Genomic DNA, 288,358 nt, shown 5'->3' with positions numbered 1-288,358 from the left:
AGTGAATACTGTTCAGAATCAACAGTTGTGCGTTTTTGGTGAAGCTTTTGAGTTTTTGACGTCGGCAGATATCAAACAGTAATCTTAGGTCAAATTGCACAGAAAATGACTAAATGTGAGTGAATACTGTTCAGAACCAACAGTTGTGCGTTTTTGGTGAAGCTTTTGAGTTTTTGACGTCGGCAGATATCAAACAGTAATCTTAGGTCAAATTGCACAGAAAATGACTCAGATGAGTGAATACTGTTCAGAACCAACAGTTGTGCGTTTTTGGTGAAGCTTTTGAGTTTTTGACGTCGGCAGATATCAAACAGTAATCTTAGGTCAAATTGCACAGAAAATGACTAAATGTGAGTGAATACTGTTCAGAATCAACACTTGTGCGTTTTTGGTGAAGCTTTTGAGTTTTTGACGTCGGCAGATATCAAACAGTAATCTTAGGTCAAATTGCACAGAAAATGACTAAATGTGAGTGAATACTGTTCAGAACCAACAGTTGTGCGTTTTTGGTGAAGCTTTTGAGTTTTTGACGTCGGCAGATATCAAACAGTAATCTTAGGTCAAATTGCACAGAAAATGATTAAATGTGAGTGAATACCAAGAGAAAATGACTAAATGTGAGTGAATACTGTTCAGAACCAACAGTTGTGCGTTTTTGGTGAAGCTTTTGAGTTTTTGACGTCGGCAGATATCAAACAGTAATCTTAGGTCAAATTGCACAGAAAATGACTCAGATGAGTGAATACTGTTCAGAACCAACAGTTGTGCGTTTTTGGTGAAGCTTTTGAGTTTTTGACGTCGGCGATATCAAACAGTAATCTTAGGTCAAATTGCACAGAAAATGACTAAATGTGAGTGAATACTGTTCAGAATCAACACTTGTGCGTTTTTGGTGAAGCTTTTGAGTTTTTGACGTCGGCAGATATCAAACAGTAATCTTAGGTCAAATTGCACAGAAAATGACTAAATGTGAGTGAATACTGTTCAGAACCAACAGTTGTGCGTTTTTGGTGAAGCTTTTGAGTTTTTGACGTCGGCAGATATCAAACAGTAATATTAGGTCAAATTGCACAGAAAATGACTAAATGTGAGTGAATACTGTTCAGAACCAACAGTTGTGCGTTTTTGGTGAAGCTTTTGAGTTTTTGACGTCGGCAGATATCAAACAGTAATCTTAGGTCAAATTGCACAGAAAATGACTAAATGTGAGTGAATACTGTTCACAATCAAAAGTTGTGCGTTTTTGGTGAAGCTTTTGAGTTTTTGACGTCGGCAGATATCAAACAGTAATCTTAGGTCAAATTGCACAGAAAATGACTAAATGTGAGTGAATACCAACAGAAAATGACTCAGATGAGTGAATACTGTTCAGAACCAACAGTTGTGCGTTTTTGGTGAAGCTTTTGAGTTTTTGACGTCGGCAGATATCAAACAGTAATCTTAGGTCAAATTGCACAGAAAATGACTCAGATGAGTGAATACTGTTCAGAACCAACAGTTGTGCGTTTTTGGTGAAGCTTTTGAGTTTTTGACGTCGGCGATATCAAACAGTAATCTTAGGTCAAATTGCACAGAAAATGACTAAATGTGAGTGAATACTGTTCAGAATCAACACTTGTGCGTTTTTGGTGAAGCTTTTGAGTTTTTGACGTCGGCAGATATCAAACAGTAATCTTAGGTCAAATTGCACAGAAAATGACTAAATGTGAGTGAATACTGTTCAGAACCAACAGTTGTGCGTTTTTGGTGAAGCTTTTGAGTTTTTGACGTCGGCAGATATCAAACAGTAATCTTAGGTCAAATTGCACAGAAAATGACTAAATGTGAGTGAATACTGTTCAGAACCAACAGTTGTGCGTTTTTGGTGAAGCTTTTGAGTTTTTGACGTCGGCAGATATCAAACAGTAATCTTAGGTCAAATTGCACAGAAAATGACTAAATGTGAGTGAATACTGTTCAGAATCAACACTTGTGCGTTTGGTGAAAAGCTTTGGTGAAGCTTTTGAGTTTTTGACGTCGGCAGATATCAAACAGTAATCTTAGGTCAAATTGCACAGAAAATGACTAAATGTGAGTGAATACTGTTCAGAACCAACAGTTGTGCGTTTTTGGTGAAGCTTTTGAGTTTTTGACGTCGGCAGATATCAAACAGTAATCTTAGGTCAAATTGCACAGAAAATGACTAAATGTGAGTGAATACTGTTCAGAACCAACAGTTGTGCGTTTTTGGTGAAGCTTTTGAGTTTTTGACGTCGGCAGATATCAAACAGTAATCTTAGGTCAAATTGCACAGAAAATGACTCAGATGAGTGAATACTGTTCAGAACCAACAGTTGTGCGTTTTTGGTGAAGCTTTTGAGTTTTTGACGTCGGCAGATATCAAACAGTAATCTTAGGTCAAATTGCACAGAAAATGACTAAATGTGAGTGAATACTGTTCAGAACCAACAGTTGTGCGTTTTTGGTGAAGCTTTTGAGTTTTTGACGTCGGCAGATATCAAACAGTAATCTTAGGTCAAATTGCACAGAAAATGACTCAGATGAGTGAATACTGTTCAGAACCAACAGTTGTGCGTTTTTGGTGAAGCTTTTGAGTTTTTGACGTCGGCAGATATCAAACAGTAATCTTAGGTCAAATTGCACAGAAAATGACTAAATGTGAGTGAATACTGTTCAGAACCAACAGTTGTGCGTTTTTGGTGAAGCTTTTGAGTTTTTGACGTCGGCAGATATCAAACAGTAATCTTAGGTCAAATTGCACAGAAAATGACTAAATGTGAGTGAATACTGTTCAGAACCAACAGTTGTGCGTTTTTGGTGAAGCTTTTGAGTTTTTGACGTCGGCAGATATCAAACAGTAATCTTAGGTCAAATTGCACAGAAAATGACTAAATGTGAGTGAATACTGTTCAGAATCAACACTTGTGCGTTTTTGGTGAAGCTTTTGAGTTTTTGACGTCGGCAGATATCAAACAGTAATCTTAGGTCAAATTGCACAGAAAATGACTCAGATGAGTGAATACTGTTCAGAACCAACAGTTGTGCGTTTTTGGTGAAGCTTTTGAGTTTTTGACGTTGGCAGATATCAAACAGTAATCTTAGGTCAAATTGCACAGAAAATGACTCAGATGAGTGAATACTGTTCAGAACCAACAGTTGTGCGTTTTTGGTGAAGCTTTTGAGTTTTTGACGTCGGCAGATATCAAACAGTAATCTTAGGTCAAATTGCACAGAAAATGACTAAATGTGAGTGAATACTGTTCAGAACCAACAGTTGTGAGTTTTTGGTGGAGCTTTTGAGTTTTTGACGTCGGCAGATATCAAACAGTAATCTTAGGTCAAATTGCACAGAAAATGATTAAATGTGAGTGAATACCAAGAGAAAATGACTAAATGTGAGTGAATACTGTTCAGAACCAACAGTTGTGCGTTTTTGGTGAAGCTTTTGAGTTTTTGACGTCGGCAGATATCAAACAGTAATCTTAGGTCAAATTGCACAGAAAATGACTAAATGTGAGTGAATACTGTTCAGAACCAACAGTTGTGAGTTTTTGGTGGAGCTTTTGAGTTTTTGACGTCGGCAGATATCAAACAGTAATATTAGGTCAAATTGCACAGAAAATGACTAAATGTGAGTGAATACCAACAGAAAATGACTAAATGTGAGTGAATACTGTTCAGAACCAACAGTTGTGCGCTTTTGGTGAAGCTTTTGAGTTTTTGACGTCGGCAGATATCAAACAGTAATCTTAGGTCAAATTGCACAGAAAATGACTAAATGTGAGTGAATACCAACAGAAAATGACTAAATGTGAGTGAATACTGTTCAGAACCAACAGTTGTGCGTTTTTGGTGAAGCTTTTGAGTTTTTGACGTCGGCAGATATCAAACAGTAATCTTAGGTCAAATTGCACAGAAAATGACTAAATGTGAGTGAATACTGTTCAGAACCAACAGTTGTGCGTTTTTGGTGAAGCTTTTGAGTTTTTGACGTCGGCAGATATCAAACAGTAATCTTAGGTCAAATTGCACAGAAAATGACTAAATGTGAGTGAATACTGTTCAGAACCAACAGTTGTGCGTTTTTGGTGAAGCTTTTGAGTTTTTGACGTCGGCAGAGATCAAACAGTAATCTTAGGTCAAATTGCACAGAAAATGACTAAATGTGAGTGAATACTGTTCAGAATCAACAGTTGTGCGTTTTTGGTGAAGCTTTTGAGTTTTTGACGTCGGCAGATATCAAACAGTAATCTTAGGTCAAATTGCACAGAAAATGACTAAATGTGAGTGAATACTGTTCAGAACCAACAGTTGTGCGTTTTTGGTGAAGCTTTTGAGTTTTTGACGTCGGCAGATATCAAACAGTAATCTTAGGTCAAATTGCACAGAAAATGACTAAATGTGAGTGAATACTGTTCAGAATCAACACTTGTGCGTTTGGTGAAAAGCCTTGGTGAAGCTTTTGAGTTTTTGACGTCGGCAGATATCAAACAGTAATCTTAGGTCAAATTGCACAGAAAATGATTAAATGTGAGTGAATACTGTTCAGAACCAACAGTTGTGCGTTTTTGGTGAAGCTTTTGAGTTTTTGACGTCGGCAGATATCAAACAGTAATCTTAGGTCAAATTGCACAGAAAATGACTCAGATGAGTGAATACTGTTCAGAACCAACAGTTGTGCGTTTTTGGTGAAGCTTTTGAGTTTTTGACGTCGGCAGATATCAAACAGTAATCTTAGGTCAAATTGCACAGAAAATGACTAAATGTGAGTGAATACTGTTCAGAACCAACAGTTGTGCGTTTTTGGTGAAGCTTTTGAGTTTTTGACGTCGGCAGATATCAAACAGTAATCTTAGGTCAAATTGCACAGAAAATGACTAAATGTGAGTGAATACTGTTCACAATCAAAAGTTGTGCGTTTTTGGTGAAGCTTTTGAGTTTTTGACGTCGGCAGATATCAAACAGTAATCTTAGGTCAAATTGCACAGAAAATGACTAAATGTGAGTGAATACCAACAGAAAATGACTCAGATGAGTGAATACTGTTCAGAACCAACAGTTGTGCGTTTTTGGTGAAGCTTTTGAGTTTTTGACGTCGGCAGATATCAAACAGTAATCTTAGGTCAAATTGCACAGAAAATGACTAAATGTGAGTGAATACTGTTCAGAACCAACAGTTGTGCGTTTTTGGTGAAGCTTTTGAGTTTTTGACGTCGGCAGATATCAAACAGTAATCTTAGGTCAAATTGCACAGAAAATGACTAAATGTGAGTGAATACTGTTCAGAACCAACAGTTGTGAGTTTTTGGTGGAGCTTTTGAGTTTTTGACGTCGGCAGATATCAAACAGTAATCTTAGGTCAAATTGCACAGAAAATGACTAAATGTGAGTGAATACTGTTCAGAACCAACAGTTGTGCGTTTTTGGTGAAGCTTTTGAGTTTTTGACGTCGGCAGATATCAAACAGTAATCTTAGGTCAAATTGCACAGAAAATGACTAAATGTGAGTGAATACTGTTCAGAACCAACAGTTGTGCGTTTTTGGTGAAGCTTTTGAGTTTTTGACGTCGGCAGATATCAAACAGTAATCTTAGGTCAAATTGCACAGAAAATGACTAAATGTGAGTGAATACTGTTCAGAATCAACACTTGTGCGTTTGGTGAAAAGCTTTGGTGAAGCTTTTGAGTTTTTGACGTCGGCAGATATCAAACAGTAATCTTAGGTCAAATTGCACAGAAAATGACTAAATGTGAGTGAATACTGTTCAGAACCAACAGTTGTGCGTTTTTGGTGAAGCTTTTGAGTTTTTGACGTCGGCAGATATCAAACAGTAATCTTAGGTCAAATTGCACAGAAAATGACTAAATGTGAGTGAATACTGTTCAGAACCAACAGTTGTGCGTTTTTGGTGAAGCTTTTGAGTTTTTGACGTCGGCAGATATCAAACAGTAATCTTAGGTCAAATTGCACAGAAAATGACTAAATGTGAGTGAATACTGTTCAGAATCAACACTTGTGCGTTTGGTGAAAAGCCTTGGTGAAGCTTTTGAGTTTTTGACGTCGGCAGATATCAAACAGTAATCTTAGGTCAAATTGCACAGAAAATGATTAAATGTGAGTGAATACTGTTCAGAACCAACAGTTGTGCGTTTTTGGTGAAGCTTTTGAGTTTTTGACGTCGGCAGATATCAAACAGTAATCTTAGGTCAAATTGCACAGAAAATGACTCAGATGAGTGAATACTGTTCAGAACCAACAGTTGTGCGTTTTTGGTGAAGCTTTTGAGTTTTTGACGTCGGCAGATATCAAACAGTAATCTTAGGTCAAATTGCACAGAAAATGACTAAATGTGAGTGAATACTGTTCAGAACCAACAGTTGTGCGTTTTTGGTGAAGCTTTTGAGTTTTTGACGTCGGCAGATATCAAACAGTAATCTTAGGTCAAATTGCACAGAAAATGACTAAATGTGAGTGAATACTGTTCACAATCAAAAGTTGTGCGTTTTTGGTGAAGCTTTTGAGTTTTTGACGTCGGCAGATATCAAACAGTAATCTTAGGTCAAATTGCACAGAAAATGACTAAATGTGAGTGAATACCAACAGAAAATGACTCAGATGAGTGAATACTGTTCAGAACCAACAGTTGTGCGTTTTTGGTGAAGCTTTTGAGTTTTTGACGTCGGCAGATATCAAACAGTAATCTTAGGTCAAATTGCACAGAAAATGACTAAATGTGAGTGAATACTGTTCAGAACCAACAGTTGTGCGTTTTTGGTGAAGCTTTTGAGTTTTTGACGTCGGCAGATATCAAACAGTAATCTTAGGTCAAATTGCACAGAAAATGACTAAATGTGAGTGAATACTGTTCAGAACCAACAGTTGTGAGTTTTTGGTGGAGCTTTTGAGTTTTTGACGTCGGCAGATATCAAACAGTAATCTTAGGTCAAATTGCACAGAAAATGACTAAATGTGAGTGAATACTGTTCAGAACCAACAGTTGTGCGTTTTTGGTGAAGCTTTTGAGTTTTTGACGTCGGCAGATATCAAACAGTAATCTTAGGTCAAATTGCACAGAAAATGACTAAATGTGAGTGAATACTGTTCAGAACCAACAGTTGTGCGTTTTTGGTGAAGCTTTTGAGTTTTTGACGTCGGCAGATATCAAACAGTAATCTTAGGTCAAATTGCACAGAAAATGACTAAATGTGAGTGAATACTGTTCAGAATCAACACTTGTGCGTTTGGTGAAAAGCTTTGGTGAAGCTTTTGAGTTTTTGACGTCGGCAGATATCAAACAGTAATCTTAGGTCAAATTGCACAGAAAATGACTAAATGTGAGTGAATACTGTTCAGAACCAACAGTTGTGCGTTTTTGGTGAAGCTTTTGAGTTTTTGACGTCGGCAGATATCAAACAGTAATCTTAGGTCAAATTGCACAGAAAATGACTAAATGTGAGTGAATACTGTTCAGAACCAACAGTTGTGCGTTTTTGGTGAAGCTTTTGAGTTTTTGACGTCGGCAGATATCAAACAGTAATCTTAGGTCAAATTGCACAGAAAATGACTAAATGTGAGTGAATACTGTTCAGAATCAACACTTGTGCGTTTGGTGAAAAGCTTTGGTGAAGCTTTTGAGTTTTTGACGTCGGCAGATATCAAACAGTAATCTTAGGTCAAATTGCACAGAAAATGACTAAATGTGAGTGAATACTGTTCAGAACCAACAGTTGTGCGTTTTTGGTGAAGCTTTTGAGTTTTTGACGTCGGCAGATATCAAACAGTAATCTTAGGTCAAATTGCACAGAAAATGACTAAATGTGAGTGAATACTGTTCAGAACCAACAGTTGTGCGTTTTTGGTGAAGCTTTTGAGTTTTTGACGTCGGCAGATATCAAACAGTAATCTTAGGTCAAATTGCACAGAAAATGACTCAGATGAGTGAATACTGTTCAGAACCAACAGTTGTGCGTTTTTGGTGAAGCTTTTGAGTTTTTGACGTCGGCAGATATCAAACAGTAATCTTAGGTCAAATTGCACAGAAAATGACTAAATGTGAGTGAATACTGTTCAGAACCAACAGTTGTGCGTTTTTGGTGAAGCTTTTGAGTTTTTGACGTCGGCAGATATCAAACAGTAATCTTAGGTCAAATTGCACAGAAAATGACTAAATGTGAGTGAATACTGTTCAGAACCAACAGTTGTGCGTTTTTGGTGAAGCTTTTGAGTTTTTGACGTCGGCAGATATCAAACAGTAATCTTAGGTCAAATTGCACAGAAAATGACTAAATGTGAGTGAATACTGTTCAGAATCAACACTTGTGCGTTTTTGGTGAAGCTTTTGAGTTTTTGACGTCGGCAGATATCAAACAGTAATCTTAGGTCAAATTGCACAGAAAATGACTAAATGTGAGTGAATACTGTTCAGAACCAACAGTTGTGCGTTTTTGGTGAAGCTTTTGAGTTTTTGACGTTGGCAGATATCAAACAGTAATCTTAGGTCAAATTGCACAGAAAATGACTCAGATGAGTGAATACTGTTCAGAACCAACAGTTGTGCGTTTTTGGTGAAGCTTTTGAGTTTTTGACGTCGGCAGATATCAAACAGTAATCTTAGGTCAAATTGCACAGAAAATGACTAAATGTGAGTGAATACTGTTCAGAACCAACAGTTGTGAGTTTTGGTGGAGCTTTTGAGTTTTTGACGTCGGCAGATATCAAACAGTAATCTTAGGTCAAATTGCACAGAAAATGATTAAATGTGAGTGAATACCAAGAGAAAATGACTAAATGTGAGTGAATACTGTTCAGAACCAACAGTTGTGCGTTTTTGGTGAAGCTTTTGAGTTTTTGACGTCGGCAGATATCAAACAGTAATCTTAGGTCAAATTGCACAGAAAATGACTAAATGTGAGTGAATACTGTTCAGAACCAACAGTTGTGAGTTTTTGGTGGAGCTTTTGAGTTTTTGACGTCGGCAGATATCAAACAGTAATATTAGGTCAAATTGCACAGAAAATGACTAAATGTGAGTGAATACCAACAGAAAATGACTAAATGTGAGTGAATACTGTTCAGAACCAACAGTTGTGCGCTTTTGGTGAAGCTTTTGAGTTTTTGACGTCGGCAGATATCAAACAGTAATCTTAGGTCAAATTGCACAGAAAATGACTAAATGTGAGTGAATACCAACAGAAAATGACTAAATGTGAGTGAATACTGTTCAGAACCAACAGTTGTGCGTTTTTGGTGAAGCTTTTGAGTTTTTGACGTCGGCAGATATCAAACAGTAATCTTAGGTCAAATTGCACAGAAAATGACTAAATGTGAGTGAATACTGTTCAGAACCAACAGTTGTGCGTTTTTGGTGAAGCTTTTGAGTTTTTGACGTCGGCAGATATCAAACAGTAATCTTAGGTCAAATTGCACAGAAAATGACTAAATGTGAGTGAATACTGTTCAGAACCAACAGTTGTGCGTTTTTGGTGAAGCTTTTGAGTTTTTGACGTTGGCAGATATCAAACAGTAATCTTAGGTCAAATTGCACAGAAAATGACTCAGATGAGTGAATACTGTTCAGAACCAACAGTTGTGCGTTTTTGGTGAAGCTTTTGAGTTTTTGACGTCGGCAGATATCAAACAGTAATCTTAGGTCAAATTGCACAGAAAATGACTAAATGTGAGTGAATACTGTTCAGAACCAACAGTTGTGAGTTTTTGGTGGAGCTTTTGAGTTTTTGACGTCGGCAGATACCAAACAGTAATCTTAGGTCAAATTGCACAGAAAATGATTAAATGTGAGTGAATACCAAGAGAAAATGACTAAATGTGAGTGAATACTGTTCAGAACCAACAGTTGTGCGTTTTTGGTGAAGCTTTTGAGTTTTTGACGTCGGCAGATATCAAACAGTAATCTTAGGTCAAATTGCACAGAAAATGACTAAATGTGAGTGAATACTGTTCAGAACCAACAGTTGTGCGTTTGGTGAAAAGCTTTGGTGAAGCTTTTGAGTTTTTGACGTCGGCAGATATCAAACAGTAATCTTAGGTCAAATTGCACAGAAAATGATTAAATGTGAGTGAATACTGTTCAGAACCAACAGTTGTGCGTTTTTGGTGAAGCTTTTGAGTTTTTGACGTCGGCAGATATCAAACAGTAATCTTAGGTCAAATTGCACAGAAAATGACTAAATGTGAGTGAATACTGTTCAGAACCAACAGTTGTGCGTTTTTGGTGAAGCTTTTGAGTTTTTGACGTCGGCAGATATCAAACAGTAATCTTAGGTCAAATTGCACAGAAAATGACTAAATGTGAGTGAATACTGTTCAGAACCAACAGTTGTGCGTTTTTGGTGAAGCTTTTGAGTTTTTGACGTCGGCAGATATCAAACAGTAATCTTAGGTCAAATTGCACAGAAAATGACTCAGATGAGTGAATACTGTTCAGAACCAACAGTTGTGCGTTTTTGGTGAAGCTTTTGAGTTTTTGACGTCGGCAGATATCAAACAGTAATCTTAGGTCAAATTGCACAGAAAATGACTAAATGTGAGTGAATACTGTTCAGAACCAACAGTTGTGCGTTTTTGGTGAAGCTTTTGAGTTTTTGACGTCGGCAGATATCAAACAGTAATCTTAGGTCAAATTGCACAGAAAATGATTAAATGTGAGTGAATACCAAGAGAAAATGACTAAATGTGAGTGAATACTGTTCAGAACCAACAGTTGTGAGTTTTTGGTGAAGCTTTTGAGTTTTTGACGTCGGCAGATATCAAACAGTAATCTTAGGTCAAATTGCACAGAAAATGACTAAATGTGAGTGAATACTGTTCAGAACCAACAGTTGTGAGTTTTTGGTGGAGCTTTTGAGTTTTTGACGTCGGCAGATATCAAACAGTAATCTTAGGTCAAATTGCACAGAAAATGACTAAATGTGAGTGAATACTGTTCAGAACCAACAGTTGTGCGTTTTTGGTGAAGCTTTTGAGTTTTTGACGTCGGCAGATATCAAACAGTAATATTAGGTCAAATTGCACAGAAAATGACTAAATGTGAGTGAATACCAACAGAAAATGACTAAATGTGAGTGAATACTGTTCAGAACCAACAGTTGTGAGTTTTTGGTGGAGCTTTTGAGTTTTTGACGTCGGCAGATATCAAACAGTAATCTTAGGTCAAATTGCACAGAAAATGACTAAATGTGAGTGAATACTGTTCAGAACCAACAGTTGTGCGTTTTTGGTGAAGCTTTTGAGTTTTTGACGTCGGCAGATATCAAACAGTAATCTTAGGTCAAATTGCACAGAAAATGACTAAATGTGAGTGAATACTGTTCAGAACCAACAGTTGTGCGTTTTTGGTGAAGCTTTTGAGTTTTTGACGTCGGCAGATATCAAACAGTAATCTTAGGTCAAATTGCACAGAAAATGACTCAGATGAGTGAATACTGTTCAGAACCAACAGTTGTGCGTTTTTGGTGAAGCTTTTGAGTTTTTGACGTCGGCAGATATCAAACAGTAATCTTAGGTCAAATTGCACAGAAAATGACTAAATGTGAGTGAATACTGTTCAGAATCAACACTTGTGCGTTTTTGGTGAAGCTTTTGAGTTTTTGACGTCGGCAGATATCAAACAGTAATCTTAGGTCAAATTGCACAGAAAATGACTAAATGTGAGTGAATACTGTTCAGAACCAACAGTTGTGCGTTTTTGGTGAAGCTTTTGAGTTTTTGACGTCGGCAGATATCAAACAGTAATCTTAGGTCAAATTGCACAGAAAATGACTAAATGTGAGTGAATACTGTTCAGAATCAACACTTGTGCGTTTGGTGAAAAGCTTTGGTGAAGCTTTTGAGTTTTTGACGTCGGCAGATATCAAACAGTAATCTTAGGTCAAATTGCACAGAAAATGATTAAATGTGAGTGAATACTGTTCAGAACCAACAGTTGTGCGTTTTTGGTGAAGCTTTTGAGTTTTTGACGTCGGCAGATATCAAACAGTAATCTTAGGTCAAATTGCACAGAAAATGACTAAATGTGAGTGAATACTGTTCAGAACCAACAGTTGTGCGTTTTTGGTGAAGCTTTTGAGTTTTTGACGTCGGCAGATATCAAACAGTAATCTTAGGTCAAATTGCACAGAAAATGACTAAATGTGAGTGAATACTGTTCAGAACCAACAGTTGTGCGTTTTTGGTGAAGCTTTTGAGTTTTTGACGTCGGCAGATATCAAACAGTAATCTTAGGTCAAATTGCACAGAAAATGACTCAGATGAGTGAATACTGTTCAGAACCAACAGTTGTGCGTTTTTGGTGAAGCTTTTGAGTTTTTGACGTCGGCAGATATCAAACAGTAATCTTAGGTCAAATTGCACAGAAAATGACTAAATGTGAGTGAATACTGTTCAGAATCAACACTTGTGCGTTTTTGGTGAAGCTTTTGAGTTTTTGACGTCGGCAGATATCAAACAGTAATCTTAGGTCAAATTGCACAGAAAATGACTAAATGTGAGTGAATACTGTTCAGAACCAACAGTTGTGCGTTTTTGGTGAAGCTTTTGAGTTTTTGACGTCGGCAGATATCAAACAGTAATCTTAGGTCAAATTGCACAGAAAATGATTAAATGTGAGTGAATACCAAGAGAAAATGACTAAATGTGAGTGAATACTGTTCAGAACCAACAGTTGTGCGTTTTTGGTGAAGCTTTTGAGTTTTTGACGTCGGCAGATATCAAACAGTAATCTTAGGTCAAATTGCACAGAAAATGACTAAATGTGAGTGAATACTGTTCAGAATCAACACTTGTGTGTTTTTGGTGAAGCTTTTGAGTTTTTGACGTCGGCAGATATCAAACAGTAATCTTAGGTCAAATTGCACAGAAAATGACTAAATGTGAGTGAATACTGTTCAGAACCAACAGTTGTGCGTTTTTGGTGAAGCTTTTGAGTTTTTGACGTCGGCAGATATCAAACAGTAATCTTAGGTCAAATTGCACAGAAAATGATTAAATGTGAGTGAATACCAAGAGAAAATGACTAAATGTGAGTGAATACTGTTCAGAACCAACAGTTGTGAGTTTTTGGTGGAGCTTTTGAGTTTTTGACGTCGGCAGATATCAAACAGTAATCTTAGGTCAAATTGCACAGAAAATGACTAAATGTGAGTGAATACTGTTCAGAACCAACAGTTGTGAGTTTTTGGTGGAGCTTTTGAGTTTTTGACGTCGGCAGATATCAAACAGTAATCTTAGGTCAAATTGCACAGAAAATGACTAAATGTGAGTGAATACTGTTCAGAACCAACAGTTGTGCGTTTTTGGTGAAGCTTTTGAGTTTTTGACGTCGGCAGATATCAAACAGTAATATTAGGTCAAATTGCACAGAAAATGACTAAATGTGAGTGAATACCAACAGAAAATGACTAAATGTGAGTGAATACTGTTCAGAACCAACAGTTGTGCGTTTTTGGTGAAGCTTTTGAGTTTTTGACGTCGGCAGATATCAAACAGTAATCTTAGGTCAAATTGCACAGAAAATGACTCAGATGAGTGAATACTGTTCAGAACCAACAGTTGTGCGTTTTTGGTGAAGCTTTTGAGTTTTTGACGTCGGCAGATATCAAACAGTAATCTTAGGTCAAATTGCACAGAAAATGACTAAATGTGAGTGAATACTGTTCAGAACCAACAGTTGTGCGTTTTTGGTGAAGCTTTTGAGTTTTTGACGTCGGCAGATATCAAACAGTAATCTTAGGTCAAATTGCACAGAAAATGACTAAATGTGAGTGAATACTGTTCAGAACCAACAGTTGTGCGTTTTTGGTGAAGCTTTTGAGTTTTTGACGTCGGCAGATATCAAACAGTAATCTTAGGTCAAATTGCACAGAAAATGACTAAATGTGAGTGAATACTGTTCAGAATCAACACTTGTGCGTTTGGTGAAAAGCTTTGGTGAAGCTTTTGAGTTTTTGACGTCGGCAGATATCAAACAGTAATCTTAGGTCAAATTGCACAGAAAATGACTAAATGTGAGTGAATACTGTTCAGAACCAACAGTTGTGCGTTTTTGGTGAAGCTTTTGAGTTTTTGACGTCGGCAGATATCAAACAGTAATCTTAGGTCAAATTGCACAGAAAATGACTAAATGTGAGTGAATACTGTTCAGAACCAACAGTTGTGCGTTTTTGGTGAAGCTTTTGAGTTTTTGACGTCGGCAGATATCAAACAGTAATCTTAGGTCAAATTGCACAGAAAATGACTAAATGTGAGTGAATACTGTTCAGAACCAACAGTTGTGCGTTTTTGGTGAAGCTTTTGAGTTTTTGACGTCGGCAGATATCAAACAGTAATCTTAGGTCAAATTGCACAGAAAATGACTCAGATGAGTGAATACTGTTCAGAACCAACAGTTGTGCGTTTTTGGTGAAGCTTTTGAGTTTTTGACGTCGGCAGATATCAAACAGTAATCTTAGGTCAAATTGCACAGAAAATGACTAAATGTGAGTGAATACTGTTCAGAATCAACACTTGTGCGTTTTTGGTGAAGCTTTTGAGTTTTTGACGTCGGCAGATATCAAACAGTAATCTTAGGTCAAATTGCACAGAAAATGACTAAATGTGAGTGAATACTGTTCAGAACCAACAGTTGTGCGTTTTTGGTGAAGCTTTTGAGTTTTTGACGTCGGCAGATATCAAACAGTAATCTTAGGTCAAATTGCACAGAAAATGACTAAATGTGAGTGAATACTGTTCAGAATCAACACTTGTGCGTTTGGTGAAAAGCTTTGGTGAAGCTTTTGAGTTTTTGACGTCGGCAGATATCAAACAGTAATCTTAGGTCAAATTGCACAGAAAATGATTAAATGTGAGTGAATACTGTTCAGAACCAACAGTTGTGCGTTTTTGGTGAAGCTTTTGAGTTTTTGACGTCGGCAGATATCAAACAGTAATCTTAGGTCAAATTGCACAGAAAATGACTAAATGTGAGTGAATACTGTTCAGAATCAACACTTGTGCGTTTTTGGTGAAGCTTTTGAGTTTTTGACGTCGGCAGATATCAAACAGTAATCTTAGGTCAAATTGCACAGAAAATGACTAAATGTGAGTGAATACTGTTCAGAATCAACACTTGTGCGTTTGGTGAAAAGCTTTGGTGAAGCTTTTGAGTTTTTGACGTCGGCAGATATCAAACAGTAATCTTAGGTCAAATTGCACAGAAAATGACTAAATGTGAGTGAATACTGTTCAGAATCAACACTTGTGCGTTTGGTGAAAAGCTTTGGTGAAGCTTTTGAGTTTTTGACGTCGGCAGATATCAAACAGTAATCTTAGGTCAAATTGCACAGAAAGTGACTCAGATGAGTGAATACTGTTCAGAACCAACAGTTGTGCGTTTTTGGTGAAGCTTTTGAGTTTTTGACGTCGGCAGATATCAAACAGTAATCTTAGGTCAAATTGCACAGAAAATGACTAAATGTGAGTGAATACTGTTCAGAATCAAAAGTTGTGCGTTTGGTGAAAAGCTTTGGTGAAGCTTTTGAGTTTTTGACGTCGGCAGATATCAAACAGTAATCTTAGGTCAAATTGCACAGAAAATGACTAAATGTGAGTGAATACCAACAGAAAATGACTCAGATGAGTGAATACTGTTCAGAACCAACAGTTGTGCGTTTTTGGTGAAGCTTTTGAGTTTTTGACGTCGGCAGATATCAAACAGTAATCTTAGGTCAAATTGCACAGAAAATGACTAAATGTGAGTGAATACCAACAGAAAATGACTAAATGTGAGTGAATACTGTTCAGAACCAACAGTTGTGCGTTTTTGGTGAAGCTTTTGAGTTTTTGACGTCGGCAGATATCAAACAGTAATCTTAGGTCAAATTGCACAGAAAATGACTAAATGTGAGTGAATACTGTTCAGAACCAACAGTTGTGCGTTTTTGGTGAAGCTTTTGAGTTTTTGACGTCGGCAGATATCAAACAGTAATCTTAGGTCAAATTGCACAGAAAATGACTCAGATGAGTGAATACTGTTCAGAACCAACAGTTGTGCGTTTTTGGTGAAGCTTTTGAGTTTTTGACGTCGGCAGATATCAAACAGTAATCTTAGGTCAAATTGCACAGAAAATGACTAAATGTGAGTGAATACTGTTCAGAACCAACAGTTGTGCGTTTTTGGTGAAGCTTTTGAGTTTTTGACGTCGGCAGATATCAAACAGTAATCTTAGGTCAAATTGCACAGAAAATGACTAAATGTGAGTGAATACTGTTCAGAACCAACAGTTGTGCGTTTTTGGTGAAGCTTTTGAGTTTTTGACGTCGGCAGATATCAAACAGTAATCTTAGGTCAAATTGCACAGAAAATGACTAAATGTGAGTGAATACTGTTCAGAACCAACAGTTGTGCGTTTTTGGTGAAGCTTTTGAGTTTTTGACGTCGGCAGATATCAAACAGTAATCTTAGGTCAAATTGCACAGAAAATGACTCAGATGAGTGAATACTGTTCAGAACCAACAGTTGTGCGTTTTTGGTGAAGCTTTTGAGTTTTTGACGTCGGCAGATATCAAACAGTAATCTTAGGTCAAATTGCACAGAAAATGACTAAATGTGAGTGAATACTGTTCAGAATCAACACTTGTGCGTTTTTGGTGAAGCTTTTGAGTTTTTGACGTCGGCAGATATCAAACAGTAATCTTAGGTCAAATTGCACAGAAAATGACTAAATGTGAGTGAATACTGTTCAGAATCAACACTTGTGCGTTTTTGGTGAAGCTTTTGAGTTTTTGACGTCGGCAGATATCAAACAGTAATCTTAGGTCAAATTGCACAGAAAATGATTAAATGTGAGTGAATACCAACAGAAAATGACTAAATGTGAGTGAATACTGTTCAGAACCAACAGTTGTGCGTTTTTGGTGAAGCTTTTGAGTTTTTGACGTCGGCAGATATCAAACAGTAATCTTAGGTCAAATTGCACAGAAAATGACTAAATGTGAGTGAATACTGTTCAGAACCAACAGTTGTGCGTTTTTGGTGAAGCTTTTGAGTTTTTGACGTCGGCAGATATCAAACAGTAATCTTAGGTCAAATTGCACAGAAAATGACTAAATGTGAGTGAATACCAACAGAAAATGACTAAATGTGAGTGAATACTGTTCAGAACCAACAGTTGTGCGTTTTTGGTGAAGCTTTTGAGTTTTTGACGTCGGCAGATATCAAACAGTAATCTTAGGTCAAATTGCACAGAAAATGACTAAATGTGAGTGAATACTGTTTAGAACCAACAGTTGTGCGTTTTTGGTGAAGCTTTTGAGTTTTTGACGTCGGCAGATATCAAACAGTAATCTTAGGTCAAATTGCACAGAAAGTGACTCAGATGAGTGAATACTGTTCAGAACCAACAGTTGTGCGTTTTTGGTGAAGCTTTTGAGTTTTTGACGTCGGCAGATATCAAACAGTAATCTTAGGTCAAATTGCACAGAAAATGACTAAATGTGAGTGAATACTGTTCAGAATCAAAAGTTGTGCGTTTGGTGAAAAGCTTTGGTGAAGCTTTTGAGTTTTTGACGTCGGCAGATATCAAACAGTAATCTTAGGTCAAATTGCACAGAAAATGACTAAATGTGAGTGAATACCAACAGAAAATGACTCAGATGAGTGAATACTGTTCAGAACCAACAGTTGTGCGTTTTTGGTGAAGCTTTTGAGTTTTTGACGTCGGCAGATATCAAACAGTAATCTTAGGTCAAATTGCACAGAAAATGACTAAATGTGAGTGAATACCAACAGAAAATGACTAAATGTGAGTGAATACTGTTCAGAACCAACAGTTGTGCCTTTTTGGTGAAGCTTTTGAGTTTTTGACGTCGGCAGATATCAAACAGTAATCTTAGGTCAAATTGCACAGAAAATGACTAAATGTGAGTGAATACCAACAGAAAATGACTAAATGTGATTGAATACTGTTCAGAACCAACAGTTGTGCGTTTTTGGTGGAGCTTTTGAGTTTTTGACGTCGGCAGATATCAAACAGTAATCTTAGGTCAAATTGCACAGAAAATGACTAAATGTGAGTGAATACTGTTCAGAACCAACAGTTGTGCGTTTTTGGTGAAGCTTTTGAGTTTTTGACGTCGGCAGATATCAAACAGTAATATTAGGTCAAATTGCACAGAAAATGACTAAATGTGAGTGAATACCAACAGAAAATGACTAAATGTGAGTGAATACTGTTCAGAACCAACAGTTGTGCGCTTTTGGTGAAGCTTTTGAGTTTTTGACGTCGGCAGATATCAAACAGTAATCTTAGGTCAAATTGCACAGAAAATGACTAAATGTGAGTGAATACCAACAGAAAATGACTAAATGTGAGTGAATACTGTTCAGAACCAACAGTTGTGCGTTTTTGGTGAAGCTTTTGAGTTTTTGACGTCGGCAGATATCAAACAGTAATCTTAGGTCAAATTGCACAGAAAATGACTAAATGTGAGTGAATACTGTTCAGAACCAACAGTTGTGCGTTTTTGGTGAAGCTTTTGAGTTTTTGACGTCGGCAGATATCAAACAGTAATCTTAGGTCAAATTGCACAGAAAATGACTAAATGTGAGTGAATACTGTTCAGAACCAACAGTTGTGCGTTTTTGGTGAAGCTTTTGAGTTTTTGACGTCGGCAGATATCAAACAGTAATCTTAGGTCAAATTGCACAGAAAATGACTAAATGTGAGTGAATACTGTTCAGAATCAACACTTGTGCGTTTGGTGAAAAGCTTTGGTGAAGCTTTTGAGTTTTTGACGTCAGCAGATATCAAACAGTAATCTTAGGTCAAATTGCACAGAAAATGACTAAATGTGAGTGAATACTGTTCAGAACCAACAGTTGTGCGTTTTTGGTGAAGCTTTTGAGTTTTTGACGTCGGCAGATATCAAACAGTAATCTTAGGTCAAATTGCACAGAAAATGACTCAGATGAGTGAATACTGTTCAGAACCAACAGTTGTGCGTTTTTGGTGAAGCTTTTGAGTTTTTGACGTCGGCAGATATCAAACAGTAATCTTAGGTCAAATTGCACAGAAAATGACTAAATGTGAGTGAATACTGTTCAGAACCAACAGTTGTGCGTTTTTGGTGAAGCTTTTGAGTTTTTGACGTCGGCAGATATCAAACAGTAATCTTAGGTCAAATTGCACAGAAAATGACTAAATGTGAGTGAATACCAACAGAAAATGACTAAATGTGATTGAATACTGTTCAGAACCAACAGTTGTGCGTTTTTGGTGAAGCTTTTGAGTTTTTGACGTCGGCAGATATCAAACAGTAATCTTAGGTCAAATTGCACAGAAAATGACTAAATGTGAGTGAATACTGTTCAGAATCAACACTTGTGCGTTTGGTGAAAAGCTTTGGTGAAGCTTTTGAGTTTTTGACGTCGGCAGATATCAAACAGTAATCTTAGGTCAAATTGCACAGAAAATGACTAAACTGTTCAGAATCAACAGTTGTGCGTTTGGTGAAAAGCTTTGGTGAAGCTTTTGAGTTTTTGACGTCGGCAGATATCAAACAGTAATCTTAGGTCAAATTGCACAGAAAATGACTCAGATGAGTGAATACTGTTCAGAACCAACAGTTGTGCGTTTTTGGTGAAGCTTTTGAGTTTTTGACGTCGGCAGATATCAAACAGTAATCTTATGTCAAATTGCACAGAAAATGACTAAATGTGACTGAATACTGTTCAGAACCAACAGTTGTGGGTTTTTGGTGAAGCTTTTGAGTTTTTGACGTCGGCAGATATCAAACAGTAATCTTAGGTCAAATTGCACAGAAAATGACTAAATGTGAGTGAATACTGTTCAGAACCAACAGTTGTGCGTTTTTGGTGAAGCTTTTGAGTTTTTGACGTCGGCAGATATCAAACAGTAATCTTAGGTCAAATTGCACAGAAAATGACTAAATGTGAGTGAATACTGTTCAGAATCAACAGTTGTGCGTTTGGTGAAAAGCTTTGGTGAAGCTTTTGAGTTTTTGACGTCGGCAGATATCAAACAGTAATCTTAGGTCAAATTGCACAGAAAATGACTAAATGTGAGTGAATACTGTTCAGAATCAAAAGTTGTGCGTTTGGTGAAAAGCTTTGGTGAAGCTTTTGAGTTTTTGACGTCGGCAGATATCAAACAGTAATCTTAGGTCAAATTGCACAGAAAATGACTAAATGTGAGTGAATACCAACAGAAAATGACTCAGATGAGTGAATACTGTTCAGAACCAACAGTTGTGCGTTTTTGGTGAAGCTTTTGAGTTTTTGACGTCGGCAGATATCAAACAGTAATCTTAGGTCAAATTGCACAGAAAATGACTAAATGTGAGTGAATACCAACAGAAAATGACTAAATGTGAGTGAATACTGTTCAGAACCAACAGTTGTGCGTTTTTGGTGAAGCTTTTGAGTTTTTGACGTCGGCAGATATCAAACAGTAATCTTAGGTCAAATTGCACAGAAAATGACTAAATGTGAGTGAATACTGTTCAGAACCAACAGTTGTGCGTTTTTGGTGAAGCTTTTGAGTTTTTGACGTCGGCAGATATCAAACAGTAATCTTAGGTCAAATTGCACAGAAAATGACTAAATGTGAGTGAATACTGTTCAGAACCAACAGTTGTGCGTTTTTGGTGAAGCTTTTGAGTTTTTGACGTCGGCAGATATCAAACAGTAATCTTAGGTCAAATTGCACAGAAAATGACTAAATGTGAGTGAATACTGTTCAGAACCAACAGTTGTGCGTTTTTGGTGAAGCTTTTGAGTTTTTGACGTCGGCAGATATCAAACAGTAATCTTAGGTCAAATTGCACAGAAAATGACTAAATGTGAGTGAATACCAACAGAAAATGACTAAATGTGAGTGAATACTGTTCAGAACCAACAGTTGTGCGTTTTTGGTGAAGCTTTTGAGTTTTTGACGTCGGCAGATATCAAACAGTAATCTTAGGTCAAATTGCACAGAAAATGACTAAATGTGAGTGAATACTGTTCAGAACCAACAGTTGTGCGTTTTTGGTGAAGCTTTTGAGTTTTTGACGTCGGCAGATATCAAACAGTAATCTTAGGTCAAATTGCACAGAAAATGACTAAATGTGAGTGAATACTGTTCAGAATCAACAGTTGTGCGTTTTTGGTGAAAAGCTTTGGTGAAGCTTTTGAGTTTTTGACGTCGGCAGATATCAAACAATCTTAGGTCAAATTGCACAGAAAATGACTAAATGTGAGTGAATACTGTTCAGAACCAACAGTTGTGCGTTTTTGGTGAAGCTTTTGAGTTTTTGACGTCGGCAGATATCAACTGTTCTAGGCCTCTGCCTGTGTGTGTGTGTAGACTTCAGCGAGGAAACACACATACATTTGTTTTCACCTTTTGGAGTTTTTATCTATTCTTTGATTTTTGGTGAGATGCTTTGAAATAAATTTATGTGAGAAGTTCGAGGGAAAAAAAATCAGTCTCTTAATAACTCACATCTGAAATGTGACTCTGTCTGAACACTGCTTTTTGTAAAATGTCAGAGGCCAATAAGCTTGGAAACCACAGGTTTCAACCATGAATTGCATTTTAATGCTTGTTAAATTATATACTTTGTGTGAAATACTTGTGTGAAATAACTATTACTAAAAATATCTAGTGCCAGATGAGTGTAGTGAAGTAAAAAGTACAATATTTTCCTCTGAACTTCAGTGGAAGTATACCATAGCATAAAATTATCTTTTAAAATATATTTATATTTATATTTCTGCTTTCTGTAACAGACCAGCAGGGGGATCCATACAGTTTAACCTGTGCCAGAGAGTTGATGGTACCAAATTATTCATAATCTGAACTCTTCCTTTGTACAATATGTGAGGTAACAACTACCTCCACTTGGCTCCACCTTCTCCACCACTTCCTTCCAATTCTTCTGTACAGTCTGCCAGTATGGCTTTTCTGGTTGGAGATCTTCAATGCAGCCTTGTCACAAGACACATTGAGAGTGTACTGGTGACAAAGTTGCTTGAGTTCCACTTTCCCACAATCCCACCACTGCTTCAACAATGGAAAATCTCCTTTTCAAGTTCTAAAATCTTTCCAAAACTAGAATTACTGCCTCACAGTTGTATGCCTCCACCTGTCTTTGAACACTTGTTCAATAACACAATGGGTCTAAGAAAAAGACCAATGCAAGAAATACAGAGGAAAGTTTAACCTATCCTGTTCTTGCAAAAACACATCTAAAATACAATCTCAGAATTTACTGCAATAAACTATCTGCTGCCAGCAAATATATAGAACAGTAAGAGAATTTTTAAACACATCATTAGCAATATTTGGAAAACTATACTATTAAGACTATTTTCAAAGTAGGAACATTAAGACCTTTTTGATTACATGAGTAAGAACATTCAGCAAACCAGCATGTGTTTTTCCTCTTAAAATAGTCCTGTGAATAAGATTACAATTTCCTCAAAACTCAACTTAAAAGATTTATATTATGTAATCTGCAATGTATTGTCTGCTGTCAGTGAAAATGCAGAATATGCAGAATTGACAACATTTGGAAAACAAACATAAGAACATTTTGAAAAAGTGCATTGAGGTCATTTCAAAACTATTACAGTACAGTTAGAACATTTTGACTACGCAAATGTTCTAACTGTGGATCAAATTAATATGGATCAAAAACAACATTTAGGGAAGAAACTGTAATAGGCACCTGTGCCAATGTAAGCTTGCGACTTGCAGTTTACTTCTTAAAATAGTCCTGTGAGGACCAATGCAAGATTACGCTGATTACGTTGTTTGTTTGCTTGTAACTGTGTCAGTGGCTGTGCTAGTGCTAACTAACACAGTGTCAGCAGCTGTGCTAGTGCAAACTCTGGCTCTTTGTCCTAACAAGGTTTTGGGTTTATTTTGTCCACCCCCTCATCTCCACAAGTTGACAGGATTGGTTCATACATCATATAGCTGTCTGGGTGTCCTCCTGACACTGCTCTGTCCCTTTTGTCCCCTCATCATTCTGTTCAGCATGCTCTCACCTGCTCCCTCTGTGCCTTCTCAGCAAAGGACTCTTTCAGGACAGGCCTGGACTAAGTGAGTCTCTTTCCTGCAGCCAAAACACTTCAAGGCCCCAAAGTTGACAAACACCACATATTCAAAGTCATCAACCTTCACACTAAAAACTAGATGGAGGTCCTCATCTCTTTTACTGAGACTAATACAAAAGTGTTGTTGATCATGTTGAATTGACCAATGACTGTGTTTGAGTTACATGTCTGCGAGACCCATGTGCCCCTGCCCCACCCTTTTCAGCTTCCCTCATCACAGTTAACCTACACAGACTGAGAGGACTGAAGAGCAGCACTTTTCACTGACCGCTGACAACCAAGTAAGGAGTGTTTGTCCAAAGCCTTGGTATTGTTTGTCCCTGTTGTCAAATTAAAATACTATTAAAATAGCTTAATACAGACAGCCTAACTCAGGCAACAGCCTCCATTAAGCTTAACAACAAGACAAGGTCAAAATATGCATGGATGCATGGAAATATGATCAAAATCTTGATTTTATTACCATGACATCATCTGACAAAATAACCAAACACATCAAGTAAAAACCAGGACTGAACTATGTGTTCTGCTGTAATATCTTTCTTATTATGTCTCTCACACAGAGCCTCTGTCGGAATCAACAACAGTTAACAGTTTTTTTTCAAAAAGTAGCCAGGGCCTTTATTTACCCTGACCATGGGTCTTTCTTTAGAGCCAATTTTCAACACTAAAATACTGTTTTCATGTTTAACAGTTAGTTAGCAAAGCATTGTGGGCTTCTTCACTTGGAGCAACAGGATAGAGGCCGTAAACAGTATGCTACTGCTCTTCCTGCTTGACATATTTTACTGTAATCAAGACTAATACTTGTTTGTGGATGAAAAGGAACTTACCATCAGGCAGTACCAATGTTCCCCTGTCAGATCTGTTGTCATAACTGTGCCACAATAGTGGCATATGTAAGGCACATGAGGAATCATAAAAATACACCTAATTTAATTTTTAAGTGTGTTTTGCCAGATTGCAGTTGGTCTTTCCAAAACTTTTCAACATTTAAGTCTCACACTTACAGACATAACAAACGTGTAATTAGGCCTACTTTGTCTGGTGTGGTTGATCTAACGTGTCATGTTGATTTCTGCAGTGCAAGGTGTGAGACTTTGACAGCCTTTTACTCTCATTTGAAAACACACATTAGAGAGGGGAAAACTACCAACTTTCTAGCTTCAAAAAGTGTTCTGGAGAACTTATTCTATTGTTTAATCATCAGTGGGTTATTTTCTTAAACCACATAATTCACCTTTAAACTTTTCAAATAAGCCTAGTATAAGAAGAGTTAAGTCAACTTTTGGCCAAATGCGTTAATTGTGTGCCCTAATTCTTTTTTTTTGTTTGTTTTTTGTTTGTTTTTTAGAGATTGAGATAGTTACATTGGATTTACAAGCCATTCCAACTTCATCACCAAGTAATTTGTCTTCGTCTGAGTCTTCATTACCATTATTATGCACTCCGCCTCATTCTAGCTCGTCACAGCTATCAGCCATTGCATCAGGTTCAACCAGGCAAGAAACAGTGAGCCAACCAACAGACCTTCCACATCTCAGATACTGAAAACATGGCCAGAAACATTCCAGGTCCCTTGGGAGCAAATACCACAGGAAATTCGTTTTGCAATTGCAGTGGAGCGACGCCATCTGGCGTCGCTCCACTGCAAGTCCTGTGGTACGAGTGGATGGTACGAGTACTCGCAGATGAAATGAGAAGGTATGAAGCTAACCCCACTCGCACACAGTGCCTAACTGTGGTTCAAAATATCGTCAGGCAGTACCCAAAGACTTTTGCTGATATGACACCAAATGGGTCACTTCTGAGTGGAGGTTACACATCACTTTTGATTCAAGTGAAGAACCGCATTGAGAATGTGAACTGTGATGTAAGCTTTTCACGCCACCGATCCTCTACACAAAAGAGGGGTCCAACTGACACATATGGATGGACAAGATTTCAGCCAGAGCTCCCTCCAGAAGAAACAGTTGAGACTCCGCAGCACCGCCAGAGACTGGTGGAGATTTACAGACAGGAGGGTACAGGTGGAGCAGAAAGAGTTGAGGTTAAAAATCTAATGGAGCTCACATTCTCTCTACAACGTCGCCATATAAATACACTTCCACAACCTGACATTGAAGATGTGAAAAGCAAATGGCCTTTTCTTTTCACGCCAAGGTATATATACGCACATTTTGAGTTGCTCACAGACATCAATGTGCTTCGTAGCTTGGAACTCAGTATGGAGGAATGTGGAAGAGCCATCAAACAATACTTCAGGGAAAAACCTACTAACAAAGATGTCAAGGATGTCATCTCTAAAGGTGAAGATAATGAGGTGGCACTTTGTGTTGTTCAGCTGCTCATGGCACACTTTGGAGAGGACCTAACTGGGCTGACCCTTCTTGCAGATGTAGGTTTTCTTTTTTCTTTCTCTGTTTACTAGTTATTTACCTTTTTATAATTTTTCATCTTAAAAATGTTGCATATATGTATTTGTTCCCTACAAGTGTATGCCACTGCAGCTGACATTGAGACAACTCTTAGTCTTCCTGCAAGTCCTCGCCTGATACTTCATGGCATACATTTCATTTAGATCCTTTGATAGACACATTATATAGCATATTGGTCATTCATCTTGAGTTAACAAATGTTTACATAAGGTGAGATGCATTCTCGTGTTGCTATGACTTGAAGTTTCAGGTGCAACAGGGCAAGTCACAGTTGGAGGTTGGAGGATTACCCTTGAGGGCCGCATAATCTCTGAGGGCATCACACCAACATTTGCAACAGGACTTGCTGCTGTTTTTGCACTATTGCAATTCAACCTTCAGTATCAAGATGAGGCAGCCTGTACTCTGGAATTCATTCAGAGGTAAAACCCCCTTCATTCCTTGACATGGTTATATACAACTAAATTAATGTGTTTGTACATACACACACACACACATACACACACACACACACACAGGGTATTTTATTGGCCTAAGGCTTTATTATAATTCCATTTTGATGTCACTTTATTGTCATTCAGGTCCACTCTATTTATGCAATGAAGAAGACAAAAAAAACAATTGATTGAATTGAATGTACACAAAAGAGTATGTCGTTACAACCCCACTCTGATCTTAGACTATTTTGATTTCAGGCGCTTCATTGGCCTTTGTCCCTCTCTCTGGATTTATGCCAAAGGGGCAAGGTTGTCTCCAAGAAGAAAGGTGTGATCATCCAGAAGAAGTCTTCTGCAGTCAACACACACATGTCCATGCTACTGAAGAACCTCCTTGACTTTGAATGGGACTTCATATAGATCCGTGAGTTCTCCTTAATCTTGCTCTCTGTCAATGTGTTGTTTTGACAGTCTGGCATTGCCACATTAAGCCACAAGAAAACTGGTATTATTAGCTTTATAAGCATTAGCTTGGAGAGTATATTGTACATTCCTGATTGTATAATATTTGTTTGTTATTTTTTGACAGTGGCAACACTGGAATAATGCTACAGAGGAACAGAGGAACTAACAAACTGATGTTCGTCCCTCCTGGATCCACAAAATTTGAATCAGGGCTGTTCACACCCACCCAGACTCCCACTGGAACTAAGAAGTAAAAACACAAACCTACCTCTCAGGACCTTTTTTAAGATGTAAAAACACAAACCTACAGAATACTGGTCAGAATCAACAGTTCTGTGATTTTTGTGTAGCTTTTCATTTTCTGAGGTCTGCAGGCATGAAATACTAGTCAGTTGTGTATTTTTATGAACCTTTTGACTGAAAAGGCTGAGGTTGGCAGGCATGAAGCATTAGTTTTAGAAAAATAGTCAACTGAAAATCACTCAGTGTGAGTTAATACTGCTCAGAATCAACAGTTGTGTGATTTTTGTTAAGCTTTTCAGTTTCTGAGATCTCTGGAGGCATGAAACACTAGTTTTCCGTGACAGTCAACTGAAAATCACTCAATGTGAGTGAATACTGGTCAAAAACAACAATTTTATGATTTTTGGGAAGCTTTCAGTTTCTGAGGTCTGAAGAAGTAAGTTTAGAATACAATCAACTTAAAATTATCTAATGTGAGTGAAAACCGGTCAGATTCAACAGTTGTGTGATTTTTGTGAAGCTTTTGACTTTCTGAGGTCGGCAGGCATGAAGCAGTAATTTTAGAACACAGTGAACTGAAAATCACTCAGTGTCAGTCTGGTCAGAATCAACAGCAGCTTGTGAAGCTTTTGACTTTCTGAGGTCGGCAGGCATGAAGCAGTAATTTTAGAATACAGTACTGAAGGTGATTGAATACTGGTCAGAATCAACAGTTGTGTGGTTTTTGTGAAGCTTTTGAGTTTCTGAATCACTCAGATTTAGTGAATACTGAATTTGAGTGAATACTGGTCCAGAATCAGTGTGATTTTTGTGAAGCTTTTGAGTTTCTGAGGTCTACAGGCATGAAGCAATAATTTTAGAATACAGTCAACTGAAAATCATTCAGCTTGAGTGAATCCTGGTCAGAATCAACAGTTGTGGGATTTTTGTGAATATTTTGAGTTTCTGAGGTCTGCAGGTATGAAGAACTAATTTTCGGAGACAGTGAACTGAAAATCACTCAGTGTGAGTGAATACTGGTCAGAATCAATAATTCTGTGATTTGATGTATGATGTATGATGTTTGTGAGGTCTGCAGACATGAAGCAGTATTTTTAGAACACAGTCAACTTAAAATGTGAGTGAATCAAAATCAACAGTTGTGTATTTTTGTGAAGCTTTTGAGTTTCTGAGGTCAGCAGGCATTAATTTTAGAATACAGTCAACTTACTGAATGTGAGTGAACACTGCTCAGAATTTTGCTGCTCAAAAGTTGTTTTGTACCAAAAATACCTTCATAAGAAACCTTTGGAATGGGAGAGCCAAGCTGCTGTGACGCAATCAGTCTCAAATTCAGCCTCCAAAGGATGCAGCCTCTGAATTGGGGCACAATTCAGACTGAAAAGCTGTTCACTAAACTGTATATAACATTTCTGTTATTCAAGTATAACCAAGTTTTATTCCAAAGGTAACATATATAGCTTTCCAAACTGTTTATCATGCTACTTAAAGTTATATTATGTAACTTTCCCAGATGAAAATGTCTTTGACTGATTTATTGAATTGGTGTTATTTACCAGTTAATAATTGGTGTTATTTATTTACCAGTACCATCTGTCTGCATAGGATATGTCTCCACATGCAACTGCTAAAATGGTTAAAAAAATGTCTATATATTTTTTCATGTCTATGACATGTTCAGATTCAGCCTAAACTATAGTGAAAGGTGTCAGTTTTGTGTAATGTTGCTGGTATGATGTCAAAATGACTGTAAACAGGTCTTTTCTCTGTCCATCTTGCAGCAACAAGATGCATGTGTCACGAATAAAAAAAATAGGCAAGACACCAAAATTCTAGATTGCGCGATGCAGCCGCAATGCGAGAGACATGCATTTCGCGCAGGCAGTAACTCTAATCCATTTCGTTATTTTGAGACCCCTAGCGGCAGAAGTTGCATTCTGTGCAATTAATAATGTATTATTTTTAATTTTGTAATTTTTTTGGGAGGATTTACCCACATCCAGTCTAACCCATTATTCCGTCTATTATTCAGTCCCATTATTCACTCAGTTTTCAAGACTGAACAAACAAAGTATGTCAAGTATTGAAAGCACTCTGACTCTGGTAGGAAAACATATCTCCTGCAATGGAGACTGCTAACTAGAAGTCACAATGGACTGCACACCGATAGGTGTACTTGCTGTAGCAGGAACATTGCTTTCAGCTCAGGTAAGCTGGTGTGTTTCCTGTGCTCTAGGGGTCAGCAAGAGACTCTGGGTGCCCCTAGGTGTTGATGATGTAGGACCTTGGCCTGCAGTAGACACCACTGTGCCCCTCTCAAGTATGTTTTTGACCCATACAAACATGGTCACCTGGTTGCAGGTGTGGCATGTTTTGTACTCTGTTTAAGGTCATCATTTTGTTTCTGATTTTGTCTGTATTTTGGTTCAGTTATTTTCAGATTGTTCATGTCTGTCCATCCTGATTGCAGCTATCAGCAAGTTTGGGAAAAAACTCCAAACTGTCTCCCAAGTCCCTCCCCCGACTACAGAGGAGGTAGTGCACGCTCTGGCGTGCATGAGCACAGTATCCACTGCAACCAGAGACACCAGAAAGTATGGAACACACGGAAGTAAGGACTAGCCTATTCTACTCTCAGCTAATGAGATGCAGAAGCTGGGCATACATTTGGGTTTCCTACTATGCTCCTGTATTGCCAACTCTCATACCTAAGCTTTTAACTCTTTTTTGGCATTGCCACTGCATCATCACTCACAGCTCACCTGTAAGTGGCAGATAGGGCTGGAGTGCTCTTCCAATGGAGAATTTGTCAGGCCAACCTTCTATGCAGTATTTCTTCAATTGATGGAGTATAGTGTCCTTGTCCTGATGAGTCTGTATTTCTCTAAGCTTCTTTTCAGTAGCTGACAGGCTGATTGCAGAATCTATTGTATAGTAGGGCTGTTAACATTAACGCAATGATATTACAAACCGACCATAACTCGTTTTTTTAAAAAACTGTTAATCGCAAGCCACCAAATATTCTTTATTTTACACCGTCACTTGTGCTGTTACCAAAGATAGAGCGCTACATTTTAGAATCTGTGGCTGCTACTATTTTGACCCTTACTTGTTGTCAACCTGCCTACAAAGATTTTACATGGCGAAGCAAGATACTTCATGGCAAGTCATGTCTATGGGACAGGGGGACAGTTCCAGTCTGCCTAAAAAATTATATAAATTGTAAAAAGTATAAAGATACAAACTGATTTGTATTAGAACACAATTTTAAAAAGTATGCAAAAATGTATGTTTCTCTTTTTTTTTTATTCACAATTGCTACCTGCTGCTCAGTACACCTTGCTTGTGCACAATTTATAACAAAAAAAAACCAACATGTAGAATTACTTAGAAATGCTTTAAAGAAAAAAGTTCAAAGAAAACTCTTTACACAAATAACATCCGAACGAGTGCAATACAGCATTTCAATAAAGATTCTGAAATAAAAAGCAATTTGTAAAATAAATCAAATCATTACATTTCACAAATGAGATAAACTTTGAGTATATCATGCAAATCCAGTAAGTGAAAAAGTAGAGTGTGAAAATTATTTGGGGAGCATAACATGTAATTCAGAAATAGAATTTTTTTGCAATAACCACTTCCCGTGTCTGTGACTGGTTGCTTATCAGCTGCAGTCATACTGTAGAACTGATGCCAAAATATAAAACAATATGATATGAGACCTTGACTGAATCTGAAGTCCTCTTGAGGAAAGATTTTTTTAAAAATGTAAAAAAGCTTAAAACCTGACAGGGAATATGGCCATGCCTGAAATGACGAAGTCCGACTAGGCTCAAATAAAACTGGACAGATTGTTCTACTGTTCAGTTTGTTTGGGGATACAAAATTAAACTATTTTGACCATAAAAAGAAGTGATATATATGGTCAATATAAATCAAACACATATTTATATCAGGAAGGGGGATGAAAACTCTCATGGCTTAAAAACAGTTCTAACAAATGTTTTTTGTGGTATTAAGAAAGCAGACTTTGGCCTAGAGTCTGGCAGAATATCAAATTCTTCTAGTTAAAGAAATTAATATGTTGGAAATAAGTTAATAAGTTATTTTATTTTGGAAAGTGAGATGGAAAGATTGTCTGTGCTTTAAGTACTAGGTTGGAGTTGGGATACACTCAGGACTGGAAGCAAGAGAAACATCTAGCCTGGCTCTGCCAAAATGTAAAAAATACACCATACTACCAATATGTCTGAAACTGACTCAATTGATCAGCATGTATTTAATTTGTTTAAGCCATACTTACAAAGCCAGAGACGCTGCTCAGAACTGTTCGGCTAACAGATGACACACACATAACGTCCCTTTATCATTTTAAATTGCTCTGTTTACATTTTTGTTTGTGTATGGCTTCAAAAAACTAGATACAGCTTGTTTATTACTGAGCTTTGGAGGTGCTGTATGCCTATTTTTGAACTTTAAAATGAGCTAAACTAGCTGTTTTCATCATTATGCTAATCTAGGCTAAACACACCCTGGCTCTTGTTCTGTGCCAAACACACATACATGATATCAGTGTCAATCTTCTCATCTCACTCTCAGAAACAAAGTGAAATACATGGATCAATAAAATCCTCTTTAGCTAGAGTCATTTTGAAAGGCAGAAATAAACATCTTTGTGTCTGTCTCCTCTTCTGGGGGAGAGTGTCAAATTTGTCCATTGACTGAAATCCAATCTCTTTAACGTTATCAAGAGTGTCTGTAAGACGACAGCTTGTCGTTACTGCACAACAACAAAGACTTATCTTACAACCAAGAGAGTGATCAAAGGGAACCCCCAAAAAGCTGTTTTGCAACGTTAATGCTGTCAATGCTCTACAGTCAAAACATTAATTAACAATGAGCAGCAAACCCTCCAAGCTCCTAAAACCATTTAAGAAACAGAAAATACCTGAAACTGGACCAGATAAAGCAGAGCTCTGATCCAGTGTTACTGATGATAACAAAGGCACAACAACAGTCCTGAGGTACAGCAGCCGTCAAAACCGTAGTTTTAAATAAAATCTCTCAACAGAATTCTGTCAAGAATATTACTTTAAGATTTACCAAAGAGAACCCCAGTTAGAAATGTCTGTCCAAGCGTTACCTGAAAAAAGGCGCACATGTTTTTGGAAAACATGCATTTGTGATAATCTCAGCACTGAGATTACATTTTGGTGTATGGTCAAGTGGACCATCACTAGATTCCATCAACATGAACATTGAAAAGGGCTTCAGTTCACAGATTTATGATGACAATGCTCATACTAACGTGTCAGTGCTACTGAGGAACAAAAACAAATTAATGGATACAGGCTTAAGTAGAGGATATGGAGATAATAAATTGCGAGTTAGAAAGATAGCTTGGTTTGATGTTGAAGGTTGTGAATCAATGTTTCCTGTACATGTTTGATGGTCCAAACTAAATTTACAAATCACATAAAACTTGAAAGTTATTTTGTTAAATGATTGGATCAGATTTCTTTTTCCAAGACTATTCAAATGCTAAGGGTACATTGCTGGTTGCTATAATCATTTGTCCTGTCTGCACTGACTGTGAGGAGATAACACAGTCAGACAATTTTGTAACTTTCCAAAACTGACAATCCAACAGTCATGCCCACTTCATGCAGTCATTGGACCGGTCTAGAGACAAGAAAATGGGTGGGTCTGAGCTTCTCTTGCAAACTTTAATTTTTTGGTCTTTGCACAACTATTTCCATCACTTCTCATGTGTGCAAGTGTGCACCCTTATCTCCACTTGTACAATTAATTCTATCTGTGTAACAGTAGGCTTTCACCCTATCTTCAAGTGTAGCCATTAACACTTTTGCCTTTAGATGTTGTCAGATGACATGCGCCATAATTAGCTTGTTTTAAGCATACTTAATGGGAATTTTGCCAAGCCTGAAAATCAGGAAAATCAGGTCACAAAATATGATGTAACACCAGGACAAAACCCCAGCAATAAATCCACACAATGTTGAAGCCTCATATAAGCTTTGGCTTAACATTAGAATGAATTCTGAACAGAAGAGAACTGCGAATTTCATCCTTAATTTCTGACAATTTTTGCAGATGCACTACAAAACGATCTCTTCATGGACAGGAGTAATAGTTACAGTGACCAACAACTCTTATTGGCTACACGTGGTATATGAATATTGTATTATTGATTAAGACTTAATTTGAAAAAAATTTGCTTAACCTCCCCACACCTAAAGCTTTAAACTCTAAAATTTCAATCCACTGTAGTAGATTGAAATCTACTGTGCCACATTGAAAACAAAAAATGGCTGTTTCTGTCATTACACATCAATGTGTAACATGCTTTGTTTATACCACCCTCAACATCCACCTGAACTGAAGAAATTTCCTGACCTGGGATCAGTAAAGAATAGGAGCACAAAACAAGATAACTAAAAACATACTGCTTCCTGTACATGGGACGGTCATTGCAAGGATTCTTAAGGGATTTAAAACAAAAGTATGAGCAGATAAAGGGAGAGCATAGGATTCTTTACTGTTACTGGCAGTAACAGGTACTGACCCCATATTCTCAGCCATTAACATTTCTGCAGCTAGAAACTTCCCTCCCTTTTTGATACTGTGGCTGAAAACATTCCCCTCCCTGAATGTGACAGATGAACTCAACATGGAAGATTTAAAGTATGCGAAAAAGTCAGAAAAGCACAGAAAAAAATTAAATCAAGGGCATGTAAAATCAAAGAAAAAAAAATTGCTTAACCCCTGATTGAACAGAGATGTTTGGCACTTTATTGCACTGAGTCCAGATATGTTGAACAGGCTGTGGATGGATGGAAGCAGAAGAAGAGGAGTGCCTGAAGTCACATTGAGGGGGTTCAGACGATGGCGTTTGTGCCACGGAGGCCAACCCCACGGGCAAACTGCTCCAGCAGGCCGGAGATAGCACCAGAGGGACTGGGCGCTGAGGACTTGAGGCCCACAGTGGAACTGTAGGCTGCCAGGAAGACTTCCCGCACTGCTTCCAGACGGGCCTGACGCTCTGAGGGGAAGGGAAACCTGAAGAGTAGACAGAAAAGAAGGAGAGGAAACAAGACAGTCCAAGATGACACAAAAGGAAAACTTAGAGGCAAAGCCTATTTTAAAAGTGCAGTAAAATAATAATAATATAAAGAAGAAAAAACTGAACAAAAAAGTCAGTCTGAGGACAAGAACGGAATGATGCAGGCAGAGGCAGTTTGGATCAACAATCTATCTATCAAATACTGCAGGGGTCAGCTGGCCTATAGGTAGCTCTCTATTATTTTGATATTGTTGGCAGGCCAGTTTTTGCCTGCAGGCTGCAAGTTACCACTCACTGCTATAGGCTAAGATGTATACTGACCCCATATTCTCAGACATTAACATTTCTGCAGCTAGAAACTTCACACATATACTTACCATCAGTGTAACACAAAACAAAAATGGCTGATCGTTATGCATCCAATCATGATTCAGCTGTTCACACTTACATATTTTCCTGTTTCTGTTATCATACAACTGAACAATGATAAAACTGCAATTTTATCATGTCATTACCAAGTTGCTGTATTGTATTGTACTGTATTGTTGATCAATCATGATTTTAACACCACATTGTCTGACAAAAATCTAAATAAATACAGGTCAATAACAACAACTGTGCCCTGTGTTTAAAGTAACTAAGCACATAAAATTAAAGGTGACAAAAGGCTCTAACTGTGACTGGGCAAGTTTACGTCACTGTTTTGCAAAAGCTCAGTTTTCAAGTACAGTAATGTACCGTATTTTCCGCACTGGATTATAAGGCACACTGTCAATGAATGGTCTATTTTCAAACTTTTTTCATATATAAAGCACACCGGACTATAAGGCGCATTAAGCGAAACAAAACAGTCAGATAAGTCAGTCAAACTTTATTAAATGCGTTCACAATAACTCTCAACATTGTTCAAACGTTAATGAGCGTATTCACAACAACTCCCAACCTTGTTCAGTTGTAACACGTAAAAAAAAACACAGTCTGATACCGCTAAATCAAACGTTAGCGTTAGCACAATAACTACTTATAGGTCCTTATAGGTCAACACACTGTAATATTATGGTGAAGCACAGTATGTATTACTCCGTGACGCTCCTGACTACGATAGCCGTAATGCTGCAAGCGGTGCGGCTTTGTAGTTTACCAAAGTCATACTGAAACATTTTGACAGAGCACCGTGAGTGCTGTGTACCACACAAAATCGCTTCGAGATCAGTAAGCACAACCAGAATTAATCCATATATAAGGCGCTCCGGATTATAAGGCGCACTGTCGTTTTTTGAGAAAATTAAAGGCTTTTAAGTGCGCCTTATAGTCCGGAAAATACGGTAAAGTACAGCCACAAAGCCTCTGTTACCACATCTAAATGAGCTGGAAACCTGTATTTAGAATGTTTGTAAAACATGAAAAATATTCACAATACTGGAAATATCGCTGCTGAAATGATTGATTTCAAAATAAATTCATTAATAAATATTAATAATACTTCATTAAAATAGTAAAGCAGTTTTACAGTTACTTACATTCGTCCACTGGGTCCATCATCTTTAAAACTGAAGGGCAAAGGGGAATCATAGGCAGCAGCAACAGCAGAGGAGGTGGAGGAGGCAGAGGCCAGTGGTGGGGGGAAGGGAGTGTGGTCATGGATGCTGCCACAACCAGATACTATTTGCCAACTCCCATACTCTGTAGAGAGTGAGGAACCTGACCGAGTATAGTCTGCTGCTAACCTGAGAGAGAGAGAGAGAGAGACAAAAAGAAAGAAAGAAAGAAACTCTGCAAGTAGTTCATTGTGCTGGAGTCATCTATGTTTACACATTTATATGGATCTATATATGCATCTGGATAAGATATTTCAGTTCTGTGATCAGATCTCAATACACAAATCAGGTAGGTGGAGAGAGTGGGCTAGTAAAGAATACTGGATACTCTGGTGGTAGACAGGCCACTTTTTTTACAGGCTTCTTAACTAAGTTACTAAGTTAGTTATACTGTAAGAAGGTAATCAGTGCGAATAGTGCTTTATCAGTACTACCTTACTATCCCTGTCATCTTAAGTAGGAAGGCATTTCTGGCTTCACTGCTTTCATTATCACAACAACCACAATAATACATTTAACTTGAGTGAGCACCCTTCATAAACCACTAAATGAAGGAAGCAGAGTAACTGCTATCTGTTTCTTAATATGCTCTTACAGGCAGTTTTACTGTAAATAGCGGATGTGTATAATGTGAAAATGGCAAAATTCAAAATTAAAGCATTGTGCCTCTGGGGATCATTCAAAATTTACACAACTCAAGTGTTTGGATAAAAATAAGATGTCACGCAAACTTGGACCACATGATGAAGTTGCATCAACTAAATTACCTTCTCCCGGGGACAGCCAATGGGCTGCTGCCAGTGCGTGTGACAGCATGTTCTGATTGATTGGAGGAGGAGGAGCTAGAGGACCTGGCCTCGTTAAGTGGATGAGAGAAGTGTTCATCCAGGGGGTTCTGCTTATTCCAAACAACCATCTGAGGAGAGGAGGTGGTGCCTTTTCTCCTGAGAGCAGAGGAGAATACAACAATCAACAGAAGGGGAGAATGATCTGTAGAAATAACAATTTATAATTCTAACTTTACCAAATGGTTAATGTTGGAATTGTATGATGATGATTTAATAAGAGAGAAAAAGCTGGTTATAACTGACTGAAGTTTCTTTTGACAAGATATTTCAGTCACATTAAGGAGCTCATAGGGAGGACATGTAAAGATTAAGAACCCAAAAGGATTTCCTCTTCCAACCTACCCACCATCAAACTATGAAATGGATAGGAAACAAAGGATCCTTCTTTCAAGAACATAGCAACTATTACGATTCAGAATGCAGCAGCCCAAAGGGCTCACGTCACCCCGGTGACCTCAGATGGCTACCCATGGTCGCCCAAATCAAATTCAAGTCACTGATGCTTGCCTTCTGGATGTGCACCCATCTACTTAAACTCAATCATTCAGGGTTACGCCTCTTCCCGGCCACTGCGTTCCTCCAAGCAATGTCATCTGGCATTGCCATCCCTGTACACAACACAACTGCAGCCCAAACTGTTCTCAATGGGGATATATTGTGGATCTGCTGTGATGCCCCCACCTGATGATGTAATAGCAAACACTTGCACCAAATAATTTTGATAAAACAACAGCCAATAGGAGAAGTCCAACACTCAGCCAACCAATGGACCACTCATTCAATCACTTTCTTCTTTCCAAAAATAAGTCTGTTGCGAGTTTTAACTCTCAACCAATACATGCTTCTGTTAATATACTACATTTAATTAGTTGAGATAAATATATGCACTGCATAAATTCAACTCATCATTTCAAGTCAAAATACCTCAAGGCAGAACAACTCATATTCATGTTCAAAGTGGTCTGAACCAGATGCTCTACGTTGAATTAACAAAAGTTGCATATTTCTATTAATTTAATGAGAAAACATTAGTTGATTCCACTACAATGCAGTGGAACTCTCTGATTGTTTCTTGAGATCTTCTAGAGCTCAATTTTCTTGTAAAATCCTTCGTCATAGCATTTAGAGCCACTGTGCATCGCATTGGCATCTGGCAAGATGTCAAACTTATGGAACTTTTACTCAAAGCAATATTCTTGGATCGTATGTCTTTGTGAAACAACTTGGCCACCATTACAGCCCCTTGAATTTTTTGGTTTGAACACTGAGATACATGTAGTTATTTTGGTTGTTGCTGATGAAATATAAACATACTTACAAAATACTAATGATAAAATAATTACCATCAACTTTCCCCAAACAGATATTAATCCCTGAATTTAGTGTGTGCTAATGTCCGTGATACTGACCAGCTGGAGGCCTGGGGTTGGCTGGCGATCAGGTCGACACCATCATTGGTGAGACTGGAGGCACCGCCTACCTCCTCAGTAATAAGGGAAAACTCACTGCTCAGACTGGTCACACTGCCACGATCCCTCGACTCTGTATTCCAACAGAAAGCAGAGCCCTGTTAGTTCAGGTTCCAGGTTTAACTGCATAGTACTGTACTTTATAAAATTTTTATGTCTTGCTGATAGCATCTTACAGAGCATTAGACTGTTTTAGATTTTACTCTCACTTTAAACCTCCATCAAATGATCTGCTAGGGTTATGAATACTGAATGATTCTCCATCATAAAAACATGAGCTTTGTAAATAATACTATAAAAATTAATTTATATGTAGGGGGGAAAATATTATATATATTAATTATATTACATACTGGGATTTTCACGCACAACTATTACAGGGAATGGTCCAAAAAAGAGAAAATATCTAGTGAGCGGCAGTTGAGCCAAAATGCCTTATTGATGCCAGAGGAGGTCAGAGGAGAATGGCCAGACTGCTTCGAGTTGATAGGAAAGCAACAGTAACTCAAATAACCACTTGTTACAATCAAAGTATGCAGAAGGGCATCTCTGAACACACAACACGTCGAAGATGGGCTACAGCAGCAGAAGACCACAGCGGGTGCCACTCCTGTCAGCTAAGAACAGGAAACTGAGGCTACAGTTCACGCGGGCTCACCAAAACTGGACAATAGAAGATTGGAACAATGTTGCCTGGTCTGATGAGTCTTGACTTCTGCTGTGACATTTGGATGGTAGGGTCAGAATTTGGTGTCAACAACAAGCATGGATCCATCCTGCCTTGTATCAATGGTTCAGGCTGATGGTGGTGGTGTAATGGTGTGGGGGATATTTTCTAGGGACACTTTGGGCCCCTTAGTACCAACTGAGCATCGTTTAAACGCCACAGCCTACCTGAGTATTGTTGCTGACCATGCCCAACCCTTTATGACCAAAGTGTACCCATCTTCTATAGTTGGAATGAGATTAAAACATTTAACACTTTTCTTGTTTATACCAAGTGCTTTTTCCTGTACATAGTTTTGAAATCAATTTAGCATTGTAAAATAGCCATAAATAAATAGCCCATAAAGTCCAATGAGAAAAAACGTTCAAGGCCTGTTTATGATTTCTGCTCGTTCTCAGACAGATGCAGTTTTCCTGGAGTTTCCTGACTAAAACACACTATCTACTCTATTGCATTTGATTCATACATTAAATTAAAAATTTTCAGGCAGCTTGTTAGTAACTGATAATGTACACTACATCAACAAAAAAACTGAAATGTAGTTTTCTTTAATGTGACAGCAGCTGGTAGCTGACAGCACAATACTACTAGCATTACTCCACTTAAACATAGTATGAATAAATTCAGTAAAATTCATTTGAATGTTAGATGGGGTACATCCATCAAAGGTACCCTGTACAGGCCTGTGTAGAGGGAGGCATTTTATGAGACACTGACTTACTTAGCTGGCAGAGGTCTTCCACAGTAAAATCACTGTCTTTGAAGCGGGAGTTCTTCCTTCTGAAAGAAAAATAAGAAATTATGAAATAACAACAGATAAATAAAAACAAGAGAAAGCATACTGAATACTGGATTCACACAGCTGACATTTACAAATGCAAGCTAGCCATTTACTGTATGAGTATGTATAGATATTCACTGTAAGAGTAAAATCTAATAGAGTAAAACAAATAACTCCAGGTAAATTAAATTAATTTCAAAAGAAAGAAAGAATAACACATGTATAGACATGTATGGAACATAATAATATAAATGGAGTAACATACCTCTGTTTCTTAACAGCAGAGAACTTATCTGAAACAATATGCTTCAAAAAATTGAAGCAAAAAAAGAAAATCTGAGGGAGAAAAAACAATTTTTGATCAGAGAAGGAAACTGCACCATTAATTTAATTTTAATTAAATTCTGGAACACTGGCAGCTTATGCCAGCTTTGTTTGGTTCAGTGTAAACAAATAAAAGCATAATGAGAGGTCTTCTTAACAGCAAGGCAGAGAGGTCTCTGTTTAAAAGGGGCAAGATTATGACATATTGGGTTTGTAAACACATAACACTATCATTTTTAAGGATCTCCCTAAATTTCTTTTACAGTTTGTGAACTAGAAATGTAAAACAGGAGATTTTACAGCTAAAAAATAAAAGAGTCAGTACTTTGTGGTTGATTAACTAAAAATTGTATCTTATTTGGGATTTCTGTACTGAATTTCTTTTTTACTCATAGGCCTATATGTATGTCAAGACTAAAACCAGCAGATAATAATGGCTATGCCAGTGTATCAAGCGAACTTTAGTGAAAGTATCTTGATACTGATACTGATGAATTTCTCAGTTCTAACACAGGAACAAAAGAACCATGATTTTTGTTAAAACCAAGCTATATTATGGGCAAAAAGCAAAGATTAAATTCTCACACTGAGAGATTTGAGTCATCTTCATGTATTCTCAAGTGCAACTGTACACAATGTGTTTTTTACACAGGATTACTTTACCATATTACATACAAAGAACAAATAGTATTTATCAAAAATCCAACCAATATCAATCATTCCTCTCTAAAAACAAAGGCTTGGATGTGGAGCTGCAATTTCTTGTCAAACTGGATTAACAACTTCCGATGATTGCCATCAATTCTTTTCACACATTACTGTATTTAGACAAAGGCCTTATTTAGTTAAAAATTTCAAACCGAGACCGAATAGCTTTTGCCTACTGATTCCATTTTTTATTTTATTTCATTTTTTTATTTATCTATTTGTCAGGGACCATTTACAATAGACATTAAACTCGGTTGAGAAAAGATGTATTACACCAGATTTGATCTTATTAACTAATTTCCATCTGCAGACCCTGTGGGAAGGTAGATGCAAATACAGGGCACAAGAGGGAGGGTGGGAATACATAAAAGGTAGACAGAAAACAGTATAAGAGGAGGGCATTATGGCTACTATTAAAATCTCTTCATCTTAACCCTTCAGAACAAATCAATCTTTCATTTCTGCTGCCTTATTTCAAAACCTTGTTGCTACAAATGTGGTTCAACAGCAAAAATTGTCCAAAAGAAATCTTATTTTATTCAGTTGCTTGATCAATTAGATTATGACTTGACACATGCAACATTATATCAATCTTCTTTCACTGAACAGAACCTATATTATCATCATCATGGACAAAATAAACTACTTACATAAGATAAACTTACCTCCTCCCCTTTGGAGAGTCGATCTGGCAGCATGTGACTGGAAATAGATATAGAAAAATATACAGCATTACAAGCCAGCTGCCACTTAATTTGGCAAGAAACTATTCCTCAAAGTCCAATGTTGTTCATGCGAAGATCCATGATACCCAATCTTTGAACTTGAATTAGGGCTGCACAATTAATGAAAATATTTTCGAAATCTCAATATGGCCAAGTGCAATGTCCAAATCGTAGGAGGTACCTTTGATAAAGGTCTGCAGGTAAAAGTGTCACAACAGACCAGAAATGAAGCATTGTGGTGCTACAGAAATGCTCCCGGCCTACAAATCATATTCTCCAGACAAAAGCGGACATGTTTGTGTGGTACAAGCCCCAGTAAAAAAATCACATCATCATCATTTAAAAAACAATTTCAGTGAAAATTTAATGCAAAAATAACCATTTCATCTGCAATCCTGACTCCATTTACAATGGCAATATCTGTCACAGTAATCATAATATGATTTTTTTTTGCATATTGTTCAGCCCTAACTTTTAGCATTAAGAGACATTTTTAGAATTAACTTTAAATGAAAAGAGTATGTGTATTGAAAAAGTGAAAGTTTTGGTTAAGTGAGATCCAAATAAAATGAGGGATTAAGTGGCTCTTTAATTCAGCTAGTCAACACACTTTAAAAAATCAACGCTACTTATTCATAAAATGCACAATCAATTTACTATACTCTTTTGAGAGTAACAGTGATAACAACTGTTTGGGTGCCATTGACTGTGTTTATGGCCATGGAAGAGTGCAGAAATCAATAGATTATTCCAGATATAACCTGGAGTCCAAATATTATTCAGCTGAATTACTTCACCTGATGAGATGAAGTGCAAGAGCTACAGCACCTCTGGGTGCTCGATCTATCTCTCTGGTTTATGCAGCTCCTTCTTCACTGATATCTCTCTCTCTTTTAACACACACACACACACACACACACACACACACACACACACACACAAAAACACACACACACACACACACACACACACACACACACACCACTGCTTCACCAGTGTCCTGAGGGCTTGGGCAGGCCTGCTGATGTACAATTACGTGGGCTTGCTGGCAGTGAAGGGGCATTTTCTGCCCCTGATGAGCTCAAATTGTGCTGGTAATTATGAAAGGAGAAACCTAAAAGGGGGTGTGTGTGGGTGTGGGGACAAATTTTGGCTCAAAACCATTGTTGTGACAACGTCTTGGCCACTCCTCAAAACTTAAAAGCGCTGTTTGAGGGTTAAGATTCCGGTTCCGGTTAGAACTAGGTCTAGATTAGTGTGAGGGACTAGGGTATACATTGTGCCCCATCTTAAACAGTATTAAACTGTTATTTTAGGGATGCATTGACAAGAGAGTAATATGTGCCAACATAGGCGGGAGCATCGAGTGCATACACTGTTACACACAAGCAGAGTGTCCTGAAAATCAACTTAGATGCTGGGATAAATCAGGTGGAACATTACAGTACAACCTGAGAAGGTTGGAGGATTCTTTGCGACATACTATGTCACTCAGGGTACACAGAGCTGCTGCGTGCATGTGCTGGGACTGGACTCACTGGTCAGTCACAATATGTGATTAATTCAAGACAAATAGAATCAAATTCTGTGTGAAACACTGTGTCATTATAATAGCAATCTGCCAAGATGCAAGCGTGCCTTGCTTTTAAATGGAAGGGGAGATGACATTCTGACTGGTTTACTGCATGTTACGCCTAAAACACTCCCATGATTAGTTAAGAGATTAAGTACAAGCCTTTTGAATCATGTGCAGCAATGCACAACAAAGCAACCATTAAAATAGCAAATGTGATATGGACACATCAGGGTGATGGGGGTGGGTGGGGCTGGGCTCTTCCTGAAGTCCACTATCATTTCCACTGTCTTCAGAGCGTTTAGCTCTAGGTTGTTCTGCCTGCACCAGGTCACCAGACGCTCAGTCTCCCACCTGTAGGCAGACTCATCGCCATCAGAGATGAGTCCAATGAGAGTGGTGTCGTCTGCAAACTTCAGGAGCTTGACAGACTAATGGCTGGAGGTGCAGGTGTTGGTGTACAGGGAGAAGAGCAGAGGAGAAAGAACGCAGCCTTGTGGGGATCCAGTGCTGATGGTCTGGGAGTCAGACACGTGCTTTCCTAGCTTCACGTGCTGCCTCCTGTCAGACAGGAAGTCGGTGATCCACCTGCAGGTGGAGTCAGGCACGCTCAGCTGGGAGAGCTTGTCCTGCAGCAGAGCCGGGATGATGGTGTTGAAGGCAGAGCTGAAGTCCACAAACAGGATCCTGGCATAGGTCCCTGAGGAGTCCAGGTGCTGGAGGATGAAGTGGAGAGCCATGTTGACGGCGTCGTCTACAGACCTGTTGGCTCTGTAGGCGAACTGCAGGGGGTCCAGGAGTGGGTCAGTGATGGATTTGAGATGGGACAGGACAAGGCGCTCAAATGATTTCATGACCACAGAGGTCAGGGCAATGGGTCTATAGTCATTTAGTCCTGTGGGCCTTGGTTTTTTGGGGACAGGGATGATGGTGGAGGATTTGAAGCAGGCTGGCACGTGGCAGGTCTCCAGTGAGGTGTTGAAGATGTCTGTGAACACTGGAGACAGCTGATCAGCACAGTGCTTCAGGGATGATGGAGAGACAGAGTCAGGACCGGCTGCTTTGCGGGGGTTCTGCTTCTTAAAAAGCCTGTTGACATCTCTCTCCAGGATAGAGAGAGACGTTCCTTTGGTAGGGGAGGAGGGGGGTTCTGATGTGGCTCTGATGTGGAGGTTAGTGTCAGGTTTGTCCCACTGTCTTTCAAAGCGGCAGTAGAACTCATTCAGATCGTTGGCCAGATGGAAGTCATTAATGGAGTGGGGGGGTTTAGGTTTGTAGTTTGTGATCTTTCTGAGCCCTTTCCAGACAGAAGCAGAGTCATTGGCTGAGAACTGGAGCTGAAGTTTCTCAGAGTACAGTCGTTTAGCTTCTCTCACCGCCTTGCTAAACCTGTACTTGGACTCTTTAAACTTGTCCCTGTCCCCACTCCTGAAAGCTTCCTCCTTTTGCCTCCTGAGCTGACTGAGCTTAGCTGTGAACCAGGGTTTGTCATTGTTATAACTCACCCTGGTGCATGATGGGATACAGCAGTCCTCACAGAAGCTGATGTATGACGTCACAGCCTCTGTGAACTCATCCAGACTGTTGGAAGCAGTCCTGAACACCTCCCAGTCAGTGCAGTCCAAACATGCCCGCAGATCCTCTATGGCTTCACTGCTCCACTGCTTCGATGTCCTCGCAACAGGTTTACACAGTTTTAGTTTCTGCCTGTATGTGGGAATCAGGTGGACCATGACATGGTCAGAGTGGCCCAGTGCAGCCCGGGGGACGGCGTGATAAGCACCACTGATTGTGGTGTAACAGTGGTCCAGAGTGTTCCCCTCTCTGGTCGGGCAATTAACAAACTGTCTGTATTTGGGCAGTTCATGACTGAGGTCACCTTTGTTAAAGTCACCAAGGACAATAACTTCGGAGTCCGGGTTGGTCCGCTCCACACACAGTATCTGGTCGGCGAGCGCCCGCTGTGCCTCCTGCACGTTGGCCTGTGGTGGGATGTAAACACCGACCAGGATGATTGAGGTGAACTCACGGGGGGAGTAGAAGGGTCTGCAGTTTATGATGAAAGTCTCCAGGTCAGGAGAACAGTGCTGCAGGATCACTGTCACGTCTTTGCACCAGCCACTGTTTGCATAAAAGCAGATTCCTCCACCTTTGGTTTTGCCGGACAGCTCTGTGTCGCGATCCGCTCTGAAGAGTTGGAAGCCGGCCAGCTCCAGCGCAGAGTTCGGAGTCGATCCACACAGCCACGTCTCCGTGAAGCACAGGACGGAAGATGAGGAAAAGTCTCTGTTCTTCTGCACCAGTAGCTGAAGTTCATCCAGTTTGTTGGGCAGTGAACGCACGTTGGAGAGAAAGATACCTGGGAGAGGTGTGCGGAGTGCGCGCCGGCGGAGATGCGCAAGCGCACCGGCACGTTTTCCTCTCCTCCGGCATTTCACTGCGAGAGCAACGGTCAGTGCACCTCTGACCAAAATGTCCAATAATCCCACAGATGAGTCGAGAAAAGTAGGAAAAAAATCCACTGGAGTTGTTTCTCTGATATTAATGAGCTCTTCTCTGGTGAAAGAGCTCCGGAAACCAAAGCAGAAAACTGGATTTATAAAGAAAATAAGGCAAAAAAATGCGCACCAAAACACCGAGGCAGCCATCCGCGGCGCCATGGCAACAGAATCTCACAAATATGTGCACGTTTGTGTAAGAGTGTGGAGAGTGGGAGTGTAAAAGATGCAGTCAAGAGCAAAGCCACAGTTGTTTTACTTGTCTTGTCTCATGCTGTCCTGGCCTTCGTCTCCCACTGCTCCCAGTGCTTCATTAACCACCTCATTAATCACTTTTCAATTATGTGTGACAAACAAACACAGTGTGTCTAAAACAAGACGGCACAAAGAAATTGCAAATACACCTCCAAAGTATTCATGCTAGCTCACGTTCTGTAAGTTACGGCTTGCAGGGAAGTCAGTAAATTATGATCGTGATGATGGGAATAATTATTTTTACCCGAAGAGGAACCAGTCATAACTGATGGTCAGATACAGGATCTCGGCTGGCTCCAGGCTGGCATGCACCGCGCCATCCTGTGACATTGCAAAAGTAAGTCAAACACCTTAAAAACATCCCATGTTTAAAAACAGCAATACAGATAAGGGGAATTTAAAAGGCATGTTAGAAATAGAAAATTTGATTTATGTAGAGATGGGTGCGAAGGAGATGCTAGGACTGAGGCAGATGGATTCGGTGTGGGATAACTGAAGTCACTAACGGATGTTGGAAGTCACTAATGGATGTCGGAGGGGAGTTTCTTAGTGACTGGGTGACATGAAGAGAGACAATGGGGGAGAATAAAAGAGATTTTTTTTAAAAAGGCAAAAGGAGAGGAGGTTAGACTTACTGCCCACAGGGAGAGCCTAAGGAGGGACACAAACAGAGGTGTCCGGTCCCAGCCTGATATGCAGTGTACCAGGAGACCACTCTCATCTGGAACAACACACAAAATCATCTTCAAGACAAACAGCGACCCTTAAAGTATCATAAATGCATTATGAATAGAGATACAAAATACATTTTCTGAGCACCACCTGATGTGGTCTTCTGCTGTTGTGGCACATCTGCCCAAGGTTGGATTTGCTGTGCATCCTGAGAAGCCTTCCTGCTCACCACAGTTGTAATGAGAGGTTATCTGATTGGTCATAGCCTTTCTGTCAGCTTGAACTAAGCAGGCCTTCTTCCTTTGACCTCTCATAAACAAGGCATTTCTGTCGACAGAGGTGCTGCTCACTGGATGTTTTTTGTACCATTTTGAATAAAAATTCTAGCAAGTGAAAATCCAATAGATCAGCAGTTTGATTTTTGATGTGAACATTAACTGAAGCTCCTGATCTGTATCTGTATGATTTTATGCACTGCTGCCACATGATTGGCTGATTGGATAACTACATGAATAAGCATACATACAGCTGATCCCAATAAAGTGCTCAGTGAGTGTATTCCACAACAGAGAAACAAGTCTTGTGCAATATGTGCTTGATGAATGGAGTTTCTTTTTTATAAAGTATTGAGACAAGAACAGAAAATGAGATCATGTAACTGGGAAGACAGCAGTGCAAGATTGTGAATTAAAAATGACTCAAATATAATGTACGTATGTCTATATTTGGTGTCATTGCTGAACTATCTGTTCTTCTATTATTATTATTATTATTATTATTATTACACTCACTTTTTGGCACCTAATTCACCCTGTACCATTTGTTGTAGAAACTCCATTCAGAAGTCAAAACATGCGACTCGCTTGGGAGATGACGGGAATTACTTTTCTTAATGCAATTCATGCGATTGCTGTAGATCTTCACCAACTACAGAGAAATAAAGCCAACTTCATTGGGTCTACCTGCTGTAATCAGAGCCATAGATAGAAAGCATGTAAAAATTATTGGAGTGACAGGTAGCTTTGAGTGGTAGCTAAAACTAGAAAAGCACTACATAAGTACAGTCCATTTATCATTTACTATTTTACGCCTCATTGTTGCTGAGATATTAGCCAAAACAGTTTGCAAAATTTGTGAGCTCATTTCTCACCACATAGTGGCACCATCGCTACAATTATTGAGTAGGTGAGCCACGGATAGATGCGAGACTGTTCACAAAGTTTCAGTCTCGTTGCCTTTATAGTTTTTGATTTGGGCTATATTTACTTATAAAACGATCACTCAGAGAAAGTTAGAAGAGACAAACTATCCTTTTAAGTTATTTTTTCAGGTTTTGCCCTTATTACAGTTAGAGTGAGAGAGAGACAGAAAAAAATTGGGAGACTTGAACCTAGGTCACAGCAGCAAAGACTAAGCCCAAATGACACATGCTCCACCAGGTGAGCCACCAGGGTGCATTGATACAGATTATCTTTCATATTTTGCCTCTCACACATTGCACAGCCTCTGTCTGGCATCCAAAATAATTTGGCTTAAATTTACTTCCAAATCTAGAGTGTAACAGACGTTTATTAGAGGCAGGTCTTTATACAGTCAAGCCCGAAATCATTCATACCCCTGGCAAATTTTGACTTAATGTTACTTTTATTCAACCAGCAAGTTTCTTCTTGATTGGAAATGACACAGGTGTCTCCCAGAAGATAATAATGTACAAGAGGCATAATTGTGGAAAAAATAATTTCTCAGCTTTTATTTACATTTGAACAAAAAGTGGCATGTCCAAAATTATTCATACCCTTCTCAATAATCAATAGAAAAGCCTTTATTGGCTATTACAGCAATCAAACGCTTCCTATAATTGCTGACCAGCTTTTTACATGTCTCCACTGATATTTTTAACGCATTCATCTTTAGCGATGAGCTCCAAAACTAACCCTGATCTTTAGCTCCCTCCACAGATTCTCAATTGGATTAAGTCAGGATTCTGGCTGGGCCACTGCAAAATGTTAATGTTTTTGTCTGCTAACCATTTCTTCACCACTTTTGCTGTGTGTTTTGGGTCGTTGTCGTGCTGAAATGTCCACTGGTGCCCCAGGCCAAGTTTCTCTGCAGACTGCTTGATGTTGTTGAGAATTTTGATGTATTGCTCTTTTTTCGCGGTGCCGTTCACTATGATTAGGTTCCCTGGTCCATTGGCTGAAAAACACCCCCAAAACATTAGGTTCCCACCACCATGTTTGACAGTGGGGATGGTGTACTTAGGGTTGAAGGCTTCTCCTTTTTTACACCAAATGAAGGATACATCATTTTGGCCAAACAATTCAATTTTTGTTTCATCTGACCATAAAACAGAAGACCAGAAATCTTCTTTGTCCAGATGAGCATTTGCAAAGGCCAAGCAGGCTTTTGTGTGCCTTATCTGGAGAAGAGGTGTCCTCCTTGGTCTGCGTCCGTGGAACCCAGCAGTGTGCAGTGTCCGTTGGACTGTCTGCCTTGAGACGCTGCCACCAGCAGAGCCCAGATTCACCAGGATGGCCTTGGTGGTGATCCTTGGATTCTTTCACCTCTCTCACTATCCTCCTGGCCAGCACAAGTGTCACTTTTGGCTTCCGACCACGTCCTCTGAGATTTTCTACAGTGCAGAACATCTTGTATTTTTTAATACTTTACACTGTAGCCACTGGAACTTGAAAACATTTAGATATGGCCTTATAGCCCTTTCCTGAGCCACAATGTGCAGCTGCAGGTCCTCATTGAGCTCCTTTGTCTTAGCCATGACTGTCAACAAACCAACTGCAGAGAGCTGCTGTTTTTCACCTAGTGAGTTGATTAAAACAGCTGTTCCCAATGAATAATTAGGGTAGGGTAATTAGGATGCTTTAGAACAGCTTGGACTATTTGGAATGGTATAGAACTTTGAATTTTCCCATAGACTGTGACAGTTTGCAAAGGGTATGAATAATTTTGGACATGCCACTTTTTGTTCAAAAGTGAATAAAAGCTGAGAAATTATTTTTTCCACAATGATGCCTCTTGTACATTGTCTTATTATCTTCTGGGAGACACCTGTGTCATTTCCAATCAAGAAGAAACTTGCTGGTTGAATAAAAGTAACTTTAAGTCAAAATTTGCCAGGGGTATGAATAATTTCGGGCTTGACTGTATCTAACTTCCTCTGTCTGATATGTAGAATTGGTCATAGTGGTTAGTACAAAGCTGATGACTTCTCTTGTTATAGCCCTCTGCTCGGTGTGTCTTATGTTAAGTTATTCCTCTGCCTCTCCCTTGAGTGATATTGATACATGTAATTTAAGTAGTTTGTTTGCTCTAATGGAGGCGAGGCTCAGTGAAGTTGAAACGCTCCTCTGCCTGCAGTTCCCAAGCAGCCAGGACACCATAACCGCTCAATAGACGGCCTGCAACAAACGGTATAGCCCAAACCCCCAGTCAAGCATCCATACATGGTCCAGTCATGTACCAGGTTCAGTTTGTTTGAAAAAACTTTCCAAATGTAGTGACAAGTTAGCAACACTGCAGGTTGTAAACACCCCACTAATAGAACCCGTTTGTGCCAGAAACTTGGCAGAGAAGGTCAGCAGAGTGACGAGGGACTCTGCTGTGGTGGATTATAGGGCTGGCCCCACTGTTGCGATCTAGCTAAAAATTCATTTGAAATCCACCATTACAGATATCTGTACTAAAAGTAATAGAAAACATCTACCAAACATTCTTTATAATTCAGTTCTGGAAACATGTTTCTGATTACAAATGTGTAGGACTACTAGTGCACTGTAAAACATACGGAAGAAAAGATGTCGGAGTGGGATAACAATACTAATGACAGAATCAGTCCATTTTAAGTAGTTTGTCTTGTGGTCCAGCTTGACTTAATGCTGCCCTACTGACCTATCAGTAAACTAAGGGTGTTTTACACCTAAAGTTTGTTTCCTGTGGTCCAGTTCAGTTAATGAGTTTGTAAACTTGTAGCGTTTTTCCCTAAGGTCGGTTTGCTTACACACAGAGGAAAATTCAAGTGAACCAAAATGCATCACTTCAAACCATGTGAAAACTTTCACTGAGCTTATTGGTCAGATTGTCTGGTGGGAGCAGGAATGTAAACACAAGAAGAAGGTCCTGACTGTGACATCCTACGCAACATAGATCAGTGTCAGTTATGACATTTTTTCATAGCTCCAATAGCTCTGCGAGGACGCGCTACTGCAAGACATATGAGAAGGATGGAGCTAATGTTGAGTATGAACAATAACATGCTAACCATCACGTCTTACCATGTAGGTCAAACTTGGGAGTTCACCTGCTAGTGGGATTGGATCGGATGGATTGGTCCACACCCAAGTGCAATTGCGGTTTTCTGACCTGTCCAAACGAATTGCAGCAAGGGGGAAAAAGAACTAGGGTTTGATTTAACTGGACTAAAATGCTCAGGTGTGAAAGCACCCTAAGTTAAAAAATAACATTGGTGGAGGACACTAGCGAGCAAGGCTGTGCCAATCAGATAATCACGACTCCAAAGCATATAGCAGGGTGTGGAAGTAATTTGGATTCTTCATCATAGATAGCAAACTACCAGAAAGGATAAGACTGTTTGTTGACTTTGTAAAAAAATGCTGCCTTAGGGCCAATTCATGAGTTGTGTATCAGCATTTCCACAAGGGTCCATGTAATGTTAACTTCGTCATCTGCCTGCTATGTCTATGAGCAACTGCATCTAGGCCAAAATTTGAGTCTCCGTGGACTGTCTGCACTGAGAAACTGTATGTAATGCTGAATAAATAAACTTAATGTTTGATCTTACTCCCTAAAAACACAACCACCACCTACCATCATTGTTGATGATGTGGAGCAGCAGCTTCAGGTAGTTCTGGGTCTGCTCCACCAGGTCCCACGACTGATCAACACACACACACACACACACACACACACACACACACACACACACACACAAACAAGCACAAATACACAAAAGAGTAAAACTGAGAAACAACATTGAGGATTTAACCCTCACCAGGCATCCCCTTCATCCTTAAAGCTGAAAAAAAAACATCTTACACCACACTGTCTGGCAGTATGTGTCTTCCGTATCAGCCAGCACATAGCTTTTTATTTAACCAAATTTTATATTTATTTCAACAAAACCCAGCTTTGCATATATAGTATTTTTGGGTTCTGGCGGAAAGTTATGTCAGTTTGTTTAATGTCAGTGTGATTACACTGGAATAATTGTACAGTATGTGTGCAGTGCAAGTTATGAATTAATACCAAAACAGGCTGAAAAACAGATGGCCCTGACATAGCTCAAACATTACAGAGAAAAAAATTTGTCACAGCTGGTAGAATGTAGGAGAAGAGAAGAGAAGAGAAGCTAACCTGGTATTGAGTCCAGTCAATATTCAAGTTCTGAGTAAAGCACTCAGGGATTGTCAAAGGAGCATCCACGTAGTCCTGTCAGAAGAGACAGTAAACATCAGATCAACAGAGCCAAGCTACTTATGCCAAAAACTCTTCACTTGTCCCTTGTCAGAACACTCATCAACGTTGGATGACACCAAACTCATCGTGGACATAGAAAATCACAAAGAGCTCCATGACCCGCAGAATCCATACTGTAAAGCCAATTAAATAAAGGAAAAGGTATGGAGGAAGTTTCCATAATTGTTGGTGTAGGATGGTAAGTATTTTTTCACCTGAAAAAAGGTGAAGTAACTTTGATGTTTGAGCAAATAAATGTATTGTTTTTAATCTTTCTTTATGAATTGACATATGCATAAATATTATTTATGCCTGTGCATACTTTGGACATTTTTATTTAAAAGAAACCCAACATTTAGTTATTGGCCATTATCCTAAGCAAACTCAATATAGAAAGCTAGAGCTGGCAGTAGACGGCAGTAGACACACTGGTGGTGTGGACACACATGCATGCGAGCCGCAGCAGTTCAGCAAGGTAGCCATCACACACACGCAAAACAGGCAGTGTGTCCCGAGTGTTATATGGATGTCAATGATTAATCAATTATCAATTACTTGTCGTTAATAAACTGAATGATTAAATATGCAGAGAAAGATGACAAACAAAAGGAAAAATCACAGAAGGTTTCTTAATAAGTTGCCGTGACACGATTGCATGTAATTCATATTATTCAAACCAGTGGCCGCTCATGCCCTGTGGATGGGGTCATCCTGTTTCTCCACTAATTTTTCAGATTTTTTTTTTTCAGGTATTCCTTTGTCATCAATTTGTATTAACCAACAATGCAGAGGAAAGGGATGTCGGGTGTGCTGCAGTATGCTGTAGTACACAACTGCACCACAAGGTGGTGACTGTTTAATGAGCTGGAGTAACACATGCTTATTGCCAAGAGGGGCAACACAGACTCCAAAACATAGACATGAGGCTCATGCAACTGTAACAGTAAACAACGCACCCATCATGTTGAGGTATAAATATTATCCTTTGTAATTATTATCCTTTAGTGTGTCTTCTCTCACAAAGCCTGGAACACCACTGCATTTCGTAAATTGCAGTGGTGTTATACTAGTAGTCAGCCACATTAATATTGACTGTTAATGTGGCTGACTATTGATTAAGCAAATTGGTTAAAATCTGCATCCCTACTCCATATCATCACAGACTGAGCAGACTCTTTACCTGATTCCAGTTGAACACCAGACCCTCAGCTGTGTAGTCTCTGTCTTTGTAGTCCTTAAAAAACTCACACCCTAAATAAAGAGAAGAAGAAAATAATCTCTATCATCTCTAACATTAAACTCAAAATCCTTATCTCCAAGTAACAGACAATGATAAGAAATCAATTTCAAGTGTCACAGCAAAGGCTCTGAATGCTTCTGTCAATGTGACATTTCAATGCCAATGTGTTTTTGATAAATTTGCTAAAATTTCAAAAATTCTGTTGTGGCTTTGTTGTTATAGGGTATTGAGCGAAGAATGTTGCAGGAGAATCTTTTTTTATTGTAGCATCAGGCTGCATACTTTCTGAATGCACTGTATTTTTGACTTTTGTCAACAATACAGTGCATTCAGAAAGTTTACTGGAGTAAACTCCACCAACTAATTGAGTGTGAGTGTTTGAAAAACTGATAATGATTTTCTGGTAATGTATCAGCAAACAACAAATATAAAGATGGTTTTTGATGAGTATTTATTAAATTTGTCTTTTTATGTTAATGTGACTATTGTGAGACTGTAATTGTTTACCTGGATAAGGCACAGAGAGCAAGGTGAAGTCTGCATAGCGTTGGGCCTTGTCCGCCTTCTCAGAGGATGTCACACTGGACAAAGAAAAACACAAAGAACAAGATGAGGTGAACTGTGAGCTTTCTTGGGCACACACAGTATTTTATTTCATAAAACTGCCTATAACAGATAATATTTCAGCACAGCATATATTTTGGCACATATGCAAACAGACACTGGCACTGGGGCTTTATTATACATTTTGCGAATCACCCACCCTCCATTGTTAATGTGTTGTAATTTAGAATTAAAAGTAATACATCACATTTGAATTGTTTCAAGAAACACCAATCTTCAAATTGCTGTTATATACAGTGGCAAGAAAAACTGTTGGTCATAATACTAACTACTAACTATAAAGGCGTAGGGTGTGGTAACTTTTTCCTGAGTAAGAATTGGCATCTTTGTTAATTTCTTTTGTTAAATAAGTGATTTTTTTGTTGTTTTTGCATAGGCGATGCAATTACATCACCTTTATCAACATAACAATATTAGATCTTCTCTCAAACTATATCACCTTTATCTATAGATATAGTTTGAGAGAAGATCTAATATTGTTATGTTGATATTTCTTAATAAAGAACTAAATATTTAATGGGTCCTAATTTTTTCACATAAAATTCCCATAAAATTCCCAGAATGATGTGATCACCAAGCCTTACATAGAGGTGCAAAAAATTCAACTAAATCTCGAGTCTTTCTGAATTGAACAATCATTCACACACTGCCCACATCAATTCTCCTAACTCAATTGATGGCAGAATTTGCAAAAATCTGAAGCAACACAAATACACTGAGTCAGTAGTTCAACTGGGTTCAGATGTGAGTGTAAATGCTGTTCCTTACTTTAGGCCAAACTTAACCTTCTTGTTCTCCACCATCAGGTCACAGATGTAGCGAACCGAGAGGTAACGTAGCAGCTTAATGTCGTGCCCTCGAACCTTGTCAAAAAGCTGGGAGTCCCCATTTCTGAGGACGGCAGCACAGAGGGAAGGACAAAGTATGTGTGAAGGACAAAAACAAAACAAATTTAGATAAGAAAACAATTTGTAGAAAAAAGTACACTCTCAGGTAGATGTTTCACTTAGAATCAAAATGTTAAAGTTGTCTTTCTGTCATGATGTCAAAAAATGTCAAAAGATGTCAAATGATGTTTAAAATATCATTCATTTTTTTATTTTATTGTCATTGCAGGGGATAAATATGACATAATGATTTGGCTCACAGAGTAGTCTCTGGTGTTCATTTAGTTAAAGTGATTCGATCACCTGACTGCGCTCTCATCCTCAGGAACCTCCTCTGACTCTGTCCATGTGTCATCACTGCCCCCTACAAACCACACAAGCACACAAGATGAGCATGAGGTAAACCCCCACACAAACTCCATAAATCACCAACCTATCTTATTATTTTTAGACATAGAAACAAGTTATAAACGCAATATATGCAATAATACATCTGCAAACAGCTTATAAACCTGCTTTACTGCATGTAAAAAGTATTTTTGAAATGAGAAACATCAGAGATGGTTTATATCCTTCTGATCAAAGCGAACTTTTCCAACTTAATCATTTCTATTGCTTCAGTGGTCCATTCTTTCTGTATTGGTGTGTTTGAGGAAATCCAGGTGTTCATAATTACCTTCTTTGTACATAACGAGGGACAGATATTTTTATTCTTTAAAAGAACTCTCTCCTAGTTTGAGGTGTGAGTGGAATGGCTATATTTGGTCATTGCTTGTTTTGTTATTTTCCCAACTAGCGCTCATTCATTTTAATGCAGTCCCACAGCAGATGGGGCAGACTTCCTTCAGCAGCACCACACTTTTTGCATTTACTATCCCATATTCCCATTTTGTACAGCTGTGATAGAATGTGATATAGTCTGTTTAGTATTTTAAATTGTCTTAGTTTATTTCTTGTACAACGAAAGGGAAGTCTTGAGTTTTTTCCATATGTAATTCCAGGAAATATCATCCTCTATTGCATGGAGTTCCTTGATTCACAACATCACAACACAATATTAAGATGTCCCATGAAGGTACTCAGTCAACCAGGTCATCGTAGTCATTAAGTGCTGAAGTTGAAGGCAACTGGACTTCTTTTGATTCGTGAAGACGGTTTCGCCTCTCATCCAAGAGGCTTCTTCAGTTCTAAAGACCAGTGTGGGAAACCCAGGTATTTAACCCTGGGTGGGGACAAACACCTTGGAGTTGGTCCTGAGAGTCATTGACTAGCCATCATGTGAGTTGTTAGGGTCACATGAGCCAAGGTGTGAATGGGAGTTAAACCGTCTGGGAAGGGCTCCCAAGACAGCATTGTATGTGGCTGATAGATGGTGTCGTAAACCACCACCTCTGTTCAAGGAAGGTTTTTCCCAAGTGGACATAGATGGTTTCCTTTACTCCTCTCTCAAACCACCTGTCCTCTCTGTCCAAAATGCGGACATTGGTATCCTCGATGGAAACGAGTGTCCTTTCTCCTTGAGATGTAGGTGTACCGCTGAGTCCTATCTGCTGAGCTGGCTCTTCTATGTTGTGCCATGCGTCGGTGGAGGGGCTGTTTAGTCTCACCTATGTAGAGGTCTGAGCATTCCTCACTGCACTGGACTGCATATACAACATTGCTTAGTTTGTATCTGGGTGTTTTGTCCTTGGGATGGACCAGTCTTTGCCTTAAAGTCTGGCCAGGTTTGAAATTGACCCGGATCTTGTGTTTGTGGAAGATTCTTCTAATTTTTCAAATAAGCCTGCAACATATGGGATGACAATGTTTCTTCATTTGTTGTTCTGTTCATCTGAAACTGTCTGTGTTTTCTTGTGACGCCTTTTAGAAGATTTGATAAAAGCGCTGTCTTGATGTAAGATAAGATTTATTAGTCCCACAGTGGGGAAATTCACAGTGTTACAGCAGCAAAGTTGCAGTGCAGAGAACAGGAAAGCTGCAAGAAACTGCAATAACAAATATTTAGAAAGATAAATAATACAATGTACAACAATATAATAATATATAAAATATATAGATACAAAAAAATTACATATTTACAACAACAGTAGCAGTGTTTGTGGGATATTGACAGATGCGTGAGGTTGTTACGGTGTCACGTTGTCCATTGCTGGTGTGTGTGTGGTTACTGAGTGCAGTGTTTGTTGTAAAGTCTGACAGCAGCTGGAAGGAAAGACTTGCAGTATCTCTCCTTCACACACCGTGGGTGCAGCAGCCTGTCACTGAAGGAGCTGCTCAGTGCTGTCAGAGTGTCCTGCATGGGGTGGGAGGTGTTCTCCAACAGCGATGATAGCTTTGCCACCATTCTCCTGTCGCCCACTACCTCCACTGGATCCAGGGGGCATCGCAGAACAGAGCTGGCCTTCCTGATCAGCCTGTTAAGTCTCCTTCTGTCAGCAGTGGAGATGCTGCTGCCTCAGCAGACCACACCGTAAAGATGGCTGATGCCACCACAGAGTCATAAAAGGTCTTCAGGAGTGCCCCCTGCACCCCAAAAGACCTGAGTCTCCGTAGCAGGTACAGCCTGCTCTGTCTTTTTTTGTAAAGAGCATGTGTGTTGTCAGTCCAATCCAGTTTATTGTTCAGGTGAACACCCAGGTACTTATACAAGTCCACAATCTCAATGTCCATTCCCTGGATGTTCACTGGGGTGGTTTGAGAGTGTTTGTGCCTGCGGAAATCCACCACCAGTTCCTTGGTTTTCCCCGCGTTGATCTGGAGGTGGTTCTGCTGTTATGAGTTCACAAAGTCCTGGGTCAGTTCTCTGTACTCCCTGTCGTCCCCATCAGCAATGAAGCTGACAATTGCAGAGTCATTGGAGAACTTTTACAGGTGGCAGTTGGTGGAGTTGTAGGAGAAGTCTGCAGTGTAGAGGGTGAAGAGGAACAGAGCCAGAACCGTTCCCTGCAGGGCCCCTGTACTGCAGACGACCCTGTCAGACACACAGTCCTGGATCCTCACAAACTGTGGCCGGTTGGTGAGGTAGTCAAAGCTAAAATGTGGTGAGGTGGTGGTCCACTCCCGTGCACTCCAACTTGTCCCTCAGGATCGCGGGTTGGATGATGTTGAAAGCACTGGAGAAATGACGGCGTCATCTACACCAATGCCAGGCTGGTAGGCGAACTGAAGCGGGTCCAGCGATGGGCTCACCAGGTGCCGAAGATGAACAAGGACCAGTCGCTCCAGGGTCTTCATCAGGTGGGATGTCAGTGCCACCGGCCTGTAACTGTTGAGGTCCTTGGGGTGGGGTGTCTTCGGCACCTGTACCACGCAGAATGTCTTCCACAGCTGTGGCACTCTCCCCAGCTTCAGGCTCAGGTTGAAGATGTGCTCAACTATCCTGCACAGTTGGTCTGCACAGGACTTCAGGAGCCTTGAGCTGATGCCATCAGGACCCGCTGCTTTTCTTGGCTTGATCCTCCTGAGTTCCCTCCTCACCTGGTTTAATGTGAGGGAAAGATTGGCGCAGGGTGACTGTGTGCTGGAAGTGGTGGTCAAGGGGGGAGGGCAGTGGACAGGGGATGAGCTGGAAGTACAGGGTGACTGTCAGCTGAGTGATGCGTGAAGTGGAGCTGAGGTGGGGATGGGGCAATCCACAGGAGGCCCAGATGGTGGTGGCTGCGGCAGGGAAGACAGGACTGGGGGAGGGGCGGATGACTGATCAAATCTATTGAAGAAGTGATTCAGGTCATCTGCCCACTTCCTGTCCCTCACAGGCTGGGAGTTGGAGAGCCTTGATGTCAGAAGTAATCCAGGGTTTGTTGTTGGAGAAGTACTGTACAGAAGCTGATGTAGTCCGTTATACAGTGTGTCTACTGTGTGTACAGTGTACTTCCCACACAGTTGAATCAAAGCAGTCCTTTAAGGCCTCATCAGCCTCGTCAGACCATCTCCTCACTGTGCGGGTGACTGCTAGCTGCCTGTGTACAAGAGGTTCATACACAGGGAGGAGGTGCACCAGGTTGTGATCTGATATCCCCAGGGGAGGGAGAGGTGATGAGCTGTATGCCTCCTTAGTGTTGGCAGTAAGTCCAGTGTTTTATTGTCTCTGGTGGGGCATGTGACATACTGGGTGAATGTGGGTAGAGTGGAGTCCAGAGTGGCGTGGTTAAAGTCCCCAGAAATAAGGAAGTGGGCGTGAGGGGGTTCTGCGTCTACAGCCTGCTGGTAACTGAGTGGAAGACATCACATGCCGCAGCCACGTTAGCAGAGGGGGGGGATGTACGCTGCTATCACAATAATATGCGAGAATTCCCTCGGCAGGTAGAATGGCCTCATGCTAACAGCTAGCAGCTCAATGTCTCTACTGCAGAGTTGCTCTTTGATAGTGATGTACCCAGGGTTACACCATCTATCATTCACAAACACAGCCAGTCCCCCTCCCTTCCTTTTACCGCTCTCCTTTGTCGTGTCCGCCCGTATTCAGCTGGAACCCGTCCAACACAGCGTCGGTGTCTGGCGTCAGCGCGGTTAGCCATGTCTCTGTGAACACCATGATGTTACACTCCTGGTATTCCCTCTGATGTCGGGTTAGCGCCGTTAGCGCTATTATGATGGAGGGGAGAACTGGTGTGACAATTCTTTCTGTTTTCCCTCCGCCTTTGAGGGAACCTTCAAGGCCTGGTATTGTAAAGTTCTGATTACCCCCAGTTTGTACTCCACTGGGTGGTGGGAGTCAAACAGGAGGTATTGGGTTTTTGGTAGACTTCAATGCCAAAGCTACCATTCTCATCTATGGACACAGTACAATCCAGGAAGGGCAGCCTATTGTCCTTGGTATCCTCCCTGGTGAACTTGATGTTTCTGTCCACTGAGTTAATGTGCTCAGTGAAAGCCTCCACTTCTTGGGTTTTGAGTTTTACCCAAGTGTCGTCCACGTATCTAAACCAGTGGCTGGCTCCTTCAGAGGAACAACTCCACCTCCTCCATGTAGAAGTTGGCCACAATTGGAGACACAGGAGAACCCATGGCACAGCCATGCTTTTGTCTATAGAAGACCTCATTGTACTTGAAATATGTTGTGGTCAGGCAGAGGTGTAGAAGGGTGCAAATCTCATCTGGTGTGAAGTTGGTTCTGGTGTGCCAAGTGCTGTCTTGTTGCAGGTGTTTTCTGACAGTCTCTACTGCTGCGCTAGTGCTGGTGAAGAGAGAAGTGACGTCAAAGGAGATCATGGTCTCATCTGGTAGAAATGTGAGGTTTCGGACTTTGTTGGTGAAGTCTGGGGACTTCCGAATGTGGTGTAGGGTGTTCCCCACGAGGGGTGCCAAGATGTTAGTGAGGTGTTTCACAATGTTGTAGGTCACTGAATTGGGTCTGAGTGGAGCTCCCTCTTTATGTATTTTAGGGAGACCATAAATGCATGGTGTTGCTTCTCGAGGGTAGAGACGGTAGTAGGTTTGGTGGTCAATGGTGTTTTCTTTTTCCAGTTTTTGTAAGCAGTGACCATGTGACCCTAAAAACTCACATGATGGCTAGTCAACGACTCTCAGGACCACCTACAATGGTGTATGCCACACCTAGGGTTAAATACCATGGTTTCACTGAAGAAGCCTCTTTTTCAGCATTTAAGGTACAAAGTGTTGCTCGGTCAGGGAACTTTTTTGGGTTTAAAATAAGATATTTAAATAAGATAACTTGTGTTGTGTTATCATATATTGATTTTTCATGAATCCAGTTTGATCCTTTGCAGCAAGAATTTTATCAAGGATTTTATTATCTATATTTGTTAATGATATATAAAAATAGTATTTACAACTTTATCTTTTTAATGAATAAAAGTACTGTGAGAATAATTAAACAAAGGCGAAAAGCTTCCATTATCCAAAGATACTTGATATACCTGTAAAAGCATAGGGGATACATCCTCCATGAACACTTGATAGAATTCTGCATTATAACCATCAGGTCCTTGAGATTCATTTTTAGAGTTAATGGCTTTATTCATTTCATATATAGTTATTGACGTGAACAGTCAATAAATGTTCAAATCCTTTTTTTTCTTCCTCTAATATGCAGGGAAGATTAATATTATTTAAGAATTGCTGCGTTTAGAATTAGCGTTGCATTGACTTTCAGACATACTGAGATTTTCATAAAAGTCTGTTAAGGTTTTTATTTATATGATCTGGATCAGTGGTAATTGAGTTAATTGGTAATCTAATACAAGATATAGCATTTTTAGTTGTCTGTTTTTTGAAGCCTTGAAGCTAGCACCTTCTCTGCTTTCTCCCTACGTTCATAAAAATTCAGTTTTGCTCTTCTTTCTTCTTAATAACACCATCATGATTAATTTTCAGCTTAGTTCAGTCCATCCTTATACTCGTTTGACAGTAATTTTTGTATCCACTTGTTTTTTTGCTAACAATCTGTTTTCTTCTTCATGCTGCTTCTTATTCTTCAGGATACCAATCTTAATGCATTCCCCTCTAAGGCAACATTTCTAAGCTTAATTTCTGGATCTTCTGTTATTGACCTTCCAGTGTTTATGTCGCAGAGGTGCAAATTGCAAATTGATCTGAATGGGACTATGATCAGAGATAACTACTGAATGGATTAGACTCTGTTTCATATTTTTAACAATTACCTGGGAGACCAGGAAAAAGTCAATTCTTGAGAAGGTTTGATGTCTGTTGGAATAAAAGATGTTGTCTCTGACATCACAATGTAATATTTTACAAGATAGCCAAGAGGTTGAAAAACTAAACTGTAGAACTGAAAAAAGATGGCGTATCTTCATTGGTTGGTTATTGTAAAATTGCTTGACAGCAAGGAACCATTTAAACAGCCCTTCCCAAAGCATCTTTTAGTATATTGTTAACTTTGAAATTAAATTTTTTGTTATATAGTACAGCAATGAGAGACCTCTTTGAGCATTGTCCAGCTCTAAGTACCGCCTCAACTCACTCTCTTTTTAAATGCTGCAAATGATCCCATTTTTAAATGTGTGTCTTGGATAAAAACAATATCTGAACATAACCCTTTAAATATTTAAAAATTGTACCAAGTCTGACCTGGTTATTAGCTCCACTGACATTCCAAGAGATGATTCTTAGTTTTGTGCTATTCATTAGGATAATGAAATGAACAAATTAGAATACCAAATACACAGGTAGCCATGGTGATAGTGCTATAGTTTATGTGTGCAATGGTTGCACTAATGATGTAATCAAGCATGCATCCTTATTTATAGCAAAGAGGCACTGGCCGTACATTACTGGTTTGATGTTTTCAAATTTGATAATAAATTAAATTTTCAGGTGTTGGTCAGACAACACATGCCTTTGTGACTCAGACTAGTTTCAGATTACATCCCTGTTTATTCAGAGTCATATAAAATAATAACCATTTGTGTAAAATTTTGTCATAATTGTTGTGTGAAGTCTTGAGTAATGGCAAAAAGTGTTGCCCACCAAATTCTAATCAGTTCTGCATATTAATGGGTGAAGATAAACATTAGGTGCAGTCCTAATCTAAACCCCTTTATTGGGAGATGAAACTCAAACTGAGTACACCAGAAATCTCTGTAATGATCCCTCATTGCACACGTAAACTATGTTCACAACTACAGTAAGTCTAACAATAAGATTTTCAAGAATTTCAGTTTAATTTAATTTTAGCTACATTTGAATGGTAACTTGTCTCTTTTAAATATATTTGGTTTGTTTTTTCCTTTTATTATTGTGATCATGTTTTTTATCATATTATGGTTTGTACTAGAAACAACACAAATTTCTTTATTTTCAATGTGCTTGGTGATTCTGAATGAAGCCATCCCCCATCTCTTTAGAGGAACATGAAGTCCCAAAAGTCTGACAGTTGTCCAAAAACTGATGCAACTATTCATGGGCCAGAGAGAACACACAGAACTGAAATCTCCCATGGAAAATAAGTCAACCACAACTTCCCCTGTTTTTGCTAAATTTAAGTTGTGTGTGTGTGTGTGTGTGTTTGTGTGTGTTTGTGTGTGTGTGTGTGTGTGTGTGTGTGTGTGTGTGTGTGTGTGTGTGTGTGTGAGTCGTACCTGAGAAGATGTAGTTGTAGCCCGTGCGTCCATACAATTCCCCCCAGCCTGCCAAAGTGGACGACCGGCAAATATGCTGCAATTAAGAAGAAACAATGCAAGATCAGACAGCGTTGTTTTACTTGATTGCTCACAGTAATTAATGTCTTGTCACCTGTCGAACCACAACATGAAAATAGGAAGTGACAGCCACAGAAAATCAGGAAAAATTCATTCTAAGAGGAGGTGACTCTTGGAGGTATTTCTTATTTTTGCTCCATAACCAGCCCTGGTTCCGCCCCTGTTACAGTTTGTTAGCACAATTTGCAACAACTTTTGTTGAGTTCATTTTCATAACAGATACAGTCATCTACACATCTGACGTAGACTGATAGAGCAAGTAAGACTCTGTGTGTGTTATTTCAGTTTCACATTCTCTGTAGCATCACAGTCACAAGGTTCATATTTATGGAAAACTCAAAATGGGGGAATGTGTGACTAAATAAGTATTTTATTCTTGACCTATGTAAAAAGAAGGTGTCCTTCCAACATAGAATGAGCATTACAGGTCTGTACTGTCTGTAAATTTTAAAAAAGTAACATAGAAGAAGGAAATTTGTGTGACTGATATTTGAGTTTTTTCCAGCCAGAACTGGATAAAAAACAAACCCATCTGATTCATAGATTTTTTTTATTTGCAATGTTAAATAAAGAATTCCTCAACTTCTCTCTGACTTCAATATACCTTGTTTTAGGATTCACACGGTTGTGTGGGGCATACAAAAAGGTCCTTAGCTAGACTCAAATAGAGGACATTTGATTACATGATAAATATCTCCGACCAACAGGCAACAAGGACACCCAGTCTTCTGCATTTTAGCAGAATAGCAGAAAATGTTCATTACAGTGTCTCAAATCCAAGTTGGCATGCTCGTTTTGTCCAACCAACAGTCCTAAATCCAAAGAAATTACTGAATATTATAGTAGTAGTAGTAGAGAGATTGTAGAGTTTAAAGTTGTGTGCCAGTACCTTGCCATTGTAGAGGATAACGGGACAGACGAACCTCCCTCTGCAGCGAGCCAGCTTACTCCGGTTCACTAGGTCTTGCAGCTTACTGATCTGTACTGTGCTCTCAAACCTGTACACACAAACCCCCAGGTTATCCATTTGACTCTACTCAAATTCAATTTAGCACATTATATAGACAGTGTAATTACAAAGCACTTGACATCAACAATCGCTGTTCACCACATACGGTAGCAACAGCTGAAATAACAGGGCCACATTATCAATTCTCTCTTATCTTCTGATGTAGGCTACAGTTAACTGAATCATTCAGCTTCGGCCACAAATCATGACTTAACAACCATTTATCACTTCAGTACATTCAGCAATGTGCTTTACTGTGGCTAATTTGGCCAGGAAAAAACAAAGACTTGAATGATCAATTGATGAGTTAATTAAGTTACAGTGAGCATTCAAAAGACTACAAGAATGACATTAAAGATAATTAACACTGAACTGACAATACCCACCAAGAGGTTTTTGTGAACTGATGTAAATTTCACATCAATCAATCATTACCAGATCACTATTCAGACTTTTCACCCTTTTTTTAACTTTTCAAATTAGTTTTAGTTGAGCAAAGACAAAGAGGGCCCACAACCAATTATTATCTCTATTATCATTTTATCTGTTGATTATATTTAACTGTTTAACTGTTTAGTTGACAAAATATCAGACATCAAACTTCTTCCCACATGCAGGCATATTAATAATATATCTCTGTATATATTAGAGATATATTATTAATATGCCCACATGTGGGAAGCCTTTGTGGGAAATGCTACATATCAATGTGCAGGATTTCTTTAAGATGACACTGAACTTATTAGGCCTGCAACTAATGATAATTTTCATTAGTTTTCCTGTTTAGTCTATAAAATGTTGAAAAATTGGGGAGAACATTTCATTTACAATTTCACCCCAGTTATGTCTTCAATTTGCTTGTTTTATCCGAACAAAAGACCAAAACCTTAAGAAATTAAATTAATTGTCATATATGACAAAAAAGGGGAAAAAAAGACAGAAAAGAAACCTATTCTCACATTACAGCCTTATCACCCTCTTGTGGCTATAGAATAATGTGTATTTGACATTTTTATTGAAAAGATTTTGTCTGTGAGGTTCTAGATTGACAAATTGTTTACATTCAATCAGAAATAACACTGCCTAGAAACCCCTTTGAAAATGTGTTTTGTCCTGTGCTAAAGTGAATCTTTTATTTCTAGCACTGTATTGGAAAATAGTTAAACTGCATTAATCAGCAGTGAGAAATTAGTATTTATTGAGGCCAGTTGTTTCCCATTTCTGGCAAAAATGTGACCTTGTGTGGCAGTACAATAACTTCACCCCTCTGCTTGCTTGATGTGATCACAGGGGCAAAAGATGAGTTTGTAATACAAACAATTTGAAAATAATTGGTAACTGAGTGGTCTGGACTTTGTATTGGAAAGTGATGGATTGGCTGGGCAGCGGAGACATACCTGTCACTCTCAACATCTGTGCATTCATACTCCAGGAAAACTATTTGCCGGGGGTAATGACCACATACTTCTCCACTGGGGTTGTGGATGACACTGAACTTGTAATCTCTGGCAAATAGCTCCAAAGAACGCTTTTCAATCACCTCCACCTAAAGAAAAACAAAAACAAACATTATGGTAGTGGTTTAAAAAAACTGTGCTGGAGAATGAGCTTGGGAATGCGTCCCCCTAGATAGTCTCAAAGTTTTTTGTTGAGGGATTACTGACCTCAGCCAAAGCTAACCAAAATGTTATTGTATTGGGTATGGAGGCCAATTTCATCCTTGTGGTTTGTATTGTTACATTGTTATAATTTATATTGTTACTGACCATAGACAAATATCTAGGAATTTATATGGAAGCTAGATCCACAAATTAAAGTTTCATAATATCTTATGGAAAAACTATTATTACCTTTCACTGACAGCTTGTTGACCTATTTATGAGTGTTTTGAAAACTGCTGAATATATATAGAACTAAATTGTTGGGGAAAATTTAAATATACTGAATTCATTTCAGTTATGAATACACACTGTGAATACAGAAAAAAGAAGCGACACCAACATACATCAAAATAACCCCTGGCGTGAGGTAGAAAGCAGAGCCTACATACAAAAACACATATATATGGAAACCGCTTGATGAAGCAGACAAATACGAAGTGAGTTGTGATTCCTTACCGTTTCTTAAAAGTCATTAATCCGGAACTATAGTTTGTGTTATTTAACTGATATACAAGGTCATTTTAATGTCTTGATTCTGTAAGGAATTGGTAGTGAAGTAGCTAAAACACACCAATACCACAGTCTTACCCGAGAAGTGACTTCCTTTGCTCTGTACTGTGTCTTGGAAAATAAATCTATCAAGTCCGCTATTTCCTCGCTCTTTCTGACCGACAGCCCAGACGCCGTGAAACCGCCGGCCGCGGAGGAGGGGGAGGCGGCCATCATAGCGCCTCGAACCGAGAAGGTGGCCTCTAGCCGAACTCGACCTCCTTCAAACACCGCAGAGCCTTGTCCTTTGGATCGGGAAGACCGACCAGGCCATCCCCTCCCAGCCAGCTTCTTCCTGACTGCCCGCTTGAGGGGGCCGGAGCCGGGTAGTCTTCCTGAATTCAGGGCACCGGCGAGCTGCTCCAATCTCCGAGCATAAACTGTTAGCCAGCCCGCACAGCCGGCCACTACACCACGGCGGTTCCCGCTACCGGAGTTAGCACAACTAGCTAAGACACTACTTCAGTTTCCCAGACATAGATTCACCGTTTCCACTAACCCAAATCCCTCGAAAACTCATTTGTCAAAAGTTCAGAATTTTGTAGTCCTGCACCACATCACCACTGTTTTGTTTTTATTTCTGACATAAGGTGAAGTGGTGGTCGGTTCTCCGCACCAGCTAACCGAATTTCAGTCAACTGTAGCCAGGAAATCTCCAGGATCCTTCTTGGCCTGCTCACGTTTCCTCAATGTCACGTCTTCATGTCACCGTAGTAACCACGACCATGACAGTAAATGGATTAAAGTTATACAGATGTCAGTCCTGTAGCTACAGGGTCGTAATTCTGTTGTTGTGGTGGAAGAAAGCCCCAGCAGTAAAGAGTTGTGTTGCAATCTGTGTACCACAGTCTGAAAGTACAACAGGCGGTAAACAGGAAGCTAACAGGACCACGTGACAGCCCCCCCTCCAACAGACAGACAGACAGACAGGATTCTCAAGTGGAAATCACTTCAAGTGTAACACTACTGAAAACCATTGTCTGTGAACACAGTTTGTTGCTTCATCCACAAATGCAAAGAAGAAACCATATCTACACATGATCCAGAAATGTCGCCGACTTCTCTGAGCCAGAGCTCATTTAAGGTGGTCTGAGGCAAAATATAAAATTGTCCTATGGTCTGACTAATCAAAATTTCAAAATCTTTTCGACCTCTGGGCTACCGAGAAGAGGGACCATTGTTATCAGCGCACAGTTTAAAAGTCAGCTCCATGATTGCATGGGGGGGGGGGCATTAGTGCCCATGGATTGGGTATCTTGCACATCTGGGAAGCCACCATTAATGCTGAACGGTATGTACAGGTTTTGGAGCAGCATATGCTGCCATCCAGACGACGTCTTTTTCAGTGAAGGCAAGACAATGCCAAACCACATTCTGAGAGTATTACAAAAGCATGGCTCCGTAGTAGAAGAGTCCGGACACTAAACTGGCCTGTCGCTGTCCAGACCTGTCACCCATTGAAAACTTTTGGCGCAAAGAAAAATACAACAAGAATGGGACATTTCATTTTCAAAACTCCAGCAACTGATCTCCTCGGTTACAGAGTGTTGTTAAAAGAAGAGGTGATGCAACATAGTGGTAAACATGCCCCTGTCCCAACGTGAAACGTGTTGCTTGGCATCAAATTCAAATTGGGCATATATTTTTCATAAAACAAAATTTCTCAGTTTCAACATTTGATTTGTTGTCTTTGTTCTATTTTCAATTAAATATGGGTTTACATGATTTCCAAATCATCGCATTCTGTTTTTTATTTACATTTAACACAGTGTCCCAACTTTTTTGGAAACGGGGTTGTACATGTGGCTCAGTTTCAAATCATCACGGTCAAATAATCAATACGTTTTATTTGATGCACGAAACTACAAATAAGTTAATGGTTTCTCCTGACAGGCAGAGATTGGAGGGACAGGAATGTCACTTCAGGAGAAGGTTGTGTGATACTGGAGGTTCGGGATGTTATAACTGAAAGCTCTAGGGGCTCAACCATGGAATAAGACCTTATAATACATCCATCCAGTTCTGACTGTAGCATATAGCTGTGGAGAACAGGGAAAAATAGAAAGAGGGCTAAGTAATGACAGGACATAAAGCATAACTACAGCACTGCACAGTTTTGGTTGTTTTGTTTTTTTCAAAGAAGACGTGCCGTATGCTTCTCAATGAGAGAAAGTGAACGTAATAACTTTATCTGATGAGTTGTTGTTATCTGTCACATGCAGAATCGATATCTTAAAATTGCCTAAAAGACAATTTAAACTTAATATTTTTGCCTGGTTATGATTTTTTTTAAATGTTGATTCCAATGTGACTTTACGCTCTAAAGCTTCAGACTGAATGTTGACACGTTTCCCTCTAACATCACAAATAAATTAACTCTTGTTAATTACCCACGATATCAATGACTGCAGGTTTAACACCACTTTACCTTTCAGAGCATTATCTTCACTGTTTGTTGCTGTTGCCGTTTGTATAAATCAGTGGTTTAAAGCCCTGGGCCAGTCCTGTAGAAATCTTATTACGCATCCATAAAGTCCACTAGCAGAGCACTCATGAACGCGTAGCGCCAGATCGAGAACGTTATTCGGTCGTTCTCATTGCCCAAAGGCACGAGAGGAGAGACACTACTGCGCAGTCTCTATGGGCCGCATAACGCTGAAGTAACCCGGAAGCCAGAAACTTTTTCGGCGTATGCGCCAGGCGAGTAACTCGTATTGAACTGAACGGGCGCCATTTTTAGATCCGGCATCCATGTCTTACTATACATCCATGGTTCATAATCAGTAATTGAAGCGATCCCTCTTGCATTGATTCTCTTAATTAAAGGCACATTGACATATTTAGTGGTTAATCCACAAGAGCCTTCGTCAGTCATAGATCGATGTAACTTTGTAGATAAAAAATGTAATAATAAATTGTTAAGAGCCACACTCACCTCCATCACTACTGAAAAGGAAACATTTTTCAATAATACACCAGTAATTTTCTAGTAAAAATAAGAACAGGTTACCTCTCTTTTCCAATTCCACCTAAGGTGAAAGAAGTTCATTTTAAAATATTAAATGAGATTTATCCTTTTGATGACTTCTTACACCAAAGATTTAATGTGGATTTTTATTTTCTGTAATTCCAACATTGAGACCATAGCGCATCTCTTTTTTTGGTAATAAAACTTGACATTTTGGGAGGCTTTCCTCTTAACTAACATTGCTAACATACCAAAGTATAAAAATTGGTCTCCAATTGGAAAACAAAAATATTGAGTTTGGTAATAATAATTTAATACTTTTAGCAAAATACTTTATACATAAATGTAATCTCTTAAAAACTACACCAATATTTGATGCATTTTTAAATGAGATAAAATTGTATAAGAGAGATGTGAAATACTGTCATATTTAAAAAGCCCAACATCTATATGATTATCTTAATACCTGACTATTTATTTTGTCCCTTCAACTTTATTTATATTTATTTATTCATTTATTTTAATTTATTTTATTATATTATTTTATCTTACTTATAATGCCCATTTTCTTCTTTTTTTTTTACTACTGCTTGCTCAGTTATTTTCTTGTTTTGTAATTATCTTGAATTGAACTGTTTGATTGTGTAATACTGATTGCTCATATGAAAAAAAAAAAAGACTGGCGTATGCCCAGGTGAACAATTCGTATTGGACTGAATGGGCACCATTTCTAGATCAGGCATCCTGTTCTTATAATACATCCATGCCCAATCCCAATGTCCACCATCACAGACTCACAGACTCTGAGGTGCATTCCTGGAAAGTCCATGAGGTAGTGATGTGTAATACCACTTCTTTTCTTTCCAATCTGATACAAAGTAATACAAAGTAATAAAAAGTATCGATACAATACTGATACTTTGTACAAAAGCTTAATATGTGCAGAGAATGGAAAAAATAAGTAGACTATAACCATTTCAAATAAGAAATAAGATTACTCTTACTTGCTCTTAAAAATAAAGAACCATACATTTAGTGCACCATTTAGCACTTTCAACAGATCAAAAGAGGACGTGCTACAGATCAAGAAACTTACAAGTTGCATGTTAATTGATATTTCAGCATCCAATTAGGCTCCCTTTAAAACACTTAATAACTGTGGCAGCCTAGCATGCTCTTCCGTTAGCCTCGTTAGCACAGCTGAGCATCTGGGCATCTTGCTTATAGGTGAACCCAAGACTAATTCATTTGCTTGCTAATTTGCTAGTTAACAAGCTAAGTAACAAGCCACTGATATGTGGTGGTTAGAGCTAACATGTGAAAAAATTACCCCAGAATTTCTAACACCTCAAAAAGCAGATGCACAGACTCCCTCACATTCTGTTAATCAATTATCCACAAGCCATATTAATTGTTTCATCTTTGCATTAAAAATAAATCCTTCCAAAAGCACCAACATTACAAACCCAGCCGAGAGGTCACATTCAGTAACTCTCAACTGTGTCCTGTGATTACATCTTAGGTGTTTGACAAGGTTTGTGGTGTTGCCAAAGCACCTCACAGTCTCCATCATAAATTGTGTTGTTGTTCTCAGAACGGAAGAAGTTCTACACACGATTTTGTTTGCGTTCAGCCATCATCAATGTCAAGACACTCTTATGTATTTATAGAAGCGTAGTTCATATGACTATGAAAGGCGGAAGGAGAAGTAGTTCCTATCAATCAGGTATTAGGTTTCTGGTGATAACATTACTTTCTACTGTGTTCCTGTTGATGATAAAAGACACATTTACCCAAAATTGTTGAGTTAAGGTATCGATCTTTTAATGTGAGAATCGATCCTAGAACAGGTTGGAATCACAAGTATTGATATTTCAGTATCAATCCGCGCACCACTACCATGAGGGCTTAGGACTGTCCCACTGTAAAAACATCAAAGGCACGAGGGCTCTCTTTCAGACATTTTGAGCCCTTTATACTCACTTAGTCCGTAAGTTGACATTTCTGCAGATTTTGCCAGTGGGAATTACCCAAAGTTCATAGCATTCTGACATTAAACAAGGGGTTAATGTGGTTACCAGGGGACACATGGAAGTGAAAAAAGGTAAACAACTGCCATAAAACAGAAAAACAATAGGATAGAAGAAGACAGTTATCAAACAAACAAACATGAAAGGAACGAACCCAAACGTTAATGTTACAAGACAAAAAAGTTTACATGTAAGTATAAACAAAGCTCACTGGGGATTGATAGGCAGAACTGTATTTATTTGTCTTTTGATGACATAATGATGAATTCCAAATCTGCTGTCATCAGATCTGATTCAACATTACTATTTTATGTACAAACAGACAGCGAAGGGACTAAATAAAATGTATGATCAAAACTCTTAAACCCACAACTGTATGCAACCTATTTTCAGTGACATTAAGGTAACATGATATGTCAAAAAGTGCTGTCCCATTTCTTTCTATAACATTTTGTGCTCTAGTGGCCTCTCACATTCATTCACTTACCAGGCGCTGTCAATTAAGTCTGGAAGGGATCAGGGTTTAGGAAGTAGGGGGGATATTGGGATTGGGCCTAAGTGTCCCTCCAAACCAATGACCCTAAAGTGGAAATGGGTTATAAAGCTCTCCAACACTGAGTCCCTTTGAGTCTGGGATGGATGAAATGACACAATCCTACAATTGTGAGTTCAGTGTGTTTATTTCCAAAGGATAAGTTATAAAGTACCTCACCTCAAACACATGACGAAATGATAGGTTACATTTTATTTCTGGAATGAACATGTCGCTGTGTACCTGAGAAAATGGTAAATTTTTTATTTTTTATTTGACTTGATAATTTCAACAACTATGGAAAAAATATTAAGATTCAGATTAAAATCAGATTAAAATGGGAAATGGAAAAAATGTTCAACAAAAAAGAAATGCAGCCAAAGAAGCATGGGCGTGAGTTTTTAATTATTCAACTAATCGTTTTCCATTCACAAAATCACTATGCCATGAATTTAATGAAAGCTGTGTCACTGTCCATTAACCCACATCTTTTTCAGTGCCGTGTATAAGATTATCTTTTAGATAAATATTGATTTAATTACTATATCATTTCTAATATATTCTAATATATATGCCATGGCGCCGCGGATGGCTGCCTCGGTGTTTTGGTGCGCACTTTTTTGCCTTATTTTCTTTGTAAACCCAGTTTTCTGCTTTGGTTTCCGGAGCTCTTTCACCAGAGGAGAGCTCATTAACATCAGAGAAACAACTCCAGTGGATCTTTTTCCCACCTTTCTCAACTCACCTGTGGAATTATTGGACATTTTGGTCAGAGGTCACTGACCGTTGCTCTCGCAGTGAAACGCCGGAGGAGAGGAAAACGTGCCGGTGCGCTTGCGCGTCTCCGCCGGCGCGGACTCCGCACACCGCTCCCAGGTATCTTTCTCTCCAACGTGCGTTCACTGCCCAACAAACTGGATGACTGGATGACTTTTCTTCATCTGCCGTCCTGTGCTTCACGGAGACGTGGCTGTGTGGATCGATCCGGACTCTGCGCTGGAGCTGGCCGGATTCCAACTCTTCAGAGCGGATCGCGACACAGAGCTGTCCGGCAAAACGAAGGGTGGAGGAATCTGCTTTTATGCTAACAGTGGCTGGTGCAGAGACGTGACAGTGATCCTGCAGCACTGTTCTCCTGACCTGGAAACTTTCATCATAAACTGCAGGCCCTTCTACTCCCCCCGTGAGTTCACCTCATTCATCCTGGTTGGTGTTTACATCCCACCACAGGCCACAGCAGATACTGTGTGTGGAGCGGACCAACCCGGACTCCTTAGTTATTGTCCTTGGTAACTTTAACAAAGGTAACCTCAGCCACGAACTGCCCAAATACAGTTTGTTAATTGCCCAACCAGAGAGGGGAACAATATCATGAAACCAATCATGAAACCAAGGCCCACAGGTCTTACCTGTGGGCTACAGACCCATTGCCCTGACCTCTGTGGTCATGGAATCATTTGAGCGCCTTGTCCTGTCCCACCTCAAATCCATCACTGACCCACTCCTGGACCCCCTGCAGTTGGCCTACAGAGCCAACAGGTCTGTAGATGACGTCGTCAACATGGCTCTCCACTTCATCCTCCAGCACCTGGACTCCTCAGGGATCTATGCCAGGATCCTGTTTGTGGACTTCAGCTCTGCCTTCAACACCATCATCCCAGCTCTCCCAGCTGAGCGTGCCTGACTCCACCTGCAGGTGGATCACCGACTTCCTGTCTGACAGGAGGCAGCACGTGAAGCTAGGAAAGCATGTGTCTGACTCCCAGACCATCAGCACTGGATCCCCGCAAGGCTGCGTTCTTTCTCCTCTGCTCTTCTCCCTGTACACCAACACCTGCACCTCCAGCCATCAGTCTGTCAAGCTCCTGAAGTTTGCAGACGACACCACTCTCATTGGACTCATCTCTGATGGCGATGAGTCTGCCTACAGGTGGGAGACTGACCGTCTGGTGACCTGGTGCAGGCAGAACAACCTAGAGCTTAACGCTCTGAAGACAGTGGAAATGATAGTGGACTTCAGGAAGAGCCCAGCCCCACCCACCCCCATCACCCTGTGCGACTCCCCTGTGGCTACCGTGGAGCATTTCCGCTTCTTGGGTACCACCATCACAGAGGATCTCAAATGGGAGCTGAACATCAGCTCCCTCATCAAAAAAGCTCAGCAGAGGATGTATTTCCTGAGGCAGTTGAAGAAGTTCAACCTGCCAAGGACTATGATGGTGAACTTCTACACCTCCATCATTGAGTCCATCCTCACCTCCTCCATCACCATCTGGTACACTGTTGCCACGGAGAGGGACAATAACAGACTGCAGCGTATCATCCACTCTGCGGAAAAGGTGATTGGCTGCAATCTTCCATCCCTCCAGGACCTGTATGCCTCAAGGACTTTGAGGCGTGCAAGGAAGATTGTAGCTGACCCCTCCCACCCTGGACACAAACTCTTTGAGTCACTCCCCTCTGGCAGGAGGCTGTGGTCCTTCAGGACCAAAACCTCTCGCCACAAAAATAGCTTCTTCCCATCTGCTATTAGCCTCATCAACAAGGCTAGAGAGCCCCACTGTTGCTGATCCCCCTGATCCTCAATTGCACCAATCACCAGAAAAAATTCCTCGTATGTGAAAACATACTTGGCAATAAAACTGATTCTGATTCTGATTCTGATTCTGATTCTGATTCTGATTCTGATATTTTGGGGAACAATGAATTTCCTGCTCCCATCGGCGAAAGGTGGGGCCATTCCAAAGCTTGCCATTGTATTTGTACCCTCTCCCTTAATAAAGAGTCCTTATAATACAAACAAAAAGGCACATGTCACATTCAAGATCACAATAGAAACAACTGAGCAAGCAGTAACAAAAAACAAGAAAAGAACAAGAACAAGAACAGGTCAGCTAGGTATTAATGTGCATAGATATTCATAGGGCTTTTTTAATTAACATTAACATTTCACCTATTTTTTTTATATAAAACTAAAAGTGTTGGAGCACCCAAAGTAGGGCTGGCACTTTCTTTTCTATGATTGAATAATTAAGTTGGTTGGAATTAAACTTTTTAGAAAAGTAGCCAAATGACACTGAATTCCGTCCTTCTCCTGCAACAAAACTGCACCTGCGCCTGCCTGACTGGCTTCTTAAATGGCTCTTTCAAACATGGCGCATCCAGGACAGGAGCACATTTTCAAATGCGCTCTGGCAGTGAGGAGACCACACAAATTTAGCCTTTTTAACAGGCGCAACCACTATGGAAACGTTTTTACAGAAGCTACTGTTGTAACCTAACCTACCAACCTACCTGCCAAGCAACATCACTATAGCTTTGGCAAACTCACGCTTTGCCAGATTGACAGCGAGACGTGCCTCAGACAAGCGATCAATAAGGGAATAGACCCACTGGACATGGGTGTCCCATGTGTCACTGAAAATAACTACATCGTCCAGATAAACCACACACCCTTTGAGACCCATCACAACCATATTCCTAAGGCGCTGGAAAGTCGCAGGCACATTTCAAAAGTTCAAAACTCATTACCATGTACTCATACAATCCAGTCGGTGTTACAAACCAGAAATTTCACATGCACGAGCTGACAGCAGCACTTGCCAGTACCCTTTCAATAGATCAAAATCCCAGACAAACCACCACTTTGTCACAGCCTGGCTCTTACAGCCAGAGTGAGAGACATACCTATATGACCAAACAATGAATATCCTTATTTACCAGATACTCTATTATCTCTAGAGACACCTGAAAATATCTGTCCACCTATAGTACCTTTCCAACCTGAAATACCTTGAGAGGATCTGCAGAGTTGAATGGCAGAAAATCTCCATATCCAGATGGCAATGAGGAGACCACACAAATTTTGCCTAAGAGGCTCAAGGCTGTAATTGCTGCCAAACCTGCTTCAACTAAATACTGAGTAAAGGGTCTGAATACTTATGTCAATTAGATATTTCAGTTTTTCATTTTTAATACATTTGTAAAAAAAATCTGAAATTACATTTTTGCTCTTTTAATATAGGGTATGGAGTGTAGATTGGTGAGGGTAAAAATGAATTGAAAGGATTTTAGCATAAAGCTGCAACATAACAATAACAATACCAACCACCCTCTCCATATCATCCTTGCAGGTAAGAGAAGCAGTTACAGCAACAGCCAATGTCTCATCTTGCTGTGCTGCAGGACTAAGCAGTTCAGGAAATCCTTTGTTCCCACTGCCATCAGACTGTTCAACACCTCAGCTGAAGGCAGTGGGTCATCACTCGGACTTAAATATTAACTGAATACATTAATGAGCTAATGGAAAATCTGAATTCCCCCAAGGGATTAATGAAGTATTCTATCTATCTATCTATCTATCTATGCAAACTGCAGTCCTCACAAACCAACAAGCAACAGTGGGCCTCTGGTCTCACTGGGCAAAAATCAAAATCATTGCATTCAAAAACATATCAAATGGGATTTGTGGAACTGGAAGTGTTTAATGGGTTTTTACTTTTCCTAGGGAACAGACATTACAGATGAGGACCAACTGGTTAGGTATGCATATGTACAGTGAGGTCCAAAGTGGTCTCAAATTTTTGGACCCTACTTAACTACCCAACCTTAACCAGAACATGTTGCTTCCTTTCACTGGGACCTTCTACTGTGTGGGAGACAGAATGAGGCTTACAGTGCCTTGCAAAAGTGCAGGTGGTACCTGTTCTGATAGCCCCCAGAGTCAACACCAGTGCAACACCACTAAGTAAGGACTACCACCAAGCAAGGGACAGCATGAAGACCAAGGAACTCTCCAAACAGGTCAGTGTCAGACAAAGTTGTGGAGAAGTACAGATCAGGGTTGGATTATAAAAAAATATCCCAAACCCTAACATCCCACGGAGCATCATTAAATCCATGATTAGAAAATGGAAAGATTATGCCACCGCAGCAAACCTGCCAAGAGAGGGTTGTCCACCAAAACTCATGGACCAGGCAAGGAGGGTATTAATCAGAGAAGCAACCAAGAGGCCAAAGATAACATTGAAGGAGCTGGGCAGCTTTACTGCAGAGATGGGAGTATCTGTCCATAGGACCACTATAACCTCACTTGCACAGAGTTGGACTTCATGGAAGAGTGGCCAGGAAAAGGCCATTGCTTAAAGAAAAAAATAAGGCAGACCCTTTGGAATTTGTCAAAAGGCATATTGGAGACTTCCCAAACATGTTGAAGAAAGTGCTATAGTAAGATGAGACTTTTTTGCCATCAAGGACAACGCTATGTCTGGCGCAAACCACACCTCTCATCATGCTGAGAACACCATCCCAAGTATGGTGGTGACAGCGTCATGCTGTGGGGATGTTTTTCATAGGCAGGGACTGGGAAACTGGTCAGAATTGAAGGAAAGATGGATGGCGCAAAATATAGAGAAATTCTTGAGGGAAACCTGTTTGAGTCTTCCAGAGATTTGAGACTGGGAGGGAGGTTCAGGACAGTGATCCTAAACGCACTGCTAAAGAACACTCCAGTGGTTTAAGGAGAAACAGTTAAATGTCCTGGAATGGTCCAGTTAAAACCCAGACCTCAATCCAATTGAGAATCTCTGGTATGATTTAAAGATGGCCATGCCATGAAGAATGGACAATAATTCCATTGGCTAGATGTGCCAAGCTTGTGGAGACATACCCAAAGAGGCTTGCTGCTGTGATTGCTGCAAAAGGTGGCTGTTGGTGAATAGTTATGCACACTTGGGTTTTCTGTTTTTTGTCTTATTTCTTGTTTGTTTCACAATTTTGAAAAAAATTTGCATTTTCAAAGTGGTAGTTATGTTGTGTAAATTAAAAGATACAACCTCCCCAAATTTCCTTTTTAAATTCTAGGTTGTAGGGCAACAAAATAGAAAGAATACCAAGGGGGTGAATACTTTTGCAAGGCACTGTAGGTAGCCTCATTAGGGCCTACGACAGTAACCAAAAAAAAAAAAGACTATTATGGTCCACAAAACGAATCTGAAACTGTGTATAACTGGAGCTGATATTACTCAGGCAACATGATGTCTTCATTTACAGCTTGGGTGACATGTTGGACTGCAGCTTTAAAACATTGAACTTACTTGAAATTGAGGGACATGGCTACACCACTAATCCTGGCTAGAACGTTAGATGACTTTATTGTAATGAGGGTCTAAATGGTTTGTCTCCTTAAAGTGATGACTTTAATTCTAAAATTCTATAAAATCTTATTTAATTATTCCATAAAATGACGTAGTCTCTGCAATATGTTATAAAATAAATATGTTATTCTTATTTTATTGGGCAAATATCATATGTGCAAACAGATTTTTTGGGAGGGGCCAAATATTCTTTTTCTCCTTATTACTTCCTCATAAACAACAAAAATAATAGTAGGTGTTTAAACATCACAGAAATATACTTGGAGAAACCACAAGACAAATGAACAGTTTTCTTCTCATTTCTATTATTATTCCTCAGACAGTTTTTGAAATCAGAACTTATGTGTTTTTGTGTTGAACCTGACATTGTAAAACATTTACTTATTGCTGATTAAAGCTTTGTGAAAAACAAACTAAACTTAATGAATGTTGGTTGTTGGAAAAGGAAGCCACAGAACCGCCACAGAATAAAGCCCTTACACTGAGTAATTCAAGGTTGTCAGTGTCATCAAGAGGAGGAGAAAAAACTGTGTATACAAATGTTTTCATCAAACATGCAATTTACAGAGGCAACTCATAGACACGCACTCATCCCTGCTTGTCCTAGCTCAGATCCAGAGCAGTGGAGCAACCTGCAACCTTGCTTTTAGGTCATCTGTATCACAGCTTTAATCTTGGTGCACATTTGTTTATTCTGTAATTCTGCCCTGTTTTCATGTTTTGTGTGGCACCTAATGTGATGTAAATCTTGTATGTATGAAATGTAATACACAAAAAATTAACAACAACAACAACAACAACAACAACAACGACTACTACTAACTACTACTACTACCACTATAATAATAATAATAAATTATACAGCTTGTTATTTAGATAGCTGGAGTTCAGGTGCACTTTGTATAATAGTTAACCTGCAAATCGTCTCATTCATCATCTGTCCAAACGTGTGATTGTTAATATGAGGACTCCTGCAGTCTTCTTAATTTACTGCAGTCAGCAACACATTACAGTAAATGACACTCAAGAAGAAACATGATAATATTCAGTATAAAGTGCTTCTTGTCGTGCTCGCATTAGCACCAGAGCAGGACTGGTACTGTGAAAACTGAAATGTATAGTCTACATCTGTTATATGACTGTGAGAAGGTTTAAGTCTTTCTGAAAAAAAAAAACATTTTGTGAAAATTAATTGTTCGATGTATCAAATGATTTAAACTCTCAGACTGGTTCTTACACACATGGAAACACTCTTTTACTGCATTAACAACAGAGTGATTATGAATAGTCATTGTTCCTGTAAATCCTGCTGTCAATGTCTGCACATCACACAGATGTGCCAAAACATTATGACCACTGACAGATAAAGCAAATAATGTTCTTGTCTGAACAGAAAGAAGAGCTGCTGTAGCAAAAGTTGCATGAAGTTTTTGTGATGGTTTTGGGAGGAATGTGTCACAGAGCATCCAGCTGAGATTGGCCATGCTGGTCATAATGCTTTGGTTCAAAATCTTATTTATGACAATGTCTGCCTTGAATATTCACCAGGTACCTCCTTTTCTTTGATTTTTTTTTTTATTCAAAGTTTTGTAGACTCCCAGGTGTGCCTGTGTGGGTGTGTCAGGTGGTCTGAAAGAGTCCTCTAGCTCCTTGGAGCAATTATAATAGTAATTCTCAGTCTCTGCAGGGGATTGTGAACATCTCTGTAAGATTTTGTGACATGAACTCCTCCAGTGATCAGTGGTCTTATTACTGGACTGTCTGTCTTTGACCTCACTGGTTTTGTGAAAGCTGTGCTGGTAGGTGCTTTTTCTGGAGCAGTGACAATGAAAAAATGTTGACAAGCCTCAGACTATAACATTTGCATTTTTAATCCAGTCGGACAACCTGTTGTCGCTATGGCTTCCGGTGCCACTCCCCACCAACATACCTGTTCATATACTTGCTTCAGTTAGTGTGTGTCTGCCTGCAGGAAGAAGCAAACAAAGAGGGAAGACTTCACACTGGACATTTAGTGTTCCATGTGCGTTCACATCCATGAGTGTAACCTGGGGCTCAGAGGCAGCTGTTGCTATGTTTTTGATAGAAACACTGGGATTGTGTTATGTTTAGCAGTCAGTATGGATGACTGATTAGGTGGACAAGAATTGTTGTAGAAATGCTTCTTAGGGCACTGACACTGATTCTGAGGCCAGACAAATAATAAAGTATGTAAATCAAAGGGAAGGTAAAATATGGCATCTGGTGTTCTTTATGAGGAAAACAACCACCACACCCACACTTTCACATTTTCTAGGTTACTGTGACGCTGCTTCGTATGATGTATGAATATTTGTACTTTAAAGGAAATATGAGCAAACAGCAGAACATCCCTGGATTTAATCTAACAGAAAATAGTGTGAGAAAAGTGTTTCCATGAAATACTGTTATCTTATTGCCTGACCTACAGTATTGTGTACAAAACATACAAGTGACTGCCTCAAATGACACATCACAATGGTAGTTTTCAAAATACATTACCATCATGATTATTTTATTATCAAAAGGCATTACATCTTTTTTTCTTAAATCTTTTGGAGGGGAACAATTGAAATAGTTACTACTATGATCTGTGTAAAAATAAAACCAACAGAATGATCTTTACAAAATAAAAAAAAGAGAATGCAGTGTCTGGTTTTTGGAGGAACTCCGGAAAAGACCCAATGATTAGCTTCCAACCATCTGACAAAGTTGGTCAATCAGACCATAAAAACAAATACCATGCGATAATTCAGTGTACTACATTTTCTCCATACAAGTCTATATCACATTTCTTTCTGTACAAGTAAACACAATCATACATATTGTGTCTTAGGGCGTAACTCTTTCATTTTAAGGTGCTGGTTAATTTTGGGTCACAACTTGTTTTTAAATCTGTCAAACATTCATGTAACGTGAGTACCCTTCTGTGTGAGAACTTGAGGGGGAGGGGTTGGTTGGTGTAGTGGCAGGTGGGGTCCAATCCCATGACTGGGCCCTTGGTCTTTTGAAGTCTTCCATACAAGTGCAGCAGTATTTCGACATCCGGTCAAAAAAAAAAAAAAAGTCTCGGAAAGGAGAGCTCCTGCTGCTGCCCAGCTGTCAGTGTAATGTTGGTCTGAGGTCCCACTGCAGGGGCCACTGCAGGGGCCAGGAGAACCACCTCTTTCTTACAAGTCAGTTTATGAGGATCAGAGTTACAGTTGCAAAGAAAAGGGAAATCAGCTCTCACAGGAGAACATAGCAGCTCCTTTACCAAGGTTTTATAAACAATCCAAACACTCCCTCAGAGATGCCTTTGCCCAGTTTCCTCAGTGTCACATGGAATGCAATGGATTGGCCAGGAATAAAATTTATATATATGAAAATCTTGGCAAAGATAAACACTGTCAAACATTCATTTCCTGCATTCCATTACGATATGATGATTATGAATTTGAAGAAAAATAAAAACAGATTTGAACTGATATAATGACAAGATGAATGCAGCCATATGTGGGGAACATAACTGGATTTCAAATTTATTGGAAAAAACAAGAATGCAGCACCATGAATCATAAGACCTGTAAGTCTCAAGTACAATATCAGAAGTCTACAGTGAAGTAGCCCTAAAGTGAAATCAAAACAGTCCAGTGGGGATGAGAGAACAGAAGAGAACCAAAAACAACAGAACATTGGAACAGACAGAACCTTGCGGAAAAAGGCTGTTTTCATGTTTAGTGAGAGAACATGGAAACTGGTAATCATGTGGAATGACCCTAAAAAGGGAAAAGCCTGTGATCTCTCTAATGCATCTCTAACGGATTAAAATGTCGCCTTTGCTTGAATCATTTCTCCCTTTCCAATCAAACATGTATTTACTGCAGCACATATTCATATATATGCATCTCATTATTTATCCAACCTGGGTACCAAAACGACAGGTACACCTTTTGATAACTTTGTACAGACATTTGTGTGGAAGTTTTACTTTCTGAGCCTGTTTGCACAGTCCGGCACATCAGGAAACACTGGGGACAATTTCAAGTTACATGTGATTTTGTTTTGTTTTTTTTTCCTGTGAATGTGTCAACCAAATCGCTTTTTCCACTGATTCCATTATGATGTCCAAAGTCAACAAATAGCTTTGTGCAGTATGTGGTCATTTGTTTTTATCCTGAAAATAAAAAAAAGAAAAGACAGAAAATAGGAAAAGGAGAAATCCATAAAGAAGTCCTTGCTCCTCTTAGATCTGTACATTTACCCTCCCCAAACTCCCTGAGCCCCATTTCTCCACAGCTTTAGGGGTTGAGGGGGTACGCAGCTTTGCACACACACACACACACACACACACACACACACACACACACACACACACACACACACACACACACACACACACACACACACACACACGGTTCTAAAAGCTTCCTGACTGTGTCCTTACTCCAGGTCCCTGGAGGGGGGAGTGCTGGAACTGGCTGAGGCTTGTCCCTCGCTGTGGGTAGTGTGTCGGTCCAGAGGCTGACAGCAGCCTAGAGCTGGCCTGCAGTGTCGCCTGGCCTGGGCTGCCTGACTTCAGGCTGCGAGACACCTGCTGCTGACTCCCTCTGGAGGGCAGGGTGCCCGAGTCTATTTTAGTCTGCCCGTGGGCCCTGGATCCTGGGGTAGGAGCCCTTGCCAGGCCGCTGCTGTTCAAAATGCTTGTTTTTAAATGGCTGCTGCTGTAGCCACCTTGCTGGTGTAGAGACCCTGCTGGCAGCCTGGAGTCTGAGGATGAGGTTGGGTTGGGGGACTGACTGGGGTAGGAGGATGGGGGGTGGTCCTGGGACAGTCCAGGGTGGGAGGAGTGGCGTGTGTAGAAGCACTGGCCTGATGGAGGACTGTAGGAACCCCGGAATGGAGAGTTTGAGGCTTGCTGTCGGAACGATGGGCTGTCAGTCTGCCTGTGGCTTTCTGATGACTGAACACACACAGACAAAGACTCACTACTCTGTGACAATGACACATTTTGAATGCTGCTTTCATGTCATGTGGAATTGAAGGCTCTCATGGTTACAAAATGCAAGTGTTCATGCCACTGGACAAACCAAGATGTCATCTGCACATACCAACAGTCACTTTCATTTACAGACTAAAACTGATGTAAATAGTAATGTCGGAAAACACTAATTACTTTACTTATGGTCAGTGGTGATTTAAATGCACCATTGACCAGGCATCTTTGGTAACACATCAATCCCAAATGTAAATGATGTCAAAATGGATTCAAGATATGATCATCCAAACCAACAATGGCCTTATTAACAATAACATTTAATAAAGTTTCTATCTTGAACACAAATAGAAATAGACACTAGAAAGATAATATGGTCATCGGGCAGCTTGTATAGTAATATCATAACAAAAAGTTGTACAGACACTGGTGGTGGTGGAACAAGTTGCATAAACAGTTTGTACAGGCTACCTGCTGAGAGTACACAGAGGGACTGTATCTGTGTGGACTCTTGATGGGAGAAGCCATCGTTGCTGCCTGCATCTCATATCGATCTGCCTCTGAAAACATAGAAAGGTGGATCAACTCCATTTATCATCAGAGAAGTTGAGGTACTAGAAATATTATTGTATGTTTATTTATATCTACAGTTTTTCTCATGGTTTTGTCAACCCCAGGTCTGTGCAAGTGTCTCTGACATTTCCAATGTCTTCATACCGAATTCCTTCTGTGTAGAGCCATCGTTCCTCTTGTAAATGCGCTCCATCTTGATGCTTCTTAACACTCGCTCCAGAACACCCTGGCCTTCCCTTAGACGTTCAACTGTAGTGGGAACCATCCTTAGAAAAAATACAAATCCAAAAGGTTATCTACTGGTCAGCTCTCATCAGGACCAAATTCTGAACATTATTAAACAGCTTATAAAACAAGACTTGAGAGCTTCAGGGTGATGTAAAATGTACTGAAACAGCTTAAATGTAGTGAGCCATCACTCTCTGCCTCTCACCATTGGTTGTTGCTGTCCTGGTGTCTGGACTGCAAGGACAGGCCCTGTTGGTCAGGAGGACTGATCTCCTCTATCTGTGAGATAGGATTGGTGTGTGCTGAGGAAGAGAGGGAACTGTGTGGGGAGGCCAGGGGCTGCATCTGCTGATGGGAATGGTGATGATGGGAATCCTGGCTATAATAGGAGCCAGGCCGGCTGGGGGTGCCGCCCAGAGAGGAGCTGCTGCTAGCCGGCTCAGAGTCGCGACCGCTGCTCTGCTTCCTTTTACGGTACTCCAGCAAAGACACCTGAGGCAGCAGAGGGAGGAGAGGTGCTATTAAATACCTGTGTGATGTACAGGTGTGTATGTGTGTATACATACACACACACACACACATATACATATACACATATACATATATATATATATATATATACATATATATATATATATATATATATATATATATATATATATATATATATATATATATATATATATATATATATACATACATATATATACATATATATATATATATATATACATATATATACATATATATATATATATATATATACATATATATACATATATATATATACACATATATATACATATATATATACATATACATATATATACATATATATACATATATATATACATATATATATATATATATATATATATATATACATATATATATATATATATATATATATATATATATATATATATATATATATATATATATATACACACGCACACACAACTTCATGTCATTCACACTGATGCTGGGCTGCTGACTCAATCACATCATTCACAAAAACTGCACTGAGTGATGGGCAGACCGCATGCACCACACCAGAGAGAACTCACCTGGACGCAGAATTTAGCACTATTCAATACAATATTTAAAAAAACACACTTTAATCTCCATGTAAATTACCTTTAACATGGAAATGATACTGTATGCATTTTGTTTGTGTTCCATTTCATTAACATACTTCAAGTCACGAGAAAGGCCCAAATACAGCAAACTGTAGATCGCTGTGTGTTCTGAATGTGTTGTTAGTAACATACAGCATCTAATGCTTTGACGCAAGAGCAGGCAACTTCAAACGCACCCTGCCATGATGCAACCACGCTGAAACAACAATAAATACACTCATAGAAAGTTGGAACATACACAACATAGAAACACACCTCGAGTCTCAATGATGAGAATGAGCGCACTCATTCCAGGTTAATGTTGTCATGACACAGAAAAGGCTTGTGGTAATAGAGGAGGTTCATGAAGGAGGCAGGGGAGTGGGATAATGAGCACAGAGTCAGATACTGACATGAATGGCTCTTGCCTGAATTTTTGTAAAGCATCAGATTACATGCAGATGAGACTGCAGAAGACAGTGTAATAAGGAGGACTGGAATTCAGAGTCAGAATACCAAGATCTGAATATCACAGTTGTCTTCAATGGACATATGTTCTGCCTTTACAGACTCCAGTGTTTTATGTCCCTTTAATGTGCCTAATATACACAGTATATATACAGTTTTTTATCTGTTGTTAAACCTTATTAGAGCTGGCCAGCATATATTTTTTCGTGAGACACAAATTCTACATTTTTGTATCAAGCCATCGGCATGGCTGCCATGTTTACAGACCAACTTTGTGTTTCCACTTTGACATACTCTACCTGTAACTGTGTATAGTCAGATTCCCTGTGTAAGAAAGGCTTGTTAGCAACTTTGCAGACATGCTTACTTTAGGTTTTACTCCAGAGTGGTTCTGATTGATTTGACTTATTTGCAACCTGTCTGATCATCTGGCTTGTGTTTCCATAGCCATTAAGACCTTGTGATGTAGTCACAACTTAAGACAAGATCAGAGCAGTGTTGTTGTAACTGATAGAACCAATGGCTGGATCCACAAAAATCCAAAAAAAAAAAAAAGCCAAGTTCTAATAATGTCTTGTTTTCCTTTCACTTTTGTTTTATCTGTGGCCTAGATGGGTCTTCAGCCATGAGTCACTTCATCCTGAATTTTATCCTCATTTCAATGCTTAAAATTTTTGACTCCTAATCTGACTTTTGTCTGAATGTCACATACCATGTGATTGTACATACAGTTACAGTTACTTCTGTTGGAGACATTTTGGCTGGTGTAAATTCATCTGGAAGCAGTACTTTTTTAAGAATCTTAATAGTGAACATGATTGGTAACAGTAGGTTTGAAAACTCTAGAAAGCACCTGTGGAAGAACAGGATCTGAGAGACTGTTCCTGCTCTTTCATATTCATGTGTTTTAAATGTACTCTTTCTGGCAAAACCTTTTTTCTGGGCCAACATCATTAGAAATCATTTTTATGACATTTAACTACAGTCCCTTATCCCAGCCAGTCCTTTAGTGGACTCAAGTGCTGTGGCGATATGCATAAAAATATTAGCTCAATATCATACATTTGTTGTGTTAGGATTGATGAATCATCTTAAGAGGGAAAACTAAATAACGATATCCAAGATTCTCTGGTAAATTTAGCATTCTCACAGTAGAGCTGCACAGACCATTGATCACAGTTTGAAAAGAGCCATGGATGAGATGGAGCATGATACGACATGATCCATCAGCCTCTTATGTTGACAACAATGGATGAACCTTCACACGCTTCGATGAATTTGATTGAAATGGCATAATAACCCAAAACTCCTGCTCAAAACTGTACAGTTAGAACTTAATGTAGGTTTAGAGGAGGGGAGGGGACGGAGTTGTTGACGGAGCATGGGGTGGGTGTTGTATGCAGATGCAAAGAAACAATATTTACATGCACACTTCTAAAGATGTAGTTGTAGGGAGAATATTCACCATATTTTGTACTGGCTTGTATTCACTTCTTACAGATATAGCCTGGTAATCTGGCTTCCCTGTCAGCAGACTAATGGTTTGCTGGTTGGCCCTCTGCCTTGGAAGAAAAGTGGAAGAGAGACTTGGCAGAAAGTGTCAACTAACAGCGAGCGGGAGCAAGGGGACTGAGGGAGAGGGAAGGGGGAGGGAGGGTCAAAGCTACAGAGTCGAAATCATTTTCAGATATACACATAAAATGGTTATATGGTTATATCGTTTTTAATGCCTGTTGCTATTGGATTTGTCCCCCCCCGAGATACAAGGGACCAACTGATATATTTAAGAAAAATTAAATGGACAGACATACCACGGGGAAAAACACATGACGTTTGGCTTTTCAATTTGAAGATATCATTCGTGCTTGAGAAGAATAGATGAAACTGTTTAAGATTTTCCTAAAAAAAATTATCTAGCAAAACACTTTTTTCACATTCTTATCATTAAGATGCAGAGAACTTGCCTTCCTCTTCTGTGGTGGGTTGCTGGTGTGAGGAGGTGTGCCACTGTCTGGGTAGCCTCCCCCATAATGAGGCTCACCATAGGGTGACATGGAGCCAGGGCCCACATCTCCCATCAGCCCCTGACCACTTAGGGAACTGTGGAAGGACTCTGCAGGGGAGAAGCCTCCGTCTGACTGGGACTGGCGGCAGTCGGTGGCCACAGGGTTTCCCAAGTTTGCATTTAGGGGTGAACAGGTGTATATGAGATTGAACTCTGTCCTGAAGGCCTGCTCCCTGTTCTGGGCATTGAGGTCTGAGGAAGGACAGGACACTGGGTTTAATGAACTGGTTCCCACAGATAATGGACCCTGGGAATCTGGGCCTGAGGGGCATCCAGGAAGGGAAAAGTCATCTGACGTCATGGCAACAGGGCTCTCCAAGCTGGAGGAGAGTGACAGGTCTGGGAACTGAGGCCGAGGGACTTCAAAGTCTGGCTGAAGACATGGCTGCAGGTTTAGAAGTAAAGGACAGAGAAATGGAAAGACAGATGGAGAAGACAAGATTAATCAAATTGGAGTAAGCAGTCAGCAGCATTTACTGGGTTGCATTCGTAATTAGGAGTCAACGGTGGAAAGATGGGACTGTACCTCAGGTGAGATGGACTCTGGCCGGTGAACAGGAGATGCCTCAGGGGATGATATGTTCTGGAGAGAAACGCAAAGACAATTATCAAACATCAGTGTCAAACATGATGTGTCCCACATATTAATTTGTAAAACTTTCTTTACATTGTAATATATTATCCGTCTTCCCTCTGTTGCTTTTGACCACCATTGCCTTTTAATTGTCTGTCAAAGCACTTTATAAACAATGTTTAAAAAGGTGCTATGCCAATAAAGAAGTAATAACAATAATTATTATTATTATTATAATATTTATTAGTAGTGGTATGTTAGTGCCTTAACAATTTTTGTCAGTGACAAAAAAAGAGAAAAGAAAAAGGAAAAGAGGATTAAATTGTGTTAAGCACCAGTGGGTTGCCAGGAGGCAGGTAAATGCATTTGTGCATTGTCATGGCCACTGGACACCAGTTATGAGTAAGATGTTATTTCCTGCATGGGCTGTGTGGCGGTGGACATGATGTATTGCATGTTTTGTACTACTACTGTCCACCATGTGGCACCAGAGACCATGCACCAAACACACATTATATTCCTGTATATCAACTGTAAACCAGACCATGAAGATTTCATGTAAATGAAAATTCTCATAGTGAAGCATCATCAATGTCTTCAGTATTTTCTTACCAAATTTGTGGTGGCTGTGGTCAAACTACTAGAGGGGGCACATCGAATTGTAAAACATTATATTTTCTATTGCTATTAGATGGTGCAATGAGTATAACTGATATTGTCATGTAGCTGTCTTCAGGTCAGGACTCAAACATATCAAATTTGGGGCAGTTTGGACAACATGTGCTTGAGTAATAATAACTTTTTTTCATATGGCAAAACATTGAAATTTGCCGTGCTGCCACAGGCAGGCCAATCAACATAAACTCACAGTAATATGGTTGACTTCCTTTTGGGTTTACGGTATGGGTGCAAAAGGCTTTTTTCGTAATTCTTGGCATGTATCATGTTCCTACCAATTTCTGTACATGTAGGTAAAATCCCTGGGGTACGTAGTGCTTCGTCGAAATTTTCTAGGGGGTGCTACCCACCCATTTTGACACACCTACTTCCAAGACAGATAAAATGTGCATATTTTCACGATTTCCACCACCTGACATGAGGTTTGAGCATGTTTAGGCCCTCAAAATGCGATTGATTTCAGTTTAGAGTAATAACAATAATCACAACAGATCCAATAGGGTCCTCGCACCAGTTGATACTCACCCTAATGATAATTAACACCACTCAATGTGGTGTGAACTCATGAAGAGATTCAAATAACTGACCTGAACTAGAATTACCATCTCGCGGTTGTATGCCTCTGCCACAACATCCCTGTTTATCCAGAGTCATATAAAATAATAACCATTTGTGTGAAATTCATAATGTCATAATTGCTGTGTTAAGTCTTGAATAATGGCTAAGAGGTGTTTTGTGAGGTAACACTGACCGTTAACGTACAGATTGTCAGTCCTGGTTGACAATCAGAAGAGACAACCCGAAAACAATATGCCTCCGGCTTTGGCTGTCCCAAGTGTGGAGCCATATTATATATCACATGTGAACACAAGCTAAGACGACTGACAGAGACTTCACTTATAACCAGGGAAAAAGATTTTCATTTAGAACAGATTTCATGCAACAACAGTTAACTTAAGTCGTCCTGGACTATGTTCATGTTGGATTTGTATACCACGTCAGACTGGTCAAGATGGTGGCATCACAGATGTAAACACATCATTTGTGAGGTCTGACAAACAAAACAGTGTCGCAAACTGTATTTGTGGATGTAGGTGTATGTTGTTATGCCCTTACTTCAAATTGCAAAGGTGTGTTGCAGCGGCTGGCAGGCAGTGAGGGCATGGGTGAGTAGGCAAGGCCATTGGGCAGCAGGGAGCCACAGGGGGTGTGCAGCAGTGGGTGGAGGGAGTCCTCTGGAAGTGGTGGTGTGATGGGTGACAACGGGCGAAGCAGGTGGTCAGGGGGTGCTGGTGTCATCTCTGCCATATACTTGGAGCGGCGTTTCTTAAACGGGGCATTGAATTCTGGGATTTTAAAGAAAATACATATGAAAAAAAGAACAAACAATTAATAATGAGAACTATTGTTCTTACTGAATACATCAGTGTAGCCGATTGGAGGTTTGAGTTCAAGCGTCTTTGACTTTTACAAAATACTCAAACATTCAGTTTGCTAAAAGAATGCGAACCTGGGGTGCCACAGTGATATTGAAAAAATGAGATATTGATAACATATTAATACACATATGACAATATCATGATGGCAAATGTTAGGCTTTGTGGATCTTTTGCTTATCAGTTCATCACAGAAAACCAGGTAATTCCAAAGGCTTCATCTACTTTTTCTTGCCTCTTTGTAAGATAAGATCTATATATCTTCTTCCCGCTTTGGTGATTTTAGAAAATGCAGCAGTAAATGCATCATCCTGATGGAGGTAGGTGTGTACGTACCGCTGGACAGGGGGTTGGGGGTGGATCTGCTACTGGTACTTTGCTGGGAGGAGGTGGACTCTGTCCCATCCTCCATGCTGGCTGAACAGCTCTCATCTTCCACCTGCTTTATCCATCGCTGCATCAAAATAATAGTAATGTCTGGTTAAAAACAGAAACTGACAAACAGTGGAAACCGCTTATAGTGATCACAACTGTACAGGTCAAATTTATCACTGTAAGTAGATGGTTATTATATCTGATTATATTTTCTTTTATTTCTTATGCATCTAATTGACATTTGTATATGTATTACATGAAAGTAAAGCAACGAAGTGGACAGCTTCAGTATTTACTAATTTAAAAATAGAATAACAGAAACTGTGCTGCAGGCCCCTCCTACTCCAAACCTAGTCTGAATGGTCAGGGTGAAAACATGACACTCCAGTCACATCAGTCACATAACACAACTGCTGCTTTGAGAGAGCAGGGACAATAATTGTGCACCATGAAAATCCCAAAACGTGAGCTGAGCAGTGGAAGGGCAAAATAACTCCCTTAACTAAGATGGTGAAGAAGTAACATGGTGTGCCACGCACACGCGCACACGCACACCTGTACTTCTATCTTTGTGAGGACACTCATTGACATAATGCATTCCCTAGCCCCTTACCTTAACCTTAACCATCACAACTGAGTGCCTCACCCTAACCCTAACCCTGACCTTAACCTAAACCTAATTCTAACCTTAACTCGAAAACCAAGTCTAAACCCTCAAAGTGTGATTTTAAGGTGTCTCACAAAGTGAGGACCGGCTAAAATGTCCTCACTTTCCCAAAATGTCCTCACTCTGTTAGTAAAATACTTTTTTTGGTCCTTACGATGTAGCAAGTACAAGTACACACACACACACACACACACAACACACACACACACACACACACACACACACACACACAGACACAAACACACACAGGGAGGAACGGCCTCCCTGATCTGAACCTGAGTGGTGCTTTGTTATTGGACTTCTGTGCTAGTCATAGTTTGGCCATAACAAACACTATGTTCCAAAATAAGATAGCTCATAAGTGTACTTGGTACCATAGCACCTTAGGCCAAAGATCAATGATCGACTTTGTGGTTGTTTCATCAGATTAGCAGTCGTATGTTTTGGACACTTGGGGTAAAGAGAGGGGAAGAGCTGTCAACTGATCACCACCTGGTGGTGAGATGTAGCAGTAGGCAGGGAAGGCTACCGGACAGACCTGGTAATCCCAAACGCGCAGTGAGGGTGAACTGGGAATGTCTGGCGGAGGCCCCTGTCTGTGGGGTCTTCAACTCACACCTCCGGCTCCAATCCTTATGGTCTTATGGAGTTTGGGGACATGGAGTCTGAGTGGGCCATGTTCAAAGCCTCCATTGCAGAAGCGGCAGTTGAGAGCTGTTCCCTCAAGGTTGTCGGTGCCTGTCGAGGTAGTAACCCAAGAACCCACTGGTTGACACCGTCAGTGAGCGAGGCTGTTAAGCTGAAGGAGGAGGCCTTTAGGACCTGGTTTGCCCAGGGGTCTCCCTGAAGTAACAGATAGGTGCCAGGTGGCCAGAAGGGATGTAGTCTCAGCAGTTGCAGAAGCAAAAGGGAGGAGTTTGGTGAGGCTATGGAGAAGGACTTTCATTTGGCCTAAAGGATATTCTGGCAAACCCTCTGGCAGCTCAGGAAGGGGAAGCAGAGCTTGGCCCAGGCTGTTTTCGGCCGGAGAGGAGAACTGCTGACAATGTCATTGGGTGGTGGAAGGAATACTTTGAGGAACTCCTGAATCCAACTGACATGTCGTCCGTGGAGAAGGCAGAGTCGGAGGACTCGAGGGAAGTCTCACCCATAACCCGTGCAGAGGTCACTGAGGTAGTTAAGAAGCTCCTTCATGGCAAGGAGCCAGGTGTGCATGAGATACGCCCTGAGATTGTTGGCCTGTCATGGCTGACACGATTGTGCAATATTGCATTGAGGTTGGGTACAGTACCTGTGGAGTGGCAGACTGGGGTGGTGGCTCCCATTTTCAAAAAGGGGTGTGGTCCAAATATCAGGGTATTAAACTGCTCAGCCTCCCTGGGAAAGTCTACGGCAGAAAGGAGGAAAGGAGGTTCTGATTCCTCAGATTGAGGAGGACCAATGCGGGTTCCATCCTAGCCATAGAACAGTGGACCAGCTCTTTACTCTTGCGGGAGTTCTAGGGGGGTTATGGGAGTTTGACCAGCCAGTCCACATGTGCTTTGTGGGCTTGGAGAAGGCTTATGGCTGTGTCCCCCAGGGGGCTGTGTGGGGGGTACTGTGGGAGTATCGGGTATCGAACCCATTGCTATGGGCCATTCGGTGCCTGTACAACCAAAGTGAGAGCTGCGTCTGCATCCTCGGCACAAAGTCCTTTACTTCACATATATAGCAAGTCTCTAGGACAGCCTTCTTCCACCTGCGCTATATTGCTAAAAAATTAGACCCATTCTGTGCCTAAAGGATGCTGAAAAGCTAGTTCAAGTTCAAGACTGGACAACTGTAATTCTTTATTGTCAGGATGTCCCAAAAATTCAGTAAAAAGCCTCCAATTGATCCAAAATGCTGCAGCACGAGTAGTGACAGGAACTAGGAAACAAAATCACATCTCTCCTGTGTTAGCGTCTCTGCATTGGCTCCTTGTAAAATCCAGGATAGAATTTAAAATCCTTCTCCTCACCTACAAAGCCATTAGTGGTCAGGCACCATCGTACTTTAAAGAGCTTATAGTTCCCTATTTCCCCAATAGGACACTTCGCTCTCTAAAATGCACTTGTGGATCCCAGAGTTTGTAAGAGTAGAATGGGGGGCAGAGGCTTCAGCTATCAGGCTCCTCTCCTGTGGAACCAGCTCCCAGTGTGGGTTTGGGAGGCGGACACCCTCCCTACCTTTAAGATCAGGCTTAAAACTGTCCTCTTTGATAAAGTTTATAGTTAGGGCTGGCTCGGGTATGTCCTGAACCATCCCTTAGTTATGCTGCTATAGAGGTAGACTGCTGGGGGATTCCCATGATCTGTCTGTCTGTCTGTCTGTCTGTCTGTCTGTCTGTCTGTCTGTCTGTCTGTCTGTCTGTCTGTCTGTCTGTCTCTCTCTCGATCTCTCTCGATCTCTCTCTCGATCTCTCTCTCGATCTCTCTCTCTCGAGCAGGATCAAGATCCACCACGACTAATCATTACTATTAACCACTGTTATCTATCATTATTATTGATAACACCAACAATCCTGGTCTCTCTCTCTCTTTTCTCCTCTCTCCTCCCACCACTCCCCCTTTTTCTCCTCCTAAACCCAACCGGTCGAGGCAGATGGCCGCCCACCCTGAGCCCGGTTCTGTTGGAGGTTTCCTCCTGTTAAAAGGGAGTTTTTCCTCCCCCCTGTCACCAAGTGCTTGCTCTTTGGGTTAGGGGGGAACTGTTGGGTTTTTCTCTATAACAAAGTAAGGTCTCGACCTTACCCTGTCAAGTGCCTCGAGATAATGTATATTATGATTTGGCACTATACAAATAAAATTGAACTGAATTGAAAATTGAAAGTCAAACGTGTTTTCCCTTCTGGAGAGGGATAACTGGAATTCTCTGCTTAGCCTGCTTCCACCGCTACCCAACCCAGATAAGCAGATGGATGGACAAAATTTGAAGACTTTATAAAGGGAATAATTCAAGTTAAAAATAATGTAACTATATTTTAGACATTTCCTGTTAAGCTTTTGATTTTATGTTTAAAGATGGGCAGAGAGGCTTGTCACAGCACTGGCACTCAATGCAAATTCTCAGAGGATGGCCATATTTGTATATATCTTTTATTCAAATATTTCATCTTTTTACAGCACCTTGCTGCATCACTTTTTTTCCTTTTTGGAAACCTTACCTTTTTGTAGCAGCCATAAGTGCCATCCATTTGGAGGGGGCGGGGCCTGCGTCTCTCAGGGTTGAAGGGAGAGCCGAAGCGGACGTAGTGTCTGGGTGTGGTGCAAATAAGCGATGAGTGGGAGAGGCCTGGCAGCATGTTGAGGGTGGTGGCCAGCACCGTGGGGTCAGTGGTTATCCGCAATAGGCGTTCAACAGGCACCTCTTGGTGGACCTTCTCCCCTCCAGGGAGCTTGTCATTCAGCCACTCTGTCACAAGGTACTGTGGCATTGCACAGAATATACAAAATAACACATGATTAGGAAAGCTTGATTTGACCATAGAATAGAAAAAAAATCTACAAATAATTTCTACAAAGTCTAATGTCCTCTAACCTTCTTGGTCTTAGGGTAGCGCAAGTTTCCTCTATTTATGCAGTTTAGACCCTGGCCATCTCCATCTAGAATATGACCCCCCAGATTGCTCTCTCCATGGCCGTGTTCGGCACCATAGGGACCCTGAGATCCATCCTCGTCCAGAGCAGCCCCCTGCTCAGTTGATGATGGCACTGTTGCCAATGCTGCAGCTGCAGCAGCTGCTGCCGCCTGCTGTGCTAGGGCTTGACGCTGCCGCCGAGCCCGCTGTGATGAGCTTGACCTGTAGCGAGAGATCCGGCTTTTGGCCCGAGGCTTAGTTGGTCGTGCAGGTTTAGGGGGAGCAACTGGGGTAGTCAAGTAGGGTAATGAGGTCTTTTCTTCAATAGATGGTGTTTCCTTTAACAGAGCGTATAAATAGAATACAGTAATTAGATGCCACCAGAAAGATGACACCAAAAAACACACAAAAAAAAAACCACAAATCAAAGTGATGGTTTGGGTTATTTGAAATGGGGTTGTATGAGGTACTTAGGTAGAGGTACATAGTTAGTTTTGTAATAGTTACTTGATTACCTGCAGTAGGGCTGAGTGAGCATGCTCCCAGTTTGGAGAAGCAGGAAGGAATACCAGCACAGAAGCTGCAGTGTTTCCTCTACATTCATTTAGCAGTGCCCACCACTGCTAAATCATAGCCGCCACGCCTTCAAATGTCTTTCTTAATTAATTAATTAATTACTCGCGAGAGCGCGGCCTTGAAAGTGACATCACGTCAGGCACCAGGTCAGAGTCAGAGAAGTGTAGTCGTGAGGAATAAGGTAGCAAATTACCGGAGAAAAGGTAGACTTATTAGCCAACTCAGTGACGCTAACTTGGGTAAACTAATTGATAGCATTAAGCTAATATCTACATGTCATTATGTATTAACTGCTGACTGCATTTTCAGATGAGCTTGTTCAGATACTTCTCTAAGAAGAGAAAGACAACAGATGAAGAAGACGCTAGTCAGGGAGCCTATCATAAGCCTTTTACTGACTCGTAAATGATGATGGTTAGGTAAAAAATAGTATTTGTTCACACTTGTAATCAGATGTGATGTGAGTGTAAACTATGTAACGCTGTTAGCGTTACGTTACTCGCACTTTTAATGTAATCTTATTAGACAAGTAACATTAGACAGGGAGGAGTTGTTAAACAAAGTGGAGGAGAGCAGAGCACAGCAGCGGGAAAGCTGGGGGGACCCCCGACCCCACTTTATCTTGTCGTTTTTAGGTGGGCATTTTTTAAATGGTTCAAATACTTCTGAAATACTTTTTCCTGCTGTCCCCGTCCACAGCAGTACACTGCTTGGCTTCTGTGTGTCAGTACTTCTGCCTGCTTCTCCAAATTGGGAGCACACCAACCTAGACCTACTGCAGGTGGTGGTGACTATGGAAGAGTACCTCATACAGCCCCATGTCATATAACCCGAAGAATCACTTTAATAGATACAGATCAAACAGCTTTCTTTCTGTCGCTGACCATGACATAGGTGGTACGTCGTGTGCTGACTCCAACTCCTGTGTTGTGTGGCATGGGGTTGTTCCCTGTGGGATCACCTGGCCCGTCCTCAGTTTCCACACCCTCCTCCTTTATCTCAGCTCCTCCCACTCTCCTCCGCCTCCTTTCCAGGCTGTTAAATGTCTACATGAATAGGCAGTCACAAGAGTTGAGTGATAAGTGTGAGAGAATTACCTCACACAGAACATACATATGAAGGAAAAGTATGTTGGATTTGTATGACAGCTGTATTGGAAAATAGTTAAAATGGCCTACTCTTTTACTGGTGATGCTGACCCCATTTTCATCCACCTCTCCATCTTCTCCCTCTTCCACCTTCACCTCATCCAGCAGTCTCTCCTAATTGCAATTGCACAGCAGCACATGAAGAAAACATCTTACCCAGCAGTAAAATGTTTGGATACCATTGGTATGTGTTTAGTACACTATATTGTCTGTTTGTTGCCACATAAAATATCTGATAGAGCTTAATCTAAAGCTATTATTGGCCTGATATCTTTGCTTAACTTTAGTTTTTACACAAATAAGGTGTATCTGTTCATTTTAGTTAGACACAGACCTCTGCGTCACTTGTCCCCTGCAGTTCTTTGGCATCCTGGTGCTCGTCAAGGGTCTGGTGGCTGTCACTGGCCAGGCAGCCCTCCATTTCCCTCCTCTGAGCTTTTCTCCGTCGGGTCTCAGCACCAACCAGAGGAGAGGGAGGCAGCAGGGAGGGGGGACTCAGGAAGCTCTCCCTGGGGCTCAGGTTGTGCTTCTGCACCGGGCAGTTCTGGTTGCCCTTATGGCAGGCACAGTCCACTTTGTAATTACTGGTGGTTTGTTACCAAGAGAGGACAAGATTACACTGGAGAAAATGCCAGAGAATGGAACAGCAACAAGGTTTCAGGTAAAACAGAAAACTAATACCTGCTTCATGTCTGATAACTATATGTAATGTGTTAATATCTACTGTACATTTCTAGACAGGATTTGGTCCATTACCACTTGATATCATTGTTGTTTGCATGGAAGATTTGACTTGTGTTGCTTTTTAGTGGCTGGTTCAAACGGTGGAAAGTAAAAGGTGTAGGATTAGGATCAGTACTGACCAACTATTGAACTCATAGTCAAATCCAATGGTGACCTCAGCATCCTTTGTGATTTGATTGAGAGCGTAGATACACAGATGGATCATACCCTCAGCAATCATATGCCGGACCTGTCGACAGGTACAGATGGAAAATTGATCTTAGCTAAAAAGACAGAAAGACAGAACACTGACAAAACTCTATATAACAACATTTTCTCCATTAGTGACATGTCTTCAAATTTAAGAAAGCTTCATGGCTGACCTCAGCATTGGGCGTACAGGACCTCCTGATGAAGCGTGCATCATTTCCAAAGGTGCGTGCATCAACACACATTTCTACATCATTAAATTTTGAGTAAAACAGCACAAAAGGGTAGGGTCTGGAAAAATAAAGAGACAATAGTGTCAAAAACAATTATTTTATATTCCAAAAATAAAATTGAGCGAATATGGACCTTGAGAATTCATCCATCTGTCTTTGACACAAATTCCATACTTATTATAGCCCATCACTTATAAACTGTGATCTTACTTTTTGAAGAAGTGCCCGTTGACTTCAAACTGTTGTTTAAGCATGACTTTTCCCCGATATTCAATGATAAGTGTGTCTGGTTCCAGGTTCTTGGCTGCTCTGAGGATCTTCCTGTGTTTCTGCACTCGCGTTACCCGCCCTAACTGGAGCTACAAAAAGCAATCGCAAAGCATTTATTTGCAACTGCAGGCTAACAATAAAACAATCATGACATGGCTACAGAACTGTGACAGGTCATTTGACATACAGACAACACATGCCCACAAAACTAGTAACTAAAATGTATTTGTTAATGTAAATGTTATCTGATGAACTAGACTATACTTAGTGAGGAAAAAGGCTAGCTTGCCCTCTTTGATTTTCTATCAGTCAGTAAAATGTTTTCATATAATGCATTATTAGGGGTTATTACGGGTTTAATTTAGTTGACCACATTGCATCTCTTGCAATAGAACTGTTACACATGCAAGCACTTTGACATGTAAATTGAACCAATATATAATTTGGTACAAAAGTACTGCTAACACGGCTAACCTGCATCTGTGAGCCAAGCACTGTGTTGTTACAGGCCAGCTCAGTACGGTTGATGGTGTCCATGGCGTCGACTGAGGTGTGGATTTGTGTGGTGGAGGAAGGCATTGTGGTGCCACTCTCAGTCTTTGAGGCAGTGTTGCTGGCAGCACGGTGAAGCTGCAGCAGTGTCTGGACATCAGCACTATACTGGTTTGCAAGAGCCTCTTCATACTGGTCTGTCCACTGGCGGATCCTGCTCTCCCAGCCCTCTGCTGTATTTTCATCCAGTACGCTGGAATCTGTTGTTGAGTTCTATGCAGAAGAAAAGATGGAGCATGTTATGAGAGTTTTTCTTTAAACAAAAGGGGAAGCATGAGGCTAATAGTACTGTGTAATGCATAACTACATATAAATGACATGTTATGTCTAGTTTTACCTTCATCCTCATGGACTTCCTAGAACCCTCTCTGAAAGCCTGGAATAAGGAAGATGAATATAATACAATACTCAATGACAGATTAAGCAACTACTATTCTACAATCAAAAACAAAACTGAGGTGTTCTCAATGTGGTGAGCTTGTAACAAAGAACATAAATGTTCCATACAGGGCCTTAATTTTTGCATTTATCATTTTCTTAAATCTGTCAACGAATTTTTAGACTTATACTAAACCACTCTGCTTCTAACAGTTTATGTACCTTGACTTTCTTGCCCTTCGTCATTCCACGGGCCTTCTCTGTGCTCTTCTTCCTCTTTTTGGATTTGCTCCTTTTGACTCGGTTGACAGTGAGTTTGATGCTGGTGGGTGTATGCTGGGTGGCAGTGTAGGAGATGGTGGAGGGCGACACCTCTTCATCACCACTCTCTGTGGCACTGCTTTCTCCAGCTACCAAGAAAACACAGGTATATTAATCAGACATCATGGGGAAAGAATATCTATCAGTAATGTGCTTAATGAAGCATAGTTTTAAATTTTCCAAAGCCTGAATGACCAACAACATGAAAAGAATACCTGAGACATTTTCTGTCTTTCTGTGTTGGCCTTCTGTTCCTTTCCTCCTGACAAGTCCCCTGCAACAAACATAATAATAAAACAAATCAGCACTTCAAACAAATAGTCACAAGTCAAGTGCAAAAATCAATTGAAATAATTTTTACCAATGTTCACTCAAAACCAACAAGTTTTAAGGTAGATTCTTTCACACAGTTTCACAGATTATTTATCCCAACTCTACTGAAAAGTGGTCTCACAGATTGTTTGCTCTGTTTAAAACATTTGAAATAATGAAAAACCTTAAAATTGCCAGTAGTCTTTAAATTGATCGTCTAGTTTTTCTAGTTCTGTCAATGCCAGTCTTTGCTGTTACCAGTGGCATTAGCATATTTTATCATGGACATTCACACTTTTTAGAAACACAGGTTATAATGAATACATGCAGTTGATCCCACAGCCAGGAATGTTGGGACAGTAAAACAACAAAGTGCTTCAGGAAGCAGACTGCTCAGGTTTTCCAATCTCTTACCTGCAGTTGTCACATTTGATGAGCAAACCATCCGGCGTCAGGCTGCAGTGACACCAGCTGGCCATGGCCCCATCCTCCTCTGAGGAGCTGTCGCTGTCAGCTGAGTTGTCCTCAGGGGTTTCGTGATAGCGGGAGCCAAGTAGCACGCCATTGAGATCCATGCGAGGGATGATGGTTTGGGAGAGCGGGGAGGCGGGTGGGGTGGGGGGAGGGGGTGCGCCATAGTTGTGATCCTGACAACACACAACGGAAGACTGTTGCATCTTCAAACAACGGGTGTTCAGGCAAAAAGGGAAACGGAAAACGGAGACGAATGAAAATGGGGCAAAAAAACAGGTATGTGAAACAGTACAGCTAATAACAGAAGTAGTCTGTGGATACAGAAGACTAATAGTAGGATAGATATTCATGAATTTAATCTACCTAGAACTAATTCTTAGTTTTACTCTTGCTGTGCTATTTTAATAGAACAAGAAACTTGAAAAGATCAGAAAAAAAGAAATGGTCGGATAGATTAGACTGATTTATTATTTTACCTTTCAAAATATTCACAACTGTAGCCAACTAAGAGAGGAATTCTTCTTTTGTACTATACAACATGCTATGATTAGAACTGATGAGAAAAGAGAAGTATGAACTCACAGCATATGGTAGTCCTCGATACCCATGACTCTGAGCGCTCCCACAGCTGTGGTTGTAGTTTTTCTCATTCACGGCAGGGCTTGCTTCAACTGACTCAGGGCTGGGAAAATAAATAAATAAATAGATTTAATAAAAATATATATATTACTTAAGGAATAAAGATAAAACAAAAATTTCATTTATACATGAGTAGATATTTTCCACAACAGGATATATGTTACTAATTGTTTTAATAATACACATTAGTCACTAGATGGCACCAAGATGCTCAAGTTGCTCTCCAGCATGGGAGAGCTGCAATTTGGGAAATGGAATGTGGGCAGCCATTATGTTATGCAACTCCTTTTGCCCTTTAGCTGAGGTCTGGCTAGACAGAGAATAACCTTGCCTTTTCCCCCTTGTCCTCTAAAGCTGAAGCAAACTTGAAAGTTAAAAGTATCAAACTGACAAAATGTTACATTTATTCCTGAGATTTTGTTTATCTCTGCAGAGGCAGTGTATATAAGTCCTGCTGGCTGAGTAGTGGAGGAAAATAAAGGGGCCCATGAACAAGGGTGGATGGGAGAGAGGCAAAGTGGATTCCACATAACTTCAGTCCCCTAAGTAAAATTACCTACACAGAAGCAACAAGTGCTCTTAGGCTGTCTGTGTACATTTCTTCAGACACTGCTCAGAACAGCTAGGGCCTGATGTGGAGATGCACGTGTACTTCCCTTTCACAGAGAGAGGCCTGGATTATATAGGATGAACAGTGACCACAATTTTAAAAAATTACAGAGATGATAATGAGACTCCTGAGGGTAGGTTGTCACACTGGACGAAATGTGCAAGTGATTACAAGATTTCTGGAACTTTTACAAAATAAAAATTGCTGTTTCATTCAATTTGGCACAATATGCAGTTGCACAGCCCAGTTACACACTGCACCTAGTACAACTACGAAACTATCATATAACAAGTACGGGTAGCTTCAAATCAAGTTGCAACAGCCTTGCAAATTCCCTGATAAACAAAAGTAAAATAAAAGTGAGGACAACATGCTCTCCATGTTGGGAGAGCAAAACTGGGTCACTGGTCAAATTTCTGAATTTTCAAAGTGATTCTGATGGGGAAGACAGAGGGCTAGTAGTGGTATTTCTGTTAATCATCCACCCCTACACAGGGATTAGGGTTATATTGCTTCACTTAAAAGAGGGTTTTCAGTACATGTGTAGCCAGGCTGACTGAAACATCAAATACTGTATTTTCTTTATTTCACTCTGTAAAGTTTAGTTTTTGATGGACTGCACTACCCATCTCTTTGGATCAGGCCGAGCAATGTTGCATGAACATATTGTGCCACTTTGGGCAAAAGAGTTGTACTACAATTCATTTTCTAATGGGGAAAAACTACTGAATTCTGTTAAGTCTAATCTAAGATATTTTTTATTAAACTGAATTCCTGTGATGCAACAAGAAAGGAAAATATGCAATACTTATTTCTGAAGTTTTGGCCATTGATTATGTTATGATGATATTTTTTCACCAAACTTATTTCAGTGGTGAACTATGTTGTAATGATGAACTCCTGGGCTATCATAAACCCTTAGTTTGACCAGATCATGTGCAGTACTCTGAAATCTCATAACATTTAAAAACTGTGAGCATGTACAATGCAGAGTTGGCCATAGGTCACTAGTTGTTTGGTACCATGGGGCATTTCTGTTTCTAACTTCAAAATTCACCTTTTTGTTTTTTTGCAGTCAGGTTTGTTTGTTTCATTTGGATCAGCATTCTGCATCACAGCAGCAGTTTGTTTACAACCTTGACACTGTCTCTATTTCATCAGTGCTAATGCATCGACAGATGTCAGTAAGTAGGTTGGAGAGTAAAATGTTGTATCTAGGCAAAACAAAAAAAAGAAAAGACCCTTGTAGTAAATAAATTGATTTTTTCTTAAAGATGACAGAACAACTATATGGGTCCCACCTAACTGGTAGAGAGTACTTACTCTGATCCAGCAGCCATATCTGAGTAAGACGTTTCAGGTGTGGTGACTCCCAGCGCGATTACTATGCTCATGACGTCCAGGACAGCGGCGCGTGGGAGGGGGGAACGGGGGGGGAGGAGGGGGAGGGGAGGGGAAGGGACAGGATGGGATGGGGGGGGGGGAGGAGAGGTGAGCAGAGTAATCACAAGGCCCTAACTATAGCAACAGACCACTCCAGAGGTGGGGCGCCACCGAGCCGTTGCGCACGGCTCACGGTCATGGGGGACCTGAGGGTAAAGGGCAACATAGAGAGTCAAAGTTAGTTCTACACACATACACAGCCTGGATACAGTCAAACAGCCTGCTAGATGACTCAGCATGTGTAATGAAGCATGACGGAAAAAACCTGCACCTCAACAACAACTTTAATTGTGCAACTAATAAATATCAGACTGATGACCCTGATAGCTCATATTCTGTGTAATACATGTCATGTTTATTCACATTTAGCATTAAATTTAGCGACTAATTTGATTAAATGCGTAAAATTTCAAAGAAATATTCGTCAAAAACGACAAAAGATCTTCAAGACAAAAACAATTATTAAGTAAACCATAACAAAGCATGAGCAACCAAATAAAACAATTGGTTTCATATGAAGAGAGCTACCAGTATTTCAGAGGGAAACTTTGGGATTAATAAGGCAATGAAATACATTATTTATAGACTTAGATCAACTAGTATGTTTTTTCAGACTTCTGCGATACCCTAACCATGCTATTTTATGACACTTGGTTTAAATGATAAGCAGCAAAGTCTGTTTCCATAAAAAACACTGTGGGATTTATGAGGGATAGAGTTAGTTTGTCAATAATAGGCTACTTTGGGGACAGGTACACTTGAAAAATGAAAAAGTTGGTCATTGAAGAGCTTTCAAAAAGGTTAAGATTAAGGATCAGATTCAGTGTCTATGATTTAATGAAATCCACGTACTGCATTATTTAAATCAAAATTAGCCATCAGATAGTCATTAGTCAGGAACATTGCAGTTATGTCCTCCTAACTGACTGTTAACTCAATTGAAACAGAAAATGAGGGCCTGTTCACAAACGGAAGCACTCACACTAAACAGGGCTCCTTTAGCAGAAGTCAATGACATTGACAGAGGCTTTGTCAAGACCGCGTAACCCCAAAACTACACAGGGAAACTATCCTTCCACACCAAATGAAGAACCAAATTTGCTGACTCATGTTGACAATGATGGCTCTTCAGTGGGAAGCAGCAGAGAGCTCTCATCTGCCTGCATCTAAAGTGATTATTCAATGGACAAAGTGCAACAGGCATGTCTCATCCACACAGAGGCTTCCAGAATGTGTCGGGGGGGACTATTTAAAGAGCAAAAAAACAACCAGGGGCTTTACAGCTCTGCTTACACCCGGTCTCTCATAAGGATGCACTAATAAATAGAACCAGCAGGAGGCACTTTCCTCACAGACGCCTAGAGGGGTGAGTCATCCAACATCCCAGCCTCTTATCATGTGACCATACTTTGCTGAAACACTGACCCACAATCCCCTGCTCCTTCCTCACTCAGCCACCCAGGCAGACACGGAGCTAGACGTAGCAGCTACGCTGCAGAAAAAGGAACAGGCCCTCCTGTGCTCTGTTCACACATTAAGGAAAGGATTTAGCTTAGAGCAAGGTCATCCTCGAGGCAAACACACGCAAATATGTTACTTCATAGACACCAATCTGATTAGATTCAATACAGGTTCATAAAAGCAAATATTCTCTTACTTTTACTCAAACACAGGCCAGTTTACTAAGAGACAACCACCTGAATTAAGAGCAACAAGATGCATGACATGTCTGTAGTGGTCCCCTAGTTACAGCAACTACTGGCTTCCCTCTTCAGCACCAAGGTAACCTCAGCAAGGCTGGGGACTTCCAATAATGTCAAGGTCAGTTCAACCATGCTCATTGTCAAACAGTGAATGTCAGCCCCATTCAGCTGGATACACATTGGTAGGTACGGACATGAAATGGCAGTTAGCTTTTGGTTACAAAAGCAGAACATTCTGCTATAACTCAAATCACTTCAATAAGAATAAAAATATACAAACGAGGATATACAGAGAGAGAGAGAAACTGGATGGCAGATTTGGGTTACAGATTTTAGGGTTTATAACATATTTAGTCATGATGACATTGAGTGGATCCTTTGGTGCCCCATCCAGAGCCTTTTCAAAAACCACTGTTTCTTTTCTCTGTGGATGATTGCTGCTTCACAAAAATAGCCACCTCACTCCTAACTAACACACAAAGGGAGTCACTATTTGGGCCTCTTCCAAAAGAACCAGACGGTGAACTAGGGAGGTAAATTCCAAACAAAGAAGGAAAGCCTTTCTTTACCTCCTCCTCCCCCACCGCCCTTCCTTGTTCGTTCCTCTGGCCATGAATACCAGCTCAAATTACCAGTAGGCTCAACAAAGTCTTTTCACTTCCACGAGAATAGAGGCCATTTTGGGGACAACTCCAAGGGGGAGGGAGATGCACACAAAATGAACAGCAAAAGAGACCCTCTCCCACTTATCATCTCTCACATAACTCTCTTTCCCTTCTTTTCTTTTTATTATTTATTTATTTTTTAAACACATTTAGTGTTCTGGCCTTGTTAAGCACTAGTGAATGTGTATTGCACTGTCCTAAAATAAGCTATTTGTTTCTCCTTTCATATCTAAAGATGTCTCTGGGGTTATATAGCTAATACATTTTATATAGAGAGGTGAAAACAAATCCAACCACGTGAGCATATGCACAACAGTTCAAAGGCATGAAGAGTCAAAAAGCCAGACCTTGTCTGAACAGAGCTCAGCGCAGCAAGGTTTTGTAAGAAACAAAAACAGACATGCACATGCAGATAGAGTGCCTATATAAAGTATAGCCCGCCCCATGAACTCAAAATCACATTGATTTATAACACTGAATCATGGTGGATGTAATTAGGTCCTCACGAAAACACATCTACAGAGGGGTGGGTGATCTGGCCAAAAGATCATATCAAAATCTTTTTAGGTAGAATCACAGTCTAAGATCTGAATCACAAGTCTACCCACAGATTTAGCTAAAGTCTTGATCACATGACTGGTTGCGTATCTGGTTGCCTTGACACAATGCCTGTCACTTCAACTTAAGGACAGAATTCAGGGCTTTTGAGCAGGTCTGTCTTCCCGCAGATTAACAATAAATCCACCGTGTTACAATGAAAATTACAGTTATGCAACACTTTCTGTGATGACACGAAAATGAACATAATGATTAATAAATGTGGAAAATCCCCATTTTGTTATGTTCCTTAGGGTACCAGGTAGATCAGTACTCAGATGAACTGCTTTTATTCTTAATTTGTGCTGCTACTGCTGCTGCTTCTGCTTCTACTGCTCAACAACATCATCTTAAGTTGTCTATAATGACACATTTTTGAGGCTGGATTTTTATTCTAAGTAAAGATGAAGTAAGGATGATAACATTTACATTTCATTTTCAAAGCTATGTAAAGTTCAAGGCACTTTTCTGTCACTAGGGGTCTCTCAATCAAAACAATTAGAAAAAAAAGATGTTCATTGTTAAACAACTCACTGTTGCTTTATTTTTAGGTTAGGATTCCTTCAGTGTTCATTGTTCAGCAGGTTTTTACTGGGAGTCCACCTCACTGAAAGAAACAAACCCAATGATTAAAACCAGTAAAGCAGTTTCATGTTAAAATCGGTGGATGAAGGAGATCAAGGAGGGGCTGCAGGCTGTTAGCCAAGCTGCTGCTAGCAGATCAAAAGTGGAGTCAGTCCAGTGTGCAGTGAGGCTAAGCAATGATATGAGGCAAACATTAGAACTACAAATGTCCTTGGGTAAAGTCAAAAGCAGTCACAGCCTTGTCGCTGTTGTGCTTCTGCAGTGTTTCTGCAGTATATAGGTGCTGTATCAAATTAGCAGTATTGTGCACAGCTCTGTTACTGCAGAAAACACCATCTCTGAAGGCCCTGCTTTCTCTGTGATGCACAGATATTGCCTGGACAACTTAGCCAGCCTTGGGAATCATGGCACGATCGCTTTCACCAGTCAACTGCATTTACATCCAGAAGAGTGGCCAGTTGCAGAGAAAGTTTTTTTTTTACCTCTGTTTCAGCACTGTTGGTGGTAGCTGCACTGTCCTCCAGTCGAGTTGCAGCTGTAGCGTCACTACACTCCAGCTGAGTAACAGCTGCCTATTCGGAGGTTGGTATTCCTGCCTCTTCATCTTTGGCAATAATTCGACTGAGTTCACCAGTAACAGTGCCAGTCCTTCCTCTCAGCATTGGCAAGTAGTCTCTTTCCAGGAGTAAGAAATTCAATTTGTTTGTGTCGTGGGTCTAACATTGATGCAAAAAGTGCTGGTGATGACAAATATTTGCCAATAATTGCAACAATAAAATAATAATCTGGGATAATTAAGTATAACCAAAGCTTTATCGTCTCTTTTCCTCTAAATGGGGCCATAATTTTAAACATGAACATCATGTTGTATTGAAGAAGACTTGAAAGTAGTGATTGAGACGATAAACTCATTAGGAAAACGTTTACTGAGGTAATAAATTCAGTGAGAAGTGGGGCCATTTTTCCATAGACTTCAATACAATCTGACTTATTTTTGCAAACAGTGGAGTCACCCCTTGATGGTCATTAGATAGAATGCAGGTTGAAGACACTTCTGCATTGGCTTAACTTTTCAGACCTAGAGTCTACATCCATTTTTATATACAGTCTATGGTGCTGACACCCTCTTTTCTCAGTAAGTGGGACTAGATCAGACTGATGGATGACATTGCACTTTCGCCTTGCACTATAAGCATCGAGTACTGACTTTGACAATGTACAACACTGACAATGTACTGGAGCTGTATTTGAGAAAAGCAATATTTACATTCGTATTGTTCTTTTTCCTGTGTAATACTCCCAAGCTGTACTACATTTTGCCCACTTCATCTTGCCTGAGCAGCAACCTCCAAGACTGAAAAATTATACCAACACAGAAGTGCAAAAAACTGCAGGAAAGGCTACCTGAGGCTGGGTTCTAAAGCGAGTCAATCTCAGTGACATGTTAAAACGCCAAACCTTACAGCAGGAATAAACATGTTTACAGCCTTGTACAGAAAACAGTTCTGATCTCTATAGCTAATTTTCTCCTTCATTAAAACTGTATGGCCATAAACCAGAAAACTTCAAAGAAAGGAAATGACAACACCAAAACCACCTCATTCAGTAACTGGATCAGTGACCCTACTTGGAATCTGGACATTTAGATCGTCTACACACCATTCTATCCTTCATTCATCTTCACCACAATAGTTCAACACTATGGAGAAATTCTTATCTAATTTCTTGCCAAATGTTAGATGTGAAGATCAATACCACTCTCATATCTGTGTTAAATATGACACTACAGCCACCGACCAGTTAGCAGAAAGACTGGAAATGGGGAGGGGGACTGCCAGCATGCTCTACTCCTTAAAGCTGCATTACTAATTTTTAGCACTCGTGATCAGAAAAAAAAAAACAAACAAAAAAAACACAAGCTGAAAAATACAACCAACACATAATGAATACATTGTTTTGATATGGGAACAGAACTCCATGAAGCACTATGTACAAAGATAACAACATGTTTGGGTTGAGTGATCAACTGCGAAAATAAACTGAATTCATTTGATATCTTGATATTGGTTATTTGTAAAGCAGCCTTGTACAATAAATTCAACAAAAATGCAGCATCTAACGGGCACTACACACCCTTTCACACCCCTTATATGCAAGTAACTAGAATGACAGTGCCACTGCAGCACTGCCTTCCTCCTTGCACTTTCCACTATAGTTAACTGTAGTTAACTATGTCAATAATTGTGTCAATCATTGCCCAACATGGCAAATTGGTCTATTGAAGATGTCCTTTCCACATAAACGAAAGGAGACTACTAAAAGGACATGTACATAAATATACAATTTGGGTTTGAACAGCTCAGTGTCCACCTGTGCTTCTCCAAACCTCCATAACACATCCAGTCCAGTGAGATTACAACAGCCCCCTCAGTCTGCCCCCGCACACATGCTTGCTGTACATGGCAGGATATGAATGTATCTGCCATTCCCTTGCACTTCGCAGGTTGAGCTGCACTCTGAGCTACAGCAGGAGGAAACTGAAGACGAAGAACAGGCAAATCAATAGGACTTGGCTTTCAGACAAATGGAATATGTGGCCAGGGAGAAAGTAAAGCTTGTTCTAGATCTTATTTCACAATCACCCAAACACATTTACAATATGACAGAGGTAATAGACAGACAGACAGACAGACAGACAGACACACACACACACACACACACACACACACACACACAAAAGGCAGCCATCAGCAAAGGTATTTGAAAATATTAAAATCCATATTGATAATTTGTCTTATTATAATATGATTTATACTAGCTTCACTTACCATGGTGACATAACAGTTTGAGCATGATGAAGGAGAGAAAAAATAGGAAGAGGCAAAAATAACAAGTGCAATCATCCACACAGAAAAAACACAGTGCTGTTACAAGAGGACATCCATCACTACATGATCCAAACTGTGTCTTGTCTGTCAAAGTTGTCTTCCCAAAACTTTCTGAACAAGACTAAATAAAAAAATTACATGAAGCAATATTTTGCTGCTTGGGACAAACCATTTCTCAGCCATAGTTACAAAGCACAGAAACTGCCTGAAACAGATATGGCTGCTGCACAGCCAGCTGAAGACACTCCTGGATCAAGCTGTGATCAGACTGAGGCCCCAGCCAACTGTTCAGGCAACTGAACACAAATAAAACCAGCAAAGCTTAGCCTAAACAGGCTGCAGATATGGGGTGATAAACAAATAATGTGAGGTAATAATGTAAACATCTGGTACCACAGGAATAAATGTGTATTATATTTCAAAGGGCCTGTGACTGAGTTATATCGTCATCGGATAACGCTTCAGTTCTTACAGCGATGTAACTGTTGTCATGCTGAGTGGTTGAGAGTTCTGGGAGCGCAGCATGGCCCACCATTAACACAACAATGTCCAGCTGCCTGAATGGACCTGGACCAGATCAGGGATGAGAGACACACAATGGAGAACAAAGGCCAAGTGAGTGCTGTAAGAGGAGTGGGGGAGAGAGCAGTTGACAGCAGGGCAAGCATGACACAAAATCAATCATCTGTTTTAGGGAAAACAAGCCAGCCACTGTCCATTTTAAAAGTCAGTAAACTAGAGGAGAAAAAAAATGAAAGGTGAAAGCAAAATACTACTGCCTGTTTGGGCTTGACCACTTCTTTCTGAGCTGCTTCTGTTTCCAAAGAATGTGATAAATGAACACTTTTCATAAATACCTAACCATTAAAGCAGCAATGTGTTGAAGGAAATTAAACTGAGGGGTTGGAGCCACAAGCTAACCAAAGTCTTAACTTCTGTACATCTTACCTTGATTGACATGTTATATTTAATTAAATTTGAAGAGCAGGACAATGTGTCCTCACAATGGCAGTATTCCCTGTAAGCCATGTCTATTACCAAATGTGGAGAGGGATGATCTCCAAGTAGTAGTCTAGCAAGAAGCATGAAGCCCAAAAAAGCCATCTTGTTGTTAGATAAACTCAAGCTCTGGAATAATGTAAACCAGAGACCTCTCACCATGTGATCTCACTGCATGACAAAGACATCCACATGACATTTCCATTTCCTCTTTTGGCCGACAGTCTTATCCAAAGCGACACAAGGACTTGACCTGGCTCAACCTCACAACAACTTCTGCAGCAGAGCACAGTATATGAAACTAGCTAATGAAAGATTGCAGTGTGGCACTCAAATAAAAAGCATTTAGACAGCCATTTTGAAATGCTGTAGGGCTTTAACTGTCCCTACCTGACTCTCTGAAGTTAATAAAGCATAAAGATAGGCAAAATGATGGGAAAGGTGGGAAGGCAAGGTGTGGTGTGTGTGTCATTTGGTAGGAACAAATCTGGGTTCAAACGGTTCGGCTCTATTTTTCCTCAACCAACCCCATTTTAAAAGTGAATGGCCATGGATAAAAACCGCGTTTACATAAAAGACAGTGAAATTACCACCTCACTTCATTTGCTCAAGACAGAGCAAGGTGCTTAAGGAAAGAAGTTATGCTTCTTTTTTTAAAGCAGTGCTGCTGTGAGTTACTGAATTCTCTTGGTTTTTCTTCTGTCCTGCTCCTTATTTGCTCTCTCTCACTACAACACCCTCAAAGCAAACACACTTGTAAATATTCTTGTAGATTTTGCAATCTTGGTTTCACCTCACAATAGGCTATAGATATTTAAATTTTTTTTATTGATTATTTGGTCTCCTTTACTGTTCTGCTTTGTTACATGAAAGAAAGAGCGAGAAAGGCAGAACCAATGTAGAGGATGGGAAAATCAAGAAAGAGGGGAGTTAATGTGGTGAAGCCTTAAATGGCTACCTGCAGTTCAAAAGGCACAGAGACAAACTTTTAATATTGGTTAGCTATTATATTGTTATACACACAACAAGTATGACATGAAAGCAGGACAGGCAGCATGACAGTGAGGGAAAGAAAAGGAAGTGAAGGACAAAAAATAAGGGTACAATAAAACAAGAATAGGAGAGAGAGAGAGAGCAGAGAGAGGGATAGAAAGATTATTACGTAGATTGCCTGCCTCACCCCCTTTTGGCCTTGTTTTTTTACACGGCCTCCTCCTCCTCCATTATTCTCCCAAGAAGCATTGCTTCTCAGTACAAAACAGAATTACCCAGCACAGCCCACTGCAACACCGCTCCCCCAGTGCCAAGAAAATACTGCGCCCTATTGGAGCAACTCCAGAGCTCCTGCACCAATAGGAATACACCAATGAAGCAGGCGTCAGAGCAACTTGTTTTTAACCCCATTGTGCAAGACAGAAAGCACACAACACACAGCAGCCGCAGATGAGAAGCTACAGAGAGAAAGGTAGATAGACTGATGCTATATCTGTTTCTGAAATTAAAAGGAGCAGCAGAAGGCATCTAAAGTCAGTCTTTAATGCAACAGAATAAACCAAGAAATCAATCTACATGATGTGCATTAAAATAAATAAATAAATAAGAAATCAACATTGTTACTATTAATACGCTAAGAAAATAAAGAGACATGCATTGTGTACTGGTGTTAATAAACATGCTAATATTTGTTATGCACCATTTTCTAGACTGTGAAAAAAGCAATGCGTCAAACTACAAATCACAACCAACTTTTACTTGTCTGCCTCTCATTTATGTGAATTTAATCTTTCTGCTTCAATAGAGGTATACACACACTGGCTTGGCACAACACACAAGGCATATTTAACATATCAATAGCCACACCTGCCCTCTGTGTAATGATGTGTCATCAGCATACAAATGAAAAGCAAAAAGGACAGGGTTTTCTCCCTCCTATTCCTCACAGCAACACCCACTACTCCCTCTCTCCCTCTTCTCAAAGCGTAGGTACTGATACAGAATCCTGTCTTCTTCTTTTGGAAATGAGCCAACATCCAACATTCAACTTCACTCCCACACAAACCCAGGTTAAATTTATGTAGAATGTGATCCAGACTCATCATAAAACATAACTTTCACGTTCAAATCATGTTTTCAAGGGCATGTCACCCAACAATGACTTTTTTTTTGTTTGTAATTACTCTGTTAATATGAATGAGACTGACAGAATTTATGTCATTAGTAAACAGAAAACTGGGCCAGTCTAACCTTGCATGACTGCTCATTCCTCAGATCTCCAAACTTTCAGAGGCCCATAATGGCAAATAAGGGTCCGCAACTTGTAAACAGATGCACACACGTAGTACAGTACTACTCTTGAAGATAGTCTGCTTTCACCAACTATTTAAATTCAACGCCGCTTACACATGTATCTCACTTGAGGCCTACAAAACCAACATGGCGGGTCAATTCATAACAGAGCAGTGACAAGCAGCCAAAAACAGTACATTTTTAGCTTTCACAGGGTGGCCTGTTAAGATACACCATTGTGCGCTTGCCCATGTTCTAAATACTCCTTGCATTTCTTACTTGGCTGTGTACAAGTCTTGTTCTCTGTTAGTGATCACAGTGTTTGTTCAAGATAACAAGAGGGGTCAGGTCAAGGGGAATGCTGGAGGGGCTCATGTTTCCAATGGTTCTGAGTTTGCAAGCTGCAGCCCACACAGTCTATTAAAAGATGTGAAACATATTCAGAGAATGTCAGTCACAACCAGAGAAAACAAGGCTCAGCACATTGCAATCTGGTTTCCAACAGGCTTCAAGATCAATCTGAAAACTTGGCACTGGCTGAACACCTGTAATCTTTGTACTCTTAAAGCAAGGTCGACTACAGCTCAGAAAAAAAACACACTCTTAATTGAAGCTGCACTTGAATTTCCAAACTCAAATAGATTAAGTGAGTATTAAGTATTTTTAACCAAGCTTGGTTGGAATACAATTGATTCAAGAGCATAGTATTTTTAGTGAGAAACCAGTCAACACATAGGGCTTATAAGGAGTCACCCTGACTCCAGATTTTATTCTCTGCTTAACTCAAACATTCAGTTTCAACAGAAGATTTTTGACTGAGTACAAAAAAAGCATGGCTTGTAAGTATGACCAGCTGAATTTACAGTAAGTCAGACATAAATATATCTGCAGACCTAACCAAGTCTAATATACAAAATAACGTCTCCTTTCTTGGGTTCGCTGTGCTCACTGCTACAATCTTGCGCCGCTCCAATCTTCGTGGTACAACCGAATTCAACACAGCCACTCGGGGGACCGTTAGGGCAGCCATTGTGCTCGGATTACGGAAGGTCCAAATAAATTTAAAACTTTAAATACATATCATTATATAATCACTGTGCTCTCTCGCAAACTCGAGAGTTCTCATATTGTGTTAAATTTTGCCTAAACTATATGATCAGCCACACTAAGAAAATGACAAGTCAGAGCTTCATCTTGAGAGCAGACTTAGATCCTTGAAATCAGCCAATACATTTCTAGGTGAAATTGTAGCATTGTCTCATTATCAAAAAATATCTTAATTATCAAACAACACAACTGTGTTTAAAAATATAACAGCTACGGCGTCTCTCTAACTCTAACATAACTTGTGATTACTACATTGCGGATCAAGAATGATTCTCGCACTTGCACACACGTCGAAATAAAAAATGGAGGCTAAAAAAGGAAACAAGAGCTCCCCTTCAAAATACCACCCATATCTCTTAACCGCCACCGAGGCTGGGGGTTGGTAGGTGGGGGAGGTGAAGAACAGCAAGTCGCTACCCAGCAGATCTGGTTTTCTGATTGTTGGATCCCTCGAGCAGAAAAAACTAACAAGCACAAATAGAGAAAACACAGCCGAGCTTTCAGCTTGATTCACACGACTGAGCGAAGTTAGGACTGTTGCCAAAGACAAATGCATTAACGTGGTGCACCATATTTTCTAAAAACAAAAAACGTATTTCTCCAGAAAGCCATTGCAAAAATTACATCGTTATGCAAATACGTTTTCAGGTGTATACACAAGTTGTATGCTAAAAAGTAATGGTTTCAAATAAAGACACAATCGACTGGAAAACATCCAAAAAGTTAGCTTCATAGCTAGTTTAGCATTTGTTGCCCATGGCTTTCCTGCTAACGTTAACCAATACAACTGCTGGTTGCTTAGCTAACATGAGTAGCCAATAATGTTAAAATTACAAATTCATAAATCGTTTTCATAAATTTGACAGTTTAATTGGTCCCAATCAGCATTTAAAATATTGCTGGGAAAAGCGCAATGCAACAATTTGTTTTTGGTTCTAACAAAACAAGTTTGGACATTACCCAACGCGGTCTAATTCTAAACTTCCGAGCACAAATAGATAGCGCCCACGTCTGATAAACTTTCAATTTAACCATTAATAATAACAATGCAACATACACGAATAACGTTCCTATAATGTATAATATACGGCCGATTTTGTTTTGGCTATGTCATGTTAGGGTATGATAAGCCTCTGCAGAAACACATGATCAAACTTGTTCAACAAACCAAGATTAATCTATTAATGCTTCAAAACGACACTCATTTCTAGCTTAGTTGTCTTGGGCCAAAACATAGTTCCTCTAATTAATAACGTAATGTGATATAATGATAGCCAAGTGTGACTGGTTTATTCCTAGTATGAAAAGTGAGAAAAAATGAAGACACCCCTAACACACGAAACGTTATACCAGTCAAAGCTGTTGAAACTGTGAGAATGGCGTAAAGAGTTTCGGGAACATGGTTGCTTAAAGTAATGCTCTAATGTTGGCTATTAAAAAGCTAGCAATACGGTGGATCCCCAGACAAACAGGCTTGCTATCGAAAACAACACGAGGAGATGAGCAAAAACCATGGAAGATCAGTCCAGACACTGACAAGAGCAACAGTGAAAGGTAAATCATCAACATGGGGACCTTTTAGCCTTCTAAGCAAGCCACTTGAAAGTGGAGAGATTGTGGGGCAACCAACTTGTCTAAAAAAAGTGGACACTAAGTAGTAGTAGCTAGCTAAGTTGGTTAGCTTCATGCTATGTTTGGTTCACTGAAAACACGGTTAGTGTCTGGAATTTATATTGCCTCCTCAAATTATCGATGGTAATGATAATAATGATAAGATTTAAAGTACTCACCTAAAGAGGCATTTCAAACTTGTGCAAACGAAGCAAATTCATGAACAGTAGGAAGTCATTAGAGTATCCCAACATCAAATCCAACCAGACCAGTAGGCCTGTATGTCGGCCTCGGAGTCTCCTGTATCCTTTGCCCTTAAAAGTAGCTCCCTCTCCAGGGGTAGGAAACAAACTTCTTTATGTGTCTCCAACGCATAGGCGAAAAGTTAAATTCCCTGTCCTGTTAGGGTGCAGTGCATCCATTGAGTGGCTATTACAGATCCCCGGCGGATAAATCCATTTATTTCGTGTATTGTATATTTACAGTCGCTATTTATTATGGGGTATATGCTGCTCTATGTCATACAGGGCTCTGAATCTGTCTTGGGTCCTTACATTCGCAGAGGCGCCCATCCCCCTCCTCACCGGCATCGCGGGTTCTAGTGAAACTGACACACAACCACGCCACGGGGTTTCCCTGGCGACCGAGCAGGGGCTCTCTCCTTGGGCGGCCCTTGCTGCGAAATCCCGCCTCTCACCAATGATTTGACAACAGTGTGTCAGTCTTGTTATACAAGCGCTATACATGTAAGCCATTGGTGAATTACAGTATCGATTATTTCTTTTTGCGTCAACTACGTAACACGGGCCAGTCACTACTTTGAGGAGGGGTGTGAAAATTCAGTTCCATTATGATGTGGTATACTGATGGCATACAAGAAGGCGAGCCATAGACAGTGGCTGGACTCGGGACTTAATTTGACACCCAGCAAAGGATCTGTACCTTCAAAGTTTCCGGAAATGCTCGTTATTAAATTCATGGGAATTAATTTCAAATCGTTAGTGGAATTATTGTTTTTTTTTTTATTTAAGGGTCACATTCATCTATCTACTGTGGAAGGAGCTTTGACACCAATACATAGTAGGAAGCGTTAGCTACATGGGGTCTCTGGGGCCCAGTTCCAGGGACACTAGAGGCAGGGTTAGCCCGCTGGGTCAGCCCCACCTACCGGTATGTCAGATTAATGGAATATGAGGTGTAGTTCTGGTGGCATCGGGAAAGGGTTGGACAGGGAAATCGACCAGTGCTCCTGGTTCACGTCTACATATTAGTGGCCCCTCCTACTTCTGTCTCACCCCACACTTCCCCACACAAATATAGTGGCAGACACAACGAAAATACCATTAGCAGCAACGACTCAGTAAAACTAAGAATTCCTGTGGGCTGCAGTAAACGAACTCTCGAAATAATTTGCGCATCCTTGCTGTGATGTTAGCAGAGAAATGAGACATAGCCCTCACATCTTGTTGAAGAGTATTACTTATAGCTTACACACACACGCACACACTGAATTTACAAACGGATACCTTATTTTTAACAGATACTAGTAATGAAAAATTGTGATATGTTGACTGTGATATCTATAAAAAAAATTTACAATGACACGATTGGTTTCTTGTCATGTCATGAGACTTGGAGAGAGGCTTTGGATTGGCTGTGGTGAGAAACGCCAACGTCATTTGTTGCATAGGTCCAGATCTGACGAGCGATGAGATATACACCGGAGTAAAAAAATGTATTACATTACTGTTGCGGGGCCTACATGTTAAGATTGGGCTTCATAACACATCCTCAGTAAACATAGTATAACATGTAGTAAAACACTAGGCTTCCTATTGTCACTGTTTTACGACTTGTAGCACAGCTGTAGGCTATCGGATAAACACTTCACAATTCTAAAGTGTAAACAGTTAGCTAATCCTGAGTGTAAATATATCTTATTAACAAAATATGAAACATGAAATGTATTCTAACACCTGACACCACAGCAACCGACAATGGCACATATAAGTGAATTGACAGATATCTGCTTGACAAAAGTTATAATCTCACCAATATATACTTTATATTTTTTCTTAAAATAATTTTCCCGTCCTTTCTGTTATCTTCTCTGGTTTTTGCCCTTGAAATACACGACCACCTAGATCATTTCTGAGAGAATGTAATGAGGTTAATAACTGAAGGACAGTTGCATGTTTCCTCGCCTGACTGCATGGTAGGGAGCAGCCATGTTTCACAATGCTGTCTTTGTTACTGAAGTGAAAAAGCAGTCTCATATGGCCGGCTCAATCAAGCTCTACAACATGGCAGTGATTAACCCTTCCCCACACCGCATTCACTGCCAGGGCTCGCGTATAGTAAGGTGAAAACACGACTCAAACTGCTTGTTACTTAATCTGGAGGCGTTTAATTGGCTCCATAGTCTGAAGCACTCACACAATGACTGTATGACACAAGAGGTATCAAAGTGTGGACACAACTGACAAAACTTTGGGGTTTCAATGGTCTGTTCAAATACACATTTCATATTGCATGCATGACTGCCAAAAAATTCTGTAACAAAATCCTTGACATTAAGATTTATGCAAGTGGCAGCTCATGCTCACAGATATTTGTTACTGAAAACAAAAAAAATAACATTCACACATAGGATTATTAGTGTGCAAGACTATTCACGTCCACAAGAATTGTCATACACACAGTCATTTGCAGTCTCTCAATCTGTAAATTGATCAGATTCTATATTGTAATTTATCCACCACAAGCAGTCAGAGTGCATAAAGTTAGAAAGTTAAATCCAAAAATCATAATTTAGGACCTTTTCTTTTGCATAAACAAAAAATACAACAAAAGTCCAGTAATCGTGCATACTGTTTAGGATAGGACACCACAGATTATACAGTTTATGGCTCAAACGTGTGTGTGTATAGAAAATACAGCCATTTATCAATAATAGGTAATGTTTTTGAGTCTCTAGGATAGGGATCTTTCAGAGAATAGCTGCTTACAGACACAAAATTATTTAAATGTCAAAAATGAGTGTTCACATGTTTCAGTTACCCTTCACTCAGGAGTAGTGAATACAACAGGCAAATACTACATCTGCTATGGGTATAATTCTAATTACATTATGTATCAGTCTAAAGTACATGGCCCCTTGAATAAGCAGAACTATAATACTGGTCTACCACCAAAACTACCTAAATGACTCTGCCATATCTGAAACTGGACAATTAGATATGTCTGAAAAAGTCTAAGTAGGCAGCCTGTTTAGAAAAGAGAAAGGTCACCAGAAAAAGACATTTCAACTGCCTTCAACTGCCTGTTGCCTTGTGAGGAACCAGTCTTTCTCTTACCAACCGCTTTCGATTGCAGACAAAGTAGCTCATACAAAGAATGAAAGGGAAACAAATGGCTGAGAGTGTTTGTTTTCTGGTGCTGGGACATGTCTTGTTTCTCCTTGTTCTTTAGGTCTTTTTTTTTTTTTAAAGGATGCGTGCCAAGACTATCCCTGTTGCTGGGGTATTTCTGCCCTCTGCTGGTTGCTTTGTGGCACTGCAGAGTCATGCCTCCTTGCTGAGGGTTTGAGCCCCTCACAGCAACTTCAGGCTCCCAGTGACATTATTCACAATCTCCTCCTCACCCATGATGGCCAATACAGTGCGGGACCCAGCCTCCACCTGCCAAAAACAACAGGGGTTGGTTTAGTGCTGAAATTCTTGAATGTGTTCCCACCAAAGCACTGGATAATACAGACAAAATCAAATATATTTTTGAACAAAAAATATTAATATTTACAATTAAACAATATTTTGAGAATGATTACTAGTACCTTCAAAAGACATTTATACGCAAGAGAATTGAAAATGAAATGTGTCCCTCACCTGGGTAAGCCCTGCATCTTGGACCAGGTAAGTGGGCAAGCTGAGGCTCATGGCCAGGGCCTGCAGCTCCAGTAGATGAGCCACGTTGGTACCCTGGACTACAACCTTCTTGGCTCTGTGTCAAAACCATGCACATTTACTTTTTTATCATTCATGTTAATTAAGCCTGAATTAATTATTCAATAATATTATAAATGCTGGCAAAAAATATACACACACCAAGCATTTTATTTATGTCACCTGTACACCTACTTATTCATGTAATTATCCAATCAGGCAAACATGTGGCAGTGCAAGGCAAAAAATCATGCAGGTACAGGTCAGGAGCTTCAGTTCATGTTCACATCAAACATCTGAATCGAGAAAATGTGATCTCTCTGAATTTGACCATGGCATGATTATTGGTGCCAGAAGGACTGGTTTAAGTATTTATGAAACTCCTGACTTCATTGCAAAACAGTCTTCTGAGTTTTCACTCAGAGTGGTGCAAAAAACAATAAGCCTCCAGTGAGCAGCAGAATTTGGCATCAACAGCATGAATCCATGGACCCAACCTTCCTTGTCTCAATAGTCCAGGATGCTGGTGATGTAATGGTGTGGGGAATGTTTTCTTTGCACAGTTTGGGCCCTTAATACCAATCAATCCTCCTTTTAGGGACTGTGTGCTTCCCTTTATAGCCACAATTTACCCATCTGCAATGGCTACCTGCAGGACGATAGTGCATGTCTCAAAGGAACGATAAGGAACGATACAGGAAATCGTTCCTACCTACTGTGGTCAGACTGTACAACTCATCTACCTCTGTCAGAGCCAAGATGACACAAGACCATGTCATGGTCCACCTGATTCCCACATACAGGCAGAAACTAAAACTGTGTAAATCTGTTGTTTACAAGAACCTCCAAGAACCTCCAAGAACCTCCAACTGCACCAATCACCAGAACAAATTCCTTGTATGTGAAACATACTTGGCAATAAAACTGATTCTGATTCTGATTCTGATTCTGATGACTTGTCACACTTTGCACTCTGAATTTTCATCACAACACTCCACTCCAAATACTAACCGTATTGATATTATATATCATATTCATACAATATTTGTATCCATCTTTTTGCACTTTCCATTTACATATGCATATACATAGTATATTATTATTTATATCTGCCATTCTGTATTTTTATTTCTTTCTGTCTACCTCTGTATTTTATTCTATTGTATATTTTGTATTATAATACACCGGACAGCTGTAACAAACTAATTTCCCTTCGGGGATGAATAAAGTCATCTATCTATCTATCTATCTATCTAAAGCAAAAATCGTCTCAAACTGGTTTTATGAACATGGTAATGAGTTCACTGATCTGAAGCCAATAGAACACCTTTGGAATGTGGTAAAATGAGATATTTGTAGCATGAATGTACAGATGAAAAATCTGTGGAACTCATAGCAAATATGGAGCAGAATCTCAATGGATTGTTTCCAACGTCTTGTAGAATCCCTGCCACAAAGAACTGAGGCTGATTTGGGGGCAAAGGGAAGAACTACCCAGTATTTGGATTGAATTTATATAAAAAAATATTTCTGCAGTCAACAATGTCAGCAAAACACTTTGAACTAAGCAATTCTATAAACCAAACTGAGATCACAGAGAGCTCAGAATGATGCCAGGAATGAAGAAGCACATGTTAAAGCAACAACTAGAGAAGAAACAGGCAAAGGCTGCACAGCTATCCTGACACAGTTGAAGGTTTAAGACACAGTTAAGTTCAAGCAAACTTCTTAAACTAAAATCAAAGTACTTAACAACCTGCATTAATGGAATACCACCTTGGATTTCTACAGGTAGCAGCAGAACAAGCTTGCTCTTCCTAAAACGAAAACTGCGATGCTGACATTAGCAGAGCTTTAGATATGGGCACTTTAACTTTATATGTCATGTTATGGCTGTTTAAGATTACTGTCAATCATTTTCAAATAGCAAGTTCATTCATTACTCTTAGAATTTTATTATTTGTAGTATTATATTATTTTATATATTATTATTATTATTATATTATTTGTTCTGGAACAGTAAAATAACAAAGACTTACATAACCTTAAAGTTTGTGCATGTTCAGTTGTTTGTGCACCAGTAAATTGATTTAGCAATTAAGAGACTTCAAAACAAGATATACAACAAATGCATGACTTTTCTGCATGTCTCCTACTAACTTACCCACTGTGGTCCCACTTCCAGGCCATCTCCCTCCAGCTGTTCTTCTCCTGTAGAGCCTGGTATAAACCTACAGCAGCATGGCCAACCTGGGCTGCCACCTACACAACACACAGAAGGGATCACACCTAAACAGCAATCTGTCTAGGTTTTAAGCTCTACTGAAAATGGCCTCTATGTGCTGTTTCTGACCAAGTTCAAATAAAGTTACATCTTGAACTTGAAAAAGACAACTGCACTAGTAACATTCAAATTCAACCTGAAAATAAAATTTTAATGAAATCATTACAATCACTATTCAAGCATAGCCCACTCCTACTCAGAGCAAAAGACCACAGAACCTGGTAGGTGTTAATTATTGAAAAAACAAAAAAATTCATGATTAATGCAATTTAAAGGCAGGATTTAAAAAAAAAAACAAAACAAAAAAGCACATAGCAACATTACATCAATGTAAAAACAGAGATACGAGTGATAAAATGTAAGGTTAAGTCCTTAAACTTTGAATATGTAACTTTTCCACATTAAAATATCTAAAAATTACTAGACCTATGTTAAATATTTTTTGAGTTATGTACATTGAGTTATGTATATTTGTTGAGCTGTGTTATTACATTATCCCAAATGTTTCCAGCTATTCTCAAACCACAGAAATTGTGATTTTAGTCAGCCACATTTTTAAAGATACACTTTTTTTTACATTTTACACCTTGGTCGTTTTAAACTATATATTTTAACTGGATGAAGGAGTTCAGTCATCAGACATTTGAATGATAAGTTAGAGATAGAGATAGCAGTCAATGTTAGGCAGCTCAGCTCTCATCCACTCATGGATGTCCATGCGTCCATGCATCCATTCTGAGATGCCCTGCGTCTGCAGACGAGCACTGGCTAATCACTGATTTTTACAGTGAAACAGCTTTATTTGTTGTTTTTTTTTTAACCCCCAGTCCATTTATTATGAAGGGCAGGACACATCTACTGATTTGGCTGCTGGTAGAAACTGGTAAAGAGTGACAGAGAGAAGGGGAACTACATGCAGTATCACTAACTGCTTGGCTATTTGGTGACCCCTCTCTCAGATTTTATCCTCTGGTCCATTTGCTATGGAGAGGAGGACTTCACAATACTTCTCAACACTTCTCTGATGTCCTGTGTCCACTGTACAGCACTGGTGAAGCACAGATTTTTAAAGTCACATTGCTTTTCTCTGTGTTTCTAGTGGTTTTAATCCTCTGGTCCATTTGTTATGGAGGGGAGGACACCTCTGCAGAAAATGCGGCTCCCTGTGAAAACCTCAGAACGTCTGGTTTATAAATTAGTAGTTAGTTAGATTAGCAGTCGTAGTTCCCAACCCTTCCCTGATGTCCTGTGTTCTTTGTACATCAGCAAAACATTTACTTTAAATGGGAAACTGCTTTTAGTTCTCTTAATGGTTATAATCACTGGGTCTTTTTATTTTGGAGAGGCGGAGACCTCTGTAAATAATGAAGCTCCAGTTAAAAACCCCCTGAACGACTGACACTGAAGCAATCCAAATCAAAGTTTACAGCAATGGTGGTGAAGAGCTTGAAAAAAATAAACAAAAACAGGAGTTAAAAAAGAAAACCACAACTGAGCTATTGTTGAAAACACTTTCTTAAAGATGGAACATGTACTTGAACACAATACACATCTGCACAATTGGATTTACCTTTCCCACACCCATGGCAAGGTCCATGTTCACCACAAACACCATCTTAAACATTAGGTCATCATCTCCCTCCTCCTGCGGGTCGGAGTGGACAAAAAGAGACACTGAGATATGGCTTTGGAAAGACTCCACAAGGTCTAATGTACCAAGGTGTACCTGTGGGGACTAAGGCTAGCTTATGGGCACCTCATTCTCCAGCTTGTTGAAGTAGTACATTGCCGCCTCCTCGGCAGACACATTCCGAGTGTGCAGGAGCGCCTGAAGTCATGAGAAACAACAAAAAAGATCAGAGAACAAAGCAGTGAATTAATACGTGGTCATAGCTGTCATTATTTTGGGATATTTAATTATCGGTGGGTCTGAGCTGTTTGATGTGAGAGAAATAAAATAATAAAATAATCATTATTCTGAGCCTACCACCTGATTTGATTTGAGTGTTATCAAAATTAAAGCACTGGACCCCTGACACAAATGCTAAACAGTCCTAATCCCAAAGGACCCAGGACCATATAACAGTTGGTCTTGCAGAGTCAGCTAGGTACCAGAAGAGGATACAGAATAGTCTATTTATTACAATGCCAAGTGTTACAATGTCAGCTTAGTCAGCTTTTTGTTTCATCCTCAGTCCTGGTAGAAACTGTCTGTAAGGACACATAATACAATCAATTTTTGGAGATCACTATGATATTCTATAACTGAAAGAGCATGCTGTTAAAATCAATTTGAGAATAAAACAGTGAAGTAATATTCTACATGTCGCAGCAGTGAATTTGAACTTTTTGCATGAAAGCTGTCAAGTGTTCATATTACGACAATGAAGAATCGCAATGGGAGCATTCATAGCCTAAGATGACAAGTGCCACTCATTCAAAGTGTAATTCACACAGTAAGTGAACAGTTAATCTTCCATATGACTAGAGTTATCTTGTCGGCAGTGTTGGGGACACACAATAATGTGCATGATCAAAATACCATTAAATTAGGTATGCAATTTCATTTCAGACCCTTCAGTATTATCTTCTGCCAAAACAGTTATACCAAAGCTTTCAGAAAAATGCAACATTCACAGTCATAATTATTGTAAGATTTCGATGTAAAGGTGGTACAAATGCTGAAATAAGCAGCATACTCTGAGTATACTGTCCCACCTGTTTGGCTGCCTCCTCTGGGATATCCAGTTCTCTGAGCTGCTGCAGAAACACAGGATTGACATCCTGAGAGTCTGAGTGTGGGCCTGACTGCTCTGATGGCTCCATTCTTGACTGCAAAAAGGAAAACAGTAACAATGAACACCCTGCACATCACTAACCGGAGTGAAATAGTAAACAACTGGTAACAAAATCACATTAGAGTAAAATGTTTTGTGATCACTGCAAGCTAATGGAACAAACTGAGATACACCTGAAAAACTATCTATACCGTTAATTACCGTTATTTTTTAACCAAATATAATTGTATTATCACGAAAGCCGTTGAACGTTCACGTACTATTACCAGCAAGGCCGTATTAAAAATGGAATAAACTGTGACTTGACGTTACCTTCGTATGCGAAGGGAATATGATAGCTAAAAATAACAACCCCCTACAGATAGAAAAGGCGTCGTTAAGATGGCTAGTTCTGCGCAGGCGATAGTTTAGTTTCTCTCAAATACATTACACACAATTTAAATAACCATGGAAAACAATGCCGCTAACGTTAGCAAAGTTAGCTTTCGTTTAGACTGCTATTTTTTTTTCAGTAAAACAACCAATCGTAAATTGCAGTACAATGTTTTGCATTGACGCATGAGTGATAATAAAGGAAACATTTCTTGTTCAACAACTGTTAAAAACTAGGTAACAATAGCATTAGCCTATAACGCTAAAAGGACTAGCTATAGTCCAGCACTTGCCTGTAGTACTACAGCCTGTAGTTAGCTTACCTGTTCTACGCAGCTACCTCGGCAAAATGAACAACGAAGGCGACTCCCGCTTTGTATATATCTTAATTTTCACCCGTGACGGAGATTCAGTGGGATTCCCGTCTTATACTGTCATCAGTGTTAAGCCATTCGGACCCTATTGTTTGTTGGCACAGGATGCTGTGTCTTGTCGACTGTTACAGATTTTCTGGTGATATGAATTACGTGGTGATGATGATATGCGCGTGCTCAAAGCGCCTACTAAAATCGAGCTGTATTTTTACAACCCCATTACATTTGTTGATATCACACCCTTTGTCAGTCACTTTAACTATGTTAACCCATTAACAGGCGAAAATGTGCTTTTTGTTGTTTTATCCCGTCATCCCGTTTTTATCCCATAGCAGCTGAGTAATGAACTATGTAAAAGCAGGTAGTTCATTGATAAGATGTAGTCGAAATATATGTTAAACAGGGGCGGTATTCACCAACAAAAAACAACAATAACAAAAAAAATGAAGTTAGGTGCTACAGTTAGAGCTGATTAGAAACTCTGAAAATCAAGGGTCGTGTCTCTCTATTTAATTGTTTTTTCATAAGGCATAGTGACTGCAGCAAAGCAACACACATTAACAATAGAAATACAAAATAAAGGGAACAAAACATCATCATGGCTCAGACTCATTCACTCAGAGACATTCATATTCAAACAGGTGAGAGACTCAGGATTTACTTCAAGTAAAAGTAAAAATAATAAATAGGTAATAGACAGGTAACGCTTCAAAAATAAAAGTTCATACTTTGACTGGAAAATTATTCTTAGAACATATGTTTCCTCTTCAGCCATGATGGGAAACAAACTGAAGTGTGGGCGGTCCATAAAAATGTATTACTGCATTTTTTTTCTACAAAGCGCCATCTGTAATTAACAAAGGCTTGTGGAATAACCACAGAACATAAGTGAACATGCCTTTAATTAAAGGTATGAGGAATTGCCTTAGTAACTGTATATTGTCTTTAAGTACATATGAGATTGAGGTTATAGATAAAATTATCACGTTAAGAAATTATCACAATCATCTAATTAATATGTAAACAACCAGTTAACCATCTCCATCCATTCTTTGTAAAAGACAGATTTTCTCTTAATTAACATACTTCTAAAATTCCAAATTAGGACAGTGTGTGCACTGCACTACAAGTACTCGCCACGTGCACTCAAAAGGGTCCAAAAATTGAGGTTGCAGTCGAAAACTCTTTCTTGCTTGGGAGGTTCCTAACTGAGTAAAATGACCCGGGAGTATCCAAGTGTCAGTCATGATAAGAGCTGGTCGAATTCTCTAATCAGTGGTTCTCAAGTTGGGGTCCACGGACCCCCAGGGGTCATTGAGATGATTCCATGAAGTCCCCAGCAAAAAATGTATTGTCACTATAATTCCATTAATAAGGGGCACAATGACATTATGTATGACTATTTCTGTCATGGGTTTCAAACACTTTTTGTAATAAAACATCTTAAAGCAAAAATCTTGTGGGGTCTGTGGTCTAATTTGTGTAAATTTAGAGGTCCTTGATGTGAAAAAGTTAGAGAACCACTGTTCTAAATGATGAGGAAAGGATGCTTCCTATCTTTTCTCCTTTAGCATAGGATACACTGGACTTTGGCAGTGGCAGCAGCACACCAAGTAGTGATGGAGGAGGTAAGGATGGACTCAGTAATGGTGTTGTAGAAGTTCACCATCATTGTCCTTTGCAGGTTGAACTTCTTCAACTGCCACAGGAGGTGCATCCTCTGCTGGGCTTCCTTGATTAGGGAGCTCATGTTCAGCTCCCACTGGAGGTCCTCTGTGATGGTAGTTCCCAGAAAGTGGACCATGGGCGAGTCACACAGGGTGATGGGGGTGGTTGCAACTGACCTCTTCCTGAAGTCTACTATCATCTATGCTGTCTTCAGAGCATTCAGCTCCAAATTGTTCTGCCTGCACCAGGTCATCAGACAGTCAATCTACCACCTCTAGGCGGACTCATCCCCATTAGAAATGAGTTCAATGAAGGTGGTGTCACCCACAAACTTCAGGAGCCTGACGGACTGATGGCTGGAGGTGCAGAGAGAAGAGCAGAGGAGAAAGGACACAGCCTTGGGTGGATCCAGTGCTGATGGTCTGGGAGTCAGAGAGAAAGGAGGGGGAAAAATGTTTTGTGGCAAATTGCATCTCTGTAATGGGACACCTGCTCATCATTCATCACCCAGGGTCTCATTCTCGGATTTGGCCTTGTACACCAAGGAAATAGGGTACAGTCTGCAGAGATGATGTTCTCAATGTCAGAATTTTGGTATTTAAAGTTTTTGAAAGAAAAAGAGATAACATGATTTTAAGAATACTTTATTACACCAGCACGTGAAAATTTGCACCCTTTCTTTTTAACATGTTAAATCACTAGTTACATTTTAAGTATGATATTAACACACAAAATAAGAAACATCCTTAAAACTGCTCCTTGCAGAGCCTTCTCTGTATTGCCATTGTCTGTACCATCACTGAGCTTTAACACCCATCTGAACTGACAGTGTATAACAGAACAAACCATGTGTTAACTTGAGTCTTCAGCTGTTTGTGTAGTGATAAACTACCATGGGACTCTGCTCTGATATGCTGTTTCTGGACCGAGGGACAACACATTCAACTGGCACATATAACTGATGACTGGGGTTGGGTATCAAACCTCATAACTTATTATGTGGAGAATAAACTATGTCTATAGCTCTGACTTGAGTTTTGATGAACTTGAAGTTGGCACTGGTTTCAGTCTTGTATTCTTATAAATATTGTGCAAATTAAAACTTGAGCAGCTGTTTGTATTAAGTCAACATCAAACTCTATGGATTAAAAAAAAATAGATAAAAAAAAAAAGTACATATACAATGCAAAGGTACTGAAATCTTAATGGTTTTTTGGTTTCCCGGTTGATATGGTGTCCTCTTGCATTTACCTGAATCCCATTGGTAATCTCTGCCTAACCATAGCCTAAAAGTTGACCTAAATTAAGCTGTAACCCCGACTACAAAGAGTAGTTTAATAGGTAACACCTTTTAAAGGGGAAACTACTAAAGGGGCCTTACTAACCCCTTGCAGTCTGTCAGTCTCTGTCATTTAAATAAGAATAACATCAGTCAACATTGGCATTTTTATGAGAAGTATCTGTGCTCCAAACTGAAAAGCAGAACAGTGATAAGGTGAACTATAACTACTGAACCAGTAGTAATATAATCAGTACATAACAACTTTACATAACAAAATCCCATATAGACCTTCAGCATGTGAAGCAGTGCCACCTTGTGTTCAACACTCTATACCAACTGTGTACCACTGCCTCAGCATGGAGCAGAGCAAGGCAAACCATGATTTAATAAATTGTTCAAAACTCAAGAGGAATGTGAGAAAATGTACAACACAGAAATACACAATAAAACACTATGGCTCATGCTAGGACTCGACTTCATTAATATGAGTTTCTTTATGGAAGGATATTTGTTTTTCCTCTAACATCTTTCCAGTGACTTGTACACTATATACACATCCACATGAATAAGAGGAAAAGCAAGGAAGAAAACAGTTAGTCTGGTTTTGAGTACCTTAAAAAGCCCCGGCAAGCAGGTTCTGATGTTCGATGTTTAACAAAGGAAAGTAATGAACTACAAATGTCTGAAATATGTGTATGTGTATGTGTATGAGTGCGTGTGCGTGTATGTAAGATGTCCAGCAGGTGTTGCTGTATATGTATGAGGACAGATCTGAGCTGTGCTGCTGCACTGGTAGTTTCAGCTGGCTGAAAGGAACAGAGTAGTGTTTTTTGTTGACATCAATAACATCACAGAAAAAGAGCAATTGATGCAGCACAGTGAGTGAGGTAGAGAGAGGCAGTTATTTATAAAACTCTGTAATTTGCTTTAAGTGAAGTAAACAATATAGAGACCAAGTTTTCTTCTAAAACGTGAAGATGTTGAAGATCAGTTTATTGTACTTTCAAAATACTGCTCCCTCCAACATCCAAAATAGAACTACTACTTAATTCAACACTTTGTACGAGTAACCAGACATCAAGATGAAGACTAACCAGGGCAATATAGACACACACACACACACACACAAAATCTTCTGTCCACTTACAGCAGTGACAAGCACACAAGGCATGAGATGCCTCATCATAAAATTTACTCCAGAGGGAAAATAATGACATAAAATCATACTTCTTGACTCCCAGATGAAGTCAGCTGACTTAGACCAGATGGTTTCTTAAATATGAGAGCTGCTGTGTAGGACAACAAAGTTTAAAGTCCAGCATTGGTGAAATGATAAAACCATCAGTTTTCCCTCCAAAGGTCTTTTCATAAACAGCATGGCAGCTGCCTGACTGGTGTCTTTTACATGTCCCTTCTTTCTTTGTCCAGATCTGTTTGGTGTCCATGTGCTGTCCTGTCTCTGTAGTGGGCTCAGGACCTCACAGATTCTGGACTGCACAGGTATATGCTTAGCAAACACCAACAATGTATAAAAGATGCTGGGATACGAACTTCAATCTTCTGATCTGACAAATGTTTCCTTAAAAAAACCTCACAGCCCCACTGCCAGTACTCCTACTCCTCCTCAAAAAGAAGAGTCTGTCTGTCTTCCTATGTGTCTGTTCGTTGCTCTCCTGCTTTTCAGTTCAACCTGGAGGCTACAGGTTTATTAACTTGCCTCCCGCACACCCACCTCACTCTATTTGCTGTAACACTGGTGGATGTTTCCTCTGTCACAAGTCAGTGACTTTATTTTCCACAGCAGCAGCGATCTGCTGTAGCCTGTAGCCCAGCTGCATCTTCTGGGCCGTGGTGTCCTCCTCCAGTGCCGTGATGATCTGATGAGAAGATGACAAATGGGTGGATGAAGGAGAGAGAGGTAAAGGGATGAAAATAATAAAAAACACATACTTACCCAAGTTACCTAACATTTAAAGACTGACAGCCTGTATCTCCAGCTATATCTATGGCCCTGTTCAGACCTGGTGCTAACATCTGTCTCTGGTGATACGAACACAAGTGGACATCTCTAAGTCCAAGGTATTCAAGGTATTCAAGGAGACTTTATTGTCATTCTGTACAAGTACATGGTACATAAGAGGAACGAAATTAGTTTCTCAGGTCCCAGTAGAAATGCAGTACCAAAGATGAAAAACTATAAAACTCTATAATGAATCCACCTAAGACCCAAGACAAATTGCATATAGACATATTTGCATAGAGAGCGGAGAAGTGAGATCCCATCAAAAGTGGTCACTTGAGATGCATGTGGAGATGCATGTAAATGTCAGGTCTGAACAGGGCTGATGACATCCTCAGACAGAAGTTATAAGGTTAATTATTTCCCACTCAACTACAGAATTTAGTGAACTCTAAAACTGGCACTCTCAGCAAGCCACCATAAGAAAGACTTCATATTATTTTTATTAACTCTGCTGTGCACATTATCACATCTTTGCATTGTGCCAGTATATTCTGTTAAACCTCTACTGAAGAAACAGACTGAGTGATAAACACACCTGGTCGTAGTATTTGTTGATGTACTTATAGAGCTCATGCAGTGCGACCAGGTAATTAAGCTCTCCAGAGTAGTTCTGAAACACAAACCATTCAGGTTAGATGTCACATTGTGTCTGTGTGTATTTCTCTAAAGTGCTGGCTGGCTCTGAGGTGTGGCTGCCCTCACCCTAGACAGTTCAGCCAGTGCAGAGTTCATCTCCTGGTCACTGGCTGAGATGGTCTGCCTGATGTCAGCATAGTACCTGCAATGATGAACATTATCATGAACTTCAAAAACAGGACAGTTTACAAACCTTTTTGTGATAAAGACAACTTTTTTTGGCTTTCTGCCTTTACTATATGGAAGAGAGAGAGAGAGAGAGAGAGAGAGAGAGAGAGAGAGAGAGAGAGATCCTCATAACAATACACGGGCCAAATAATATGTTATGTAAATCTTTTCACCAAAATTGTAGTTTTGCAAATGATCTGTCGGTCCACTTGCAATACCTTCATAGCCTACCAGTGGGCCCTGGCTCACAGGTTGGCAACCACATCATATATTGAGTTTAAAATCTATAGTGCATCTTCAGAGTCTTCAGACCTCTTCAGATTTTTCAGATTGTTATGTTGTAGCCTAAAATGAAAAAAAAATTTCTTTCATCAATCTACAAAGGAAAGATGGAAAGATGTAACTACAAAGGAAAAACTTTGGTGTCACATTGACTTAAGTATTCAGACACTTTGAGGTCTCACACATGACAATGCAGATCAGAGAAAAAACCATGAAGAGGATGGAACTGCATGCAGCTCAGAGACAGCATTGTTTTGAGGCTCAGATCTAGGAAGGATACAAAAACATTTCTTCTGCATTGAAGGTTCCCAAGAGCACAGCAGCCTCAATAATTCTTAAATCAAAGAAGTTTGGAACAACCAGGACTCTACCTAGAATTGAACGCCCAGCCAAACTGAATGATCAGGGGAGAGGACTGTGGGTATGAGGTGACGAAGAACCTGATGGTCACTCTTGCTGAGCTCCAGAGATTCTGTGTGGATCTGCAGAGAAGAATGGCAGAAAATCTGCACATCCAGATGTGTAAAGCTTGTCACGTCATACACAAGAAGACTTGAGCTTTAGTCGCTGGCAAAGGTGCTTCAACTAAGTACCGTGGAAAAGGTCTGAATACGTAAGTTTATGTGATATTTCAGTTTTTCCTCACCGATAAATTTACAAAAAAATCTTAAAATCTACCTTCACTTTGTCATTATGGGGAATTAAGTGTATCAAGCGTTAATGAGGGGAAAACTTTTTAAAAATTTTATTTTAGCATAAGACTGCAACGTAATGTGAAATGAAATGTGAAAAAAATCGAAGGGGTCTGAAGACTTTCTGAATGCACTGTATCTTGTGATTTCTGACGGGCAGTTACAGATAGGGGTTTATTAAATCTGAACCCACCTTTCTACCATCTGCTTGTATCTGGGGATATCTCTGGCATACAACAGCTTGTTGATGGGCGAGTCCTATTTAAATTGAGACAAAGGAATGAGCATCAAATGCAGGAACTTTTTAGCTGTAAAGCAAACATACCACATCATTCTTAAAAATAAATGTTCACCAGTAACTATAACACCATTAAGAGTCTTAACATTTCCTCCTCTGTAAGCATCTTTTTGTCTTCCAACCTTTGTATTCACCTAAAAACATTTAATTTTTGAACTATTAGTTATGACTGAACACAGGCAACAGCCAACCCATAAAATCTATTCAAAATATATAAATATATGCTTCTTGCAGTATAATCTGCAAGAAGCTTCTTCACGCTCCCTCCCCAAAATCATCCTCACCCGTCCCAGTTTGTGCTCAGCGATCGTGCAGGAGTCCATGAATGTCTGGGCGATGACAGAAAGCACAGCATCCACATGATCTGATGCCTGCACATCAAATATAAACTGAGGGTTCTTCACAATGTTGATCCAGAAGCGCAGAGGGAGACTACAGAAACAGAATAGACATTAATATACCTAGTCACACTAATTTGTTGTTTCAAAGATGTTGCAAACCAATTAAGTGAATGTGCATAGGAATGGTCTGTTTGAAGATTTTCAATCAGGATTTAGAGTTCATCATAGCAGAGCATTGGGATTAACCCTGTAATGCCTGACCCCAGAAATAATGGACAGAAAATTCTGATTTCTTGAATCTGGAACCTTTATTTGGCCCTTTCACAGAATTTGAAAAAAAAAAAAATTACAAAAAATTATTTGCATATAAGTTTCTCCAAATTCTATACACGATTTTACTACATACTAAAATGCAAAAAATTATGTAATTATAACTTGCTTCAACAGATTAAGTGTTCATGTTAGAATATTACTAAATATTTCAAAGAAAATGTCACTGGAAAATCATAAAAATCGCAATTTTCTTTACCTTGACCCAGTGAGTTGGGAACTATCTGAAGGTGGCCAACATGGATTGTCCCATGTACTGTGTTTGAATTGTTGTAGTGATAAAGGTATCCACCAGGGGTTGGAAGAACAAGTATCAGATTGGATACAAGAGGGTTTTGAGTGAAGTTTTTACCATAAGGTGATGCAATAGGTCTCAGAAATGCTTGTATCAAATTTGATGCATTTGGCATTATAGGGTTAAAGGAACCACACTGGGCTGATTAAAGTCATATTTATCAGATATATTCCAGTTTGCTCATGTTAACAATGACTCTTACATGCTCACAAAAGTTGGCCATGGAGTCCCACAGGGTTCTGTGGTAAGCCAATATTATCAGTAAGCAACACATACATTTCTAATACTACGCAGATAACACCCAGCTGCATTTATCTATAAAGTCAGATGAGAACAATCAGGTAGACAGGCTTATCTTAAGGACATAAAAACCTTGATGACCACCATTTTCTTACTTCTAATGTCAGACAAAACTGACAAAACCTCAGAAATATATTTTCTAATCTTATAGCTACTTTTGATGGCATTACCCAGGCCATCCCTTACTCATACTGCTATAGGCCGAGGCTGCTGGGGTTCCTCCCATCCATTTATAACACACCAATTCATGTCATTAAATTTGTGTCTACTCTCTCCTGCAGTTTGTGTTTCTCCTCTTTGTTTCTCTCCCTGTTCTCATTCTGCAAGTATAACCATCTCCGGAGCTGCAGGATCTGGATCTGCTACTACTACTACTCAACGCTCATTATTATCCTTTATCTTCTTCTCCTTTTTGTTCTCCTTATCAATATTATTATCATCAGTCTTCTCTGCTTGACTGGCCTTCTGCCTTGACTGGCTGCCCACCCTGAGTACAGCCCGTCTGAAGTTCCTTCCTGTTAAAAGGGACCAGGCCAGTGTTGTCTTCTTTGCTGTGATGGGGAGGGTGGCATTAGGACTTGTGGTGCCAACAACCTGAGCAAGCTGGTGAGGAAGGCCAGCTCTGTGGTGGTGATGGAACTGGACAGTGTAGAGGTATTGACAGAAGAGGATGAGAGGGAAGCTGAACACCATCATGGACAACCCCTCTCATCTTGAAACACTTTTGTGCCATCAGAGTGCACAAAGCCACAGTACCCAGTACATTCGACTTCCACTGACTCACAACCATACACTCATACACTGACTCACAACCATACACTCCCATACTCACAGTGAAACTGTCACCACCACAGATATTGCATAACACACAAACATTTCAACGTATATATACACACACACAACACATTCCACATGTTTATACACATAGATCTATTTCATTGTATGTATTATTGTTATTATTTATGTTCTACTTATTTCTGATGTATACTGCAGGTATACATTTTCTTTGATGTAACTACATTCTCTTGTGCTGCTGTGTCAAATTTAATTTCACCTATGGGGGATCAATGAAAATACATCTTATCTGCTGACAAATCTATTTTCACTGTCCCACTTTACTTTTCGTGTGACCACCAGGGTCTCTCTGTTGTACTATGTATACTGTGTATGTATTATACCTGTTGGTCTTCCAAATGTGAATTGTCTCTGGGTCAGAGATGCCATGTTGTCCTGCCTGGTCGTCCAGCAGGTCAAAGAAATACTTAACAGCGAGTGGGACAGGGCGGCTGGTGCTGAGGATCACTGTGAACAGATCGTCTACAAACTTCTGCAATGTGCCCTGAGGAAGGAGGAAGAGGAGAATTTTCTGTCATGTACAATCATGTTCTCCTTGATAAACTTGGAAATCTATTTTCCCCTCGATGATATTGAGCTGTCCAGGCCCAGAGGCAGCAAAGGCCTAAAGGTAAAGTAGGGTAGCTCCCTCCACCCTATTTGACCTTTGGGATGAACAAATCACTATTTTCAGATTGTTTGTTTGACTGTGGCTGATGAAGATCTAAACTCTTTGATTTCTTTTACAACTTTATCCCCAAAAGATAAGTTGTAGTGAAAATTAAGTATTATGCTATCCCTATTTATGTTTTGATGCTTTTTTAATATTTCCATTGGTATTGCAGCACATATTGTCAGATTTATGTAAGTGAAAATTTCAAGGAAGGTATAGAATGGTCAGGGCGGCCTGGTGGTGTAGAGGTTAACACTAGAAAGTTCTGGGTTTGAACCCAGGGCCTGGGACCTCTCCCCGTGTCCGCATGGGTTCCCACAGGCTTCTTCCCACAGTTCAAAGACATGCACGTTAGGTCACTTGGAGATTCTAAATTGCCTGTAGGTGTGAATGAGAGAGCGGTTGTTTGTCTCTATATGTCAGCCCTGTGATAGACTGGTATCCCGTCCAGGGTGTACCCCACCCTTGCCCAGTGTCAGCTGGGATAGGCTCAATCCCCCCACGACCCTGTATGGATAAGCTGAAACTTATGGTATAGGTCATGCCCATTTCTGCCTATGATTTAGTTTTTCACAAAACTGTGTGAAATATGTGAAACCTGCTTTTTCAGCTGTGAGTATGAGCTGCACAAAAGTTTGCACATAATCAAATGTGAAAATGTTAAAGTGTTAAAGTGAATTTTTATAATCCAAAAAATGCAAAAGCTATAAAGGAAGAGCTTCCTATGGGTTGCTGTCAAACATGAAACTTGGTTCTGTAGTTTCTTCTGCCCCATTGATGCTCTGTGCAGCATTTGGTACCAATCAGCGATCAGCTGGCACTTTTAAACAATGTTTGACCCCTCAGACACATTCCAACCTTACTGGAATGGTAAATTTCTCTTGGGGTTTGGATCCCATTGATACCTGCCTGCAGGTCTAGTTGTTCTCTTTCTTCTTATTTCTTATTTAAACTGTTCATGCAGCAAAAACTATGAGGGCAAATTTCACCAAAATTGGCAGGTGTGTTGCAAATTCCATCAGGCACAAAAAATGACACTCATTGACCTCAAGGCAGCACCGTAATAATGATATTAACATTTTTGCAATTAACTAGAAACAGTTTAGGTTAGAGTCCAAATTATTTTGCTATTTTAATCTCTCAATTCAATTAATCTATTCTCCATTGGTCCTGTGTTCAAGTTATAATATGTAACTTTTCCACAATAAAATGTCTAAAAACAACTAGACCTATGTTATGACCTATGTTACCTATGTATATTTTGTTGAGCTTTGTTTTTACATCATCCCAAATGTTTCCAGCAATTCTCAAACCAGAGAAATCTGTGATTCTAATCATGGTAATATTCATTTGGTTGCCTGTCAGTGACGTCAAATCCCTTATGCTCATATGTCAGAATTGTGATTGCCTGCCAGAAGCTCAAAAATTACTTTTTCCCCGTTTTAAATCGCATTTTAAGATACACTTTCTACATCTTGGTTGATTTAAACTATATATTTTCACCAGATGAAGGATGAAGGAAGTCATTGGACGTCAGGATCTTAAGTTATTAGAGAAAAAAGATGAGCAAATGTTAGACAGCTCAAGTCCTGCTCCTCCAAGACGTACTGTGTCCTCTGAACTGAATCAGTGAATCACTTCTTCCTAACGTGAAACTGCTTTATTCAGTGTTTTTAGGGTCTGTTTGATCAAGTTTGACAGTGAGGAAGTATCAGGGTCTTCTAGGCTTTCAGATAAGGCCAATCATATCAGAATTTTAAATTTAATATTTTATCTCTCTCATTTCATAATTTATGTTTTCTAAATGAACTACTTGGACCCTGATAATTACCAATTGTGGCTAAATTATGATTATCATAATTGTAAACTGAATCTCTTTGTTTGCTTGTTTGCAACATGTCAACAATTGACATTAAACTAAAACTACTTTGACAGTTGTATAGAAACATTTGTGTGTACCTTCATTGACAGTAGGCGGGTAAGGTAGATCTCAGGGATGGCCTTGGCCCTCTCCCTCTCCCTCAAACTACCTCTGCGGTGTTTTGGTAGCTCAGGCTCCTCACTGGCTTTCACCAGATGCCACAGTCGCACTCCACCTTCATCTGCGTCCTCCAGCATCGGTGTTTCTGCACAGGTCAATGTTTTGAAATCTTAAATTAGTATAAATGCCCATCATCACCATCTTTTTAATTGTTATTATTTTTGGGGTGCATTTTCTGCCTTCATTTGGATAGTCACAGTGAGAGACAGAGAGACCACTGCAGTTAGAACATATTATGTGCTCTACCAGGTGAGCCACTGGGGCACCCCTTTTATTTATTTATTTATTTATCTTTTTTTTCTTAACCATCTTTACTTCAACCTGGTATCAATTTAAAAATCTGAATGAAAGTTGAATTATAAAATTACTGCTTTCAGCAGAATCACTTTGTAGTTTCAATGATTATTGTTTGAATTACTTGGAGGGACTCTAAACCACCCAGTTTACTTTAGTCTGTGCTGAACAGTGTCCACAAATACATCAGCTTTGTGAAGCCTGAGATATAATTCCAAGTATAAAATCAAGGGAATTTTGTGAAAGATTCTGCAACAATTAACTCATATAATACACATAAACAACTGGGAGCTACCCAGTACAGTCCAAGCACCCCATTTCCAGTGCAGAACACATTCAATAATTTCTGCTGCCTAGAGAGAAGTAGGATAACAACAAAATGTTTCTACTACAGCTATACACATGGAAAAGCGGTTAGTTTATGTTCATTTAGTAGTTCAGTAGAAGCAGAACCAGGAGAACCTGGTCTAGATTAATGATTATATAATGCTGTTCTCATGTTAACTCACTCTCTCCTGCTACATAGTCATGGTTGTCGTGGTGAATGTGTTTGTTGTGGCGAGGGACCAGTGCTACTGTTGCACCGTCTGGGACCTGATGAACAACAAGAAGATGCACAGTTAGCATTATATAATTACCATCCACCCTTTTACTTTAAGTTAGTAAAACAAATTGTATTTTCTTCTAAGAGGCAGCATGTTAGTGAAGTGTGATCGCTGACCTTGTAGTGCTGCAGTGTGTTTAGGCGTTTCCAGTTGCCCTGAACCACAGATGTCAAGTCCTCATCTGACAGGATGAGATGTCCAGCGACACCTGACCTCCACTCTGAACAAGACACAACAGCTGGACTGTCAGCACAATGTGTGTAACCCTTTAAGTGTGTGTCAATGTGTGTATACTTGTTGGTGCCATAACAAAACAGAATTAGTTAGTAACTAAACTCTATCTATTTAAAATTGAATTTGGGCATGCACACTTCCAGGTGCCTTCCAGTGTATCCCAGTGCAGTGACAACTTGGTAGAAGACTGATCAGCTTATGGACTCTCATTTATTTTTATCCTGTTGTGCGGGGCACCACAGATCAACAAATGTGAAATAAAAAACAAACAAACAAAAAAAAAACTGTTTCATTTTAGTGTGACAGATAAAAATGTGAACAGCAAAAATGCTGGAATAGATTAAATCTAAAAATAAATCTGTTCTGACTGTCAGTTCTGCAATGCAGCATGAATGCATTCTCACCCAGGTCCAGTGAATCGGCATGGGGGCGGTGGGAGAAGGAGGTGCCCTTGAACACCTGATCCAGCAGCTTCTCTTTCACTTGTGTGATGGTGTCACAGTCCAGCACTTTGGAAGGCAGCGGCTGCATCTCATTCACTCCTCCACCCTGCACTAACACATTCAGAGTCTATGGAAGATGAAATGAGGGATGAGAGAAGGTAGATGGAGTACTGAAAAAATTCTGCTTCCTCAAGGTCACACTGGACATCTAAGAAGTCAGAGTTCTCCTCACCAGGGTCTTGTACTCCACATCCTCTCGCAGTAGGCGGTTGTCATTGAGGGTGTACTTGGCCTTGCCAGTAACAGCGTCCACTGGTCCTTTATCTACCTGGTGCTTTATGGCCCTGAACAACATGTAGAGAGACTCTCCTGCTGAGTCCTACACACACACACACACACACACACACACACACACAGTGAAGTCAATTAGTACTGGCCTAACACGCTCTGCAGGATAGAATGAACAAATGACATAGGACACTCTTTTACATCCTTTGAATTGGTCCTCGCAATTTTGTGCTTAAGAACCTGAAAACTTTGCAGATGGTCATTTTTTTCAAATTCAAACATCAGGAAACTCTTCTATTCTTCAACCATTTACATAAACTTAGTTGACACAGGCTTTTTTTTCTCTTTATGACAGCCCTCCATCTGCATGGGTACATTTGTCATAAATATTCCTTTTGTACTTCACAGGTATCAGTACTTTGACCTATAAATTGCAAATTCATCTGCTATTTCAAAGATAGACTAAAGTTACAATGGACAGACACTCAGAGGATACATTACCAAAGCATGAAGGCTCTGCCTTGTGAACAACTAACACATATGTACATGTCACTGACTGTTCAGTTTGATGGAACTCTTTACATACACTATATTGTATCTTTTTAATGGTGAATGTCTTTCAGTTAAAATTGTTGATTGCATCTGTAATTGACCTTAAACAGTTCAGCAGGTTCCTTGTAGTTAAAGGAGTAATTTCACATTTTAGAAAACACTGCCAAGAGTTAGATAAGAGGACTGACTCATCTCACATCTGTACCTAAAAGCACCAGTGAGCAGCTGGTTATCTTAGCTTAGCAAATGGGTAAACAGGTCCTGAAAAGTTAACAAGTTCTGCCTACCAGCACCTGTAAAGCTCAGTTATTAACATGACCTATCTCTTTTGTTCAATCTGTGCAAAAACAAAGTTTAAAATGACATGATGTGGTTTTATGGCGGGGTTATGTGCTGGATTATCTCTTGGCTGCCTGGAATCTTGTAAAACCAGGACGTCACTTCTCCCAGCTAAGAAATAAACTACACAAAGCTAACTGGCTACTGGCTCCATCTTCATATTTACCATACAGATATGAGAGAAGAGTTGATCTTTTGATGTAATAGCTAAGATATTTCCAAAATGTAGAACCATTCCTTATACTCAAGGAGTCAGGCATTTAGTCAAATATATATATGTAAATTATACCTGAAAATTGACTAATTGTTCTCATGAAAAGTTGGTCTTAAAAGAAAGTTATTCTAGAAGGTGCTTTTCTCAAGGCTATCTTAACAAAACAGTATATTTGGGAACCAAAGACTCATTGACTTTCCCCACATACATTTTATCTCAATGTCCCAGAATTTAGACTGGCAACTTTTCTTTCACAAACAAACAACACATCACTTAAAATGTTAGAACTAACATTTATGACAGAATTGTTTTATCATAGTTTATAGTTTATAGTTGTAGTTGAATATCATGTATGACTGACCCTGAGAAAAGCATAGAGGCAGATGGACATCCAGTTGGTCAGCAGCTTTTCCACCACCGTCTCTGTTCTACAGAGAAAAAACACAACAGCTAAACCACTGCAAAACATTTTTAAAAACATCTTAAACTGACAGCAACACATTTACTCTCCTTCCTCTTCTTACCGTCGCAACATCAGTTTGGGGTTCTTAGCCACATACTGCTCCACCAAGTCATTCAGGAGAGTTTTGAGGATGTCGGTGAAATATTCAAGTTTGCCATGAAGAGCCACCGTCAGCAGGGAGGCCACATAGGCTCGGTCTCTGGGAGAGAAAGTCCGCTGGCTCTCCAGCGTGTGAATGAACTAAAAAATAGAGACCAGGCCAGTTATCCCTCTGTTCAAAATGTAGGCAGTCTCCATAAAGCTTCATTTTACCCAGAACACTGATGGTGACACTGACTACCTTTGTGAGGAAGAGTTTGCTGTTGAGTAGGTTGGACAGCTGCACCAGGCCCTGCTCCACTGTCTGCCGTCGACACTCCTGAACATCCAGATCTCGCCTCAGTGGAGACTCTCGGTGCCCTGGGAAGAAAATGCGTTCGGCATACATCCGGTAGTCAAGGAAAGGGATACCTGAGCCCACCAGGTCACTGGACATATCCATCATCTCTGTCATCAGGTCTGTGACAGGGTGAATGAAGAGGAGTGACAGGTCAGAGGGTGTTGCTCTACGTACATCTTAAACCTCTACATTATATCTATCTCATATTCAAAGTTGGTGCTGACAACTCCATTGAGAGGAAAGAGCTGGTAAACATTATCACTCGACAGTGCTGGCAGACTAAAATAAAACTCTACATGTGGGATGTGAGGAACATTTCATCTGGGAGGTGTGATGAGATGGGATCATTTCATAAGGACAGTGTGAAAACAAAGTTGATCTGTTGGTTCCACAAACTAAAACAACCTGTGCTCTTTAGTTGTGTGACTTTAATCCTCTTCTACTCTTTTACCTGTGAACTCTTTCTTGCAGCGGTCTCTCACACTGGTCTCCAAGTTCTCCAGTTGGATCTGGACCTTCTTGTAGTCCCTCAGGGCCTGCTTACTCTTTCTCCTGACAGACACCAATACAGATAGGACCAGAGGGTCAAGAGAGATGGAGGAGAGAGGATCAGTAGAACCACTTTTACCCTGCATTAGTGGAAATCCAATGGAATTGTAAAAAGGCTGATTCAAGTACTTTGGCCCAAAAAACTCAGACCAGAAAGGATTAGGCTTTTTGACAAGGTCAAATTGGGTCAAAATGAGTGAAAATGAAAACACTGCCCAATTTGGTCAAGAGCAAACAGTCTGAATATTTTTTGTAAATGAGAGATTAAAGTTTTTGATTTGTAATAAATCTGCAAAAATTTCTGAAAACATGTGGTTTTATGATTTTGCTTTCAATTCAGACATGTCAAACTGCCATCACACTTATCTAATGAGGTGTATGATTGAAAGGGGCATTAAATTAAAAGTTTACTATCAAGCCCTAGTTAGTTATCAGTATCATCAAAACATTTCTTCATAGTGCTACTAGTAGTCACTAGGAAAACATTCAGCATAATCACAAACTGGTCAGATCATGTGTCAGTTCACTACACAGTGAGCACACAAACACAGACATAGAGTCAACCCACTGACCTGTAGATGAGCACGATGATGAAGACAATGAGGGCGACAATCGATGCCCCAACTCCGACACCAATCTGAGCCTCCAGGGGGAAGGTGGACAGGCTGAGGTTGTCATACAGAACCTTACCAAGAGAAAAGTTGAGGTTGCCCATTTGGACCTGAAACACACACACACACACATAGCACATACAGTCCTTAATTAAACAGTTTAAGTCCCTGACAGGTGCTCACACATTGCCCAGCCTCCCAGGCTGACTTTTCTGTGAAAGCAGGTGAACTCACAGTGAACTCTGGAAGACTGTCAGAACCCTCTCGTTTCTTGCCATTGGGTCCTGGTGCAGGCTGCTGGGGTGGCGGCTCACAGTACAGATGGTTTCTCGTCAGAGTCTTCACTGCACACACACCCTCCCCGACCGACACCACAACCTCGTCCTTAGTGATAGCCAGGTCCAGGTTTTCTCCCTGAGAACCCATTCAAATCTACTTTAACTTCCAGTTCCTGATGTTTGCTTTTGGTGTGTAATGATAAAAATTACATGTTAAAAAATAGGATTTTTTAAATCTTATTTTGGTTACATAGTTTGAAACCAAACAATACTGTTTTTTGGTGGATAACTTCTGCTACATTTGGCCTGTTTGAAAACCTGCAGCACTCTACAGAAACAGTAGTCACATGAACAGTTGGATACTCTTCGATATGGTTTTTATTTAGAAGAAATAAGATTTCCAGAACTGCCTGTCTATCACTGCTTCTCCTCTGACCTCCAGCTGAATGAAGCTGCCGGGGTTGTAGCGGTAGGCATTCAGAGGTTCCTGTTGGTTCAGGCGGTGTAGGATGGGATTGGGCTCGTAGCTGAATGGCTGAGGGTTCAAACTGCTGAAGTCAAAGCGCAGGTTGTCCAGCAGGAACTCCACTGTGATCATTGACCCCCAGATGGAGGAGTCCACCATCGGAGAGCGGCACAGGATCAGGGAGGAGGAGTTCACCTCACAGCGTTCCATGAACTGATGAGGCATGGAGGATGCAAAATAAGGTTTAGAAAAGGGAGTGGTAGTTTGGTTTTCATCAGCTTTTACAAGATGATGTTATTCTGTTCAACAGACACATACAGACCTGTTTGATAGGAATCATCCTGACCAGTCTTCCCTTTGTCCTCCCTCTGTTCCCCCCCTGGTCTTTACTTCGCCTTTTCCTCGTCTTGCTAATTTTGCTCTGGCTGATAGATTCGAAGGGAGAGACTGTCACCACCATCCGGGGCTCCTGCACCACGTCCAAATTGTGGCCCAACACATAGATCAATCGCCCACCACTAAACAGAGAAACCATTTTTAAAATTCACAGCACATGTTTTTGCCACCAAACAACTTTCTAAGTGAGTGAACAGAGCTGAAAGTTGAGGATTGAGGGTCAGACTATGAGACTTACTCCATGAAGCTCTTGGCTGGCTTGGCATGGGTGATGTTGGGGTTGTGGGTGTAGCAGTAGGGCGAAGTGTGGAGGTGACGCTGGCTGCTGCCATAATGCAGGGTGATCCGGTGATCTCCTGTCTTATTACTGCTGCCTGTCACACACTGAACACTGGATCTCTGCACTTCTGATACACTGAGGAGGAGGGGGCACAGGAAAGATAGGTTAATACATAATTTGATATGTTTTCTTTTTTTCTCCCCCCTTGGTACAGGGAGGTCAGAGGTTAGACAAAAAGACTAAGAGCGGTGGTGATGGAAGCAACGTTAAGCATTGATTCTGGCTTTGAACAAACAACAGATTGATCATCATACAACCAATAAAAAATGTCTATCTCTGTGTGTGTGTCTCACATGTTACAGGGCACTCCTCCCACAGTGATGGTTAGGTCAGAGGGGCGGCCCGTCAGGAGGTTTCTGCCAGTGATTGTCAGGGACGTTCCTCCGGCCTTGGGCCCCCGTTCAGGTGACACACCCATCACAAATGGATCCTGGCAGGATATAGGGGATGGAAGACGAAGGCAGTTAGAATTGCATTAACATTATATTTATATTTTGCCCATTGTTGTTGCATCTTGTTACATTGAACCATCTCCTTTTCATTTCCCTGAAGCTCATTCAATGACATTATTAATATAGTTAGTGGCTGTCTGCTGCGCTGTGTGTGTCTGAGCATTGGCTTTTCACCAGAGCCTGACCAACCTGACAGTGTCTGAAAATGGGACGAGTTTATTGGCCATTTTAAGCTAACTGTAGATAAACCATTATTGGCATTTATAACGGAATGAATATCCATACATAGGTGCTTCTTACTTGTTATGAGTGTTGCTATTGCATGGTTTGTCCACCAGAGAGTGCTGCTGGTACACTGCTGATACCCTCAGCAGCATATGCTAATTTCTAGTTGTATGTTGCTCGTGTTCAACCGGAACATACTGTTTCCCAGTGGCAGGTGCCGCTTGACTGTAGTCGGCCACTATCAGACTGTCACCACTAAGACACTAAAATAATTTCTTATTCTGTAACTGATCTTGATTCTGATCGAAAATAGCCTTTTCTGGACTAGCCACTGTAGCCTGTCTCCAGCTAGTCAGTCTCTAGACAACGCTATAAGCCACTGCTTTGTATGAAAACTGCTCTGAGATAACTTAACTTAAAGATAACTTACAGTATAAATAAAAATGACTTGTTTGCTCTGGGTTTGGTGGTGGTAACAGTAAAACTATATCAGGTGCAATCATATACAGTTCCCTCCAAAAGTATTGGAACAGCAAGGCCAAATCCTTTGTTTTTGTTGTTCACTGAAGACATTTGGGTTTAAGATCAAAAGATGAATATGAGACAAGAGTTCAGAATTTCAGCCTATATTTGCTGGTATTTACATCTAGATGTGTTAAACAACTTAGGACATAGCACCTTTTGTATCAGACTGCCATTTTTAGGTAAGCAGAAGTAAAGGAACAGAGTCTTAAAGTAAATAACATTTAATATTTGGTTGCATAACCCTTGCTTGCAATAACTGCATCAAACCTGCGACCCACTGACATCACCAAAATGTTGCATTCGTCATATGTGATGCTTTTCCAGCCTTCTACAGCAGCCTCTTTAAGTTCTTGTTTATTTTGGGGGGGGTTCTCCCTCCAGTCTCCTCTTCAGGAGGTGAAATGCATGCTCTATTGGGTTAAGGTCCGATTATTGACTTGGCTAGTCTAAAACCTTCCTGATGAAGTCCTTTGTTGTGTTGGCATTGTGTTTTGGGTCATTGTCTTGCTGCATTATGAACTTCCTCCCGATTAGTTTGGATGCATTTCTCTGTAAATTGGCAGACAAAATGTTTTTGTAGACTTCTGAATTTATTCTGCTGCTACCATCATGAGTTACATCATCAATACATATTAGTGAGCCTGTTCCACAAGCAGCCATGCAAGCCAAAGCCATGACACCACCTCCATAGTGCTACTCAGATGAGCTTGTATGCTTTGGATCATAAGCAGATCCTTTCTTTCTCCAAACCTTGGCCTTTTCATCACTTTGGTAGAGATTAATCTTGGTCTCATCAGTCCATAAGACTTTGTGCCAGAACTTTTGAGGCTCATTTCTATATTTCTTTGCAAACTCTAATCTGGCCTTCCAATTCTTACTGCTCATGAGTGGTTTGCATCTTGTGGTATGGCCTCTATATTTCTGCTCTCAAAGTCTTCTTTGAACGGTGGAATGTGATATCGTCACCCCTGCACTGTGGAGGTTGTTGGTGAGGTTGTTGGTGATGTTTATGTAATGGCTTGCTTTTCCCCCATAGACAGCTCTCTCGTTTTCATGTTGGTTTGTCCTTCTTAACAAGAAATGCAGTCGCCACAGGTCAAACCCAAGGCTAAAAACCAAGAGTAGACATTCAGAGCTACTTAATGTTTAAACAAGCAATCTAAAAGGCAACACCTGGGCAACAAGAAACACCTGTCAGTCAAATGTTCCAATATTTTTGCTCACTTGAAAAATGGGTGGATTCAAACAAAAGGTGCTATGTCCTCAGTTGTTTAAGACATGTGACAGTGACAGTAGTGACAGGAACTAGGAAACGAGATCACATCTCTCCTGTGTTAGCTTCTCTGCATTGGCTCCCTGTAAAATCCAGGATAGAATTTGAACTCCTTCTCCTCACCTACAAAGCCATTAATGGTCAGGCACCATCATACCTTAAAGAGCTTATAGTTCCCAATAGGACACTTTGCTCTCTAAACACAGGTCTACTTGTGGTTCCCAGAGTTTGTAAGAGTGGAATGGGGACCAGAGCCTTCAGCTATCAGGCTCCTCTCGTGTGGAATCAGCTCGCAGTGTGGGTTCGGGAGGCAGACACCCTCTCTACTTTTAAGATCAGGCTTAAAACTGTCCTGTTTGGTAAAGCTTATAGTTAGGGCTGGCTCAGTTATCTGTCATTATTATTGATAACACCGTTACCTATACAGCTATTCCTGGTCTCTCTTTCTCTCTCTCTTTTCTCCTCTATCCTCCCCCCACCCCCCCTTTCTCCTCCTAAATTCAACTGGCCGAGGCAGACGGCCGCCCACCCTGAGCCCGGTTCTGTTGGAGGTTTCTTCCTGTTAAAAGGGAGTTTTTCCTCCCCCGTCACCAAGCGCTTGCTCTTTGTGGGAACTGTTGGGCTTTCTCTATAACAAAGTAAGGTCTCGACCTTACCCTGTTAAGTGCCTCGAGATAATGTACAGTGCATCCGGAAAGTATTCACAGCGCTTCACTTTTTCCACATTTTGTTATGTTACAGCCACATTCCAAAGTGGATTAAGTTCATTTTTTACTTCAAAATTCTACACACAATATCCCACAATGACAAAGTGAAAAAAAGTTTGCTTGAAATTTTTGCAAATATATTAAAAATAAAAAACAAAAAAAATCACATGTACCTAAGTATTCACAGCCTTTGCCATGACACTCAAAATTGAGCTGAGGTGCATCCTGTGTCCACTGATCATCCTTCAGATGTTTCTACAACTTGATTGGAGTCCACCTGTGGTAAATTCAGTTGATTGGACATGATTTAGGAAGTCACACACCTGTCCACACAGACCAAGCCATGAAGTCCAAGGAATTGTCTGTAGACCTCCGAGACAGGATTGTATCGAGGCACAGATCTGGGGAAGGGTACAGAAAAATTTCTGCAGCATTGAAGGTCCCAATGAGCACAGTGGCCTCCGTCATCCATAAATGGAAGAAGTTTGGAACCACCAGGACTCTTCCTAGAGCTGGCCGCCAGGCCAATCTGAGCGATTGGAGCAAAAGGGCCTTAGTCAGGGAGGTGACCAAGAACCCGATGGTCACTCTGACAGTGTTCCAGCTTTGCTCTGTGGAGAGAGGAGAACCTTTCAGAAGGACAACCATTTCTGCAGCACTCCACCAATCAGGCCTGTATGGTAGAGTGGCCAGACGGAAGCCACTCCTCAGTAAAAGGCACATGACAGCCCATCTGGAGTTTGCCAAAAGGCACCTGAAGGACTCTCAGACCATGAGAAAGAAAATTCTCTGGTCTGATGAAACAAAGATTAAACTCTTTGGCCTGAATGCCAAGTATCATGTCTGGAGGAAACCAGACACCACTCATCACCTGGCCAATACCATCCCTACAGTGAAGCATGGTGGGTGCAGCATCATGCTGTGGGGATGTTTTACGGCAGCAGAAACTGGGAGACTAGTCAGGGTCGAGGGAAAGATGAATGCAGCAATGTACAGAGACATCCTCAATGATAACCTGCTCAAGAGCGCTCTGGACCTTGGACTGGGGTAAAGGTTCATCTTCCAACAGGACAACGGCTTTGGGACAACTCTGTGAATGTCCTTGAGTGGCCCAGCCAGAGCCCAGACTTGAACCCGATTGAAGATCTCTGCAGAGATCTGAAAATGGCTGTGCACTGACACTCCCCATCCAACCTGATGGAGCTTGAGAAGTTCTGCAAAGAAGAATGGGAGAAACTGCCCAAAAATAGGTGTGCCAAGCTAGCATCATACTCAAAAAGACTTGAGGCTGTAATTGCTGCCAAAGGTGCTTCAACAAAGCATTGAGCAAAGGCTGTGAATACTTATGTACATGTTATATTTTTGTTTTTTATTTTTAATAAATTTGCAGAAATTTCAAGCAAACTTTTTTCACTTTGTCAATATGGGGTATTGTGTGTAGAATTTTGAGGTAAAAAATGAGTTTAATCCACTTTGGAATAAGGCTGTAACATAACAAAATGTGGAAAAAGTGAAGCGCTGTGAATACTTTCCGGATGCACTGTATATTATGATTTGGCGCTATACAAATAAAATTGAATTGAAATTGTCTCACATTCATTTTTTGATTTCAGTGAACAATAAAAACAAAGTAATTGGCCTTGCTGTTGCAATACTTTTTGAGGGGACTGTACATACATACAGTATATAGTCACATCCGAAGATAAGTCATAGTGAGAAAATATCGGGGCCCCTCATGAAATATAAGTGCAAGGATAAAATGGAGGAAGAAATTTTTCCAGCAGTTTTGTGATAATATAAATCAGACTATGAACAATGCTGACAAGTCCGTGTTTAGTGGCTGTTAAATGCTGTGAATGTGAACAAGCTACCAAATGTGTAGTATAGTGCCCCCTCCTGAGAAATATAGTACCCTGCCTATGTAGATTCACACTATTGTTGGCGTTTACAGTATATCTATATCAGGTGTAATCACTATATACATAGTCCTTTCAGACTATCTGAAGATAGATCATAATGAGAAAATAACTCGAAGTCTATGGCTGTCATGTCTGTGCAGGTAGAGAACAGCTTAGGCTACGATGATAACAACCCGTTACCCATTCAAAGTAATGGGGGATAATACACAAGATACCATTTGTATGCCTGGAGTTTTATATGATGTAATGTGTGCTCACTTCCAAACCCAGACCTATCAAGTCAAGTTTTATTTAGAGCGTCAAATCACAACAGATGTTATCTCAGGGCAATTGTCATACAAAGCAGTTGCTTATGGTGCTGTCTGGAGACTGACTAGCTGGAGACATGCTATGGTGGCTAGGCTAAAAAAGGCTATTTTAGCTCCGAATTGGGATCAGTTACAAAATAGGAAATTGTTTTAGTGTCATTTTAGCGTCAAAGTATCACACATAGTCCAACACCAGAGCAGATGAAACAAATTTATCTGTAACAGTGGCCGACCATTTAGCAATTAGTTGTCATAGCTGCCCGCCTCATGTCACGGGTGTCACATGACCAGTGGAATGTAACCTGATTGGCTGGATGTTGGTTCGATTAGAGACAGAATCGATTGCTTATCCTTGGTATCCCAGAAGTTGAATCTGAATTTTTTTTTTGGGATCTAATTTGAAAAAAAAAATCTTGATCAATTGAATTGGCTATAAGAAAAGTTGACTTCATAAGTCAAAAAAATTCAGATACATAATTTTAATGCAAAAAAACCCAAAACAAAACAAATAAAAAATCTGTGCTAGAAATTCACAGGCTTTACAATTTCAAAATCTAGTGTGACAGATTTTCTTCCATACACCAGGACCTAGACCTTTAATCACCAAAACCTAATGAGCTTGGTCTTGAGTCCAGGTGAACATTTTTACCAAATTTTAAGAAATTCCCTCAAGGTGTTACTGAAATCTTGCGCTCACAAGGTCAAAACTGTGCTTTGTGAGGTCACCGTGACCTTGACCTGTGGCCACCAAAACCTAATCAATTCATCCTTAAGTCCAAGTGAACATTTGTGCCAAATATGAAGAAGTTCCATCAAGGTGTTACTGAAATATTGTGTCCGAAAAAAATATGCGTCCGGCCCTGGCTGTTGCCGGTGTGGAGGGATAAAAAGAAATCAGGAGATTCATGGAAAATTAAAATAACTCTAAGATGCAGCCTAGCTCCATGTTGATGAATGTATATTTCATCATTTGATGAAATCACAAGACACAAGTTTAATTTTCCTTATGTGTTATGACTATGTCTCAGACATTTTGATGGGTTTTGCCATATGCTATAGCTATTTGCTGCTGCAGCAACCCAATTTTCACTGACAGGTCAACAAAAGTTAATCTAATACATTTTAATGAAATAAAATTTAATCTAATGTACCTGGTAGCTGAATGTCTGGCTGGACAGGCCAAACCCTCCTCCACTCACTTTCACAGAGACATGGCCCACCTTCTCTCCTCCACTGGCTTTGGTCCTGCACACAATCCTGGAAAACAGACATCACATTTAGGATGGTTGTTTTTAAAACTGCACATGCACCCTGACAATGTTGAATTTAAGATGATCACTTACCTTTTCACTTTACTATTCATCAATTTTACAGAAAGAGCTCAATGGCTTAGAGTAAGTATTGAGAAATCAGCTCAGTCCTCATCAATCAAATTCCTTTAAAAAAAACATAGCAACAGGTGGTCTATACCTGGAGGAGACCTCATAGAGGCTGGGGATGACGGTGCAGGCCACCCCTGCTACTGATACAGAGTCAAGGATGTCTTCAGCCTTCTGGCCAAGGTTGGAGCCTGATATGGTCACCATGGTGCCTCCTTCCAACAGGCTGGAGAGCGGCTCAATCTGAGCCAAGTCAAAAAATACTTCAGTTGAAAAGAAATTTTCAGGATGTTTGGGTATCTTTTCTATTCATTTGTGAGTGCTAATCTATTTCAATTTCATATTTGAAAAACTGATGGTAAAGAAAAAGCTCTGATCTGAAATATGAAGATAAATCATCACTACAAGCAATTGAGAGGTCAAAAGTGTGTACTCACAGAATGGATGACAGGGGCAGGACACGTGTGCTGTATGGGTTCATTGCAGGAGTCTGAATACAAGCAACTGGCCTGAGCAGTGCCACACCACACACAACCATACTTCTGGTCAGCTGTATGGCAGCGGCTGCAGTCAGATCGGCCCACAGAGCAGTTGTACAGAGTCACTGATGCCACGACAGACAGAGAAGAGCATCAATCGATATAGCTGCTATCGAGTGCTGTTGTCAAATTGTTGTTGGGTTGGCTTTGGAGAAAAGACCTGTAAGCCCCTTAAAAAGAATAATAAAATCCAATATAATACATAAAAACTTGACCTCACCATACAGATCAGTAGAGCTGTCCACATGGAAGGTGTCCCTCTTCTTCACATACACCATGGCGTTGTATTCCTCCACTAGAGCTGAATATGTGTACTGGACAAACAGCAATGGTTTCATTCAAAGAAATGCACTCAACTGTTACTTGCTACACAGTCATAATATGATGACTGCACATTATCAGACCTGGTGTAGTTGACAGGTGATGTCAAAGTTGAATGGATTCATGTCATCAGTTTCCACATAGGCATCCACCACCACAGTTTGCCCTTCAATGACCAGCACACACTCATAGTCCAGCTCTGTGTCCTGAACATACAAAAGACTTGGTATTTGATAAAGAGATCACTGGCCAGGCAAACAGAATTATTCCTGACATGTGCTTTGGTTGAGAGTGTGTGTGTGTATGTTTTTGTGTTTGTGTGTGTATACCTGATAGAGGTGCAGGTTGCGGGCCAATAAAGTGATCTTCCTCTCCACTTGGACAGGGAGCAGTGATGAACCCTGGACCTTCTCCACACAGGGACAAGCTGAAGAACCCCAGCTGACATAGGAGCCCTCGTCCCCCTGTTCAACACACACACTGTCTTATGTTAGCTGTGAGGACACACATTGACATAATGCATTCCTGAGCCCCTTACCCTAAACCTAAAACCAAGTCTTAACCAAAAAGCCCTTTGAAGTTGTGACGACTGGCCAAATGTTGCCACAATGGTTTCAAACCAAAATTCGTTCTCATAAACCATAGAAAGATGGCACACACGCACACGCACACACACATACAGTCTATAAGGTATAAAGACACAAGTCCTCTCTGGTTAAGTTTGCATGTGCACACACATACACAACAAATTTCCCTAATGATCCAGTGAGTGTGTTTTTTAATCAAATTACACAGGTTATTCTGTAAATAAATACATAAAAAATACAATCCCAGAATGCATTGTTGTAGGGGGGCATCAATTTTGGAAATTTAGTTTAAATGGACCATTACACTACAAATATGGGCCTTAATCATTCAGTATGAAGCCATTACGTATTTATGAATTTACACTCTAATAATTTATTCTAATCACATTGAAGATCAAATTAAATTACAGTTCAACCTTATGTAACCATGATACAAGCTATTTGCTGAACTGACTGTTATTGTAATTATCTAACAGTGGAACCTGATAAATAGTAGGTCTGTCCCTTTAATAACACCTTTCAAAAACTTTGCTTTTGGGAGGTTATTCAATTGCTGTCTTTGACACTATGTTTCTTTTATTACAGACCAATCTACACAAAAAACAACCACTGCAGCTCACACTGAAGCAGCAAAACAACAAAAACAACACAGGTGACAGACAGCAGAGGAGGTGCAGGGAAACAAGGGCTGACTGGGATGCTGGTCTGAGCTTTGTTCGCATAGCAGGAATATAGAGTCCAGTCAGGAGCTAGGAGTGTTGGGAGGCTGCTGAAGCTTTGAAAGGAAAAAAATAGTAGAGGAAGAGGAAGAAGGAGGTGAAAGGAGGCGGATGAACTCACCGGGAGGAAAGCATCAGCTGGACCATACTGGTAGTTCAGCTGTGAGTCTGTATCCAACATGTGGGCATAGGATGAGGGAGCGTGGTCAACCTCACCATCTCCTGACAACACAGTGGCAGCTGAAAATGTGGCTGTGTCATTTTCTGATTGGACATCCACTTCCTCCTTTGGCCAGAGGAGCACCTCTAGGCTTCCTGCCTCAGTGTCTTGTGTGGGCACAGGGATGGTTGTCTGGGTCAGGTCTTGGTAGAGCTCAGAGTCGGCTGGTTCGCCCACAGGGAAAGGGGTAAGCAGCGGGAAGCCAGATGAGGCTGGGGTGGGAGGCTCAGCTAGGTTCAGCACTTCCTCAGCTTCCTGGTTATCACTGGGGAGCGATTCCATCACCACCTCCAGGGGGGAGGAGTCCGGGATCATCAGAGGCCTTATAGGGTCCAGATCTCCACTTAGACCATCAGCCATGGTGACAGGCACCGGCTCTGCAGTCAGCATGACAACACTGGGTATAACTGCAGTACCTTTGGTGTCACTTTGGGTGACAGCAACAAGCTCTCCTGCTTCAGTCCCTTCTTTTTTCCTGGTGGGGTCCATTGAAGGTGGAGGCATGGTCGTGATTGCTGTGGTGGGTGGCAGGGTAGTGGCAGGCTGAGGGGGCAGGGTGGTGGGTGAGGTGGTCAGCTCAGGGCTGGTGGTGGTTGTGGGTGGAGTAATGGGCATGGGAGGGGTGGTTGCTACAATGACAGGGGCTGCAGTTGTTGTGACGACAGTTGCTGTTTTTGTTGTGGAAGGAGTTGTGGTGGCTGTCATTGTGGTGGTTATTGGAGCAGCTGTTGTGGCACTGGGTGTTGTGATTATTTTAATCGGTTTGGATGGGGAAGGAGCTGAGGTGGGGAGTTCAAACTGGATTGGGGGGTGGGGGGTGGGGGTGGGGGGATAAAAAACAGACAAAAAATGGAAATAACCAATAACTGAATTTAAGTGGGATGTTAAACATATTGATAATGATAATGATTTATGTGATTTATGTATGAAAAAATAAATTATTTGTAAATAGAAAAACTGAACATTTATCTACTAATCAGGGTCCGTATTCACAAAGCTTTTTATCTTACCACTGAAGTCACACTTAAGTTTCTTATGAAAAGTTTTCTCCTAAATCCTATTCATGAAGCTGCTGAGACCAACTTTTACTTAGGAGAAGCAAAAACTTCTAAGCTATAAGACACAGGCTGGTATACCTGACAAGGCTGTGGAGGCGGAGAGGTTTCTGCAGGAAGCAAAATCGAGGACGGTGGGACTTGATATATTTTTACTAACACGATGAAGTGTATGTTAATCTATGGAAATAATAAATACTTTTTGATGGTTTTGTCCGGGGCTGAGGTAGTGGTGTTGCCAAAAGACGATTGTTAATGCGACTCATGGACCAAGGGTAGTTAGTTTAGTTAAGACAGGAGAGGACTGTTAAGCAACATGTACTGTGTTGCTTTGTTCAGGTTTAGGTTGTTTTTGTTCATGTGTGTTTTTTACACCAGGACAGCCTGTGTGAGCAGGCTGAATAATGCAGGGGATTTTAAATAACATTTTAAAAATTACTATGTCGAAATGAAGGTGGATAAAGTGCAGTCACAATCACAGTGTACTTGCCAATCAGGAATGGATGGTTAAAAGGTATATTAATATAGTATCATGGAACATAAATGGATGTGAGAATTGAATTAAAAGGAGGAAGGTTTTGGCATATTTGAAATCCAAGGCTACAGATATTGCATTTATTCAAGAATCACATATAAGTGAGGATGAGGAGGCAGTACAGTTTAAAAGAGACTGGGTAGGAAGAGTTTGTCATAGTTCCTACTCAACCAAACAAAATGGGGTGTTGACTCATCAATAAAAGTCTAAGATTTGTCATGTTAAAACAAAACAATGACAGGGAAGGATGACTTATTTATGTTGAAGCCTTGATCAATGGAATTAAGACTGTAATATGCAATATTTATGCACCAAAGGAAAGAGCCTGATTTCTTTCATGAAGTTAATAGAGCAATGGGAGATATGGAAGGTCAAACTATAATGGCAGGTGATTTTAATCAAGCAATGGATGGGTTGATCGAAGCAAACCTAGTGGTAAACCGTCACCCAGGGATGGTAGATATATGAAGACTGGTGAATCCACAAGTTACATTCAAGAATTGATTTTTTCTCAATATCTAGTGTCTTAGTAGACTCAGCTGTGGGCTGTGAAATCAGTGCTATCACCCTAAGTGACCATGGTGCAGTGGAGCTACATGTTAACTTGAATATGGATAAAGTAAGAAAAGGACATCGGAGACTCAATACTACGTTACTGCAAAATGAGTAATTTAGCAACACATTATCTGAGGAGCTCAAAATCTTTTTGAAACCAATATTGGCTCCACAGAAAAGATCTCCTGCAATATCTGAAAAAGGAATTAGCAAAACACTATTCAGATAATTTATACCAAACCATTTGTAACCTTAACTATCAGCTACATGCCATATATAACATAAAAGCTGAATAACCTTTATTTAGACTTAAAACCAATTTTAACAAAGGGGGTGAAAAAAGTGGCAAATTGCTAGCCAGACAATTGAAGCTACAAGATCATTCTAACAACATTCCATTAATTAAGAAAGGCGACAGAGTAATAACTGCAGCAAAAGAAATTAATATGATTTTTGAAAAATTTTATGAGGACCTTTACACAGCCACCTGTACACCCAGCACGGAAGAAGTGGAGGCATTTTTCTCAGGCCTTCAACTGGCCACTTTTTCTGATGAGCAAAAAGAAAAGCTGGATGCCCCCATTACAGAGGAAGAAATTGAAAACTAGGAAGTCAGCAGGTTTGGATGGATTCCCAATTGAATATTACAAGAAATACATGGATATCACAGCTCCCATTCTATGCGAAGTATATTTAGAGACATCTGAAACTGGTTCTTTGCCAAGGACATTTAACAAAGCTTTGATCTCTCTTATCCCTAAAAAGGACAGAAATATTTCAGACCCATCTAACTTTAGACCGGTGAGTCTGCTGGGAGTAGACTGTAAGATCTTGATAAAAACATTGGCAACACTTCTAGAGAAGGTATTGCCAGATATCATAAATGGGGATCATAGGTCAATAGGTTTTATTAAAAACAGGTCAGCCGCTGACAATATGCATAGGCTTATGCATCTTATACATGTGAATGATTTTAATCTGGTACCGGATGCAGCCCTTTCACTCTGCTTTTGACTGAGTGGAATGGGGGTTCCTGAAGGTTGCTATGTCAAAATTTGGGTCTGGGCCTGGCCTCTGTAAATGAGTGACAGTACTGTACTCCAAACCAAACCAATGGCGGTTGTTCTCACAAATGGGCTCATGTCAAACTTTTTCTGCCTCTTTAGGGTGACAAGACAGGGCTGTGCTCTTTCTCCGCTGCTCTTCACAATAGTTTTAGAACCACTAGCTATTGCAATCAGGGCAGATAGGAGAATTAAGGGTGTACATGCAGGGGGCAGGGAGCACAAGTTGTTCATGTATGCTGATGATATCTTAGCAGTGATAAAAGACCCAGTTGGCTCTTTACCAGTGTTACTTGAATGTGTTGACTCATATTCTAAATTGTCAGGCTATAAAATAAATTGGCATAAATCAGAGGGTGTGCCAATGTCATGCTAATGAGATTGCGTCATTTAATTTCAAGTGGAGGCCTTCAGGTATGAAATATCTGGGTATTCAATTACATCCAAATCTGGAGGAAGTGATGCTCCTGAACATGGAACCACTCCTTAGAAGATAATAATCTGGATGAATGGGGAAAATTGAAGCTTTCTTTATGGGAGAAAATTAATGCGATTAAAATGGTGGTTGCTCCACAATTCAATTATGTGTCCATGATGTTGCCTGTCAGTATACCTCCTCAGTTATTTAAAAAAAATGATAGAATGGTGAAAGACTTTCTGTGGCATAAATAGAGATCAAGGATCAATATAAAGAAAATGTGGTCTCCACAAGACATGGGAGGTATGGCTATTCCTAATGTAAGGCTATACAATTTGTCATTTGAAATGTCTAGATTAGTTAAGTATTGGAAGGGAACAGATCCAGAGCTGAGCTGGATTAAAACTGAACAGGAATTAGTAAATCCTTTTAGACCTCTGGATGTTCTTTCGCATGATTCAGCTACCAAGGCACATGATTTTTCATCAAATCCAGTATTGGCTCATTCTTAAGTATTCTGGAGAGAGGTACAAAGGATGTGTGGAGAGTCACATTTGAGGCAGTCATACTCCTCTATATGGCACAATCCAGTTATATGTGTCGGGAAAAAGTCTGTCCACTGGAAGCAATGGGGCTATACACTATAGGGGTTTGTATTTGGATGGAGGGTTTATGTATTTTGCTGAACTTGGGCAAAAATATAATTTGGAAAGTAAAGGACTGTATCACTAAGGCCTACTAGAGGGCACGAATCCACTAATGGGTTTCTTGGAGTTGCCTGATGTAGGACACTGGCAGCTAGGTTCTATAAAACTTTTAATAGGCCACAAAAAGACATTTGTAAAAATTTGAGGATCATCTGGCAGAAAGATCTTGAATGTAATTTTAGTGATGATGAATGGTTAACAATATTATCAAATAATAGGAAACACATTAAGGAGACCAGGGGGAAATTTGTTCAATATAAAATAGTGCATAGGTTTTATTTTACCCCCATTAGACTCCACAGGATGGGTTTGATGGCCAATATTCTACGTTGGAAATGTCAGACAGAAACAGGTACATTCTTACACACAATTTGGGAGTGTAACTACGTCTGCCCATTTTGGGGGAAAGTAATGGAACATATAGGCAAGTGGGTGGGTTTAAAGATACCAGTATCCTCAAGACTGTGTTTATGGGGGGGGATCAGTCAGAACTGTCCAATATATCAAAATTTGATTTTGTTGCGACAAAGGTAGGGGCTGTCACAGCTGCCCGAGAGATCCTTAGATTGTGGAGGAGCACTTCCCCTCCAGATGTTAAAAAGTGGATGACTTGTATGTTGGAAATAGAATCGTATGAACAGATGTTGACTAAAGTGAACTTCAAGAGATCTCCAGACCAAGTTTTTTGCCCACACCACTGGAAGGACGTTGTTATAGTAGCAGTGCCATAATAGAAGAATTTATTAGTTTATTAGTTTTATTCTCTTGTGTTATCTTTCTTTTCTTTTTCTAAATTTGTACATTTAAAATTGGTCTGGGGATGTTATATGTATATGTTTTGTCATGATGACAATCCTGTCTTGCTGGTGTTTTAAAACAAATAAAAATTTAAATGACAAAAAGAAACCCCAACTCCTAAGCTAAGACTGAGACTCTGTTGCTATACCTGACATCAATTCACGTGGTCGAGCTTGCTTGCAAGAACCACAGTAATTGATTGATGAAAAAATAGTCTGTGCAAGTGAAAGCACATGCGTGACATCCTGCAAATAAACAAAAATGAACTAATACAAATTAAATAATAACGGATTAGGTGCAGTTTACAAAAGTAAGGCATTCTCTAAAATGCATAAGGTTTGTGTAAACCCATGAGAATTTAATTTTACAATAAAAACTCACATTCAATTCACTCAATGGAAATAATAATAATGAAAAACTCACCTGTCATAGACTACCTAACTATGCCTCTTTGACAGCCTATTAGCCACCTGTTGTACCTGTACCTGTTGTAATGTAGCTGTGGTCCTGGCTGCTGGTTGAGGTATGGTGCGATAGCTACTGTCCCTCACCAAGTGACATTCAGCTGGAATATGATGCCTTTTATGATGCCAAACAGGTGTCTCAGGCCACTCTCCATTAAGATTCACAAATCATGTGTAGATCTTGTGATTTTCTTTTCCTGTTTACAAATATATGCTTGTCTTGCGAAGGTGCAATAATTTTTTTACGTGTGTTCCATCTATGGCACTGATCACACTGGGTAAACCGGCAATTTAAACTGGCTTTATTTCTCTGTAGTTGGCGAACATCTATAGGAAACTGTATGAATTGCCCTATGATGTGGAGTCTACATAGCACATTTGTTGTTTGGTGAATAGATTGGCTAACAGACAGCAGGGATATCTCCAAGTTGTAGCATTGCAAAGTTGTATTTTCCCCGTTCCCAAGTAGTGCAGCTTTGGGAGGTGATCGCAACCCATTTATGATTCTTTGTGATTTGGTCTTAGTGAGTTTTGAGTCCTCTCCATGACTTCTGACTTAGATGCTACTTTAAGCGCAAAGTGACTTTGTGAATTACTCTTAGTCAGAAAAAATTAGGAGTTCTAAAGTTAGCACTGACATTCCCATTATTTTAAAGAGTTTCTCCTAAATCTGCAAGTTAGGAGCTACTTTTAACCTTAAGACGCTTTGTGACTACGTGCCCAGGTTCCTATGGCTCAAAAATGCTCCTGTCAAATATGTCAGACCAACAAATTCAAGAAAAAAGATGCCACCAATTAAGAGGTGCAAGAATATTTTTTGTTTTATAACTTTAATGAGTGACTGTCTTGTGCAGCAGCTGAACAAAGAGGACAAGGAGTGCATTATATAGTGTCTTGAAATACAACGATTGCTGAAGCTCTTGGCAAGCGACCTTTATCACTAGCACCACCTGCTCCCGGCAAGAAACTACATTACTTTAAAACTATATGAAAACTTTCACATAGCACCTTTATGTGTGTACATGTATTTCTTTACAACAAATGTGCACAGGATATTGTTAGGAAACATAAAATTCTCAACTTTCCAGTCAATGTGTGTGGAATGCCAGCCTGGGGTGTCATGGTGGTGGGGGGTTGGATTGGATTGGATTTGTTTTATAATGCACAGTAATAATATTTTAACATATATACTTGACTATTACTATGCACTGCAGCCTGAAACTGTCATGTCCTGAAAGTGTTATGGCTGCACAGAAGACCATGTAATTTTTCCAGGAAGGAATCAGCAGAGACAAGTTGCATTTTCCAACCCAGCATCAATGTGAAATAATGAAAATAATCAAATAAATATGTTGCAATTTTTTGGTCCTGTATTAGAACAGTAATTGTTCTGTAAATTCAATAAAGAAATAGTTTAAAAGAACCAAACCACACTGAACAAAGGATCTGTCCTTTGGTCAGTCACACCCCTTTTAGTAAGGGGAGACAACTGGAGGATTTATAAATAATAACTTGTCTAAGTATAATTAAACATTCTTCTCACTTCAAGAAAAATAAACGCTGTAATACATAGCAGCTGAGAGCTTTAGAAAAATGTGCATCTTAAGATAAAGTGCTTAGTTTTAGAAAAATGAAATAAAATTTTTTAGCTTGAGTTTATCTTCTTCTTTTAACTCCATTTCATATCTAAAGAGTGTCAACAATTTTGATAATAAACGATCTCAAAAAAACATAACAATTGAACAACTTCAACACCTTCTTCAATCCTTCTTTCCCTCTTGTATCTCACTCCCCTACTTATTTCTCTGATATTGTCTCTCCCCTGTGTGTGCACCTCACTCACTGACTCCAGTTGTAATGACTGACTGAATAACATCATGTGACTAGTGCTGTAAGGGCTAGAAAAGCTGCGCTGGGTAAAAAAGAAACACTCCAGGGTGCCCTGGTAGTTACGCTGGTGCGTACCATTAAGGCTAAGACCTTACCGCGGTAGCCTGGGTTCGAGTTCAGCCCGACCCTTTGCTGGATGTCATCCCCTCTCTCTGCCCTAACTTCCCTGTCTCTCTTCACTTTCACTATCATAACAAAAGCAAAAATGCCCATAAAAAATAACTTAAAATAGAAACACTCTGGGTCTGGATAGGACAGGGTCTGGATCTGCACCTGGAGTTGTGACATTGGTTCTAAATCTTTGTATTTTACACCTCAGTGAGTGCTGTTTTTCTGCAGCTGTAAAATCACATTTCTGTTACTTACATGTTGGTTGTAGATGATCACTCCCTCCTCACAGGCGGGCTTGTGGGTACACAAGTGCTGGTGAACACACCAGTTACAGCCCCACTGGCTTAAAACACAACCACGGCAACTGCAGACAGAAACAACAGAATGTGCAGATAAGAGACATAACATAACATCCTCCGTAGATAGTAGAAGTAAGCAATGAGTTTGGATAAAGAGCTTTGAGGAGAAATGCTTAGAGGTCTAATAGAAGTAGGATGGGCTTTTTATCTACAAGGAAGCGACAGGACATGAGGGAAGCATAGACAGGTATTAAAAAAAAAAGAGAGAGATACAGCTATGATAGCCTGGAGCAAACAAGCCTTTTCTCTTTACTGCAGCAGGAAACACTTCTATTTTGGTTGAGTGGGAGCATAAAATCCTGTTAAAATCCTGTTAAACTGAATACATGCACTGACTTGTGTGGCTTCAGAGAAAAATTTACACCAGTTTCAGTGTTCAGCTACTGAGCTACAGTCCCTTCAACTGCTCCTCTGTGACTTCAATGTGCCAAGACCCAAAAAAACAGGAAAATGAAGGAGTTGAAAAATAGAAATATATATTAAGTTTTAATTTATTATATTAACTGATTTTTGGAGGTAAAGGGAAAAGTATAACGCTTATATATTATTTTTTAAACCCCATTTCTCGGTGAGTGTATAAGCTGAGATATATGGACATGAAAGAAGTTCTTGCTGAAGTTAAGTACAGGTTCACAGGATTGATGAAAAGAATTAAAAGCAGTAGAAAAACAGACATATGACAGCAGGTGAAGGGTGAATTTATGGAGAGACAAAGAATAAAAAATGAAAAAGGACAAGACAGATAATAAAATTTGCTTAGAAATGAGCAGAGAAGGTCAGGAGGAAACAAGGAGAGCAAAACTAATAAATCATCAGTGGTAACTCACGGCATGCTGCCAGACAGTTGCTTAACAGCCATGCAGTCATAGAAGATGAAATCCCTTGCTGTGACGGTGACATCGCCAAAACGAAGAGACAATGTGACTGTGACAAAGTCTAAGAAGAACAAAACACAGAGAAAAAGACAGCATTAGGAAGAGTTGAAAATAGCACAGGGTAACATCAGCACAGAGCTGAGCAAGCAGGGGTCTGAAAATATCAGCCTGGTTTATCATGTCTGCTTAAGAAAGTCTGGGATGAATACAATGTTCCTCAAAACACAGTGAGGGAATTTGATCCAGACAGCCAAAGGCATAATAAAACCCCTGTGCAACCTCCATCCTCAGCCCAGGAGAGTGCAGACATTCACACAGTAGGCTCAAGGCTCTGAGACACTCCTCCTATCAAACACATGCTCAACACAGAAAAGAAAGCTGCATGAAGCTGCACGGCACATTGGTACATGATAAGGAGAATTCTGAGATGTTAAAATTTTAGTCTTAATTGTTCATTTTGGTAAGAGTCAGTTATGGTAACACATCATAAATCTTGGTAGATATTTTCATGTCATGTTGGGGAATAGGCCTGACAAAAACTGTATCTCAAAAACTGGTGGACACAATCTCACCAAATTTGGTGAACATGAGTATTAGTACATATGTATTAACCTAACTCTGAAGTACCATACTGATGGGTGCAAATGGGCATTATCACATATTTGCTCATAACGCAAGATGTCTTTGAGTAATCCTGTTACGCATCCTGTGCCAACTACTGAACATACACACCGAGTTTCGGTCAAATCCGATGAACTGGAGATAAATTCATTATTCATTATTTGGAATGCTGCAGGCTTTGTAATTGAACAAGTGTGCGGTTGTTGTGACTATTTTATACAGAATTAAACTAACTGATTTGACTTTGCTCGGCTTTGTCAAGCCTTAAACCCATTGGTTGCTGCTCACAGCCAACTGAGCTGCTTCCTATAGTTGAGAGCAAAAAGGCTTGAACCCAGAATCACTGTTGTATTATTATTTTTTCTTAACTGCTATTAATTCAATCTTTTTATATTAAACATTTCCTGGAAGATAGGGATGACCCAGTCTGAATATATTTTGGACTTGCAAACAACCTAAAATTAAAAGTTTATGATCTGTGTTTGTATCCACTTCAGAGTTGACTTCAGAAGCTTTGTAAAACAGACAGCAGTCAAGTGAGAATCTGATTTTCAGTTTTTAGGCAACAGTTGCCCTTCGAGGCCCTCAGCTCCATTTTGTATTAAGTGACTGCTGGCACAAAAATCTCTTTAAGTAAAGTTAAGCTATAGCTAAATCCTTGATTACAGCCCGTGTGTCCAAATCTCAGTAAACCCCCAGGCTGATTCTGCCTGAGCCCTGCACCCTGAGAACTACAACAAGCTGCAAGTTTCAGGAATGCAGGCATGGAAACCAGCATGAATGTGTGTGTTTGTGTATTTGTGTGTGTGTGTGTGTGTGTGTGTGTGTGTGTCTGCGTGTGTGTCTGAGATGGTGTAGGTGTTTTTCTGAGAGGCACACAAAACATTTGAATGTTCGGGTGAGTGTGACATCTGTAGAGGCTTCAATTTTTATTTACAAGCCTGTTAATCTTATGTTTTCATATTTCCTGACTTACTAACAAACAAGCTGCAGCATGTGAACAAGTCAACCAACCAAGAAAACCAAAGCACATATCAAAGCATAGAATCACTAGATGAAACAGATTTATGTGGAATATTTTGTTTTAAGTTTTAACCTTTGACCTGTCAAGGGTGTACCCTGCCTCTTGCACAATATCAGCTGGGATTGGCTCCAGCCTCCCCATGACCCACAAAGGATAAGCCATACAGCTAATGGATTTATGCTCTAAAATACAGAGGACTCCCTGCTATACAAACTGGCTTAGAAAAAATGGATTGGGTTAACCTGAATGGAGAGATTGAATTGTATAAATGTAGGATATGTTTGGACATACAGAAAAACACATACCGGTACATACAAAAACACACATGCACAAAGATTAATCTCATTACAGAATGCTAAAATGCTCCAATCACATCCTCCAATCACAAAGTTGAAAATGGAACCAGAAAATAAACTCCTGCTTCATCAGCTTTGTTTCAGAAACTCTGGAGTTAAAGCACACTCACCAAGTCCTGGAAGCACCATGGATACTCCGTTGGTGTCAGGTGATTGGCATTTGACCCCTGTTTTGGTGACAGTGGCAGGACTGTGGCTGTCCTGGAAGAAGCAGGAGTAGAATTCATCTTTCTCCAGCACTGGTAGACCCGGGACTGACAGAAACACCTGAGAAAAGATGAGATAGTAACACTGTTTCAAACTACTGGTGGATCACTTCGGACAGAGCTACTGTACATGTGGACTTCAAAAACCCAAATGTGGTCGATATTTGCAGATTAGACTAAAACCGAATTGAAATCACATTGATGGATGCTAAAATGTCTCCCAGAGTGACAGCCAGCATCAAGCAGCAGACTGGTAGAGAATAGATAACACTGAATAGAAACAGAGTAATTGGACAAAGTTCCAGAATGCTGCAGAGTTACTCCACAGAAAACACAGCATAAGTCTATACCTGTGCAGTTGTGAAGGTCATAATGACAGTAAGTGATTAACCTGTCTGAAACATAAATCTGATCTACTTACTTGTAAATGTAAATGTAGAATAATTTGATTGGAATACTAGCTTTCCCTGAGTTGCCTGCTATGAGACCATTTACCACACCGAACAAACTCCTAGCTACTTCATTTTACTTTGAACTTGGCTCCACCTGTGTTGCTCATTAATGTGGTGTTTTCTGCAACACACTTCTAAGATGTCAACTGTCCAAATAGCCTGACCTATACAGTGATGTAAGTTCAGAATTTCTGCAGATTTGCCAGTTGCACATTCATAAAAAAAAAATCTCCCAATCTAGCACACCACAAAGGTGTTCTACTGGATTAAGGTCAGGAAACTGGGGAGGCAACTGAAGTTCACTGAACTGTTCATGAAATGAGTTGAAGAGGACTTTTGCTTTGGAGGGTTATCCTCCTGGAAGTAGCCAATAGAAGATGGTAAGGTGTGACCATATAGTTATGGACAGCAACGATACTCAGATAGGCTGTTGCATTCAACCATGCTTGATTGCTATGTTGTGTATTATTGTACTGTTGTTGTATGCCTCCACAACTCACAAAAGTTTCAGATTATGTCCATGTTTATCCAGAATCATATAAAATAATAACCATTTGTGTGGAATTTTGTCATAATTGCTTTGTTAAGTCTTGACTAATGGATAAAAGTGTTATGTGAGGTCACATTCACCTTGACCTTTGACCACCAAAATCTAATCAGTTCATCCTTGAGTCCAAGTGGACATTTGTGCCAAATTTAAAGAAATTCCCTCAAGGCATTACAGAGATAACATGTTCACAAGGCCAAAACCATGTTTTGTGAGGTCACTGTGACATTGACCTTTCACCACCTAAGTCTAATCAGTTTATCCTTGAGTCCAAGTGGACATTTGTGCCATGTTTGAAGGGATTCCCTTGACGAGTTCTTGAGGTATTGTGTTCACAAGGCCAAAATCATGTTTTGTGAGGTCACACTGACCTTGACCTAGACAACCTGAAAACAATATGCCACCATCCCTGGCTGTCGCTGGTGCGGAGGCATAAAAAGCTCAGGAGATCAGCAGTTTCAGAAATATTCAAACCATCCACCTGACACTAACAATCAGCTACTTTCAAAGTCACAGTGGTCACATTTTTCCCCATTCTGAGGTTTGATGTGAACATTAATCAGACCTGTGTCTGTATGATTTTATGTACTGTACTGCTGCCACGTGATTGGGTGATTGGATATTTGAATGAATAAACAGGTGTACATAATTCATAATGATCCGAAAATATTTTTCTATTTCAACAGGATAAAATCTTATTTTATTGTAGAGCTGTGAGCAACACAATAATTCACTTATGCTCTCTTCAAAAAACTCACATATCCATTATGTAAACAGAATCTGCAAAGAAAGATCCTCATTCTCCCTCAGATTATCTTCAGGGTGATGCACAGGTACATCAATAGATTTGTTTTGCTCCTTTGCCGCTGGAGTTTATGTCTAGCAGACTTACCATCATGCTCTCCTCCCTGCTGATGTTGGAGGGGCTGAGGTCCTGGACAGTCAGACACTGCTGCTCCATGTCGAAGCTCCACAGCCACTGACCAGGCTGGTTCCCACGAGCACACTCTGACTGCAACACACACCTGCAGGGAAAACACAAGGCTGTACCATTAATATAAAGCAGTCAGGCTGTCATTCTCTATGCATGTCACTCTATGCGTGTCATATAACAATAACAATCAAATTAAGCCATGAAAATCGCCATCAGTATATATTACAAATCCACAAATCATAAACTTGTAAAACTGGAACTTGAATACAGTATTTTATGTTAGGAAAGTGTGAAACAAGTTACAAAAAATATGCTATAGACAGCAAAAACAAAATGATTTGAAGAAAGAGTATATGTGAGAAAATGTCTGTTATAAAACCAGGAAAGCTAGTAGAAAATGAAAAACAGCTGTAAACATAGACAGAGAAGAGGGAGAGAGACTGAGAGGGAGGTGGGAGGCCAGGTGGTGAGGCAGAAAGGAGAGAGAGGATGCACAGATGGGACAGAGAGGTAGATTTCTTTCATTAGACTCAAACATAGTTCCACTGGAGCAAACAAGGGTGTCTGCTCATAGTTCACTACAAGTTGGCACTGAACGTTTTCACTTCAGTAACTAGACATGTGTGAATCTAAATGACACAAACATTTTGCATCATGAAAAACCAATTTATATAGTATCATGTAATCTATATAAATAAACAAATAAGCAACAGCAGACTAACATGCACTCGATGCTGCCTGTAATAAATCTTATGATATAAGATGAGATGAAAATGGATCATTCTTCATCCGCATCAAAAGCCCCCTAATTTATTTTAACACACTCAGGGGGTTTGCTTGGTCTGAGGACATGTTGCTGTGGTGTTCAGTCTACAGACCATTCACTGCATTTGTCACTTAAAGCGAGATTAGGTAATTGATGAAAGTTGAATATTTTCTTCCTCCAACAATTGAGAAAATTATATTTTTTATATATTTTTTTTAAGTGAAAGAGAGGTGAACAATGTAAAAAAAACCAAATACAGACTACTGATCATGTCACAGCTGAGCTAAAGGTGATGTCTTCATATCACTCATTTTGTCTGATCAACAATAAATCTAAACATTCAAAAGAATCTGATACAAAACTGAGAAAAAAAAGAAGAAATCCTAACAGATGACTGCTACAATCTGCCAATGTTTCAGATTTTATCTTGACAAATGACGATTATGAAAATTGTTATAGTTTAATTTTAACTGGATGACTTAATTCACACACAAGTGGTAAATAATCTTTTTGCTAGATTACAACACACCCAGGGCTGGAGTTTACTGCTGATGTTTATCTCACCTTCCTTCCAGGACACACCAGCCGCAGTAGGGGTCATGGGCCAGCAGGCAGGAGTGGCAGTCTGGGTGCTGCTGGCATTCAGCCACTGGCCTCTTCTGCAGCTAGAACCAGGAAAACACAATCGTGTTCAGTCGTGCAAGCCATCTACACTAAGCTCCCAAAAATCAGATTATAGAGAATAGGTGGCCCATTTTCTTCAGTGGAACAATGAAAAATGAAAATATGGTCATTAGAATAATCATAACTACAGATGACCCCATTGGAAGAGGGAGAACTGGGGCAGAAGTAATATCATTTCTCTTTAGCTGTATTACTATGATGCAGGAGGGGGCATCTAAAAAGAAAACCATAAAATGTGACACAAATTCATTTATTGTATGTTTTGCATGTGTCTGTTTGTAGATGTACCATATTATGGGTCATGATGAAGAGATGTTCCTCCTTCTGGTCGAGGATGAGGTCTGCGCTGATGGCTGCGTTCTGCTGAATGGAGATGACAGAGTACTCCTCCACCTCACCGTTTGGCCCAAGGAACACCTGAGGAAATGTTCACAGTGATTATGTATCAATTAAAAAGCTGAAAATAAACACGCACTTAGCTGCAAATGAAAATGTGAATCTCTTCAAAGCATCCTTCTGTTAAGGTCTTTTTTTTAAATAAGAACGTAAAAATAATTTCATTATTTTTTCTTCTTGCCAGTTTCATAATAGCATTATGGCATATTTTAACAGATGTAACTACACAGGCAATAATAAGAATTTTATTTGACAATGTTATGTAACTGACAGCTCCACAACAAAAAACAACTTATGAACTTATGAGTGCATATCACTTATGGTCAATCCTTACCACAGCAGCCCCGGTTCAAATTCAGCCTGGGCCCTTTTTCATACCCTTTCCCTCCCACAATTTTCCTGTCACTCTCTCAGTGTCCCTATCACATTAAAGGCACTGCCCAGAACACTACCTGAAAAAAAAAAGAAAACTTCTATTTCCTTTTATTTCCAAGGTGAAGAATGAACTCTGATTAGACCTGGCACCATAACTATATATATATATATATATATATATATATATATATATATATATATATTGTATATTGACAACTTATCCCAAAAAAAATTTAATTTAAAAAAAAAAAAAAAAAAATTTAATTTAATGAATGATATCGTTGTCATATTATTGCCAAAAACATTTTATGCCACTAATATAATGATAATATACATATATATAATAAACATAAGTACTTCCTTTCAAAGAGCAATTATTTTTTTTGTTCTTAAGAATATTCAGACATCTGACATGGAATTTGAAATAAAATATCCTAAATAGATAGAAAATAAATAATAACTAAACCTTCATGCGGGGTCAACAAGGTGTGATCCCCCTGAGCCATTAGCACCTAGTGGCCAATATGCACCAAATTTTATACAGCCCATCACAGTTTTGTGTGATTTGGATACATTTACATTGCATTTTCTCATTTGGCAGATGCTTTTATCCAAACTGACTTACAAGTGAGGGACATCAGTAAACTCCAGTGCAGTGGGAAACCTTGATGTTAGTATTAATAAGTTAATAAGTGTAAGGAGATTGTATAAGGAAGTACACCAAACAGGTTTTTGTTAGGCAAGGAGGTGCTCTCGGAGGAGCTGATTTTCAAGAGACTCTTCAAGATAGAGTGGGACATCCCTGCTCTGATAGAATTTGGAAGCTTATTCCACCACAGATGAGAACAGCGTAGACTGAGATTGTCTAATGAAAAAAAAAAAAAAAAAAAGACAAGAAAAGAAATACTCTATTTTCCCTACAGGGAAATTCACAATTATCCAGTAGCTTATTCATGTATTTAGTTAAATTAAGATTGAGAGGGATGACATTGCCAGATAAAATTCCTTGGAGGAATGTAGTGGCAGAGAAGGAGCACAAGGCTGAATTATTTGGTTCAAGTATATGGGTGCACACCCAGAAGTCACTCTAAAGGCAAGTATTAATGCCTTGAATTTGATTTAGGCAGCCATGGGTAGCAAGTGTAGGTTGATGAGTAGTGGAGTGACATTTCGGGCTGATTGAAGACCAGATGGGCTTCTGCATTCTGGACTATCTGTAAGGGATTCACTGTGCACAAAGAAAGGCCAGCCAGAAGAGCACTGCAGTAGATGAACAATAGATAACCATGGCCTGGACCAAGAGCTGGGTGACGTATTGATGTGATGTGTAGAGCAAAGTGGCATGACTGGGAGATGGATGCAACATTGTCAGAGAAGGATAATTGATCATCAACATGGCACATGGCAATCTTAGTTGGGGTAAGGGATGAAGAGGCAATTTTGATATTAATATCACAATGAAGAGATTGATTGGGGAGTTCAGTCTTAGAGAAGTTTCGTTGAAGGTGGCGTTCGTTTATCCATGTCACAGAGACATGTCACAGAGACAGGCTGAGATCCGCACATAGACAATGGGGTCGTCTGGTGGGAACAACAGTTATAGCTGAGTGTCAGCAGCAGAGCAGTAATATGAGAAGCCATGAAAGTGGATAATTGGATCCAAGGAGGTGGTGTATATATTGCAAAGAGTAGAGGTTCCAGAACCAATCCTAGTGGCACTCCAGTGGGGAGGGAATGGGCTGAAATTTTCCCTTGCTATGACACAATGAAGGAGTGCCCAGTGAGATAGGATTCAAACGAAGAAAGAGCTTTGCCTAAGATTGCCTAATCCATGTCATAGATGACAGATAACAAGATGCAGTGGTTCACCGTATCAAACACTGCTGAGGGATTCTGCAAGATATGAACTGAGGACTGACCTGCAGCTCTGGCTGCTCTTAGGGCTTCTGTCACACACAACAAGGCTGTTTTGGTGGGGGGGCCACTCTTGAAACCTGACTGATTTGGATCTAGGACATTTTTCCATGATAAGAGACCTGCTTAAAGGCTGCCCTTTCTGTACATTCAATACAGAATTTAACTACACAACTGCTGCTAGCAAAGACAACTTCAGTAATGCTTGTAACTGATTATCCATGCTGTATTCACCACTGGTAGTTGTGAATGATAAGACCTAAACAGGGAGCAACCGTGCATGTACCATACACCATCGTTTCCAAAGGTCTCTGTTTTTGCCCGTCCAGACTACATTGCAACCCTGGAGTTTTCAAACTAAAACGGGGTCAGCAGCTTTTCCAAACTTCTCTGTGGATTTTCTCTTTGGGGCTGGAAAACTGCAGAATATGTGTGGAGGCCAGGAGTAAATGTAGCAAAAGTAATGGGCTTTTAAACCTAAAACGTAGTAGGGTGGATGTAGCCTAAGTCAGTCACTCAGCCAAGATACATTCCTGTGTGTAGGTCTGTTTCCACTGTTGCAGTCCAGCAAAAAATTACACAAAGAGCTAATTAGATGTAGGAAAGATCCTGATATAAAGTGGCCTCCACAAAACTTCCCTGCAAAACTGTCTTTTAGTATATTTGAGCGTTTAATGTTATTAATAACTAAAATAAATATATGTAGAATAAATACTTCTGGGATCAAATCCTCCACAATCTGTCCTGAATAGCTACTTTCAAACATATGAACAGTTGACATCTTCCATTCAGTAACAGACACTTGCTATTGCCTTCAACTGTGACAATGAGTGTGACACTGCAGTGGCGCTTTATGTGACAGAAAAGTACAGACGTTTCTGATGAGTGCCACCCCCTTTACAGTAGAATGAGCTTCTGTTAGAAGTTAGAATTGACCACTTACTATGTAGGAATATTGTGCAAAAGCTACTCGCTACCATAATTACCAAATATTTTTGTCATATTGGTTAACACTGGATGGAGCTTTACCTCATTGCTTATATTTCTTTTTGGGTTGTTTATTAAAAAATTGAAATATATGTGATTCATTTATAAAGGTGAACATACTGAATCATGTCCAACATGTACACAAAAGTCTAACATATACATATATATACACACACACACACACACACACACATACATACATATATATGTATATGTATGTGTGTGTATATATATATATATATATATATATATATATATATATATACATATACACACACACACACACACACACACATATATATATATATATATATATATATATATATATATACATATACACACACACACACACACACACACACATATATATATGTGTGTGTGTGTGTGTGTGTGTGTGTGTGTGTGTGTATATATGTATATATATACATATATATATATACATATACATATATATATATATATATATATATATATATATATATATATATATATATATATATATATATGTATATGTTAGACTTTTGTGTGCATGTTGGACATGATTCAGTATGTTCACCTTTATAAATGAATCACATATATTTCAAAAAAAGAAATATAAGCAATATATATATATATATATATATATATGTATATATATATATCAGGCATCATAGTGGCTAAGATGAGTGGGCACATGGCCCAGTACATGAGCGGGGGCCTGAAAGGAATTGGTTGCAATACCAGGGGAGCCAAGAACCAGTTACTGGTCGATAGAGCAGTCACTCAAGACTGAAAGACCAGGCAGACCAACCTGTGTACTGCCTGGACTGACTACAAGAAAGCCTACGACTCAGTGCCACACACATGGATACTGCAATGCTTGGAAATTTATAACATCAACAGGACACTAAGAGCCTTCATCAAGAACTAAGTGGGCCTGTGAAAAAAAACTCTAGAGGCCAACTCAAAGCCAATTGCACAAGTCAGTTGCACCATCAAGTGCGGCATATACCAAGGTGATGCACTATCTCCACTGCTGTTCTGCATAGGCCTGAACCCCCTCAGCCAGATCATCACAAAGAGTGGCTACAGATACCGGTTTCGAAGTGGAGCAACTGTCAGTCACTTCCTCTACATGGATGACATCAAGCTGTATGACAGGGATGAGCAAGACATTGACTCATTGATCCACATCACCGGGGTCTATAGCAGGGGTCGGCAACCTTAAACCCTCAAAGAGCCATTTGGACCCGTTTCCCACAGAAAAGAAAACACCGGGAACCACAAAACCCTTTTGACATCCAAAATGAAGATAACACTGTAAATATCATTTTTTAACTTTATGCTATGTATAAAAAAACTATAGTGTGTTGCATTTATGAAATCAATGAACTGCTACAGAGAAAACACAATTTTATTTCTGCATGCAACAAAAACATTTTGAACTCCGAAAAAAAAGATGCTTGGTTGAAGGTAACTTTCAAATAAAATACTCAGTGTCTATTTGAGTTCTCCTCGTCAGCAGTGAAAGCAAATGAATCTGTCCACATAGCAGCAAACGTTCTGTTTTCTTCAAAAACTTTTCTTTTCTTGGATTTATCCATGGTTGACCTACCGGGGGTCGAAAAGCTCAATAAATCGCGTGCCGGCGGGTGTCACACATCAGTGGTTGTGATGCATATTTTGAGCAACAAAAAATTAAACACATTTTTATTTTAATGTTACAAGATCACCATAATCTTCAAATTTAGAATAACATTTAAAATACTAACGAACTAAAATAAAATAAATTAAAATTAAATACTCATTATTTATTTTCCAAAGCCACAGTGAGCCGCAGCAGAGGGATGAAAGAGCCACAACCTGCAGCTCCGGAGCCGCAGGTTGTAAGGGAAATTGTTCAGAACCGAGGGACTTGAACTACCAGAAGACAACATTGCAGATGTTCAGGACAGCTACAAATACCTTGGGGTCCCACAGGCAAATGGAAACCATGAGGAGGCTACAAGGAAGTCAGCCACAGCCAAATAGCTACACAGAGTAAGGCAGATCCTGAAAAGCCAGCCAAATGGGAAGAACAAGATCTGAGCCATCAACATGTACATCCTGCCAGTCATCAGATACCCCGCTGATATAATAAGCTGGCCAAAGGAGGAGATAGAGGCCACCAAAATCAAGACAAGGAAGCTCCTCACAATGTATGGAGGGTTTCATCCCAAGTCCAGCACCCTGAGACTGTACACTAAGCGGAACGAGGGAGGCCGAGGACTAGTGAGTGTAAGGACCACTGTCCAGGATGAAGCAACTAAGATCCAGGAGTACATCAGGAAGATGGCCTCCAGAGGTGAACTGCTAAGTGAATACCTAAGGCAGCAGAAACCCGAGGATGATGATGGAGAGGAGGATCAACCATCATGGAGGGACAAGCCCCTACACGGCATGTACCACCGACAGATAGAAGAAGTGGCTGATATCAAGAAATCCTACCAGTGGCAGAGAAAGCTGGACTGAAAGACAGCACAGAAACACTTATCATGGCAGCACAAGAACAGACACTCAGTACAAGCTTAATAGAGGCCTGGGTCTACCACACCAGTGAGGACCCCAGGTGCAGGCTGCGGAAAAATGCTCCTGAGACAGTTCAGCACATAACAGCAGGGTGGGAGTGCAGGCAGAAACAGCGTACATTGAATGTCATAACCAAGTAGCTGGCATAGTGTACAGGAACATCTGCATCGAGTATGGACTGGAAGTCTCAAGGTCAAAATAGAAGCAACTTCCTAAGGTGGTTGAGAATGACCGAGCTAAGATCCTGTGGGCCTTACAGATCCAGACTAACAAACTGGTGATGGCTTACCAACCAGACATCATGTTGGTCAACAAAATACAGAAGAAGGCAGTGGTGATAGATGTAGCAATCTAAAGCGACAACAACATCAAGAAGGAAAACGAGAAGCTTGAGAAATACCAAGGGCTTAAAGAGGAACTAGAAAAGATTTGGAGAGTAAAGGCAACATTGGTACCAGTGGTAAATGGAGCAAATCCCTCTCTCACCTGTAAAAGGCTGGGAGCATTGTGAGAATCATGTTTGATTTCCCCTGGTGCTTTCAACATTATCCAACCAACGCATTATGTAACTGAGCGCATTATGTAAAAAACCCAGGAGTGTGTGTCTGACAGGGTCGTCTGCAGTACAGGAGCCCCGCAGGGGACAGTTCTGAATCCATTTCTTCTCATGACCCCCCAATTGTCGGCCAACAGGGAGTACAGCGAACTGACCCAGGACTTTGTGGACTGCTGCCAGTGGAACCGCCTTCAAATCAGTGCTGGAAAAACCAAGGAGCTGGCGGTGGACTTCCACAGGCACAAACACTCTCCACTCACACAAGTGAACATCCAGGAAATGTACATTGAGATCGTGGACTCTTACAAGTACCTGGATGTTCACTTGAACAATAAACTGGACTGGACTCACAACACAAATGCACTCTACAAAAAAGAACAGAGCAGGCTGTATGTGCTAGGGAGACTCAAGTGTTTTGGAGCGCTCTCCTGAAGACCTTTTATGACTCTGTGGTGTCATCAGCAACATGGTGTGGTCTGCTGGGGCAGCAGCATCTCCACTGCTGACAGGAAGAGACTGATCAGGAAGGTCAGCTCTGTTCTGGGATGCCCCCTTGACCCAATGGAGGTAGTGGGGGACAGGAGAACGGTGGCTATGCTATCATCCCTGTTGGAGACAATCTCCCAACCCATGCAAGACACTCTGACGGCACTGAGTAGCTCCTTCAGTGACAGGCTGCAGTGACACCATGTTACCTTGTGCAGATTTCCTTTGGAGTCTCCCAGGAAGGCAATAGTATGTCCTCCCCTTACACTTATGGACACAGCAGTGAGACGGGCAGACGGGCTGTCCAATATTGTTTCTGCCTCCACTGCGATTCGGCTGGCCATTGGGCTGGGGGTGTGGTCTGAGCCGCAGGGGTAGGCGTCCAGTGTGTTCTAATAGTGGGGATATGGGATAAAACAAACAGTGCATGGGGATTACAACATGTCATGAGATGAAGATTAGATCATTAAAATAACACAATAAATTACATGTGACATGTAATTATACTGCTTTTAAAACTCTCAAGTGATTTATCATTAATTTTTCAGTAAGTTAGCCAGCCACCAAAAATATTACAGCTAACAAAATCCCAGCAGGATTTACTGTGGAGAGGCTGGGGTTTGGGAACAAACTGGAATCACTGGAATCCAGCAATTTCTATAATCTCTGCCTTACAGCTTTTAGACAAATTGTCTTTGCTTCCACAGTTTGGCAGTAGGGAGGGTTGTTGTTTTTTGTTCTAGGCACATCATTTTTTCATGAGGACATTTGAAAATGGGTAAATTCCTTCATTATTGGTAATCTTAACAATAGGAAGTAAATGCAATGAACCTGGGAGCTCTGCCTACTGAGGGCTACTTATGCTGAATGATTTCATGTAGTGATGTACTGTAATGAATTAACTTTTTTGGCCTGCTCTCAAAGTGGCCCTGTTGATTTTTCTTGAAAACAAAACAAATATTTTAAATCTTGCATGGTTACAACCATATGTACTAACTTGTGGTCTTCTTCCCTGCCTTTATTGGTGCATTGCAGCATTTCTCGTGTTACCGCCACCTATAGATCAATAAAATGGTGTGACACCATTCATAGGACTGTGTATCACATCATCCTAGTGCACGTACATGTGCATGTGTGTTTGCAAGAGATAAACAAAAAATGGACAAATTCACAGAAAAACAGTCCCATAGCAGTACTAGACATCCTAAACTACACAGAGAACCTTAAACAGACTGCTCATGTACCTGTACTGCTGACCTTTTATCATTGAGACAACTAACTACAGTACCTGATTTCACCACTGTACAAAACTGTCCAACTTAAAACTTTGTTGTAATAACATAGCTCTGTGGTGTCCAAACAGTTATATATAGACATAAGTCAGTTGTGATTAAGCTATATGGAGTGAACCCAGCCATTAGATAAAAACTAGCAGGGATGACTGTATGCTAAGAATAGCCCCAAACTACTACTGAAACAGTTATGAAGTCATTACGTTAAGTCTAGCAACCTGGCTTGGAAGCTTAAAGACTGGCATATCACTGAATGGCCTGGCTGTTGGAAGCCTTTGATTACACTGTAATAACACAGTGCTATGCAGACTGTAATTATCTGGACTTTCAGCCATAAATACTCAAGGCAGGAATAACCACTAGAGAGTAAGATTATAAGAAAATATTGCTAAAGTTGAATTTACTAATGTTTGGTAGGGGTCCTGAATACTGATCACAAAACATGTTCCACATGGCTTAGACTTCACATGAGAGTCCCTCCCTTGGGCAGAGGGACTGTCCTGGCAAAGACTGAACAGAGATGGAGGATGATTTGTTTGTGCACAATGATCCAATTGAAAACTGACATCATAAACACACTGTAAATCTCCTTTCAGCTCCCTATCTCTCATCGTTTCGCTCTTGCAATATGATTTGCTTTGATTTCCCTTCATAAGAGTCCAATCACCACAGGTGCTAGACCTCGTTTAAACCTGCCTGCAGGTCTTGTTAGGGGTCAAAGCCTGTGTAGGCTGTGGCCATGGATGCAAAGCAATAGGTGCCGATTACAAAGTAGTTAAAAAGCAATTTAAACAAGTCACACTGGATCAGGCTATTTCCATTACAATTACTTTTGAAGTGAGGCCATTATCAGATGACTAAATGTTTAAAAGCTGACATGCTGATATCTGCTACCTCACTCTGTGTAGAATTACACAGCTACAAATGAAAAGTGTGCAACTCAACTGATAATATGAGCTTGGACTCAGGGGCTCCAATCACCAACCTTAGCCCTAGAAACTAGCAAGTTGTGTTGAATGGATAATCAGGGATTTCTGCAGAGTTTTATGTATTTTATTTCCGCAGTGGAGATGGCCACCTAACTTGATTCAAATACCACATAAAAGCATACACCCTAACCCTAACACACCTTTAAGAAATAAAGTCTTAGCCCTCGGGCTAAAGAGCAGAGGTGTTATTTTACACAACAACTGCCATATATTCATTGGATGAGGCAATTGTGAGACCCTCTCTTACAGTAAGGTTACCACAACAACAAATCTGAAGACGCTTGTGAGCTTGTTACTTGTCACAGAATATCTAAGAAATCTTCAACACAGTTCAGGATTAGGCAACATGGTTTGCACTCAAAACCATTGGAACAAATTATGTGTTAGTGCTAATCTAGTTGCACTTGAGTTTTGTAAATGGTAACAGCCCCAATAACAAGTTCACACAGAAACATGTAATTCATTCAATTCAATTCAATGTGATGAACTGACCTCTGGCAGGTTGGCACAGTTGGACTTGACTTCATACTCAATGTAGGCTGCCTCGACTCCTGCTTCTCTACCCATCTGCGTGTAGCACAGGTCTCTGGTGGAGTTAATCCTGCGGTCCACATCTTCAAGATTAAACATGCAAAGGGCCGAGTCCTCACCAGGCCGAGTTGATGAAGCCAACCGAGTAGAGAAGACACCAAGTAGAATAGCTGAGCCCTGACTGACTACACCATCCTTGGAAATCCCAAGATGGACAGCTTGCAGCAGGTTGTAAATTTTTCCTGGTCTGGAACGGCATGTCAGGGGTACTTCCACATAGGAGTAATAGGACTGGTCGTCCAAACATACACGTGAGATGTAGGTGCGGTACTCACGCGACTGTGACTTAAGGTCCCGCCTGTAGAAGAGGAAGTATACATGCTGATGGTGGGCAAATGAGGCCACAAAATGATGGTCATATTCTGAGAGCCGGCCAGCGACAGCCAACTTGGCGGTCTCCTCATAAGAAAAGATGGGTTCCTGGGCGAGGTTCCTTGTGGAAATAGGTGGATGGCTGCTGGTGTAGCCGCGGCCAACAAATAGTACTGGCTGCCTGTTAGGATGTGACCGAACCACAAGCCCAACAGTGCTAACGTTGGGGTGGTTAGCTGCTACATATTGGGTATCCACCGGCCTCTTGGTGGAGAAAAGTACCATATCCACAGAATCCAGACTACGTTTCTGACAGATTCCTTGGTTGACACTCCCACAGGTAATAAGTTCCATGGAATAAGGATCAACCAGCAGGAGCTTGTTGTGGTTACTGGTGACCCTGGCCTGAGGGCAGTTGTTCTCAGTAACAGGAGGTAAGCACTCCCGACTGTCTATGACAGGTCCAGTGTCTTCCTGGAGTTCAGGTTGGAGGAACTGATCCAACTGAAAAAGGTGATCTCGTGCCCCAATATAGACCCGACCCACGTTATAATCAGGATGCAGGGCCAAGTGCTCAAAGAGAGTATCATTCCGCATAAAGGTGGGATGAAGACTAGAGGGGGAGGAGTCTGATCCTTGGACAATGCCACTTATTAATGAGATGAAGGGCCAGCCAACTCCTAGCAGCAGGAGAGACAGCAGTGTTTGGACTGCTAAAACAGAAAGACGACGCACCATCCCCGGAGGCATGACAGTAGAGCTGAAGAAAAGAAGACAGGACAGGTTGTTATAACATTACCTCTATCCACTAAAAGGGTTGTCATGTCACAAACTTCCATACACACAAATTACTACATAAATCCCGATATGATCAGTATTTTGGTATTCACATTTATTATAACACACCATACAACAATACAATATTGTGTACTCCAGATATTTTGCAAATAGCAAAGCATACCAATACCACTATAAACAAAAACAATTGAAAAATATAAATATACAAAAATGAAAATAAACAAGTAAAAATAAAACACTAAACAACAGCACAGCAGCACAGATCACAGCATCTCCCCCTCCCTACAACACACTTCACAACATACATAAAGGCCTTTTATTTCACATCCTTCTCTAATGAACCCCATCCCCAATATATCTCAAGAAGCTACACCACATATCAGTGAATTTAGACACTGCATTTTTCTTTTTGGCTAGCATCAATTCGTAAGAGGCAATACTTGTCATGAGCTCAATCCAGTCCCTGTAACACAGAACTTTTCCATTTTCTTAGAATAATCTTGGCTGCATTAAGGAAGCCAGCAAGGGTCAACACCAAATGTGCCTTAGTAAGTCCAGCTGTTAACACCGTTTTAGCCCCAAGAAGGCAGAGGCAAGGTGAGCTTGACAAGGGCTGCTCCAACCACTCCTCCATAGTCCCAATCACTCACACCCAGGAAGGGGAATCCAGTGAACAGTCCCACATGAGATGTAGAAAAGTACCCAAAGAGCTCTTACATTTCCAGCACTCATTACTCTGAATTGACCCATACTTCTTAAATCTGACTGGGGTCCAGTAATATCTATGAACTACTTTATAATGCATAGGTTTGTTCTTATTATCCCTTACTGGCCAACCAGTGTTATGCACGATGTCTTTCCAAACCTCTTGTTCCATTTCAATTCCTAAATCCTTCTGCCATATTATCCTCAGATTCTCACTTTTACCAAATAGAGCATTTGCAGCCATTCTATAAAATACAGAGGAAGATTGCATAATATTGGGAAGTTTCAAGAACCTTTGCAATACACTTTCAGCTTGTCCTGTATTGTATGCCATGGATAATACACAACTGCATAATTGAAGATATTTCCAAAAGTCGCCCTTATCATTTAAATCACATTATTTTGAAGCCTCTGATATGAGTAGAAGACTCCATCCTCAAATAAATCTGTGATTGTAGCAATTCCTTTACCATGCCATGTCCTCCAGAAGACTGTTCTCTTTCCTATCTCAACTGCAGGAGTTTCCCATATGGACGAACATCCCTTGAATGCTGAAGAATAGGACTAAAATCTCTTTCTGGCTGGGCATTTGATATCTTTTGAGACAGAGCATCTGTATATCTAAAAGGAGAGGTCAGTGATCTCTCTACTTCCATCCATCCCAGATTTAAATCGCTCTCTGACCAGTGTTTACCCAGCTTTACAATTTCAAAAGCTATATTATATAATTCTATATAATCTTTCTTTCCCTTGTAGTAAACAATTATTCAACCTAATTTGGGGCTTCTTCCCATTACACAAATTATCCCTTACTATATAGTTGTACTGCTTGATCAATGACCCAGGAATATTCATAGAAATCATCATAGAGATATAGTTAATTTTTGAAGAGACCATCATTTTGACAGTGTTTATTCTTCCCCACAGAGATAAATTTTAACAACTTCCATTTGGCAAAACTGGTCTTAACATTTTGAAGCACTGGATTTATATTAATTTGCACAATCTCCTGAAAGTCTGTGGTTAACCTTATACCCAAATATTTCATTCTTGATGGTATCCATGTTAATGGAAATGTTTCAATATGAGCATGGAAGAAACCCACTGAGATGGGCATTACCTCCGATTTTTGCTAGTTAATTTTGTAACCTGATATTTCTGAGAAATTCTCAATAATGTCCTTGACACCTAGTATAGAAATGGCTGGGTCTGAAAATACCTACAAAATGTCATCCACATATAAAAATAGTTTATGTGTCTGACCCGCTGCCAGCACACCACTAATTCTTGAATCCTCTCTGGTAGAAATTGCCAGTGGTTCCACAGACAAGGTCAAACATAGGATCATCCTGCCTAGTCCCATTACCCAAAAGAAAGAAGGGGAACATAATGCTGTTAAAAGCTGCCCGCAGAGCTGAGTATAGGACCCTTACCCATTTTATAAATCCTTCTCCAAACCTGCAAAGGCCTGCAAAGTATATGTCAAATACCCCCACTCTACCCTATCAAATGCTTTCATGGCATCAAGGTAGAAAGCAGCAACTGGAATGTCTACCTTATGATTTAACTTCATAAGATGAAGTAGGTGCCTAAGGTTGTCAGCTGAAGATCTACCTTTAATGAAACCTACTTGGTCCTTATTGATAACTTGTGGTAGAACTTTTTCCAGTCTCATTGCTAACACCTTTGTTAATATCTTACAATCAACATTATCCAAACGAATTGGCCTATAGCTGCTTGGCTCATAAGAGTTCTTGCCTTTTTTTAATAACACAGTTATTACTGTATCATTGAATATGCCCCAACACCAGTGCCTCTTTGTACACCTTGGTCAGAATAGGTGCCAATAAATCAATGTTCATCTTATAGTATCCTACTGGAAATCCATCCAGGCCAGGTTACTTACAATTTCATGGACAATATAACTGCCATAACCTCAGACTCAACACTTCTGACCTATAGAAATGATCATAAAAACTCTTGAATACAATGTTGATTTCAACAATGTTTGTTAACACCTCCCCCTTGTTATTATTAATAGCTGGAATTAAGAAGCTGGCATCTTTGCGTTTTAATTGTGTCGCCAACAGCTTGCCAGCTTTCCCTCCACTTTCGTAAAAGTTTGTATTTAACTGAAAGAGGGCATATTCTGCTTTCTTATTATATGTCTCATTGGGCTTTCAAGTTACAGATTTCTTTAAGCCTATGTACACTATAGTGTTGTGATAACTCTATTTCCTTATTTTTAATCTGAGACTCTAGATCCTTAATCCTCTAATTGGCAACTTTTTTCAGGTAACTAGATTGTGATATAACATGCCCCCTCATATATGCCTTTGAAGCTTCCCACACAATTCCCAGCCTCTCTGTTGAGCCCACATTTCGATCAAAAAAGTCCTTATCCACTTGATTTAAGCACTACCGTTAGCTCTACCGGAGCATGGTAAGACAAAGCCATAACCCCAATCTTACAATCAGCTCCTATCTCAGTCATTTTTCTCGAAACCAAAAAGTAATCAATCCTTGAGCATGATATATGCATATGCGAAAAGTATGTGTAATCTTTTTTTCTGGGATTGGCCACCCTCCATATCATCAACTGTATGGCTAATCTATCTCTTGGCACATTTTTATTATGTGTTGTTGGATCCAAATGGGCATCTTGTACCTGATTGAAGTCCCCTGCAATCACGGTCCAAGCTTCCTCAAGTTACCCCATCGTCTTATTAACCATATGAAATAAATTACTATCATCTTTATTTGGAGCATACACATAACACATTTATTTTTACTCCATCTGGGGCCGCATGTATACAAATCATCCTGCCCTCATCATCCTTATTTAGATTATGTACAACAAAATTTAATTTCTTGTACACCAGTATCGCTACCCCATTCTTTTTACTACTGTATGAGTTATGAAATACCTGCCTAACCCATACATGGTCCATAAGGCGCAACAACCACCTCAAGAATCCGCCCCACCCCCCTCTAGAATACATGTCACCCCCATGTAACAGACTACCACCAATTTTTCAAAACTTAACACTGACCTCCTCAATAACATGCCATTACATGTCAGTAATTTCAAAAGAAGAAAAAAATTGCTGCCCTTATAAGCACAAAAATTTGAAAATAAATGCAAATTAAATTAAATTAGCTCACATTGCACTGGTCTCATCTGTAGCCTAGGCAACTTGCACATATAACAGTGCACACTTTTTTTGGGGGCTTCTTTTTTCTTTTTGCACTTTTATTTGACAGGACAGTAGAGAGTGACTGGAAAGGGGCAGAGAAAGAGGGGGAATGACACGCAAGAAGGGAGTCGAACCGGCAACCGGTTGAGAGCATCAGCTCATGTGGTATGCGCCCTAACCACTCTGCCATCGGGCTGCCCCAAACAGCGCACACTTTTAACTCAAAAAAGCCCAGTCCATAGGAAAACACACATTTCTGTCATTTGTCTCTTCAGCTTCACATGTGCCTCAGTAGGCCCAATGCTCGAAGAAAAAAAAAAAAAGCAAGCTACTGCCATTCAGTCTACCTTCAATTGGGATTAGCCTCCGTTGACCTAGCCCAGGGGTCGGCAACCTTAAACACTCAAAGAGCCATTTGGACCCGTTTCCCACAGAAAAGAAAACACCGGGAGCCACAAAACCCTTTTGACATCTAAAATGAAGATAACACTATATATATTGTTTTTACCTTTATGCTATGTATAAAAAAGTGTGTTACATTTATGAAATCAATGAACTGCTACAGAGAAAACGAAATTACCGGGGGTCGAAAATCTCAATAAATCGTGTGCCGGCGGGTGTCACACATCGGCGGTTGTGACGCATATTCTGAGCAACAAAAAATTAAACACGTTTTATTTTAATGTTACAAGATCACCATAATCTTCAAATTTAGAATTACATTTAAAAAACTAACAAACTATAATAAAATAAATTTAAATTAAATACTCATTATTTATTTTCTAAAGCCACAGGGAGCCGCAGCAGAGGGATGAAAGAGCCACATGCGGCTCCGGAGCCGCGGGTTGCCGACCCCTGACCTAGCCTGACTGTGACATTGTTTCAACCAGCAGCTCCATTGCCCTTTGAGGATCCACAAAGCTCACTTTTTCCCCTTTCTAAGTAAAATGAAGCACAATGGGATATGCCATGAACGTCCAGATCATGTAGTTTTTTCCTTACTTCAGTAAACTGTGTTTCCTGACATCACAAAGGAGGTGGCAGATAAAAGAAAGCAGAGATTTTGGAGTCGTTCCAATGTATCCCTCCACCTTCAAGAGCCTTTGCCCTTACTGCTGCCAAAACGCGTTCCTTTTCCAAGAAGCTATGAAAGCAGATGATGAATGAGCGAGGCAGCATATTTTCTACTGGTACTTTTACGAGGATTGGTGCACCATTTGCAACTCCGAGTCAGCTAAATCCACTTTCAGGGCCTTAGAGAAGAAATGCCTCACGTGCTCACGAAGTTTGAGCTGACTTTAATTTTTTTGTTTCAGTCCAAAGAGTTGTACATTGAGGCGCCTTTCTCTGTTAGCCATGTCAGTCACCATCTAACGTAGCTCTAAGGACTCTTCAGCACATGACTCAACCAGCTCAAACGCCTGTTCTCGTCTTCCAATTCAAATATCCGGTCTTCAGCCTTGTTGAGTCACTGAAAAACAGCTGCAGCATCAGTTTTCATTTTACCCTGAGTAGTCTTGACACTGGTCACATCTGCTTGCAGGGTTGATAAGGTGCCACTAAATCGAGCCATTTCCTCCATAGCCCTCTGAAGTGCTGCCTGAAATTTCGTAAACCCCAGCTGAACCATGGCAAGTTCAGCTTGCAACTCTTTTGCCAGTGGCTTGGACGAAGCTCCACCAGAGTCCTTGGTTCCACTTGCTATGTAGGCATAGCTAGCACCTTGCTTCACAGACCTGGATTTTGAACTACTCGCAGTTGTCATGGGCCAGTAAACTAATATGTACTCACTTGTAGTGTTATTTACGTATATATTAGTAACACTTATTATTGAATAAATTCAAGGGTTTGTGTGGAGCAACGTTTCTACACAGCCATTATGTTCAGCGGTCCCATGTGATTCCCTGATCAGACATCTTGTTACAGAAACCCTTACATTCTTTTTTTTTAATTAAGTATGTAAGGGCCTTGCTAACTGATTTCAGATGTGTTATGTTCGTTTTGTATTCTTTGGGCCCTACATTTCAGCACATTCAATTTGAAATGAAATGAAGGATATGACATTAGAGTACCAAATATCAGCTTTCGAGAGAGATATGACATGCAGCAACGGGCCACGCGTCGTGTATGGTATACAGTTCCTGTATTTCATGGGTCGTGTACAGTTCCTGTATTGCACTGTAAGTGGGCCAAGCAAACTGAAATGGGCCAAGCAAATTGATCTGATGCACTTTTGACCATTATCACTTAATGGGTTGTCTGCTGTTTGTGCAGATTAACCATGTAAGCAGAACTAATAAAATTGTTCTTAGAAAAGAAGATGTTTATGTTCTATTCATAAAATGACTATATCATGTGGCATTTGATTAAAGCAGCCTAAGGAGGACTTCTTGAGCATAATAAACTACCTGAGACATTGGCTCCTCACCATTTGTTTCCACTGGTGTTTTACAGAGGCATGTCACCTCTTGACCTCCCAACAGCATGGGGTTAAAAACACATCCTTCTGGATGCAACCTGTAACACAAAGAAAAATGAAGACACATGATTACACTCTATACTTAGACATGCACCCAGGGAGAGTTAGGGCAACAAATGCACGGATAACAAAACTAATCTGCAAGGACATTATTGTGCCACCCACAAGCCTGTGTGTTTGCTACAAACACAGACTGAAGTTCAAACATGTATTTTTTGCATCACTGCAGTTCACTCCAAGTCATGGGAAGCTCACTCCTGTTGAAATTTCTGTCAATCCTATGCCTGACAGGCTACATTCATTCTTATTCTTTAAAAAAAGCCCTCAGAAGAAGCCAAGTCCAGTAGTGTTGGTCGAAGTGGGCTTTCAGTGCCACACACTCTGTCCCACTATACAATCCACCCTCATTGCTAGGATACAAGGTACAAAAACCTTTAGTTTCAGAGTCCCTGCCAGAAAAAAAAGTTGCTGTGAGGAGAAAGAGGATGGCATGGCAACATCAGAAGGGTAGAGTTCTCTTGTTTGGGCACCTGAATCTGTGGTTCATACTATTTTGCAAAAAACTGTGATTATGACTGCTTAATTCTCAATGTTCACCCAATTCTCATTTTCACTCTTTTTACAGTATGTCCTTCTCTTTTCTCCTCATGGTCTCCCTCTTCTTTCTATCCACCTCCTCTCCTCCATCGTCTCCCAACACTCTACCACTGGCACAGAAGCAGGATTATTTGGTTGGAGTTCGGGCAGATCTCCAGTGAGCTTATTCAAAGAGGAGTTTGGGAAAAGATGGAGACAGACTGAAAAAGACACACACACACCTCTTTTCCTACCCTAGTAGGACCAGTAGAAAGTTCACTCTGTTGGTGAAAATTGCCTGTATGTGAGATGAGTGAATGAACATAATAATTATTATCATTGATATCTATATAGTTTTTAGCCAATGTGATTTAAATCTGAAACTCCTCATCAAGCACTTCCTTACAAATGTTTGTTTTTCCACTGAAAGGCAAATCAAACTACTTCCTGTTTCAGTACAAGCAGAGTCTCGGAGGTCAAGCAGCCTGATTGATGCCTCAGTTACCAAACCTCATATAATCAAATCTATCGTCTTTCAGAACAGCCGCACTGGAGGGCAAAATGAAGAGCTGGCTGTGATAGAGAGGAGGATGACATGATATAAATGTTATATAAATATAACGGTTCATATTTTTAGACTGTCTCTCCAGGAAGACGTCCAAAGTGTTACACCTTGTTGTTCATATGAAAAGTGTCACAAATTGTTGTACAAATGTAAATAATAAAAAAAGAGAGCTAGTGAGAGAAGTACAATCCCTCTGCACAGCTGAACAATCACAGCGTGACGTGAATGTGAATTTTTCATAACTTGGTTTAAAACTGCAGCTCTGTTGCTACAAAGCCTTAACTCTGTAGTCAGCATGACACGACTCTGGCGGAAAGGCACTTTACAGCTGTATAAAGATAATCCTGAGAAACCAGTTCAGAGCCTGATGGAGCAGAGACAGGAATGACTGTTTAGAAGCAATAGCTGAACAAATACAGTTCTTCTCCCTGTTCCTCCTCCAGCCAATGGTTTCTGCAAGCTGGATCGATGATACACTATTGTGGGTCCACTGCTGTCTTCTCCAATAACTTTCAAAATTTCAGAGAGTGTCACTTCCTCATCTAAAAGTAACAGGCTAGTTAGGCCCCAATATATGTATATTCACAATTTGCTGAAACCTGCAAATTAAATGGCCAAAAGCTAGAGTAAACTGGGCTGCCATCACTCAACTTCAGAATTTGAGACATATGAGAACAAGAGAATTGTCTCCTGATTCAATTCTCTCACATAAAAAAACCCCAAAACAACATATTTTGCCTCCAAGTTGAAGTCTTTTTTGTTGAGGTAAAAGCAGGAAATGTATGTCTGTAATTGCTTTATCTAAATGTTCCTTTACTTTTAGGTAATGGATTCCACTTTTTCCAGCCCTGTCTACAGAAACAGCAACTTCATTCAGTTCATGTGTTGGAATAAATCCATCTTAACACGTAATAGAACACTAGCTAGCTAGAAAGAAGTTTAGTCTAGACATATTAGGAGACCATATGCTTCCCTGGTGGTATTTGAATGATGGAGAAGAATGTAAATAGTGCCCCAGACTTCTTGTTTGGCTAATTTAAAGAATCCTTGTCAAAAATGCCTAGAAGCTGTTGCAGTCTTGGGTGTGGCAGTACTGAATTATCTGTACATTTAAAGGTGGATATATTTTGTTGAGTAGCCAAACCTGGGGCAAGTACAACTTCCTCTGCTTTCAGTTATTTACTAGACTCGGTTGGTGTTGGTGTTTACAAAGAAGAGATGAAGTGTAAAGGTTTTTCTTCACTCGTAATATAACTTGTGAAGATGACGGGTAGTTCTGGGACCTGTAGCAGACAGCCAGGACCTGCAGGTAGAATCCCTGTAGGACAAACCAAAGTGTTCCAACCTCAACCCACCACAAATGGGCTGGACTGAGGCCTTGGCTGAAGCCAAAAGACTCCACAACACAACGGAGCATTCCTGAGAGGCATATTCAATTGAGCCATCATCTGCTACATTGAGTTCAGCCTTTCATTCATTTACAATTCAGTTATCCTAAATTCTGGAAGAGACCGAAAGGGACAACAGCGGAGAGGGGCCACACCATATTTGAAGTAAAAAGGCTGGCAGAGTGACATCAGCGGACAAAAACAGGGTTACAGGAAGACAATGGTGAAAGGGGAAGATGGGGTCGAGACAGAGAGAGGGTAGAAACGATGAGGGAAATTGCCACAACCAAGCACTCACAAGCCTCAGTGCTCAGTGAGAACTGATGGAATGTGACCAATGATAATGAAAGAGAGAGACAGAGGGAGGGAGAGAGAAAGAGACAGAGGGAGGGAGGGAGAGCAAAAGAGAGAGAGAGGGAGGGAGGGGGTGGGGGTAGGGAGGGTGAGAGATAGCGAAAGAGAGAGAGAGGGCTGGAGGGAAAGAGAGGGAGGGAGGGAGAGAGGGGGAGAGGGAGAGAGACGGGGAGGGAGGAAGAGAGAGGGAGAGGGAGAAAAAGAGGGAAAGGGGAGGGGGGGGGGGGGGGGGGGGTGGTGGTGAGGTGGCTACCCATAATTCAACACCCAGTCATTTGCAGAATGACTTGGAGGGGTAATAAAGCAGGTTTCTAATTTGTGACATGATTGTGTGCATAAACAATTAAACATGCACAAGCGTGCACACACACACATACCAATGACATCTAGCAGGAGGGATACCAGGTTCTCTGCTTCAAAATATATGTTTTAAATGCAGATCTTCTATTTCTACTTTATATAAGAATGTGCAGTAGTTACTGCACTGTTTCAAAACTTAGTTTGTTCATTCCCTCTCAGTACTGCAGTGGTCTGCCCACTGGCACTGGGGCCGGATAGTGTGGCTGGCTGGCTGCCATGAAGTTATTTACACAGAAACCCCCACCAATTGCTGTCCATCTAAAAGAACACATTCCTCCTCGGCTGATGAACTTCATAGAGAGAGGACCAGGATGAGGTAGAGGGCAGTCATCGCCCTTTGCTTTCTTCTGGAAATGTTCCAGAAATTAAGACATAAAAGTCCCCTGTTTTCATGATCAGGCCCTTTTAAGGGATGAAGTTGCTGGACATGGCTCAGTGGTCAGAGGAGAGCCACTTGTTGCTGCAGAGAAACTCGGTGGATAAAGGAAGTTCCCATGGTTGTTAAATTTTATGGCCCCAAAGAATTGACCCTGGGGTGAGAGAGGCTGGGCCTGGATACAAGGGATGGTGGATATCCCTCTCAGGGATCACGTGTGCAAGCATTTCCTCTTTCCACATCATAAATCGGTGTTGCTCAGGTCAGACACAAAAAGGGAATGCCTGCATGGTGTTTTTTACATTTGACTCTTTTCACATCAACTGTGTCAGTTTTTTCATGTCAGTTCTGACTCTTAGACTTTAACTGAAAATACTACACACTTCTTATCCAGGTACTAAATGTAAGGCAACAACTGCATTTTTGAAAGCTGCTGTGATTTAGTATTTGACATTCATACTGTTATTCAAGAACAACACAACCAATATAAGATGAGGGGTTATTTTAACCTTTTATGTGTTCTGATTTTTTCTGTTTTCCTCTTAAAATTTGAAATTTTATTAATATCTTAATTCTTACTCTTTTACTACATTCAAGTAAACAGACAAACCAAAACAAAATATTTCTACCAGCTAGAATCTGTAAAATAAAATACAATTTAAACACAATGACACTGAGTAAAACACAATAAAAATTACTATTTCAATTATTGCCATCTTTTTTATTGGCAGTAGTACTAAAATATTGTCTTAAGCAAACACAGAAGAAGAGAAAGAAAATTGGGCAGATAGGCAATAAGCAACAACTCCAATCTTGCTGAAACAGTCCCTTGAGTTATGTCAACATGATAAAGGAGCATGTCTGCAGTGAAATTAGATTTTAAGGGGCATAAATGAGAGCAAGGAGGGAGTCATTAGGGCTGTCATAATCATGCCAGACAGGAAACTATGAAAGTCTGTCGAGTTTATCAGGATCATAACTAGTTGTAGGTGTATAGACCACTGATGAACTCAGAAGTTATTTTTCTAGTCCACTCTATTTCACTCCACTATCGGTAAATAACACTGATAAATAAGTAAAGTCTTCACATCACAATATACAGTCTTTACAAACAAATGCCAGAATATTGAGAGACCTCAGCATCATGTAGTCAGGCACCAGATGTTGATCCCGTTACGCTACATCATATTCCCTGCACAGAGCACAGTGCTCAATTTATTAAAAGTGAACCAGAGGTGCACTATCAATACCTAGAACATAGTAACCTGAGATTTTGTCACACTCACACTAACTGGCAATTTCATGAACTGTACACACAGGCGAGTGTTTCCTAAGATACAACATACAAGCATATTCAGAAAAGCTTTCTAATTATTTTCATTAATGATTGATGAAAGATTATAAAATCACCTTTGTATGTGCCTACTGTTTACGCAAAGCATAAACTGATCTGTCCTTGCCACAAGAGTACCCACTTTACAGTAGCTGTTGCTATAAATAAATGTTCAATCTCAGTCTCAGGCTATAAAATTTAAAATTAAATCATTCAAAAAAGCTTTTTTTATTTATTTAAAAAAAATTATGTTTATTTGTTTGACATTGGTATAAATAAAATACATTGATCTTGGTTATTCTCCAACATGTGTTTCTGTGCAGTGTTGATGTTGTGGTCTTAGGAGCAGATGCATCGTGTACAAGTGAGTGGTTCAAGCTTCTGCACCACAGTGGATGATGCAAAGTATAACGTGCCGCGTGTGTGTGCGTGTGGTCACCAAGTGTATAATTTCATTGTTTAGGGCAGTCACTTTGGGCGGCAGCTGTCTAATGGGATATTCACACTGACACAGAATAGAAGGACAGACACACACTCAGAATAGAATGGACACACACACACTCTTGAACATTGCATTTTAACTGCTTAGGCATCTGAGTGCTTTGACAGGCTTGAGAGTTCAAAGATGACTCGGCGTCATTCCCACAGGAAAAGACACTCATACAGGTGAGAGGGTCATTAGAGCCACCCTTAGAGGTGGAGCTTTGATGTAATTGGTCAAACATAAAAACTGAAAAGAAAGAGGGGCAAACACAGGCATCATATTGATATGTGATACTCTATGTAAATAACCATGCTAACACCTTCAGCAGGAGGCACTGAACCGGGGGCGTGTCTACGGGTGGGCTGGGGTGGGCGTTGCCCACCCAGAGATAAGGCTTGCCCACCCAGAGGAATCATCTGCCCATCCAATGAAAACTCTGAAAAAAATCACCGTTATAGCTATTTTTGGAGCTTTCATAGTTTTCTGTAATTTTGTCATTGGTCATCAAAAAATGCACTGCTTTCCTATTGGCCATTTTGAAGGTGTGGGTGTGCTGAGTCAGTGCTCCTACTTTACAGACAGCAGTTATCCTGAGGCTAATTACCCAAACACAACCTTTGACACTGGTCTGCTCTGTCCAAGCTGCTCTGGCCCCTGCAGAAAGAATGCATGCTGCGGGATGACCTCCTAATGAAGGGAGTGCCTGTAAGATTGGGAAATCCAATGATCCAGAGTCTTGCTGACTTCTGATCAGTTCACCAAGGAGAAATATTCCCCATTTTAAAAACTCTGGCTTAAGCATCGCTGATAATTCTAGTCTTGAGTGTGGCAGCAGTTTCTGGCTTCAAAACAAAATTATGGTCATGAGGCGCCTGGGTGGCTCACTTGATAGAGTGCTTACCATGAGATCAGTCCTTACTGCAGTGGCTCAGGTTCAAGTCCAGCCCAAGGCCCAGTGCTGCATATCATCCCCTCTCTCTCCCCAACTTTCTTGTTTCTCAGCCATACAGTTATAATAAAGGCAAAAATGCCCCCCCCCCCCTCCAAAAAAAAAAAAAAAAAACAACTCGTCAGTCTGATGCTTCTGCAGCAATCTCCCTTAATATGTTTGATAACACTCAAGCAAGCACTCAGTTTAAATCCATGTAGGACAGTTTGAGTTCAGGCATGGCTACAGCAGGTCAGATGTGTTCAATTTAATTTCTGTCAATGGTTTGTTCATATCTTAATTGTAATTGTCTAATTCTGTAAATTGTATCATTCATATTTGCCTGTTGAGGCACAATGGCCACCCTGTTTTAGTGCCCTCTGTTGTTATTGCAGAAAAAAAAAATCATTCACCTGCTTCATGTGGTGCTGACATGAAAAGTGAACACACGGTCAGTGTCTCTGTTCATCTTTTTTTTTTTTTTTTTTTTACATACCCTGATAAATGCATGCTCCAACTTGTTGAAAATTAAATGCTTTTAAAGAGCCTATGTATCATTATCACAAGAAATGAAAATTAAAATGATGAACGGCAAGAAAGTCCAATGCAACCTATGTCCTGTGCCAGTTATGAACACAAGCATGTGACTACAGGCATTGCTGGGCCAAGTGGGTTTCCGCACAGTCAGCCATCTTGCGTCCACAGGCTGTATGTTTAGAGTAGAAATCGAGGACTGTTTGGCTGATACATGCTGCAGACTGCTCTGCACCTCTGTGTGTTTGGTGGAGGAAAGTGACATTTTGTTTAATTTTTTTTTCTCCTTGGTATTACTGGATGAAAATCTGTAAATAACTACAATATTGATGTTTACATACTGTAAATTATTTAACATTATTTCTAAACACATATCTTATAAATCAGTGTGACACATTTCCCTGGGAAAAACTCACACTTGTCCAGTAGATAACAAATTAGAAAAGAGGACAGAGGCATACACTTGAACAGTTAAGGCAAATGATAGTTATGAATTTAGGGCTTTTAGAAACAAACAGAAGCTGTTGCCTGTGTGGGCGCAATCCTTTCACGGTTAAATTATAGCCTGAGTTTTAACATGTCGATTATGGTGGAGAGAACTATGCACACATTAAGCAAAAGAATTCAGAAACTCCTCTGACACAGAGGAAAAGCAGTAAGGACAAGCTGTTTACTCCTGCCATCTCATTTTCACCAGCTCAGTGAACAGCAGTAATGGGCGAATGGTCAGCTGGAGAAGAGAGCTATAGCTGGCTTAATGGTACTTCATGTAAGAATGTGAAGCAATTTACATATATTAATTGCTTTTTTTATTGCCAATATGTGAACAATTTACATCAAGACCTAAAAAAAATGAGGCCTCCTCGACTTTCTCAGTTGCCCTGTAACTTCTATATAAAGGACACAGGCAGAATTCTCTGGGGAAAACCAAAGGATGTAATGTTTATATTAGCTCCTGAGCACCTTGACTCAATGCCTCTCTACCATGCCCAGACAATGCCAACAGTGTGCAACACTGGTTAATGTTGGGATGATGTTCCTTTGCTCTACAGACAAAGGATGGGCCCTGTGAACATCATTCCCCACAATCCTCCACTTTTCACAACTGATGACTACCTCCCATACAGACCCGTACTGACCAGTAAGTGTTGGTCACTGGGTGACATGTGACCCAAGGTGGCATCAGACAATAAAACCAACATGCCCCTTTGTTCTCTCTCATCTCTCTGGCCCTCACTGTGGGAGCAACAAGGCTCCCAGAAGCAGGTTAGCACAACTGCTACCTGGAAGCTCTTCTCTTCCTGCCCCCTCTCCTTTTGGACCTCATTCCAGGAACAACAAGGCTTGACAGGCTGCAATGACACCAAGTCTGCAGCTGATTCCCAAGAACAGGAGCAACAGCAGAGTTAGTATGGAACGGCTAACTCTGCAAGAAGAACAAAGCCCAGTACTAGGAATTGCATGCAGCTAACCCTCTGTTAGATGGATTGCCATGACATTTTTAACCTGGCACCCTTTGATTACCTGAACTGGCTTTGAACAAAAAAACTCACACTCTTCCTCCCCACATGCAATGTGGTCTCAGGGGGCCATCTTTGGGTTTGCTATCTTAAGTAGTTTCTTTGTGTACCGCCATCTTGTGGTAGCCTTATTAAGGTCATGTGGTCACAGCGACCATTTCGATTCGACCATCTTCCCTTTGTTTGTGTCCCCCCCCCCCCCACAGGGACACAAAAATCATTTCCCTCCTCTTGCACGCACGCACGCACGCACGCACGCGCACACACACACACACACACACACACACACACACACACCTGTAGATAGTAGATTAGACAATATATGTTGTATACAACTGTGTAAATAAATGTCTTTTAAGTATATCTACTGGTGTCTTTAATGTTGCACAAGGAAGAATATTGTCAACGTCTTCTCAGTAGAACTTAACCAGTGGTGGGCCAGTGGATTATCTAAAAACCCATAAAGTTTTAACCCTCCCTGTTAGTCTCTTTACTTGCCCTCTCTGTGTGTCTGTTATTCAGGGTGCTGATGAGAGCGTGCATCCCGTGCATTCCCGCAGATATGTGCAGGGCATCACGCTGCCACCACTCTCTTGTATACAACTCCCCCTTAATCCCATTCAAAACTCAAATGGTCTGGCAGAAACAGATTGGCAGAGTGCTCTTTCTTCTTCTCCTGGTAATCCTTAAATTGGCACTAGTCAAACCATACAGGGATAAATGTCTTTCCAGTCCAACTGTCACGGTACCGTTTTTCTGCAGTTCACTTAAAGGCCACCAGTGTCATTAATAACACAGGTTTTCTGAATGTTACATATAGTAATATAGTACTATAGTTACACCTTACTGACACTGTGGCTAGTGGTACTGCGAAAATAGAAACTTTCTGACATAAAAGATGCTGAGTTGTGACATTTAATAGCTGAAAGGCTAAGTATGAGCTCAACAACAGCCCAAACTCAGAAGTAGCTAAGCACTCACATGTAGCTGCAACTGGTAGACACAGCTTTACAAGAGTCTATTAAGGCCTCAGTAAGCATCAAACAAATTAGTTCACTAGATGTATTATCTGGCCAAGCCTAGAGAGAGAGAGTTTGATGCACGCCCATAGGCAACAAACATGAACATGCTGATAACTGCACAGATTGCTAACTTCACATTTTGGTCTGTTGTAAATAGACAATCATGATAAACATTTACAGTGATTTCAGAATGTATTTCAGCCCACTGGACTTCACTTTGTACACTTTATGTTGTAGATATAATTATAAATAGGTAGAACTGCAATTTCTGATCATCAATCTACACCCAGTAAAGCCATTACAAAGTGAAAGCATTGTTTTCAAAGTTTCTGCAAATTAGGACTGGGACACTAAAGTGTGACACTAAAACCTGTTTGCTTTAATTATCTGGAATTTGACTGGAGTCCATCTCCTGTGTATACAAGGTCCCACAATTGACATTGCATGACAGGACAAAAACTAAGTCATGAAGTCCAAAGAACTCTCTGTAGACCTCCGCAATAAAACTGGGGCTAGACATAGATCAAGGCAAGGGTATGAAACCATTTCTAAGGCTTTGACTGTTCCCAGGATTTCTGCCCAAAGGGATCAGTTTTCGTCTTATCAGACTTGAATCTTTTACCTTGTGGTCTTAGAGCTTTTTACTCAAAGTGGCTTCTGTCTAGCCAAAAAGGTCTCAGGTCAAAAAAGGTTGCTGCTAAGATGGTCCTTTGGGACCCGACAGGTTCTTCCATCTATGCATAGGACTTCTGTAGCTCTGTTAGTGTGACCTTTGGGTACTTGGTCACCTCCCTGATTAAGGCCCTTCTAGCCTGGCTACTCTGGTGGCTCCACACTTCTTCCATTTCACAATTATTGCTGCTACTGTGCTCCTGGGAACACTCAATGCTTTAGAAAAGGTTTTACACTCTTGTTCCTTGGACTTCATGCTTTGTTTTTTGTCCTGACTTGCAGTGGGTATTGTAGGTCTTACATACACAGGTGCATGCCATATGCCAAACATGCCAAAGCAAAGAGGTTGCAGCTGACCACTATTTGGAGCATCACAGCCACGGCATAGTGTCTGAATATGTTAGTATGTGTAAAATTTCAGTTTTTGATTTTCAATGAATTTGCAAAAAACTCCAAAAATATTATAGGTTACTCAGCATGGATTAATGGACAGGTGGCAAAAAGTGAAAGCATCTGAATAAAGTTTGAAGCCACTGTATATTGTACCCAGAGGATGGATCTAGTGACTTTGGTGATCCCCCCCCACCAGCAGGTTGACATTTCTGGCTTTAAGTGAAATATCTTGACAACTATTGGATGGATTGCAATGACATTTGATATGGATGTCTGTGATGTTCAAAGTGTTCACAGATCCTGTGAAATCTCTATTATCTATTGGATGAATTGCCACAAAATTTGGTACAGACATTTGCGAGTTGTAATCACTTTGATGGTCCTCTGATTTTGTCTCTAGCTAACACATTAACTACAACAGTGAGAATGGTGAACATTATACCTGCTGAACATGTCAGCATTGTGAGTAGAGGGCTATATATATATTCAAAATCCATGATGGCCATTATGTGGCACCACAGTTCATCCTGATTTAAGCAACTGGTTTATGTCATTCGGAACCTAATTTCTGTCATCCTCTAGACTAGATGATTAATTGATCATCACTTAATCATTTAATAATTTAATAATTTTATCAAACACCCAGATCCATCAAAAATATAGCTGCTACATTAATACTACATTATTACATGAGTACTCAGTCAGTACTCATGGGTCAGACCATGACCATTTTTGAACTCGCCTTTATTTTAACCTCATCAACACACCTGTAAAATTTTCTCCTCCAGTGAAGTTCTAGTCACAGTTCAAGAATAATAAAGCAACAATGAAGCACCAGAGCACAGTCTGGAGCCATAGCAAAGGGCCTGAATAATTGAAAATAAAAAGATTTCAGTTTTTTACTTTTTTTTTTTTTCTTAAATTTTCAAAAACCTTCTCAAGAAGTTTTTTCACTTTGTCATTATAGATTATTAAGTGGATAATAATGGGGAAAATGGGAATTTTAACCATTTACAATTAAATTTGCAGCACAAAAAACAAAAGTGTGTAGACAGTGAAGGTCTGTCTGAGTACATTCTGGAGCCAGTGTATATAAAGGCACCTTTCTGTGCCTGTCTTGGCAATAAAAAGGGCAGTGCAGAGAGTGAAGGGTAAATGTAAATGTGACTGCTGTTTTGCCTGCTCCTCTCTGTACACTGTGTGTGTGTGTGTGTGTGTGTGTGTGTGTGTGTGTGTGTGTGTGTGTGTGTGTACACACTGCTGCACAAAGAGCCTCTTTGTGGTCTCATGCAGCAAATGCTGATTTTCCATAGTTGACTTAACAAAACATGATGGTGTGTGCTGCTTATGGAACCAGGCTTGTTGCACAACATACAGAGGAGAGAATGACGCTGTAAAACAGTTTGAGGATCACATCATCCTATTGAAGTTAGAAAGCAGAAATGCTGCCAAAGACATGAAACTCTAAAGAGTCTGGGGGACTCCAGGGTGATAACCAAGACAAACATAAAGTCAAGCATTTGCAGAGTTATAGTGGCTCAACCGATTATAACTAATTATTTGTAAGCAAATTGGTTCAGCAATGACTCCACCAACTATCGCTAATGATTCTGTCAAAAATCAAATGCAAGTTTGTTTTCTAGAAATTTGAACAAAAAGAGATGATAAAGCCTGACCATAATTAAAGTCTAAATAACAGTCACTGCATGAAAGACATCTGTGGGTGCTTCTTTGTTTCTTAACTGATGTTGCTTTTGCTCTAAGAGCAATACTTCTATCAGAAAACAGATGTTTTCCTGTTGTTTTTAACATGTGGACTACGACATCTACCGGGGTCACATGAGGATAACCCTAAACACATTCCTGTTGACTTCTCCAGCCAGCCACCTCTCTTCACCTGGCTCCGTTAAATGTGTGGGATTCCTCTTGGAGGTGACCGTTGCTGTGCTGGACCACCTGTTGCTCCTTTAGCTTTAGTGCTCCAGGCTGGAGCTCAGGAGGGGTATTACAAGCTGCTTAAAATGCAAATGTAGTCAATATTTCTGGATAGGGTAGACTGTGTGTGTGTGTGTGTGTGTGTGTGTGTGTGTGTGTGTGTGTGCAAGAGGAGGGAAATGATTTTTGTGTCCCTGTGGATGATTTTTTTATTATTTGTGCAAGTTCATATCATTAGAAAGTGCCTTAAAGGACAGCATAGTTGTGCAAAGCTTTTTACATGTTTGCCATGTGTCACATAATCTAATGTAATTGTATTGTAATTGACAAGAGTAACCTTTCCATGTAATACAACCTAACTGTGATACTGTGAACTGTGACACTGCTTGAATTTATGAGTAATATTTAACATCATACCTAATCTCCCACAGTGGAACACCCTGAAGGTGGACATGCTATTGTGGTTTGAGCCACCCTTGGTGAGCACATCTCTTTACAGCCAAGGATGGCTGGAGCAAAGCATTGCCAGTCTGACAGAACTGACATGCAGAGGAATGACATAGAAAGAAAATGTAAATGAAAAAATACAAGTAGAAAGGGGCTCCAAGCATTCCTCTTTGGATTGAGCCTCCCTGCATGTTGTTGTGAGAGTACACTATGTGTATGGCCCGGTTATATTTTATTAATGGAGTCCGAAAACACTATATTTGTGGGGTCCAACAGCTTTGTGGGGACCAAAATGCTGTTTAGAGCGAGGTTAGGGTAAGGGTAAGGACTAGGTTTAGGTGTTCAGTTGTGATGGTTAAGGTTGCCTTCCTTCCAGCCCCCATCACTCTCATGCTGGAAACAACAATTTGTGTAGGTGTGTCAATTTGACAACACGTGATGCAAATACTCACAACACAACACTTCACTTGGAACATAATCACATTGCTGAATGTGAAGAGAGTATGGTTAAATAAAACAGACCCTTGAGTGCAAAAATAATCGTTCATCAATTATATTCATTGTTATACTGATCTAAAGTAATATTGCCCAGCCCTGATAGACATCCATCCATCAAATACAACCACACCCTGATTCTGGCATCTCAGTTTGCTCTTATCTATTAGGGGATTCTGCTCTCTTTAAGTTACAGTTCACTGGCACTTATAACTGCTCTCAAAAGCTTTTAAACAGAGATCCCACTATATTTCCATTAAGAAAACCTTTTCCCACTTTCTTTTGCTGTTGCACTTTGAGATTATTTTCTATTAAATTCCATACAGCTCCATGTATCATCACAATGTTGTCACCAATATAGCTCTACATATGTAATTACACATTACACAGTAAATTCATGGAGAGTTTAAATTCCAGTATATTTTTCCAATTCTTTGTTTACAGCAAGGCTGTGAGCAGTTGGCATCTACATTAGGGCTGCAGCTCCAGTGTCAGGAAGTTTGATGGTTAACTAGTAAACAACAGATGAAGATACAAACTGTATTTGGTTTCACACCATTCCTTTGGATCTGTGTGCTTTGAAAGAGTCAGGTAACAGATGCACAAGCTGGCAGTAAAGTAGAGAGCAGTAATTACATGCTCTAACACATACACACCTACACACACTAAAACATGTAATCACCATGTCAGGACAAACACATAGTCATATTACAGTGTAGCTCTAATTCCCAAACGTCTTTGCTAGCTCTTCTGACACAGCAGTCTTCTCTGCTCGAGCCTATTCTCTAAGCTCTGTATCGTGGGGGCTAACACACCACTGTTTCATTGTCACACCATGCTCCCAACCTTGTCTGAAACATTCAAGTTGTTAAGAGACATGTTTGATTTTTTTCATTTTAAAACCTTGTAGTGTGAAGGTAACATGTAAAAGTAGCCAACATCAGCACAGAAATTACAGTCATCAACTATGATATGTCCTCTATGAAAATTAGGCCCACTGAGGACCAGGCCACAACCATAGTATGTAAATAATGATGGGCATGGCCTCTGTCACCCACAGGTTTCTGAGGAGAGATTTTGAAGTTTAGTTTGCCTGACTGCTGAGACTTTGGTGCATGACGGTTTGTGGCAAGCATACGCTCACCTACCTGTCAGTCAAAGCAGCACACCCTCAATTATGCAGAATTTAAGGCCTTAATAAAATTGAAACAGGTGAGTTATATAAAAATTCACCCCCTGTACAGTTGTCATTAGCTAGAGACTAAAACTGTTTTTTGTACCAGACTGTAAACATGTTTAATTCGGCTGTGAAGGCATTTCAAAATAAGAGTCTATGGAGATTGACTTACTTTTGGCGCTAGAGTCTAGTGGTCATTAGAAGAATTGCAGCTTTTGGCACTTCCCTGTTGGCTTTATTTTTCAGCCTTGCAGGTTGATGCCTAGCCATACAAAGACTGGCCCAACTTTGGTGTTCTGGTAGTCTAAAGGAGGATCTATGCTTCTTTTTTTATTTGCTAGACAGCCATTTGTGGCACTTTTAATGCAGACAACCAGTACCCCTTTTACACCAAAATTAGCAGGTATAAGCAGGTTTTTAAACATGTGCAAACCTGCCAATGAAAGTCAGTTAACCCCTTTTTCACCAAGCAGCCGCCACCCTGAGATCAGATGTAAGGAGAGAAAGCGCTTCAACGTCAGTATTGTTCTAACTGAGGCCCATTTTTAGCTTTAACTGGGCAAGCACTGCTTGCCTTACTTGCCCTACCGGCACACCACTGGCACACACACAGACATACGGAAAGAGTGAGCTGTTAGCCACCATGCAAACTGGTCAACTATCTGTCACATCCCATCCCCGGGTTGGTGGTCCTGTAAAAGTGTCAGAGCCTCCATGTAAGATGCTTTGATTGGTGATTTTGTGTTTTGTGCGTTTAGAGCTTTTGATTTGACTAAATCATCATTTTTGCCCATCCAGACCACAAAGCCACCCCAGTGTTTTCAAACTAAAGCAAGGCCGGCAGTGTTTCCAAAATGCTCAGTTTTCAGGGCTCGAAAACTCTGTAGTAGTGTGGATGGGAGGTGAAAATGTAGCAAAAGAGATGCATTTTAAAATGAAAATGTAGTAGTATGTTTGTAGCCTGAATGATCCGATCACAAGTAGACAGCTCTAATACAGGTGTTAACATACCCAGGACGGATCCAGGACACATTTAAGATCCGATCACTCAAGACCACATTCAGAGGTGGTCTGAATTCTTTTATCAGCGTGAATGCAAATGCATCCTGGCCACATTGAAGGACCGCCTCCTCTAATGACGTCCTCAGCCACAGTCTAATTAGTCCTGCCACAGTGTCATAATGAACCAAAAATATTTTACTATTTTTAATGGATAAACTTTCACTGTGGGGCACGCAAACGTTCCGCACCACTCTCTCTCGCTCTCTCACCTCTCACATACACACACACTCATACACAGAAACACAACGAACCCCTTTCTCTGATTGGTTAAAAACAACATTGCATTACTGTTTATTTGCATATGAAGAAGGAGAGTGAGATCTGAAGTGATCACTCGCATGTGGAGATGCATTTTAAAGCCAGGCATGAACAGACCTACTTGAAACTGACCACTTGTGATCGGATCACTGAGGACACATGTTAATAGCAGGTCTGAACAGGGCCTGTGTGCTCTGACTCAGAAAACAATAATAGATCCTCTTTAATTTCTTTAAGGTCTCAAGCATCTTCATGTGGAGAGCATTAGAAAGGGGGATTCAGAACTAAATGGTAAAAAAGGCTTCAGGCTCCTGAAAAGCCGCAGTCTGCACCCGGCTCTGCTTGTCTGGAATGCTCAAGATGAATGTAGGTGACTTTAATTTTTTTTTTTTTTAAAAAAAAGGACACAACCAGTGAAATGATTAACTGGCTTTTACTCTACATTCCACTGTCTCCTTGGTGGAAGTCATGTGACGTTCAGGTGTAGTACATCTTAATGTTCCAAAGACGAAAGTACAGTCAAAAAGAAAAAAAACAAAGATATATAAGGACAAGTAAATGACAAGATATGATTATGTTTTATGCTCGCTGTGAGTTTAAACTGCTTTGCTCCAGCAAAGTCACCCTGTCTTGTGCGGTGATAAGCGAGGTTCATTATGCCTGGCATTACATCACTTGTTTTGTTTTTTTAAAGACCTTTATATCGTGTCAAACAGACAGAGAAGAAACAAAAAACAGACAGAAAAACAGAACAAACTCAATAGCTAGGATTTTTACTTCTGCACAGAGAAAGAGATCACTAAGAGGGGTTCAGACAAGGACTCTCCAACTCACCACTCAGTGAGTTTCTTTCTCAAGATACCTGCTCTTGTGTGTTGCTGATAAGCAGGAGCCCGACACTGCTCATATAAATAACAGTTTTGTCATTGGGAACATTTAGTACCAGGGAACAAACTGCCTGCCAGTGATTTATAGACCTCTAGGGAATGGATTATGATTAACAGTCACGTATTGACTTACTTAGATGACCACATCCTTCTGGCATATACACACATACCAAGTGATAATGGATAGACTACTGATATTAACAGACTTAAACATGTTGAGAAACAGCTTTTTCCCCAGAGCTGTAGCTGCTCTGAATCTGCCCCCATAACCTGTCCAACTGCCCCTGTAAGTGTCTGGCACAGCTGACCTCACATACACACACATAAAGCACAGTGCCACCACCAACTCAGGGGTCCACTCTCATCCATTGTGTTACTGCTTAGATGTAGACAACCGAGCTGGTTGCATTATTTACTGACAGACATTGTATATACTGTTCATAGTGTTTATACTGTGAATACTGTCAGCTTCTATACTGGAATTACTACATCATTACTTTGCTGCTTCTCTGTATTGTACTGGTTCCGTTGCTACATTGCACATCAAAGCTGCCGCACTATTTACGACTGTGCTGGCATTGTTTAGACTGTTGTTACCAATTTATCCTACTGTACTTCTATTTTTATCATTTTATGTTTCTACTGTGTATTTTACTTTATTTATTGTTTTATAGCATTAAGTACAGAAGTTGCAAACATGGTAGACAGACAGACAGACATAATGAGTCAGTTTCAGAGAAAACTGTCAACATGGTGGGAAGAGAGAAATGCAGATGAAAAAATATTCACTTCATGCTTATTCACTCCAGTAGAGACAAAGAAAGCTTCTGCCCCACAAACCAAAACTGTTTCTACAACAGGAAAAAACTGAGCTTTCGGAAAAATGGTCTTAACTATGAGAAGCTCTGGCACTGAGATAGTGGTTATTGTTATTACTGTTGTCAGTTCCACTTTGTAGTGTCTGTTTCTTTTTGGGTAGACACAACTCGTGAAGTTGCCAAGAGCTGTCTCAGGTTTATCACATTTCTCTACAATACCTTATTTAGTATATATAGACAAAACAGTGCAAACCTAATTCACCTTATCATACATATGCACATGGGAAAGAACTGTTCCTAGTCTCTCTCTCTCTCTCTCTCTCATTTGTTGCACTCAAAAAGCATGTATGGGTCTAGAACTTGTCAACCATGCCTCAAGTCATAACCTCAAATCTAACAGAGTGTGTGCTTGGTATGGAGAACTGCTGATTGGATTGTTGGAGTGGGCTGATGGGGAGGTGTGCTGCAAAAATATAAAAACCAGAGGAAGAAGGTAGTAGAGTGATTTTTATAAATTAAATAGAAAACATGATTCAGGGTGTGTACAAACAAACAAATTTGGCTGGATCGCATATGGTCAATGTGTGAAATTAAGGATGTAGTTAAAAACTGCTGTGGAACCGCTGTAAACAACTGACATCATCATGTCCTATTCTCTCTTCCTATTTGTGCTCACATATATAATTATTGAATACAGCTGAATTTACAATAAAACTGTTGTCATTTACATGTTTTCCTGTTTCTGTTATTAGACGATACAATAAGTTTGAAGTAGTGACTCACTCCCATTAAGGCTACATGTTCACTTCCAAGCTGCTGCTCTGCTGCCACTAAAATCCTGATTTTAAAACCATGAAGTCATCTGACAAAATCACCAAACACATCAATTAAAGACAAAGACTAAGCTATGATTTATGATTTATTTATGATTTATTTATGCTGTATTTACTATTAAATTATTGCTCAAAGAGAAAGTTAGAAGAGACAGATTATCTTTCTTATTTTATCTCTCACATTTGATCTCATTAGAGGCAGGCCTTTATTTCTAACTCCCTCAGTTTGATTGGTAGAATTGGTCATAGCTGTTTAGTAGGAAGCCTCATTTTGAGTCACTCCTGCTTGCCATGTTAAAGGTACTGCATTATGTTTTAATACAAACTGAACACATCCTGTGACTTTGAAAATTAAAAGCCCTCTAGCATTTCAGCGGAGAGAAACCCATTATTTTTTAATGAGGCTTTAATTGCTGTATATTGTCTTATCTCTGGTTGGTGGTGGTTCTGTTGTTTACATGCTATTCAGATCTGCTAGTCTGTTTAGGAGGTGAGGCTTCATGAACTTGGAGGAACCACTCTGCTTCCCTGCAACTTCTGAGAAGCTGGGACAAAGGGCGGTTAGGGACTGCCTGTAACAAGAGGTGTAGCCCTAAGCCCATGGTTGACACCCTTACACAGTTCAGCCCTATACTAGGTTTACACCCAGTCCTGTTTGGAAAAAAGGTCTCTAAAACTAGTGACAAATGCGCTAAGTTGGCAACCCTGCTGGCCTTTACGGCCCCCCTATATGCCCTCTAATAGAAACTATTTGAGCTAAACAATTTTGAAAGAGCAATGGCCAATGGAGAAACTTCCACTCAGTCAATGACCAATGGTGGAAATATGACCACCCAGTCAGTGATATTAGCAATTGTAGGGCTGGCCCTGCTGTTTTGGGTCAAACCAAAACTACAAAAGGAAATTGAAAAAGTGACTGGCAGGCACCTGAAAATGGGCTAATGCAAATGTCAGGAGAAGGCTTACATATTGGGAGACAGACACGTGGTACACGTGTGATGCTTTCAATCTCTGTTGACATTACATTTCATAAAAAACCAGACAGAAAGACAAACTCTGAAAACTCAGATCATGGCTTGATTCATTCAAAGAGAAATGCCTACAGGTGGTCCTCGAAGAGAACAACTCTGACTCCTTTCAAGGGGAAATTCAGCAGCATTAAGCAAAGCTTACAGACAAGGCAAGCCACACCCATGTGGGTTCAAATTGTGGGTAACTGGAATCTCTGGCATGTTCTGACAGTGTCAGTGGAACATGAGCCAAATCTGAACATGGATTGTCAGATGATGATATGATGAAGTTTGCCTCCACGCTTCCAGAGGGTCAGAACTACAAGATCTCCACATACAAACATGCAAAATTCAGTTATGTAACACAATTTAATCTCAAATTTTAAATCAATAAATAGCTATTCATAAAAATATATCTATTGTGCAATTACCGTTCATGATATGTACTGTGATGGGACTACATAAGCAATCAATACTGCAAATGAACCCTTAGTTCGTTCAGACAATGTCAGTACAAATGAAAAACTCTGCTCCCAACCAGGGCCAATGGTGCAATGTCATTCCATTTTCAATCCTGACTAAAGGCAGAGAGACCCACAACAAGCAAGAGCTGAAAACAGTTGCAGTAAAGACCTGGGAGAGCATCACCAGGAAGATACAAAACATCCAGTGACATCTATGGGTCAGAGACTTCAGGCAGTCAATGACTGAAGAGGATTTTACACAAAATATTAAATATTATGATTGAACCACCTAAACTTGTGATCATATAGTGGTGTTACAGAGTGGAGGCAGTGTGCAGAGAGCAAAGGAAACCTGCAAAAGGTCTGTCATCATGTTACTCACAGAATTAACCTAAATTAGTGACAGCTAACATACTGCTGGCAGCATCTGTCATTTTAACTGGCAAAAGTGACACTCTACATGGGCTAAAATTAGAAGGTATAAGCAGAATGTTTTCTGCAGATGATTATTAGTATCAGAGTTTAGTGAATTGTTGTATTTTTCCAACGTCAGTGTCTGAACTCAGAATCACTAACTGCTGCGCCCAAATCATGTTTCACAACACACATTCATTATCACTGGGATGCTGCACTGTGGAGCGCGGTTATCTTAAGGCAGAGGAGCTGCAACACTAGCAGCCTGAGATGGACAAAACACAGCAGAGTACAGTCGTGGAAGGATTGGATTTTTAATTATTTCATCCAGTACAATTATTTTAGACTGCACAGTGCTGCTGTAAAGCTCAGAAAGTGAGGATTTTGAGTCAGTCTCAATGGCAGTTCAGCAGTTGGATGGTATCTTCAAGCACTCACCCAGTCTGCCACCATGACATGGCCAAAGCTGAAAGATGGGGTTATGTGCATTCTGCTTATTTCCAGCAGCTGGCTGGATGCAAATCCCACAGAGAGGTTATGAGAAGACAAACAGTTCACCCAACAACACCATCCACCTGAATCAACCACAACAGCTTATTGGCCTCCACCTTTTTGGCTAATCCTTCAACCATGTCCCCCACACTACCCCAGCCTGGGAATAAATAGTCCTGGCTCCAATTTCACAATATAATCAAAGCACTGAGCTGTGTGGGAGCGCAAAGAAAATAGGAGCCTGGCAGAGCAGTGGCACAGGGAGGAGGAGGACTTGGACAGAGAGGAGAATCAAGGAAGGGGGATCAGGCATTAGTTTATGTAACCAAGTTCAGCTGGAAGAAAAACACAATAATCCTTGGCAAAGGCAAAAACAGTAAGAGCACAAGGGAGGAGGGCTGACTGAGGGAAGGGAAATATGAAGACAAACACATAAAAGTCACAGTTGGGAGGCCTCAGTTTGCATGACCTGAGCTTCTGTGGGGAGGAGTAATTGGAAGCTGCCGCTGGCACTTTAAATAGCTGCTGAGTGTGATGGGATGTGGTTTTGGGGAAGTTGGACACAGTAGGAGGAAGAAACTCAAATCCCCTGAGCTGAGCTTGTGTAATTCAGATGAACTAAGGTAAATAATTTAAATGTTTGAGTGATTGCCCCCAAAACACATCTTGCTATTCTGGTGTACAAAATCAAATGAAATCTAATCCAAAAAAAACCCAACACATTTATAATGATTATATGAGAACAAAAGTGAGTTAGGACTGCCATGTCTTTGACTATACATAATGTTTCCTAGAAGTATTAGTATAAACAGAGAGAAATAGTAGCAGTTTCCCATCTGTGGAAGTCTACTGCTCTTTTCCTTCCATTTCCACTGTTTCCATGGATCCTATAAGGATCTGTCAAAACCTAAAGGAAGACAAGCAGGTCAGTTCCCTCCACAGGGCTTTTTTTTTTTTTACAGCTTTCTCTGCTGAAAGCCAAAAGCATTACATGAAGTACAACACAAATGGCCTTTGAAGAATGTAATGTAGAAACAGATGATGACAGCAGGAACCAGTGGCTGTAAAATGATCCCCTACAAAGTGATCTAAAACCATTTGCAATTCCTGCCATGTTTTATTAATTCATGCTACTCAAGTGAGGGCCTCCATTCTTAATAAAAGTTGAGTATTTTTCAACAACAACAAAGACCTTGCTGAACACAGTGAGGGAAGAGTCAACACAAAAAAAAAAACTCACCTCCTAAAAGCCAGACAAACGGCTGCCACAGACAGGAGAGGCTGGCACAACATTAAACATCACTTCGCTGTAACACTGACAACACATACTCAAAGCTAAGGCCAGCGGATCATTAGGACATGATCAAAATTTTAAAAAATAATGTTGGGAATAAATGGGAATTGTCTGCAGTAGTCAGTCTACCAAACCAAACTGTGATGACTAAAGGTAGCACACTTTAACAGATGTATAAAACTGGACCATAGCTTTACTTGAAATGCTAAATTTCCTGAGCTTCTACAAATAATATAATCTATGATGAGCCAACAGCCTGTTGGAGGGAACAGCCACATCCAGAGGCAGTCTCATTCATAAAAATATGAGTCCAAATAGTACTGTTAGAAAACAGACTGACCTTGGAATTGAGGTTAACAACACTTAGTCAATTTAGTGAAAAATTAATCCTCCTTGAAAAGTGACTTGAAATTTAAAGGTAATGTTACAAGGGAGGAAAATTACACACATTTTTTGTTGTGTTAACATTACTGTGAGGAAGTTGCAAAAAAGCCTTAATTTTATCCACTATTTGTCCAGCTCTTGAATACAAATTCTTAAACACATTACCACTCTAGTTTACTGTGACTGTCCTTGGCTCCATGCTCAAAGTTTTCTCCAATTCATGTTTACAATAACAACAATTGTCAGTAATAAAAGTTTACCAATGTGTTCACAGCCTGATGTGCTGTGAAATCTGAATTATTACAGGCTGAATATTTAACTTTTTTCCATGTCCAAACAGTAGCTCAAATTACAGATAAAGAATAGCAGCCATAATCATTTACTACATTTAATACCATAAATGTTGATCACAATGAGACTGAATTCTACTGAAGCACTGTACTGTATATCACCAAGCAGTGAATTTGCATTCCTCAAACATCCACAGTGTATGAGCGCAATTCTGAAAAGATGAAATGAATCCCAGATCCTTCTCAGGTTTTACAACCTTAAATTCTCAAATAATTTATCATTTTATGTTTGTCTTTCATCACAGGTATCCTTAAGCTGTAAAGGCTGTATGACTTCCTTCCCACAGGACATAATGAAACTGTCTAGGAATGCTGCCTTAATTTGGATGAAACCTGGTAAAACCTGGAGCTTTTCAAATCCACTCTCAAGGATGTAAAATGTGGAGTAGCTTTTAACTGTGTGGGTCTCTGCCAGCTGATCCAGCAGTTCCTACCTCTCTGCTGTGGCCAGGATACGTTGGGACTTGTTGTGTATGAAGACTCCCTAAGGTGAGAAGCTGGCTCAGGTACAAGACACTAACTCACTCATATATTTAGGAGTCAAAGTTGCAATGCTGCTACCCTACTGCTTTTATTCTCCTCTTCTTCGTTAAGATCAATTTTACAATATAGCTGCAAGCGACAATTATCCGGGTCTGAGCAAGCATTTCAATAACATATGGGTCATTGACATGACGTGCATATTTTTGTGTCCGAGTGCCTTACTTTCCTTTAAAATAATTTTAATTAATTCATGACATGCATCATTTTATTCAATAAAACTGCTGTAGTCTGACCATGTTTTCAGTAAATTATAATAATGTATATATTTTATATTTTGGCATCTCAAACCACCAAAATGTCAGGTGGCGCAACCGTCCGAGTTAATGAACATAAGATATTTTAATAATAATAAATTCAAAATAAATACTGTGGCATGATTTCATGTTTTAGACCTTTCAAATAAACTAAATTCACAAATATTAATAGTTTTAAAGGTGTTAAGATAATTCAAAAACTTTTGTATTTGGTATTTGTGTATTGTCAAATGTCAGGGTGGTGCAACTGTATACATGCATCTTTTATTCTGAAGTGAATAGTGACAACATCAAACAGGATATTCCATCAGCCAGAGGACCCCAAGTGATCTTTATTGATGAGTGAAAAGGTTTGTAGAGCGCTCTCAAATATTGATAAAAATAGCTACTTTCAACTCATAGTTGGGCTGTTACACTTTTCATGTCAGGTGGTACAACCAAGGTAAAACTAAGAAAATTTTATTTTATTATAAGACTCTTTATTTTATTAAAAAACTATATGTATAAACTTGCTAGCAAAGGCTAAAGGTTAAACAGGTGTCTAAGTAGAAGCCTGTTTAATTTGAAATTAGCTGCAAAAGTCAGGTGATACAACTGAATCGTCAGGTGGTGCGACCAGGTAAAATATTTATTTAAACCAATAAATGATAGGTTAAAGTGAACAAATGGTTGAAAACTATGGAGGTATATAGCTATTGTATTAAATCATTTGTATATTTATATACAAGTTTTTCTGTATTTAAATGTAAAATTGGATATTAAAAATATTAAATACCTGGCCACTGAAATGCAAGAATCTTAAATTATAGTTAACAAAAAAACTCAACCACAAAATAACAATGTGTTAGCCACTATAGACAAACTCAGGTATACTTGCCAAAACTGTCACTTAGAATAAATAGAAGGAAAGTATATAAATTTGGTTGCGCCACCTAATATTTTTCAGGTGGTGAAGTTAAAAATACATTCAAGAAATGAATTTAAAACTTTGAAATGTTGTAACACAAAAAAGGCTTGTTGAAACGCATTATTCTAATTTCAAAAATATGCATAATATCCATTTTAAAAAGACTTTTTAAAAAAACTTTTTTAAAAGCTTTATTTGTCAATGACCCATATGCATCAATTATTATTGAAATTATGCTTGGCCAAACCAAAGGCTGAAAGAGGGTTTTGGCCACCTGGGGTTTTTAACCTTTGACCTTGGTATCCCCAGACAGATGACTTACTGGTTGCGCCATTGGTTAACCATGTGCTATCTACACATGCAAAACCAGGGAACTTTTTCACTTCAAAACACTTAAAATGGTAAAAATGTTAGTGTGACAGTCCTGAAAAAAATCACACATCATTCTGGGAGGTTCAGGAGTGTCAGCAAATGTTTTGGTGATTTTAAATCCAACACTGAGTGAAAAAAAAAAAAGTTTTGCATACAGTACAAATTACAGCAAGATTATCAATATCACAGTGGATTCACCGTTTACCCAATCGGAACGCTGTTTGAAACACTTGATAGCTACCATCTGGTGACATTTGAAATAAGATGTCTTAAGATATAGATGTTTATTAATTTTGCATATTTTGAAAAATATATAGTGATGGACTTCTGAATTGACCATAGGTTACAGTGAAGTGGATGTGCTGAAAAAATCTCAGCTTTGAAGGACGTAAGGGTGATTTATTGTGATGTTTTAAAGTTTGGAGGGTTGAATGATTAAAAATGTTCATAATAATTTTTTCATAATAAGTCATGCCCACTTTAATCAATCATTACTAAAGTTATTGCAGAGACTGAGCAATGACCCTAGATCATCTGATTCCATTAAGTCAATTCTGAGATACAAACTTTTTGAATTTGTAGGCACAGAATAGCTCCAGACTCTAGAACTGTGCTAGGAGCAGCGGTCTGGAGTTGTGCTCTGAGTTTTGCAATTTAGCGTTAGCCAATTTTGATTTATAAGCATTTATGTAAAATTGATAACACAATTTTAAAAGTTTTTAATTTCAAAATGGATTAATAAAATTGAATTGTTTAGATAACTTTTTGTCAGCATTGTCTGTAGATGATGTAGACCAAATTTTGTGAGAATCTGATGAATGGCCTCGGACTAGTTCAGTTTATTCAAAATAACTGCTAAATTAAACACCTTTAGAGCAGAAGTGTATATAAGCAAAGATACAGAAAATTTCAGAGATGAAAATGGAAAAATAATTGTTACTCTAGCTCATACCGTTTTTGAGAAAATTGCAAAAATTCATTACATTTTCTTCTTCATTATTATAGCGCCACCTATCGTACAATGGGTTTTTACCATGTAGTTTTCAATCACTTTTAGCAGAGAAGAAAAAAATAAAAAATAAAAAAATAAAATAATAATAACGAGAACAAAAACAATAGGGCTCCAGCAGCACACAGCTCATGTTTTCCAAGTCAGTACAGGTGTCGTACTTTGGCAACAATGCAAATTCATGCATATGGTATCCAAATTCTTGCAAGCTTGCTTGGACCCCACTAGTTGGCGCTTGCAGCTGTATTGTTCTTACTTAACTTTGACCCAGACTCTGAGGGTGAGGCCTGGAGCTGAGCTGCATGCAGACAAGTTTGAAGTTGTACATGCAGAGCATTTTGGTGGAATTGTGGATAGGATTGATAGCTGATAGGATTGAAGTGACAGGTGCAGGAGGGATTGCAATCTTTGCTCTAATGTGTGTTCCCCTAAATGTGTTTCCTATCAGAGTCTACAGCACCTTTACTGTGAGAATGAGTGGAAATGTTGAGCTTTCAGAGATTAGAGATCCCCTAACAAACTCCATAGGGTGGGACATCATACCCAGGATTCCACTGAAACAAGTCCAGTATTCCAAATACACAATGACCTTTTGACAGCACCAAGAGAGACCTGAACTCAACTTAACTCAGGTCAGATTAACCTAGGAAAGAATAATATCATTGCTCAGTGGAGCCACAGTAAACTCCTACAACTAGTGAACTTTCACCCTTGACTTGGCATTTGCTACACATGATAGCACTATAATGTCATTTTTCTTTTATTCCCACTGGCTTCTTAATTTTGTCCATTTGGTGGAGCTGGTCCCCAGCATGTTAAAAAATTTGGCATTTCACAGGAGGAAATGACACAGCATCACCCAAACCAACAGTGCCACCATTTCTGAGGTTGTTAAACTGTCTGTCTTAAAACTACCACTGACAGTATGCCTTTGGCTACAGCCACTCTGTAATTAAATACCAGAAATTTCTGCTTTTTTCCTTCTCTGTCCCTTGTTAAATATATACAGGGTCTAAATCCAACTCCCTGCCCTCTCAGGCTTGCTTGAACAGGGCTGATGCCATCCTGCTTCATTCCTACACCCACGTCTGGTCCTTCCAGCTCAGAATCTGTCAAAAATAAAGGCAGTATGATTTTTGTGCATATTGTTAAGCCCTTGTTTTACCAATAAATCCCATCAGAAACAAGAGAAGCTAACCTTGGTGTCAAACTAAATGTTAAATAGTGTTGTTGCTGAGTGCTAGGGGTAATCCCACTCTCTGTTGTGACAGTTGCGTGCTTTGTATGCCTGCCTTCCACCTCAACCACCTCCTGGTGTCTCTGCTGCCGTTAATAAATGTAGTGTTTCATTCATTCCAAAAAATGTGCGGCCTCTGCACGTTGAAAAACAATTCTTTAGAGGCACCAATGCATTAAAAAGTGACACCAAGGGCTCCTGACCAAACATCTGTATGGGATGAGTTGGGAGTAAGAACACACTGGGAAGTGAGGATTTTAAAATGTGATTCTTAAGATTCCTTAAAGAATAAAGATTGTGTTAATCATCTGTTCTATCTATACCTATAACCTGTACATACATTCCGTCGAATATAAGTTCATGCTGAATTAAATGCCTTAATTCTATATTATCTTGCAAGCTTAGAACACAGTTGTCCTCCGTACCTTGAATCTAATCAACGCTTTAACTCTTTGAATCATTCATGACACTGATAGAAATGATGGACAACAAACCACTAAAAAATGCCAGATCTGTCAGAACTACCTCATAAGTCATGCTGTCCAACCATGTCAGAAATCAAAGTCATCATGGGGAAGAGGACATGCAATATTATTTAAAAACGAAGACAACAAGGTACATTTTCAGATGGTTTCTGCAAGAAGGTATTCATAGTGTTGCATTGGTTGCCAGAAACAATTGTGTAACAACTCAAAAAAATAGAGCTTAAGAGAGAAGTTCATTCCTTGGCTCCTGTGGGTGTGAATGTTAACGTTGATTTTAAAAGTTACAGAAGTGGTCAGACAAAGACCCTCCTTATCCATCATCAGAGGTGGTGTGTGGCGAGTGGGTTTTCGAAGCTATCTGACTGCCCAACAAGCAGTTTTATTGATCAGTCTTCAGCCACGTTAGCAGCTCTGTGAGTCTTTACCTTGATAACCATCTTTCATGCATGTTAGCATGCTAAAATTAATTAATAAGCATTCCCATCAGCCCTTTGACAGTATTTGGTCATAAACAAAAGTACTGGGCAAATTACACACACAGTTTATTTGATGATTGTGGCAAACAAGGAGTTAAGAGATCATCAGAGTTATTACAATTCATCCTGAGGGGAATATGGATGTGTAAATATAGCAAACCATGCAGTACTTGTATAGTACATTTTACTCAAATCCACGTCAACTCTCATGGTTTTCAGAGGAACATACAGTCCAAAGGTCTGTTTGGTCTGGGAACCATGATCGTTTGTTCATCTGTCCTTGGATGAACAATCATAGAAAAATGAACTTTATTGAAATATTTCACTCTTTTTGACCAAGGTGGTGGACTGACTCCCACTGCCATCCACAGAACTGCACTACTAATATGACTAAAAATAACATCTGAAATCCAGGGATTCTGTAACACTGATCGCCCTTTCACACTGACACAGTGATACAGGTTAATCTCACATTGTTGACTGAACTGAAGTGAAATGGATCAATGCACATCATCTGACCTAACTTTGCGACCCCTTCTGCTCCCACTTGGCAACATTTGGCTTGCGCAAATAGCCATTACTATTGTACATGGCATTTTCGTTAATGTTAAAGAGATTTAAATGTCATTTGATGGACTTTTCAATTTTTACTTTCATTTCAAAGAGAGAAAGAGCTTTGTTTTTTTGAAATTGAAACCGTTGGTTTGTTTTTGTGTTGTGCCCTTTATATGTTTGTGATATTATGCTACGTATGGGAAGGAGCAGGATTGTGACATTGTCTTTGATGGAGATGTGATATACCCCTCTGTATTTTTATGCATGTAAAAGTCCATAAATATATTGACCGAAAAAACAAAACAAACAAACAAACAAACAAACAAACAAAAAAAACAAAGAGGCAGAGAGAGAGAACCTGTTTGGTTGGGCTACAGACAGAAACTGTGGAAAGCTGCATCTTAACTGCATTTGCTACTTCTTAGATTCAATTTTAAGTAATTATATGTTTTAGTACAACTATAACTACCAACTGCAGTGTGTGAACAGTGATGAAGAGATTAACCTGCAACAGTGGTCTCATATGAATGATTCAAATGTGAGCTGAATGCTTATCTCCTGTTTGAAGGTTGCATCAATGGACCACGTCATACTCCCTCTGGCTCTGACCTCAGCTTCCATCCTCATTGCCTCATGGTTTTTCTCTCTCTTCTCCCTCTCCCCAGGCTCAGTAGCCTGGTTTGTCCCAGCCACACCTGTCAGGCATTTTCACACGTCTGCAGAGCTCATAGAACAGGAGCCAGACAAATCTTCACCTGCAACACCAAAAGGCTCTATTGCAGAAATGCTTCCTGAATGTCATGCAAAGCAGACCAAAATTCTAATTGTGTAGTTGTTTTTGCTTTCAGATGATAGTAGATAATTAATCGGATATGCAATGGCTGCAGCAGCGGCCCTGGGGCAATCAATTAAGATATCTCCCAAAGTCAGTGTGCCACACCCATGAAGCTTTCAGTATTTAGTTCAGCTGTTCAACAAGCCAGACCCCTTCTACAAAATAAGGACAAATCAGTTCTACTGGCTGACAAAATTATATCATGATCAAATAATCAAAATCAAACAATCAAACTAACTGTTTTATGAGTAAGTTCTAACATTCTTTGCAGTTGTATAAAAATGTAAAGATGTTACATTACTCATCATCATTGTCATCATCATCAAATCATCATCAAATTTAGCACTGAAGGGCAATAATTAATAATCTAAAAAGTATTTGAAATGGAGCTATAGGATTTAGCAAGGTGCTATGACTTTAATAAAAGTGTACACATGACTTTTTTTTTCAAGAAATTCCATGACATGAACTGGGAGGTCCTATGTGAGTTGGTATGGAATGACCCATACTATAAAGCACAGCTCATTTGTAAAAGGAGAAACGGTTTAACTGTCTCAGATTTTCAAATTTTCTCTGCACAAAAATGTCTTAAAGCTATGAAACTGTTCCTGAGGTGTAAATCTGCCCTCAGATGACTTCCATCTTTATCTGTCTGATTTGGAAACACAGAGCTGGGTTGACACCTAATTCACTCCACTGAATAGTTGTTTCATTTTAATTTTTTTCCAGTGATGGGGAGAATCAATCAACTACTAAATGACCTTAACGTGAGGTTGTTTTGTCAACAGACATACGGATCCAACTGTTTATTTTGACTCAATTCCACATACAGCAATTCACTTGCATACTCACAAATGTACAGCTCTGGAAAAAATTAAAAGACCACTGCAATTCTTTCTGAAATCAGCATCTCTACATGTATAACAGCCATTCGATTCCAGTGTCTGTTGAATTCCAACACAAGCACAGCTCATTCTACTTAATGAGGTACGGATTATGTGATCACCTGAACCAAATCTTATTTAACGAGGAAAAGTACAAAAAGCACTGCTGTGGTCATCACTATCCTTTTGCAATAGGACCAGCTGAATGGCAAAAACAGTGCTTGTAGTACCTCTAAAGTAATTGGAATCAAAAAATAACTATTGACCATGCCAAAAAAGTTGAAAAGAAAGGTTTTGAGTGAGTTTTCTCTGGGACCCTACCCAATCTGACCAGCGATGACATGTACAGCCGCTTGTCATCGTTCAACCGCTGGTTATCGAGGTGGTGTTCCGCTAACGATGTGGGCTTTGTTGATAACTGGCAGACTTTCTGGGGAAGACCTGGTCTGATTAGACGGGACGGCATACATCCCAAGCTGGATGGAGCTGCTCTCTTATCTAGAAATTTCACTGAGTTTATTAGAAAGCCAAAGCCATGACAATCCAGAGTTGAGACCAGGAGGCAGAGTGGCAGTCTTACACTCTTCTCTGCGCCTCTCTTAGAGCAGTCGCCTGCCATTCACCCCCTAAAAACTGTGTCTGTCCCCTGACCACCTAAATTTAAATGTAATAAATCAAAAGTGTAGTAATAAAAGTAATAAAAATTAACACAACTGTTATTCCAGAACCAAATAATAGGAAAATTAAATGTGGATTATTGAATATCAGATCACTCTCATCTAAATCTCTACTAGTCAATGATCTGATAACTGATCATCACATTGATCTGCTCTGACTGAAACCTGGCTGCAGCAGGATGAATATGTTAGTTACCCCCCCACTCATGTTAACGTTCATATCCCTCGAAGCACAGGCCAAGGAGGGGTGGCAGCCATTTATCACTCCAATTTATTAATGAATCCTAAGCCTAAGGTTAATCATAATTCATTTGAAAGCCTTATTCTTAGTCTGTCACACCCTAACCGGAAAACACAAAAACCAGTCCTACTAGTTACTGTATATCGTCCTCCTGCTCCTTACTCTCAGTTCTTATCTGAGTTCTCAGACTTTTTATCTGAGTTAGTTCTCAGCACAGATAAAGTCATCATAGTGGGTGATTTTAACATTCATGTAGATGTTGAAAGTGACAGCCTGAGTATTGCATTTAATTCGTTATTAGACTCAATTGGCTTCTCTCAGCATGTTAATGAACCCACTCACTCTTTTAACCATACCCTTGATCTGGTTCTGACTTATGGGATTGACATTGAATATCTAACAGTATTTCCCAGAAACCCTCTTTTATCTGACCATTTTCTGTTATCATTAGAGTTTTCAGTCATGGACTACACAGCATCTGGGAAAAAAGTCTATTACAGCAGGTGTCTCTCTGACAATACCATGTATCAATGCAGTAGGGGACAGCCCTCTTAACTTCACATCCACACAGGTTGATGATCTTGTTGACAGTACTGTAGCCTCACTGCGTGCAACTCTAGATACAGTAGCCCCTCTGAGGAAGAAGGTAGTGAGTCAGAGAAGGCTAGCTCCACGGTACAACTCAGAAACACGAGCTTTAAAGCAAAATTCAAGGAAGCTAGAAAGAAGGTGGCGTTCTACTAACCTGGAAGAATCTCTAAAGGCTTGGAAAGACAGCCTGTTGGTGTATAAAAAAAGTCTCCGTAAAGCTAGAACATCCTATTATTCATCATTGATAGAAGAAAACAAGAATAATCCCAGGTTTCTGTTCAGCACTGTAGCCAGGCTGACAGACAGCCACAGCTCTATTGATCCATCTATACCTTTAGCCCTCAGTTGCAATGACTTTATGAGCTTCTTTACAAATAAAATTGTCTCTGTTAGAGAAAAAATTCACTATCTTCTCCCCACAGCTGGCTCAGATGTACTGTCCAGTTCAGCAGCCTCAGAGTCCACTTAACTGGCTTATATTGTGACTGTTTTTCTCCTGTACATCTCTCTGAGCTTGCTTTAACAGTTTCTTCATCTAAACCATCGACTTGTCTTCTAGACCCCGCTCCAACAAGGCTGTTCAAAGAAGTTTTTCCTTTAATCGACACCTCTATATTAAGTCTGATTAACTTATCTTTATCAATTGGTTATGTACCGCAGGCTTTTAAAGTTGCAGTAATTAAACCTCTACTTAAAAAGCCTACTCTTGATCCAGATGTTTTAGCCAATTATAGACCTATATCCTACCTCCCCTTTATTTCCAAAATCCTTGAGAAGGTCGTTGCAAACCAGTTATGTGATTATCTGCACAGAAATGGTTTGTTTGAAGATTTCCAGTCAGGTTTTAGAGTCCATCATAGCACAGAAACAGCTCTGGTTAAGGTTACCAATGATCTCCTCATAGCCTCAGACAATGGACTTGTCTCTATACTTGTCCTACTAGATCTTAGTGCTGCATTTGACACCATCGATCATAAGATTCTATTCCAGAGACTAGAGCATATGGTCGGCATTAAAGGAACCGCACTAAGCTGGTTTAAGTCATATCTGTCAGATAGACTCCAGTTTGTTCATGTTAATAATGACTCTTCTATCAACACTACAGTCAGTCATGGAGTTCCACAAGGTTCTGTGCTAGGACCAATACTCTTCACTCTATATATGCTTCCTCTAGGAAACATTATTAGGAGGCACCAGATAAATTTCCATTGTTACGCAGATGACACCCAGCTGTACTTATCCATGAAGCCAGGTGAGACTAACCAGGTAGCCAAGCTACAGGTGTGTCTTAAGGACATAAAAACCTGGATGACCAGTAATCTCTTACTCTTAAACTCAGACAAAACTGAAGTTATTGTAATTGGCCCAAAACACCTCAGAGATACACTATGTGATAATATACTGAGACGGAGACCTGGAGAGGCCTTCAAGCCACAGTGTCTCGCACCCCCTGTGAAATTTGGTGGAGGATCGTGATGATCTGGGGGTGCTTCAGCAAGGTTGGAATTGGGCAAATTCGTCTTTAAAAGGAAGGCATGAATCAGGTTGCGTACAAGGTTATCCTGGAAGAAAACTTGCTTCCTTCTGCTTTGACAATGCTCCCGAACTCTGAGGATTGGTTTTTCCAGCAGGACAATGCTCCATGCCATACAGCTAAGTCAATCAAGGTGTGGATGAAAGACCACCGGATCAAGACCCTGTCAAGGCCAGCTCAATCTCCAGACCTGAACCCCATTGAAAACCTCTGGAATGTGATCAAGAGGAAGATGGATGGTCACAAGCCATCAAACATAGCTGAGCTGCTCGAATTTTTGCGCCAGGAGTGGCATAAAGTCACCCAACAGCAATGTGAAAGACTGGTGGAGAGCATGCCAAGACGCATGAAAGCTGTGATTGAAAATCAGGGTTATTCCACCAAATATTGATTTCTGAACTCTTCCTAATTTAAAAGATTAGTATGATTAAATGAAAATGAACACAAACTTGTTTTGTGTGATTTGAGGTCTGAAAACACTGCATCTTTTTTTTTAAATTATTTTGACCATTTGTCATTTTCTGCAAATAAATGCTCTAAATGACAATATTTTTATTTGAAATTTGGGAGTCAGTAGTTTATAGAATAAAACAAAAATGTTCATTTTACTCAAACACATACCTATAAATAGTAAAATCAGAGAAACTGATAATTTTGCAGTGGTCTCTTAATTTTTTCCAGAGCTGTATATTCATCCACTGCTAAAAATAGTCCTCCACCAAACGCATTATTTCCCTCCTGAGTAACATTTGCTAAAAACTACAGTGCCAAGCTATTTTAGGAAATTACTGAGAGTTAAAGAGTTTAATTATATTTATGAGCTGCCATACACAGGGGAGGAATTTGGAAAGTGGTAACACAGTATTAGACGTGGACTAATACATTTTTGGTTTTGGTCTTTTGATGAGATTTGTTGACAATAAGGAAATACATATTTTTTTGGGTCTTCAGCATTTAAATATCACTCTATATGCAATTGCTGATCCAAATGATTGCCAATTTAAATAAATAAAATAAATAAATAAAAAGAAAAATTTAAGAATTTTACACCAAAACCACTAGGCACTATTTGCTTTATGATTTGCTAATACTACACTGTAGCTATGAAAATGGTTTTGGTTAAGTGATACAGGTCAATAAAGCTGACTTTATGAATTCCACTTCTTCAAGGTCTGGATTGTAGATCAAATTATAATCAAAGATTTCAAAAGGAAACATTCAAAAATCTAAACGACCAAAGATTTTAGTTTCTGTACAATCCTACTGTAACACTAATGAGTAGACGAAAGCTATTGCCTTTTGGTTGCCTTCTACTATGCAGGGCATCGGGTCGTGAAGTTTTTATACTAATCAGCTTGTGGTCTCTGATCAATAGGCAGCAGAATGAACATGTGTAATCAATAGGGCCTGGGGGTAGCAGGGTCATTATGGTCTGGTGATGTCCTCACTAATGGTATAGACAATGAGCTGCACAGCCAGCAGAGGTTTTAGAGGGAAGATTTGATGAAACATCCCAGTCTGAAAGTCATTCAGCAAGAGTTTTTGAACATTTTGAGTTTTAGAGCATTACACTGAAAAATTTACATTTATAATGCTGATTGGTACGACTACAATATCTGAACAGTCTGATTAATTCATTACATATTTTGGAAGCAAGGAACCAAAACAAGACATTAGTTACAGTCAGGGAGTTTAGGTCAAATCTAGTTAAAAATCTGAATTATCAGAAGAGGAGGGTTTAAGTGGACAAGTGCTAAAAGGGGACAATTGTAGGTTTTTCATCGCAGTTTCAGAGGATCTATAACATATGAGAGGCAGGTTAATAGGTTACATAGCTGTTTTGCTATTTTCAACTACATCACTGTAACATCGTCCATGACACCCATTACCTGTAAGACAAGTTCTTTGTGTAAAAAGTGTTTTATTGCAAGAAATGTAAAACTAATTACATTTATTTTCTGGAACATATCAGCATTTTCTGGGGTTTCGGTTTAATTGAAGAGCTTATAATATATCAGGTTACATAAAGTTAAAAATCATGTTTAGGGCCTGAATTTGTAAAAGTGGTATTCAAGACGTTGTTTTTAAATTTTTAAGGGCCTGCACCAAATTGAACTGAAACTGGAGGTATTGCACGCAGCAAAGCTTGAGTACCAACTGTATCTGAGCTAAAAAAAAACAAAAAAACAGACTATAAAAACCAAGACAACAACAGTGGTGTATGTGCTGATAAGTGTAACAAGGTCATTCTCAAAAAAGAGGAAGTAAAGACACATGAGCCTTAACTACCTGTGTAAGTAAAACTTAGCTGTCTTTGCTGATCATCTGTCCTGCTGAGTAACATGTCAGGTAAACCATCAACACAACAGAGAAACTAAAGGAGGGAAAGCCAGGCTGAGGAGATCTTTGGGGTACAAAACTGTTTTTTCTGTTCATTTTAGGTAACAAACTTCGAACAAGTCACGATATTTTTAGTGTCATTGCAGCAGCGCCATGTGTTTGGTTTCCACTGCTGATATTTGTCTGTGCGCCTGTCGTCACTGTTATAGTACCTCTACTGATTTATGTGATTACTTAACAAACTATTTTTACACTATTTTTAAATGTCTCAACCACAGGAAATGCAGATAAATACCAAACAGCATTATAATTATTATTTTGTCACAGCATTGTGATTCTTTATTTTTATTCTTAATGTCCTAAAATGTCATTTGCACCCGATTCTGTTAGATGACTTGATATGAGTAAGATATTCTAAATACTTTAACATTATCTTATATTTTATACAACAGTATGAATGTGACATTCACACAATACTCAAGTAGACTACTATTTAGTTGTTTTCTTCTACTGTATCAACTGTTGAGTCACCCAAGATGTATATGAACATATACAGTATAAGACTATTTTTATTTCTGAAACTTCAGTTGAAAAAAATGAGGGATATTCTTATAGAATGGAGAGAGTACCAGTGTAACTAGTCTTTTACAGAGTGTTGCATTATGGGTTATTTGTAGTCTTAATGTTGCTAGGCTAGCAAGTGTTTAAGTCCATCTCTAGTGATTCTTTCAAGGATAAAACAACCTCGAGTGTGTGTTTCGTAAGTCTAGTTTAACCTGCAGCAGTTTCTGAGGACTTGTGTTTTGCTGCTATAGAGGAATTAAATTCATCATGACTCATATCATCATGTCACATATTTGACATTCTAATGTCAAAGAAAAAATTTTAGAGGAACGAGAGAAATCAACTTACTACAGTAACTCTACAGCAATAGTAAGCTGACTACAGATGTCTAACTGAACAAATATTTTGCTAAGCAGCCACTGTTACATTGTCAATTTGCTGTGGGAGGTTGAGAAAACTGCAGTTCAATCCATTCATTTCATGTTCATTCATAAATTGAGTAAACACAGTAAATTGACACATTAATGAGAATGAAAGCAACAGAAAGAATGTATGAAACCATTTCAACAGTAGAAAGTATGAATGAAAATACAAATACAAATAGCTTGCTAACTTTCAATACCTCAGCCTAATTCATTCTGCAGTAATATTCTGAAAGACACAAGGAGAAACTGAACAGCATACAGTAGCAGAGCTTACTAACCATGTAGTAAACATAACACGTTTTATGTAGTAGTGCAGTCCATCATAATGCCTTATCTACATAACTACTATCCCATTTTTTTGCAAGTGAAGTGAGAGTTTACAGCAGTTAGTGTGAACAAACTTGACATGCAGCACCCACATTTTTTGCATATTTGCTCTCACGGTACAACTACAAATGTCAATAATGAACTGCTGTTTGAGTTACATGACTTCGGAAGGTGGGACGAACAACACACCAGAACACTCACAAACCTCCTCTGGGTGCTCCATAACTGGAGAAACAGAGGCCTGGTTCATTTGCAGCCAGATTAAAGCTACTGAGGTGGAGCGGGTGGAAAAGATTACTCCTGGTGACCAAGAAAAAATATGCTTAAACTCGCCATTAATAACAATGAAGAGAGTGTTATTTATGAGAGCTACCTCGAGGTACACAGAAGTCGAGTATTTTGTAAGCTCAGCAATTACATTACAACATTTACATTGGCATGAGCCCAGTACTATCTATGTGCAGACACACACACTGTGAATTTGTCACACAGTATGATGATGGTTTTATTCTTCAGGATTACAGTGTGCCAAATGAGGAATGGAAGCACAATTTTTAGATAAGCTTAAGAAAAGGCTAAATCAAAGCCTAGAAAATCCAAGGGCAATAGTGCAGGCAGTATACTGCGACACTGTGTATAGTAGCTCAGCTTATCAGCAAGTGGCAAATGTTGTGGGCTCATGCACATATACACACAGACGCAGTAACAAATACATACAAACATTTCAACATGAGTCTGAGTACCTCTGTGCTACTTAGAGTTTCAGTGGGGAGAAAAGGCCTTGCTGAGCGAGTGCTGTGTCAATTCAAGTATATTAGTGCTTTGTGATCCCTGACCCTTGTGGGAGCATTAATAAGTGTCATGGCAGTCCACTGTTTTGTGAGCAGCTTGTAAAAATACTGCTCTGCTGAAGGAACATGTCAGCTGTCTACAGCCATGTGATCAACTTGTTCATCGAGTTGAAAATACCAAACAATTGCTGCTTATGGACTCTTGGACGTGAACCAGCTTTTTTTCTATTTTGTACCACTTTAAACTGAATAAGTTAAGCTTAACAAATCTTAAGGTCCACTTATTAGCTTTTCAAGAGCTTCCAACAGCATCTCATGGTATTCAGTCAAAGTATTACAGACTAATACAAAATACACCATTTGAAGGTACCTTGTGATGGGTATGTTTAATTTTTTGAATTAAAAAAATGTTCACTAAAATAACTGATGATTGAAATTACTGCAGTACTAAATAAACCAGACTAAAGCAGGGCTAAACTGTCAACTCTGCAAATTCACAGATTTGTTTATAAAATCAATATATATGTTAGAGAACTACTCCTGAAAACGTGTGAAACATGTGAAACTTGTGTACTGAACTGTGCAGTTATACCGTTAAACTGTGTTTCATAATTTTCGTGTTGAGTATTTTTTGGGCGGGGAGTAAAGGGGGTACTGGTGACGCACTTGGACCCCCACTTAGCATATCCCGCTCCTAAAGCTGTACTGGTATGAAAGTATGGAGTGTACCAGCATCAGTGGTTCTCCCGCTCAGTGTTATTGCTGGTTAACTAAGCCTTCCCTCCCAAAATGTGTCTTTCCTAGAGGCTGCAATACCAACTTTCTCTTTCCGATGCCGGCATCGAAATAGATAAGGTCCAGGGCATCGGAGAATTTTGAGCAATTTGTAATGTGAAAATATATACTATGTGTGTACAATCAATATAGCTGTTGGATGCAGTCATGTTTCCTTTCAGCATAAATTTGTTAGACCGTTAAGCAATGTGGAAGCTCTCCCAACAGTGGGCGTGGTTTCAGTGCCTCCAGCGGACACGCCCCCAGCATTCCATTGATAACACTGGGGAACACAATTTTTATTGAGTTAGGTCTGACAGCTGATTTTATCTAATTTTTGGGTGCGGAATCCAAAACTGATCTCAGTTTTTCTCTATCATGTCAAGTTTTTGAACTATAGGATCCCTGTTTTCTTAAAACATATGAAAAATACTGTACTAAGATGGAATAGTTACAAGCTTTGAAAACTAAAAAAACAGCATAAAACGAAATAGAACTTACAACGGTATGCCCATGGTTACAAGGTTAAGAGAAAAGCCAGCACAGATCCTCTTAATTCCTACTATGCTAGCTTTCTGTTTGCAGATATTGATAGTACTGACCAATGTTCCCTCTAAGCTGCGCGCTTGTGCAATCGCGCACTGCTCACACATTCTCAGGGCACAAGAAAATCGATACAGCGCATAAAATAAAATTCAACATAAACTGTAAATTAATTAGAGCAATACAATTTTTTTCTCTAACTTTTTGCAGCGTAACACAGTGAGTGACAGATGTCCAGCCAATGGTACGATACAGTTACCACGTAGCTGTTGATGAGTCCAATTGTAATCAGCTGGCAAGTCTTACTACAGCTAATCAGTGGAATTTTGCTTATCTGGAGGGTAAGCTGTGGAGAAAAAACTTGACGTGCTAGAAAAAAACTGACTGCAATTTTGGAATCAGCATACCAATTTTAGTTTTAATCAGCATAAAAATTAACTAACTCAACAGAAATTTTTTTTTTAAATTGTTCCCCAGTGTAATACTGGTTATTTTTCACAAGTTTGAAAGCTAATTTTATGTATTTGGCAATATTTTTATTCATTCAAATTTGGCAGGGGGTTTGATATGCCATTTTTCTGTGGTGTGGAAAACTCAAAACTCATATGTTTTTTCTGTTTTACAGAATCTTTAACTTTAACTTAAAGATAACATGACCAACGTCTCGGCTGGAAATTTATAACCATAGCTTATGAGACCAGTGGAACAGTGATCTTCAGCATGCAAACTTGCATACCTCCAGCTAGGTAAGGTAGTATCCAGGGAACATTGCCCTGTACTTGTGGAGTCCAGCAGCTGGAAAAGGTCTTGAACTTTTAACATGCCTCTCCAACATTTGTCTTTAGTTTTCCATAGCAAACACTTCCCCACCCCCACCTCTTTTCCCAAGGGAGAGGATCCAACACCCCAGGGCATTTAAAGGGAATTAAGGGGAGGGGTGAGTCAATTTAGGGGGAGCTATCCTGAGAAAAAGGGCGTTTCTGGGGAAACTGGGGGCTTACTGTTCTCTAAGAGCTTTCACTTAGCAACAGTGCTCTGTCGGAATTTCAGAACGTTGCTTTTCATGCTTGTCTGCATACTACGAAAAGCCACACACACTTGCATGAATTTAAAAAAAAAAGCCTGGTTAGTGTCACCACAACAGATGCTTCTTGTATTGTTGGGTCTTCAGTCAAAAGCCAGAGCTAACTGACTGACGTCATGTAGATGATATTGAATTTCAAGCGTGCTTGCAAATCCATTCATTTCAGATTGTGAGGCAGAATGAATGGACACCAGTATGACTCCAGCCATGCACTGCAAACAAGAGGAAGTGGTTTCACACCAATTACTAGGCCCTAATTCTGCTCATAAATCTTGAAGTTTCAAAAGTAACATGTTTCCACAACTTCTTGACTTTCAGGGCAACTTCACAAAGTTTATTATCAAAGGAGATGTTTGGATGCCAAAGCCTGGATGCTCAAGGTTATCTTCCAGATGGTGGACACTCCCTCCTCAGCCAAACCCACTCACCTGTCCTTCCTCTGAGGAAACAGAAGAGGAGTCTGCAGTCAACAACAGCTGTTTTCCAACTGACAGACAGGGGAGGAGAGAGTCTCACATCTTCCTCACTCTCTCCTTGAGGTACACGTCACATCTAACCTCCACTCTTTTCCTCACAATCCACCTCTCTTGGTCTTTTCAGCCTCCTTTTCAACAAAAGAAACAAAGGCCATTTTCCCTCCTTGCCCCCCTGCAGAGACAAGCGCGAGGGGGGGGGGGGGGTCCCTCTCACTTTAACTACTTTAGAGTATTTCGGTTCACTCCAGTGCGGCAAATGTGATCCTTTCTATCATCCTGTTTTTGACAAATCCTGAGAAATCATTTATTTTTAGCTCCCCTGAAAGGCCTGCTTTCCACTGTTTGTAATAAAGACAAATGTTTGTAAATTTTATAGTCATGACGACACACTGCCAGCAACCCCTGAAAAGTACCTTGAACTTGTATTTGGTATCATCTCCTGAGCAGAGATTTAGTTTCAGGAACTCAGGTTGGCAGCAGAGGAAAAAAAGCAGTAGCTGTGACAATGACCACGTTACGTTATGTGTTGTTAAGTTTATATAGTGGAAACCGACTGTTTGGCAGCATGGCACAGCACCACAGTGGAAAATGGCAGCATATGAAAAGCTGCCAATATTGCAGCACCACCCCTCAAAAACACTCACTCCCTCTAAGGTCTAAAACTCCAGCTATTCCACACCACTCACACACATATTTCATCCAGTCTTTGGTCTAAACTTCACATGCTCTAGCTTTTGGAAAACCAAGCTAGGATGTGTAAAAGACTGCAAATGTGAAAGCATGTGGGCTGCATACCGCTCTAGACACTACTGTTATTTTGCGCCTCGGACTCTTCATATCCAGGTTGATTCACCCACAGATTCAGGACTGTCATTTGCTAAAGGGAAGACAGTTCTGCAGCTTTGCAGTGTTGCACAGTAACATTACAGCAAACTCATTTGTTTGATAAAAATATGCAAGTTAACACTTTAGTGTTCAATGATACAAATAGGAAAGCCTATGGGGGACTATATTAAAATAATGTAAACTTGAAAATGAAAATGTAATTCCACAAAAGCATTATAATGTATGTGTTGAGTGAAAATTTTATGCAATAATCCAATTCGCATTTTCATTTTCACATACTCATCTATGGACATATGAGTGTTATTTGACCATATTAAAATGAAAATGGAAAAGCTGTTTGATACTTAATTTTCACAGTCATACCCTGCTGTGCAGCAGACAATATTCAAATTTTAAAATTAAAATGCAATATAAACAATGTAACATAATTTTACATTTATACAAACAATATTCATATCATAATTAAACTAACCTAATCCTTTTCTATTTTTTCTAGTTTCTCATTTTGACACTAAAACATGTAAATGTAAATGCAATAGATATTTCTTTTATTGCATATGAATATGGTCCACTGTAGGGCAGGTTAAGTCTTTGGAAATGAAATAACAAATGCTATTTTCATATTGTTAGAAAATTGCATTTTCAGTGCCACTACTTAAGAATCTTATGAAATTTCATGAGACAATTTGACAATTGTTTGACAATTTGCAGAGGGAAGTGGAGACATGTCAATGCACCCGATTCGGTTGGATGTCTGTTTTATGCACCAGATGAGCGGGAAAAAAGAAAAATAAGAGTAAAAGACTGACAAACAAGATTGTAAACATACGCAGGTTCACTAAGTTTCAGTGCTAATAATCATTAGCAAAGCAGTGTAGAAAACATTCCGCTGCAGCTTCTCTTCGCCAGGGCTGAACAACACTGTGTCCACTGTGGACAAATGTCTTATGTGGCACTGGTGTCACAAATTAATGTTAAATATGCCAGTTACTTAATGTCAGGCCTAAATTAAACTTGGCTGTTTTATCAGTCAGTGCTGGCCAGTGTTATTTTTTTATGCTTTGGTCTAGTGGGGCAAGAACACAAGGAGAATCGAAAAGCTGGTTGAAAGGCTGGGTCTGGGCTTGGCAGGAGTCTGGACTCACTGAGGACTGTTTTGGAGAGACACATGCACCGTAAGATGCAGCCATCTTGGACAATACCAACCATCCTCTCCATATCATCCTTGCAAGCCAGAGAGGCAGCTTCAGCAGGAGCCAACGTCTCATCTTGCTGTGCTCCAGGACTGAGTGGTTCACGAAAACCCTTTGTTCCCACTGCCATCAGACGGTTCAATACCTCAGCCAAAGGCAGTGGATCATGACATGGACTAAAATCTTAACTGAATACATTAGCAAGCTGTTGGACAATTTGAATTGCTCCAATTAATATAGTATTTTATCTATCTGTTGGTCTGAGAGGTAAGAAGCTTTACTCTGTAACACTAGTGTACAACAACAAATGAACTGAGCACTTCTTTAGTTGATAGAAGCAGAATAAGATGTCCTCTAGAGTGCATGTGTGGAATGCGTCTGCGTACCCATACTCCTGACCTTAGCCCTAGCTTTTGGTCAGCACAAACTATTCCTGTTTAGCAGTAACTATATTTAGTGGATAGATAGCATTTACATCGATCAGCCATAACATTATGAACACCCGCCTAATATTAGATAGGTCCCCTTTTTGCAGCCAAAACAGCCCCGACCCATCTAAGCATGGACTCCACTAGACCTCTGAAGGTCTGCTGTGGTTCTGGTACCAAGTTGTCAGTAGCAGATCCTTTAATTCCTGTAAGTTCTGAGGTGGGGCCTGCACGGGAACGGACTTGTTTTTCCAGGACATTCCACAGATGCTCGATTGGATTGAGATCTCGAGAGTTTGGAGGCCAAGTCAACACCTCATTGTTGTGTTCCTCAAACCATTCTTGAACCATTTTTGCAGAGTGGCAGGGGCATTATCCTGCTGAAAGAGGCTACTGCCACCAGGGAATGCTGTTTCCATGAAGGGGTGTACATGGTCAGCAACAATGTTTAGGTAGGTGGTACATGTCAAAGTAACATCCACATGAATGGCAGGACCCAAGGTTTCCCAGCAGAACATTACCAAAAACACCACACTACCTCTGCAGGCTTGCCTTCTTCCCATAGTGCATCCTGGTACCATGTCTTCCCCAGGTTAGCGATGCACACGCACAAAGCCATCCACATGATGTAAAAAGAAATGTGATACATCAGACCAGATCACCTTCTTCCATTGCTCTGTGGTCTGTTTCTGATGCTCACGTACCCATTGTAGGCACTTTTGGCGGTGGACACGGGTCAGCATGAGCACCCTGACTGGTCTGCGGCTATGCAGCCCCATACACAACAAACTGCGATGCACTGTGTGTTCTGAGACCTTTCTATTGGAACAAGCATTAAGTTTTTCAGCGATTTGACCTAGAGTAGCTCTTCTATTGGATCAGACAACATGGCCAGCCTTCGCTCCCCATGTGCATCAATGAGCCTTGGCTGCCCATGACCCTGTCGCTGGTTCACTAGTTTTCCTTCCTTGGACCACTTTTGGTAAGTCCTTACCACTGTAGACCAGGGACATCCTACAAGAGTTGCAGTTTTGGAGTTTTTTTCATTTTCTGCCTAATATATCCCATCCACTGCCATATGCCGTTGGAACAAGATAATCAAAGTTATTCACTTCACCTGTCAGTGGTCATAATAATCTAAAACAGGGTAGACTATGATTGAAAACAAGGACATTAAAAACAATTTTACCCTCAAATTCTCTTATACAATTAGATAGCAGTAGTCAGTGGTGATGGCAGCAACATACATTTTTTTTTAGATGAAATGCTGTAACTTTCCTTTTTGTGTAACAACTTTCAATTTGCCTCATCTAGATGTTAAGAGTTACTAGGAACGCCACTCAACAACAGATGGCAAACAAATCTGGACCTGTTGTACTGATTTAGGTTTTAGATGGTCAACAGTGATGGTTTTTGATTATCAGCTTAATTGTACATAGACCCAAGTTTTAAAATCTGCAAAATAGTTATAGAACCAAATTTTTAGTCAGGTTCTTACTACTGATTCTCTTCTGATATCTTCTCATTAACATCATTTTTCTGCAACTTTGTACCTTTGAATTTTGTATGACTGTTCAAACATGACCGTTTTGAACGTTTTTGTATTTGAAAGGTTTTGCCATTTTGTTCCAAAAGGGAGAGAAAGTACCTTTGGCTGGTCATTTGGGTATCTGTACTGTACCTCAGGTGATTTCGAACAATACCCGTGCCTACAAACTATCAGTCAAGAAAAAAAAAAAACAACAAAAAAAACACTTCATTAGCATCAGATTTAGACTAAACCATGCTTGGCAGAAGATGATTAAAGTTTAGGTTAAGGGTAGAGTAATTCATGTGTTCAAGTGAAGGACCACATAAGGACATAAAAACAACAGTGTGTGCATGTTTTTGTGTGTTCAGTACTTCCTCCACCCTCAACTGCCCCAGCAGGAGTTTTGTCTTCTCATTGCGAGTACAATGACAAAGCCCTTCTCATCCATGTCACCTTATCTTGCTAGCCAGGCCTCTTTCTCTGAGGGCCCTCTATAAACGTCTGCTTCAGCTCTGCAGAAAGATGGGAATTGATACGGAACCCTGGGTATGCATGAATGCAGGTGCAAGGAAATACTGAGAATGAGAGTTGCAGAAAGTGTTGATAGAGAAGCAATAAATTGTGAAAAGGAAAGAAAGGATGAAAATTGCTTCAGTTTTGCAAGAGAGCAGTATATGGCCAGTCTGTGCGGCTATTACTACAGAGGTACCACCTGTGCTCCTCAAATCGGGCTCCAAGTGGGCTAGAAAAAAAGTATAAAAGTATAATAACAACAGCTATGCCTTTGTGGTGTCCGCAGCTGTCCTTGAGCCCATCCACAAAGGAGTATAATTGAGACCTTAGAGTGGCAAAGTGATTGGAGCTGCTGGTTTTAACCAAAAACGTTCCACATGAGCCATAGTTAAATTCTCCCCTTATGTTTTATGTACTCAGGAATGTTCCTTTGAATTTTTAATCACAGAACTAGATATTTTCCAACACATTTGCTCATTTTTTGTATTGAAGTCCACCCAAGCTTTGAAAGTGCTACAACTGTCAGATACCTAAAGCCCAAATTATAGTTTCAGCACGTCTGCTGCCTGCATCCACATCCATGGAGCGCATTCAGCCCAGAGCAGTGTTTCCCATACATAGACCATTCTGTGGCGCATCACCACAGAATGGAGACCAACCGCCACAGAATGATTCTGTTTTTTTATTTCTTTTTTTTCCCGTTGTTGTTTTCCCTCTAGTCTATGCTCTCAATGTAATATCATTCCGTTCATTCATCTCCGCATAGTGCTCTTTCTCTGTCATTCTCGGACACACGGACACACACGCACACACACAGACAAGCGCGCATATGCCAGCGGAGCGTGGGAAAATCAACCAGCGCATCACTGGTGCATGCACACACACTCGTCTGCATAAACTCTGCATACAATGACTGACTCCACCGACCGCCACGACACTGTGACACTCGATTCCCCCAACGGTGTCAGTGGAGCACCACAAATTGCTACCTGGTCTGTGGGAAACACTGCAGAGCATTTTCTATGCAGAAAAAAATTCTTGGACACTCAAACTCTTCCATTCCACATTCATATTCAGTTTGTTTGACATACACATCCCCGCAAGCATCATGTATGTCAGTAATATTGGAGTAAAAGAGCTCTAGTGTAGTTCTGAGTCAGTCTAGTTCAAGCTAAGAAGGCAGACTGTACTTGGGTAAACAATCACATCATGCATGCTCCTGCTTCAACACTGACCTTAGGCAAACACACAAGCTTCATTCATAAAGGAATAATTGTAGAGCACACATGCGCACTATGAGCTTGCATGTGGTGGAAGCATGCAGCAACGTACTATAATGAGTTAATAATTCACACTGTTACAGAGTACTTTACTTGCAGCATCAAAGGGATTTTAACACAAGCTATTTTACAATGTACAGCACTTCATGTATCTGGGTTTTCATTTACATGTCTGAATATTGAACAGGCTACCAGTCTAATTAAATCCTCAGGGAATCCCAAAGAATATCATCACTGCTCTAGTTATCAAAGAAAATTATTGTATGTAAAAATTTGAAAAAAATCAGTGCATGAATACGTCACAGTACATGTCATGCCTTGGAACAGAGTATGAAGCTGCCGGTTTGATGCATTACAACATCTTCTAGTGTTGCCACAGTACCAAAATTATGACTTTGATATGACAACAGCCTAAATATCTCAAAAAAACCTACTGATATGATACCACAAGGCTGTTCTTATTCACCGCCATTTTTAAATCGCCTGGAAACCACAGCTGGCTGTGGTGTAACCATAGAGACCTCTACACACATAAGACTAGGCGGTTATACCTCAATATTCTGCTTTTTCAATCGAGGAGGCGTCTGGTTACCAGAGCTGATCATAGGCTCTTTTCCAACTCTAGAGAGATGGACATGAAATTGTTTGCTACATTGATACGTTAGCTAAAAAGATATAGCCAAATTGAACAGTTTTAATTGTCTTTATGGCCTCATCAGAAAGGTTAACTTAAACAATATAAATCACACTTATAAATCTGACTTATATTTGAGGATATGGGCATGGTGTTATTGTGTTGTCACATTCATTAACCTGTCACACTGAATTCTTTGAACAGATTGGCATGGGTGTCAGCAAGTTTCTTTTTTGGCTCCTTTTGGTTTGCATTGATTTAAAACACCTTTTACAGACAGGCTATGTTGTTTCCCTCAAGGAATGTCCTTGGTAGGAAATTGGTTTATTTCGTACAGCAGGAGCATGTCAGGCGGCGGCACCCTGAACTTTTATGGATGTTCAAACAGGTGAATATTGTTTCTTTTGCATCCAAGCATGTCCAGTTTGATAAAAAGGTTTCCTAGATTAATGTTACATCCCAATTAGTGATTACTTTACACTTTCGGCAAGTTCACAAGTGCAGGTAAAACAGAGCAGACATCACCTGATTATTACAGGCAGTTAAAAAGTAAGAGTTCATGTGCCTGATGAGATGCAGTAAATTTATCGGGTCTGAAAGTCGTGCTAAACCACAAGACGTGGAAGGGACCAGTCATGGAGACAAGTGTGAGACAGGACGAGGAGTCAAGGCAAGGGTCAAAGCTGATGTTCACATGATTTTAATGTAGTTTTTTTTTTTTTATTTATCTTTCCCAAAAACATTTTAAAATACAAATCCTCCTAAGACCTGGAATGATTCAATTTTGTGTATTTCAGATATTGTTAGATAAAAACAACAAATATCTTGTAAACCTTCCCTTTCACTCTTGCTGCTATCCTTCCGCTTGAGCCAGTTGAAGCACGTACACATGATCAGCATGCTACCACCTCTGCCTCATTTTGAGCCAGGAAAACCCTGATTTGGCAATAGCGCAAGTTTAATATTTCAATGAACTGTGCGGCCCCAGTGGAGATCAGCAAGACACTTATATTTGCAGCCAGGCCTCTGTTTTTTTGCTTTCATGGTGACTGGAAGGGCAGAGCTGCGCACAAACACTGACTTGCTGTCACACATCAACACAACTGAGGAAATACTAAATAGTTTTCCCACCACACCGTCAGTGTCCAGGCACTTTGAGATTTACAAACCTTAGTGCCCTCAGATAAGGCTATATTTAATGTCTGCTATCTAGAGGTGTCTCAAAATGTGACAGTGGTATGTTGCAGAAGGGGTATCAGATTCTAGGCCCATCTATTATCCCTCTGCTCAGGGTTTATACCACCAGTATACAGTCCCTAACCTTAGTGCATCTGCTGGCTCACAAGGCCCCATTAAACAGCCACTTTGATAAGGTTACTGACATAATGCTCAGTGACATAATTAAATTGAGTATTTAATCTGGCCATGGGAGTGGAATAGAACTAGAATCCTGCCGGGCAAGCCGAACATTCACATGTCGAGCATCAGCTGCCCCTCCAAATTACTTGTACTTTGATCCGTTTTGGAGTAATCATCCTCTTCAAAAGGAAAGATAAAAGACTGATTGCAGACAATGTCCAACACACAGATTTCCTGTCAGCTGACTTCACCTGTTTGTTTCTGGTTCATAAAAATCAATAAAAGAAAATGGAATGATTTGAGAATTATAAGATACTGAGGTATAAAGGGCTGCAGTATGCTTGAAAAGTGAATTCAGTTCATTTGTGTTATCCAACCTTGTCTAAAGGGCAAATATATTTATAGCGGTTACATATATCCATACTTGAAGGAAGGGCAAAAAAGCAATGAGAGTCACTCATAAGCTGCTCATCTTCACTGGTATGAAGAATAGAAAAGGAGGGTTTGAGAGACTTTCTGAGAGGCCACAACAGACCTGGCAAATTGCTGCATAAAGGAACCATGATTGTCAGATTATTTGTTTCAGAGAGTTACAAAAAATGTTGGATGCAGCCCTGCAGTTCTGATGAGGTGTATTGGAAGAGAGTTTCAGACCCTGTCTGCTGATTCAACAAGCATTTTAGATTAACCATAATGTCAGAAGTACCTCTATCACAAAGAAAGGAAATTTAAGCTGCCATTATGCTTCAGCTTATGCATTATTATCCCTTTACATTCTTTACACAACTGTTTGACATTTTTTACAACTGCAACACAATGTCTGCAGAATCTGACAATATGCCTAGTTATCCCTGTATTTAAACAATATCATGTTTTCTCCTTCTATGATAGCCAGCTTTTTACTTTGCCGAACCACTATAAACTGGTAAAAATGATTTCCGACAAGGTCACACAAAATGTCTTACAATGTTGTGTTCAACCATAACCTGACCTTTACTATTCTCTATTAACTGACTTGACTTCAGCAGTGACAGATCTCTCCACCTGTTCATTACTAGACTGACAGCATTAATCACAGCTGATGATCACGTGAGTGTTCCCTTATCGCACATTTTCACTTCAGCAGATGACACCAGGTGAATAAGTTTGCATATGGAGACATTTATTTGTCAAAAAGCAGAGTAATGATGAAAGGTTTTGACACCACATGCTCCCTGCAGTCTTCCCAGCTGCCACACAGAAAAAACAAGAGCAATCTACACCAAAGCTTTCACCTTTTGACCTTTAGCACCTTGACTACAACAGAATTTGTGAGGTGAATGTTGTTTATTGGAGAAGCACTTAACCATCTCTGCTGTCGCAAGTCCTCTCTATTAAATGTTGACATTGGTTAGGTTGATGGCTAAACTGAACTAAGCACAAAAAGTAAGGAAATTTGTGTCTGGTAGATTATTTCTTTGTTGTAACAATGCTTCTTGGCAATAAATCTTATTCCGTTGGAAAGCCTGTTTATTTTTCTTTTAAATGGTGCCACATTTGTATGGAAAATGCATTTGTGAGATGAGCAGCAGAGCTGAGTATGCAGGTTGCGCCTATGAAAGATTTGCCACATCTTCTCTGCCAATGCCAAACAGCCTGCCATGACTGCCCTTCACCATCAGGCCTGTGTGCGCTGGTGTTGGCAACATGTGCACTGGAACCTGAACATGTGGAGGAACGTTATGTTAAGTGATGAGTCCAGATTCTGCCGACGGCACTTGGAATGTAGGGTCAAAGTGTGGAGAAGACGTGGAGAACGCTTTGGTGATTACTGCACCGATAGAGTAACATCTTTTGGTGGAGGCAGTGTGATGGTGTGGGCCGGCATCTCCCTCAATGGAAAAACGAGGCTTGTCATTATTGGAGGCAATCTCAATACAGAGAGATATCGAGATGAAATTCTGAAACCAGTGGCAATCCCATATCTCCACAGTCTGGGACCAAACTCTATCTTCCAAGATGACAAAGCTCGCCCCCGCAGAGTGGGGTTTATCAGAGAATTTGGGAGTGGAGAGGATGGAATGGGTTGCCAGCAGTCCTGACCTCGTCCCCATTAAACACTTGTGGGATCAGCTTGGGTGTGCTGCTCATGCCAGAGTGACCAACACAACCATGTTGGCTGACTTGCAGCAAATGCTGGTTGAAGAATGGGATGCCATCCCACAGTAGTGTGTGACCAGGCTGGTGACCAGCATGAGGAGGTGGTGCCAGGCTATCGTGGCTGTGTATGGTTCTTCCACACGCTACTGAGGCTCCTGTTTGTTAAATGAATGAATTGTTAAATTGCCAATATGTCTTCTGACTTCTTCAGACTTCCATCATCCAATCCAGGCTGTTTGGCATTGGCAGAGAAGATTTGGCAAATCTTTCATGGGCGCAACCCACATACTCAGCTCTGCTGCTCATCCCACAAATGCATGTTCCTTACAAATGTGGCACCATTTAAAAGGGAAATAAACAGGCTTTCCAAGGGTATAAGATTTATAGCCAAGAAGCATTGTTACAACAAAGAAACACTCTACCAGACACAAATTCCCTTACTTTTTGTGCTTAGTTTATTAGTTTGGTGAAATAAGTAATTCCTGTTATAAAAGAAATGGGTTCAGTTTAATATTGAGAAATCAAAAAATTTGAAATTTGAATTTTTTTAAAAAAGTGAAAAACTTGAAAATTAGTTTCCATTTAAAAGTGCAGACAACCATGTGAGTGAATCCAAAATAAATGAGCAATCATCGTCATCATCATCATCATCAGGAGGGGATATTCCATCTGGCTTACACTAAGCCATCAATTATGTTATGAGGTAATAGGAGCAGATGGTCCTGGGTGAAGAAGGCACTACACTGTGAGAGAAGACCAGCACCCTTGAGACACAAAAACACAAAGGTGCACTTACTCTCAGCAGGGTTTCCACCAGTAAATAAAATGAAGACCTACATTTGACCTCACAAAGTATCATTATTAGTCACAGCATGGTTCTCACCTGATGATTTCTCATTGCTTATATTAACTACCTTTATTTTCAGTTCATGCAGCTGACTAAATACAAGCTTCATTTTTAAAGGGAAAAAAATAAGTAATGCTTGTAGTATGGATCTAGCTAAATGAAAAAGATTAAAGTAAAAAGATGACAAATTGTGTACAGCAAAATAAAAAATACCTAAGGAAATAGAATGAAAGACTTGTTTCTAAACTGGTAGGCTTTCCTGGTCAATTCGATACAGAAATGAGAGCATACATTGATTTTAAAACTAAATATTTAGAATTGACTGACCTGTTCACCACAGAATCCACATTCAAAGTAAACCGTGGCAGGTGTTACAGCGACTGATTCTGACTACTTTAGAGTACAATGCAACTTGTTTTGCTAGGAGACTATTTCGAGAAATAACAGAGAGAAACTACAAAGCTAGAAATGTCCTCGAGTCAAATCGGCTTGGTCTATCAGAGACATGACCGCACGGTAAGTTCACGTTGGCTGCTTTCTAAACTGTAACTTCTGTGACTTGATCAGTCTGTGCAACTGTTGTATATTGCGTTTTACCAGTTTGCATTTAAATATCGTTAAACAGTTGTCACACCAAACACAAAATAATTAACATTAGTGGACAGCTAGTGCCTCGGAGCTTCAACCCCTGGAGGATAAGTGAGCTAACTCAAGTGAAGCACACTGTACCAGTTACAGTGCGCTAGTGGGCTAACTTACTTTAGCTAATGCAGCTAGTATTATTCAACTGTTGAACAATTTCGACTAAACAAAGCAAAAGCCTGAACGAAAACAGTGTGTAAGAGGACAAGCATTAAGATATAGGTTGAAAATGTTTTAGGTAAAACTTTGTATGGTATGGTATGATTTGTGTTGCTCACTTGACATGAGCTGATTAATTTAGAGAGAAACAAGTGGAAAAACATGTACGGTCGTACTTTCAACTGGGATGAATAGGAACAAGGGTTGGGTTGTCGAGTAGAGGCGGACAACACAGCCTGCAGTGCCACTCACCTTGCCCACAGTGCAACTCCTCAATCAGTCGCTCAAAAAGCTGGTTCACTCCTCGTTACAGCGAAACAAACAAGTTTCCACTGGTTTTATTTAGTTTTTACACTCTGTCCGCAACCGGTGACTGTATACGCAGACAAATAACCTGAGAAGATATTTGTTGAGAGACGGGGATCACAGATTCCAGTGTCGTTCACTCCACACTTGCAAATTTCCTTTCAGGCATCAAACTTTAACTAGTTCACACACCTTGGAAAAAAAAATCTGTGCAGTTATTCCATGCAGTAAAAAAGTAATGGTTAGTTTTCTTTCTTCCCTCTGCGTGGTTTCACTCGGGAGGGGTCCTCCCTCACATGTAGCCGGTAAGTGGTGGTGAAGAATAGTTTACTGCTGCATTCAGCGCCCAGCTCTTCACAGGCGCAGGGGGTTTGACAAAGGGGGAAATATAATGCTGCTTTCATGTGCTCCTCGTTTTTTCTAAAACCCCGCTCGAAGTATAATTGGCGCATAGTAACCTATATTTGCATATTTTGTGGCGCCCCGTTTGGTTGTAAAATAAAATCAGAATAATTGAACAGGCTAAGAACAGGCAAGTGACAACAAAACTTGCAGACAAACTATGTGATGGAAATTAAAGGGAACGCTTTAACACAGTACAATTTGCCTGCCTCCTACCAGAACATAGCAATATACACATTTTAAGATGCATATTTATATACTATCCACACGTCGTGTCTTTGATGGCCTACATTTTATTATAAAGGATCACAGACTGTTAAGTTTGTTAATGTTGTTAGTGTGTTCTTCAAGTCCAATATTTTCCCAAAGTACATGAAGCCAGCATTACTGCTGGAGTAATGACTGGTGAGTGGCAGACCTCTTCTGGCCAAGTGGATACATGCATACATGCATACCGTCGTTGAGTTTTGATCCCAAAACCTTGTCACTTCATAGACTTCTATTTAAATTAAAATGCTTACAGTTTTCTACTGAAGAAGAATTTAACTGCAATAATTTATATTCAGAGAGACAGATTTTGCCAAAGTCTTGATGATCAATTGAAAGGGCAGAAGCTGTGATAAAAAAAACTAAACAAATAAACAACAAAACAAAACTGAAACTGAAACTTTAAAGACAACTAGTTTTGAATCCCCAAGCCTTAGATACTACATACTGTAGCCACCTGATACATGAATTCATACACTGTGATTTCCTCGCTATTTTAAGACAAGCAGGGGTCTTCATCTATCAGGAAGCATAAAACAAGCATTAATATAGCATTAAGATGGTGTGACTGGCACTGAATCTCTAAATACTTCCTATGTGCAATGCTGTTGTTCCAAGCCCAGACCTCATGCACTTTTAGATGTTATGCTCACATCACACCTACGCACAGCTCACAAAACCTGCTGCATATGCTATCTTTAAAGAGGCTTCCCCTCCCCCTATTAATTCTCCTGTAATGAGGATTGAACACAGCCTGTTGTGGAGAGACGCATGCACTCTAAGATGCAGGCCATCTTGGACAATACCAACCATCCTCTCCATATCATCCTCGCGGGCCAGAGTAGCAACTATGGCAGCAGCCAACATCTCATCTTGCTGTGCTGCAGGACTGAGTGGTTAAGAAAATTCTTTGTTCCTACTGCCATCAGACTGTTAAATATCTCAGCAGTGGATCATGACACAGAACTGAATACATTAGTAAGCTGTTGGACAATCTGGATTTTCCCAAGGGATTGATAAAGTATTCTATCTTTCTATCTGATCTCTTTTCCTATTTCAACCTGGAAAAGAGATCAACTAGAGGCTTTTCAGAGATATGCTGGGACATTCTGATAATAACAAATTACGGTAGTAATGATTAACTTTTGCGTATATGGAAGTCATTATTAACAAATGACTGGAGTCTGTCTGATAAATATGACTAAAACCAGCCTAGTGCGGTTCCTTTAATCCCAGCAACATGTTCCAGTCCCTGTAATAAAACCTTGTGATTGATGATTGATGGTGTCAAATGCAGCACTGAGATCTAATAGGACAAGACAACTCCATTGTCTGAGGCCATTAGGAGATCACTGGTAACTTTTACCAGCACTGTGTCTGTGCTATGATGGACCATAAATCCATCCATCCATTATCTATACCACTTATCCGAACCTGGTCACCGATTGGTGACACCAATCCCAGCTGACATTGGGCGAAGGTGGGGGAAATCCAGACACCAGTCTATCACAGGGATGACATATAGAGAAACAAGCGTTCACACTCACATTCACACCTGTAGGCAATTTAGAGTCACCAATTAACCTACTGTTAATGGAAGCAGGAGGGAACAGGCAAACTCCACACAGAAAGGCCCCAGTCCCAGGGTTTGAACCCAGAACCTTCCAGGTGTGAGGTGAAAGTGCTAACCACTGTGCAGTGGAAACGTCTTATAGTGATCATCTCTGTCCAGGTCAAATTGAGAAGCAGTTTCCACTGTAACTGGTTTGCAACAGCTTTCTAAAAGATCTTAGAAATAAAGGAGAGGTTGATATACTGTATCAGTAAAAAGTTTGGAAACACTTTTGGGAAAGTGTGTCCAAACTTTTGACTGTTACTGTGGTTCTGTAGTTGGTTAAAGTATCCAAATCAAGACTAGGTTTTTTAAGTAGAGGTTTACTTGCTGCAACCTTAAAAGCCAACAACACAGAAGAGTGGTGACAAAATAGAAGATGTCAGACTTACAACTTAAACCCACTATTAAGTAAAATGTTAACCTGCAATAAACATAATATATAGGTAAAAATATTTTTAAAAGTTGATAGTACCATCATACCCAGGCATTATAAGGGCACACTGAGTGTGTTGTGTGTTGTGTTTATTTGTATGTCTCAGAGCATAGGCCTGTATTCATAGCAGGGTGACAGAGAAATGAGTTGGAAAGTGGAAAAGCAGAGTGTGAATGAGCGTGCTTGTCTGTCAGCAGCAACGTACAGCATTCAGGTCCCTGTGAATAACACTGAGGCATTCATCCCCAAAGTTTGTACACACACAGCTCTTGGTTACTCTAACCAACTTGTCTTTAGAGAGAAGCTGGGCAGGCTGGCTGGCTGGAGTGGGGGATGGAGGGTTGGGAGGTTAGCTTGTAGGCGATGGATGGTTGGGGGAGGTGTAGGTCTACTTTCCTAGTATGTTCATTATCACATACCCACACACAGTGACACATTCTTCAGTCTCTGCTATAATGTGCTTTGATATATAGTTGATGGGAATAAAAATTCAGAAGTACATAAAAAACCTGCCTCTCATTTTTTCCATACTGAAGTTTGATGTATCATGGAGTACATTTTTGGGAAGAATTTTCAAGCAATGAGTCGGTGTAAACTTAAATTTGAAGCTTAGCATTGTCATCTATAGCTGAATGATTCTAGAAATGTGTTGGGGGGATTTTGCCAAAGCCAAAGGTACTAGATTTAGTGCCAGCTGAGCAGTTTATGTATTCATTAGGGGTTCAAGCCCGAGTACGCTGGGGGCCACACAGCTTTGCATGCAGCACTACTGGTGTTTGGAGCCCTATTGTAACCTCAGATTTGGTAAAAGTGGCACTACAGTTTACACTGTAAAAGTTATTTAAGTGAATTTTTCAGGGATGATATAGACACAATAATTTAGATGAATCGTGTGATATAGGCCATGCCCATTTCCCCCAATTTTATTTCACAAAATCACGAAATATGCAATCTGCATGAAACTTGGCTTGCATAATCGAGACATACTCATGATCAAAAGTTAGAGGAAGGAATTTGATTATCCAACAAATGTGCAGGTTACAAAGGAACAGTAGGGTCAAAGAAATTACATTCACCAAGTGCTTCATATGAACAAACATAAAATTAACATAAAACATATTAATAATAATAAGAATAATAACAGGAAAATAAATAAAATAAGTTAAAAGGTGGTCACACAGAATGCATAAAATCAAGTAAGAAACTTTCTTTAAACTTTAAACTAAATTTTTTTTGTTTTTTATTAAATGGCACCTCGGCTATGACGCAACAAGCACTACAGAACGTCTTTTCCCCAACTGAAACAAATGCACCACACGCTACCTCCTTCAGGTCCTTGGAACATTTTCCCCACAAGTGCAATCTCACTGTGAGTTATATGTGCGCCAGACACAGCCAAGAGTTACCCCAGACATCCTCCTTTGTGGTTCTGGGGGGGGGGGGGGTAAAACACACACACGCAAGCATGCGTGCACGTTTCTGCAGCTTATCCAGGTCCAGGTCGCGGGGAAAGCAGCCTCAGCAGAGATGCCCAGACCTCCTTCTCCCCAGCCACCTCCACCAGCTCTTCCGGGGGTATACTAAGGCATTCCCAGGCCAGCTGAGAGATACAATCTCTCCAGCGTGTCCTGGGTCTGCCCTGGGGTCTCCTCCCAGCGGGATGCCTGGAAAACCTCCCCTGGGAGGCGTCCAGGGGGCATCCTGACAAGGTGCCTGAACCATCTCAACTGGCTCCTTTTGATGCATAGGAGCAGCGGCTCTACTCTGAGCCTCACCCAAATGACTGAGCTTCTCACCCTATCTTTTAGGTAGAGCCCAGCCACCCTCTGGAGAAAACTCATTTTGACTGCTTGTAGAGGGGTTGGACTCTTTTCCTCCAGTCTATATTTTTTAAAATGTGAAAAATCTATCAAAATTGATATTTCCACAATTTTTTGATCAAATGTTACCAAAACTGACACAGACTTTCTCTAGATGGTAGATATCACATGTTGTGAGGTGTTCAGATGGGTCAAAAATGCACAAAAATGACACATGTTCACTAGCAGGCGGCAAGGGCATTTTGGCCAGTAACTCTCACATTGTACATCACACATATTCAACAATCTTACATGCTTGCATTCCCTGACTTTAGCTGAATCTTGTGATATATTAATGTTATTTTTCAAAACAAAGATGAGGCAAAAATTATTTGGTTTTGTTTTTTGTTTTTTTTCCGCTTAATGTTAACCTCTTAATACAGTATGTCTGCATTTTGTCTCCTATATATATTAGCCATATAGTTCAGAGAAAAAAATGCCTGAAAAAATGGCAGTGATGTCCGAAAAAAGACATTTTTGGATCAACATCTGTTACTGTAAACAGGTGTTGATCCACCAAATTTAACTGAAACCTGCTCATAGTTTTGCAGATAGCATGCTAACTATTAGGGACCTGTCCCATTTGTTTACTTGTTAGCAGGGTATCAAAAAACCTTGATAGAAATTGGTATGTTCAGCCATTGTTTTCAGTGAGATTCCAAATCCAATAGCGCCACTGTGTGGCTTTTTGTGAAACATAAAACTCCCAAAGCAGATAAAAATTCAAAATATTTTTTCAATATTTTTTTGCTCAGGAAAGATCATCTAGGCTTCACTCTACACACTCTCTGCATTAGTTTCACTTTTGCAATCAGATTACATTATATAATATGACTGCTTTCTATTTAGGTGATATATATTCTATTTAGGTGATATATATATATATATATATATATATATATATATATATATATATAGAAAATAAATATAGAAAATACATTTATGATTGTATTACTTATAAAGCAGCAGCACAAATTCACCAAGAAAAACATACACAAGATACAATACAGAGCATTAAGACTTATATTATACAGAGTGAAAACCACGCACTTAAATGCCTTGCTAGTTAAGCCTGGTGAACTGCCATTACATCTGAGGAGAAGGAAGACATCATTTAACATATTGGATAAGAATTCAGGGAGGTGGAATTGGAAATTTAGCTGTTAAATGAAACAATACAAACTATATACAATAAAACAGCAGTTATTAATAGCAGCATATCCACATGGATTAGTAAATCTTAAGTTATTACAAAAGAGGAAAGAGTGGTCAGAGACGAATACTTCGTAGGTAGGCTATTTAGTTCAAGAATGTATGAAGAACTGCTACTACAGATCTCTGACAAAGGAATTGTTGAAGAAATTTCAAACAGTTCATCAATGGTTTATTTCCGAAAGCAGGTTTAGTGAAATCTCTGATTTTCTTAATCCAGACATAAGGGAGACTCTAGATTCCAGCACAAATAAAAATCTGCTAAATAATGTATTGGATTACGCTGAATAATACATAATATTTTTAAACTTACAGTATCTTAGAAATTGGCTTTGGGAGATCATAATGCCATCATGGAAGGAAATCCGGGATATCAATAGTTAAGGCAGATTTGATTAAAAAATTCAAATGTCATCGAAGTGACGACCAAATGTTGGAACTTATCGATTCTTTTCCAGAGAAAAGAGATTCAGAGATTCAGCTGTGGCTCAAGGACAAGCAATTACAGATCATTTTTTGATTTATGAAAAAGATGTCCATTTTGTTGGATACCAGCTCATGTAGGTATCAAAGGCTGTAGATAAACTGGCTGCAAGAGCACTCAACAAAAATGACAATATCTTAGAAATTAGCTTTGGGAGATCACAGACAAAATGATTTATTCATCACAGAATAATGCCATCATGGAAGGAAATCTGAGATAAAAAATAGTAAAGGCAGAATTTTGCAAAAAATTCAAAAGTAATTGAAGTGACGAGCAAATGTTGGAATGAAGATGTAATTTTATCTAGACTAAGCTTAGGTCACGCAGGACTCAATGCTACATTTTACATCCAGGGAAAGACATTTTCAGATAAATACACACCTTTTACCTTTAAGGAAACTGGTGTATGCCGTCTACTGATGAGTTGTAGGAAGTAAAAAGAAAGAGCGAAGGATAAGGTGGTATGTGAAGGGAACTGGAGATATGGGAGAAACAGGCACAGGTTTAAGGGCTTATATAAATATTTGAAACACACAGGTCAAATAAACACTGCGGTACAGTCTGTGGGCGGCACGCACCTTTTTTCACACTGGTTTGTAGTAGCCCACCATGAGAACAGAGGAAGAAGAACAAAAACAATAGAAGAAGAAAGAGGAGCAGCAGCAGCAGAAGAAGAAGAAGAAGAAGAAGAAGAAGGGGACGACGACGACGACGACGCGCGAGTAAACGTCATACGCGCGCGCTTCCATGAAGCAGTAACAAAAATGGCGGCCGCCGCCGGATCAGGTAAGAAGACCGGAGCGACAGTTCAGACAGTGTCTTTTCCTTGACATTGCCGAAGAAGTAGATTTTCCACTGTATCATATCGGCTGCATAATAGTTTTACAGTTTTCAAGACTCCAGTTGCAGTGTGTGTTTGACTGTTAGATGAATCTGTGGTGAAAGAAAATGCTGCCATTAATGATGCTAACTCATTGCTGGCAAAGCTGACCCACAGTTTTAGAGCAACACTGGACCATCTGCAGCAGCCTTTATGTATCATTGTATATCTTACCGACCAGAGGATAGGCCATAGTATGTGTAAGTCCACATTTCACATTTGTTGAGCGTGAATTATTGTGTCCGTAAGGCAGTGACACCCGCCTAAGTTATTTGCTTAGACAACGTCAGCTGGCTGACAGCACAGTCCTGCTCAACAATTTGAGAGTCATGGCATTCCAGAAGAAATGTTCAAAAGTAGCTTGACATTCAACTGAATCCAAAGTATTTTTTACTCAACGCGGTGTTTACAAGTTGAAAACTCAGTCATACTGCGTATTTAATGTGAAAATCTGCCCTCAGTGGTATGTTATGACTTCCAATAGTTAAGTAGGAATCTTCTTTATCTGCTTGTAACGTGACGTAGTTTTTAACCAATTTTGCACAGCTGAGTGATGGCGCCCTTACAAACTGAATCTTGCCTCACTAACTTGTGAAAAATCCTTATGCTGTTTAAATGTTAAATGTTTGTAGTTGCATTCATTGTTGACATTGGTTTGCCAGCAGTTATTTTCCTTCTTCAAGAATCAACACATATCTCGATATTACATCCAGATACTAATGTAAATAATTTAATTAGCAACTTGTTCAGGGAAATTATTTTGTTAAACATTACTTCATTTTCTCCCAGTGTGTGATCAGATAGTAATTTAATTATCCTTTTTGTGTGTGTGTGTGTGTGTGTAGGCGTCGTAGTTCCTCGCAGCTTTCGGCTGCTGGAGGAACTGGAGGAAGGTCAGAAGGGAGGTGGAGATGGTACAGTGAGCTGGGGCCTTGCAGATGATGATGACATGAAGCTAACTCACTGGAATGGCATGATCATTGGCCCTGCCAAGGTGAGCACCCCCCAGGGCCTAAAACAGGAATATATCATGCTGCTAATCCATTCAGTTGGCCAATAGACAAACATTATTGTATTACATTTAAAAATTCTCTTTGAACAAAGACAGAAGAAACCATCTAACCCCTAGCAGTTAAGGATTGTTCAAAGTTTAGGGTTAGGGTAACCCCATTGGTCACCTGAATGCTGTGTGACTTAGTGATAAGGCTACACCACTGGACCCATTGGTCGTTGCTCTTTGAAAATGATTTTCTTTGAATAAGTAGTGTTGCCAATTTGGTGCCTTTGGTGCTAGATGAACTAACTTTTCAAACCCTTTAGCAACTTTTTACAAAAAAAACGCCTAGCAACAAATCTAGCACAAATCTTAGCTTGTGGCAAAGAGGTGTGACCAGTGGGACCCAGCACCAATCTACTACCAGTGCACTCTTTTTTCATAACTTTTAACATGCATAACATGTGCGTCACACGTGAAAATGGACCAGGTGCTGAATCTCTAAATCATGTGACATAGCCACAAGGTGTGAGACCCGCGGTGTGTTCACTCTAACCCGTTAACATTGGCGCTGAAATGAAAACCAAGATGTTCCACAGCCGCCACGCACATGACACAGATCCAGTGTGTTCCTGGCCTAACAGTGTACTTTGGTGCACTGTTGTCAAACTCCAGGGGTCAGAAGTTTGTCATTAATAAGATGTGACGTCAGTCCTCATTTTCTGAGCCATTCATCAGGCTTTGTTAAACATATAATTAAATGCTTTAATAATAAATTTGCTTTATTGTCATGATACTGTAAAGAGGTGATGGACTCCACACGCCATCAGAATTTTCTTGACTTTCCGTCTTCGTTCTAACGTATCACTCATTTCTTTACTTGCAGACTGTCTATGAGGGCAGGATATACAGTCTGAAAATAGAATGTGGACCCAGCTACCCGGAACACCCCCCTCTTGTACGCTTTGTGAACAAGATCAACCTGAGCGGCGTGCACAGTTCAAATGGTGTGGTGAGTATCCAAATTTCATTACACATCCACTTTTCCCTGTTTGATCAACACTCGAGGTTAATTCATTTTAAAGTGAGAGTTAACGTTATTTGACATGGGGTTGTGTGAGGTAGTTATCTAACCTGCAGTAGATTAGGTCAGCCCCCAGTTTAGAGAAGCAACCCGGGCACCTGGAGCACCAGCACAAAAGCTGAGTGAAATGTGTTTGTGTTGTGTTTGCTGATGTCCAATCCAGCGGTCAATGTTGCATCTAGACAGTGGCTGTTAAAAGAAACCAATCAAAGGAGCGGGGACATCAGCCACTGTACCAACCTCTTCCACCGGGGCCTATGTGTAATTTGTTTGCTGCCAGTGGGTCTTCGGTGTTAGTTCTGCAGTCTCAAGTTACAGACACGGCCTGTATTTTTAGGTGTTTCTCCTAACTTGACCAGTAAGGTGCAAATTTTATCCTTTAAAAATCCATTTTCCATTACTGTTTCAATTTACAATGCTCTTTTGACTTAAACTGCATTCTATTTAACCTTAACATCAGGTTGCACTTATTGGGGTCATGATAAAGAAGATCATCCCCTTCTTCCTTTGCCTGCTCCTTTCATCTCCTCCTCCTCCCCCTTCAGGTGGACATTAAGGCAGTGCCAGCGCTGTCCAGGTGGAAGAACTCTTACAACATCCGGCTGGTGCTGCAGGAGCTCAGACAGCACATGATGATGAAAGAGAACAACAGGCTCTCACAGCCGCCTGAAGGCCAGGTGTACAGCAACTGAGGCTCCTTGTACCGTTCCTGCCTGTCTCTCTCTCACACACACACACACATACACACACAGAATCCTAAACACTCCACATCGACTCTCGTGTTACCCAAGACTCTTGACTCCCACTTCTTTCTTGGGAGCTTCTCATTGGACAGAGAGGGATGTGCAGGTAAACCTGACTTCTGAACCCAGAGGCAAGTCATTGGGTAAAGTTCATGGTGCAGACCAACATTATGAAACAAATATACTGTACATCTTACTATTATTTTTTAAAATGATCTTTGTGTTCTGCATACTCATCTTAAAATCCCAGATGACCTGATTGTGTGTGTGTGTGTGTGTGTGTGTGTGTGTGTGTGTGTGTGTGTGTGTGTGTGTGTGTGTGTGTGTGTGTGTGTGTGTGTGTGTGTGTGTGTGTGTGTGTGTGTGTGTGTGTGTGCTGGATTCCTCATGCCAAGTGGTGACAGTTGGTCTTTGTTACATGAGCACAGTGGTCAGGGATTTGAATCAACTTGCTATACAATAAAACAAATATACTTCTGTAACCCGACTGAGCTATAGGTGATATAATAATTTGGACTTGTTTTCCACACAAGCATCAATATATCTTGCTGAAAAGGATTTCCCTCAAGAAAAAAAGTGCTTTGAACAATGTTTTGCTTGGTTTCCAGGCTCAGATTCCACAGCTTCTGCAATCCCGGCAATGTGAATTTAATTGGCCTTCCTTAAACAAGTGCATTTCTGGTATATGGGAAGAAACTGCTACTAGACATTCAGCAACTTGTGTATCAACGGGACACTGCAGGCTCATCACTCTTGTTCTCAAACTTGTCTTCAGTGTGCCATATGGTTCATAGCACTTGTGATGGTGGTGGAGGTTTCTATTTGGTTGTTTGTGTTTCCTTTGTCTCTGGGCTGACCTGTGTACACTCCATGGAGTTGTCTCTTTTCTCATACAGTGAATCCCCACTGTATGGCTTTGGATGTTTATTTTATAACGGGTTGAATCTAATCAGGGTGTTTGTGGCCTGTTGCATGGTTTTATTTGAATTAAACGCTATTACTTTTTGCATGTTTTTGTGTCATGATTCTCTAAAGTTAATTTTAGTTTACTTTATTCCACATAACTTCTGCTGAAAACAGTAGTGGATAAATGAAGCAAATAATGACTTTTTATAGGAGATTTATCATTTATGTCATTTATCAGTAAAGAAAGGAAACCATTTGAATACTTTGTTTTTTCAAACTGTTGGTCAGACAAAAGCTAATGTTAGTTTATTTCCATCAAACTTATATTTTCTTTGTGTCTGCTTTGGGGTTGAAAAGTGGCTGTTAAAAGTTGGGACATATGTTCATGACAAAGCTATGGTAATTGTGAAATATGTGGATTCCACTGGTTGTCAGCCCCATTGTTCTGCTGTCTGCTTATATTTCTCCTGTTGTTGGCAAAATGTGGCTACAGAATACACTACATGTCTTTAAATTTTATATACAATAAATGGACAAGACCTTAGTCACAATTGTATCTGCTGTGATGGACGAGCTCTCCATCAGCCCAAAGAGTAAAAGAGAAGATTTGAGTGTCTCTCTCAATCAACATAATTGTATGTAAACAGCTGCCTTGGGTCCATCTGAAACACTCGAGTACAAAGAGCTAAAAAGTAGATTTAGTAAAGCTGAAACTGCAAAACTGCTGCTCACTGGATGATTTTTAATGCCTCTGTGCTGGCGACAGCAAGGGCCCAAGGTGTTTACAGGTTGTCCGTCTGTCCATATGTACATCCCATTCTCATGAATGCATTATCTCAGCAGCACCTTCAGGGAATTTCTTCAAATTTGACACAAATGCCCAGTACACCTGGCACAAACACTCATTTGGACTCATGGATGGTCAAAGGTCTAAGTTCAAGGTCACTCTGGCCTCACAAAGCATGTTTTTGGCCACAACTCACAAATTCACATTATGACACAATTTAAATCAAACTGCTATAAGGATAAAATTAAGTGATAACATTTCGTATTTAAATGGTCAAAGGTCAAATAAAGTGCTTCGTTAGTGTATACAGTATACAGTACACAATGCATGTACACGCAGTACAACAAACATTTGTAGGGCTACTGTTACTACAATACAATATCTTGTTCCTTCAGAATAACAACCTGTTTACATATATAGTAGTAGGCCTATACATGCATTTGGATCTTCTTCCTATAAAGTAATTTCTTGCTCCCTCAAGTAACAGCTTCTTTACAAATACAGCAAACATATATACAGTGCATCCAGAAAGTATTCACAACGCTACACTTTTTCTACAGTTTATGTTACAGCCTTATTCCAAAATGGATTAAATTCATTTTTTCCCTCAAAATTCTACACACAATACCCCATAATGACAAAGTGAAAAAAGTTTGCTTAAAATTGAGCAAATCTATAAAAAAAAAAAAAAAAAAATCACATGTACATAAGTATTCACAGCCTTTGCCATGACACTCAAAATTGAGCTCAGGTGCATCCTGTTTCCACTGATCATCCTTCACATGTTTCTACAACTTGATTGGAGTCCACCTGTGGTAAATTCAGTTGATTGGACATGATTTGGAAAGGCACACACTTGTCTATATAAGGTCCCATAGTTGACAGTACATATCAGCACAAACCAAGCCATGAAGTCCAAGTAATTGTCTGTAGACCTGGCCAGACAGAAGACACTCCTCAGTAAAAGGCACATGACAGCCCGCCTGGAGTTTACCAAAAGGCACCTGAAGGACTCTCAGACCATGAGAAACAAAGTTCTCTGGTCTGATGAAATAAAGATTGAACTCTTTGGCCTGAATGCCAAGCGTCATGTCTGGAGGAAACCAGGCACTGCTCATCACCTGGCCAATAACATCCCTACAGTGAAGCGTGGTGGTGGCAGCATCATGCTGTTGGGATTTTTTTTGGCAGCAGGAACTGGGAAACTAGTCAGGGTCGAGGGAAAGATGAATGCAGCAATGTACAGAGACATCCTTGATGATAACCTGCTAACGAGTGGCTTCGGGACAACTCTGTGAATGTCCTTGAGTGGCCCAGCCAGAGCCCAGACTTGAACCCAATTGAACATCTCTGGAGAGATCTGAAAATGACTGTGCACCGATGCTCCCCATCCAACCTGATGGAGCCTGAGAGGTTCTGCAAAGAAGAATGGGAGAAACTGCCCAAAAATAGGTGTTCCAAGCTTGTAGCATCATACTCAAAAAGACTTGAGGCTGTAATTGCTGCCAAAGGTGCTTCAACAAAGCATTGAGCAAAGGCTGTGAATACTTATGTACATGTTATATTTTAGTTTTTTATTTTTAATATATTTGCAAAAATTTCAAGCAAACTTTTTTCACCTTGTCATTATGGGGTATTGTGTGTAGAATTTTGAGGTAAAAAATGAATTTAAACCATTTAGCAATAAGGCTGTAACATAACGAAATGTGGAAAAAGTGAAGCGCTGTGAATACATTCCGGATGCACTGTAATATAGTTTTAATATAGTTGTAAAGTGAAGTGTTACCAGATGTTAGAAGTGAGTAAATCCCATCCCAACAGAACAGTGTGTTAAAGAAATAGAAACTGGGAATGGAAGTAAAAAAATTGCATTTCTAATTTGTATGTAATCTTGTCCATGAACCCAAACAGCATTTTTTACAAATAGAAGAGCGCTGGGAAATTGAAATGAACACAGGGTGTATCATTAAGTACCTGGGGAGATGTATAAAGGGAAGCACATTTTGCAACCAGTTCTAACATCTGTAGGGCGTTAAAGTGGACCTCAGTTAAGTGTTGGAGAAAATATGCGTCACAAATTGGTAACAACATATGTTTGTTCATGTCTTGAGTTGAAAAATTATTGGAAGGATTTATTCAATGCCCGAGTAATGTATAATACAGACAATATACTGGTCTTCCACTATAATGAATAAAGATCCACAAATAAGTATAGGCTACTTCCAGAAGCCCTAAAGGGAAAATTTATTTCCTAAAAATCCTGCGAGGCTGCCATAAATTGTTAAAACCTGAAGCTCCAACAGCCAACAATTTGGATCCAAAAAGTACTGTAGGAGATTATTAACATATGCATTAAGGCTGTTCTGCACCGGCCCTATTAATGCGATGAAGTTATTCATTCACACTCTCCCCTTCTACATACTTCTCTACCCCCTTTTTCCCCTTCTTTTTATACCTTCCCTTTTTTTAAAAAGTTTCTTCATCAGCTGTGTATTTGCATAATCGGATTGTGATTATATACACACATACCTACGGGGGCTGGATAAGAACAATAAACAGGTCAAAATGTGAAACTGCTGTAAAATTGTATTGCATTGTATGAAGTTTTTATTTTTAACTGAATTTTTATTCAACATACACATCACACAACTTGAAAGAGATGTCAATACAGTTAGACTTGTTTTAACTTGTCTTCTTCTTCAGGATATTTTTTGTTAATTGTTAGTAATAGAATTCTGACACATTAACATGAGATGAAACATAATCCAGTACCACACCACTCATACAGCCCATAAATTAACACTCCTAAAACTGTAGTACTTGTTAAACAAACATTGGGACTTAGGCGTATATGGTAAAACAAAATAAAATGTAGTGTACAATTGAACTGAAAATAATAGTAAAATGGGAGAAATGAAACAAAAAGTTAGAAAACAAAAAGGGAGTGACAAGAGTTGTGGCATTGCTCGTAGTAATGGTGACCTTCTGTTCTCAAATGTAATCTTGCTGTGATTTTCTCCATGTTATAAACCTTTACTGCCCTGTCTCTCCATTGTGTTATGGAGGGCTGTAACTTTTTTTTTTTTTTTGGGGCATTTTTTTGCCTTTATTGACAGGACAGTAGTGAGTGACAGGAAAGGGGCAGAGAGAGAGGGGGAATGACACGCAGGAAAGAGTCGGGCCAGTTGGGAGTCAAGCCAGCGCTCGCCTGGGGAGAGCATCCGCTCATGTGGTACGCGCTCTAGCCACTCCGCCATCGGGCCGCCCAGAGGGCTGTAACTTTAGTCAAGAGACTGTTTTTCTTTGCAGTTTATTGAGAATTTTGCTCTTAATAGAGCCTATTTAAAACTGCTATCTGTCATATTATTGAAGAATAATAAAATATGAGTTAAGTATCTCCAGCACAGTTAGTTCCATATTGAACCTACTCAAATTAAAGCAGAGACTTGGCACTTTAATTTAAATGTACTGCAGCTCAAAGCCTGAAGAACAAAAAAATGTGTTAGCTGTCTTGACACTTACAGTCTGGAACAATAAAACCAGCAGCAATATCACACTGTTGCCTGGCATAATGAGAAAATGTTGCTGTTATAAAGAGAAACTAAGCAAATGGTTTTTGTTAGTTCATTGCAATAGATTTGCCCAGTAGAGAAATGCTGGAATGCTTGCCAGACGAACTGGCACAGAAGACAGGGAGCACACAGACTAACTAGACGAGGAGGGGAAAGACAGTGAGCTAAAACATGATTTCATTATTCATGGTTCTTTTTTGGCAACTCAGAGCTCCTGATTAAGGTTGAGAAAACTTGTGGTTGCTCTTGAAGCATGAGTCATTACATGTTTATTTTTTCAATACCTAACTAAAACCACTTTTTTTTTTTTTTTTTACCAACCATTAACTAATGTCTTTTAGGAGTCCATAACACAACCATCCATGGGACGCAGGATGGGAGCCCTGATCTACAGTGTACCAGCCCTGCATGTTGTATATGCACCATCTGCCCAAATCACCTCGCTACAAATAAGGTCATTTTTCTTGGACTGGAAAAATCTTGCCATTGAACATAATTCTGTCAGCAGTTATTCTTCATCTAAAAGGCCACTGACAAGATAATTGAATAATATATGATATATTTTTAGCAAACAGGGTTGGCTGATGAAACTTGCCAAAAGCTATTAGCTGCTGGACGAAATACTTGAAACACAATTCACACAGTGCAAAAAGGTTTTATTGTGCTTAAAACTCTGTCCTTCAACTGCTAAATGTGTTTAATAGTGTTGTTATTAATAACATTTCATAGTCTTCCACTGCTTTACAAAATTAGCAGTGAGTGTTTGACAAATTGTCTGAGTGGGGTCACTGGAGCTGTAAATGTCCCTCCCAGTGTGTGTGTCTGCCGCCTCCTGTGGCCTGGCCTGGTCTGCTCTGGCCCAGCTTGGCTCTGCAGTGTGAATGGTTTTAGGGTGTCAGAATGTACTGCCCTGTTATCCAGTCCCATAACCCTCAACCCCCTTCCTCACACATATGCATGCACTCACCCTTGCAGCCCTAATGAAATCCCAGCAGATGGTCAGGAAACAAAAGGTGTTTTGGAGTGAGAGGCCACCACCTCTCCCAACACCCCCTCACTTTTTCTAGTGGGCCTCACAACTGTGTGTTGCCATAGTGTTACAGCTAAAACCCCCTGAAACTTCTTTCTCACAGCCCCCCCCCCCCAACTTTTGAACACGCACACACTTGCGCATGCTTCTCAATTACGACAAATTGACAGTGCTTACTCTGTCACTTGTTCACGCAGATGTGGTGATTTGGCCTTGATTTCTCACTCCTAGCGAGATGAGCTCCTTTAATGCTGAGACATTAGCTAAATGATTCCTTGTGTCCTTTATCAGGCAAGAGCTTCCATTTGGGGCACTGCTGTGGATAATTCTTCTTTTGACAGTGCAATTGAACTGACCAGTGCTAAATGGCTATTTGGCGAAGAGCCATTTAGTGTAAGTGCTCTCAAGGCCAGTGAATGACACTTGTAGAGAATGTCACCCCCACTGACACCATCAGTTGATTGTGTATTGAACAGAAACAGAGGAGCAGTGTAGGCCCCAGGCCAGAAATATGCAGCATTATTGGCAGAACAAAGTCCAAGGCAAGTGTCTGGGGAAAGTGAATTCAGGAGGGCACTGTGGAGTCTCTGTCAATGCCAGGAGCCAAGGACACCAGGACAGAGACTGTGAGGCGATAAACTGGCTTATTTAACTAATGTGTGCTGCGTGATCATTTTTTACAGCTGAGTACAGACACTTCCTATAGAAATGTTCTCAACATGGCAAGACACTGTCCTTGCACAAATTGAGCTCCAGTAAATGGGCACAGGATGAAAACATGACAAAAGATCAATTCATTCACCCAAATTACAAAAAAGACATTTTCTCACTTTCCTCCTGTGGTATCTGGGTATTAGTCGTCTGGGTTTTGGTGGTGCAGTGGTTAGTGCTGTCGCTGCAAAGCAAGAAGATTCTGGGTTTGAACGCCAGGCCTTTCTGTGTGGAGTTTACCTGTGTCTGCATGGGTTCCCTCTGGGTACTCTGGCTTCCTCCCACAGTCCAAAGACATGCACATTAGGATAATTGGTGACTCAAAATTACCTGTAGGTGTGAGTGTGAATGGTTGTTTGTCTCTATATGTTGGACCTGTGATAGACTGGTTTCCTGTTCAGGATGTACCCCGCCCTTGCCCAATGTCAGCTGGGATTGGCTCCAGCCCCATGACCCTGTACAGATACGTGGTATAGATAATGGATGGATGTGTTTTGATGCGTTTTTTGCATAGCTGCCTGGGGAAGAGCAATGACTTCAAAACCTATTACGGATCTATTTCATGTATTGTTTTAGCTTCTTTGGTGGTCACCATTTTGCTCTATGACCACTTTATTTTAATTTGGCAGCACAGCACAGTCCCCATTCTGTGCAAAAATGTATATGAACATGAATCTGGATAGTTTATTCCCTCTGCTTCCAGTCTTTATGCTAAGCTAGGCTAACTATGCCTCGACTCCATCTCCTTTATGTGCAGACATGGGAGTAGTATTTAAATTCTCATCTCACTCACATCTCAACAAAAGAGTATAAACCCAAAATGTTGCACTTTTATCTTAATGATGATTTTTAGGTAGATTATTAATATTTTGACGGTTTTTATAATCTAGAATATTCTGCTATCAGGCATGTCATCATACTCTGTGTCCTCTTAGTTTCCCTGGTTTTTCCATTTCAAACAGCATCTGTAGCTCTTTCCCGGCTGCTCCCCTGAGACTCTGACATCTACCAGAGCAGAGGCTGGTGACACGTGTGATTGAGGACCCAAACAATGGAAAGGAGAGAGATGGATTGATTCTTTTTATCAGGTTTGAGGTCTGACTAGATTAAATTGCAGTTGTACAACGCCTCCACCCCCAGTTTTTGGCATCCCCGCTGGCCTCCTTGGCATCCCCACTCCATCCCCTGTCAGTCACCTCACCTGACAGCTGGGAATTCTCTTCTTCATCTCCTGCTCTGACCTCCTATCCCATCTCCCCACTCGAGGTGACATGGTGTAGATGTGGCTGATTGTGTAAGACATTAACTTGTCACTTCTAAATTGACTTGAGGTATTTTGTTATTTGCCTCTGCAAAGAAGTGTGAGAGACAACAATAAACCCTTGAAAAAACATGCAGAGTGAAGAGGGGAAATTCTCCTTTTTCTCACTCACTAAGTGCTGATAAAAAGAAGAGAGACAATCACTCTCATTCAGTGGTGTGCAGCCGCCTCATTGTCAGATGGCTTAGTGGAGATTTTTGTGGAGGTGCTGAAAAGACGCCTCAGTGAAAAGGACCTGCATTTGTTTTTCAGATGGATCTCTACTGACTGGATGTGATTAACACAAATTATCTCACTTATCACAGCTCAACATACTTAGGTTACATCCACATTAATATGCTTTCACTTTAAAAGGAAAACCATCTCTGTCCAGACAAGTGTTTTCACCCTGTATCAGAAATAATCTTTGTCCATACTAAAACACATGAAATTGCATATCACATGACCCTTCAAATACACTGGGCATGTGCGTGCTGGTGTAAACATTAAACAGGCTGTGTACTCTGCAGTTGGCTAGTTGCAGAAAATACTACAAATGATGAACATCAAAGGCAGCTGTAGTATTATCCATGTTGTGTTCACCACTGGTAGTAGAGGCTGACAAAACCCAATTTGGGAGCGACCCTGGGCATCTACGTCATCATTTCCAAAAGGCTCAGTTTCTGTCAGTCCAGGTACAATGCAACCATGGAAAGACAGGGTCAGCACTTTTTTTTCCCAAAGGTCTGTTTTAGGAACTGGAAAACTCTGGAGTGGTGGTGGATGGCAGCATCACTGCTTAATGTATTCAATCAGAATACACAAAAACACATCTCTTGCAGAAATATTCTGTTTCTGGCTGAATCATTTCTCATTGTGACTTTAAAACAAACATTACTCCAAAAATTTACTCCAATTTTGTGACAAAATATCATTTGTTTTTTTTCCATGTTAGTTTGTGCTTTGTATGATGGTATCACATCAGTCTCCTCTGTAACATCTCTGATGTCATCACTGCTGCCCCAGTGGCAGATTTTTACACTTTTTTTATGATACGATGATCAACAAAATGACACAGTTCTTGAAAAAATCTACTACTATAACTCTAACTCTATAGCACTGTACTCAGTGGTGTGAGTGTGAATACAATGAAACAATCGTACAGGTTTGTTGCCAAACCAGGTGATCAAACAGTACTCCAACACAGGGCCATCTCTGGACATTGTGGGGTCCTACAAGAGACGTCTGCACTAATTTTATGATTTTCATGAAAACATATATATTTTTTATAATAACATTTTTTACTTGATTAGACATTTAGACAAGATATTTTTGATTAAAAAATCTTAATTATAATAATGTTGGTTATATCCTGCCACCCTAGAAATACCAAGGACTAAACTAATTCTTATAGATATGAGCTGGTTTATTCAAGTGTTTGCTTGTATGTTTAATGCTTTAATGTGAATGTTGCAAATATGGTTAATAATCAATCCACCCAGATATTGGATCAGTCCACTACAGTTATCCATTGCAGAGCCAGTGTCTCTGAGAAAAGCCCAAACTCTTTAATGGGTTGAGCGATGTTACACAGACTGCAGGTTATCATTCACTGCACTCCAGATCAATTGTTAGTAGTTGTTCCTAATCATACAACCCACCACTCACTGTTTGTACTGCTGGACATTTCCACATTTTGATATGTTATGTACTTTCACTGTGTCAAACATTCAACAATGTTTCTAAACATCAGGAGGGTGTGCATCATTGATGGCTGCTATGAGGCCTGCCTTACATTGTCATTGTACGGCAGCATTCAATTCTTCAGATGAATACAAGGAATTTGCAGATGCATTTTTGGATTTAAGGGTGAACCAACAGAACAAATTGAACAATGACTCATATCCAGAAGTTACTGTCGCAGTGACACCTGCTCATGCACCAATAAGTTGGAGAAATGCTGGCTTGATGCCAATCATTGAGAGAAGCTGTGGCAGTCTAGGTGATCCCCTCTACATGTGAGTGAACAACATTCACTGGCAAAAAGTACACTGCAACCACCTGTTGAAGTGCAACATGGACCCTTTTATTTTATTATTATTTTATTTTGTTATATTTCTGATTTTTCTGAAGTTCCAACATTTTACAGGCTAAACATTAGAGTCATGTGGGACCTGTAAAGTTTGCCCTGCCACAAAGGGTAAAAAAAAAATCAATACCTGGAACTGAAGGTGTGATTCAGTCTCTATTAGATCAAGGTGCTTGTTGACACTACCAGTCCTTACCACACTTCTATTTTGCCTATTGTTAAATTTGATTTACAAGCCAGTAATAACATTGCAATACCAACAGCTTCTATTGGACAATATACTAGTTTGTTTCTAGCTTTGTTGACTCATAACTCCATGTACTACACACATTGATTTGTGTTCAGCTTTTTTTCCCCATTCCTTTGTATATCGACAGCATCTGCTGACATTCATATTTAAAGAAAGACAAAAGAAAGAAAAACAATATATTTGGATACTGTGGTGTGCACAGCCGTGGTAATAGGTGATGTGGAAGAGTTGCAGTTTCCGGAGGGAAGCACTCTCTTATAAAATACTGATGACTTGTTGATAGCTTCTCCATCAAAGGAAGCTCTGAATCAATCTTGCTCCTTCAAAGACTGCCAGAGCATGTTCACAGTGTTTCTTTGGCTAAGCTACAGTTTTGTTTGTCTAAAGTGATACACTTGGTACACATTCTGAAGAATGGACACTGTCTTCTTTCACCACAGACAGTGAAACTCTTGAACTAAGAAAGACTGAGAAAGAGATGCTCTAATTTCTGGGGATAGCAAATTACTGTTGACATTGGATTTATGATCTAACGTTATTTATGAAGATAAGATATAATTTACTGTCTGATGGGGAAATTTGTCTTAGGCAGTGGTGTTATGCACAGCTACAACCAACTAATACTATGATACAATATTAGAATGTGTACCACTGCAGTACAGCGCTACTCCAGTGACACATACACAAACATATGAATATAATAAGAAGGACATACACAGAAATTATTGCATTGTTTATTTTGTAGTGTAATTGATGTTGGGAGCAGGATAAGCTTAAAGCCATTACTTTTGCACTTGCTGACTCTGTGACGTCGACCTGGAGGAAGTAATTTATATTCAGAATGTAAAATGTGTGTGGGATCCATTGGGATTTTTTGTGCGTGTCTTGCAACAGTTCCATTACAGAGTGGACATACACCACTGTGTATCAGTACATGAACTAATAATGCCCAGAAGTGTTTTTACAGAACATTATTATGTCACAGTGAATTTGACCTTTGACATTTGGATATAAAATGTTACTACCTCATCTTATCCTGATAGAAATTTGAGTTAAACTGTGTCATAATTTGTGTATGAATTCAAGAGTTATGGGCGACAACCTCTGAGGCTAAAAAATAAAGCCAACATGAAATTGCCAAAAACTGCAGTTCTTCAAATGACTCACTGAGTAACCCCACACTTGCTCTGACTTTCTACAACCTATGGACTCTGTGTGTTTCTCTGTTCATTCACTGTCAGTCCCTCTTGGTGACTGTTCTTGGTTTTCTCTGAATACTCTGCTGGATATGTTGCAGTAGCAGTGGGTATTGCCTACTCAGCTTTTTGGTATGCATATACAATTTACTAACACGATTGTAATATACTTTATATTTTTTGACCTTCGTTTTGGGTAGGTGGGGGGTTTAGGGTCTTTGTCTTTGCTGTTCTTTTTTCCCTTTTTCTGTTAATCTACTTTACATGTTTTAATTTTTGCACTATTGTCCATGCTGCCATTCAACCCCACAACTTACTTTTTACTCTTTGCACATTAGAATTTGTACATCTTTCTTACTGTGTATTTATTTGTATTACTATTTTATAGTAGCCTCTAGTTTTATGCTCAACTGTGTCTTGCAGAACCATCTGTGAATGAGTTGTTGAGGCTGAATTAAGTTGCAGCTGCCAACCAGAGTTTGACCTCATGACCCTGCAGGCACGCAGAGGTCTGTCTGCTACAGCTGATGGACTGAAAGTCACTAGAGGGTGCCTTTTTATTCAGATGAAGGTTATATGGTTATTTGGAGGGCTGGGGTCTTCAGAGAGACATAGAATTGCCAGATACCAATCAGTGTGTCTCAGGGATTTGACGTACTGATTTTTCCTATTGATGTATGAAGATGTGTGTCTTTAAGTTTAAAGAGAAAGTAACTTTTTCCATCAGCTAAATCTCCATTGTCTTTCCACTTATTTATGGTGAGTCCAACATGCATCATCCATGTTTGCTTGGAGACATTTCTTAAAATAAAGCATTTATCCTCTTTGCCTTCCTTAGTATAAACATGTATGGTGAGTGCTGACACCTGCTTATTAGTGCTAACATATAAATAAAATAACATTACAATTTAACTCACCAAAAACCTCACGTTCTGTTTGTCGGTTAACTGGACAACAAGCCATACTATTTGTCAGATAATTGCATGAAAAATCCTCCAAAGGGCACCAACACCACAAACACGGCGAAGACATCACGTTCAGTGACTTGAATTAGCTGAAGTGACGCCTTGCAGACAGCTAATGGCTAGAACCTGAGCCAACTGTGGTGGCACCCACATGTCAATCAATTTTGCATTACTTTAAGCCTTAATAAAATTCAACTGGGTGAGTTCTATAGTAATTCAGTCCTCCTACAGTTGTCTTGAAGGGGGGATATTAGCTCTAGAGACCAAAACCTTTTTTGTACCAGGCTATAAACATGTTTATTTCTGCTGTAAAGGTGACCATTTTAACATGTGAGTCTTTTTCACCTTGGACTGATTTCTGAATGAGTACCACTACAAAGCAGGATTCATTTTAAAACTGAAGCTCAAGGATGAAGTGATGTCAACCCTATTTCATACTTGGAGGTTTTGCCATGTTTTATGGGATTTTACTCTTTATTTTGTAGTTAAGCCTTCGGAATTTATTGTACCCACAGACTTGAGCATGTTTTTTAACCAGTGTTGTAATATTGAGGGACAGTCAAGAGAAACTGTGTGCATGTTAAGCCATCTTTGAAGCCAACTAAATAAATAAATAAGAGTAGTAGGCTGGAAATCAGTAACTAAGATTTCATGTTGTTTTTTGTGGAAGTTTATATTGCAGTGCTAGTTAGCATTAGCCTTGTTGTTACAGGCAGTTTAACATTTTAATAATAAGCTGTATGTGGGGCTGATGATAATGACATATCAGAGGTGGTGGTGGTGTTACAAGGAAGTGGGAGTATGTTTGGGGCTGCATAAACTGTCAGCTACTTCATCGAAAAACAAAGGAGGACAGGGTGTTGTGTGTAGTGTCACCCACGTGCTTCTGCACCACCATTGTCTCCTCTCATTCTCTGCCAGAGGGGAGATAGAGGAGTGAAAGGAGGAAGAGGATATAGAGGGAGGAGGAGATGGCTGACTGCTGTGTGTATATGCTTGTGTGTGCATGCAGGGAGAAGCACAGACGGCTCGTGGTAATTTGATGTGTGTCCCTGGGGATGGTTGATGGATTAATGCTAAGCAGCTCCCTCTTCCAAAGCACCACCTGATCTTTGGGGCTCGTGCCCCACATATAAAAGCCTGCAGTAGTGCTGAGCTCAGCTAGTCCAGCCATCTCTTTCTCATTCTCTCTCTCTCTCTCTTTCTCTCTCTGCCTGTCTCTCCCATGTCACTGTCTGTCTTCCTCTCCATCCTCCCTGTCCTCTGAAATCTCTGTCTCTCTGCTTTCACTACATTCTCTCTTTCTCTTTCCCTCTGGCTTTAATACATTTCCATTTTTCAAATCCTCCATTGTTTGGCCTGTTCTGCCTGAAGGCTCAGTATATTTATTACTGCTCTTTTTTATCACCAGTCTGTTCACATTTTTCTATGAGGTTGTAGCATCAGTTTTTTAGGTGAAAAAAATGCCACGCTCCTTTTTGGTGAAGCAGCCGAAGGTTCACGATTTCTCATCTTCCACCTACTACCATCAACACCAGCAGCACTGGGACAACTCTTACACTGTGACACATGCTATCACTGAGTCAGCCACCAACTTGGCGGTGCATTTGAGTGAAAATGGTGAGTTGACCTCTGTCTGAGTTGTGTTTTGCAATTTGCTGTGTGTATTTCTGCTGTAGTATATGTACTTGTTTGGAGATGCTCCACATGGTCTATATCAGAGAAATGGAACAACAAAAAGCTTAAATAAAAGACAGGGATTCATGCAGTGTGTTTATGTTGTTGGCTTTCCTACTTAATCACTCTCTAAAACCCCCAGAACCCCTACAGACAGCACCTCTCCCCCTTCTGTCTGTCTCGGGACTTCTGTTTTTTAAATCAGCGGATGCTAAATAGTATTCAGGTCATGCCGGCTCAATCAGCTTAATACTCAAAACCAGATCACACAGCAGCTCTTGGCTTTAATACCATTGTGTGCATGAATGATGAGATATGTGTGGCATGGGCATTAGGCACAAAATCTGATGCAACCTTTTGTCAGGTCGAACTAGAAAAAAGGAAAAAAAAAAACTCAGGAGAAAGCAGATAGTTGCTTGGGACTCTGTTATCCTTAGATGCAGTTGCCCTTGAGTACCTCCTCTTATCATCCACCCCCCTTCCCCATGTTCATGTCTCTATCTCTCTTCATCTGATCCTGCAGGACGTTAGATACCCACCAGGAGTAGGATTGCAACACAATCCATATGTAGAGCAGCAAAAGGTGATGGGACAGGGTTTTTAGAGGATTGATATTGACTGGAAAAATAGAGTGCTGCAGGTAATTCAATAAAGTGCAACATGAGCAGTACATTGGCAGACATTAGATTTTCATGAGTGGAATTTCTACAGAGGCTGGATGTGAGAACAACCCTGCAATACAAACAATATGGTGTGTGTGTGTGTGTTTGTGTATGTGTTTAGGTTTGAGAAACACCCAAAGTGTGCTTTGAACAGATTCACCTACCACCACCAGCATCTCAGATCTTCAGGGAGTTGAATCATTTGTTCCCCAGATTTAGGATGCCAGCTGTCTGCTTCCCTTTGTTTTCCAATGTGTGTGTGCGTGGGGTTGCCCCCCACCACACACACACACAAACACACACCCTCCTTGGCCCTCCCTTTTCCTCTTTGCTAAATCGCAGCCCACACCTGTCACTCAATCTCCCCATTACCATACTCATGAACACTCTCAAAAACACCACAGATGGGGAATGATCTGATTAAAATAATTTAGTGATTGAAGGGATTTCTCTGCTGAGACTCTCTTCCAGCTGCTGCTGCAGGCCGGTGGTCTGACTGGGAAGCTAGCTATTGCTCTGGGACTGTTTTGTCAATGTCAGCACATTGTGCTTGCCTTATATTTACCCAAAATTGCCTTTTTTATGATAGCACTTGTTGGAATCAGTGGAGCTATTGACCAAGGCAGAACTGTGCACCAAAGACTCATGATTTCATTCCTAAGCTCGCTAAACCTGGCGCTTACAAATAGCTTCCTGATGGGTTTAATATTGATTGAGGGTTCAGTAAGATTACACCTTTCATCAGAAAAATCCTTTCCATCTCTCCAATAAATGTTTCTTTCTTTCTTTTTCAGGTTACATCCATGATTACATCATCCCCTCAGTGTTGCAGAGCACAAAGGAGACAGGTTGTGGGCAGACTGGGCTCTTCTCAGGGCCTCTGTACTCCCCAGGTGGCAGTAGTGGGGGAGAGTTCTCTGACCACGACATGGAGCGTCCGGACAGCCCCGTCTCCACCACCACAGTTGAGTCAGACAGTAGCAGCCCTGAGTTGGAAGGATGCACCATCAATGACTTCCTCATCTCTGATGGCCGCTCTCGATGGAGACCCAACCAGCGATGTCCACGCAAAGGAAGCAGCCAATCAGACAGCAGCAAGGGCATCAGCTTGGCAGACTGCAGCCCTGCCAAAGGGAAAACCAAAGGGCGCCACATGTGTTGTGACTGTGGCAAGTCTTATGCCACGTCTTCCAATCTGAGCAGACACAAGCAGACTCACCGCAGCCTGGACAGCCAACAGGCAAGGAAGTGTCCCACCTGCCACAAGGTGTACGTGTCCATGCCAGCACTGGCTATGCACATGCTGACACATGACCTGAAGCACAAGTGCATGGTGTGCGACAAAGCCTTCAGTCGGCCCTGGCTCCTGCAGGGCCACATGAGGTCCCACACTGGAGAAAAACCATTTGCCTGTGCACACTGCGGCAAAGCCTTCGCTGATCGCTCCAACCTGCGTGCCCACATGCAGACTCACTCAGCCTTCAAACACTATTCTTGCAAACACTGCCACAAAAGCTTTGCACTCAAGTCCTACCTGAACAAGCACTATGAGTCAGCCTGCTTCAAAGGGCACCAAGCAGAGGACGACTGCAGCTCTGAGGACTGATTTCAAATATTTGTATTCTTCATTTCTATTCATACATTTTTAATAGTTCTAACAAGAACTAATTACTAAGTCAGAGGAAAGCTTATTGCTTCTCAGGCTTATCACATGCATGCATCATAATCCTGCCTTTTGATATAAGCAGTAACCTCCTTTGATATTATTCAGAAATTATGTGTGCATTGCAATAATTTACATGTCAGTATTATTTAAATGCAAACAAGCTCTTCATTTACCTAAAACATTTGTTATTTGTCAAATAATTTATTTTTATATTTATTAATTTATTAGATTATTTATCTGCTAATTTTGAAGATTATTAATATATCATTGGTTGATGTACTTGTGAATTTAACATTGTTTTATTGGAAACCATGAATTGGTTTTGTTAAGAACAAAAGCCAAAAAATTATTCTGTCACACTACATTTCCCTGTCTGATGAATTTTGGTGATGACAATAAAAATTATGTAAATGAATAATCACTGAAACTCATGTCTGATGCAAAGAAATGCATATGATATGCAAAGAAGGAATACACTGAACTGAGTTCAAAACGCTAAGTCTATAGGCTCAACAGACTTAAGTAGTTTACCTTGTGGTCCTGCAGGGGGCATCCTTAAAACTCAAACCTTGTTGATCTATCAGTCGAGTAAGCTAATAAATAAAACTGGAGGAGGATGTTAGTGAGCAAACCTGTGCTACCTTGATACAAATGAGTCCAAAGCTTGTAAGAAGCATGTCAAAGTATTTTAGCTTCTACAGATTCAGCCTGTCATTTTGAAAAGAAATAAAGTGTCTCCCAGCACAGGGGCTGGATCCATCAAAAGTCTGCATTTTTAGACAAAATAAGTCATACTGACCTCAGAGGCCCTGTCATATTTTGAAAAGTCAAGAAATGCAGATGCCTTTCCAAATTTGCTGGAAAAATTGCTGCATTCTTTGACTGACAGTAACCCATAAACCATTGTGCTGTTGTCATTTGTTCAATGGTGTGTTCAGGTGATCCTCATTAACTCGTTAAATCACAAAATATGATGTGAACACATTCTGTTTGCCAAGTATTTGCATTTATCAGTCACTGGGAAAGAAACCATATTAAGTGGACAAAAAAAGCCTCTGTAGGATGTAAATAATAAAAGCCATAAAGTGTTAAACTATTAGCTTGTTAAGATGACCACCTGGATTTATTGTTAACACAGTGGGACTTGAGGTTTTCTGGTGTGAGAAACCAGTGGTTCCCAAATATTTTCAAACATTTCAGGATTTGCTTCCGACCTCATTACACAGGTTACATACATCTGCAATGCAAGCAGTTAAACCAAAGAGTGACTCTCCCATCCCAGGCTGTTTCACTTGTATAATTTCAGAAGCTGAAAGACATGAAAGGCCCCTTAAATTTATCATATAACCTCTCTGAGTTAGAACACCTCATACAGGAGGCAGCTACAAGTATAGTCTGGCCTTTACGGGCCATGTCTCTCAGAAGATCGAGCCCCTGAACATAAGTGGAAAAATGGAACATCTCAATATTTCTATCATAAGGAAGTGCTTGTCCTGACAGACAGGGGCCACAACCATTTAAACACTAAATAGCCATGGTGCTGAAATAGTCAGGAATGTACCAAATGAAAAGAGAATTAATGTATCAATCAAAACAGCCACATTAAAAACTGAGAATTGCAGGGTTTGTCAGCCTGCCCTCCTTCCACCCCACTATAATTCGAGATTCCTTATGAGCAGATCCCGGTCCTTCACTGCACAATACTGCAGTGTGACCACAGGATATGCTCTGGGTCAGGTGTCATGAGAACTGGGCTGCTGGTCCAGACCAGACAGGGCTGAACCCAGGGGCCACTCACCCCTCATGAGAAATGCAAGTATGTGTCTCAATAGACCACAGACTGGAGATGGCTATTTTTGGACACAATGGCTGCCACTGAAAACACATGTGTACATGCCTGTACATTTGCATGTGTGTGGGCATACACACACTATAGGGAAAACAGGGTTGGTATAGCCTGATAGGTAGATAGAAATATACAACCACCTCAGGGGAAACATAACCCAAAAGATCAGCTTCATATGTTCTACATAAAACTGTTGTAGTGCTATACATGCATTTTATTATCAGGGATATCCTACACCCTTAAACCTGTACTAGTCAATATTTCTATTCAAATGACTGTGTGTGATGCAGATGTGTTGCTTAGTGACAAACTCACTGAGAACTATCACCTGACTATGCAGGTCTCTGATGATGCAGTGGTTAGTGCTGCCACCTCACAGCAAGAAGGTTCTGGGTTTGAACCCTTTCTGTGTGGAGTTTGCATGTTCTCCCCATGTCTGCGTTGGCACCCCAGCTTCCTCCCACAGTCCATAGATATGCACCTTAGGTTAACTGGTGACTCTCAATTGCCTGTAGGTGTTAATGTGAGTGTGAATGTTTGTCTGTCTCTATGTGTCAGCCCTGTGATAGACTGGCAAGCTGTCCAGGGTGTACCCTGCCCTCGCCCAGTGTCAGCTAGGATTGGCACCAGTCTCCCAGTGACCCTGTATGGATAAGCGGTATAGATAGATGGAGGTGTGCAGGTCCCCTCGGCTCTACAAAGCATTTTATTATCTTTTAGTTTATTGTGTTTGGTTCAGTCTCACTGTCATCAACCTTGTTTCCCACAGGTTTGGGCAAGTTACTTAAAACATAAAAAATTTACTAATTGAAAGAAAAGAGACAAATTACTCCATGTATTTCTAATCGGCAGAAATTATTACTTGTTACTCTACTCTGTGTTACTTAGCGACGTGCATGGAATCTGTAAAACACCCTCAGAGGTATTTACTGACCATTATGTGAGGTATTGGCTAAGCCTCTCCCTAATTCGCTTGTGTTGTTTTCCCCTTTCCTCATGTTTTCTGGTTGTCCCCAGTCTGCCTCTGTCTGTGTTTGTGTGTATGTTGCTGGGGGTGGTCTTCCGGACTCCCACCAAACCACCTGTACACCTGCTTCTGATCACCTCAGCAACTGTACAAGTGAAGTATTTAAACCCTGGCTCCTCCCTCCACTCTCCACCTGCTCATCCTGTCTCTTATGTTGTACCACGCTAAAACCAACCTCCCTACTTGCTTTCTAACTATGGTTTGCCAGGTCCACATTTACCTGCATGCCAAAATCCTGCCTTGCCCAAGCTCCTTATTGTGTCTGCAAACTCCAGCCTGAACAGCTGCCCCACTCAGCTCCTAGTTGTGTCTGGGAACTCCAATCTGAGATTGTCCTGCTCTTCAGTTATCCCAGCCTCACTCTCAAGCCTCCATTCCTAAGTTTATCAATAAACAGCCTGTGTTACACTACTCAATGTGGTTCTACTGGAAAAAGCTTAGCCGTAAACTTAACACATTAACAGCCTTGGTGATTGTATGTGTCCCTGTGGACTCCCTGTGGCTAAGGAGCCATACAGTGCATCCAGAAAGTATTCACAGCGCTTCACTTTTTCACATTTTGTTATGTTACAGCCTTATTCCAGAGTGGATTAAATTCATACCTCAAAATTCTACACACAACACCCCATAATGACAAAGTGAAAAAAGTTTGCTTGAAACTTCTGCAAATGTATTAAAAATAAAAAACAAAAATATAACATGTACATAAGTATTCACAGCCTCTGTTCAATGCATTGTTGAAGCACCTCTGGCAGCAATTACAGCCTCAAGTCTTTTTGAGTATGATGCTACAAGCTTGGAACACCTATTTTTGGGCAGTTTCTCCCATTCTTCTTTGCAGAACCTCTCAAGCTCCATCAGGTTGGATGGGGCGCGTCGGTGCACAGCCATTTTCAGATCTCTCCAGAGATGTTTAATTGGGTTCAAGTCTGGGCTCTGGCTGGGCCACTCAAGGACATTCACAGAGTTGTCCCGAAGCCACTCCTTTGTTATCTTGGCTGTGTGCTTAGGGTCGTTGTCCTGTTGGAAGATGAACCTTTGCCCCAGTCTGAGATCCAGAGCGCTCTGGAGCAGGTTATCATCAAGAATGTCTCTGTACATTGCTGTGTTCATCTTTCCCTCGACCCTGACTAGTCTCCCAGTTCCTGCTGCTGAAAAACATCCCCACAGCATGATGATGCCACCACCATGATTCACTGTAGGGATGGTATTGGCCAGGTGATGAGCGGTGCCTGGTTTCCTCCAGACATGATGCTTGGCATTGTAATGGGAAATTTTGGTATAACTCATGTGTGCCTATTCAAAACTGTGTAACCAAAGACTGTGTGTCTATTTCTGATGAAGTTTTGAAGTGACCTATGTTTACCTTTTGTGGTTGTGTAAGAGACCTCTGTATGAACTGATGAAGAACACATGTAGACAATATATGTGGATGCCTTTGCCCTTCATTTAATGATAAGTGCTGCTCATTTGACCCCTGTGGAGACTGTGAGTTACAGTGACATTGTGTTGGGGGAGAGGCAAGCAGGTGAAGACTCAGGCCTGAGACAATCCTGTGAGAGAGAGTATTGTATTTTGTCTATTTGGCATGTGTTTTTGGAACTATAAGACTGTGGCCCTGGGAAACATCTTCAGGCCACTCACTCACTGACTGTACTGCTGATCGGTTGTGTTTGTGTGACTCCATTCATGAATGTTTATTAAAACTCAAGAAAGACAGCTGACGCGTGAAGATCTACTTTTCCAGTTCTTTATTGTACAAGATAATATTTTTGCCACCACAGCATTCAGGCCAAAGATTTCAAGCTTTGTTTCATCAGACCAGAGAATTTTGTTTCTCATGGTCTGAGAGTCCTTCATGTGCCTTTTGGCAAACTCCAGGCAGGCTGTCATATGCCTTTTACTGAGGAGTGGCTTCTGTCTGGCCACTCTACCATACAGGCCTGATTGGTGGAGTGCTGCAGAAATGGTTGTCCTTCTGAAAGGTTGACTGTCAGAGTGACCATCGGGTTCTTGGTCACCGCCCTGACTAAAGCCCTTCTGCCCCAATTGCTCAGATTGGCCGGGTGGCCAGCTCTAGTAAGAGTCCTGTTGGTTCCAAACTTCTTCCATTTATGGATGAGGCCACTGTGCTCATTGGGACCTTCAATGCTGCAGAAATTTCTCTGTACCCTTCCCCAGATCTGTGCCTCGATACAGTCCTGTCTCAGAGGTCTACAGACAATTCCTTGGACTTCATGGCTTGGTTTGTGCTCTGACATGCACTGTCAACTATGGGACCTTATATAGACAGGTGTGTGCCTTTCCAAATCATGTCCAATCAACTGAATTTACCACAGGTGGACTCCAATCAAGTTGTAGAAACATCTGAAGGATGATCAGTGGAAACAGGATGCACCTGAGCTCAATTTTGAGTGTCATGGCAAAGGCTGTGAATACTTATGTACAAGTGATTTTTTTTGTTTTTTATTTTTAATATATTTGCAAAAATTCAAGCAAACTTTTTTCACTTTGTCATTATGGGGTATTGTGTGTAGAATTTTGAGGTAAAAAAATGAATTTAATCCATTTTGGAATAAGGCTGTAACATAACAAAATGTGGAAAAAGTGAAGCGCTGTGAATACTTTCCGGATGCACTGTATTTTACATGGTTGTTGTAGGCAGGTACCAGACCCTTGGAACCAATGAAGTACCATGATTTTTTCCTAAACTTAACCTGGTAGTGTTTGTGCCTAAACGTAACGAAATAGTTTTTGGGCCCATACTTACCCAAACCATGACTGTTCCATGCTATACTTTTTGTAACCATGACAATGAAGGCCAATACACCTGGGTCATTCTGAGGAATCTTGTGTCCCCAAGAAATATTCAGTCATAAAATGTAACAACAAATAAATATGTAACATCAAGTAAAAGTTATGAAAGGTAGCTTTTCCACATGAAAATACCTAAAAACATTTAGACCTATGTGATATATTTTTTGAGTTGTGTACTTATAGTATCCCAAGTATTTCCAGCAATTCTCAAATGTAGGGAAATCCATGATTTTAAATGGTCTGTTTCATTTGGTTGCCTGTCAATTACATCATATTCCCTATGCTCATGTGTCAGTGCTGTGGTTGCCTGCCAGAAGCTCAAAATTTACTTTTATCCAGTTGTAAGCCATATTTTTAAGATACATTTTTTTTTATTCCTTGGTCATTTTCAATTTTGTATCCCAGCTGCTCTGAGACATCCTGTCTACCGAAGATCCTCAGCAAGTCAATGATTTTAAAAGTGAAACTCCTTTAAGGGAGAGCAGGGTGATTTGAGGCAGCCATAGACAAAATTGGTCACGTTACCACACACATTTGAAAAGACATACATTTTATGCACCCTGTGATGGAGAGAGAAGTAGTGATAAGTACTTTTAAATTCACAGAAATGTTTTTTGCAGTCCAAATACTTGTTTCATGTTAAATGAGTTGAGCTTTTTGTGTTTGAACATTTACAAACAAGTCTGAAAAAATTTCACATGGGTCAGTGCTTGAGGAAGTAACAATATGAGGCTATACTGTTAGCATGATATTAGCTCTAAACCGCTGGAGTTTTTGAAACTGGTGGGGGTTGGGTAATTTAAGCCAAAAGGTCTAGGGGAAGTTGAGCCAGGGGTGCTTTTGATGGAAAGCCCATCCTCACATTCAAAGAAAACAGAAGTTCATATTCCCCTGTAGCATTGACAAGGCAGACATTGAGTAATAGCCCCCAGTTCTGTGAGCAGAATTGCAGTTAATTTAAAGATGCCCTGTAGAAGAAAATTGGCCTCTTAAGTCGTAAACTTTATGTTTAATAAAGTCATTTGGTATTGAACTTGTCTCGCTATAGCAGGTGGAATTTCAGTTTTACTTCAGCACAACGGCACATTTTACCCTCATGTGGCTCAACTTGTCCTCTCTCCCAAACCTTTTTTGGGGAAGGTATATTTTCACACCTGCTTATTTTAGATCCAAAGTGATTGTTTCTAGGGATGCATCACATCCTGAAATATATAAACTGACAATTTAATTAAGTTGTGGAGTATACGCTGTCATCATGCATCACTCACATCATTCCACTTTCCTGGTATTCTGCTCCCTCTCCTTCCCCTGATAATCCTTAAATTGGTGCTGGACCCAGAAGCAGACACAAAAACTCAGAAAGCAGGCTCAAGCAATGGAGGGATCAGTATCAGCCTGTAAAAATGTTTATTTCTGCTGTAAAGTTGAACATTTTAACATGGGAGTCTAAGAGGAAGAACTGCAGTTTTTAGTACTTCTGTGTTGGCGTCATTTTTCAGGTTGCTGCTTGAGGGAAACAGAGAAAAGAGGGGAGAAAACTAATTCTTTACCAGGGGCAGAGGACAACAAAATGGTCTACAGTTATACCCAGATACAATCAGAAATGATTAATGTAGGTCCAGACTCTTCCATTGATCATATTGCCCCACTTAGGATGTTCTATCTTCCTGCATTAAATCCCACTGTAGAAATCTTAATTTTGACTGTCATGTGATGTCTATTGTCCAAATGCACTTCCTGCACTTTCACATTGCATTTTTTTAATTCCCAAAGAACATGCAAACTACAATACCTTTATTAGATATTACTGCAGCTCACTTTTTCCTGAGTCGATGCAACATGTCACAGCAAGATTTCACACATAGTTCAACAAAAGAATGCACATCTCTGCACTGTTTGTATTACTGCTTTCATCTGCATATACTCCAAACTCCAGCATCATTGCATTTACAATAGTTCCTTTATCTACTGTATAGTCCTTATCTGTAGTAGTATTCTTCTGTTTATCTCAACTGTTTACTGTATTATCTCTTGTTTACCTTATTATGTATAATTATTTTTGCCTTCAGTACTATCGTGAGTCTCATCCAAGGCATTTCATTGTACAGATGAGTTATTTTTATTGTGCAAATGACAAATAAAAAGTTACAGCATGACATTCATTCAACTCATTTCAAGTCTCACAGTTTCATTTTTTTCTTATATCAGTTTATCAATTTCATGATTACAAATTCTAAAATTAATATGGTCTGAATGAATGAATGAATGAATGAATGAATGTGTCATGCATACAGCAACACATATTCATATAGGCCATCTAAACTTCTGTGTATACATTTTCAAAGAATACTGCAAAATTTCCAAAATAAAGAAAACCAATTTTAGTAGTTTGAGAGATTTTCTATGAAACAAATTCATTCATCACTGAATTTGTTTTTCTCCAGAGAAATCAAAATATGACTAAATTGATATTACATCTTTTTTTCATTCTCAGGTTTATGAGACAAAATTAGCAAACTTAAACACATCAAAATTAACTAGTCAACAACAGCTATTCCAGTGAATGTTTCTGCAGACATTCTTAAATGATTATAGTATTTACAATACAAAAGAAAATGGAACTCATTTTCTACTTCTCCCAACAGAAATGTTAAAAAGACTCAAAATGAATGTAAATGTAGAGTCACTGATCACGTTATTGACAACATATTAACACTGGGTAGTTCCTCCCTTTGCTCTCAAACAGCCTCAGTTCATCGTGCCATGGATTCCTCTGAGACTCTGCTCTGTGTTGACATGACTGCATCACATGATTTCTGCAGATTTGTCAGCTGCACAATAATGCTGCAAATCTCCTGTTCTACCACATCCCAAAGGTGTTCTACTGGATCCAGGTCTGGAGACTGGGGGGACCACTGAAGTTCACTGAACTTACTGTCATGTCACTTTTGCTTTGTGACATTGAGCATCAATCTGCTGGATGTAGCCATTAGAAGATGGTGAACTGTTCAGCAACAACGCTCAGAGAGGCTTTGGCATTCAAAGAATGACTGATTGGTATTGACTTGACTTGTTTTATTAATTGCACTGCTGTGACATAATTGGCTGACAGGATAATTGCATGAACAAGCACGTGTACAGGTGCTCCTAATTAAGTGCTTAGTGAGTGTATGTATTTGTATAAGTTTATTTCAATGTTTATTTCATTAAATTAAATAAACTGTTTTACAGTGAGGCAACAGTTTATTCAAACGACGCCACTACATATGTAAGTCACACACATACACATACAGACACAAACATACACACAGAAAGATAAATTAGAAAAGGCCTTTGCAGCGGACTGCAGCTGCCTCTTAGGAGGAGGCTCTTTTCTCTCCAATGCAGCTGTTTCCGGTGAGTCAAGTTATGTGACTACTGTCTTTGCCAGCAGTTTCCCTCACAGGAGACAATGCTCAGCATTTATCTATTTGTTAATATATAGTATAGTTTAAATAAAATAAGACTTTGCCTGTGCTGGTCTGTAACACTCTGGTGTCTCTACACTACACTATCACTGCTACATATATTGGAGCAGTGAACAATATAAGATATGTCAGTTTTCATTGCCAACAAACCCATGATGGGGAAAAAATGAATTTGACCAAACAAAAAAACATATATTTTACAATAATTTTATAATACCAAAGTTGCTGTTTCAGAGTTTCACCTCATACTATAGTAATAAGTTCTCCCTGAGTACCATTGTCACATCCTCCCTGACACACATACCACCCACCACACATTCATTAGTACTTTAATTTACTCAACAGGCATTTAATGGCATTCCTTTAAGTTGATTCAAGAGGGGGTGACAGTATTCATGGTTCCAAACTGTGAGGTGATGGGGGAATAAGGTGTGGTGGGGTTGTGTTACTGGCTGGCCAAATGTGGCAAAACACCATGGTGTCCTGCTTTATGAGTGAAACTATATACTCGACAGGTTGCTTTTGCTGGTGCAGCTGAGTTGGGGGCCAGGGGCTGCCGGTGCCCCAGTTTGATGTGTCAAGGGGTTGTGTTTGTAAAAACAGACCCTTTAATGACATTCTCTCCCCTTTTCTGTCCCACCCTCCCTCCATCAGCACCAGTCAATCTGGAAGCCATTTGCCCCACAGAGAAGGTTCAGGCGTGATCACCTCCAGCATCTGCTGAGTGTTTATTTACCCAAAGCATTTAACCCATTAGACAAACTGAAACAGGACAACAGTGGAGCCGTCAACAGTAGAACCCATTGGCTCTCTGAGGACAAGAGCCACTGGAGTTGACCACATTTAAATACACACATGATAAGAACACATCATTCTGTTTAGGTAAGATGCTTGGTGAGTACTTGGTGTTTTACTTTGATGTTTTAGGCTGCAAACAAAGTATTGTCTTGAGAAGCACTAAGAGTTTGATATATCTTAAATAGAAAAACGTTTCAAATATATTGTCATTTGAAGCTCATATCACACTACAATCTCAAACAGGACAGTGCACAGGCCATAGGAATGCTGTGGTACTTATGCAAAAGTAGCACACTACAGTATATAGATAATCTGTCACAAGTACACGCCCTGCATTCAAAAAATTATATGAGTTAAAGAACAGTATTCAAAACTAAATGTGCTAAATGTATCACAACATAAAAGTCCTACTCTGCAAAGTAAAAAGTGCAGTATTCTGAATATGTATATCTGAAATGTTCAAATGTACAAATATAAAGGGGCATGAAATGGAAATACTTTAGTAAAGTTAGTGCCTCAAAATCATACTTGAGTAAATGTTTTTAGTAATGCTGCACCACTGTTGATAGCATTTTCAATCTCATCAAACCATTTAGTGAACCACTGCGCTGTGTGGAAGCTTCTGCTTCTGAAAGTCACTATCAATGTAAAGTCAATATTTGTCATATCCCTGAAGAGTCATTTTTCAGATCTTCATGCCAAGTCTGCTCTCTGCTCTACTCATAAAAACTAATGGCTCACTCATGTTGGTTAACACAAGTGTCCACACCTTACCATAGGTAAGGTACCAAACTGTAAGGTACCAAACTGCGGTCTGTGACTTTTAGGACCAAAACATGTGGCAAGACTGGAGCCTCTACCCCTCCCCTTACGGCTCTGGGGCTCCAGTAATCTATATAAGGGCCCTCCCTGTCATGATGACTGTCACTCTAGACCATGGTATGGGGAAGTGTCAAAACAAACTAGGGACTTAAGGTGGCAAACCTTGTTGCTGCTGCCGTTACGCACGGTTCGTGTCTGCGCAGTTTTTTCCCACTTTAAATTAAGGGATTTGTGTTCCCCAGTGAGACACTTGTTTACCTATGATGGCTTTCACAATGCTGAGGCCGGCGTCGACTCATCCCTTCACTTACCCCGCTGATTTGACCTTGATGTCGGACGACGAGGAGGGGAACCGCAGCGACAGCGACGGCAGCACTGAACAGGGCTACGGCTGCTGCGGGACAACGGTGGGGAGTTACCGGCACGAATCTGGTGGCGTGGTGGTGCGGCAGCGGAACGCCGCAAACGCCAGGGAGAGACACCGGACACAGAATGTCAACACGGCCTTCATGGCGTTGCGGACACTTATCCCCACGGAACCAGTGGACAGAAAACTCTCCAAAATAGAGACGCTGCGTCTGGCGTCCAGCTACATTTCACACTTGGCCAATGTGCTGGTTGTCGGGGACGGGAGGGAGGACGGCCAGCCGTGCCTGACGGCTGTGTACAAGGAGCTGAAGGGTAGTGAAGAGGCCAAACAGCCCCGAGCTATCTGCACATTCTGCCTGAGCAACCAACGGAGAGGGGTAAAATATTCAGCAAATATGCTCTCAGACGCCTACATCTATAATCCCAAACTGAACGTTTTGACATTTTACTTTCTTTCTAATTGGCGAGTGACACATAAAGCAGAGATGATTTTGGATCTTCTCATAACTCGTACAGTTTATTACGGTTGAAGCTATATCTGGCATAACATGCCAATCTACTTACAATATATGCTGTAACGTGTGAATGCTATTTTATTTCAGCATTTCATTATTTTACTGAAGAACAAATGATGACTTTCATCGGAAAATACCTTTTTCGGTACAGAATTTTCTTTTCTATAGACACACTGTGTCTGAGTAAATTTACATTTCTGCTTGACTGGACTTTTGCAACAATTTATTAAATACTTGACTGGAATGAGTCTATTCCAGTTTAGTTGGAGATCATATGACACTGTGCAGTTTGGATGAGCTACATGCATCCTAGTAAAATGGACGTCATCCATCTTGACTTTCAAATCTCTCTGTTGGGATTTGGCTTATTTATAGGTGCCATATAGTTCAGTGCATGAGGATAACCTTTAAAGGAAAACAGTGTTTTGTTCATTCTAGACAGCTGTATAATTACACTGAACATTTATAAGTTGTTAAGAAGTACATTCAAACATCTGAACTCAGAAATTGTGTTTAGGTTTAAAATATTTCCAGAGGCTACTCAGTAATGATGACAATGATGATCTTTGCATTGACATTGCCAGTAATTTCCCTATGTTCACAGGTGACAGACAGACGAGACTGTGTGAAGATGCACGGGATCAGTGGGAGACAAATAAGTCGGTGATGAAAGTGTTTGACCTGAAGTAGGAGTGGAGTGTCTCCAGAGTGCAGACCTTGGCAGAATCTTCTGCCATTCATAGAGTCTAGAACCATTTCATTTCATTACTCTGACTTTTTGGGAGTGTGCCTCATAGGTCCCTCCAACCAGTGAGATGAAATTGAAACTTTGGCACCAAAACCAGCAATTGCTGGTGTGTCACCAGCAGGCAAAGAAAATGTTTGCAGTGCACTATCTCATAGAGGAGAACTGTAAAAGTGAGAAAAAATGAATGTAAAGCTGCTACATAGTCATTGATATTTTTAATAACAATTCTGCTAAGCATAAGGGGATTGGTAACATTGACATATAATGAAATTCTGCACAATTAGTGCCCATTAAGGGGGTGAAAACCTCTTGGCTCAGGTTTGTAAGCATAATGTTCTTATTAACACAGGAAGTGAGTAATGTCAGACAGGTTTTTGCATTGTCATTTTCACTTTACTAAGAATATACGCAGAAAATAATGTTTACAGCAGTTTGAAATCTACAAACCATAAAATTTGAAATAATACCTGCTCTGGATTGCTAAAAGGTTTATAGTCATGCAGTACTGTGGATAATATTAAGCACTGATAATGGATTATGCCTGTAAGTAATCATATAGTTAATGGAAATCTAATTGTAAATAAAAGGATATCCAAATAATTTTAACATATGAACTATCAACAGATGATAACAACAATAAATCATAAATTACAATTGCCATTACAAATTGCAAGTAATTTATAGAGTCAATAAGTGACCTTTAAATTTTGAAAGATGTACCAGAAACATGGAGATGCTTTTGGTGCACATCCCCTTATATAGGCTACTGTACTGGGTGAAATGATCATGAGATAAAACTCCCATGAAAGTTTATACTGTTCATCTGATGAAGCTAAGATGGTTTGGGGAAGCTGGGCTCACAAACAGACTTGTAAAGCAGAACAGTTTCAGGAGTTTTACATAAGAGGACAGACCACTCCATCCACCAAGCTGGTGTTGTAAGATTATGCACAAGTGACATCTGTTGGACACTATTTTGTTTGCTATTTCATTACATGTTGTAAACTACTTTTAAATTAAATCTATTTTTACACAGACATGACTCTCCTTCATTTTGCCTTCAGTGTAATGGCAACGTTCATAATGTTTTTTTCATCAAATAATGAAAAGAAAATAATCTCATTGAACTGTAATTGGCATCATTTTGAATTATTGTCCCTTAACAAAGCTGCATGTATTATGTGGGTACCTGCTAAAATGTTCAAACCTTAGGATCAAAATGTGAACTGATCAAAACACTGGCAGGTTGGATTCTTCCCCTGTCACAGTAAAGAGTCCAAGCTATTTGCAAGTAACATAGGTGCATAATTATAGTCCCCATTACTGTGAATATTCCACCAAGCACACATTTTTCAACAGAATTACTTTCTAACGAAGAAATAGTCCATATGAAAAGTGTAGATAGTGTATTCCGTGAGCTGTGCTGTACTGTATTTGGGTAGAAGCAGAAACCTCAGAGCCAGATATTTCAAAATCTGGACAACTAAACCAACACTATTTGTATGGCTAGATATTACAAGAGATCAGTGACAAAATACGCATATTTAATTTGCAAAACATGCCAAATCTGTGACCGTTCGTTGATCAGTGAAGTTACAAAAAAGTATGCTCTGCAGCTGTCCTTCAGATTTCTATTTTCCTGATATTCTTTGTAAACCATACAAAAAGAGTTACAAGCAAATTTAGGACAGCCAGACCCCTAATGTACAAAGCACTCCAACCATTATTGGCATCATCTGCCTGTAGCTGCTCAGAAGACGAAACCTGTATGGGGAATCTAAATGAAGGTTTACCTTCTCCATCTGAGTAATACCAATGAATCTCTACAGAGGAAGTAATACATCTTTTCCTTAGCTCACTGTCTCTGAAATCACTGCATCTGAACAGTATCTGACCACAGAAAGCTATGCTGGGGTGGTAGGTACTGAGAGCCAGTTAAGAAGGCATGAATCAGAGTCAGCTCTGGGAAAAGGTAAAGACAAAACAGGAAAGACACAAATTAATGTTGTTGGACCTATTGTGGTGACTGATGATTACTCATGGGGACCATGAGGGAGGTGTAGCACATTACTGGACTCACGCCAACAAGATCAATCAGGGAGAGGAAAAAACAAAGTTTAAAGAGTGTCCCTCATTTGCAATTTATAATCAGTTTCCAAATTATCCCTAATTCTCCTCAATGCAACTGAAATTTGAGTAGCTAATTTTATGTTTAAATAGTTGTAAATAGTATTCAATTCAACATTTGTACATTTGGATCAGTTTAAAGGAAAATACAGAAATCTGAGGGCTGATCTTGGGCCCAAATCTGCTCTGGTAGTAAATTTCCCAGTTTGGGATCTACATGTGGCGCTAATCGTCACAGCTAATATCACCTAGTACCCTGTGTCCAGACAAACTCAGCTGTTGATGAATTCATGTTATAGATCACACCAGGAGAGCAACATTTTGGACTGTGTGAGAACCAGTTTATATTTGTTTTCAGTTTTTAAATTGGATGTGCCAAAAGTGACAAAAAGTACCCAAAGGACTTAAAAAGTGCTTGAAGGATGAATGCAAGCAGTTTGAATAGAACATTTTGCACCACATTACCTTGCAACAATCACATAATGTGATGAAAACTAAAATATACAAGGTGTCCACTGTGATGGATTACCATAATCAAAGATGTTTGATTGGTTGCTGATTATCATAGTGAAATTAAATTTAAAGCACTGCAGTATTTCTTGAAAAAAAGAGGGACGTTGAAGGACAGGTTGTTACAGTGGCTTGTGTGAGGTCTGTGGGTCAATTATTTCTAGGCTGGCTGTTTTCCCTCTGTGCTGAGACAAGTTAAGCAGCTGCTAGCTGTCCCTTCATAATTACAGTACAGAAAGTAATGTACAAACAGTGATGTCAATCTTCTCATCTTACTCTTGCCAAGAAAGCAAATCAGTTCCCCCAGATGTCTAACTATTCCTTTGGATAGATTATTTACAGTAATAGGCAAAACATGCCAAATCTATATGATCCCTAACACATACAATAATGTACACAGTATATCATCATAGGGTATGATTTACTCAAAGTAGAAGGCGTAGTGGTAGATTCCTCTTAGTCTTTTTGTATGTATACATTTCTATAGAAGCTGTGTTTTGTCATAGCATCATTTGTGCATGTGACACATCATCTTGTTCATGTTGAGAATAGCACAACTGTGCACACTGCAAAAGTTTATTTTTAACCAGGGCCTATTTCTGTCATAACTATTACTTACAAAAGCATTCAAAAGTTCCTCATCATCACATTGTGTGGTACAACACCCCACTCTAAACCCCTGAAGTGATTTTTGGAGGTACACCCATATGAAATAGCATTCACAGTCCCCCGCTCACCCCCATCCCCACCCCAAGCCGGAAGATGTCATAGAGGAACAGGAAGGAAAAGGCCTGAGTGCTAGACCCTGCCAAGGCTCTCCTTGTGGGCCCTGGGTCTGTGCCAGCTTTGACATCAATCAGGCTATGATGGCCCATTGCGCTCAGCTGATGCTTATTTTAATCCCTGAGTGGGAAAGCATGGCAGACCAAAACTCTGAGTCAGAGACAATGAGCAGTTTTATACTGAATTCACTGAATGGGTTTGTTGCACAGGTCACATTACACATAATATAAAACAATTACAATGTTAGGTATTCACCTCTCCATTATATAACATGTAAATAAAATATAAATAAATACATATCATGTACATATCAAGAAAATGTGAGATATATGAGATATTACAATGATAGGAATCTGTGGACATCATAAATTTAAATTTACACTCAGCTCTTAATGCGATTTAAGAAAAGCAATAGAGTGATCTCTGTATAGTCCTTCAAAGAGTTTGACTAACAGGACTACAGTGCATCCGGAAGGTATTCACAGCGCTTCACTTTTTCCACATTTTGTTATGTTACAGTCTTATTCCAAAATGGATTAAATTCATTTTTTACCTCAAAATTCTACACACAATACCCCATAATGACAAAGTGAAAAAAGTTTGCTTGAAATTTTTGCAAATATATTAAAAATAAAAAACAAAAAAAATCACTTGTACATAAGTATTCACAGCCTTTGCCATGACACTCAAAATTGAGCTCATATGCATCCTGTTTCCACTGATCACTCCGTCATCCGTAAATGGAAGAAGTTTGGAACCACCAGGACTCTTCCTGGAGCTGGCCACCCGGCCAATCTGAGCAATCGGGGCAGAAGGGCCTTAGTCAGGGAGGTGACCAAGAACCCGATGGTCACTCTGACAGTGCTCCAGCATTGCTCTGTGGAGAGAGGAGAACCTTTCAGTAGGACAACCATTTCTACAGCAATCCACCAATCAGGCCTGTATGGTAGAGTGGCCAGACGGAAGCCACTCCTCAGTAAAAGGCACGTGACAGGCCGCCTGGAGTTTGGCAAAAGGCACCTGAAGGTCTCTCAGACCATGAGAAAGAAAATTGTCTGGTCTGATGAAACAGAATTGCCCGGGATTCCTTTTTTCTTCTGTTTTGTAGTATTTTATTGATAAAATTTTACCTATTGAGCACCTACTCCAGCCTGCTGACCATGCTTTTTGGAACATCCTTCTAAAAGTTTCCACTGCCCAAACACCATAATCTGCCCTTTGTAGGGGATGGTGGCACTACACAGGTGAAAGTCTCCAAGCGGCCCTGAAAAAACATGTTCTAGAATGGCATCCAACAAAAGAAAGGGACAGGACTAAGAATCCAAATTGGTCTTGCCTTTCCAAGATGGAGAGCCCTTGGAGCTGCTGAAGGGCTACAATTTGACTCTGAATTGGCGTTTCTTCTCCTCGATATATAAGTATACTCATGGCTACATGTTACATATCTGTTTTAATTAGTGACAGGCTACAGTAAGCATGATAAAGTTGCTGTATTGTTGCAGCATTGCTGTAGAGCATATCACAGTAATGCTGGCATGAACTAATGATTCTGGCCTGATTTTTTTTTTGTGGCTACACAGCCTTTGTATACTTGGGGTTCATTATCAACTATTGTTGGCTGTTTGGAATATTATGATGTCAGTGAGCCATACAGTAAAACAGGGCAGTAAAAGTAAATACTTATGAAACAATACAGCTTAGTATACCATGCTGAAAAAGTAGCTAAGTATGGCTAATGTTAGCGACTAGCATTGTACCATTTAAGTAAAAGAGAGGGAAACTGTAAGAAGCTACATTATAGGCCGTGTGTTTTTCTGTTATGTGGACATGCTTTCACTAAGCTACAGGAAATATCGATTAGGTTGTGTAGTACAGACAATGCTGAACACAACACTAGACAAGTTTGTTTTAATTGCTTGCCAAGCTCCAGGCGTCAGTGGTCTGCTGGGGACCACACTGGCTGCTTGTCCTGTGTGTAGTGACAGCTACACAGCTATGATTGTTGCACTTTTCATTTTTGCACCTACGTTAATGAGTTACAGACAGAGAAAAGATATGTTGATAGTGATAATGACATTATACAGAAATATTACATATAACCAACACATTATTAGAGTAGCTCGCAAACTATATATGAAAAGATGGAGCTAGCAGTAGTTGCAAGGCAGCAGACATGTAGCCATGTAGCTGACGTGAGCACATATACATGCCAGACGGAGCAGGTCATCGACGCAGACACATAAGGCCGGCAGAGTGGAGTAGCCCACATGGATAACATACAGGTAGCCACGCTTTTGTTCTTGCTTTGCAAACAGAGCAACTAAATCCACATCTTTTAGATAACTGTATAATAGAGCCATTTAGTCATTGTGGCCAAATATGTCACCTTTTAGTCAGTTGTTGAAACACTGCTTGGGCTAGAGATGACACCCATGTTGCCATTTTCAAGCAAAATGGTAATGATCTGAACTCGTTTTTAGCTATGAAAAAGGTCCAACTCCAATGAAGACAACTTCAAATATTGACAGTGTCTTCGCATTCTAATTGGTAAGATCAGTCTCTAAACCTGTGTAACCTTACCTTTTTCTTACCAAGTATGTGACCTTTATTACATGACATAAAGTCACAAATGAGTATTGCTATTTGTGTTCACAACGTTGAGAACTGATTGCAGTGTGTGTTTAATGTGTTTTTAGGGAAGAAACCTTTCACAAGGAAGGTGTTGAAGAATTCCATGAAGATGTTGGTGAGACCATGAAATGGCCTCTGACTCTGAAAAGCATCTCAGGAGAAATGGCAGATGACAGGTCTGATGATGACTATGTCCCTCCCATTCGTTTAGGGTATTGATTTCACTATGTTGATTTTACAGTACATTGTTCTGTGTGCATGTTTGTACTTCTTAGTTTTTTAAAATGTATTTTCATACACGTACATCTCATTTATGTTGTTCATCTGATCCTACAGATTAGGAGCTGCTATGAACACAAGTCCAAAGATCGACAAACTGCCTGTCATTTCAGCTGATTTTATGATCAGAAGGGAGCAGCATTGTATGCTGTTTATTTATAAGGCTCTGCTGCAAGAACTACCTAATTATCTAGCTCTGGGGTAATATTTAAATACAGCACTGAAAATGTCAGGTCACAGGACATTTTAACCACAATGCCACAGTGACATTTGAACTTTGTTCTTTGCTGAACAATGTTAAAACGAGACTGATTGTGAGATAAAACTTGCTATGGTTGAGTTAAGTTGGCCAGAGAGCAGGGGACAACTACCCCCTTTATACATGATGATCCACACATACATGGCTGTGCGAGTATGTGAAGCACAGGTGTCTTTGCTTGACTTTCTTTCTTTCTTTCTTTTTCTTTCTTTCTTTCTTTCTTTCAACTTGTCAACTGTGTAATGTGATAATATGAAAGTGTTGTTTGTGCACTCTGAGCTGCACTGTCTGCACAGTGATTGACAGATGAGCAGTGGCACAGTCAGTGCTGTTTACTGAAGCAGCAGCGTCCTCTGTTGTTTGCACAGAAAAGTGAAAAAGCTTACAGCACCTGGTATTCCCAAGCGGTCTCCCATCCAAGTACTAACCAGGCCCGATCCTGCTTAGCTTCTGAGATCAGATGAGATCGGGAATGTTCAGGGTGGTATGGCCACAAGCCAGAGAGCAGGTGACCAAAGGGCAAAAAGTTTAGTGTATGGCTCCAGGAGGCTTTTTTGTAGATCTAGGGATGATACACATGCCTGCCAGTTTTCATACTTCTAGGTGAAACATACCACAAGTGCTAATTTGTCTAAATTTTCTAGGAATGCTCTTAAGCCATATTGCTACACCAGTGACCAGGACCCATATCAGATATCAAGTTGTGCCACATGTGCAAAGTTTCATGAGTTGAACACCACTTCAAAAGTACCCCCTCAAAAATACTAAGAGTAATAAAGGAGCCAACATGCCACAGGCCAATGATGTTATGAGCAACATTTTGCAGATTGGACCTCAACTGAAGATGAGTTTACAAGTAGGTATCACATATTTTAAAATTTTGAATACAAGTGCCACCTAATGGCTAAAATATTTGTATAATGTCTTCTGCAGCTCTTTCAAAAGTTTGAATGAATGTGCTTATTTTTAATAATTCTTTTTTTAATCTCTCTTGTGAGTCCCTAACACCATGTTAATTTAATGCTAAATTGCTGTACAACCAAGCAACAACCTGTGGGGCTTAAAATGCCCAACTTTACAGCAGAAATAAACATGTTTGAGGCCTGGTACAAAAAATTGACTAACAAGCAGGTGAGAAAGTCTGTGCTCCTGTTTTTTGAGGTGAGTGAAATTCTAGCATAATTTTATGTCCGCTAATGCCTGCTAATTAGCACTAATTAGCAGGTATGGGTGTCTGCTGTCTGCTCTACCTTGTTTGTTAGCTAACTAGCTAAACAGCTAGTAAATTAATTAGCCTTGGATTAGCCTCCGGGCAAGATGCTAACGGGAGCATATACTTGCCATAGTTATTTAACTTGTGTTGTTTCAAAGTCTGTTCTACTTTCAGAGTGTTTAACTCCCGTTACAACTGTGTTTCCTGTGGTTAGGGTTAGGATAAGTGTAACATACCCATGCACAGGGCATGTACACAGATTATAAGCCCCTGTAAAACAGGAGAAATAATGATGCAGAGGAAACTTGCTACCATTTGTCTGGTCGGTCTCGCCAGAATTTATTACATAAACACTTTGTCAAATGTTTTCCTTATTTTTTTCTCATTCATCCACTTTAGTTTAAGTCTCTTTGGTTTCCAGGTTTCAGTGAAGGTGCAAAAATGCAGACCACATGTTCCTTTGCTCTACAGACAAAGGAAGGGCCCAGTGAACATCATTCCCCACAATCCTCCACTTTTCACACCTGATGAGTACCTCCCATACAGACCGTTACTGACCATTGGTCACTGGGTGACGTGTATTGTCAGGTGTCACCAGACAATAAAACCAGCCATGTCCCTTTGTTCTCTTTTCTCTCTGGCCCTCACCGTGGGAACAACAAGGCTCCAGAACCAGGTCAGCACACTGCTACCTGGAACCTCTCCTCTCTCTCTTCTCTCTGGCCCTCACTGTTGGAGCAACAAGGCTCTCAGCACCAGGCTAGCATAGGACTATTACCTGGACCAACAGCTCTCTTGCAGGCCTGCTCACAGCAGACTGCTCCACTTCACTCTTCCTCAACACCAGCGACCCTGCCTGCCTAAGGAACCAAGAGTGAACAAGTTAACAAGTTCAGTGCCAGCTGCTACAACACCAAGTCTGCAGCTGATTCCCAAGAACAGGAGCAATAGCAGAGTTAGTGTGGAACAGCTAACTCTGCAAGAAGAACAAAAGAGCGACTAGCGGCCTCCTCTGCAGCACCAAATTCACACAGGCGGACAGGACTTCACTCCACCAGGATGTCACACAAATTCTCTGGACTTTGTGAAGACAGCACTGGAAAGGACCTTCTCTCTTTTTGTTCCAAGGACTGGGTAAATTTAACAGGGTGTGACCTTAACTAGCACAGTGTAGCGCAACATGGCTGAGCACATGATTGTTAACTTTGTTGATGTGCATGTACAGATCTAGTTGTATCTGAGCTTTGCTGTTATCTGTATGTTACTTTTAGCCAAGCTGTTAACTGCCACTTGTATGTCTACACACATACATGAAGCACAGTACTAGGAATTGCATGCAGGTAACCCTCTTTTAACCTGGCATCCTTTGACTATCTGAACTGGCTTTGAACAAAGAAACTCATACCATGGATGTATTATAAGAACACGATACCGGATCTAAAAATGGTGGCCATTTATTCTAATACGAATTGCTCACCTGGCGCATACGCTGAAAAAGTTTTTGTCTTCCAGGTTACTTCCGCGTTATGTGGCCCATAGAGACTGCACAGTACTGTCACTCCCATCATGCCTTTGGGCAATGAGAATGAGCCAACAATGTTCTCAATCTGGCACTAAGTGTTCATGAGTTCTCTGCTAGTGGACTTTATGGATGTGTAATAAGACTTCTAAAGGACTGGCCCGGGGCTTGAAACCACTGATTTATAACGGTGAAGATAATGTTCTGAAAAGTAAGGTGATATTAAACCCGACAGTTGTTGATATTGTGGGTAATTCATGTATAAAGATTTAATTTATTTGTGATGTTAGGGGGAAAAGTGTCAACATTCAGTTTGAGGCTTTAGAACCTAAAGTCACATTGGAATCAACATTAAAAAAAATCATAACCAGGCAAAAATATTGAGTTTAAATAGTCTTTTAGGCATTTTTAAGATATGGACACTGCATGTGACAGATAACTACAAGTCATCAGATAAAAGTATTATTGAGAAGCATATTTATACGGCATGTCTTCTTTAAAAATAAACAAAACAAAATTGTGCAGTGCTGTAGTTATGCTTTATGTCCTGTCATTACTTAGCCCTCTGTCTATTTTTCACTGTTCTCCACAGCTACACTATATTGCCAAAAGTATTTGCTCACCTGCCTTGACTCGCATATGAAGTTAAGTGACATCCCATTCTTAATCCATAGGGTTTAATATGACGTCGGTCCACCCTTTGCAGCTATAACAGCTTCAACTCTTCTGGGAAGGCTGTCCACAAGGTTCATGAATTTTTGACCATTCTTCCAGAAGTGCATTTGTGAGGTCACACACTGATGTTGGACGAGAAGGCCTGGCTCTCAGTCTCAGCTCTAATTCATCCCAAAGGAGGTCAGGACTCTGTGCAGGCCAGTCAAGTTCATTCACACCAAACTCTCTCTCTTATTCATTCGCACCAAACTCTCTCTTTCTTTATGGATCTTGCTTTGTGCACTGGTGCACAGTCATGTTGGAAGAGGAAGGGGCCATCTCCAAACTGTTCCCACAAAGTTGGGAGCATGGAATTGTCCAAAATCTGGAAGTAAGGGGCCAAGCCCAGCTCCTGAAAAACAACCCCACACCATAATCCCCCCTCTACCAAACTTTACACTTGGCACAATGCAGTCAGACAAGTACCGTTCTCCTGGCAACCGCCAAACCCAGACTCGTCCATCAGATTGCCAGATGGAGAAGCGCGATTTGTCACTCCAGAGAACGTGTCTCCACTGCTCTAGAGTCCAGTGGCGGCGTGATTTACACCACTACATCCGACGCTTTGCATTGCACTTGGTGATGTATGGCTTGGATGCAGCTGCTCGGCCATGGAAACCCATTCCATGAAGCTCTCTACGCACTGTTCTTGAGCTAATATGAAGGCCACATGAAGTTTGGAGGTCTGTAGTGATTGACTCTACAGAAAGTTGGCAATCTCTACGCACTATGCGCCTCAGCATCCGCTGACCCCGCTCAGTCAGTTTACGTGGCCTACCACTTCGTGGCTGAGTTTGCTGTTGTTCCCAATTGCTTCCACTTTGTTATAATACCACTGACAGTTGACTGTGGAATATTTAGGAGTGAGGAAATTCCACGACTGGACTTGTTGCACAGGTGGCATCCTATCACAGTACCACGCTTGAATTCACTGAATGCCTAGGTGCTTGATTTTATACACCTGTGGCCATGGAGGTGATTGGAACACCTGATTTCAAATATTTTGATGGGTGAGTGAATACTTTTGACAATATAGTGTATATGCTACAGTCAGGACTGGATGGAGTCTTATATTATAAGGTTTTATTCATGGTTGAGCCCAGAGAACTTCCAACTAAAACAGGCCAAACCTCCAGTGTCACACAGCCTTCACCTAAAGTGATGTCCTGTCTCTCCAATCTCTGCCTGACAGGAGAAAACATTTATTTATTTATAGTGGAGTAAATCAAACACCTGTTGATTATTTGACTGTGTTGATTTTTTTCAGTCTCACCACTTTGATCGACCAAAGCTTTTCAGTTTCACTTGTATTTAAATACATATTTATTTATTAAGTCACTGTTAAATACTTAATTGTGTTTAATATTGTCAGTAAAATTTAGTGCAAATACACGAAAGTGAAGCTTTTATTTGTGACTGCTTTCTGTCAAACTGAGCCACATGTAGTTTGCAGCTACCAAACTAATCACCCTGCTCTTTAACATGTAAACCACTGTCTGTGGACTGAAGGATACAAACTGTGATGTGGGTTCATCACAGAACATTTTCCACTTTCCATCTAAAAGGGAAATTGAACTCCTTGAGATTCATTTACATTATATGAGTTAAATTCAATCTTTTTTAGGGAATAAATAATCGTCCTTATTGGATGATACATTATCATCATTAGACTTTAAGGCAGGGGATTTTTTGCTGCAATACCAAGAGTGGCCACTGGGAAAAATTGGCTGCAAGGCTGAGCAGCGGCACCGTATCTAGGTTTTATAATACATCCATGCTCCTTCCCCACATACCATGTGGTCTCAGCGGCCATCTTTGGGCCTGCTAGCTTGAGTAGTTTCTTTGTTTACCGCCATCTTGTGGTAGCCTTGTTAAGCTTAAACAGAAACTTATGGGTGCTGTCATGATGCTATGTCCATCTTTATATACAGTGTATGTGTAGTACCCCTCTTAAGATGAATGACATACAGTACAGTAAGAATGAGCGCCACCAAATGCCAACACCAAAATACTGTGTGATGTCTATAGTAGACTATGTCAGACATACCATATCATTAAAATTAAAATATTTTGGTAGTGAATGCGCTGAATGTGAACATGATGAGCGGCTATAACTACAATATAACAAAAGGACTGTGTTTCTAAAACCCTAAAAACAAAAACAAATGCTTGCTCAGCTTTAGGATCACTTATTGGGAAAAATAAGAAGTTGGTGTTGGTATGTTTTTTGTCCTTTTGGTATGTTCTACAAACATTTTATGCCATATAGATCAGTTATATACTAGGTGACAGTCATAGTGAAGGATTTGATTGCTGCAGTAACCTGTGGGCTCTGCTGTACACTATACAGTAACTTTGTCAATGCATTAGTTGATTCATGCTTTGATTCATTTGTTGTGAGAGTTGATCATAAACAGTTTCACGCAAGGTTTTGCTGCACATCAATAACTACAGTATCATATTGATGTCTGGCTGGATGTGTGTTGAGATCTTTCCTGTAGCCTTTGTGTTTACCTGGCTTTATGTGCAACTGACAATGCAGCACAGAAAAGATTACTGAGACTGGTTATATGAAGCTTGAATTTACAAGTGTGGTAGTTCAAAAATTATTTTTTGCAAATCCTGAAAAGTAGCTTACAACATGATACCACATTTTTGACATGTTCAAATGAAAAATAATGTATACAACTTTTTGTGTTTCCCTTGAGTCTGACTGGAAAGATTCCTAAAGTTAGATTTTATTTAAGAA

The 288,358-nt window shown here is 40.0% G+C and overlaps 7 protein-coding genes, 1 long non-coding RNA gene and 1 other non-coding gene across 21 annotated transcripts; 4 read left to right on the top strand and 5 right to left on the bottom strand.

Moving 5' to 3' along the window:
- Positions 1–29,995: 29,995 nt before the first annotated feature.
- mtmr14 (myotubularin related protein 14) lies at positions 29,996–66,912 on the bottom strand. Its single transcript, XM_071494288.1, has 19 exons — positions 65,645–66,912; positions 64,793–64,941; positions 63,276–63,384; positions 62,267–62,342; positions 54,510–54,570; positions 54,088–54,210; positions 53,203–53,276; positions 52,636–52,706; positions 51,354–51,428; positions 50,808–50,874; positions 45,929–46,014; positions 45,538–45,614; positions 40,908–40,944; positions 39,476–39,546; positions 39,151–39,209; positions 37,643–37,775; positions 36,153–36,329; positions 35,308–35,514; positions 29,996–33,783 (listed from the first exon to the last, which is right to left on the bottom strand). Exons 1-19 carry the CDS (start codon positions 65,780–65,782, stop codon positions 33,603–33,605), a joined length of 1,971 nt encoding a protein of 656 aa, XP_071350389.1. The 5' UTR covers positions 65,783–66,912; the 3' UTR covers positions 29,996–33,602.
- Positions 66,913–79,765: 12,853 nt separating this feature from the next.
- Positions 79,766–115,013, bottom strand: setd5 (SET domain containing 5). 3 transcript variants are annotated; one of them, XM_071493497.1, is made up of 25 exons: positions 114,573–115,013; positions 101,833–102,098; positions 99,843–99,942; positions 99,201–99,463; positions 98,690–98,748; positions 98,376–98,563; positions 98,113–98,151; positions 97,698–97,988; positions 97,164–97,312; positions 96,894–97,011; positions 96,651–96,760; positions 96,122–96,371; positions 95,818–95,901; positions 95,524–95,685; positions 94,024–94,401; positions 93,650–93,910; positions 89,760–89,877; positions 89,104–89,333; positions 87,262–87,318; positions 86,635–87,120; positions 86,136–86,228; positions 83,290–83,576; positions 83,001–83,122; positions 82,755–82,843; positions 79,766–82,250 (listed from the first exon to the last, which is right to left on the bottom strand). In XM_071493497.1, exons 2-25 carry the CDS (start codon positions 101,901–101,903, stop codon positions 81,708–81,710), a joined length of 4,548 nt encoding a protein of 1,515 aa, XP_071349598.1. In that variant the 5' UTR covers positions 101,904–102,098; positions 114,573–115,013; the 3' UTR covers positions 79,766–81,707. The 3 variants fall into 3 exon arrangements, with proteins under 3 accessions (XP_071349598.1, XP_071349599.1, XP_071349600.1); XM_071493498.1 differs by having other exon boundaries at positions 99,201–99,433; XM_071493499.1 differs by lacking the exon at positions 86,136–86,228 and having other exon boundaries at positions 114,573–115,012.
- On the top strand, positions 112,784–117,030 carry LOC139630245 (uncharacterized). Its single transcript, XR_011693139.1, has 2 exons — positions 112,784–114,336; positions 114,956–117,030. It is a non-coding gene; the product is annotated as an uncharacterized lncRNA (long non-coding RNA).
- Positions 116,785–124,338, bottom strand: LOC139630243 (probable peptidyl-tRNA hydrolase 2). The gene is made up of 7 exons (XM_071493500.1): positions 124,112–124,338; positions 123,337–123,450; positions 122,375–122,446; positions 122,189–122,263; positions 120,499–120,596; positions 118,278–118,392; positions 116,785–118,073 (listed from the first exon to the last, which is right to left on the bottom strand). Exons 2-7 carry the CDS (start codon positions 123,442–123,444, stop codon positions 117,987–117,989), a joined length of 555 nt encoding a protein of 184 aa, XP_071349601.1. The 5' UTR covers positions 123,445–123,450; positions 124,112–124,338; the 3' UTR covers positions 116,785–117,986.
- A 2,120-nt stretch (positions 124,339–126,458) lies between these two features.
- Positions 126,459–243,318, bottom strand: plxnb1b (plexin b1b). 10 transcript variants are annotated; one of them, XM_071493490.1, is made up of 41 exons: positions 243,232–243,318; positions 243,042–243,128; positions 236,328–240,979; positions 183,685–183,793; positions 176,166–177,336; positions 173,602–173,784; positions 166,420–166,548; positions 166,012–166,112; positions 164,640–164,772; positions 162,653–162,809; positions 160,494–160,602; positions 159,563–159,671; positions 151,612–152,508; positions 150,514–150,648; positions 150,268–150,390; positions 150,084–150,177; positions 149,762–149,928; positions 149,416–149,567; positions 149,097–149,202; positions 142,830–142,966; positions 142,435–142,611; positions 142,123–142,318; positions 141,771–142,013; positions 141,291–141,470; positions 141,018–141,166; positions 140,348–140,448; positions 139,798–140,015; positions 139,519–139,697; positions 139,356–139,422; positions 137,834–137,980; positions 137,563–137,728; positions 137,041–137,144; positions 136,829–136,913; positions 135,944–136,110; positions 133,656–133,816; positions 131,496–131,643; positions 131,107–131,171; positions 130,593–130,727; positions 129,838–129,913; positions 129,671–129,745; positions 126,459–128,989 (listed from the first exon to the last, which is right to left on the bottom strand). In XM_071493490.1, the coding sequence occupies exons 4-41, from the start codon at positions 183,705–183,707 to the stop codon at positions 128,885–128,887; spliced, it is 6,870 nt and encodes a 2,289-aa protein (XP_071349591.1). In that variant the 5' UTR covers positions 183,708–183,793; positions 236,328–240,979; positions 243,042–243,128; positions 243,232–243,318; the 3' UTR covers positions 126,459–128,884. The 10 variants fall into 10 exon arrangements, 7 of the variants coding, with proteins under 7 accessions (XP_071349591.1, XP_071349590.1, XP_071349592.1 ...); XM_071493489.1 differs by lacking the exon at positions 243,232–243,318 and having other exon boundaries at positions 243,042–243,153; XM_071493491.1 differs by lacking the exon at positions 243,232–243,318 and having other exon boundaries at positions 130,593–130,703; positions 243,042–243,153.
- Positions 243,308–247,363, top strand: LOC139630244 (ubiquitin-conjugating enzyme E2 variant 1-like). Of its 2 annotated transcripts, none has more exons than XM_071493501.1 (4): positions 243,308–243,439; positions 244,379–244,527; positions 245,414–245,539; positions 246,157–247,363. In XM_071493501.1, the coding sequence occupies exons 1-4, from the start codon at positions 243,418–243,420 to the stop codon at positions 246,301–246,303; spliced, it is 444 nt and encodes a 147-aa protein (XP_071349602.1). In that variant the 5' UTR covers positions 243,308–243,417; the 3' UTR covers positions 246,304–247,363. The 2 variants fall into 2 exon arrangements, with proteins under 2 accessions (XP_071349602.1, XP_071349604.1); XM_071493503.1 differs by lacking the exon at positions 243,308–243,439 and adding an exon at positions 243,474–243,733.
- An 8,838-nt stretch (positions 247,364–256,201) lies between these two features.
- On the top strand, positions 256,202–263,584 carry LOC139631224 (transcriptional repressor scratch 1-like). Its single transcript, XM_071495252.1, has 2 exons — positions 256,202–260,780; positions 262,294–263,584. The coding sequence occupies exons 1-2, from the start codon at positions 260,624–260,626 to the stop codon at positions 263,103–263,105; spliced, it is 969 nt and encodes a 322-aa protein (XP_071351353.1). The 5' UTR covers positions 256,202–260,623; the 3' UTR covers positions 263,106–263,584.
- A 10,459-nt stretch (positions 263,585–274,043) lies between these two features.
- On the top strand, positions 274,044–276,611 carry LOC139631037 (transcription factor 15-like). The gene is made up of 2 exons (XM_071494979.1): positions 274,044–274,688; positions 275,431–276,611. Exons 1-2 carry the CDS (start codon positions 274,203–274,205, stop codon positions 275,491–275,493), a joined length of 549 nt encoding a protein of 182 aa, XP_071351080.1. The 5' UTR covers positions 274,044–274,202; the 3' UTR covers positions 275,494–276,611.
- A 5,931-nt stretch (positions 276,612–282,542) lies between these two features.
- On the bottom strand, positions 282,543–282,661 carry LOC139631407 (5S ribosomal RNA). The gene has a single exon (XR_011693374.1). It is a non-coding gene; the product is annotated as a 5S ribosomal RNA (ribosomal RNA).
- Positions 282,662–288,358: the final 5,697 nt, after the last annotated feature.

The sequence above is a fragment of the Trachinotus anak genome, unplaced genomic scaffold, assembly GCF_046630095.1.
Source record: "Trachinotus anak isolate AG129_WGS33_773 ecotype Australia unplaced genomic scaffold, CSIRO_AGI_Tana_v1 ptg000013l, whole genome shotgun sequence".
NCBI lineage: Eukaryota > Metazoa > Chordata > Actinopteri > Carangiformes > Carangidae > Trachinotus > Trachinotus anak.
The sequence above is the reverse complement of the archived record's forward strand: the minus strand, read 5'-3'. Positions and strand labels throughout refer to the sequence as shown.

Excerpts from the sequence above, each read along its gene's own strand:
- mtmr14 (XM_071494288.1), bottom strand. The coding sequence starts at position 65,782 with ATGATGGCCGCCTCCCCCTCCTCCGCGGCCGGCGGTTTCACGGCGTCT. Across the intron at positions 46,015-50,807 it reads CCACATCATCAACAATGATG|ATGAGAGTGGTCTCCTGGTA; the intron begins GTAGGTGGTGGT and ends GTGTTGTTCCAG. Across the intron at positions 39,547-40,907 it reads GACTCTCCAAAGGGGAGGAG|ATTTTCTTTTTTTGCTTCAA; the intron begins GTAAGTTTATCT and ends TTTCTCCCTCAG.
- setd5 (XM_071493497.1), bottom strand. The coding sequence starts at position 101,903 with ATGAGCATAGTAATCGCGCTGGGAGTCACCACACCTGAAACGTCTTAC. Across the intron at positions 99,464-99,842 it reads ATCGAGGACTACCATATGCT|ATGCAACAGTCTTCCGTTGT; the intron begins GTGAGTTCATAC and ends CGTTGTTTGAAG. Across the intron at positions 98,152-98,375 it reads CGAAGGGCAAGAAAGTCAAG|GCTTTCAGAGAGGGTTCTAG; the intron begins GTACATAAACTG and ends TCCTTATTCCAG.
- LOC139630243 (XM_071493500.1), bottom strand. The coding sequence starts at position 123,444 with ATGGAGCCATCAGAGCAGTCAGGCCCACACTCAGACTCTCAGGATGTC. Across the intron at positions 122,264-122,374 it reads TCAACAAGCTGGAGAATGAG|GAGGAGGGAGATGATGACCT; the intron begins GTGCCCATAAGC and ends TCCGACCCGCAG. Across the intron at positions 118,074-118,277 it reads AAGATGCAGGGCTTACCCAG|GTGGAGGCTGGGTCCCGCAC; the intron begins GTGAGGGACACA and ends TGTTTTTGGCAG.
- plxnb1b (XM_071493490.1), bottom strand. The coding sequence starts at position 183,707 with ATGGTGAGGAGCCAATGTCTCAG. Across the intron at positions 162,810-164,639 it reads GCAGGGAGGAGAGCATGATG|GTGTTTCTGTCAGTCCCGGG; the intron begins GTAAGTCTGCTA and ends ATCTTTTCTCAG. Across the intron at positions 140,449-141,017 it reads ATCATCGTGCTCATCTACAG|GAGAAAGAGTAAGCAGGCCC; the intron begins GTCAGTGGGTTG and ends GGTGTCTGTCAG.
- LOC139630244 (XM_071493501.1), top strand. The coding sequence starts at position 243,418 with ATGGCGGCCGCCGCCGGATCAG. Across the intron at positions 243,440-244,378 it reads GGCGGCCGCCGCCGGATCAG|GCGTCGTAGTTCCTCGCAGC; the intron begins GTAAGAAGACCG and ends GTGTGTGTGTAG. Across the intron at positions 245,540-246,156 it reads TGCACAGTTCAAATGGTGTG|GTGGACATTAAGGCAGTGCC; the intron begins GTGAGTATCCAA and ends CTCCCCCTTCAG.
- LOC139631224 (XM_071495252.1), top strand. The coding sequence starts at position 260,624 with ATGCCACGCTCCTTTTTGGTGAAGCAGCCGAAGGTTCACGATTTCTCA. Across the intron at positions 260,781-262,293 it reads GGTGCATTTGAGTGAAAATG|GTTACATCCATGATTACATC; the intron begins GTGAGTTGACCT and ends TTTCTTTTTCAG.
- LOC139631037 (XM_071494979.1), top strand. The coding sequence starts at position 274,203 with ATGATGGCTTTCACAATGCTGAGGCCGGCGTCGACTCATCCCTTCACT. Across the intron at positions 274,689-275,430 it reads TGAGCAACCAACGGAGAGGG|GTGACAGACAGACGAGACTG; the intron begins GTAAAATATTCA and ends CTATGTTCACAG.